The sequence below is a fragment of the Dendropsophus ebraccatus genome, chromosome 2, assembly GCF_027789765.1.
Source record: "Dendropsophus ebraccatus isolate aDenEbr1 chromosome 2, aDenEbr1.pat, whole genome shotgun sequence".
In the NCBI taxonomy this organism is placed as follows: domain Eukaryota; kingdom Metazoa; phylum Chordata; class Amphibia; order Anura; family Hylidae; genus Dendropsophus; species Dendropsophus ebraccatus.
The window spans coordinates 21,446,414-21,669,836 of record NC_091455.1 but is presented as its reverse complement, the minus strand read 5'-3'; the positions used below and the strand labels follow the sequence as shown (position 1 = coordinate 21,669,836).

The 223,423-nt window shown below is 44.3% G+C and overlaps 3 protein-coding genes across 3 annotated transcripts; 1 reads left to right on the top strand and 2 right to left on the bottom strand.

Annotated features, from left to right (window-relative positions):
• Nucleotides 1–3,611: 3,611 nt before the first annotated feature.
• Nucleotides 3,612–43,143, bottom strand: MRPL13 (mitochondrial ribosomal protein L13). The gene is made up of 7 exons (XM_069959836.1): nt 43,028–43,143; nt 40,004–40,127; nt 27,798–27,891; nt 24,680–24,740; nt 20,309–20,395; nt 17,721–17,842; nt 3,612–3,761 (listed from the first exon to the last, which is right to left on the bottom strand). The coding sequence occupies exons 1-7, from the start codon at nt 43,136–43,138 to the stop codon at nt 3,737–3,739; spliced, it is 624 nt and encodes a 207-aa protein (XP_069815937.1). The 5' UTR covers nt 43,139–43,143; the 3' UTR covers nt 3,612–3,736.
• Nucleotides 43,144–43,424: 281 nt separating this feature from the next.
• Nucleotides 43,425–79,546, top strand: MTBP (MDM2 binding protein). The gene is made up of 22 exons (XM_069959835.1): nt 43,425–43,663; nt 44,264–44,335; nt 44,848–44,921; nt 45,202–45,353; nt 47,022–47,080; nt 47,525–47,663; nt 49,823–49,937; nt 50,692–50,826; nt 52,540–52,634; nt 53,148–53,220; nt 53,944–54,061; nt 55,657–55,830; nt 56,708–56,812; nt 58,531–58,695; nt 59,964–60,069; nt 60,744–60,899; nt 67,361–67,456; nt 68,264–68,521; nt 69,047–69,275; nt 74,903–75,016; nt 76,135–76,200; nt 79,419–79,546. The coding sequence occupies exons 1-22, from the start codon at nt 43,579–43,581 to the stop codon at nt 79,455–79,457; spliced, it is 2,625 nt and encodes an 874-aa protein (XP_069815936.1). The 5' UTR covers nt 43,425–43,578; the 3' UTR covers nt 79,458–79,546.
• Nucleotides 79,547–86,091: 6,545 nt separating this feature from the next.
• On the bottom strand, nt 86,092–203,752 carry SNTB1 (syntrophin beta 1). The gene is made up of 7 exons (XM_069957146.1): nt 203,058–203,752; nt 143,574–143,790; nt 122,085–122,292; nt 95,742–95,881; nt 90,712–90,908; nt 89,934–90,124; nt 86,092–87,021 (listed from the first exon to the last, which is right to left on the bottom strand). The coding sequence occupies exons 1-7, from the start codon at nt 203,554–203,556 to the stop codon at nt 86,929–86,931; spliced, it is 1,545 nt and encodes a 514-aa protein (XP_069813247.1). The 5' UTR covers nt 203,557–203,752; the 3' UTR covers nt 86,092–86,928.
• Nucleotides 203,753–223,423: the final 19,671 nt, after the last annotated feature.

Sequence of the window (223,423 nt, the reverse complement as noted above, 5' to 3'; positions counted from 1 at the left end):
TTTATCGTAGTGATGTTACAGATTAGATTAGTTTTACCTGTACAAATACATTTTGTTACTTGTAGTAATTTAAATGACTGGCGCCATCAGTCCACATCTTTACATTGTACATTGTAGCTAGACATTTGGTAGGTTCCAGGTCATTCGTGCAATAACTTTGTATGCCGCCACTTCCTGTTTTCTCTATGCCAGGTGCTAAAGTGACCAGTGGAAATGAAACATGAGGGTAATTTATTGTAAACCAATTTCCACTGTTTTGTAAAGACAAATAAAGATTGTTACAAGTTCCAATGGACCGCACATGTGTCATTGTTTAATAAAGTCATTAACAATTGTGTGCAAGGTCGTAGTTGTACATAGTGGTGCGACTGCCATCCATATATTTCTACATGGTAAACAGGGCTACAATGCAGTATGACGCCACGTTCACACAATGTAAGTTTTGTGTTAATCACGGCAGTTGTTGCCGATGTGCAACAACGGCCGTGATTAATACACAACTTACGTGCACTGCAGTTAGAGGGAATCCTGGTCGGAGTGTATACACATAGGGGGAGATTTATCAAACATGGAGACTCTTTGGAAAATGAAAGGTGGAATCTGATTGGTTGCTAGGGGCAACTGAGCCAGTTTCACTTTACACCATGTTTGATAAATCTCCCCCATAGTATACACTCCGGACGGGATTGCTAGCAGCCTAACAAAAAACTAACATGTCAGTTTTGTGCGGCCACTATTCATTGAATAGCGGCTGCACAAGCCTGACAGGTCACACAATGGAGAGTACGGCTCCGGCCGCACTCTCCATTGTGTTCAATGGTCAATTGGGATGCGGGCACACGCGGATGCACTCACATCCCAATTCAACACAAATGAAGATCATCCGGGCTGGTACTGCAGTACTTCCTCACTAACACCAGCCCGGTCACAGAACGGTTGGTGTTTCACGTTGTGTGAACATGGCCTAAAAGTATAGTGCGGTTTTTGGAAAAAAAAAAAAAAAAGCGGACAGCGACTTTAAAACTAAGATGGAACCCCACACCTTCCTTGGTAATAAGTGACAAAACCTACTATTATAGTTACACTACAAGTCTATGGCTGGGACACCACGATCCACTATGGCAACTGGTGACATCACAACCCACACTAATGCATAGTTTAGTTGGGCTTTATCATGGGAAATATCCTTATAAGCTTGGTAAAAATTACAATACTTGATGTCGTCTTTGGAAGAACCTCTAAACCGGTTCCGCACAACCCTAGTTAGGGAACACCAGCTATAGAGCTTGGTTGCACATGCATACTCTACTTGAGTACCACAACTCGAGATTGGATCCCAGTGAATGGAATTAGACTCTTAAACTATCGCCTGGCATCCAAGAGAATATGAATATAAAATTTGTTCCAGTTATAAGGCCAGAGCTACACTCTTACGGTTATTGGAAGAAGAACTGTACACCCCACATCTAGAATTGGGTTGTTTAGTTGGTGTATATATATATAGTTACTAAGTGTAATCTTTGTTTGCCAGAGGGAATTGTGTGGATTCAAGTCATCATCTACAGCAATGTCCACATATATGTAGTACTATTTAAAGGGGTACTCCAGTGGGGGGGGGGGCACTTTTTTGCTGGGACCGGGGAGGAGGTGGCTGAAGGAAAAGACGTCCACTCACCTCCCCGATTCCAGCGGCGGGTCCCGCATCGCGGCGCTCCGGTGCCCGGCCGCTTCCTGGCGTCTGACGCGGGCCCGAGACGTGACGTCTCAGATCCGCTCAGCCAGTCAGTGAAGCAGGCGGGATCCGTTTCAAGTCCGCTCAGATCCCGCCTCCTTTACTGACTGGCTGAGCGGACCTGAGACGCATCGTCTCGGGCCTGCGTCAGACACCAGGAAGTGGCCGGGAACCAAGCGCAGCGATGCGGGACCCGCTGCTGGAACCGGGGAGGTGAGTGGTCCAAGCAAAAAAGTGCCCCCCCCCGCTGGAGTACCCCTTTAAGGGATGTAGATCTTGATGCGGACAGTAAATGGGATCCATATATATATTCTGGAATGAGCTTTGGGACAGTAATTTCAAATGTTCCCATTTCAGTAAGATATTGAAACATACTTTTCACATTTATAACATACACTATAAAATCCTTGCTTATGGTAGGTCTTCAGCATACCCTTCCATTAAGGACCCTAGCAGGTAAAGTATATTGGACGAAACCACATGATACCACCATGAAACAGCTTCATGTCTATACACTTGAATAACATTGTTCCTTCATTTGACATGATCCAATGAAATCGTAGAGACAGCACTCAGGTGAAAAAATGGGTGGTTTATTCACAATATTCATTTGACATGAGTCCATGCCTCCTCTTCATCTGCGTTATCAATTTTATAGTGTGCCCGAAGCAAAAAAACTATTCTCAGTCCATTTCAAGGAACCAAGCCCATGGTTTTGTCATCACAAATCTGATTCTTTTTTTTACGAAAGCAGAAATTCACAGGACGCAAAAGGGGTAGACAATTGTATGGGAGCCATGGCGGCTGTAAATGTGATTAAAATATTTTGCCTGGAATGTTTTGCCAAGAAAAGTAAGACAACAGATGTCCAAAAAAAAGATCCTACAGCAGAGGTGAGAGCTTATTCCCTATATATAGTATAGGATAGCCAGCTGACATCTGTTACCTTACAATTGACGCCACTCACACCTATTTCAAACAGAAGTTCTTAACCTGGGTTGGTGGATAGAATTCAACTGCTGTGAAAAAAAGTTGAGAATATGTTCATGCTCTTCAAAAGGGCTGCCAAAAAGTCTGTGGTATAACAAAGAATCCCCGATACAATGCAATCCCCGTTCAGTCATCCTCATCTTTCAGTTCTTCTTCGAAGGTTTCCCCATATTTTAGCTCTTCCTCCTTACACATCCTTGAATTAATGACTCTTATCTCCATCTATTCATGATTTCAGTCCTTACCTCTCCTTTCTTCTTGAACACTATGGGCCCTGCTGTTTTCCTACTTTGAGATTTGGACCTGTTTATCGATAATGAGATCTTTCAAGTTTATTCGTAAAAAGTTTAAAGGAAAAAAATTATCCGAAACTTGACTTGTAACATATAAGCCAATAAGATACTCCAATATGTAATATATTTATGACTGTAACTACAATCTCAGTGCCCATATTTATAACTATACTACTTTCAGATCTTTGTGCTAAATGGGTCCAAGGTTCTACCTACAAAATAAGATGTACAGACGAACAGCACCGAAGATTCTGCTGATCTTTTAACATGGACTGGACAGGCAATGCTCCATATGCCACTATAACTAGCATGGCTTACCAAAAAAGATTGCAACAGTTCAGCAATAGGGACAGGTAGTCATGGACCCCTTAAAGCGTGTGATGGTGGTACTGCTTTTATTCACCTATCTGTATGTTTTTGGGTGTGGGAGGAAACCGGAGTACACAGAGGAAACCCACGCAAACACGAAGAGAACATACAAACTCTTTGCATTTGTTGCCCTTGGTGAGATTTGAACCCAGGACCCCAGGGCTGCAAGGCTACAGAACCACTGAGCCAGCGTGCTGCCCTGTAATAAAGCCATCAATACATAAGCCTTGTGTAGTCTGGCAAAAGGATTTATTGTAAAGCAAAATGTAACGTCCATATAAACATACAAGAAAAAATTCCAACATAAATCTTCACGGGTTCAGTGATGATCACCCTGGCATTCTTTCGATAGTTATTTGGGCAGGTAATCCGAGGATCTGCAATATAAAAAGGTATGGAAATGGTAAAACTATTTTATTTATACTTATCTCCTTAATTTTGTCCACTGCATACAAAAGATAGCCAGACATCATGTGTCCCAGGAAAACGGCCATTTCCCCCTCTTTTCATCTCTATCCTGTACCTGCCTATCAGATATCTGGCTGCAGCAAATTTATCATGATATAGGATTTGCACAAGACTATACGTTTCTTGGATTTTCTACATGATGCTGAACATTCCCGTGTTCTTTATCGGAAGGGAAAGCGGCAGCGGCTTATCTCTCAGAGAGAAAAAGGGTTTGGGCAGTGAAATTGCCTGACCCCCTTGAGACGCCTATACCCGAGCAGCATAAGTATAAAGCGTACAGGGACCTTTGTGCTGAATCAATCTGCAAAGAGTCATTCCTGCTCTGGAGGATTCCTTGTCACCATTTACTGTGTGATTATTTATTCATTTGCATACACAAATACTGGTTTAGCACTAACATAGTCAAAATAGTGCGTAGTGCTCCAGGATACTGCCAATATCCACCATTGTTGGCACATAACTCTTATATACAACGTATCCAAGCTCGGATACGTTGTATATAAGTGTTTGTTCATTTACACCTGTGTCGCATAATACCAGATTTTCCCAGCAGCCGGACATACTGTAGGTCCTCACAAAAAATATATAAAATATACACTTATAACCAGCCATCAACTGGTTATATATTATATCACTTCCAGAGCATTTTATGTCAGTGTATTAGACCTACATACATAGTCATTGTCATTAATAACACATGACCCCACATGGCTGCCGGACCCCCCAAGTGTACAAAGTATCTAAAAAAGCAGAAACAACCAACATAATGAGTGGTGATGACAATGTGCTCTACAGTCCTCACCGCTGAATGCAAACAAAGCAGATGAGCAAACAAACATGGAGTCCGGTGAGAAAGTGAGACCTGTCATGTATGTGGTGATCTCCGCACAGCGGGGTCAGACAGGATGATGACAGGCCAGAGGAGCTTACAATGGGCAGCCACAAAGACTACAGCGTGTCTACACAGGGGAGCGCTCCACAAGCTCAGGGTCACTATTGTTTGGAGGCCTTTACTTGTAATATAAGCCTTGCTCCAGGGCAGGAATTAGAGATCTAACAGGAGGAGAAGAAATACAATGTGCTCGGAAGGAATTCAGAGACTTTCACTTTTTGTAATGTTGCAATGTTAAAAAACAAAAAAAATTCCAAATCATTCTGCACTCCATTATAATGGGAATGTGAAAACACAATTTCGGTAGTCAGACCCCATGCATTTACTCAGACCCTATTATGACATCCCGTTTCTCTCGACTATCACGGAGATGTTCCTGCACCTGTCACATGTGGTAAGTTCAGCTGATTGGACGCAATATGGAACGACACGCCCCTGTCTATATAAGGTGTCATAGCCAACAATGTATATTAGGGCAAAAACTAAGCCACGAGGAGGAAAGAGCTGCCTGTAGAGCTCAGAGACAGGATTGTGTGAAGGCACACAAAGTTTTGGAGCACAGCGGCCATAATTCTTACATGGAAGAAGTTTTGAGCAATCTTTCCCTAGAGCTAGCTGCAACACCAAACTAACTAATTGAGCTCCATTTAATTTTCCTCTGTAGTGTTGAGTGGGCCTGTCAAACTGTTGGGGTTTGGTAATGTTATCCAAAGGCGTTTGTTCTCCCGTGGCTGCACCGCCCAACACTATTCCTCTCTTCCTGGAAAGTGGTCAGAACCCCAACCAATCAATCAAGTAGTTATCCTCCATCCCCTGGATGACTAGATGAGAACTTTTGATCGTAGACTTTTTATTTCTACTTTTATTGTAGAGGGGGTGAAACCTGCAGCGAATCCATGCCACAACCTGTATGCAGATACTGCTATGGATTCGAGACTCATGGTGGAAAATATTTGCCTGACTGCTATTCAGAGCTCTCTGCACAGTGACACCATTTCAGTCCGGTTATTGGAGAACTCTGTTGGCAGCTCCCAGATTACTTTTTATTTAGGTTTTACATTCCAGCTGCATGAAGCCTATGAATATTACTTATAATCCTAACCTAATATAAACCACATGCTTATAATACTACTGAAAATACAGGGGACTCTGCTACTGCTATGCTATACCTAATGGGTATTCAGTAATTTACAGCAGTCCCATACACCTTAAAGGGGTTATCCGGAGAGCAGACAAGGTCCTTCCTCTTCTGCTCTCCACTGCCCCCCAACTGCCCGTCTAAGAGTGGGGTGCAATGTCCAACAGCTGCCTGATCTTGCTGGGAATCGGTCAGCTATTGGTAATTGCCCACAACTTTATCCTGCCCCTCCCTCTCTGAAGAAGTTATCAGCACAGACGGGCAGAAGGGGGCGAAGTGGAGCACAGAAGAGTATAATAGGTAGGAACTTTATGGCTCTCCTGATAAGCCCTTTAAACAGAGCAGCAGGGAGCATGCTCGACCACCACTCTGACCTGCTCCTGGTCTGGAAGGTCAAGGTATTCTGACACTCAGGTCTCTACTGATCCTGCATTTATCTCCTATACAGTGGACAGGTGAATGTGCATCTATCTGCAATACCCTAAATCTAACCTGTTGACAGCCCCTTATAGCCCCGGAACACTGAGGAGGTAGGTATGTGTGTTACCTTCCTCCTTGGCGCCGGTCCCACACTGTTAAGGTGCTACTACACAAAGCGATTGTTCAACGATTACCGATCTCAAATGACTGCTATTGCAAACGACCTGAAATCCTTCGCCCAATGACACGGAATGGTGATCTCACTTATGATCGTTCTTGCGGTCGTCTTGTCGTCACTACTGCGAATAACCAAACGTCTTGTTCCATACAAACAATTTGCGAACAATCAACAATAAAAATAGGTCCAAACTCTACCAAACGACTATTGATCTCTCATTGGTCGTTAAATCGTTGTCTGCTATTACACTTAACGATTATCGTTCAAATCCGAACAATTATCGCCCTGTGTAATAAGGCCCTTAGTCGGAGTAATCTTTGCTCCGATGCATTAGGAGCACTGCCCCGTCATCGGCCCACTGCTTCTAATGATAATCAATAGAGGAGGCGGGCTGGATAACGGGGCAGTGCTCCTAGCAGTGCATTGGAGCAAAGATTACTCCGACTAACAGTGTGGGACCGGCGCCGAGGAGGAAGGTAACTCACATACCTTCCTCCTCAGTGTGGTGGGCGCAATAGGGATCTATCAGCAGGTTAGATGGGTCTAACCTGCTGATAGTTCCCCTTTAAACTGTCAGCTGCCATCCTATTAGGTACAGGGCTACAGTACTATATACTGTGTGTCACCTGAATCAATGTAAACTCTGAAGAGGCTGTGGTGCTCACATTAGCGGCGCTCATCCTTCAAAACCGGCGATTAAACCCCTGCAGATGTATTATGGAGGACAGGCAATCAATTTATAAAATCTTAACCATTCATGTCTTGCCGATGAGCACAGGAAAGGCTTAGAGGCGAGCAGGAGCGATGGAGTTTTATATCTACACATGATCATCTGGAGTTTCGCTTTAAGAACTTGATCTTTTTCCAAGTTTACAAGCAGTCTGCACTAATTCCTTTCTTCTCCTCGTGACTCGGGGAACTCCCTACCGGCAGATGTACTTCCCCATAACACTCGGCCTCTCCCCGCAACGCTCCAATGATTATTCACTTTGGAAACGTTCCCGCTCCGTTGGTTTATTTACACTGGAGCACGTGAGCGCTCGGCCGGAGACATCACTCGCTGGTCTGATAAGTCAGAGGACGAGGTCTGTACATGATCCTATCACTATCTAATATACATGAGACCCTCTACATGGCACTGATCCTACAGGGGCGCAATAGTGACTATATTGTACTGGCGGTATATGGAAAGATGCTGCGGGGACTCTCCGTTCCTCAACAATACAGTTCTTGACTATATGGATTGAAGGGATTTTAACTAATGGTTTATCCTTAAAGGCGTACTCCAAAACCATCAAAAACCCATATGTTTTAGGAGTCTTAATTCTGCATTTCCTTGATTAGTACAACACTTCCCAGAATTCATTGCTTTCTCCCTTCAGACTAAGCTAATTATGTATGTATGTATGTATGTATGTATGTATGTATGTATGCACGTATGTATGTATGACAAGTAGAAGGCGCTATAAGGGGCTATCAGCAAGTTAGATTCATATAACCTGCTGATAGTTCCCCTTCAAACTGTCACTGTTTTTTTTTTTTTTTGCAGAAATCAATAGTCCAGGCGATTTCAAGAAACTTTGTAATTGGGTTTATTAGGCAAATCTGCCATTATCTGCATTCAAAAAGACTTTCCCCAGGTCCCCCCCCCCCCTCCTCTCTCTCATCCACTGCTCATTATCAGGAAATCTTAACTGGTTTACATCAGTCGGGCCCTGTCTGTTCTATGGAGAGGGGAGGGGAGGGGGGGGAGGGAGATTAGTCCCAACAGAGAACAAAGGATTACACAGTGGGAGCTGTATGAAAGCCGGTATTCAGAGGTCAGAGAGGTTAGTGCAGACTGTCAGAGGAGATAGCCGGTGATGTAGCTGTAAATTAACTCTTTGTTGTCCTGTTTTGGTGCCTCAATTCCCTCTCTCCATAAGAGAACCATGAAGACAGGGGAGAGCTTCAAAGAGCACTTTCTGATGACAAAAATGCATTTTTCGGCAAATAAATCCAATTACTAAGTTTCTTAAAAATCGCCTGTACTATTGATTTCTGTAAAAAAACAGTGACACTAAGTAAGATCAAGGTGTACTCAGTGGCAGTCCAACCCCCATCAATGCATTATACTGCAGTACGTACACAACGTGTGGTGTCCATGGATAAGTGCCTGTATAAAGCATCATATGGGCATTCAGGTGATAGATAGATGGATGGCTGGAGACCACCACAGTGGCTCACAAGAAGGGAGGACGCCCACCTATACTAGCAGGGGATAAACGATGGCTCCTTTAACTCTACATCCTACTATAGAACGTGGAGGGGATGTTACTGATGCCGAGCACAAGGATATAGTCAAAGAGCCTGGAGTTTTCTTTTTTTTTTTTTTAACTTTAACATTTTTTATTTTTAATCATAAATAAGGTACATAGACAAAAACATTTTACACATTAACAATATATATCTAAGTGTCTGTAATCCTTACTAATATCTCAATAAATTAATTTTGTTACCATCCCCCACCAAACCTTTAAATCACTAATCTTTTTAATAAACCGAACCAATCCCTTGGTGCCCCCCCTCCCTTCCCTTTCCCCCTCCCACCTTCCCCCCCGCCAAAGAGACAAAAAAAAAAAAAAAAAAAAAAATTCATTGGCATCTTTCAAATTTCTCTATACAGTTCTCCCAGTGTTTTATATTAGGGGTTTCCGGTGCCAGCCATTTTCTCACGATCACAAGTCTAGCATAGAACAACATTCTCTGGATCTTACTCCTACTTTTCCTCTTGCATGCTACAGACGAAGAGTCTCCCAAAACGGCCAACACTGGACTTAATTCAAACTTTAACTTTAACATATCCATAATTTTTCTGTGTACCAGTTCCCAAAAGGAGACCAGGGCCCCACACGACCACAACATATGCCCATAGCCGGCCCGGCTTACACCACACCTTGGGCATTTATCCTCATCCCATTTTTTGATTTTACATAGAAAGAGTGGGGTGTAATATAGCTGATGGACAATATTAAATTGAACAACCCTATGGGAGCCTGCCCTGGAAACTTCCTTAATCCCTTTTAGAATCCTTACCCACTGATCGTTACTCAACTCTCCAAACTCCATTCCCCATTTCCTCCTCCCCTTCTCACCTATTTCATAGTCCGACATGAAGTGTAGATATAGGGTTTTAACCTCATTTTTAAATATTGTCCCATTTCTAAGTTTTCCTATTATTGGGCCCGGTTCGCATATATTGCCCTGGGATCTTTTTAGGTTCCCACGAACTATCGCTGTATACCTCGCATAATCGTACCAGTGTTTCTCCTCTAGTTTATATTCCCTTCTAAGAGTGGTCCAATCTTTAATATCATTACCTAACATTACATCTTTCACTGTTCTTATTCCTGCTTCTACAAAGGCCTTCACTGTTCCCATACCACTTCTCCCACCAAACCCCTCGTGCAGCCACAAAGGGGAAAAGTCCAATATTCCATTTCTTTTTTCCTCTATCTTTAGTTTTTTCCAAACCCTAATTAGGGACCTTACCATTACCCATCTACTCCATTCACCCCGCTCCAAGTGGCCGCTTTCTAAAATCTGGAAAACATCCCATACTCCCTCTCCCAATTTTTCACACAGAAATCTACCCAAATTGTCTTGTTTCCATCTAGCCAACCAAAAACATTCCGAAGCTAACAAATATTTATCTACGTTGGGAACCCCCAACCCTCCTCTTGCAACTGGCACACATAAATCTTCTATTTTCATCCGCACCCTTTTTCTTCCCCATATCAGTGCGTTCCATGCCACTTTAATTCTTTTAAGATACTTTTTCCCTACCCCAACTGGTGTGGCACTGAATAGGTAAAGAAGTTTGGGCAGAAGTATTGTTTTTATTAATGTAATTCTGTCTATCCTGGAGACTCTCAGTCTGCACCAAACAGAGACCTTCCTCTCTATATTATTTACCACATCCTTGGTATTCAGGTCATCAAACCCCCGTAAATCCCTGGACACCTGAATGCCCAAATATGTAAAACTTTTCCCTTTTTCTAAATTATACAGTGGAGGAAAGGATAAGTCCAATTCCTGATCAAGAGACATAAGGGTAGATTTTCCCCAATTTATTAGTAGCCCAGAGTAAACCCCCAGTTCTTGAACCAGGGACATAACCCGAGGTACCCCTTTTTAGGGTCCCGCAAGAAAAAAAGGAGGTCATCTGCGTACAGGGATATTCTGTTCCCACCGCCCCCCGCCCCAAAGCCTTCTATCTTATCATCAGTTCTTACCTTAATTGCAAGGGGCTCAATCCCAAGGGCGAAGAGCAGTGGGGAGAGAGGACATCCCTGCCGCGTACCCCTACCCAGCGAAAACAACTCAGAGAGGACATCACCAGTACGTATTGCAGCTCTCGGGTTCTGATATAACAATTGGACCATCCCCAAAAAACCCTCCCCTATCCCAAAGTGCCTCATTACTTCCCATAAATACTCCCACTCCATCCTGTCGAACGCCTTAGTTGCGTCCAACGACAGGATGGAGTGGGAGCCCCCCCCCCCCCCTATCTGCATATTCACAAACAGACGCCTGATGTTGTGTCTGGGCATACGACCAGGTATAAATCCACATTGGTCCCCATGTACTATAGTGCCTATTATTTTACCTAGTCTCCTTGCAAGAACTTTAGCGAAAATCTTGGCATCACTATTAATAAGAGAGATAGGGCGAAAAGATTCTATATTTAGGTGGTCCTTCCCCGGTTTCGGGATCAAAATTATGGAGGCATCCCTCATGGATGCCGGCAGTTCCCCAGCCTCCATCGCCTCTAGAAGAGTTTGGTGAAGGCATGGTAACAAAACCTCTCTATGTCTTCTGTACATCTCATAAGGGATGCCATCTCTACCCGGGGTTGAATTCCCCACTATTGCCTCCAGGGCCTCATTAAGTTCCATTAAGGAGATAGGGGCATCTAGTTCTTCCTTCTCCAGTTGACTTATCTGGGGGAAAACAATTTTCCCCAGGTATTCCTCCATATCTTCCCTTTTATAAATAGCTTCCTGCGCATACAGATTCTCATAGTATGTCCTGAACTCCCTATTTATCTCTTTCGGGTCATTTACTATATCCCCAGAGTTGCTCCTTATTGCCCTTATACTTTTTTTCCCCTCCTGATTTTTCACCAGGGCCATTAGCCCCTTATTTGGTCTACCCGAACCCAAGAAATTCCTCACCCCCCTAAATGCCGCAATATTCCTTGCTTTATCCTCTAAGTACTTATCCAACTCTTCCTGTTTGTTTTTTAATTCACTTTCTAGTGCTAGTGACTGTGCCTTTTTAAATTCCTCTTCTAATTTTTTAACCCCCTTAATTAATCTCTCTTCCTTTTCCCTAAATCCCTTTTTAATTCTACATATCACACCATGATATTTCCCCCTAATTATAGCCTTTAGTGTATCCCATACTATCCCCTTACTAGCAGAGCTACAGTTAATTTCCCACAACTCTTTTAATTCTAAACCAATTTTTACAGTGTCTGTGATAAATTGAAACCAATGTGGATTTATACAAATACTCCTAAACTCCTTTAGTGCGCTACTCTGAATTTCAACAATGAGTGGTGCATGATCAGAAACACAACGGTGTAAATACTCTATTTTAGTAATTTTTTGTGCCATTAACTCATTCCCAAATCCCATATCTATTCTGGACATAGTACGCGAGGTTTTATTCCAACAAGAGAATACCTTGGATTCAGGGTTCCTCTCCCTCCATAGATCCTTTAACCCCATTTCAGCAATAATATCTGGCAGTTGGGAGTTTCTAATCTGTACCTTCGGGTTCAACATCCTTAATCTATCATTCTGTTCATTCATAACAGCATTAAGGTCCCCCAACATAAACGATGGCTCCTTTAACTCTACATCCTACTATAGAACGTGGAGGGGATGTTACTGATGCCGAGCACAAGGATATAGTCAAAGAGCCTGGAGTTTTCTTGGTGGGCTCACCCATACAATAGTAAATAAAGACAAGATCAGACACGTCCACCATCATCCTCATCACCAAAGATGACTTGTTAATCCTGTTACAGTCCAAGGACAAGCTGAGAGACGTCTGTCTGTCCGTCAGGCTGTCACTGTGAGCGGGAAACATGACTGTGTACAAGCGAGGAGAAATTACAGAGCCATGCATGGGATGAAAGGGCCCGATAAAAGGATTTGTCAGGACGCGGGGCCGGGGTGCCAGCAATGGAGAAGAGAAAGAAAACATTTGGCAGAAAGCAAAAAAAGATTTTAAAAAATTCCATCATACTAGAAAAAAAACAGCTACTGGACAAATACTTGGCATTTTTATGTAAAAAAGACCCAAAAATGTCATTGGTAGTGTGAATGAGTGATAAGACCCGGCTTTTTTTTTTTTTTTTAAATCAACTGGTGTCAGAAAGTTATGTAGATTTGTAATTTACTTCTATTTAAAAATCTCAAATCTTCCAGTACTTATCAGCTGCTGTATGTCCTACAGGAAGTGGTGTATTCTCAGTGACTGACAGCCACAGTATCTTTGTATAATAGAAAAAGTGTCACTTATATTATGGAGAGGAGACAATGCATGTGTAATATATCAACAGACTGGGCTGCCATGACTTTACTTTCTGCTGGATTCATACGAAAAACCTCCACAAGAATCTGTAGACTCAGTACGGCAAGTCTAGGGGGGCTCGGAATCTGTAGACTCAGTGCGGCAAGTCTAGGGGGGCTCGGAATCTGTAGACTCAGTACAGCAAGTCTAGGGGGGCTCGGAATCTGTAGACTCAGTACAGCAAGTCTAGGGGGGCTCGGAATCTGTAGACTCAGTACAGCAAGTCTAGGGGGGCTCGGAATCTGTAGACTCAGTACAGCAAGTCTAGGGGGGCTCGGAATCTGGAGACTCAGTGCGGCAAGTCTATGGGGGGCTCTGAATCTGTAGACTCAGTGCGGCAAGTCTATGGGGGCTCGTAATCTGGAGACTCAGTACAGCAAGTCTACGGGGGGCTCAGAATCTGGAGACTCAGTACAGCAAGTCTACGGGGGGCTCAGAATCTGGAGACTCAATACGGCAAGTCTATGGGGGGCTCAGAATCTGGAGACTCAGTACAACAAGTCTACGGTAGGGTCAGAATCTGGAGACTCAGTACGGCAAGTCTATGGGGGGCTCAGAATCTGGAGACTCAGTACGGCAAGTCTATGGGGGGCTCTGAATCTGTAGACTCAGTACTGCAAGTCTATAGGGGCTCAGAATCTGGGGACTCAGTGCGGCAAGTCTAATGGGGGGCTCTGAATCTGGAGACTCAGTACGGCAAGTCTATGGGGGCTCGTAATCTGGAGACTCAGTACAGGAAGCCATGGGGGGCTTGGAATCTGTAGACGCAGTACGGCAAGTCTAGGGGGGCTCAGAGGTCCACAATACAGCCATATGGATGACACCTTGCACGCACTGTTGCCTCTAGAGTAAACTTGTGGCTATACACCACTGCAAATACTATAATAATAATCCCGGCCTCCACATCTGGTTCTGGGCTATTACCTACCAGATGTTCAGGACGGTACGGAGTGGGGAGGAGGAGGGGAGCATCAAAGTATCTGGGCAGCAGACGGCAGACCCAGCCCGCACCTCTCCCCTTCTAATCCAGACACACCGGAGCATTGTCCTCTGTAATTTACGGCTGTAAAATCACTTAGAGGAGGCTCCGAGGATGGAAATGACATAATTCGGGCTCTTCCAGACAAATGACGGCTTATAGCCTCTCTTCTCCTCCGATTTCCCCCTGGCCGGCTCCTTCTCACGTCACGTCTTGATCTCGGTGTTTAGGACTGTCAGCGTCCTGTGATCATCCAGGGTTACTGGCAGGACTCATTCACGGACACATAATGGATTATGCACAGAAGCTGTTCTAAAGAGAAGGTGAAAGCCGCTGCTGCCTGGAACACGATGGAGGTTTCTATGTCTGAGGATTACTAATATGGGGTGACAGCGTCTGGAATGCTGCAAAGTACTGGTCCTGGCAGCTGATCATAGTAGATTCTCTATGTGTACGGGGCAAGTTCATGATGAAGACACTGGCGCTGTCCAATGCATCTCCTGGGGTGCTGTTAGGGGGTATTCACCGCTCCCGTGTACGGTCCATATATAAGGACGATGTGCTATGGAACGGGACTCAGATTTATCGGGATCATGATTGATGATGATGCCGAGAGCTTCTAAACTGTTTAAAGGGGAACTATCAGCAGGTTAGAAAAAGACTGTTCCGCACAAGCTCTTCACAGGGGGAGACAGATACTCCTATTAAAGTTATTGGTGGTGATTATTCAGCTCCGGCCACACAGTTATAATGGATTTGATGACAGTTCAGCCTCCCTAACTGTATACTCATTGACTTTGCTAATTTAGAGAGATATATAGAAATGAGTATTATTACATTTTCCTCCCAGCAGGCAGCAATGGTCCTGGCTCTAGTTGCCCATGTGATGCTGTGCTGATGCATCATGGGATCGATAGCAGATATGAAAGAGAGAGAATGCAGTTTGAAATATGTCAAGTCAAGTCGGCTGATCACAGGTCCCATGACTTAGAGACGGTAATTAAAGGGCTTGGATGCAGCAGAGCTGGGATACAACAGATGACACTGCAGGAATAGTGATGGGGAAAGGGTTTGGTGGGTGTTCTAGTGATGGTGCATGTTTGGGCTTCATGGTTCTTGGAGTGATGGTGAATGCATAGGTTTGGTGGGTGGTGAAGTGAAAAGGCATGCACAGGTTTGGAGAGCATGGTAGAGATGGTGCATGCCCGGATTCATTGGGTGATGGTGCATGCTAGGGGATTGGGGCATTGTTATTGCCTGGGATTAGTAAGTGTTGAACATATGCTGCATGACCAAGGTTGGTGGGTTGTGGATATAGTGCATGCCCAGGGTTGGTTGGTTGTAGATATGGTGCATGCCTGGGTTGGTGGGTTGTACATATAGTGCATGCCTCGGTTGGTGAGCTGGATATATGGTGCATGCTCAGGGTTAGTGGGTTGTAGATATGGTGCATGCCTGGGTTGGTGGGTTGTACATATAGTGCATGCCTGGGTTGGTGAGCTGGAGATATGGTGCATGCTCAGGGTTGGTGGGTTGTAGAGATGGTGCATGCCTGGGTTGGTGGGTTGTAGAGATGGGGCATGCCTGGGTTGGTGAGCTGGATATATGGTGCATACCCTGGGTTGGTGGGTTGTAGATATGGTGCATGCCCAGGTAAGTGTTGTACAGCTGGTGCATGTCCAGATTGGGTGGGTGGCCCAAAGAATATGTAATAAAATCTCATCAGTAAAAACCTTTGTACTACAACTATGCACAGATTTCCCCTCAACAAACTACATGCAAATAGGCATTTTATGTTGAGAAGAGAAATGGTCTCTAACAGATCCGGCTCCAGACCACCCCGCACCTTCCTGTGACATGCTAATGAATGTGCAAGTACGGCCCGAGCTGAAGCCTGACTAATAGTCCATTAATGGGCTGACAATGGTCTCCACTTGACTATAAAGCAACCAGCATTGCCCACAGTTCGGCGAGACACCGGGGGGCACAACCACAGCGTCTGACTAAAGCAAATGAAGCCGCGGTCATTTCCATCTGACTTCAAAGGCTTCATTATTCCATCGCTTAACTATCCGACATTGAATCTCTGGGGTCTGAAATGCATTTCTATAGATGATATTCCGCTCGGCACATTTCTGATTTAACCCCCAGAGCAGGAGAAGAAAAAGAGCGGGATAAATGTGCGACTATAAAGAGATCTTAAGGAGGCGACATCTGGGACCGGAATCCGGCACAATGGAGCTGAGCGGGGAAGAAGCTGCATTTATTACAGTGGATTATCCCTCACAATGTGCTCCCTGAGCTTCACATGGTGGAGACTTCTCATCGGCGGCTTTCAGGAAAGTTAAATACCTCGGAGATCATTTTGCAATGAGGCGGAACAAAAAAAAAAAAAAAAAAAAAAAAAAAACACGTCTCAGAGACATAAAGGGATCGGCTTAGGGCTGCCCGAACCAACACATGGAAATCTAGGCTCACCGGCGGACACCAAGGGCCCTATTACACGGAACGATTATCGTGCCAAAAATCGTTATATTGTTTGAATTTAAACGATAATCGTTCTGTGTAATTGCAGGCAATGATCGAAAAATCGTTCGTATGTCGTTGATCGTTGAATTAGATCCAAACCTATAATTAATGTTAATCGTTCGCTGTAATTCCACATTCATTCACTCAAGTTCCGCATTTGTTCACTAATCGTTTAGTGTAATTGCACATGGTTCAGTGTTTTGCTGGGATCAGATGGAGTAAACGATCATAGTAACTAGAGATGAGCGAACCGGGTTCGAGTCGATCCGAACCCGAACATTCGGTATTTGATTAGCTGGGGCTGCTGAACTTGGATAAAGCTCTAAGGTTGTCTGGAAAACATGGATACAGCCAATGACTATATCCATGATTTCCACATAGCCTTAGGGCTTTATCCAACTTCAGCAGCCACCGCTAATCAAATGCCGAAAGTTCGGGTTCGGATCGACTCGAGCATGCTCCAGGTTCGCTCATCTCTAGTAGTAACGATTGCAATAACGAACCTTGTAACGATAGGAACTAACGACTATCATTCTGTGTAATATAGTGAACGATTTCAGGTTAACGATAAACATTCTCGTTTGCGATCGTTTATCGTTAGTCATTAATAGTTAAAAATCGCTCCTTATAATAGGACCCTAAGCCACATGTGATTTAGTTGTCTTTCACCGATTCCAGTTTTATGCAGACAAGGTTGGATCACTGTTTAATGAAAACTTCTACAAACATTCTAGTATACTGAGCGTTTCAAACCCCTAATGCAGGGTTAGGGAACTACGGCTCTCCAGCTGTTGCAAAACGACAACTCCCATCATGCCTGGGCAGCCAAAGCTTTAGCTTTGTCTGTCCAGGCATGATGAGAGTTGTTGTTTTGCATTAGTTGGAGAGTCAAGGTTCCATACCCCTGCCCTAACATCTTTCAGATCTGTTTGCCGTCAGGGAATAGAACTTGTTCTTCTCACAACTTTATCCAGGACTACCCAAACTACAATTCTCATCATGCTTTGGCCATCCAGGCATGATGGGAATTGTAGTTTTGCAACAGCTAGAGGGCCGAAAGATCATGAGATTATGGCTTGTGTCATAGTGGATACTAAGTGGTACATACGGGATCCAGAGTTTCGGGAAAGTCTCGATCTCCTCCTTGGAGTACTGGTCCAGCCTCCTGGGAACGTTTCTGGGCTGCTTAAGTTCTGTAACGAGATTCTTCAGGATTTCCTCTGGAATATCCTGCAATAGATAATCGGACGTATGTAGCATCGTCACTTTATAGCCGCACACTACAACCCTCACTATGCTCTCTATAACGGCAGTGTATGGAGCTTGTACTACTAGTGCTCCTATAGAGCAGGCTCAGGAGGTGGCAGGTATAATACACAGGTAAAGGTGGTTATATTAAGCTGCTGTTTTGGCTCCTGATCCCTCCTTACACATGGAGAGCTGAGCTGGCAGACATATGTCCTGAAGGGGGAGGGTGTCCCCCAGGAGCACAGGGATCAGGCATGCTGTCCCCCAGCCCTTATAAAGCTCTATCAGTGGAAAACAGTAACAAACACATAGAAAGGGGTCTGCCCTCATAGGTAACTACTGCGGGGGGATGTGAATGAAGCCGGGGTGGGATTAGCCAGGACTAGAGTAAGGTTCACAGCAGAACAAGATGCAGCACATCCCAGGATTTTAGGATTTTCTTTGCTCTCATTCATTGGTTTTTAACTCTCTAGTTAGATAATGAGGGAGCATGGACTACTACTCCCATAAAGCTGTACTACTACTCCCATAATGCAGAGAGAAGAGAAGAGGGAAAGAGGTGGGGGCGCCTCCTGGTGCAATAAAAGATGGTCAGAGTAATAGACACAGAGGAAGCAGTGTTACACTCACCTAGTAGAGTTGTGCTAGGTTATAGGCACAACTCTATATCAGGCTTATAGGGTAGGGACACCGCAGCTCCTGCCGGGGTACGTCCAAGGGAGTCGTACAGTCAGAAGAGATGTATCAGCCGCAACAGGCTTTTTAGGACCATGGGGGGTCCCGGCTTGAGTAGGGCGCAGATGTCCAATAACCACAGATTGAGGCGGTTATATCATGGAAGGGGGTTTATTAAAATCACGACGCGTTTCGGCCGCCAAATATAAGGTGGCCTTTCTCAAGTAGTCACTGCTTGAGAAAGGCCACCTTATATTTGGCGGCCGAAACGCGTCGTGATTTTAATAAACCCCCTTCCATGATATAACCGCCTCAATCTGTGGTTATTGGACATCTGCGCCCTACTCAAGCCGGGACCCCCCATGGTCCTAAAAAGCCTGTTGCGGCTGATACATCACTACTCCCATAAAGCTCTATAAAGCATGTACTACTACTCCCATAAGGCTGGGTTCACACTACGTATATTTCAGTCAGTATTGTGGTCCTCATATTGCAACCAAAACCAGGAGTGGATTAAAAACACAGAAAGGATCTGTACATAAAGCTGTATGAGGATGGACTACTACTACTCCCATAAATCTGTATGGAGGATGGAATACTACTCCCATAAAGCTGTATGGAGCATGTTCTACTACTACTCCCAATAAAGCTGTATGGAGCATGTACTACTACTACTCCCATAAAGCTGTATGGAGCATGTTCTACTACTACTCCCATAAAGCTGTATGGAGCATGTACTACTACTACTCCCATAAAGCTGTATGGAGGATGGACTACTACTCTCATAAAGCTGTATGGAGGATGGACTACTACTCTCCTAAAGCTGTATGGAGGATGGACTACTACTCTCATAAAGCTGTATGGAGCATGTACTAAGACTAGTCCCATAAAGCTGTATGAGGATGGACTACTACTAACATAAAGCTGTATGGAGCATGTACTAAGACTACTCCCATAAAGCTGTATGAGGATGGACTACTACTAACATAAAGCTGTATGAAGCATGTACTAAGACTACTCCCATAAAGCTGTATGGAGGATGGACTACTACTCTCATAAAGCTGTATGGAGCATGTACTAAGACTACTCCCATAAAGCTGTATGGAGCATGTACTAAGACTACTCCCATAAAGCTGTATGGAGCATGTACTAAGGCTTCTCCCATAAAGCTGTATGGAGCATGTACTAAGACTACTCCCATAAAGCTGTATGAGGATGGACTACTACTAACATAAAGCTGTATGGAGCATATACTAAGACTACGCCCAAAAAGCTGTATGGAGCATGTACTAAGACTACTCCCATAAAGCTGTATGAGGATGGACTACTACTCTCATAAAGCTGTATGGAGGATGGACTACTACTCTCATAAAGCTGTATGGAGCATGTACTAAGACTACTCCCATAAAGCTGTATGAGGATGGACTACTACTCCCATAAAGCTGTATGGAGGATGGACTACTACTCCCATAAAGCTGTATGGAGGATGGACTACTACTCCCATAAAGCTGTATGGAGGATGGACTACTACTCTCATAAAGCTGTATGAGGATGGACTACTACTAACATAAAGCTGTATGGAGCATGTACTAAGACTACTCCCATAAAGCTGTATGAGGATGGACTACTACTATTTTTTTTAAATAATCCTGAACTCTTGCAGTTTTCATTCTTACCATTAGGCCTAATACTTCCTGGCCGCCCAATAAAAATGCACCAAAAAATTCAAAACATTACTGTGAGAAAATAGAAACAGATGACAGACTCCCTCACCTCTTCAGCAAATAAATGCAGCCTCTTCATCATGGTTCTCCTGAGAAGGTTTTTCGGCAACATCCCGTACACGGCCAGTCTAACAATCTGAGAGAGAGAAAGACGTGTGGTCAGCAATGCGGCATCTCAGGACACAACCCAACACGGACCCCCTGTAAGGATCCCAGCGCTCCCTACGCCTCTATATAACACATGGACACTGCGCTTTACATTAGTCATCCGATAGACTGGCAGCTACATTATCCCCTATCCACAGGAATAACTTTGTCATATAAGAATACTCCTTTAAGACCTAAAAGCGTGGCTTGTGGCTCTTTAGGGTCCGAGTAAAAACCCTTATATATATTCGGAAAATGACCCAAACTCGGTCACTAGGTGGTCATTAAAGTAAATTGGATCGCTATGTGAGCAGCCCATTTTGAAAGCTCCTACACAAACCTGTGTGTCTCCATGGTAACAGACTACAAACAATCCCTGTCATGTAGTCTGATACTACAGACAATCTCCTCTGTCTGCCCCCAGCTTCTTGCCAACCTACCAAATAAATGTTACCAAGGACTGAGGACGTTTAAAGGATTCAGGATCAGATTACACACAGGTCCGCCTGGTAGCTGTAAACATAAAACGGTAGGTCCAAAGTTTTTTTTTTATTGTAAGTGCACTGGGGCAACAAAAAAAGATGGCAGGGGCGGATACAACCTTTTCTATGTCCTACAAGAGAGGCTATAGGTATATGATAAATCCTATGACCAGTGGTGCCCCAGCCTCACAGAAAGGTTACAGCGCGCCCCGAAGGGAGGAATGTGATCCCGTCCTGACAGATTATACGGCCCGCTCACTGTGTACATGGAGCTCCGGATAACAGTAGTGGAATTTCCCCTTAGGCAGTGGATTGCCTTTCATACCCCGTACAGATAAGCCCCTAAGAAAGAACAACCCTCTCGGCTCTGGGGGTCCCGGTCTGTCCGTACATTACACAGATGACCAGAGCTGCAACCCCCTCACCTCCAGGATGGGTGGGGGTCCTGACCAGTCACAAGGTGGTATATCCTAATAATACACCATCTCATACTCAATCTCCTATCACTTCTCTTTACCATCACCTCATAGTGTTGCTTTACATTTTTTCCATAGCTGCATATACATTTTCCATTATAGCCTGAAATGTGCTCAGCGCCTTCAGACGACTTTATTTTACTAGCTTCTGCAAAATGAAGACTCATTCTCCCTCCGTCTACTCCTGTCTGAGCCAAGGTTACTTAAAGTGTGCTTAAATTGTATGCAATCCTGGATAATATCTATGGCTGCAGTATACAGCTGCGGCTCTAGCCCAATAGCATCTTGGATATTGGCCTAGTCCTAAGACAAGCTCGCCCATGGGCACATCATTCCCATGGCAGACAGAGACAAGCGGACAATGATGATGCTGTAAGAGCTAACACCGGAACGTTAAACCTTACTGCCATCTACTGGTTATAATATATAAGTGCAGGGTGAAGGCAGACGGTATACAAAGGTGGAGGGATGTCAGAATTATTGATATGTTCTGTTTGTGCGATCACATCCAGGCGGAGAGAACATGCAGACACCAGGCAGATGTTGCAGAGGTTGTGAACTGAGGCCTATATGAATCTGGGAGATGCTTACCACCCCTGCTTAAAAAACGGCAACTCCAATCATCCCTGATCTACAATAAGGCAAAATTTAGGAAGAACTGTATGATATCTTGTAGGGGGTGTGCTAGGGACAACCAGGAATAGATGTGGATTCGGGCCGGCGGAATTTCCACCATGTGGATCCATTTTTATTAAACTCATCTTTTAAAGGGGAATTCACCTCAAACATAACATTTAATATGTTGCTGCCCATGGTGAAACTAACAATTCCTTCCATACTAGTTATTATCTATTCAGTCTCCTTCTCCCAGTTCTGAGCTGCAGCTTTCTGCTGAAGACACAAAAATCTGTGTGTGAGTTTTTCTCTCCGTCTCCTCCTCCTCCCCCTCCCAGCTGATGTAAACAAGACCCTGGCAGGCTTTATCTGCAACACTGTAATGCTGGGAGGGTTAAATTGAGGTCAAGTTGTGATTAAGCCTCCCTGCATCACAAAGTTGCTAAAAGGGACTTGTTTACATCAGCTGTGTCAAAAGGGAGGGGGGAAAAGGAGGAGACAAAGAAATGCACACACACTGATATTTGTGTCTTCAGCAGAAAGCAGCAGCTCAGAACTGGGGGAAGGAGACTGAATAGATAATAAGTATGGAAAGAATTGTTAGTCTCACCATGGCCAGCAACATAGTAATATTTGATCGGCATATCCCTTTAAGGGGAAACCCTGAGAATATAGCTCATCACTTTTGCACTGGATAGGTGATAAGTAACTGTTAATGGTCCCAACCCTGGGACCACCACAGATCATGAGACTGGGGGGTGCTTTGCGTCCCCTTGTGAATGCAGCAGTGGTTGAACATGGACTTGCTATGGGCTGAACACTGTACTTTCCATCTTTGACAGTCCCATAGAGTATAATGAGTAAATGGAGGAGCAGTGTTCATGCCTAACCGCAATTCCACCCATGGGGACAAGAGAGCTCTGATCCAATATAAGATCTATGATATAAGATCAGCACAAAGCTGATGAAAAGTACCAGTAAACAGGCCCATGCAGAACTACTACCACCCTCATCCTCCCTACAGGTGGTCCGGGGAGCTCCGGCTCAGGAGGCTGAATAAAGAAGACACATACTCGTGAGTTAATCCCATTAGGAGTCCTAAGCAGCAGGTGAAATCCTAACACTGAAGATCCCCCCTCCCATCTCCTCTCTTTACATTTCTCCCTCTGGCAAAAAAAAAAAAAAAAAAGAAGAAGAAAAATATTACTATCTCTAAATGATTTATGCAGCGAGTGGATGTAACCCGAGGGGAGAAGAGAGAACCGGAGGATTAGGACTGACAGGTCACATCTCTCTTATGATGAGATGGGCACAAGCTGAATATCCACTTGTCCCGTCATGATGGGGAGGTGATGGGGTTAAGAGTGTGGCATGTTGTCAATTTGTAGCCAAGATATTTAAAGGGGAAAAAAAATTCTAAAATGAAGTGGCACCTGTCATGGGATAGAGCCCTTGATATTGCAATATATGTGCAGTGAGTGTGGGGGGACTTTCACTAGTCTGAACGCACCTTTGAAGTGTATCTATCATTTAAACAAACGTCTTGACATATCATAGCGACATGTCAGGATTGTATAGGTGGGGGTCCGGGTGCCGAGACCCCCACAATCACTAGAATGAAGGGGCAGAAGCGCCCAGCAGTATGCACTCTGCTCCTTCATCTCCACTCTCAATGCTTAAGTAGCAGTGAATGGAATTATAATGGAGCCCTATGAAACTTCTAGCAATCGTGTCTACTGGAAGTTCCATTATATTCCAATGGAGGCTCCATTATAATTCTGTCTACTGCTACTTTACAAGTGAGAGCCGAGATGAAGAGGCTGAGCAAACGCAGATAAGTGCGTCTACCCATTTGTTCTAGTGATTGGCGGGGGTTTCGGCACCCAGACCCCCATGGATACAACCCTCTGACACATGGTTATAACACGTCAGAAGGTTGTTTAAAGTGTCACTGTCTTTTAATTTTTATTATTTTTTTTTTTTTTTGCAGAAATCAATAGTACAGGCGATTTTAAGAAACTTTGTAATTGGGTTTATTAGCTGAAAAATGCATTTTTATCATGAAAAAGCAGTTTGAAGCTCTCCGCCCTGTCTTCATTGTTCTCTACGGAGAGGGAAGGAAGATGAGGCACCAAAACAGAACAACAAAGAGTTAACTTACAGCTACATCACCGGGCTATCTCCTCTGAAGTCAGCACTGACCTCTCTGAGCTCTGAATAGCAGCTTTCACACAGGCCCCACTGTGTAATCCTTTCTTCTCTGCTGGTGACTAATCTCCCCCCTCCCCCCTCCATAAGTTACACAGGACCCGACTGATGTAAAAGAGTTTAGATTTCCTGATAATGAGCAGTGAATGAGAGAAAGAGGGGGGGGGGCTGGGGAAAGGCTTTTTGAATGCAGATAATGGAATATTTGCCTAATAAACCAGTTTCTTAAAATCACCTGGACTATTGATTTCTGCAAAAAAAAACCAAAAAACAACAGTGACACTTTAAATAATAAGCACCCTTTAAGGATACAGTACATTGTTAAGCAGAAGCGACCCCCTCACTGTGATGTACTATTACAGCATGATGCAGGAAGGGGTTACTAAGATGACAGCATCACAAACAGCCAAGGCGGAGTATTTTTCTGTAATCTGTGTCCATTGTAACTCGTGCTAAAGCCTGGGGTGTGCGGTGCCTATAGGGAGCACTCACAGCGGTGGGATCCTTCCGGTGCAGAGCAGCTGCTGTGACTTGTCTGAAGCCTCCAGGATACCTGGAAAGAACAAGAGAAAATAATGGTCAGTAATTCCCTCGAAAACTTTGATCAACTCGGGTAACATTCGAGGACTAAAATATCATTATAGAGAAGACGTCTGTACAGGTGTTACTCCACTAGGGAGACACGGCTGACAATCGTGTGATCCTCCAAAGTGATGGTTGTCAGAGGGTGCGGCCCTCCAGGTAAGGACAGGTTACTATATCGGAGGCTGTGTGGAGGCAATGTCTAATAGCTGCCCCAATGCTGCCAATGTTTTTGGGGTCACAACATGCCTCTGCCCCCCCTTGTCTTGTAGGGTATACGCCTGAGATGGACAGACGGAGGAAGTGCTGGGGTCGGTAGAACAGGGGGGCCCTTCTCTGCTCTCCAGGTCACCCCTATAAATTACAGACAGCATGCTGAAAACTAGCCGGCCCCAGTAACGCTGTACAGCGCTGGTCTTCAATGTGCAGCCGCTCCACCAACGGAGGAAAGACAACACAGATGTGACACAGCCTGATCCTCCATTACTGGTAATATGGAGCAGTATGGTAACATACCGGCCATTTCTTCTTATGTTCCTCAAGAGCTCTGTACACTTACAAGGAAGCGATCGTCTGATTCTCACATACAAATCTGCTGTTAGTTTTCCTTTAAAATCATAAGAAATAACAAAATGGCTGCAGGTTGCTAGAAGTACAGTCCAGTACTGAATGCTCCCTATTTTCGACATGACTTCCTGCTCTGTCCATCCTCCTCTCTGACATCTCTTCCTGCTCTGTCCATCCTCCTCTCTGACATTGCTTCCTGCTCTGTCCTTCCTGTGCTCTGACATCTCTTCCTGCTCTGTCCATCCTCCTCTCTGACATCTCTTCCTGCTCTGTCCATCCTCCTCTCCGACATCCCTTCCTGCTCTGTCCATCCTCCTCTCTGACATCCCTTCCTGCTCTGTCCTTCCTCTGCTCTGACATCGCCTTCTGCTCTGTCCTTCCTCCTCTCTGACATCTCTTCCTGCTCTGTACATCCTCCTCTCTGACATAGCCTTCTGCTCTGTCCTTCCTCCTCTCTGACATCTCTTCCTGCTCTGTCCATCCTCCTCTCTGACATCTCTTCCTGCTCTGTCCATTCTCCTCTCTGACATCCCTTCCTGCTCTGTCAATCCTCCTCTCTGACATCCCTTCCTGCTCTGTCCATCCTCCTCTCTGACATCCCTTCCTGCTCTGTCCATCCTCCTCCCTGACATCCCTTCCTGCTCTGTCCATCCTCCTCCCTGACATCCCTTCCTGCTCTGTACATCCTCCTCTCTGACATCGCCTTCTGCTCTGTCCATCCTCCTCCCTGACATCTCTTCCTGCTCTGTCCATCCTCCTCCCTGACATCTCTTCCTGCTCTGTACATCCTCCTCCCTGACATCCGTTCCTGCTCTGTACATCCTCCTCTCTGACATCCCTTCCTGCTTTGGTCATCCTCCTCTCTGACATCTCTTCATGCTTTGGTCATCCTCCTCTCTGACATCCCTTCCTGCTCTGTACATCCTCCTCCATGACATCACGTCCTGCTCTGTCCATCCTCCTCTCTGACATCACTTCCTGCTCTGTACATCCTCCTCTCTGACATCCCTTCCTGCTTTGGTCATCCTCCTCTCTGACATCTCTTCATGCTTTGGTCATCCTCCTCCCTGACATCCCTTCCTGCTCTGTACATCCTCCTCCATGACATCACGTCCTGCTCTGTCCATCCTCCTCTCTGACATCACTTCCTGCTCTGTACATCCTCCTCTCTGACATCCCTTCCTGCTCTGTCCATCCTCCTCTCTGACATCCCTTCCTGCTCTGTACATCCTCCTCTCTGACATCTCTTCCTGCTCTGTCCATCCTTCTCCCTGACATCCCTTCCTGCTCTGTACATCCTCCTCTCTGACATCTCTTCCTGCTCTGTCCATCCTCCTCTCTGACATCCCTTCCTGCTCTGTACATCCTCCTCTCGGACATCCCTTCCTGCTCTGTCCATCCTCCTCCCTGACATCCCTTCCTGCTCTGTCCATCCTCCTCCCTGACATCCCTTCCTGCTCTGTACATCCTCCTCTCTGACATCTCTTCCTGCTCTGTACATCCTCCTCTCTGACATCTCTTCCTGCTCTGTCCATCCTCCTCCCTGACATCCCTTCCTGCTCTGTCCATCCTCCTCTCTGACATCCCTTCCTGCTTTGGTCATCCTCCTCTCTGACATCTCTTCCTGCTCTGTACATCCTCCTCTCTGACATCTCTTCCTGCTCTGTACATCCTTCTCTCTGACATCCCTTCCTGCTCTGTCCATCCTCCTCTCTGACATCGCCTTCTGCTCTGTCCATCCTCCTCCCTGACATCTCTTCCTGCTCTGTACATCCTCCTCCCTGACATCCTTTCCTGCTCTGTACATCCTCCTCTCTGACATCCCTTCCTGCTTTGGTCATCCTCCTCTCTGACATCTCTTCATGCTTTGGTCATCCTCCTCTCTGACATCCCTTCCTGCTCTGTACATCCTCCTCCATGACATCACGTCCTGCTCTGTCCATCCTCCTCTCTGACATCACTTCCTGCTCTGTCCATCCTCCTCTCTGACATCCCTTCCTGCTCTGTCCATCCTCCTCCCTGACATCCCTTCCTGCTCTGTACATCCTCCTCTCTGACATCTCTTCCTGCTCTGTCCATCCTCCTCTCTGACATCCCTTCCTGCTCTGTCCATCCTCCTCTCTGACATCACTTCCTGCTCTTTCCATCCTCCTCTCTGACATCACTTCCTGCTCTGTCCATCCTCCTCTCTGACATCACTTCCTGCTCTGTCCATCCTCCTCTCTGACATCACTTAAGCTCCTTCCTCTCTTCTATTGACCAGAAATAAGAAATATTAACCTGTAATGGAATTGAGGGCTCTTACTGTTACCAGCATTATGTGCAGAGTGCATGGTGGTACCATAGATACAGCAGGTTAAACAAACAGCTGTAGAGGAGGAAGTGATGTCAAAAGTGCAGCCCTGTAACCTGCAAGGGTAGATTTTATGTAATTGTCTATAGACTCTCACCACTCACTTACCCCGTATGTGAAGAATAAACCTTCTGTTCCCATTTATTTCCAGAGAAGGCGATGTGCCGGGTGTTCTTCACCACTATATGGTCTCCGCAGTCACCTACACAGATCAAGAAGATTGATGATATAAGGAGTCCAGCTACTCACACCACTCTAAACATTACATATAAAAATAATATTTAGCTACAAGGTGGTAATTGTGTGAACCGAGCCATGAAAGGGTATAAAACATTCACATCAATTAATGTCAACACTGAGGCATAAGGAACCTAAAGTGTAAGACCTCAATAATGGCAAAAGTCTGTGTGTCTCCATGGTTACAGACTACAAACAATCCCTGTGTAGTCTGATCCTGCAGATTAAACAGATTATCCAAGTAGAAAAGCTTAGCTACTTTCTTCCATTTACAGCGCCACTCTTATCCCCAGTTTGACTGTGGTATTGCAGCTCAGTCTCATTGAAGTAAAGTAAGCTGAGTTGTAGTACCCCAAGTAACCACAGACTCCAGGGAAAAAAGTGCAGGGCATGACATTTACTTACTAGTATAGTGCCATCTGGTCTTTAGAGAGTATAACAATGTCCACCTACTAAGCTTAGTGCTGGAGGACACACATGCTCAGTCACTATCCCTGCCCACCAACTGAGCTGAGAGCTGGAGGACACACATGCTCAGTCACCCTCCCTGTCCACCTGATGAGCTGAGTGCTGGAGGACACACATGCTCAGTCACCCTCCCTGCCCACCTGATGAGCTGAGTGCTGTAGGACACACATGCTCAGTCACCATTCCTGCCCACCAACTGAGCTGGGTGCTGGAGGACACACATGCTCAGTCACCCTCCCTGTCCACCTGATGAGCTGAGTGCTGGAGGACACACATGCTCAGTCACCATTCCTGCCCACCAACTGAGCTGGGTGCTGGAGGACACACATGCTCAGTCACCTTCCCTGTCCGCCTGATGAGCTGAGTGCTGAAGGACACACATGCTCAGTCACCCTTCCTGTCCGCCTGATGAGCTGAGTGCTGGAAGACACACATGCTCAGTCACTCTTTCTGTCCACCAACTGAGCTGAGTGCTGGAGGACACACATGCTCAGTCACCCTCCATGTCCACCTTCTGAGCTTGGTTCTGGAGGACACACATGCTCTGTTCTTTCTCCCAGAAGAGAGACCTGCACCACAGACCACCTTCTATGATGTCCACATGTCCTTGTTGTCCTTTAGGACATGAGTCAGGACTGCTGCCCAGATGGATTGTCCGCTTTGCTGTATACATGGATGCATTGGATAGTAAATCTCTTGCCTCTACATGGGGTTAACATCTCCGCCTGACTCCTGTCCTGTCCCCGGTATGTTAGGAATGGAGATTGTATCATCCAGCTCTGGGTTGTATCTGCACTCTGTGTACTCTGTAAATCTGTCACTCACAGTGTTTTACATAAGACACGATTATGTCTATAGACACGACCGGGCCCCGGGCTCCTAGGACTCTTATCACATTGTTTTGTTGGTGCTGACATGAACTTTCATGGTGTAATTCAATGAATGCGTCTTCAGTTTCGTGACCGCAGTGCAGGTGATCCATCTTATAGCAAGAGACTTGTTAATGGAAGATAGGGACTGGTCGCCGCCATGGTTTCCTCTTAGAGGAATGACACACGACTGACGGATATGAATGGTCTGTACATACCAGGCATTGGTTATTGGAAGCTTCCTTAGTCTAGGTTCACACTGCGTTTTCAGCATCCGTTTAACGCATCCGTTTTTTGCAAAAAACGCATGAAAAACGGATTGCAAAAAACGGATTCATTTGTGTGCATCCGTTTTTCCATTGACTTCCATTATAAAAAAAAACGGATCCGTTTTTTTTGACGGACCAAAAAACGTTGCTGACCCTATTTTTCTGGACGTTAAAAAAAACGGATCCGTTAAACGGATGCTGAAAACGCAGTGTGAACCTAGCCTTACCTTACTCTGACCTCACGGGAGAAATGTCACTGTGGCCTCAGATCTACACACACTTGGCTTATCCTACTAATGCGAGAGAAAATCATCTTCTACATACTCACGTCACATTATATTGGTTACTATCTACTCTCAATGTCAACTTAGATGGAAGTTGGTCAGGAGAGAAACATCAGAGAACAAGCACCCTGCAGCCATTGCTGGAGTAACACAAGCTGGTCTGGGGTATGTTCTCTGGGCCACTCATCCATGTGGGGGAAGGAAGGATCGGGAATGTGAAAATCCACCATGCCTGATCCTTCTCTTCCCATATGCAGTAGATGGTCGGTCCACCATGTCCAATCCTTCTTTCCCCATACACATTAGATGGTCTGTCCACTATGTCCAATCCTTCACTCACCATACCCATTAGAAAGTCGGTCCTTCTCTCCCCATACACATTACATGGTTGGTCCACCATACTTGATCCTTCTCTCCCAATACACATTAGATGGTCTGTCCACCATACTCGATCCTTCTCTCCCCATACACATTAGATGGACAGCCCACCATGCCTGATCCTTCTCTTCCCATACAAATTAGATGGTCTTTCCACCATACTCGATCCTTCTCTCCCCATACACATTAGATGGTCTGTCCACCATGCCTGACACTTCTCTCCCCATACACATTAGATGGTCAGCCCAACATGCCTGATCCTTCTCTCACCATATCCATTAGACAGTCAGCCCTTCTCTCCCCATACACATTAGATGGTCAGTGCAACAAGCCTGATCCTTCTCTCCCTATACACATTACATGGTTGGTCCACCATGTCCAATCCTTCTCTCACAATACCCATTAGACAGTCGGTCCACAATGCTTGATCGTTCTCTCCCATACACATTAGATGGTCAGCCCGCCATGCTCGTTCCTTCTCTCCCCATACACATAAGATGTTCAGCCCGCCATGCACGTTCCTTCTCTCCTCATATGCAGTAGATGGTCAGCCCACCAGGCCTGATACTTCTCTCCCCATACATATTAAATGGTCAGCCCCCCATGCCTGATACTTCTCTCCCCATACACATTAGATGGTCAGGCCCCCATGCCTGATACTTCTCTCCCCATACATATTAAATGGTCAGCCCCCCATGCCTGATACTTCTCTCCCCATACACATTAGATGGTCAGCCCCCCATGCCTGATACTTCTCTCCCATACCCACTAGCTGGTTGGTCCCCCATGCCTGATCCTTCTCTCCCCATACACATTAGATGGGTCAGCCCCCCATGCCTGATACTTCTCTCCCATACCCACTAGCTGGTTGGTCCCCCATGCCTGATCCTTCTCTCCCCATACACATTAGATGGTCTGTCCACCACGCATGTTCGCTCTCTCCCCATACACATTAGATGGTCAGCCCACCATGCCTGATACTTCTCTCTCCATACACATTAGATGGTCTGTTCACCACGCATGTTCGTTCTCTCCCCATACACATTAGATGGTCTGTCCACCATGCATGTTCCTTCTCTCCCCATACACATTAGATGGTCTGTCCACCATGCATGTTCCTTCTCTCCCCATACACATTAGATGGTCTGTCGACCATGCATGTTCCTTCTCTCCCCATACACATTAGATGGTCAGTCCACCATGCCTCATACTTCTCTCCCATTACCCATTAGCTGGTTGGACCCCCATGCCTGATCCTTTTCTCACCATACACATTAGATGGTCATCCCACCATGCCTGATACTTCTCTCCCCATACACATTAGATGGTCATCCCACCATGCCTGATACTTCTCTCCCCATACACATTAGATGGTCTGTCCACCATGCACATTCCTTCTCTTCCCATACACATTAGATGGTCTGTCCACCATGCCTGATCCTTCTCTCACAATACACATTAGATGGTCATCCCACCATGCCTGATCCTTCTCTCACAATACACATTAGATGGTCATCCCACCATGCCTTATCCTTCTCTCACAATACACATTAGATGGTCATCCCACCATGCCTGATACTTCTCTCCCCATACACATTAGATGGTCTGTCCACCATGCCTGATCCTTCTCTCACAATACACATTAGATGGTCATCCCACCATGCCTGATACTTGTGTCCCCATACACATTAGATGGTCTGTCCACCGTGCACGTTCCTTCTCTCCCCATACACATTAGATGGTCTGTCCACCATGCATGTTCCTTCTCTCCCCATACACATTAGATGGTCTGTCCACCGTGCACGTTCCTTCTCTCCCCATACACATTAGATGGTCATCCCACCATGCCTGATACTTGTGTCCCCATACACATTAGATGGTCTTTCCACCATGCATGTTCCTTCTCTCCCCATACACATTAAATGGTCTTTCCACCATACTCGATCTTTCTCTCCCCATACACATTAGATGGTCTGTCCACCATGCACGTTCCTTCTCTCCCCATACACATTAGATGGTCTGTCCACCGTGCACGTTCCTTCTCTCCCCATACACATTAGATGGTCTGTCCACCATGCACGTTCCTTCTCTCCCCATACACATTAGATGGTCTTTCCACCATACTCGATCCTTCTCTCCCCATACACATTAGATGGTCTGTCCACCATGCCTGATACTTCTCTCCCCATACACATTAGATGGTCTGTCCACCATGCTTGATCATTCTCCCACCATTCTCTCACGATACACATGGTCGATCATGGAAATATTGTTCACGCCGAAGGGAGAGCTGGAATCAGATAGGTAGCGATGGGTTCTCCTTTTCTTTCCCAGTGTCCCTCGTATTATATTCTATATAAGCAATATGGCTTCCTAGTAAAATAACCTTCTATACATGTTCCTACTGGTATACAGCCCAGTCTGTACACCGACAGAGGATATAGCACTGTAAATAGATAGTCTTTTTCCCTACACTCCCCAAAAGACTTCATAACTTTTAGCAGCTGTCGCTCAGGTATTCAGATATGACAGGAGGTCATCTGGTGCACAAGTCTGGACACCTTCTATAGACCACGTCAGAGCCGATAGCCAAGAGACACGCATGATGAAATATATTACCACTGTGTTAGGAGGATGATTCACGTCCGCAGTCTTTCATCCTGTGGTTACCCACCCCAATGTATACATGACCACATGGGATGTGAGGGATGAGGAACGATGACATCGGCCCTTTTATCCACCCATCCCCCCTGTCATCGGCTCGGCGTTCCTCTGCACGGGTTACGGATGGTGATTTACGGCCATCTGATTTACACTTGACAGAACTAGAAGGTTTCTTGTAGACAGGAAAGAGACGACTGGTCTCCGGCAGGTATGAGTACACAAGGTTGGACGGAGATCACCACTGGAAGGGTTTTCACGACTTGGTGAAATAGGGATCGAATATCATAATCTATAAGAATGTAATGTATTCACTGTTTACAAGGCTCATCTCAATATGGCAACTGATAATACGTTAAAAGTACTGGCTAGATCGCTAGTGTCAAACTCGTGGCCCTCCATCAGTGGCAAAAGTACGATTCCCATCATGCCTGGACTGCCAAAGAGAAAGCTTTGGCTGTCCATGCATGAGAATTGTATTTTGGGACAGCTAGAGGGCTGAAGGTTTGACCAGAGAGTCCAATGCCCTCCACTGGACTCTACATGAGGCCATACAAACCTAATACATGCATCAATGTGGTGTGAACAGTGCCAGGAGATGGATGTGCATCGTGCACTAGGAATTGATCGCATTTATTGCTGCAAACAGCAACGCCTGCAGCTACTTATGGTCCGTTTACACAAAGCGATAATTCGCTCAATCGTTTAACGATTTTGAAGCAACAATTTGGTTTTTATAATGATCAGCGTTTAGATGAATAAATCGTTAGAAAAATCATTATTGCGATCGTTTTTAAGATCGCTTAAGCCCATCTCACACATAGGGTGAATCTTTGAAAGACTGCTTACACGAAGCGATCTGCAAATTTTTTGCGAACGACCAACGACGATTTGAGAACTTGTTGAAAGATCACGATGAACGATTTCTCGCTCGTCGCTTGATCGTTCGCTGTGTTTACACAAGCTGATTATCGCTCAAATGCCATTGTTATCGATAAAATTCGAACAATAATCGTTCCTTGTAAAAGCACCATTAGGGTCCTGTTACACGGAGCGATTTGTAACAATTAACGATCGCAAACGAGATTGTTTATCGTTAACCTGAAATCGTTCACCATATTACACAGAACGATAATCGTTAGTTACACTTGTTACTATGATCGTTATTGTAATCGTTACTATGATCGTCTATTTCATCTGATCCCAGCAAAACAAAAAACAATGTGCAATTACACTGAACGATTAGTGAAAAAATGTGGAACTTGAGCGAACGACTGTGGAATTATAGCGAACCAGTAATGATAATTTTAGGTTCAGATCTAAATCAACTAACAACGACATACGAACAATTTTTCGATCGTTGCCTGCAATTACACAGAACGATTATAGTTTAAATTCGAACGATATAAGGATTTTTCGCACGATAATCGTCCCGTGTAATATGGCCCTTAGGCTGTGTTCACATCTGCATTGTGGCTTCAGCCATGACCTTTTCCACTCAAGTGGGAGCAAGATGGTTCCCAGTGTCCTAAAATCTATTGACTTCTTTTATAATTCAGAGTGATATATAGATGCCCGCCCATCCAGACGTCCACAAGTGAAAGATAATGTGATCCATAGGCCAGGCCGTCTTCTTCTTAGCTCCAGTTCTGATGCTCACCTGGTGGACATGGGTCGGCACTGGTGCTCTGGATGGTCCTATACACAGCATTTTGGTTGCTCCTAACCATTACACACTGGGAAGACCCCCCCAAGACAAGTTCTGGAGATTATGATCTTTTCCCTCCTCCATCAGTGGTTTTATTGTTATGGCTGTAAGTCCTTACTATCCCTATGGACCCAAGACGTCTTATGAGGATTCCTCAGTATTCACCACGTCTACTGGCTGAGGTGCCCGTTGGCTGGCAGGTGCTTTCTGTCACTCTGAACAATGATTGATGGTAAGTATGTGCCCCCTCCCGTGTTAGGGAGCAGGTATGTAGACTAGATGACTATTGGTGGAGATGAAGAACAGGTGAGCAGGCTATTTAAAAAAAAAAAATGATTTGCATGCAGCTATGTGACTGGGGGGCGAATGGCGTCTGTCCAGAAACGATGAGGAGTCTGTCAGGTAAAAAGGCAGCGGTCCTCCCTATAGAGGCCAGGTGGGAGCGGCGGCAGCTCGAGGAGGCATTGCTAACATCTCCTGTGTGTTCTTACATGTCCCACACCAAGTCCACAGCCTCCTCTCTGCAAAGTATGTGTAGCTCGCTCACATTCCTCAGCGAACCTAAGGCGGCATTGACACTGAGTGCGATGGGGATGACGGCTAACATGGTGTGACCGTCCCGCTAACAGCGAGGCATCGGTGCTTTATACCTCACTGGCAGTGATGAAACCTATACACCAGCTTATGTGGATAGGGACTTCGCTGGCCACTTTATTAGGTACACCTGTCCAACTGCACGTTACCACTTAATTTCTAATCAGCCAATCACATGGCGGCAACTCAGTGAATTTAGGCATGTAGACATGGTCAAGACAATCTCCTGCAGTTCAAACCGAGTAGGAGTATCAGTATGGGGAAGAAAGATGATTTGAGTGCCTTTGAACGTGGCATGGTTGTTGGTGCCAGAAGGGCTGGTCTGAGTATTTCAGAAACTGCTGATCTACTGGGATTTTCACGCACAACCATCTCTAGGGTTTACAGAGAATGGTCCGAAAAAGAAAAAACATCCAGTGAGCGGCAGTTCTGTGGGCGGAAATGCCTTGTTGATGCCAGAGGTCAGAGGAGAATGGGCAGACTGGTTCCAGCTGATAGAAAGGCAACAGTGACTCAAATAGCCAACCGTTACAACCAAGGTAGGCAGAAGAGCATCTCTGAACGCACAGTACGGCCAACTTTGAGGCAGATGGGCTACAGCAGCAGAAGACCACACCGGGTGCCACTCCTTTCAGCTAAGAACAGGAAACTGAGGCTACAATTTGCACAAGCTCATCGAAATTGGACAGTAGAAGATTGGAAAAACGTTGCCTGGTCTGATGAGTCTCGATTTCTGCTGCGACATTCGGATGGTAGGGTCAGAATTTGGCATCAACAACATGAAAGCATGGATCCATCCTGCCTTGTATCAATGGTTCAGGCTGGTGGTGGTGGTGTCATGGTGTGGGGAATATTTTCTTGGCACTCTTTGGGCCCCTTGGTACCAATTGAGCATCGTTGCAACGCCACAGCCTACCTGAGTATTGTTGGTTACCATGTCCATCCCTTTATGACCACAATGTACCCAACATCTGATGGCTACTTTCAGCAGGATAATGTGCCATGTCATAAAGCTAGAATCATCTCAGACTGGTTTCTTGAACATGACAATGAGTTCACTGTACTCCAATGGCCTCCACAGTCACCAGATCTCAATCCAATAGAGCATCTTTGGGATGTGGTGGAACGGGAGATTCGCATCATGGATGTACAGCCGACAAATCTGTGGCAACTGTGTGATGCCATCATGTCAATATGGACCAAAATCTCTGAGGAAGCTTCCAGCACCTTGTTGTATCTATGCCACGAAGAATTGAGGCAGTTCTGAAGGCAAAAGGGGGTCCAACCCGTTACTAGCATGGTGTACCTAATAAAGTGGCCGGTGAATGTGTGTATATGTATATATATATATATATATATATATATATATATATATATATATATATATACACATATATACACACACACATACATATACAGAGAGAGAGAGAGAGAGAAAGAAAGGAGGGTAAAGCATAGGAATGGTCGGACATCGCCGGGGACATATACATAATCATGTTTGATAAATCTCCCCCATGTTCGATAAATCTCCCCCAATATATACATAGTATACATGCCTTGCGGACCCTTAAAAATACTTGTCTGAGGGTCTACTCACCAGTCGTGGTTTTGAGTGCAGCTCTTGCTGCAAATCAATGATGTGTGAACAGACCCTAATACAGCACCACATACAGGTCAAGGGTTTGGTGACTAATGCAAAGAACCTGAAGTCATGATAACGTACAGAGATAATGGCTCTGGTGGAACAATGCCCATCCTGATGCTTTGTCTGGAGAATTTTTCAAGATAAGGTTTCTTCCAAAAATAGCGCCACCCCCGTCCTAAGGTTGTGTGTGTAATTACACCTCTGCTCCATTCTCTTCAGGGGAATTGAGCTGCAATACCACACACAAACTGAGGACAGGAGAGGTGCTGTTTCTGGAACAAAGCAGCTGTGTTTTTCAACTTTGATAAGGTGTCATTCATTTATCTGTAGCAAAACAACAACAACCCCCATCATGCCCTAATAACCAAATCTGAGGATGCATTGGGGTCCACTGATGCAAAGTGTGTTAAGACCTTTGGTTACACATTGAGTTTCGTCCCCATCTATGGAACCGGCTCCGCACTTTATTACAGATGCTGCATTAGTCTACAGTAAGCTACAAGTGGTGTACTGACATATACACAAGTGCTGAATGAAAGCTTTTGTTATCCTATAGCGCCACCTACTGTTAATAACTGGTATTACAAATACAGTGAATTTGTATCACCTGCAAAGGTATTTCTGACTACACAGTGTCCCATAAATGTAGGCATCTGGCTCTTCGCACGTGTACACTTCCTCCGGCCGTTAACTTGCAATTTCTTCTATATACATTGACAACACAATGTTGTTAACCCCTTAAATGCCTAACAATATTAGTTTAGACTCTCCTCACCGCTCGTGTTTCTAGAACGGGTATCAGTAAAAGAAACACCTGACACAGATGTGAACACAGTCTTAGAGGCCTATTAGACCAAGCGATATTTCATCTCACCATAATACATGAATGAAAGTCTTTAGTTACAATAGTAATCTTGATCGTTTATACACTATAGTATACGAATGACCATAATAACAAATGAACGATGTGTACAGTCACCAAATGATTTGGGTAGGATTAACGATGATTTTATGGTCGGCTCAGAAGGTGCTATCAATAACGTACGAACGGATTTTTGTAATCTGATCATTGCCTGAATACACATGGAAAGGTTACAATATATTATTATAAGTTATCATCAATTTTATCATTAAAGGTGGCAGAATATATCAACATGCACCTACCTCCCTGGCTCCAGCACAGGGGTCCACTGTCCTCTGCGACGGTTCCCAGACCCCGGGCGATTTCTGGTCTGAGCGGGGTCCTGGGTCGTGACGTGTCAGGACTCCGCTACAGCTTCTGACTGGCTAAGCAGGCCTGACATGTCACAACCTGGGTGCCCGCTCAGACCAGGAATCGGCCAGGGGACTGGGAACCAGAGCAGAGGACAGCGGACCCCAGTGCTGGAGTTGGGGAGATAGGTGCATGTTGTTATGTTCAGCCACCTTATCCCCAGCTCTTTTGAAAAAGAAAAAAAAAAAAAAGTCAGAGCCCGGACTTCTCCTTTAAATTCCAACGATTTTTTGCACAATAATCTTTCTGTGTAATAGGGCCCTTAGAGGTGTTGAAGTGAAGTGCGTGGATTCACAGAAAGCCCATATAAAGTCTATAAATCTGTATGGTGCTAGCACGGCTCTCCAGGCTGAGAATGTTGCCCGTTTGTTTAAACAATTGTTGGGGGGGGTCAGCACCTGCACCCCACTCCTCATATGTCACTATGACATGTCAGAAGATAGAGGAACCCTTTAAATATCTATCTAAATATATATCTTAACATCTGACAAACTTTCCTTAAATAATATGTGCTCTTTATAAAAAAAAATGAAGATTGAACACAAATTACTGTTATTGGCAAACCTGTCATCACTCTCATGCTGCCTAAACCCCAAGTCATCAGGATGGTCTGTCTGCCCTTTTGGCTTTGACTTTTCTGATACCCAAACAGGGGGGGGGGGATCTAAAGGTCAAGGCTGGTGGGGTAAGTAGAAGCCGCCAGGGACCGCCCTGATGACTTGTGGTGAGTCAAATGTCACTACACTGACAGGGAAGCATGGCGTGTGCAGATAACACTGCAACCACCCTGACATACAACCTGCTGAACTGTGTGCCAGACAGGTCATAACATCAATCCGTCATTATTTGTACCACAGACCGTGCTTCCCCATCCATGTGGTGACCTGTGACCTCTGTACAGCCTGTGCCTGGTCCTCCTCCACCCCCAACCACCACCACGCAGCAACCAGGATCCTCTGCCCCGCCTGTAAGCCTGTTGATTCTTCTCTCTCCTCTGTCTATCTCCTTGATTTATCTATCTCTCGTCCTATCGTCTCTCCTATTTATCATATCTATCTATTATCTATCTCTCGTCCTATCTCCTATCTATCATATCTATCTATCTATCTAATATCTATCTATCAACTATCTATCTGTCTCCTATCTATCTATCTATCTATCTATCTATTATCTATCTCTCGTCCTATCTATCTCCTATCTATCATATCTATCTATCTATCTATCTAATATCTATCTATCAACTATCTATCTGTCTCCTATCTATCTATCTATCTAATCTATCTATCTATCTATCTATCATATCTATCATATCTATCTATCTATCTATCTATCTATCTATCAACTATCTATCTGTCTCCTATCTATCTATCTCCTATCTATCATATCTATCTATCTATTATCTATCTCTCGTCCTATCTCCTATCTATCATCTATCTATCTATCATATATCTATCTATAAAATGTGAATAAAATCTAAAGTCTAAATTGGGAAAAAATTTAGGCCATATCACGCCCAGCCCTAGTTCAGTGTCAAGGTGCAATTATACTGCCTCTCCCCAACATGGAGGATTGTACTAACATTTGGTCAGGCTGAGGACCTATGTCCCCTCATAAGTCGAGCCCCTGTCACATCTACAACGTTTGCTCTTTTTTGAGTCACTGGGAAGCATCCTGCTATAACCTGAGCAGTGATAGACCACCCTGGTATTACCCTATACTCACAACTGAGTGGGCGACGTATCAGGGTGGTTTGGTGATCTCCTCACTAGGAGGCAGCCCTTCATTCCTACGAGGGATATTTGGCTATTCCTGTGTTTTGAGACTTGTGAATCAGGCTCCGCTGACCCCCTTTTTTTGCATATAACCTGAGCAGTAACCCGGCCCTGACCAGGATCTGTCCTTCCATATAATCTTCTCTATATACTCACTCAGTGCATGATACATGGGCTTATGGAGCCCTTGCAGGTGCTGCGCACATATGGCGGCTATCTTCCCCGGCGGCTGCATATTGGCATCAATGATGTACCACATCCTGGAGAATGTCGCCCATTGCTGATCAAGAAAAACAAACAAAAAAATTAGATATATAAAAGACATACACAAGACGACCATTATTAACATGGTGCTGTAATTGCAGATTTTTTTTTTAGTTGTCCATCACTCTCACAGAGGCGGCACTGTCATAGGGAAAAGGGAAACAACGGCCATCACTGATGGTAGTCACTGTCACAGAGGCACTGTCATAGGGAAACCATGGTCATCACTCTCACAGAGGCACTGTCATAGGGAACCATAGTCATCACTCTCATAGAGGCACTGTTATAGGGAAACCATGGCCATCATTCTCACAGAGGCACTGTCATAGGGAAACCATGGCCATCACTCTCACAGAGGCACCGTCATAGGGAAACCATGGTCATCACTCTCACAGAGGCACTGTCATGGTGGAAAGATGGTAGTCACTGTCATAGGGGGAACATGACCATCATTCTCACAGAGGCACTGTCATTGGGAAACCATGGCCATCACTCTCACAGAGGCACCGTCATAGGGAAACCATGGTCATCACTCTCACAGAGGCACTGTCATGGTGGAAAGATGGTAGTCACTGTCATAGGGGGAACATGACCATCATTCTCACAGAGGCACTGTCATTGGGAAACCATGGCCATCACTCTCACAGAGGCACTGTCATAGGGGGACCATGGTCATCAACCTCACAGAGGCAATGTCATAGGGGGACCATGGTCATCACTCTCACAGAGGCACTGTCATAGGGGGACCATGGTCATCACTCTCACAGAGGCAATGTCATAGGGGGACCATGGTCATCACTCTCACAGAGGCACTGTCATAGGGGGACCATGGTCATCACTCTCACAGAGGCAATGTCATAGGGGGACCATGGTCATCACTCTCACAGAGGCACTGTCATTGGGAAACCATGGCCATCACTCTCACAGAGGTACTGTCATTGGGAAACCATGGCCATCACTCTCACAGAGGCACTGTTATAGGGGGACCATGGTCATCACTCTCACAGAGGCACTGTCATTGGGAAACCATGGCCATCACTCTCACAGAGGCACTGTCATTGGGAAACCATGGCCATCACTCTCACAGAGGCACTGTCATAGGGGGACCATGGTCATCACTCTCACAGGGGCACTGTCATGGTGGAAAGATGGTAGTCACTGTCACAGAGGCACTGTCATAGGGGAACCATGGTCATCACTCTCACAGAGGCACTGTCATAGGGAAACCATAGTCATCACTGTCACAGAGGCACTGTCATTGGGAAACCATGGCCATCACTCTCACAGAGGCACTGTCATTGGGAAACCATGGCCATCACTCTCACAGAGGCACTGTCATTGGGAAACCATGGCCATCACTCTCACAGAGGTACTGTCATTGGGAAACCATGGCTATCACTCTCACAGAGGCACTGTCATAGGGGGACCATGGTCATCACTCTCACAGAGGTACTGTCATTGGGAAACCATGGCCATCACTTTCACAGAGGCACTGTCATAGGGGGACCATGGTCATCACTCTCACAGAGGCACTGTCATTGGGAAACCATGGTCATCACTCTCACAGAGGCACTATCATTGGGAAACCATAGCCATCACTCTCACAGAGGCACTGTCATAGGGGGACCATGGTCATCACTTTCACAGGGGCACTGTCATGGTGGAAAGATGGTAGTCACTGTCACAGAGGCACTGTCATTGGGAAACCATGGCCATCACTCTCACAGAGGCACTGTCATAGGGAACCATAGTCATCACTCTCACAGAGGCACTGTCATAGGGAAAACATGGTCATCACTCTCACAGAGGCACTGTCATTGGGAAACCATGGCCATCACTCTCACAGAGGCACTGTCATAGGGGGACCATGGTCATCACTCTCACAGAGGCACTGTCATAGGGAAATGAAGGTAGTCACTGTCACAGAGGTACTGTCATAGGGAACCATGGTCATCACTGTCACAGAGGCACTATCATAGGGAACCATGCTCATCACTGTCACAGAGGCACTGTCATAGGGAAACCATGGGATCACTCTCATAGAGGCACTGTCATACGGAAACCATGACCATCACTCTCACAGAGGCACTGTCATAGGGAAATGAAGGTAGTCACTGTCACAGAGGTACTGTCATAGGGAACCATGGTCATCACTGTCACAGAGGCACTATCATAGGGAACCATGCTCATCACTGTCACAGAGGCACTATCATAGGGAACCATGCTCATCACTGTCACAGAGGCACTATCATAGGGAACCATGCTCATCACTGTCAGAGGAACTGTCATAGGGGAACCATGGTCATCATTGTCACAGAGGCACTGTCATAGCGGACCACAAGTAATCGCTGTCTTGAGGAAGCAATGCTAACCTAGCTGTCAATTTTTATTGGGGGAAGGAGGGGGAGTTGCCACAGTTGTATCAAGGCTGTTGGGGAACCAAGACTGTCACTTTTATGGGGGCACCATAGCCATTAAGGTTATGGGGGCATCACTGTTATGGATACTCAATAACAGTTATTATTATGGGGGCGTCACTGTTATGGAGGCTCAATAACAGTTATTATGGGGGCATCACAGCCAAAAAGTTTAGGGGGCACCGCCATGGAGCTAACAGGGGTGCTACTGTTATGGAGGCTCTGTGGTATTCACCATTATGGGGTAACAAAGGCCGTCACTGTTTTAGTGGCCCAGTCATGGTGTCAGGGGCACCACAGCCATGTATAGGCCCCATAGAAGTCAGTGTGGGCACAGCTGCTGTATGACTGCTGTACACCACACTGTACCGGGAGCTCAGACCTCATGTGCTGGCTACTGTAGTGTAATATCTACACAATGCCCTCTACCACTATCAGGAGACCCCCACCCACCTCATGTGATAACCCTACACACATCCCTCCCATCTATAACCAGTACCTGGGCAGCTCTGCTGTAACTCGCCATCACATGGAGGTCACCATGACACACAGGGCTCACTCTTTCACAGACCACACCTCCATAATCCATAAAACACATATATGTCCTCATGACCCGGAGCCATTTTCCCTGAGACTTTCCCCTTAGACATCCACGCAATATGGTCTGCGATAAAATGGCCGCCGCTGCCCTCGTCAGCTACCTAATTAGGGACACGCGATAATAAGTTATTCTTTCCCCGACACAAAGTTTATTCGCGAATTTCTTCCTCTGGGAAACATTGTACATCCTAACGTGTTTCTGTACAGAGACAAACGCAGCGATAACGCTCCAGTGAATAGCGCTATAGGAACTTAGCGCACCAGGAACCTTACTGACGTGACTCAGTTCCTGGGGGACGGTTCACTGCGCGGTGACAGCTGGCGGAAGTACGTCACTGGCGCGGCGATTTGATTTTCCCGGTCTCTACAGAAGGGTGGGAAGCAGCTCTCCGCCTTTGATGGTTATTAGGCCCGGTATAGTCCCCACTCTCAGGCCGGTGTTCTGGGTTTATGGAGCGGTACATTCTGCTTATTTACTGGCAGAAACAAGCCGAGACTTCCCGGGAGCAGCAGGAGCCGCCGCCGGTGCCTCCAGGTATCAGACACTGTCATTACGGCAGGTAGCCGCTAGAGGGCGCTCACACCTATTATCATACAGCTGCATAAGCCATGTTCTAGGGCTCAAGCTGAACGGTGGAGCAGTCGCCAATAGCAACCAATCAGCTTTCACTTTTCAGCGACCTCTTTTAAAAATGAAAGCTGAAATCTGATTGGTTGCTATGTCAACTGCTCCTCTCCACAAGATTTAAAGGGGTATTCCACCTAAACATAACTTTTGATATGTTGCTGCCCCTGGCAAGACTAACAATTCCTTCCATACTAGTTATTATGTATTCAGTCTCCTTCCCCCAGTTCTCAGCTGCTGCTTTCTGCTGAAGACACAAAAATCTGTGTGTGAGCTTTTCTCTTCCCCCTCCCTTCTGAGGCAGCTGATGTAAACAAGTTGTAAACAACATTGTAGCTTCTTTGTGATACTCAGATGGCTAGGGCCCCTTCACACTACGAAATCAGTGCCGTAAAATTGACGTGTCAAAGGGGTTTTAATTAATTTGGAGCAGGGTATTTTCTGCCGCCTTGCTTTCTCTCACTTCCTCTAGTCTGTGCAGTAAATCTTCCATGTTCTTCTATCCTCCAGGTTTAGCAGACGCCAGGGATTTCTACACCCACCTGAAGGAGCGCTGCACCAAACACACCGACACCCTCCCCGGTAACTATATCTATTCTATACAGAAGATCAATGGTCATTATACATCTCCGGGGTTGTATCTTAAAGGGGTTGTCCAGCAATAATCTTTTTCTTTCAAATCAACTGATGTCAGAAAGTTCTATAGATTTATTTACTTCCATTAAAAAAATCTCAAGTCTTCCTATACTTATCAGCTGCTGTATGTCCTGCAGGAAATGTTGTTTTATTTTCAGTCTGACACAGTGCTCTCTGCTGACATTTCTGGCCGGAACAGGAATTCTGTCTCGGTTTTGTATAAATCCCCATAGAAAACCTCTCCTGCTCTGGACAGTCCCTGACATGGACAGAGGTGGCAGCAGAGAGCACTGTGTCAGACTGGAAAGTAAACAACATTTCCTGCAGGACATACAGCAGGTGATAAGTATGGGAAGACTTGAGATTTTTTAATAGAAGTAAATTACAAATCTATATAACTTTCTGACACCAGTTTCTGGACAACCCCTTTAATATCTCTTAATGTCACTTCTTTTCAGCTTGTTCTCTGGCTGGAGAACCAGGACCAAGAAGATGGTTCTTTGCTATTCAAGCGACATACGGCTTCTCTCAGGTAAGGCGTCTCCTGCCCTTATAGTAGTTCTCTATTTCTTAAAGTGACTGTACCACCAGGCCCAGGCTGAAGCACTGGAGGCGGACCGACCCACCCTTAGTGGGAAGAAACCCCAGCCCCTCCATGACGTGACTCCATCAGAATCAATGGAACCCTATCATAGAGGGGCTGGAGTTTCCTCCCACTAAGAGTGGGTCGGCCGCCTCCAGTGCTTCAGCCTGGGCCTGGTGGTACAGTCACTTTAATGTCTTCTGCTGCTCACTCATCTTCTTCCTTCTAGTATGCCAGTCCGGACTGGGAGGACTTGTGCCCGGTCTGTGTGCCAGATGACAGTGAGGAATCGCCTCAGAGCGCCATAGATGAGTGTATATGTGCACTACAAAGCCCAGAGGATGATGAGGATGATAGCAGGGACTCCGTGTCTCAGACAAGGTAGGATCAGTGATGACCGAGGGACTATAGCCCCTTATTCTTTGGATCAGTTGGGGTCACAGAGATCAGTCACTCACAGATTATAGCGTCATTTCTTATCTCTAGAGCACAGTCTATTAAAGGGGTTGTACAGCATAAAAAAACCATGGCCGCTTTCTTCTAGACATGGTTTTAGCTGGTTTAAAGGGGTTGTCCAGCAAAAAAAAAAATATTTCAAATCAACTGGTGTCAGAAAGTTATATAGATTTGTAACTTCTGTTTAAAAATCTCAAGTCTTCAGTACTAATCAGCTGCTGTATGCCCTGCAGGAAGTGTTGCTTTAGTTACATTCAGACACAGTACTCTCTGCTGACTGAGACAGGAACTGTCCAGAGCAAGAGAGGTTTTCTATGGGGATTTGCTGCTGCTCTGGACAGTTTCTGATATGGACAGAGGTGGCAGCAGAGAGCACTGTAAATTGGGAACACTGAGAATGTAAATAAAACAACACTTCCTGCAGGACATTCAGCAGCTAATAAGTACGGGAAGACTTAAGATTTTTACATAGAAGTAAATTGCAAATCTGTATAGCTTTCTGACACCAGTTGATTTGAAAGAAAAACATTTTCACTGGATAACCCCTTTAACTATTTTAATGTCTGTTAGGATAGGTTCACACTACGTATTTGCGAAAAACTGATGAAAAAAATGATGCAATTGTGTGCATCCGTTTTTCCATTGACTTCTATTATTAAAAAAAGGATCAAAACGGATCCGTTTTTTTAACTGACACAAAAATCAGGTCGACCACGTTTTTGTGTATGCTAAAAAAAATGGATCTGTTTTTAATTTTTTTTTTTTATTATTATTATAATGGTAGAATGGATCAAAACGGATGCACACAGTTGCATCAGTTTTTTTCATCAGTTTTTCATCCGTTTTTTTTCAAAAAACGGATTGCAAAAACGTAGTGTGAACCCAGCCTTACAAGGATGACAGTTGTGTGACCTCCCATCACTTAAACTAGTGTCCTGGACTTTTCAGTTAATAGTTTGGTTAACGCTTGTATCCCTAACGCTCATGTCCCCCCATAAGGATAAGGGCCCTATTCCAAGGAGCGATAACTGGCCGAATCGATTATCGCTCCGTGGAATAGAGACAACGATCAGCCGATGATCGTTGTCATCGGCTGATCATTGTTATAAGTTAGGACCTATATTTGTCAGGCACCAACCGCGCACTGATACGTGTAATAGCGGTGCACGGCTGGCGACTGACAATATACATTAGCTATGCAGAGTCCAGGGCTCCTCCAGCATCAGGGCGGCCTGTCTCAGCTCAGGCCGCTCAGCCAATCTCTGGCCGCGGCGGTCCCGGCCATTGATTGGCTGAGTGGCCTGTCAGCCTAGACAGGCCGTCCTGACGCTGGAGGAGCGCGCGGGACCCGGGAGAAGAGGAGCCCTGCACCATGCATAGGTAATGTATACTAGTTAAGCTAGGGCTGCGAGGACATCGGTAACGATGTCCCTGCAGCCCTTGTTTAACGATAATCGTGCCGTGGAATAGGCCCAGTAAATAGTTTATCGGGCCCCATCGGTCCGTGGAATACCACCCTAAGAAAAACCTTGCTTAAAGATGAACCCAGTGATAGTTGGTTACTGTACAGATCAGTCATCTTTTACTTTGCAGCTTATTTGAAGAGGCGGCAGAATCGCTCCATCAGCTCGCAGACAAGCTCCCAGCACCAGGTAACACACAGGGGGCTTTTTTTTTCTTTTCTTTGAATGGAATGATCATCATGACTACTGACTTTAGTGGAGACGGGGGACACTTCTGTACCTTACACTCTCATAGATACATGTGTGTTCTGTGTGATACGATGTGCTGCAGACTAAAACTCCCCCAGGCAATGATGTCTGATCACTGGGTGACAGTCTATAGCGAATGGATTATCTTCAGAAGTCATCAGATGTCATATAAAAAGTTATGAGAAATGACATAACGCACTGATGTTACAACAAACTCTGCATAGATCAATAGTACAAGCAAATATAACCAACTTTGTATTCTACCTTATCAGAAAAAAACAGAGGCAGAGAAACAGCTAATAGACAGCATATTAAAAGATACCACAACAATTCCCAGGAGAAGTCATGATCACTGTAACCAGTTTTGTCTATCTTCTTCTTTAGGCCGCGTGCTGGTGGACGTCCTGCTGATTTCCCCAGATTTTCCAAAACTAAAAGATTGTGTTCTTGCTGTGGGGGCAATGAAGCACCTGAAAGAGTGGCACTCCGCCAAGATGACCATCGTAACTAAGGAACGCAGAGGGTAATAGGCTCCTCTACCAGTGTGTATCATAATTTGCTGCTCGTCTTGTGCAGAGATTTAATTTAAAGGAGACCTGTCTGTAGTCCTGTCTGTTAGGTTTCTGTCTGTAGTTTATGCCACCCTCATTTAAGGAAGCATAAACCTATTGACAGATTCCCCTTAAACTAAGTATCGGACCTTTATGTTGCTATGGAGTCTGACCACCAGGTGGCAGCATACTATGCAGGTACCTGTCATATTTCATTTAACAGCATCAAAGTGGCAAACATTGCTGAAGTTTTATGATCCATACAACACACAATATTTAATGGTGGGACAATCTCTTTGAATAGGGTATTCTGTTTTCTTAAGAATCACTAGGCAGACTTATCTGTGTTTGTTTTAGCCTGACGGCAGTGGCCACGTTGGAAGTCATTCCTCTGTGGTTTTCAGCATTGTTTGCTTTATCCAATACTCACTTGTTAACTTACAAGTCGTGTTTGACATCGTCCACACAGGCTTTGTGGTTATAATACAATACTGTGTGTACACGGTGACATATTAACATTGGTTTTATGGGTAATATCTAATTCCTACATGCGATGCTAGGTTTCTACTGAACCTGGGGCATCCATAGGAGTCAAAGTATAGGGAAAGACAGCCCCCTGTGATGACACTTGTTACTAAGGGCCCTATTACATGAGACTATTATTGTGTGAAAAATCGCTATATTGTTCGAATTTAAACTATAATCGTTCTGTCTAATTGAAGGCAACGATCGAAAAATCGTTCGTATGTCGTTGATTCAGATCTGAACCTAAAATTATTAATCGTTCGCTGTAATTCCACATTCGTTCCCTTAACTTCCGCCTTTTTACTAATCGTTCAGTGTAATTGCACATTGTTCATTGTTTTTCTGGGATCAGAAGAAATAAACGATCTTAGTAACGATCGCAATAACGATCATAGTAACGATCGTATCTAACAATTATCGTTTTGTGTAATATGGTGAACGATTTCAGGTTAACGATAAACAATCTTGTTTGCAGTCGTTATTCGTTAAAAATTTCACTGTGTAATAGTACCCTAAGGCTGGGTTCACACCACGTTTTTGCAATTCGTTCTTTTTTTTTATCCGTAAAAAAAAAAAAAAACTGATGCAATTGTGTGCATCCGTTTTGATCCTTTTTTCCATTATAAAAAAAATCTGTTTTTTTTAACGTACACAAAAACGTAGTCTACCTAATTTTTGTGTCCGTTAAAGAAACGGATCCATTTTGGTCCGTTTATTTTATTTTTTATAATGGAAGTCAATTTTTTTTTTTTTGCAAAAACGTAGTGACTATTTAATTGCACTTTTGTCAAGCCCAGCGGAGGCATTAATATTACTACTATGTTTCTCTGAAAATAGGACAGGCTCTTATTATTTTTGGGGTATTGCTTAGAATTCAGACCCGTCTGAGACCCGTACCGATCGGGAGAACGAGCGGGGGGAAGATGTGCTGTAGTGCGTCCACAAAAAAGTGTCTGATTTATAATAGAGCTCTGTGGAGCCAGACTTTTTTTTTTTTTTTTTACTAACTCCGCTGCAGCGCGAGTCCTCCCCGCTCGTTCTCAGGATCAGTATGGGTCTACTCAGACCGATCAAAAATTTAAACCTGTCTTTCTGACATGTCAAAAGTTTTTTTGTAACTACAGGTACACTTTAAGGCTGCGTTCACACTACGTATATTTCAGTCAGTATATGTATATTTCAGTCAGTATATTTCAGTCAGTATTGTGGTCCTCATATTGCAACCAAAACCAGGAGTGGATTAAAAACACAGAAAGGATCTGTACACACAATGTTGAAATTGAGTGGATGACCGCGATTTAATGGCAAATATTTGCTTTTATTTTAAAACAACGGCTGTTATATTGAAATAATGGCCGTTATTTACCGTTATATGGCGGCCATCCACTCAATTTCACCATTGTGTAAACAGATCCTTTTTTTTTTAATTCACTCCTGGTTTTGGTTGCAGTACTGATTGAAATATACTGACTGAAATATACGTAGTGTGAATGCAGCCTAAAGCTCTGGGCCATGTGCTGTATGTTGTCACATGATCCCTAACTGGTTATAAGTCTTGGTGATTCTGTACCATTTTATTACTAAAATGTTACAATTGTCATTTCAGGTGGCAAAAAATTTCTAATTATCTTTTGGCAAATGTAATCACTCCAGACGGCCTGAGCAGTGCGCTAGATCCGCAGGAGTTATGGAGGGGCTCGCTGGAGATCAGTGAGCGGAAGGTAGGACGTTGTGTTTTGTACATGTGCGACCTTGTTTCTTTCAAGGCACATAAATGGTGTATATATTATATTATCTGCTTACCTCTTATAGTAAGGGCTCTATTACATGGAATGATTATTCCAATTATGAAAAATTGTTATATTATTCAAATTCAAAGGAGTAGTCCAGTAAGGCTTCACTTCCTGTATAAAATGTTGATGTCACTACCTTACTCCCAGAGGTGTGCGGGCTGTGGCTGCTGGAGAGGATGATGGCAGGGGGACACTTGAGGGACACAGGACACTGGAGGGACACTGAGTATCCCTCTGCCATCATCCTCTCCTGCAGCCACAGCCCGCACAGCTCTGGGAGTCGGGTCGTGACATCACCGTGTTATCCAGGAGGTGACATCACCGTGTTATCCAGGAGGTGACATCACCGTGTTATCCAGGAGGTGACATCACCGTGTTATCCAGGAAGTAAAGAAGTGTATATTGGTGATTTGTATAACATTTGGGGGGCAATACAATACTTTAATAAAAATTTTCTCCAGACTTCTCCTTTAAACGATAATCTTTCCATGTGTATGCAGGCAATAATCGAAAAATCTCTACTAAGTTGTTGTTGAGTCTTGCCAAGGATGTTTTTGTAACCAGCAGTGGACTCATTGTGATGGCTGATTTCTTGCACTGACATTTGTTGTATATTATAGTGTTTGGTTGGGGAATGGTGTTCAGGAACACTGAATGCAGCAAAGTTTTGTTCTTCCCTTAGTTTAGTTCCGAGGTGGAATTCCAGGACTTCTGCATCAGATCTCTCAATGATCATGGTTCTCAATCAGTTTCCCTCCAACTGAGCAATATACTAAAAAAACAGCACTACAAAACCCAGAAGTCCTTACACCCAGAGGTAAGTGCTCTGCAGGGAAATTGTCTTAGTTGGCAATTACATGGTCCCTATTACACCAAATGATTATCGGCCATACTTGGCTGACCGGCCTTTCCACCCCATAATTGTTTGGTGTAATAGGTCATGTTCAAAGGCAACAATCGGCTGACATGCACGACGTCGGCTGATCGTTGTCTTTAAACATGACCTATCAAAATGACAACAATAGCGGTGGTTTGTACTTGCGACTCCCCAGCCCCCTATTTACTAGGAGTGACGGCTGTAGCCCTCTTCTACATAGACAATAGGGGGGAGATTTATCAAACATGGTGTAAAGTGAAACTGGCTCAGTTGCCCCTAGCAACCAATCAGATTCCACCTTTCATTCCTCACAGACTTTGGAATATGAAAGGTGGAATCTGATTGGTTGCTAGGGGCAACTGAGCCAGTTTCACTTTACATCATGTTTGATAATTTTTCCCCCTGGATGTGTCAAGTAAAGACACTGACTTTTCACTATCTACCCTGAAACCAAAAGGATCATGCATTAAAAGTCAACATGCTTAAAGGAAGCCTGTCACCCCAGCTGCCGGGGTGAAGGCCGCTTGACCCCCCCCAGTGGAGCCCCTTATACTTATTATCCCCGGGATGGGCGGGCTTCACCCCAGCAGTCGGGGTGACAGGTTCCCTTTAAAGAGGTATTCCAAGGAAATCAACTTTTCCCCTATCCACAGGATAGATTGTGGGGGGTCTGATCTTTGTATCGGGCCCCGGCTTCTGTGTTGTGAATAGAACCGCGGATACGGCTTATGAACTGCGGCTCTATTCATTCCAGTGGAGCAACGGAAAGAGTAAAATACTCCAGAGCTTGGCTCTTTTTGTCGGCTCCATAGGAAAGAATAGAGCCGCGGGTATGGCACATGACATAATACAGAAGCTGGGGGCCTGGTATGGAGATCAGTAAAGAGTACAGAGGTCAGACCCCCTGCAATCTCATAATTCAAGTTGATTCTCTTGGAATACCTCCTTTAATTATTTCCTCCAGACATAGTCTGCCAGAACTGTGCACACCGATAGACAAAGTAGCATCGCTGAACCCGGCTTTTCTTTTATGAGTATGAGAACCTATTTAATTTTATTTAGCTTTATTAAAAAGCATTGTCCAGAATTAGAAAACAAATAGCTGTTTTCTTCCAAAAACAGCACCAGCCCTGTCCTAAAGTTGTGTGTGGTATAATGCCCCTGCATTACTGTATAGAGTTGTATAAATTTTCTAAACTGCTATAGTATGATCTATGATATGATCCGCTTCATAGCCAGAAAGAACGTCTTCCATTTGTCATGTGGTTTTATTTGGACAATAACATTAGATTGAAGCCAAACAAACATTCTGCTGACATTGATCTACTATATGTGACCAGCTTTTATGTACCCTTATAATCTCCTCTTACCTCCTGGCGCTCATGCGCTTTTACATAGGAGTCAACCCAAACAAATGGACCCGCAGTATAAAGCATGGTGGGAGGACAGGAGATACATTTCACATTACCTCTTGGTCACTGCTGGACAGTCATGGTTCATAACTATAACCTAATAGAACAAAACTATGCCGCAAAACAGCCAACATAGAGGAAAACAACTAGCGGCTATGCCTCACCCTAAGCTAGTAGTGAGATGGATCTCTTCCCACATGGCTGAGCGTTCACGGTAACAATTTGCTTTATGTCTTTGCAGGTTTTTCATTACTACGGATCATCCCTGGATTTCATACAAATGGTGTCCCTGTCAGAGCTTCCTCCATACTTCATATCAGACTGCGCCTTCGAGCTGTATCCTTCTGTCATCTCATTCTTGGATTATAGAAAGTTATGGAAGGTTTCACTTGTGCTTTATAGAAAATGGGGAAAAAAATCAATATACAGCTATCATTTATTTTGCAGCACTGTAATAACACAAAGAGGAGCGTTTAAAACGTATTTATTAGCTGCTGTATGTCCTGCAGGAAGTGGTTTATTCTCGCCAGTCTGACACAGTGCTCTCTGCTGCCACCTCTGTCCATGTCAGGAAACCTCTCCTGCTCTGGACAGTTCCTGACATGGAAAGAGATGGCAGAAGAGACCACTGTGTCAGACTGGAGAGAATACACCACTTCCTGTGGGACATACAGCAGCTGATAAGTACTGGAAAACTATTAAAAAAAACTAAAGTAATATACAAATCAGTATAACTGTCTGACACTGCTTAGTTGATTTTACCTTTCACTACATGCATTTTGGCTTCAGAGAGGCCATCTTTCCTGTACATTTGTCATTTTGGTCTATATATCCTTTAACTGCATTTAGATGTTTAACAAGGAACTCTCTACAGGGAAGATCGAAGCTGATGTTGGGTCAACTCTGCTCCTTAAATGACAAGGTACTGTGCCCGGGGGGGAAGGGGATTTCATATCCACCTATAAAAGTTAGGCTGAGTAGGACTTGGTCTTCCAGAAATAGTGCCACACCTTTCCATAGGTTGTGTGTGGTATTGCAGGAGACTTGGTCATTCAGTCCTTTGATCGCACACAATGTACTTTTTATGTTTTTAAGTTACACAACGGACGTTCTTTTCATGATGCAATGATTTGCGTTGAAGTCAATTCGAACAATGGCCGTTATTTGCTGCGGCCGTCAAAATAATGATCATGTCAATTATTTCCGGCCGTTGTCCATAGACTTCAATGCAATTTTTATTGAAAACAACGTTTTTGGTTTATACGTTGTATGAACTTAGCCATACAGTGAAGAAGCCATCTCAGCCAGCCATGTTCCTCTTCTCTGTCCTGTGTCTGGCTGAAGCAGGATCCTTCCCATGTGGCCTGTTCGCAGTAGGACCTAGTTACGCTCTTGACCCTTGGCAAAGCTCCGAATTGGTTACTTACCAACCATGGAGCAGATCAGCAGGAAATGTATGGTCTTTTCCGCAGGATTTTTGCAAGATGCAAGGTTTCAGGGCAATGCAGAAAATCCTGCAGACCGACACATAGTTTGCATTGGTATCTGTGTTCTGGTATTCTTCACTTGTCCATGGTAGTTTTACTGAGTAAAGATAAATGTGCAGATAAATCAGTTTATTACAGTGTCTTTTTCCCTTGTTTAGGTGGGGGCTATATTCATGCTATCCTGCAATGTCTGCACTCATCCTCTGCCCCCAGCGCTTCAGCGTAGCTCTAAGAAGTGGAGAGATTATATGGCCAGGAAGCCAAAAGAGATCAAAGGTTTGTAACTCCCCTAAAGCTTGCACAGGTCCCACTGACTCTCGATGATCCAAATGTTGTCGGCTAGTAACTACAGGCTTTATTACCAGGAACGATAATCGGCCGAATCATGCTGATTCAACCAATTATCGCTGTGTGTAATAGAATAGAGACGAAGATCAGACAATGACATCTATCATCAGCTGATCCTGTTTTTAGGTCCGGACCTAAAATCATTGGCCGTTGACCGCACATTGCTGGGTGTAATAACGATGTGTGGCCGGTGGCTAATGATTGTATAATGTTATACATTACCTTTACACGCTCCCGGTATTCTCTTGTCCACTTTCACTCCCGGCGCCGCAGCTGCACCTTCAGAACGGTCTGTCTGACCAAAACCCCTCCGATCATCTGACACCTTTCCCAATTGTCTAAACTGCTTCTAGCCCCAGATCCAAACTTTTGCAAATGATCCTAGCTTTCCATCATGGCATCCGATAGGAACTGTCCAGAGCACAGCAAATCCCCATAGAAAATCTCTCCTGCTCTGGACAGTTCCTGACATGGACAGAGGTGGCAGCAGAGAGCACTGTGTCAGGCTGCAAACAATACATTTTCTGCAGGACATACAGCAGCCGATAAGTACTGGAAGACTGGAGATTTTTAATTAGAAGTAATTTACAAATCTACAATATGTTCTAAAATCTGCTGTTTTTTTTTTTTTTTTTTTTTTGTTTTTCCGGGGGGGGGGGGGGGGGGGGGCGGAGTTCCCCTTTTAAACGGTGGTCAGGTAGGGTTCCCATTCCAGGTGGGATGTCTTATAGATTGAGTAGAAGTAGTGCCAGTTCTGGCTTTAGACCCCAGTTCATAGACCCCAACTTAATAATCTTAAATATCTAACTTTTCGACATCGGCTGATTTGAAAACAGTATATTTTTTTTCTCTCTCTCCGGAGCCCCCCTTTTAAAGTTTTAGCAATTCTATCCCATGTGTTTGACGCCATGCACGCACACCTACTCACAATGCTTTTGTTCTACATAATGCGGCTCCAATAGATATATATTATAGCAACATACTAGATCTCTGCATGTGTCTGATTTCATACAGAAGCTTTTCTGTCAGGTTTCATAAGTTCATCAGAAAACACATTGAACACATTTGTTTTTGGGCCGTATCCCTTTAGCTGTTGCATTGTCCCCTTAGAACACAGGGCGCTCCAGCTGTTACAAAACTACAACTCCCATCATGCCTGGACAAGTAAAGCTTTGGCTGTCCAGGCATGATGGGAATTGTTTTGCAGCAGCTGGAGAGCCTGAGTTTGACATCCCGTCTGTAGCTCTGTACAGAGACGCCATATAGCAGCGTGTGGATCTCCTACAGCCATGAGGCCTAATACTATGGAGAGCCATCTTTGCCTGGTTATGGTTGTCTTTTTTTCGTATAGCAATTATCTAATAAATCCACAGCATTAGGATGCAGGGTGGGTAGGTAAGTCCCAGCGACCTCTCAGTCCAGCTCGGTGATGGAGTAAGGCTAGTCTAAGGATGATTTGTCGGTGGCCGCCTGAATGCCGTCTCTGTGCCGTGCTGCTAACTTGCATTATTATTTCTCTTCAGCTCCCGGGATCGAGCTGAAAGGAGAGTACTGCAGTTACTATTTCCTGATTCAGGGGAAGGACAATGGAGTCTGCAGAGCCACAATGCTTCATTCCGCCAGTCAGATTAATGGTGCTGCTTCTCTGGTTTTGTTACATCGACGGCTGCGGGATAAGCCCAGCGCTGATGAATCAAGTAAGAATACATTGTGTTTTCCCTCTTCTTTTTTGGAGTGAACATGTAGGATAATCTTCCATAGGATTTGCACTTGTCTGTAACACTTGGATGCCCTGAATATTGTAGATGCCTTAAAGGGCTATATACCACAAAATAGACCTGAGTTTTCTGTGCAGCTGCATGGAATCCCGGACAGAGTGTATACAGTGTGTATACACTCTGGCCAGGAATCCTTAGGGGTTAATGCAATCGGCTACTGTGATTGAATAACGGCCGTTGTTGCAAATTTGCAACAATGGCTGTTGTATAATCAAAAAATACATTGTGGGAACGTGGCCTGATGCTAGGTCCCCACAGCTTTTTTGCAGTCTGTTTAATGTATCTGTTTTATTGGCAGGGGGGGGAGACTGATGCACTTGTGTGCCTCCGTTTTTCCATTGACTTTTGACTTTTTTTTTTAACGTACACAAAAACGTAATCGACCTCATTTTTGTGTCCATTAAAAAATAATTTCCATCTAGTAGTGCGGGGAACATAATAAATAAGTTTTGATTACTCGTCGGGGTCCTAGACCCAGCTCACAGTCTGTAGATCTCTCCTGCAGCTACATCACGACCCAGCTGACAGATGAGGCGGGATACATCTGCAGTCACTGATTGGCTCAGCAGGCTAAATCCCATTCTTCAGTGACGTGTCAGTTGGGTCGTGACGTCCCCCGAAAGTGACATCTGTCGGAGCTCTGGAGCCCATTGATTTCGGGGTTCCCGTACACAAAATGGGGGGGGGGGGGCCCATTAGTCTCCACAACCGCCCAGCTTGATAAAGGGTTTCAGGATTTAAATTATTTTTTTTTTTTAATTAGCGGAATTAATAGAATCTTCCCTTTATCTCCCAGACTTCAGCGCCCTGATGGAGCTCCCACACTTCCATGGTGATCACCTTATAAAGAGAGAGAAGTGTTTGGCTCAAGCTCAGGCTTTGGTTGTCAATGAATATCTCCGTAAGTAGTGACTGCACACGACTGGTGACCAAAGCAAAATGCACCAAGAATACACCACATGGTGGCCAGTCATTTTATTATTTTAGTTATTATTATTTAAATTTTATAATATTGTAATTTTATTATTTATTTATTTTAATTTAATTTATTTTTTTGGACTGTGCAGCACGGTGCCATAGATAGATACTGGTAGCGCCAGCCTGCAAAATGCATTACATTGCCATGTAACCACTCTGTCTCTGGTTCACATATGTTTCTTATTCTATATTTTTATTGGAGTTTTTATATAACGTGAAGTACAAAAGATATCAAACAACAAGAAATCAGTAACAAACAAGGTTACACAAAATAATAACCATTTCAGGAGAAAGCTGTATTCACACTGCATTTTTGTCATATGCTTTTTTTTCCCCATCCATTTTATGCCAGAAAAAAAAAAACAATTAAAAATGGATGCATTCATGTGCATTGTTTGGGTCTGTTTTTCCATTGATTTCCAGTATAAAAAAAATAAAACAAAAAACAGATAAAAAAAACTGATCAGAAGACATACACAAAAACATGGTAATTTTTTTATTAATTTTATGAAGGGAGTCAATGGAAAAACGGATCCATGCATCCATTTTTTTCATACGTTTAAAAATAAAAAATAAAAAAAATTCTGATTACAAAAACGCATTGTGAACCCAGCCTAACAGTTAACCTTGAATGATATAACCCATGGTATAAGCATCAGAGAAATTTTAGTGCATTGTATTATGAATTCGGTTGTATGGCGGCAACTTTGTATACATAGGGCAAAGTTTTGATAGAGAATGTTCCTGTGTGTGATATATTATAGCTATTGTAGCAGCAGGAGGTGATATTTTCACAGAACGGCGGCTGTAGTAATTGTTGATTTGGTAGCCATTAAAGGGATACTCCAGCAACAAGTTTGTTTTTTCTTTCAGATTAACTGGTAGCAGAAAGTTATACATATCTGTAATTTACTTGTGTTTAAAAATCCAGTACTTATCAGCTGCTGTATGTCCTGTAGGAAGTAGTGTATTCTTTCCAGTCTGACACAGTGCTCTCTGCTGCCACCTCTGTCCATGTCAGGAACTGTCCAGAACAGTAGCAAATCCTTATAAGAAAATCTCTCCTGCTCTGGACAGTTCCTGACATGGACAGAGGTGGCAGCAGAGAGCACTGTGTCAGACTGGAAAGAATACACCACTTCCTGCAGGACATACAGCAGCTGATAAGTACTGGAAGACTGGAGATTTTTAAATAGAAGTAAATTACAAATCTACAGAACGTTCTCAAATCTACTGATTGGGGAGGGAGGGACCCTCGCTGGAGTTCCCCTTTAAACGATGGGCAGGTAGGTTTCCCATTGGAGGTGGGCTGTCTTGTAGATTGAGTAGAAGTATTGCCAATTCTGTCTTTAGAACCCAGTTTATATGGGTTATGGATCTTATAGTATGACTGCAGGCTTTTGCACAGTCCCATAGGATATGAAGGAGTGTCCCCCATTTCCTCCAACATAATTCTGAGGTATTGGGGAACATTAGATGGAGACGTGAAGGAGTATAATACCATCGTAGTATCATTTTAAAATATTGGATGGATCTGAAAGATTTATATACCGAACAAATGTATTGATGATGATGATGATGATTATGTTATTATATGGTTATCGTTTCCATCTGAATAAAGTTTTTGACTTTGCTTTTAAGAGAGACAAGAGGCTGGACAGCAGCCGGCTCCTATGAACGTTACCTCCTTAAAGGCCTTGTTGAAGCTTACTCGGGAAAGTGTGCTGAGGACCTTTGAGAGCAAGTTGAGCACTAGCATCTCTGAGCAGGACTGTGAGCAAGGTCTGCAGAGAGCTCCCCCTACAGGTAAGTGCTGGAAACCAAGATTTGCACTACACTGTAGACTTCATTGGCCAAAAAAAGCAGGATGCCTGGAACTTGGCTCTGTCTTAAAAGAGAAAAGCTTAGAATAAAAAAAAAAAAAAAAATGATAAGAGCCGTATTAAGCTGAAGCCTGGAAACTGAACCCTTCTATTCATGGTATATGGCTCTGCTCCTCTGTGTCACAGAGCATGCCCACAACATCGGTGACCTGTTCTTACATCTACAGTCATCACTCCCAGCAGTGACTCACCAAGTCCATTCAGGTGCTTTTCCCCCGTCAGTGATCGCTAAAAGGAAGGGGCTGAGTTTGAGACTCTCTGTGACCTGTTAGGTCAGCGCTTGCTTGCTTGCTCCTTGTTCCCCGCGTACTTTCGGTGCTATCACAAGCTCTGACGGGGGTGGGGGGGGGGGTCTGTCCGGATGATGATTTAGATCGCCTGGGTGGCCCATAGAAGGTAGCGTCAGTCTGCTGCTGCTGCTCCTGTTGCCTGCAGCTTCGGCTAGCAGGCCGTAGTTATCGGCGGCGTTTTCTTTCAACATGTTGAAAGGCAACGATCAGCAGACATTGTGCGTGTCGGCTGATCATTGCCTTTTAACACTGCCTATTACACCAAGTGATTACTGTCCGTAACAGCCGATAATGGGCCACATACGGTTTATAATTGTTTGGTGTAATAGGACCCTAAAGGGGTTATACAGTGCTATAAAAACCTGGCCACTTTCTATCATTGACGGCACCACTCTTGCCTCCAGTTCAGGTGCGGTTTGCAATTAAGCTGCATTCCCTTCAATGGAACTGAGCAGCAAAACCCTGTCCAAGCTGGAGACAAGAGTGGTGCTGTCTCTGGAAGAAAGTGGCCATGTTTTTGTAGCGCTGGATAACCCCTTTAGCACTAGTGCAATGGATGATCACTAGTGCATTGATCTAAACACGTCTGACTTGCCAGAACAGTATAAAATGATAGTTGTTTTTTAGTATTATAGTCACATGTTATCTCTATAGCAGGCATGTCCAAAGTCCGGCCGGAGGGCCATTTGCGGCCCGCGTTCCGAACTTTTCCGGCCCCCCAGGTATCCAGCTTGCTATTATCTGCCTGTGTTATAAAGCATATAGCATGTAGCATGTAAAATGGTCGGCCCTCGCACATGTTCACTTCATCAAATTTGGCACTCTTCGAAAAAAGTTTGGACATGCCTGCTCTATAGTCTTACTACGTCATCAGTTCTCTTTGTTTCTCTTACTTATTAAGGGTCTACAACCACCGACACATTATTTCACATGAATTCATCTGATTGGCCGGAACGAAATGTTCTGCAGAATCTGGAAAACTTTGAGAAAATAAAGCAGAGAATTAGGTAAGTGTTTCCACCGCTGGCCTTAGTCTTGTGTCCTACTGATAAATCTCACATGTATGGCCAGCGTTAGTCATGTGACTTTCCAGGAAATTATGTTGGCTGAGCCTACCCCTGACTGTCAGCCATCTAATATGTATGAGGAGGGGGAAAAATGAGAACACAGGCATGGTCAGCTGATTGTATGAATATAGAGGAGTTGGATAAAATAGATGGCTGTCAGCTTAGGTTAAAGGGGAGTTCCAGTGAAAAATATTTTTCTTTCAAATGAACTGGTGTCAGAAAGTTGTATAGATTTGTAATTTAATTCTATTTAAGTACTTCCAGTACTTACTCGCTGCTGTATGTCCTGCAGGAAGTGGTGTATTCTTTCCAGTCTGACACAGTGCTCTCGGCTGCTACCTCTGTCCATGTCAGGAACTGTCCAGAGCAGGTGAAAATCCCCATAGAAAACCTCTCCTGCTCTGGGCCATATTTGCAATCCAGGCCTCACATGTAGGAGGCCCACGGGTGACACCCTGAACAAAACAAAAATTACAGATGTGTGCAGGGGGCCTAAGGCTTATGGTCATCTTAAGAGTAGAGAACCTGTATAAGAGGAGGTTTGGCTCCTCCATGCTTAGTATACTGATGTGTCCAATATACTGACAGAGCTGTATCCTTCTGCTTCTCTCCAGGGCTTCTATACTCTCCAGCTCAGCGGAGCAGCTTCTTGGCCGGAAGGACAGTCAGAAGGAAGGGGTCACCCTGCTGGATGCCAAGGAGTTACTGAAGTACTTTACTCCACAAGGGGCAGCAGTCGGGGAGCTCCAGCCATTGCAGGTTCAAAGAGGGTAAAGACCACATTTATTACATACATGTATGTTTGTGTGTATGTGTATATGTATATAATATATATATATATATATGCACACACATATATACACATATATATATACATACATACATACTATATCCAATCACTGCCCTTCATAGCATCTCCTACTGTACATACTTAAATGTAGAACATAACAGAGGTTTACAAAAACCAGTGCAAAGCTGTCAAAGTGTACTGGTATCCCGCACCACGACCATTGGTTATTGGCATTTCTTTCTTTTTACTATGCACTTGAAAAATATAATATTACAAGTTATGGGCATTGGATTTTATGTGATAGGGCGGTGATCCGGGGGTTATTCTAATTGCCATTGGAGTCGGGAAGGAAGCTTTCTCTCTGTAATGGGGCAATTTGCGTCCGCCTCATAAGGGGTTTTGCCACATTTTTGTTTATAGGTGAAAGGATCATGATTCAAGTGTTTTCTACCCTGACCTAGACACACACTTTCCAAACAACAAAGATAGGGTGTAGGATGGACTCTAGCACTTATGACCTTGGTCTTGATGTGTAGCTCCACTTTCATACCTCAGATAATTCACCCTGCATTAGTGACCTGTAAATTATCACACCAGACCGTTTCTCCTTTCCTATAAACCAGGAAGCATTATATTGCTGTACATACGTGTAACTGGCCGGACAGGTTTGTAATTGCTGCAGTGCTTCACTGTGGACACTAGAGGTCGCTGTAGAACCTGTTATTTGCATTAGTTATTACTCCGACAATTAAGTGCCAGAAAGTTTACAATGATTTTGTTAAATTGTTCTCTGTTTCGCTTTCACTTGTGTATGAAAAGAGAGGAACAAACTACAGCCTGGAAATGAGTGGCCCCATGGTTGTATTTCTAGGTGACTAATTTGCCAAAATCTTTCGCTTTCATATCCCATTTCTGTGAATAAGGACTCCTATTTTTAAGGCTCATATGGGGGTCACTAGCCAACCTTGATAGTTGTGAATTCCAATCATGCCTGGACAGCCAAAGCTTTAGCAGTTTTCTTACTGTTGGTGGGCCTGAGTTTGACAACTTTGCCCTAGTTACACCCTGATGACACAATTATTTTCGGGTTTATAATTCCGTAAACACCCCATCCCCCCCCCCCCCAAAAAAAAAAAAAAAAAAAAGGAAAGAAAAATGTGATCTTCAAGATCACAAACACTGGGGCTTATACGTCTCTTCCACGACGACCTCCTGACCTGCCTTACAAAATAACTTTATTATTTTAACTTTATTTTGCACATTATCTCTTTTTTTCCCCCTACTAGACATATATTGCTAAACAAACTTACCACTTTAGGTTGTGTCCCTGCACAGTTTAATCATCGGTGACTAGAACATTTTTAGGAGAAATAACAGAGAAACTGGACACACAAGAATTATAAGTTATTACTACAGAATAAGAAAGACTCTACCTCCAATCCAGACCTAATTCTGCAGCTTATCGCACCCCCTCAGACTGCGGCATCCGCCAGTGTTTGGGTCACATGTCCATGGATTCATTTCCACTCTGCTGAACCTGTTTCTGGTTCACGTGAGAAAGATTGGGAGCTATGTAATGTGTACATAATGGCTGACCTCTGTGTGACCCCCCCCAGGCCTGCGGCGTGTTATATAGGCGTAAGGCGGCCCAGGCCAGAGAAGTGCCCCCTGATCTGCCCCCCACCAAGCTGTGTGTACTGTAAATAAGGGAGGCAATAGAGGGCACCATTGTAAGGAGGGGGATACATTAGTCATGTAACACACAGGCCTGGTGGGCCGCTACCATTGTGCTAGAACCATCTCCACACAACATTTATTTTTTTACTAAGAACTTTATACTAGAGATTGTCCTTTACCATGTTGATCTTTAGGTATTTTGGAGAAGATACCTTTGTGGTAGTCAGTCAGTCTATGACATAAGCATGCATGATAATCGCTTAACCCCTTAACGACATCGGGCGTAAACTTACGCCCTCGCGCCCTGGTACTTGGCGCATCAGGGCGTAAATTTACGCCCGATGTTTCCCCGATCGCTGCGTGTTCACACACAGCGGTCGGGGAAGATGGCCTGCTATAAATCATAGCAGGCCATCATAGCTTCTCGGCACGGGGGGTGGTTAACACCCCCCGTGCTTACGATCGCCGCTATAGGCTGATCAATTCAGATCAGCCAATGGCGGCGATCGGAACCTTTCCGGGTCATCGGCGACCCGATGACCCGGAAAAAAATGGCGGTCGGTGCTGTCCGAGGATGGCACCGACCGCCATTACTGTAAAAAGTAATGGTGATCGCCGTGCCACCGGCCCGATCGCCGTGAACGGCCGGCCGGTAGCGGCCGGCCATTCACGGCGATCTGGCCGGTGGCACGGCGATCAGAGTCCCACAATATAGTAAATACCTGCCCTGGACCCCTCAGCTAGGTAGCCGAGGGGTCCAGAGCAGGTATTTGTACATTACTCACCTGTCCCGGGCTCCTGATCGGCGTCTTCCGGGTTCTCGGCGTCCTCGTCTTCGGCTTCTTCCGTGACGTCACGTTCGGCTTCTCTCGGCTATTTTCGGCTCCAGCGTCGGCTTTTTCCGTATTTTGCGCTCTGCTGCCCTCTAGCGGCTGATATGTGTAATACACTTATCAGCAGCTACAGGGATGTTCAGAATGTAGAAATTTTTTTTTTTTTTTTTTTCTATTTTCCGCACCCTATCGCCGCTGAGTGTTGATCAGCATCGCACGAAAGTGCGCTGCTAATCAGCAACTCCTCCTTTTTGGCGTAGGGTGTTTTTTTTTCTATATTCTACTGCCACAGTCTGCTAATAAGTGTGGCATTTATCAGCAACTCCTTTGTTGGCGTAGGTTTTTTTTTTATACTTACTGTAAAAAAACACGTAAAAAACACTACATTACACCACACTACACCACTACATACCCCATATACTAATCCCCGTATAAAGATGGCCCCCAGGGTGTTTTCGGTATCGGACGCATACGCTATTATTGCCTCCGACACCAAAACAGCCAGTGAGGATGAATGGGGGGATCCTTCTTTCCTCCATTCATCCTCATCATCCTCATCATCCAGTGACGTGTCTGGGGGTAGCGTAGCGTACGCTGCCCCCCAGACACGTCTTTTCCGCCAGTACCGTCCCAATAAGAGATGGCGGTATGGTGTGAAATTCTACAAACTCTGTGAGAGTACCTCAGGGTACACTTACAGATTTAGGGTACGTGCACACTGCGGAATGGCGAAGGATAACCCTTTGTGCATTCCGCAGCTGGCACCCGCCGGCGGACTGATGCGGGCGCATGTCTCTACCCGTGTCATAGACTCCATTATATGCACGGGCGGAATCCGTCGTCCGTCCAAAGAATGAACACGTTGGACGCAGAGCGGAATCCGCCCGTGCATAGAATGGAGTCTATGACACGGATGGAGACGTGCGCCTGCATCACTCCGCCGGTGGGTGCCAGCTGCGGAATGCACGAAGGGTTATCTGTCGCGATTCCGCAGTGTGCATGTACCCTTAGAATGTATGTAGGAAGGGACACCCGAATGCAGCCCCCAGATGCCCCCTCCCCCCCACCCCATCCTCGGAGTTAGTGGGAAGATCGTCCGGGAACTGATCTTCCCACTGCTGGATAAAGGTCACCACCTGTACGGGGATAACTTTTATACCAGCACCCCCTCTTCCGGTCCCTCGCTGCCCGAGCTACTGTAGCTTGCGGCACGATCCGAACATATCAGAAGCCGTAATAGCGCCCTAATATTTAGCAGCCATGGAGCGGACCCAGCGCTTCTGGATATGAAGGACCCCGTATTGCACCAGGACAACGTTTTCCAGGTGACGTCCCCCACACTGGAGAAAGGGAGACCCCAGAAGAAGTGCAGAGTGTGGGGTAACAGGGGGATCAGGAAGGACACCATTTTCCAGTGTGACACCTGTCCTGATCACCCCGGCCTCTGCATACTGGATCGCTCCAAGGCGCACCACACGTCATTGGGGTTCTACATTATCTAAATTCTGTCCCTTATTCCTATTTCAGGGGTCACGTTGATCCAGGGATTATTCTGATCGCCATTATGGAGTCAGGAAGGAATTTTTCCCCTGTGTTGAGGCTACTGTCGTCTGCCTCACGAGGGTTTTTTGCCTTCCTCTGGATCAACACAGGTTGAATTTGATGGACACCTGTCATTTCCAACCTTATAAACTAATAATTGGCCTAATACCCCCAAATAAATTAGAATTGTCCCTTTTCCCCAGCTAAATAGCTATGGCCGCCATTCCCATTAGAGGATGCCATGATGCAATTACAAAGCCTCTGTGCGGCCAGGACAGTAGAAACCCCCGACAAGTGACCCCATTCTGGAAACTACACCCCATAAGGAATCTAACAAGTGGGGCATCGGGGATATGGCCCCCTGGTGACGGCCACATTTGGGACGTGAAAATGAAAAAAATTGTATTTTTTATTTTCTCGGCACATGTTCTATGTAAGTGCCCGTCACCAGTGGGGTCCATATGCTCACTGCACCCCTTGTTAGATTCCTTGAGGGGTGTAGTTTCCAGAATGGGGTCACTTGTGGGGGGTTTCCAGTGTCTTGGCAGCACGAGGGCTCTGTAAATGCGACATGGCCCTTGAAATCCTTTTCAGTGAAATTCAGCTTCCAAACGCCAATTGGCGCTCCTTCCCTTTGGAGGCTCGTCCTGCGCCCCCTTGGCACTCTATCGCCACATGTGGGGTATTTCCGTACTCGGGAGAAACTGCGCTACACATTTTTTGTCTTTGTTTGCCTCTTATCCCTTTAAGAAAATGAAAAATTGAAGGCTAGAACAACGTTTTAGTGTAAAAAATAAATTTCTTTTTTCACGCCATATTGTTCGGAAAATCTGTGAAGCACCTATGGGGTCCAGATGCTCACCGCACCCCTTGTTACATTCCTTGAGGGGTGTAGTTTTCTAAATGGTGTCCCTTTAGGGGTGTTTTTTAGGTTTTGGCACTCCAGAGCCTCTGCCAACCTGAAGTGGTACAGTCAGAAATGACCAAATATAACGGAGGCGTTGAAATTCACTAGGCGCTCCTTTATATCTGAGGCTTGTGGTTGCGTCAAATAGCGCAATAGGGCCACATATGGGGTATTTCTATAAACTGCAGAAACGGGGCAATAATTATTGGGGTGCATTTCTCTGGTAATAGGTTTATAATTATGAAAAATATTGGATTACAATAAAATCTCTGCACAGAAAATTAAAATTTTCAAATTCCTTACACACTTAGCTTTTATTTCTGTGACTCCCCTAAAGGGTTAAAAACTTTCTGGATATGCTTTTGCAGAGTTTGGGGGGTGCAGTTTCTGAAATGGGGTGCTTTGTGGGGCTTTCTAACATACAGGCCCCTCAAATACACTTTAAACCTGAACAGGTCCCTAAAAATATCTGATTTTGAAATTTTACTGGAAATTTGGAAATTTGCTGCTAATGTTTTAAGCTTCCTATTGTCTAAAAAAAAATGAAAGATAGTTTAATAAATGCCGCCAACATAAAGTAGACGTGTTGCTAATGCTATTTAATATATAATTTATGTGGTATAACCACTTTCTGTATACGCAAAAAAGTTTCAAAGTTGGAAAAATGCATTTTTTCACATTATTTGGGTTTTTTTCATAAAGATTTGTTATAAGTATCGACTCCAATTTACCAGAAATGTAAAGTACAATATGTCACGAGAAAACAATCTCAGAATCAGCCGGATAGGTAAAAGCATCCCGAAGTTATTAATGAATAAAGTGACACTGGTCATATTCATAAAATTTGTCTCTGTCATTAAGGCCATTTCAGGCTCTGCCCTTAAGGGGTTAAAGGGGTACTCCGGTGGGGAAAAAAACTGTTAAATCAACTCATCTCAGAGAGTTATATAACTTTGTAATTGACTTCTATTCAAAAATCTTCAGTCTTCCAATACTTATCAGATGCTGCGTGTCCTGCAGGAAGTGGTGTATTATTTCCAGTCTGATACAATACTCTCTGCTGCCACCTCTGTCCATGTCAGGAACTGTCCATAGCAAGAGAGATTTTCTGAGGATTTGGTGCTGCTCTGGACAGTTCCTGACATGGACAGAGGTGGCAGCAGAGAGCACTGTGTCAGACTGGAAAGAATACACCACTTCCTGCAGGAAGTACAGCAGCTAAGTACTGGGAGACTGAAGATTTTTAAATAGAAGTAATTTACAAATCTTTATAACTTTTTGATGCCAGTTGATTTGAATTTTTTTTTTTTTTTAATGGAGTACCCCTTTAATGCTAGCCTAACAAGAAAAAGATTTTTTTAAATGAACAACACTTTTTAAGGGAAAAAAACGCACTGTTATGGAGGCAAGTCCTATCTCCTGTGTACAGGTAGCTGCATCCTGTATTTCTGACCTTTCTTCATCCCCTCTTTTTTCTTTCAGTGATAACGCTTTCCAGTTAACCCCGGAACTGACCCCCCGGAAGCTGAGAGCGCTGCCATTCAGGAAAGCCTCGGAGTGCCACTACCACGGACTGGAGTAAGTTCTCAGCCACCAGTCTAGTGGAAGAAGTCTTATGTAAGGTTCCATTCATATAGAATAGAATATAATATAAATCAGGAAATCATGGCGGCAGAGCTAGACCTGCACTCAGTGGACTCCATTGACTGATCACCTGGTCCATTTGGTCTTTTTGCCAGAAGGAATAGCACGGTCTGCTACTCTTTGCTCCCGTTAAAGGGGTACGTTACTAGTGTCAAAGTGACAGAAATTTGTAATTTGCTTCTATTAAAAATTCTCCTGTCTTTCAGTACTTATCAGCTGCTGTATGTCCTGCAGGAAGTGGTGTATCTGGAGAGCCGGAGAGGTTTTCTCCTGCTCTGGACAGTTCCTGACATGGACAGAGGTGGCAGCAGGACATACAGCAGCTGATAAGTACTGGAAGACTTAAGATTTTTTAATCGAAGTAAATTACAATGCTTTATAGCTCTGACACCAGCTGGTTTGAAAGAAAAGCCTAAGACTTAAAGGGGTTATCCAGGCCTAGAAAAACATGGCCTCTTTCTTCTACTTCTGTTGTCCTCCGTTTGGGTGCGGTATTGCAGCTCAGTTCTATTGAAGTGAATGGAGCTGAATTGTAATACTGCACACAACCTGAGGACAGGGGTGGTGCTGTACTTTTTCCTAACCCCGTATAACCCCTTTAAATTTCACAGTAGGATATCTTATAATTTTCTCCCCCAGTAACCGCTCTGGACACTTGGCCGCCTAATAACACGACACTTGTCCCTATGTAAGAAATACCGGTCTGTTTAGTGTAACTCTGTTTCTTTCTCCCCTGTCCAGATATTGCCTCGATAACCGGAAAGCTCTAGATCGTGATGTAGCATTTTCAGAACTCCAGTCTCGTCTTATCCGCTATGAGACCCAGACGACCTGCACTCGAGAATGTTGTCCTATTCCCTTTGCCCTGAGCCCACTCCCGTCTCCAGCCGTTCTCTCTGAGCCCGGAAGCGTCCCAGATGGAGAATCCTTACAAGGTGGCGACCCGCTTAGGCTGAAACGTCGTTCCAGGGACCTAGATGGATTCATTGCAAGCAAAAGGTACGTTATACTATTCCATACTCGAAGATGTTCTGAGTCAGGACCCCCCCCATTATGACTTCTATTTGCTCTTTTAGGGTAAATGTACAGTGGTTGTGTTAGAGACTCCCCCCTATTAAGATGAACCAGAGAAAATTGCTCTAGGATTCTCATATAGCCAAGCGGATCGGTGGAGGCTTGTCTTTTCAGACCTAATTGAAAGGGTCACAACACAGTCGCTTCATTGTTCACAAGGCACAGCTCCATAGCTTTTATAGTGGCTGTATCTGGTACTGCAGCTCTGTGCTCCTGTAAGGATTGAGTGACGTAACTGCTATTGACAAGGGGATACATCAGTAGTAGAGGAGAGAAATGTTATGGTAACTGGATATTTTTTGTCTTCCATAAATTCTGTATACCAGGGCCCTACTCTTTGCAGACAAGTGGTAGCACGTGCACGGTCGCTAACCATGAAACCAGTTCATTTTACTGTATTGAAGATCCTACTTTGGCATTAAATATACGTCCTGTTTGTCTCGACTCCAGGCTCGCCAAATCTGAAAGCTCGGACTCTTTGCTGTCCCATACAAGTGAAACCAGCGTCCCTAATGCCAGCACTGTGGTAACCAGACCTCGGCCAGAGAGGGTGGCAGCGGTGTCGTCCTCAGTCAGACCAACGTCCAGAGATCGGGGAACATCTTTAAGCAGCAAACTGAGTCAGCCAAAGCCAAGTGTGAATCCCGAGAACGAGACCAGATCTCAGAAACACAATCGGGTATGTGGCCTCATTGTTTCCTATACAAACATTTAAGAGGTGGAGTCAGGCAGCTTTACAGATCCATAAGGTCAAACGTCCACAGAGGAATGTAATATAGCTTTATATCAGTGTATGTGCTCCCCTCTAATATCAATAGGAAAAGATGGAGAATGGTTATCAACGCTACTGGGTGTATATAGCTATAAAATAGTAACATGTAGATATATAGGTATATCAGTGTGGTAAGTATGAGAAAATATTTAATAGATTGCTAAAAATCTCACTGTTAAAAGGATAAGTAAAAGAAGCCGTATCATCCGAAAGACAATAAGCAATAAGCCCCTAACACGTGTAATATACCGTATTTTATGGCGTGTAAGACGACCCCTGACTGTCAAGAAGATTGCCAGGGGTTCGCCTTATACGCCGGAAAATGTTAACCCCACAGCAGGGTTGCGGTCAGGCAAGGGTTAACTGCAGCTAAATTAAAAAAAAAAAAAAAAGTTAACTCGCCTGGGGCCCGTTCCCGGCCTTCACGCGCCTCCTGTCGCTTTCCCGGCGCAGGCAGTGTGACGTACACTGACTGCACCAGGGATCCCCGAAGCTCTCCTGAGCAGCCAAGTGTCTCATCGGAGAAGCTCGGAGACACTCTGCTGCCGGGAGAGCTTCAAAAGAATGACAGAGGCTCCGGAAGTACCCAAAGCCTCTGTCATTCCGAAGCTCTCCCGGCAGCCGAGCGTCTCCGAGCTTCTCCGATGAGACACTTGGCTGCTCAGGAGAGCTTCGGGGATCTCCGGCGCAGGCAAGGAATGGGAGAGGAGGCACGTGGGGTCGGGAATTGGCCCCAGGTGAGTTAACTGATTGTTTGTTTTTGTAGTAGTCGCTCCATATGGTGGGGATGCGGCCATTTTTTAACTCCCCCACCGTATGGGGCGACCATACCTGGCGTATAAGACGACCCCCGACCTCTAAGAAGATTTTTCGGGGTTAAAAAACTTTTTATACGCCGGAAAATATGTTATGTGCAAAAAATAATCCTGTAAGTCCATAGGAGGCTCAATACATCGTATTTACTGCTGCGGCTGAAAAAACAAAGTTTACGTTGTTTAATGAGTCTGCAAATTCCTAAGTATCACATAAAAGTTTCTCAGCGGGCTGATGGCTGAAAGGATCCAGATATGTAGCGTGTATAAAGAAGAGTCTCTGCCTGGCCAAATGGGTTCTAAAGTAGTCTCTCACTGGAGAGAGGAGACCGCCGCTATGGCCTGTGGGCTGCCCAGAAGATCTGACAATCGCCCTGCACTTACAGAAGAGCACAGCGGTCACAGCCAAACGCCTCTGGCTCCCAGTGTGATTTTTTTATTTATTTATTTTATTTTGTAGATACGATCTTTGGAGCAACGGGATTACTTTTTTCACCCATATTATACATGTTTTATGGTCTGTTGCCATGATATGGCTTATTTTAGCAATTTATTATCTATTTTACCTTCTATCTAACTACTGTCACTGATATACCTATATATCTAGATATTACTATTTTATAGCTGTATACACTCAGTAAGTTTGAGCAACATCTTTTACTATTGATTTTTACTTCTGAGGTGTAACGGGTACACACCAGGATGGAATCTCAGTTACTAGGCCTAACACAGGTTGACAATACTTTTATACTTTGATATACTCTACTAATATCAGTATGATCCTTATGTGCACTAAGCATAGACATTAAAGGGAAACTATCAGCAGGTTAGAAGCATCTACCCTGCTGATATGTCCCTATTAGGGATGTCACGATGCCAGAATTTTGAGTTTAATACCGATAACATATGTTTTATTTCAATACTCAATTCCATTTCATCAATACTTAATAAAGTATGAAAAAAGCGCTTAAAGCGACTCTGTACCCACAATCTGACCCCCCCCCCAAACCACTTATACCTTCGGATAACCCCTTTTAATCCAAGATCTGTTCTGGGGTCCGTTTGGCAGGTGATGCAGTTATTGTCCTAAAAAACAACTTTTAAACTTGCAGCCCTGAGCCGAACGGGAGTATCTGTGCCCTAACTTTGCACCACCCCTCCGTCCCTCCTCCCCACCCTCTTCATCATTACGAATGCTACTGAAACACTTTTCACCTAAGGCACAGGTGCCTTAATGATCCAGCCCATGTGCCGTGCTGACACAGGTGAGGAATAGGAGGCAATCTGCCTGGAGCATTCCTAATGATCAGGAGGTTGGGGAGGAAGGACAGAGTGGGTGTGCCAGCCTAATTCATACACAATCCAGGCCACGGACGTTGGGCACGGGGCTGCAAGTTTAAAAGTTGTTTTTTAGGACAATAACTGCATCACCTGCCGAACGGACCCCAGGACAGATCTTGGATTAAAAGCAGCTATCTGACGGTACAAGCGGTTTGGGGGTGGTCAGATTGTGGGTACAGAGTAGCTTTAAAATACAAATATAATAACCCCCCCGGGGCCACAGATATGATGCCCCCATGTACCACATTTTTATTTATGGGACTGTTTGGTCACTTTTTTTGTTACAGTTTAATGTTTGGACAATTACGCATGCAATGATTCCTAATGTTTGTTGTTGTGTTTTGTTTTTCTTTAACTTTTTTGTTTTTTTGAACAAAAGGGAAAAGCGAGATTATTAGAACTTGTATTATGAGTTTTTTACAATTCTTAAACACTTTTTTTTTTTTTTTTTAACAGTTTAATTCCCCTGTAACTCCCAGCATACCTCCTTGTGCATTACATCTCCCAGCATACCTCCTTGTGCATTACATCTCCCAGCATACCTCCTTGTGCATTACATCTCCCAGCATACCTCCTCGTGCATTTCAACAAGTGTACAAGGAGGTATGCTGGGAGGTGCAGGGCACAAGAAGGTAACTGGGAAACCACAGGGTGCAGTGGCGGCTCCTGGGGCAGGTGTGGAGAGGATGGGCGGAAGAAGTAGCGAGGGACCGCTGCCGCTGCACTGGCGGGTCCTGGAGGAAGGGGGGTGGGGGATGGTTAAATGACTGCCGCCTGTAATATCGCGGGCTGCAGTCATTGAGCGGGCTGCTCCATACGCAACAGACTCCTGCTGCATACGGAACGGCTCTGGTGTGACAGATGCATGTACACTGTAAAATAGCCAGCACAGGCGATCGCTATGTGCTGGCTATTTTAATTTGGCGCCGCCAGGAGCAGACAGTGCGCGGGCTAAGGAGGAGACACCACAGGTCTGGGGGCGGCGCAGAGAACGTTGCTGGCGCTCACTATTATGCAGCTTAACATAAAGTATCAAATACCAGGAAATCCTGGTACCGAACTGAAATATCGATAGTAGTATTGATTACTTTGGTGCATCGTGCATCACTAGTCCCTATAGCACTCGTCCTTTCTTACCTTCATCCTCAGTCCCACTTACAGGAACTTTGTAGTTTATTAGACAATTCCCATCATCCCTGGACAGCCATAGGACTGTGTATTGGGAAGAATCTAGATTTTAAAATCTTATTAAGATATAATAAAATAAATCTGTCTGGGATTGAGCGCCTGGATGGGACTGTAAGAAGATGCAGTCAGCACCGGGGACAGGTGAATAGTCACTCAGGAGCCTCAGTCTCTGTATCTGGGGGGGGGGGGGGATAGGAGTTGTCACCTATCCTTAGTGTCCAGACTTATAACCTGTGAATAATTTACAGACTTCCCTGTATTTCCTGCCGACATTCCCCGACCACCTTGCAGGGATCTCTCTGGACGTGAACGCCTCTCATTGGTGACACACACATGGATTATGTGCAATTTTAGGGTTATTGCAATTATCTTCTAGTGATTGTATAATATAGATGGACTGTTCACATGGGGAAGTACCGGGCCTCCATAGAAATCAATAGGTGTCTGTTTTCCCTCAGCCCCTGCGGTCCCTTACTTATATCTGACCCAGTTAGGTTTTTCTCTCCGGGATCAATAGATAACAATGGACTCGGTTATACGTCTCTCTATAGGCAGCTGCAATTATGTGCTTGATGGATGACTCTAAATAGAACTGGTATCAATGCCTTCTGGTTATCCTTGTCTTAAAGGGGCAGCGATCATAGGCCAGCCGATCCTGTTCCCCACTTCAGAATGTGATCTCTTCACCGTTTGTAGTTATTCTGTAGTTATTATTACCTGTGAAAAATCACAGCTTGCTTCCAAAAGCAGCGCCACACTTATTTACTGGTTGTATATGGTATTGCAACGTGGCTCTATTCACTTCAATAGCACTGAGCTGCAATACCACAGACACAAACTGAAGGCAAGAGCGGCGCTGTTTGTAGAGGAATAAAATGTCATCCTGTTCAAACTTTTTTAACATTTTTGCACTTCTTTAAAGCTTTTTAAACTATCCGATATCATTTTCCTATTGAGATGCTGGATGTGCCATCAGTTGTGGTCAGTCCGTCCAGGTTGGGCCCATATTAATTGTAATAATTCTCTTAGTTATATGTAATATTATGGTGGTCAGTCTGCTGTCTTGTGACACAGGGTGCTCAGGGTTCTAACATCTGTATGGAGCTCTAGCGTGTGACAGGAAATATGTTGTTGGCCTGCTTAGTACAGTGCTATGGAATATGATGGCGCTATATAGGGCAATAAATATTATATTTTGCAGTGAAAAATAGAGCAAAACAATGTTGCATGGAAAATTATATATATATTTATATTATAATTTATTATTATTATTATTATTATTATTATTATTATATATTTTAACAGATTTTATAATGAATTTTTAGCTGTTTTATTATACAAGCAATTGTATGCAAAGACTGCAGTGTTTTATCAAGGCAGTCATTTACTTTAAAGGGGCTCCCTGGCAAAATTTAAATCTTCCAGTACTTATCAGCTGCTGTAAGGAAGCGGCATATTCTTTCCAATCTGACACAGTGCTCTCTGCTGCCACCTCTGTCCATGTCAGGAACTGTCCAGGGGATATGCTACTGCTCTGGACAGTTCCTGGCATGGACAGAGGTGGTAGCAGAGAGCACTGTGTCAGACTAGAAAAAAAAAAAAACACACCTTCCTGCAGGACATACAGCGGCTGGTAAGTACTGGAAGATTTTTTAATTGAAGTAAATTACACACCTATATAACTTTCTAACACCAGATGATTTTAAAGAAAATGTTTACCCCTTTAAAGGCTATAGTCACCTTCTTTTTTTTTTTCTTTTTCTTCTTTTTACTTGCCTTGTACTACTTTGCTACTTGTGGTACAAAAAGCGCTTTTTGTTTTTTATTTATTAAAAGATTATGCTTAGTTTCTCCTCTCCAGCCACTCTAACATGCTGTATGAGCTCCTTTTTCTCTGTACACATCCCATCTACAGCCTTTGAAATCTGCCTTGCTTGCATCCATACTTTGTGCTGCTTTGTGTAAACATCCTCCTCTCTCCTGGCTCTAACACTGGGGGAGAGCAGAGAGTCCATCTGATGGACACATCATATTTTCCAGCTAAATGGTAGTAAATGTTTAATAAAAACCAATTAGTTGCTTTATTTTGCATTCAGGAAACAAGAGACCAATAAAAACTTGTGCGGAGATGTCCGTAGCCTGTAGACTGTCTGCTTGCTGTCAGGTGTTCTATAATAATTTTATATTTTGCAGATGCTGAGGGAGGTGGTCTGTAAAACGCTTCTCAAGCATGGCATCCAGGAGGACCACCCATGCTACGCAGCCTGCAACCAGCGACTCTTTGACATCTCTAAGTTCTTCTTGAAGGTACGGGGCTGTTTGGTTGTGTGTGTAGGGGTGTGGGGTTGGTTCAATATTAATTGGTTCTGAGAGGACCATTGTATGTTGAGACCATAAAACTGGTAACTTAAAATGAGATAAAAATAAAGATTAAAAAAAAATAAGCAGATAACTAACATTAATAAAGCAAGTCCTTACATACAACAGTCAGAAAAAGCTACTGGAGATTGCCTATTACTTTCTATGTAGATGACCAGAGCAATTTTAGGGTCCTGTACAGATCCCAGAGGGTCCCAGAAAAATAAAATGAAGCCACCCTCACCTGGTGCCCAAAAGAGCAACTCATCCTGGCGCAGGAACATCCTGGTACAGGACATGTAGTATCACACTATACTGTAGAGGAGAAACTAGGCACACTACAGTACAGTATGATATTACATGACCTGTACTGCTGAGAGGAGAAACTAGACACACACAGCAGTACAGGACATTTAGTATCACACTATACTGTAGAGGAGAAACTAGGCACACAGCAGTACAGGACATCTAGTATCACACTACTGTAGAGGAGATACTAGAGACACACAGCAGTACAGGGCATGTATTAATCACACTATACTGTAGAGGAGATACTAGACACACACAGCAGTACAGGGCATGTAGTATCACACTGTACTGTAGGCAGGAAATACTAGACACACACAGCAGTTCAGGATATTTAGTATCACACTATACTGTAGGGAGGAGATACCAGGCACACAGCAGTACAGGACATGTAGTATCACACTATACTCTAGGGAGGAGATACCAGGCACACAGCAGTACAGGACATGTAGTATCACACTATACTCTAGGGAGGAGATACCAGGCACACAGCAGTACAGGACATGTGGTATCACACTAAAATGTTGGGAGGCACTACTACCCAGCCAATCACTGCACGTACTTCACTAATACTGGGGTTTTACCTGTAAAATTTATGTTTGAGTCTGGTCTCTCGTTATGATGGTGGAGAAAGGAACATTGTATGTTGAAAATGCAGTAACCTGAGGTCATTGTAGGTTGAGGGATCATTATATAATCACACACACAGTTTAAGTATCTCTGATATATTGCATTGATCGCTGCCTCCTTTCTATTCTTAGGATCTGAAGACATCCCGAGGCCTCCATGACGAGATGAAGAAAGCTGCCAGTAACAATGTGAAGCAGGTGAGCCGCAGCGTTTGTTCGATCTCATTGAACCATCAGAGGTCACTGATGTAAATATTTATATTAGAGACGATGGCGGCTCTTTACAGATCACGTTCTTGAGTAACTACTGTAAACTTGTTCACGGTGAGGAATTCCCTCCGCACTGTACTCCGCTATACGAGGGAGTAATGCAGGCGGGATACATCCATGCAGGCAGCACATGTCACAGGAAATATCTAAAATGCCTCTAACCTGTCGTCATCCCTTCAGACGCCTAGTTAGGTTTTACAGCCAAGATCACCTTCATGCAATTTTGCATAAAACCAAAAAATACCGGATGTACCTAGTATTTGTGTTTATTTTTTTTTTTTGTTTTTTTTACTGATTATTGCATATGTACAAATGTAGATAAAATTGCACAAGTACGGACACGTGAATAATACAGGAAAGGAACACTTGTGTATTGGCAACATTTTTGTCATTATGGATCCAAAATATAGAAGTGAGAATGAGCTGTAAGTGGCGTGGTAGCATGAGTAAAAGTCCCTCTACCTCCCCATGGGGGTATCTAAGGCCTTACAAGGGGGAGATGACTGTCACTGATAACAAGGGTAAAGGGGAAAGAATACACCACTTCCTGCAGGACATACAGCAGCTGATAAGTACTGGAAGACTTAGAGAGTAGGCTTATTTAGCCCTGTCTATGGATAGCATAAACTTGTGACAGACGCTGAACAGAATGATGTATCACTTACATTGTTCTGTGCAGCTGATCCAGAGATCTCCTCCTGAAAAACATGGACAATAAGTAGTCCTCCCCATTATGTGCATGAGCTCAGTAGTCCTGAATATTCAAGAGAAGCAGCAAACTCTGCCCACCAGCTGCTGATTGGCAGTTATCAATCCCTGCTGTGTATAGGCAGTCACCTGTCAATCAGCAGGTGTGGCAAGAATTCTATTCTCCTGCATATTAGGAGAACGGCTGAACAGAATGATGTACAGTAAATAATACATCGATCTGTTCAACTTCAGCATTTCTGTCACTAATTTACACTGCCCTCATTTAAGGCGGAATAAACTTGATGACAGATTCCCTCTAAAAAAATTTAAATAGAAGTAAATTACAAATCTATATATAAATTTGACACCAGTTGATTTGAAAAGCAAATTTACATGAGCCAGCCCTGTTCCTTTTTTTCATAGCACAAACTGGTTGTTTATTTTGTTTACCACACTATAAAATTCTGGATTAGGGAATTCAAAGCTAATTGGATGGGATCCTGTATACAGGGAGAGGAGAGCAGCAGGAAAGGAGCACCTTCTGCTCTGGAGGACCCAACATGTCCTTAAAGTATTCTCTACACAAATATAGAGAACTGTGCAATTTCTTAAAGGGGTTATGCAGAGTTTAAAAAACCACTTAAAGTAAAACAGCGCCATCCCAGTCCTCAGGTTGTGTCTGGTATTGCAGTTCACCTCCATTCACTTCAATAAAACTGAGCTGCAATACCACACACAAATTGAGGACAAGGGTGCTGTTTCTGGAAGAAAGAGGCTATATTTTTCTAAGCCTGGATAATCCCTTTAAATCCCCCTGCAGGGGATTCAAACTCCCCCCCCCCCCCCCCCCCCCCCCCCAGATAACAGCTGATTACTGAGGCTCATAGCAGTTCAGGGGGACTCCCCTAACAAACACACTGTCCATCACTGCCGCCCCCTATAGCTTCACCTTAAGAGCTGCGATTAGAATTCTGCTTACTCCTTTATTTAGTTTAACCTTTGCTCTTGACTATACAATAGAAGCAGAGATCACATCGGTGGTGGGAGGGCAGACGGCCGAAGAGACGATTGTCTCCTCCCGTAAATCCTCTGACTACTTGGCATTCGCCTTGAAAACATTGTGAGAGTGATGATGTAATAATTGTCTTACGATGACAGCGTCCCCTATCATTTATTCATGAGGTAATAGTCATTATGTTAGGGATTTATCCCACTATATAGCACACAACGTAAATGTTCAGTCCCCGCCATCATTGTTTCGCTTAGCTCAGTCAGGCAGAGACGCTGTGTAAAGCTGTCAATGATCCATCAGGGATGACCCCGGGGGAAGCGGACCACAACATCCACCTTCCTCTGCATCAACTCATAGATCAGGTTGAAGAGTAAACTGCTTGTAACTTATTTCTTGAGTTTGTTGCGTCTGTGACTTGAAGCTGGATTATAGTGTTACTATTCATGAGTAGGCTGGATGGCTGTAACACTCCTATAGCCATGGTGGGGCTTACTGTCACCTCCCATCTCTTCATATAGGCGATTAAAGGGGTATTCCACTCAAACATAACTATTGATAAGTTGCTGCTAATGTTGAGACTAATAATTCCTTCTATACTTATCTATTCAGTCTCCTTCCCCCAGTTCTGAGATGCTGCTTTTTGCTGAAAACACAAAAATTGGTGTGTGAGCTTTTCTCTGTCTCTGTTCCCCCCCCCCCCCCCCCCCCCCTCAGACAACTGATGTAAACAAGTCCCTGGCAGGCTATCTGAAACATCGTAGCTTCTTTGTAATGCTAAGAAGAAAAATCACAGTAAGTTCATTAGCAACTTGACCTCTATTCAGTCACCTTCTCCCAGTTCTGACCTGCTGCTTTCTGCTGAGGTTACAAAATCTGTGTGAGCCTTTCTCTCTCTCTCTCCCCCTCCTCCCCCCTCCCTTCTCAGACAACTGATGTAAACAAGTCCCTGGCAGGCTTTATCTGTGACCTTGTAGCTTCTTTGTAATGCTGGAAGGGTTATTCTGAGGTCAAGTTGCTTATGAACTTACTATGATTATTCTTCCCAGCATTACAAGGAAGCTACAATGTTGCAGACAGATAAAGCCTGCCAGGGACTTGTTTACATCAGCTGTCTGAGAAGGGAGGGGGAGACAGACATAAAAGCTCACACACTGATTTTTGTGTCTTCAGCAGAAAGCAGCAGCTCAGAACTGGGAGAAGGAGATAATTGTTAGTCTCACCATGGGCAGCAACATATCAAAAGTTATGTTTGTGTGGAAAGCCCCTTAAGTGTTCAATTTTATAAGCCAGAAGGAAGGTTTATTGCAGTCTTTCCCAACCTGTGCCCCGCCAGTTGTTGCAAAACTACAAATCTGTGCATGCTGGGAGTTGTAGTTTTGCAAGTGCTGATGGGATATCTTGGGTACCAAGTTAAATTAACTTTTTTTCCCCCCTCCTCCTCCAGGTTATACAATGGGAATTGGACAAACTGAAGAAAAAGTGAGCGCTCTGTTGCTGTCCTATTTATTTGTGTGAGAGCTGTATAGATTGTACATTATAATTTCTATGTGTAATAATAAACCGTTTACCTTGTGCTTCTCCCTCTTATTCTCGGCTGCAGCATAGCAATACATCATTCTGCACTAACAATCCCCGCATTGTGTGCAGCTACTGAAAAGATTCCTGCTGCTCCCGGGGCCCTGTGTTCCTGTGTTGTGTTAGCCGATATCATCAGTTTACTTTGGAGGGATTGTTGGGCAATCACTTAACCCTTTCTTGCCCTGCACTATAGCTTGAGGATAGTAGTAAAGCAACCCCCTCTTCTCCCTTGTGTCAAATGCAAAACTACACTTCCCATCATGCCTGAACAGCCAAAGCATGTTGGGAATTGCAGTTTTGCAACCGGAGGGCGTTCTGAGTTTGACACCACTGGTTTAAAGGGAACCTTTCTCATTGAACATATGTAGTCTTATTTTCCAGGTCTCTGAGTAACTCCACCCACTGGACTCTTGCAACTAGGATTAGCAGTAATCTAAACAGATCTTTTCCCGTCAAACTATATAAAAATCTGCCCAGCTCCTCTATAAGATGGTACCAAGTGATCTGCTGGTGGTATGAGGACCCTGCCTGACAGAGTATGGAGTAAAGAAGAGAAAACAATTAAAGGGTTCCAGTCATTGTAAGGCAGTATGCCCATTCAAAATCCCAACAAAAGCGAGCAGAGTACTGAACTTCCGGTAGACCCATAGACTACCATGCAAGTTTATGGTAAGGCTGGGTTCACACTACGTTTTTGCAATCCGTTTTTTGCAGAAAAAAAAAAAAAAAAACTGATAAAAAGAGGCTGAAAAAGACGGATGCAATTGTGTGCATCCGTTTTTCCATTGACTTTCATTATAGAAAGAGCGGATCAAAACTGATCCGTTTTTTTTTTAACGTGCACAAAAACGTGGTTGACCTCATTTTTCTGCCCGTTAAAAAAACTTTTTTTTTTTTTTTAAATAGAATTCAATGGAAAAACTGATGGCACACAATTGCATCAGTTTTTTTTCATCAGTTTTTCATCCATTTTTTGTAAAAAAAAAAAAAAAACGGATGGAAAAAAAAAACTGATAAGCAAAATAATTGTGTGACCCTGAGAAGTCTCCTCCATGGTGCACAGCTATTTCTCATTGTTACATGTCAGGGGATGAGACCAGACCTGGGTTGTAGGTAAGTAGACCTCACACCGGGACGTCATGCAGTCACAGGACGACACAGCACCTACTCCTCTCTGCACTGGGGAACAACATCAGAGTTGTATGTTCTCATTGTGTTTCCTCCCCTTTCAGCTGTCTGTCAGATGTTCTAGAATCTGCTTCTCCCGTCTACAATGGTTCCTCCTGCAGTTTTCTTATTTAATAGATCAACAAGAATAAACTTAATTCATATGGAAATAAGGAGCCACAATGGCAACTAAAAATAATCCTCTGCAGCCGCCTCCTTTGTGTCCGTTACTGATCCTACAGAGCCGGGTGTATCATAGTGTCTCCTAAAGGGGGTTCGAGGAGGGTGACATGGGGTAATAGTGTCAGTACGAGAACTCCTTGTGACTGTCACCTGCAACATATTCTGGCGTATGAATCATTCTGAGAACTGTCAGGGAAGCCGTTACTAACCCCCTACTAATAGACCATCAGCGCTGCAAAAACATGGCCACTCTCTACCAGAGACAGAAACACTCTTGTCTCCAGTTTTTGCAACTTAGTTTCAGGGGTTAAAGGGGTTATCCAGCGCTACAAAAACATGGCCACTTTCCCCCTACTGTTGTCTCCAGGTTGGGCGGGGTTTTGAAACTCAGTTCCATTGAAGTAAATGGAGCTTAATTGCAAACTGCACCTGAACTGGAGACAACAGTAGGGGGGGAAAGTGGCCATATTTTGTAGCGCTGCATAACCCCTTTAACTACTTCACTACTAAACAGTAAATAAGGCAACTCAATCTACTATGGTAGACCACCTGGAGTGCAGGCTTTAACCCTTGACCACTCTAGACCATCCGGGAAAGCAGTCATTACCTCCTTTACTAATCTGGACCACAATGGGGTCATGCACTAAATCCACTACTCTAGACCACAAGGGAGTCAGGAATTTCAGGGGTGTGAAACTCCAGACCCTTTAGCTGTTGCAAAACTACACCTCCCATCATCCAGGCATGATGGGAATTGTAGTTTTAAGACAACTGGAGGGCTGTGACTTTGACACCTGTGCATTATGTCCTCCAGGACTATAGATGACAGGTGTCAAACTCCTAGCCGCCTAACTGTTGCAAAACTACAATTCCCATCATCCCTGGACAACTAAAGCTTTAGCTTTGGCTGTTCAGGCATGATGGGAATTGTAGTTTTGCAACAGCTGGACGGCTGCGAGTTTGACACCTGTTCTCTAGAGAAAAGCTGTATCTCCTCCACTATTATAGGCCATCAAGGAAGCCATTTACTCCTATGAACCATCAAGCAAGTCTTAGCTCTGCCAATACACTAGTATACAGGTGTCAAACCTGCGGCCCTACAGCTGTTAAAAAACTAACAAAAAAAAACTACAATTTCCATCTTGTTTTGGCTGCCCAGGCTTAATGGGAATTGAAGCTTTATAGCAGCTGGAGGGCCGCAGGTCTGACACCTGTACCCTAGCCCACCAGGGAAGCTTGTATTCTAGACTATAAAGGAAGCATTAAATCTTTTTTCTGTCTATGCTCTTATACTGCCTGGCTATGGGTTAATTTTCTGTTTCGGAGGACCCCCCCCCGTATGGATGAATACCTGTTTACTATGGTTTCCTAGAAAGAGCAGATGTGAGAGCCCATAAAGACTGTATAATGGTTAAAGCATCTTGTGATTATAGAATCTTCTGTGGACGGCGTTCAGAGCGAGAGAAGGATAAATCGATGCTCCTCTCGGCACTGACTGTAATTACAGTACAGGAAGGTTCCATGTCTAGGAAATCTATGGAGCGGAGGAAACGCCAGGTCACATGGTCACTTTTATAGTTTTTTTTATTTACAATAATTGTCAACAAGGAACAAAAAGAAGTGTTTTATTTGTCAATAAAATTACAACTGAAGAATCGAATAAAAAGCTTTATAGCAATAAAATCTATTCTGATCATTAGCTTCAGGAAGGAAAGTACCGATAGGTTGTACCCTGTCAGTGTGGGGGTTCCGTCAGTGCCCCCCTTGTACAGAAGACAAGGATGCTGTAAGAGAAGGAACTATTTCTTACATGGATGCTGGATGTTATATAATAAGGTCTGGACCACTACACAAGTAAATATGACATTGACTTTTCCATTTTTGAGATAGCTGGGTTACAGCCAGTAGATGGATTTATACCTACTCTCAGACTTCTTAAAGGGGTTGTTCACAAAATAATGATTTCAAATCAGCTGGTGCCAGAGATTTGTAGTTTACTTCTTAAAAAAAAAAATCTCCAGTCTTCCACTACTTATCAGCTGCTGTATGTCCTACAGGAAGCGGTGTATTCTTTCCAGTCTAAGGGCGGGTTCACACTACGGAATTCTCGCGGACAATGTCCGCGGAATTCCGTCAGCTGTCCGCCCGCACATCTGGGCGCCTTTCCGCCGGCCCCATAGACACCATTCTATGGGCCGGCGTATTCCGCTATATGCTGAAAGAAGTGTCATGTCACTTCTTTTAGCGGATCGCGGAATACGCCGGCCCATAGAATGGTGTCTTTGGAGCCGGCGGAAAAGCGCGTGCCCGTGCGGGCGGACAGCTGACGGAATTCCGTAGTGTGAACCCGCCCTTACAAAGTGCTCTCTGCTGCCACCGCTGTCCATGTCAGGAACTACCCAGAGCAGCAGCAAATCCCTATAGAAAACCTCTCCTGCTTTCCAGACTGGAAAGAATACACCACTTCCTGTAGGACATACAGCAGATGATAAGACTGGAGATTTTTTAATAGAAGTAAATTACAAATCTCTGTCACCAGTTGATTTGAAATATTTATTTTTTTTGTAAACTACGCCTTTAATGTCATATCTGATTAATAAACCTGTTTTCCCCTAAAATGTGCATGTTTACTGAATCAGAATAGAGTAAGCAGCTACTCTTCTGGTGGCGGCTTATTTACCTATGAACTAAAGAATCTGGTATGTTCCATTTCAACAAGGGGTTATCCAGCGGTAGAAAAATATGGCCACTTTCTCCCAGAGACAGCACCACTATTGTCTCCTGTTTGGGTGTAGTTTACAATTAAGTTCCAGTCACTTCAATGGAACTCAGTTGCAAAACCAACACCCAAACTAGAGACGAGGGTGGTGTGCGGTCTCTGGAAGAAAGTAGCCATGTTTTTCTGGATCATCTCTTAAAAGAGGACCTGTCCAGTCTAGTAATCCGCATTGTGCCATTCCTCTGTAGCTCTTCCTGGAAACAAAGGCATAGCCTGTCTCCTTGAGGAGAGTGCCATAAAGACATGTTAAGACTTACAGGTCGTTCATGGTCTTGTGGGAAGAATATACAAAGCTGCTCTCAACTGGAAAGTTTGGGAGGTAGCTTTCCTTCAAGTCAGTGTCGGATTTCAATAAGAAGTCTTAGAACATGACTGGGGAGTCTAAGTCAAGCCAGACAACACTTCAGAAGGAGAATAGGTTAACGTTCCTTCTAGAGAGTTATCTGGTGTGACTTAGGATCCTATTACAAAGCGATAATCGACCAAATCTGGCTGATTATCACTCCGTGTCATAGAGACAACAATCAGACGACGATCATCGGCTGTTTGTGTATTTTGATCCTGACCTAAAATCATTGTCCGCCAACTGTGCATCACTACATGTAATAGTGATGCGCGGCTGACGGATGATGATTGTTTAAAAAAATAAATAAAGTATATATTACCTGTCCACAATGCTGATGTCCTTCTGCCCTCTGATAAGAAGTCTTAGAACATGACTGGGAATCTTTGGCCCGATGCCTCCTGTAAGCGTGCACCGTCAGCGCTCACATAAAGAGTCTAGTATATGGCTTGATGATCATTTAGCAAAGGCTGTATGTATATAGTGCAGTCATTGCCCTTAAACTATATATATTACCTAGCCATGGTCTTCTCCTGTCCTTTGCTTCCTACCTGGCACCGCAGCTCTAGCTTCAGAGCAGATCTCTGAACTGACAGGCCGCTCAGCCAATCACTGGTCTAAGGGCCCTATTCCACCGGACGATTATCGTTCAGGTTATCGTTAAATCGTTCGAATCTAAACGATAATCGTTCGGTTAAAATTCAGTTAACGATTAACGACCGAATGAGAGATCGTTGATCGCTTTATAAGACCTGGACCTATTTTTATCGTTGCTCGTTCGCAAAACGTTCACATTGAATAAGACGTCGTTCGCAGTAGATATGAACGCAATAGCCAAGAAAAAAGTAACGATTATCGTTCCATGGAAATGAGTGAATGTTTTCATGTCTTTCGCAATAGCGGTCGTTTGAGATCGTTAATGATTATGCGAACGATAATCGTCCGGTGGAATAGGGCCCTAAGGCTAAGTGGCCTGCTGATCCAGACACCCGCTCTGAAGCTGCAGCCACGGCACCAGGAAGCAAAGGACATGAGAATACTGTGGATAGGTAATATATACAGTTTAAGGGCAAGGCCTGCATGGACACCGCTAACTATATACATACAGTCCTTGCTAAATGATTATCAAGCCATGTAATAGACTCTAAGCGAGTGCCGATCTAACAGATAGGCGCACGCTTACAGGCGGCATCGGGCCTAAGATTCCTAGTCATGTTCTAAGACTTCTTATCAGAATCAAAGACTGAGTTAAAGGGAAAGCTACCTACAACAGTAGTGTCAGAGAGCTGCTTTGTACATTCATTTTCCTCCTATGAAAAAAATTGACAAGTGGGTGTTACCTTTCCTCTTGTACAGACTAGGCAGGGACACACCTCACTGACAAGAAGAATGGGAACACCCAGTTCTATGTATTTCCAGGCATAGTAACAGAGGAACGCCACAATGCAGAGTTATGATGATCCAGAATTGTAATCCCATAATCCCATGTAAACACAATTTATTACTAACTGAGACTGAGAAGTGCGGCTGATACTGCGTAGTTTGAAAGGTAAGCAGATCACTGGGGGGTGTTGCTTCTGCAGCTATATTTTTTTGATTATGTAGTCATATGCAGCACCCATTAACATAAACGGGTGACTGTATAATACATAGTGGTGCCAAGTCATATAAAGCGAATACTTAGTGTTAACATTGTAAACTGCAATGGACTTCTTACTGTGTATCTTCTATCTTCTTCACCTACAGACATCTGCAGTTACCTATGGAGGGCCCGGTGGTTTCATAAGGTGCTATGATCTTGTATGGCACTGTTATGGTGGCACTGGCCTGTGGCTGGCAGTGTAGTAAGATACACCAACTGTGCACAGGGGTAGTGTTGTAGAACATAGCATGGCTTTCTAACCTAGGACTACTCTTTAAAATCAAGTGAGACTGGAATAGTCTATGGGACGGGTCTCCAAACTGCGGCCCTCCAGCTGTTGCGAAACCACAACTCTCATCATGCCTGGACAGCTAAAGCTTTGGATTTGGCTGTCCAGGTATGATGGGAAATGTAGTTTTGCAACAGCTGGAGGGCCGCAGTTTGGAGACCCATATGGGATATAAAAAAAAAAAAAGCAAGCAAGGAGTACAGATAGGCCATAAAAGTACTGTGTTATAAAAAGTACAAGTCTAGAAATAGGTGACGAAACCATCAGTGTCCATCATCTAAATCAGGGGTGGGGAACATTTGGCCTGCCAGCTGTTGCAAAACTACAATTCCCATCATGCCTGGACAGCCAAAGCGAAGCTTTGGCTGTCCAGGCATGGTGGGAATTGTAGTTTTGCAACAGCTGGACGCCCGAAGGTTCCCCATCCCTGATCAAAACTGTGTAGAATATAAGGCTGTGTCTGGTTTTCCAATTAAGCTGAGCTGCAATACCAGACTCGGCCTGTAAAGAAATATGGCGCTGTTAAAGCCGGAGAGCAGACATACTGCTTGTGAGCATGCTCCACCCACCGCACTGGCTCCTGATGATTGGATAGGTTCTTTAGAATAATGGCCCCTCCCCTACAAGGAGCTTCTGGAACCTTCTAGGCATTTATTTTCTGCAGGCAGTATCCTGTCCTCTGACTTAATAATCACAGTATAGTTTCCATATCTAATGATTAGGATTATTACCGAGTGGCGGTGTAATCTACAAACCAAACCTCCGAGAGATTAATAAGAATCTAGATCCCGTCTGTGCTTCCAGCAGATTTACAGTTCGTCCGATCCCTTGTATCCTCCTCAGCTCCAGGGGGGGGGACTCTCTCCAATCAAGTACCATTAAGCGTGAAGACCTGTCCTCAAGTCCCCCATGAAGCTGTGGTACTGCACGGCCACGCTGGTGAACGTCTGGGGACGTCTTCTCAGATTTGTCCTCATGCCACTAATCCTAGTCTGGTAATCTTGGCAGAGAGGAAGGAATGGATGATGAAGACGATGGGCTTTGGACAGCACTGGAGATCCAATTGCTGTGGAGAGAAGGTGGAGACTTGTTATATTCTAGAAGGAGGCACCCAGGGCCACTTAGTAAACAAGCCCCGATCTCATTATATTTCCTGCAGGAAGTGGTGTATTCTCTCCGATCTGACACAGTGCTCTCTGCTGCCACCTCTGTTTGTGTCAGGAACTGTCCAGAGCAGTAGCAAATCCCCAACGAAAATGTCTCCTGCTCTGAACAGTTCCTGACATGGACAGAAGTGGCAGCAGAGAGCACTGTCAGACTGGAAAAAAAAAAATTACCTCTTCCTGCAGGACATACAGCAGCTGATAAGTACTGGAAGACTTGAATATTTGAAGTGTGACTGTCGTTTAACTTTTTTTTTTTTTTTTTTTTTTCAGAAATCAATAGTACAGGTGAATTTTAGAAACTTTGTAATTGGATGTATTAGCCAAAAAATGCATTTTTGTCATGAAAAAGCAGTTTGAAACTCTCCCCCCTGTCTTCATGCTTCTCTTATGGAGAGGGGAGGGGTGAAGGGAGATGAGGCACCAAAACAGGATGACAAAGAGTTAATTTACAGCTACATCACCTGGCTATCTACTCTGAAGTCAGCGCTGACCTCTGAATACCGGCTTTTACACAGCTCCCACTATGTAATCCTTTGTTCTCTGCTCTCTGTTGGCGACTAATCTTCCCCCTCCCCTCTCCATAGGTTACACAGGGCTCAACTGACGTAAAAGAGTGGAGATTTCCTGATAATAAGCAGTGGATGAGAGAGAGGAGGGGGGCTGGGGAAAGTCTTTTTGAATGCAGATAATGGCAGATTTGCCTAATAAACCCAGTTACAAAGTTTCTTAAAATCGCCTGGAATATTGATTTCTGGAACAACAAAAAAAAACGACAGTGACACTTTAAGAAGAAGTCATTTACAAATCTGTATAACTTTCTGACACCAGTTGATTCTTTAATATCTGAAAAGTTACCAACAAACATCCTGTGTATGTACTTTGTACTTTCAAGGACCTCTTAGCTGTCTGTAACTTTGTGGACCTCTAGTTGGGCCGGTCAGTCTGCAAGTGACTGGCATCCAACCTGCAGACTTTCTTCAAGTCCACTCGGGGTACAAAATTTCAGGATATACTCATCCGACCACTCCTTCACCACCTCCTACCATCTGCCATCACAGGGATGCTCTCTAGGGGGCACTGCACTATCCTATATCTACAGGTCAGGTTATAATAAGCTGGTGGATCACAGGGATAGAGACCCCCTTGTCCCCGAGGTGATGGAGTGGCAGAGCCCATGCTTGGCCACCTCTCCATTCAGTAACTCCCCCAAAGATGACTGTCTTAAAGTGTACCTGCCATTATAACTTTCAAAATCTCAACAGTAGATGTGATGTAAAAAAAAAAAAAAAAAAAAAAAAAAAAGTTTGCATTATTTTTTGTAATCATAGAAAACATAGCCCTTCCTGTGTTCTGACTCTAAAAACAGGAAGCCCCATGTTTCCCAGGTCATGTGCACTCACAGAGAAGGCAGTCATATGACTGATGGCCACATTAAGCCTGACTCTCTGTACTGGCTTGGACTTCGTGTGTTTAGTCTCTTTTTTTCAACCAGCACAAGACTAAAAATCTTCGGAAGACGACCTGAGTACAGTAAGTATAGCTGTTATATAGCTGCCTTCAGGAGACTGGACCTGGATACAGTAAGTATAGCTGTTATATAGCTGTCTTCAGAAGACTGGACCTAGAAACAGGTAAGTATAGCTGTTATATAGCTGCCTTTAGGAGACTGCTATATAACAGCTATACTTACTGTATCCAGGTCTAGTCTGCTGAAGGCTGCTATATAACAGCTATACTTACTGTATCCAGGTCCAGCCTTCAGCAGACTAGACCTGGATACAAGTAAGAATAGCTGTTATATAGCTGCCTTCAGGAGACTGGACCTGGATACAAGTAAGAATAGCTGTTATATAGCTGCCTTCAGGAGACTGGACCTGGATAAAAGTAAGTAAAGCTTTTATATAGCAGCCTTCAAGAGACTGGACCTGGATACAGTAAGTATAGCTGTTATATAGCAGCCTTCAGGAGACTGGACCTGGATACAGTAAGTATAGCTGTTTTATCGCTGCCTTCAGGAGACTGGACCTAGAAACAGGTAAGTATACATGTTATATAGCTGCCTACAGGAAACTGGACCTGGATACAGTAAGTGTAGCTGTTATATAGCAGCCTTCAACAGACTGGACCTGGATACAGTAAGTATAGCTGTTATATAGCAGCCTCCAGGAGACTGTACCTGGATACAATAAGTATAGCTGTTATATAGCAGCCTCCAGGAGACTGGACCTGGATACAATAAGTATAGCTGTTATATAGCTGCCTTCAGGAGACTGGACCTGGATACAGTGAGTATAGCTGTTTTATAGCTGCCTTCAGGAGACTGGACCTAGAAACAGGTAAGTATACATGTTATATAGCTGCCTACAGGAAACTGGACCTGGATACAGTAAGTGTAGCTGTTATATAGCAGCCTTCAGCAGACTGGACCTGGATACAGTAAGTATAGCTGTTATATAGCAGCCTCCAGGAGACTGGACCTGGATACAGTAAGTATAGCTGTTATATAGCTGCCTTCAGGAGACTGGACCTGGATACAGTAAGTATAGCTGTTATATAAGGCATGATAACAAACTAAAGAAATATGGGAATGAATTGCAAACTTGCTTTACATCACATTTCCTGCTCATTAAGGTTTTGAAAGTTATAAGGACAGTGACACTTTAAATGGAGGTCCCAGCAGTAGATCCCCACTGATCAGCTACAGTAGTGGATAGGGCATAATTTTTAATCTTGATCATATACTGCATCCCCAAAATACAGAAGTACCTGTAAACAAGTGCACAATCTCTTACAATGGTGATTATCTACTTACTATGTCTCCATCTTTGTCTTCAAATTCTAAGAACAGCATTTTAACCCCGTCATCTGAGGACATTTTTAGTTTATCATAGGGAAACTGTGCTAATAGCTTAGTAAAAGTACCATCCGGCGCCTGAGCGGAAATGGAGAATCCGTGCTCGTAATTTATCACCAGCCGACAGTCTTGGTTCTTGTAAGTACATGCTGAGAGAGAGAGAGAACGCTGTTATTATGTGTAATACTATGTATTCAGTGTAACACGCCGCCGCTTACGGTCACAAGTGATGATTATTGCCGTCAGGAACAATTCCATTCAACATAGATATAGTAAAGGGGTTCTCCGCTTTAGAAAATCTCTATTTGTTACCAAAGCTTCTTGACCATAAAGTGACCACTAAGTGTCCCCCAACCATCAGCTGTTTGGAGGAACCTGACAGTAAGTGTTCAGCTTCCCTGCAGCGCCACCAAAGGAGAAATAAAGCATTACACAGTGTCTATTCATATCAGGTCCCTAGTTTGGGTGCGGGAGCAGCTCAGTTCTATTAAAGTGAATGGAACTGAGTTGTAATACCACACACAGCCTGAGGACATGGGTGGTGCTGTTTATGCAAGAAAGCAGCTGTGTTTGTTTTTTTTGTTGTTGCAAACAGCGCTACCCCTGTTTATGGCCATGTCAGGTATTGCAGCTCCACTAATACTGTTACTGGTAGATATACAGGTTAACCTATACATGTTCAGAACTTCCCTGCCCTCTTTCGCAGGACTCATGGCCACATGAATCTGGTACTCACGGGTGGTGATCTCCTTTATCAGCTCCGCTGCGTTGTGACATCCCTGGACAATCTGCCTTGTCCACAGTGAGAGGTCTCTGCTGGTTTCCACTCTGAACAGATGCGTCTCGATCCCTTGCCGGGAACCGGTTCTTGTGGCAAAGGAAAATTCAGTGCCCAGTAGTGCGGCGCTCTTCCCAGGCCCAGAATGGACTAACCTGTAGAAAACAGAGCAAATCTATTATAGTCTACCATGCGGCTAACATACAAGGGATGACAAAATGAAGCCAGAGTGGTTTATGATAGGTTAAAGGGTTTGTACACTGCAAGAACTTTAAAAATTTGAAAAATTTTCAAAAAAAAATCTACTACTTATATACAGTTATTATATAGACTTATGTGTCTCCATGGTTACAGACTACAAACACACCCTGTGTAGTCTGGTCCTGCACTCAACAGTACATATTTAGGAGTGGATAGTCAGAAGATCCCCTTTCTCTTCCATCATCATCCACATGAGCTAAGGGGGCGGCATGGAGAACAGATATTTAAAGGGGGTGCCTTGTCTTTAAAACTTCTTTTCTATTGGTGCTATGATTGGTTTGGGTCATCCACCACCCAATATACACCCTGGTCACCCCTTCAACTGAAAGGCCATCAGTGTAATACATTGATGGTTTAAATGCAACATCTGCAGTTAGAGTGGATTTTGAGTGAGAGATCCCCTTTAAGAGATTACAAAAAAGGTTGTGATAATACAACCCCTTTAAACCCCTTCATGTCTATGATTGCCAGGGATAGTGATGCAGTGCTGGACATGTATTACTACCACCAACTGCTGGCAATGGTTGGGATCAGAGATGATTCTGATCTTAACCCTTAAAGGGATTATCCAGAATTAGAAGAAAAAAAAACTACTTTTTTTCAAAAACACCACTACCCCTGTCCTCAGGTTGTGTGCTGTATTACGATTCAGCTCCATTCACTTCAACGGAGGTGGTCTGCAATACCACACCAAAACTGAGGATAAGGACAGCGCTGTTTTTGAAAGAAATCGGCCATGTTTTTTTTTTTAAAGTCAGGATAGAAAGGAAAATCGAAAAAACTCTGAATCTCCGAGGGATTAATAATGTATCTCAGATGTTCTTGTCCATAAAGGTGATTGACATCTGGACGTCTCCTAATCCTCTGCGGATTATAATCATTAAGCATCTCACATGTCTTATTGTCTTACACTGTGCGCTATGTGTGACCCCCGCGGCTGTGAACTCCCCCACCCACCAGTGACAAGCGTTTGTTATTCTATATGACATAACCCACGGTGGTGTACGATCTCCACCTGAAGCGTGACACTAAATACACCCCGTACAGACACAACCTGCAATTACTCATTTGCGCCCGTACTGCGGGATGTTCTTGACGGTGATCGGCTCGAGTCGTGACTGTATAAGTACCGTGGAGATGGGGAGAAGAGCCCTCATACGCTATAGGGTTAATCCTAGAGACACCTACTTATAGCCGCTAATTCCCGCTCATTCTGCAGAGACAAGAATAAAGGGCTCTCCAGAGGGGAACCGGGGCAGACACCTAGTGATTTTACATTCTGAAGTGTTTATTTATATTTTTTTATTTATTTCTATTACATCAATTTACGGCCTCAACAACTGGGAAAGATTAACCCATCAACGACTAATTTTTTTATGTGTGGTGGTTTAATGGCCCTACTTTTTATTTATTAATTTTTTTTTTGTTTTGTTTTGTCAATTTATATATTACATTTTTTCCCCTTTTGTTATGAGTAAAGAAAGCATGAAATTGCAACACTAGGATTGAAATTTTTAAAAAAGTAAAAAACAATATTTTTTTATATGTCTATTTAATACGTTACCATTAGAACAGACATTACAGTTTGGGAAGCTGTCTGTGTCAGTAGTGCTGCAACCTCCCCTGATCTCTATATAATACATGTTACCATTAGAACAGACATTACAGTTGGGGAAGCTGTCTGTGCCAGTAGTGCTGCAACCTCCCCTGATGTCTATATAATACATGTTACCATTAGAATAGACATTACACTGGGGAAAGCTGTCTGTCCCATTAGCACTGCAGCCTCCCCTGATGTCCATATAATACATGTTAGTACAGAATAGACATTACACTGGGGAAAGCTGTCTGTACCATAAGTGCTGCAGCCTCCCCTGATGTCCATATAATACATGTTAGTACAAAAAGACATTAGGCTGGGGGTAGCTGTCTGTGTCCCTAGTGCTGCAGCATCCTCTTATGTCTATATAATTCATGTTACCATTAGACTAAACATTACACTAGGGGAAGCTGTCTGTGTCACTATTGCTGCAGCCTCCCCTGATGCCTATATTACACATGTTACCATTAGAATAGACATTACACTGGGGAAAGCTGTCTGTCCCATTAGCATTGCAGCCTCCCCTAATGTCCATATAATACATGTTAGTACAGAAAGACATTAGGCTGGGGGTAGCTGTCTGTGTCCCTAGTGCTGCAGCCCCCCCTGATGTCTATACAATACATGTTACCACTAGACTAGACATTAAACTGGGGGAAGCTGTCCGTGTCTGTAGTGCTGCAGCCGATGCACATTGCAGCTGAGCAAGAAATCATTGACCGTTATTGGTGCTTGCTCTTCTATACTGTGCTGCAGCTGCAACACTACAGACATCGTCAGCTTCCCCATGTGTAATGCCTATTATAATGCTATCACATATTATACAGATATCAGGGAAGGCTGCAGCACTAGTGACACAGACAGCTACCCCCAGTGTAATGTCTATTCTAATGGTAACATGTATTATATAGATATGAGGGGAGGCTCAGTATCTACATGCAGTAGCGCTAGTGATATGTAACCATTCCGGGACCAGGGCTTGTGCAGCCCTGCGGTTATGTCCATAACAATGACCTGTCACCATGGTAGCAGGTCTGCAAAGGTGATGTCAGTGGCAATCTTGGGGTCATGTCTGTCATATGGAGATGAGGTGAGGGATCATTGCTCTAAGACCTGTCTTTATAGCGCTGTCTTATGGTAAGATTCTCTGTGGTGCCCATAACAGCCAATCACAGCCCAGCTTTCATTTTACCAGAGCTACATCAGACATAAAAGCTGCGCTGTGATTGGTTGCTAAGGGCACCACGGAGACAGTACATTCATCCCTCTCACGTCTCCACTTGTAGTTGTAAATTGAACTTGACATTTACAGCTTTGACCACAAATGGAGAAGCAGCGCAGCGGGATATGGGACGTGTAACCGCAGTGCACTCCTTTCATTTCATTACTGAACTTTTCTTATGACCTGTAAAGAAAACTCATCCATATGTATATATATATCTATATCTATATATATATATATATATATATATATATATATATATATATATATACTCTCTATCGCCACCCAGTGGTTAAAATTTAATTTTTTTCTTAGCCCGGAACCACACAGTAAGTGTCCAGGATTAGATAAACATAATTAGTTTCTTCCAGTAACAGCGCCACTCTGCGGACAGGGGTAGTGCTGTTTTTAGAGGATAGCACCTATGGTTTCCTATCCACGTCTGCTGAGCCCAAATGGGGACCATGCATGCACACCGCCACCCCATTCATTCTGTCCATTCATTCTGTGATAACTTTGCCAGATGGGACTTCCCCTTTAAGAAATGTATATATATATATATATATATATATATGTATATATATATGTATATATATATATATATATATATATATATATATATATATATATATATATATATATATAAACACACACACACACATCACCCTCTCCACAACCCTTGCCGTCAACGCTGTGGCGTCAAGAAAACTCCGGCAGGACATATCGGTAATTATTCCCAGATCCTCCATTACGGCGGTGTAGAAAGTAAAATAATATTGTAAATCTATTTCATTTCCATTTCAAATCCAGTTTCTATATTGAACTCCAGAGCTGCAATCATAATTCTGCTGATTGTCAATTAACCGGTACAAGGCCAGATACAACCCTGATAGCCAATCTGGGGAAGTAAACACAGCCATACACCTTATATGAGGGTCTAGATGTCCACCTGTTGTGTATAGGGGTGTCCTGGACCTAACAGCAGATGTTGGAAAAAAAGGAGGTGTGGGCATGATGGATTTCAATATGCCTAAAACAACTGAGCTTAAAAAGAGCTAGTTCTGCAATTTTTGTATTTTAATATTTGCAATTTAATATTTGTAATGTACTTTTATTAAGAAATCTCAAGTCTTCCAGTAATTATCAGCTGCTGTATGTCCTGCAGGAAGTGGTGTATTCTTTCCAGTCTGACACAGTGCTCTCTGCTGCCACCTCTGTCCATGTCAGGAACTGCTCAGAGCAGTAGCAAATCCCCATAGAAAACCTCTCCTGCTCTGGACAGTTCCTGGCATGGACAGAGGGGGCAGCACAGAGCGCTGTGTCAGACTGGAAAGATTTGATTTGAGATTTTTTAATAGGATTAAATTACAAATCTCTGGTACTTTCTGATACCAGTTGATTTGAGATAATTTTTTATTTGTTTGCTGAACTACCCCTTTAAGAGATATTTTGCAGAAAGCAGCAGCTAAGTTGTTTTTTCTATATCAGATTACAGTATATATGGTATCTGGTATAGTCTGTATCTGTATACTCTGGAGGAAAGAAGGGAAAGGGGGGACATGATTGAAACCTTTAAGTATGTTAAAGGACTAAATAAGGTTCAAGAGGGGAGTGTTTTTAGTAAAAAACTGAGCTCAAGAACAAGAGGACACAGTGAGAGGTTAGTTGGGGGAAAGATCAGAAGAAATGTGAGAAAATATTATTTTACTGAAAGAGTAGTAGATACCTGGAACAAACTTCCAGCAGAGGCGGTTGGTAAATCTACAATAACAGAATTTAAACACGCCTGGGATAGACATATATCTATCCTAAGATAATAAGAAGGGAAATACTAAAAGGGCGGACTAGATGGACCCAGTGGTCTTTTTCTGCCGACAATCTTCTATGTTTCTGTGGTATAAATACCTGGTGGCTATGAGGGGGTAGCTGTGCGCGGGGCTGTACCAGGCCTCCTTCATGCGGGGCATGCTGTCGTACATTAGTAGGTCTTTCTCTGTGACAACTATCAGGACCTTCTTCCATTGTTTCTCATTTTCTCCCGGGACCTAAAGAAGACAAATGGTAAGAATGATAAGAGAGTGCAAATAAGTGCAGGTCACTTACATCTCTGACCGGAAAACCAGAGGTTAAACCAGGGGTAACGAACATCGGCTCTCGAGCTAATGCTTTGGCTGTCCAGGCATGATGGGAGAGAGACATAAGACCAGTTTATTTCCTTTCCCAATAATAATAAACATGCGTGATCCACCAAGCTGAGCGTCCATGTTTATGAAGGAGTCCTGTATGTATATGGCGGCTAATCTCCCAGTATACAGGCAGCAGGTCATTACCAGCTTCTCCTTTTCCTCTTATATGTTTTGTCCTGAGGACACAAGGTTTTATGAACACTGAATTCTAAGAACACGAGAACCTCTGTATCTGTAATACACTGCTGTAATACTAACGGCCGGTGGAGCATTGTCTATAGACTTCTATATACTACTAGGGGAGCGCACAGGGGGCTATATACTGCTGGGGGGTGCACAGGAAGTCTATATACTACTGGGGGAGCACACAGGGGGGCTATATACTAGTGGGGGAGCGCACAGGGGGGCTATATACTACTGGGGAGTGCACAGGAGGTCTATATACTACTGGTGGAGCAACAGGGGGGCTATATACTATTGGAGGAACGCACAGGGGGCTTTTATACTATTGGGGGAATGCACAGGGGGCTATATACTATTGGGGGAACGCACAGGGGGATTATATACTACTGGGGGAGTGCACAGGAGGACTATTCACTACTGGGGGAGCGCACAGGGGGGTTATATACTACTGGGGGAGCGCACAGGGGGACTATATACTACTAGGGGAGCACACAGGGGGAGTATATACTACTGGGGGAGCAAACAGGGGGACTATATACTACTGGGGGAGCGCACAGGGGGGCTATATACTACTAGGGGAGCGCACGGGGGGCTATATACTACTGGGGGAGCGCACAGGGGGCTATATACTACTGGGGGAGCGCACAGGGGGACTATATACTACTGGGGGAGTGCACAGGAGGACTATACACTACTGGGGGAGCGCACAGGGGGAGTATATACTACTGGGGGAGCAAACAGGGGGACTATATACTACTGGGGGAGCGCACAGGGGGACTATATACTACTGGGGGAGCTCATAGGAAGACTATATATTACTGGGGGAGTGCACATGGGTCTATATACTACTGGGGGAGTGCAACACGTTTCCTACTGATGTTCAGCTCGGACCCCTGGTCTAGTCTGTATACAGATGTATCTCTTCTCAGCTGAGAGCAGGACTCGCTATGTGTACAGGTGTGCTATATTTGGATATTAATAAAAGTCTTCTCATTCACTGACATAATATGAAGACAATGAGGAATTGAAACACAAAGCATTTGAACATTTTGCAGAACTTGAGTATATCCAGATTTACATAAAAGGCAAAAAAAACCAAAACATAACCAGAAACTTTCCAAGAGATAAGTTATTCTGTGCTGGTGTTAGAGTAACGCCACCATGGTATAAGTCAGTGATCCCTGTGCAGGCGCTGCACTGGCTGTAATGCAGAACAATCAACACACACACTGCACAACACACAGGAGCCCTGTGCAACCACAGTTCCTGACATGGACAGAGGTGGCAGCAGAGAGCACTGTGTCAGTACATTATGGTAAATTTAATTTTCCAGTTGTAGCAATTTCCCTCTTTAACTATTACATATAATTTCGGCATATACAGGGTTGTTTTTTTCTGCCACCTACAGAAAGGTGACTATTATGTGTGTATTGTATGAAAGGTCACCGATCAAAAGCAGCCGGTCTGCGCATTTCAGTCAAAGTCAGAAGCCGAGGTAAGAAAAGCACAGAACACGCGAGGAGCACAAAGGATTGTGGGAAATATAATCAGGAATATTTCTTTGAATAAGGAAACCTCAAATGCTCCCAAAGGTTAAACATTTATAAACTGTTAAAGGGGCTCTCCACTCTGGACAGTCATTACTCGTTAGAACTGCCTTTGGCCAAAAGCTGATTTATTCTAGTGTCCATTCTAGTCTATGGGTTGTCTGTGTAATGCAGGACAGGACAGGTCCTCCAGAGATAGACACATAGGGGGAGATTTATCAAACATGGCGTAAATTGAAACTGGCTCATTTGCCCCTAGCAACCAATCAGATTCCACGATAAATCTCCCCACTCTTTGTAATTGTTCTCCATTCTGGCCGTGTGATAGGAATCCTGAGGAGAGGATGCCCCCCCCCACCCCCCCTCCTATTAACAAGTAGAATGCCAGAAAATGAGTTTTGATTATTAGATTAAAGAATAATTTAAGGGGTACTCCAGGGGGAAAATGTGTTCTCAGATTAGTGCCAGAAAGCTGTGTTTTCAAATTATCTCTATTAAACAAATTCAGGTTCAGTACTTATCAGCTGCAGGAAGTGTTGTATTCTTTCCAGTCTGACACAGTGCTCTCTGCTGCCACCTCTGTCCATGTCAGGGACTGTCCAGAGCCATAGAAAACCTCTCCTGCTCTGGACAGTTCCTATCTTGGACAGAGGTGGCAGCAGAGAGCACTGCGTCAGACTGGAAACAATACATCACTTCCTGCAGGACATACAGCGGCTGAAAGTACTGGAAGACTTGAGATTTTTTAAATAGAAGTAAATAACAAATCTATATAACTTTCTGGCACCAGTTCACCTTAAAGTGTACCTGTCGTGTTTTTTTTTTTTTTTTTTTTGCAGAAATCAATAATACAGTCGATTTTAAGAAACTTTGTAATTGGGTTTATTAGCCGTAAAAAGGATTTTTATCATGAGAAAGCAGTTTGAAGCTCTCCCCCCTGTCTTGATGGTTCTCTATGGAGAGGGGAGGGGTGGAGGGAGGGAAATGAGGCACCAAAACAGGACAACAAAGAGTTAATTTACAGCTACATCACCAGGCTATCTCCTCTTAAGTCAGCAATGACCTCTCTGACCTCTGAATACTGGCTTTTACACAGCTCCCGCTGGGTAATCCTTTGTTCTCTGCTCTCTGCTGCCGACTAATCTCCCCCCTCCCCTCTCCATAGAATAGACAGGGGCACGTCTGATTTCCTGATAATGAGCAGTGGATGAGAGAGAAGGGGGGGAACCTGGGGAAAGTCTTTTTGAAAGCAGATAATGGCATATTTGCCTAATAAACCCGATTACAAAGTTTCTTAAAATCGCCTGGACTATTGATTTCTGCAAAAAAAAAAAAACAACCAAAAAAAAAAAACCACAGTGACACTTAAAAAAAAACAAAAAAAAACGGAGTACCCCTATAAACTACACTTTTCAGGGCAATTGGGGCACATATTTACAAGTCCAAATAAACCCTGATAACCGACTCTATAACTGACCCGAAGTGTTACGCAGTTTTCCCGGTTTTTTCCTCGCTCATTATTTTACCTCAGGAACTGTATTTTTCCCCCCAACAAAGCCTCGATGGCGGCTCGGTGGAGGAGACCCGTGTGGCGGCTATAATCACCGGGCAGGTAATAATTATATTTGTTTTATTACACAAGCCGCTGAGTGTAATTGCACGCTTCAGGATGAAAAGAATCAGGCAGAGAAATCGCATTCACATTAGCAGCACAAAGAGCCTGCGGAATGAAGGGAAGGCAGGCGCCGGCTCCTCCGCTCCTCACACGCCCGCCAATCTTCCGTCTTTTTGTAGTTAACCGAGACATTTTCGTTCTCTTTGATAGAAATTTGTGCGGTGATTACATATTATTCACAGGTTGTGGGGCCGGAGTGGGACCAGCGGCTGTGGGAAGTATATGGCAGGAGGCTCTGTGCTATGCCGCTTCTATTCCACAATGTATACAATGTGGAGGAGGCGACCAGAAACAATGGGCGATAAATACAGCACAGGATTTTATTCATTTTACACAAAAAAAAGTGGAAACGTGACCACACATAAGGGCAGCATAGTATGGGGGTCAGTCTGTTGTACTGTCGGTCCACAACGTACATAAGGTGGTGGTCATCATACTTTCTGCTCTTTGTTTAATGGGGTACTTGGTTGAAAAAACTTTTCCTGTTAAAATGGTTTCAGAAAGTTATATAGACTTGAAATTTACTCTTATTTAAAAATTGTATGTTTTCCTACACTTATCAGCTGCTGTATGTTCTGCAGGAAGTGGTGTATTCTTACTAGTCTGACCCTGTGCTCTCTGCTGCCACCTCTGTCCCTGTCAGGAACTGTCCAGAGCAGGAGCAAATCCCCATAGGAAACCTCTCCTGCTCTGGAAAGTTCCTGACATGGACAGAGGTAGCAGCAGAGAGCACTGTGTCAGACTGGAGAGAATACACCACTTCCTGCAGGACATACAGCAGCTGATAAGTACTGGAGCACTGGAGATTAATAAATAGAAGTAAATTACAAATCTATATAACTTTTTGAAATCCGTTGATTTAAAAGAAAAAGATTTTCACCGGAGTATCCCTTTGAAGGCAGAAGGCTATTTCTATTGCTGCACTGTAGAGAACAGAGGATCCCTATATGGAAACCTGACTGTAAGTAGAGTGACTGAGCATGTGTGTCCTCCAGCACTGAGCTCCACAGGTGGACAGGGACAGTGACTGACTATTTGTGTCCTCCAGCACTGAGCTCAGCAGGTGGACAGGGACAGTCACTGAGCATGTGTGTCCTCCAGCACTGAGCTCAGCAGGTGGACAGGGACAGTCACTGAGCATGTGTGTCCTCCAGCACTGAGCTCAGCAGGTGGACAGGGACAGTCACTGAGCATGTGTGTCCTCCAGCACTGAGCTCAGCAGGTGGACAGGGACAGTGACTGAGCATGTGTGTCCTCCAGCACTGAGCTCAGCAGGTGGACAGGGACAGTGACTGAGCATGTGTGTCCTCCAGCACTGAGCTCAGCAGGTGGACAGGGACAGTGACTGAGCATGTGTGTCCTCCTGCACTGAGCTCAGCAGGTGGACAGGGACAGTGACTGAGCATGTGTGTCCTCCAGTGTCACTGTCATTTAAAAAAAACTTTTGATCGATCCGGGTCTGAGTGTTAAGACCCATATCAATCATGAGAATGAAACAGAAGGAGTCCACGCTGTCACATGTTGAGTTGGGCTCTTAATGTAAGTCTATGAAGCCCGACTCTTTCACTGACAGACAGCGGGTCCTCTCTCCGCCTGTTCTCACAGTCAGTACGAATCTGAACACTTAAATCTCTTGAACATGTCACTCAGATTAGTAGATAGGTGAGGACAGTCCTCTAGCACTTAACTTAGGAGGGGAATGAGAAAGGTGACAGAGCATGTGTGTGCAGTGTCCCAGAACAGGCCCTCTTATCCTCACACTTTTATTATAACTGTTCCTGTTCTGAAAAGCTATGGTCCACTGCAAACTGTGTGTATTGTGTCACCCCCCAGCAGTATTCAGGTCTGCTATTCCATTCATTTCTTGTATGTATATTCAGGTATCAGTGCCTAAAGGTATTATGTTGCCCCCCAGTGTTCAAGTATGGTACTTCTCATGTATATTTCACTGTATATGCCTAATGGTGTGATGATGCAGTGGCTGGATGTCACGTGACTGCCCCTGCTTCCATGGTAACTCCAATGGCCATCAAGCTTTGGCTGGGGAATACCATGAGACTTCCTGTCTGCCAGAGTCTTGTCTTCCACCATCAGGGGACAGGTTCTCAGCCTGGTTCTCAGCTGTGTTGCCCTCGTGCCAAAACCGTGATAATCCTCTGCTCAGCAGCTGCTCCGGCTCCTGCCAGTAACTACACCTATCAGCGGAGAGGCCCCTAGGGGCTTGGGCATCGCATGCGTCCTCCAGAAGTCAGCTCAGTAGGTAGATGGGGATAATGACTGAGCATGTGTGTCCTCCAGCACTGAGCTCACAAGGTGGACATGGAGGGTGACTGAGCATGTGTGTCCTCCAGCACAGAGCTCAGAAGGTGGACATGGAGGGTGACTGAGCATGTGTGTCCTCTAGCACAGAGCTCAGAAGGTGGACATGGAGGGTGACTGAGCATGTGTGCCCTCCAGTACTTAGCTCAGCGGGTGAATAAGGACAATGACTGAGCATGTGTTTCCTCCTGCACTGACCTCAGAATGTGGACATGGAGAGTGTCTGAGCATGTGTGTCCTCCAGCACTGAGCTCACAAGGTGGACATGGAGGGTGACTGAGCATGTGTGTCCTCCAGCACAGAGCTCAGAAGGTGGACATGGAGGGTGACTAAGCATGTGTTTCCTCCAGCACTGAGCTCAGAATGTGGACATGGGGAGGGTGACTGAGCCTGTGTCATCCAGCACAGAGCTCAGAAGGTGGACATAGAGGGTGACTGAGCATGTGTGCCCTCCAGCACAGAGCTCAGAAGGTGGACATAGAGGGTTACTGAGCATGTGTGCCCTCCAGCACAGAGCTCAGAAGGTGGACATAGAGGGTGACTGAGCATGTGTTTCCTCCAGCACAGAGCTCAGAAGGTGGACATGGAGGGTGACTGAGCATGTGTGTCCTCCAGCACAGAGCTCAGAATGTGGACATGGAGGGTGACTGAGCATGTGTGTCCTCCAGCACAGAGCTCAGAAGGTGGACATAGAGGGTGACTGAGCATGTGTGCCCTCCAGTACTTAGCTCAGCGGGTGAATAAGGACAATGACTGAGCATGTGTGTCCTCCAGCACAGAGCTCAGGAGGTGGACATGGAGGGTGACTGAGCATGTGTGCCCTCCAGTACTTAGCTCAGCGGGTGAATAAGGACAATGACTGAGCATGTGTGTCCTCCAGCACAGAGCTCAGAAGGTGGACATGGAGGGTGACTGAGCATGTGTGTCCTCCAGCACAGAGCTCAGAAGGTGGACATGGAGGGTGACTGAGCATGTGTGTCCTCCAGCACTGAGCTCAGAATGTGGACATGGAGGGTGACACTTGGTAAAGATATTTATAAGGCATTACTTTTTTAACTACCATAAGACATCCTCCCTCTTGTGCTTATTCTCACCCCTACAGAGTGATGCACTATGTAGTAACGCAGCATAGGAAGGGAGGGAAGTGACAACTGCTCTGGTTACAAAAATAGTTGTCATGGATAAGGGTTTTTGGTTTGGAGATGCCATGTTCAAATATCTATCTGACATCTACAGAAAGAATTTACAGTTGTGCATTACAGTGACAGCTCATGGATTTCTATTAGGTGTAATGCTTCATTTCACCTGTGGTGGCGCTGCTGGGAAATTGAACACTTGATGGCAAGATGGCAGCAGCAGAGGTCTCTGTGATAGTCATATCATCATCCCCCACCAGTCACAATATAATAAGACTCTACATCCTGTACCCAATGCAAATACCTTGGCACGAGTACCCAAGCATGGCAGGGCGCCCACACACCACACATGTATTCCTCGATGACGTCATCAGCTGCTTTCAGGTTGATCCACCCTAGAGAATGGCTGCCTACTCTATGTCATACAAAGAAGGTTGGACTTCTATGAATTACAGAAGTTCATCCACTCCGCTTTATGAGTCATTTTCCCAAAGCATTTTGGGAAATCCCTGTGACTATCGCCAACACCACGAAAATGGGGGTGACCAAATTTTTCCAAGCAGAAGTGGCAGATGATGTGGAATAAACAGTGAGCTGCGGTTAATGGCCGGGAGTCTGGTCTATTCCCCATTATTTATACCTCCCTTCAATCTGCTTGGCCCTCACCCAAGTCCTCCAAATATTAGAAGTCCCCTAGCAACTAGACCCCCATGATGATCGCAGCTTAATGAACACGTCTTAGTTATCATAACACAACGACTCCCCCGGCCTCCATGTGCTGCGCTGTCCGGAGCGGAGAACAGGTGTTTCCTTCAGTCTGACAAAGCCCGAAGATCGTGGCAACTCTCAGGAAGTAACTACATTCATAGAACAGACTAAAATCAGTTCAACCCATATTGTTTGTATATTTGGAAACTGAAAAAAAAAAAATTTAGTGTTCAAATTTTGAAATTTTCAATAAATAACTGATATAAACAACTGATATAACTGATATAAACAACCGATATAACTGATTTAAACAGCTGATATAACTGATATAAACAACTAATATAACTGATATAAACAATATAAACAGCTGAAATAACTGATAGAAACAACCGGTATAACTGATATAAACAACTGATGTAACTGATATAAACAACCAATATAACTGACATAAACAACTGATATAAGCGATATAAACAAATTATATAACTGATATAAACAACCGATATAATTGATATAAACAACTGATATAACTGATATAAACAACCGATATAACATATAAACAACTGATAGAACTGATATAAACAACCGATATAACTGATTTAAACAACTTATAAAACTGATACAAACAACTAATATAACTGATATAAACAATATAAACAGCTGATATAACTGATATCAACAACCGGTATAACTGATATAAACAACTGATGTAACTGATATCAACAACCGGTATAACTGATATAAACAACTGATGTAACTGATATCAACAACCGGTATAACTGATATAAACAACTGATGTAACTGATATAAACAACCAATATAACTGATATAAACAACCAATATAACTGATATAAACAAACAATATAACTAATATAAACAACCGATATAACTGATATAAACAACTGATAGAACTGATATAAACAACCGATATAGGTGATATAAACAACTGATAGAACTGATAAAAACAACCGATATAACTGATTTAAACAACTGATATAACTGATATAAACAACTGATATAACTGACATAAACAACTGATATAACTGACATAAACAACTGATTTAAACAATAGCCTGATGGTCCTTTTACACAGAGCAATTATCGTTCAAACCTTTGTGATAACAATGGCATTTGAGCAATAATCGGCTCGTGTAAACACAGCTAACGATCAAGTGACAAGCGAGAAATCTTTCATTGTGGTCTTTTAACATACTCTGAAATCATTGCTGGTCATTCGCTGATAATTCGCAGATCGCTTTGTCTAAAAAGTCTTTCACAGATTCACCCTATTGTGTCAGATGGCCTTTTTTCGAATGATTTATCTCTCCGTCTAAACACTGATCGGGAGAAAGAACACATTGTTACTTTAAAAAGCTTAGCTTGACCACGCCCACGAGGAGCATTCTTTTCAAGGAAAGTTAAAAAGGTCACACCACACACTGCCTCTTTGCAACATGTTCATTCTTCAGCGCGTATAGAGCAGGAGCGCGCGCCTCCCATAGACTCCCATTATGAGCGGGAGGCTAACGGCATTCCGCAGCGGACAATTCCGTTGCGAAATTCCGCTACCTTTGCTCAGTGGGAACAGGGCCTAACACAGACTATTTTTACCGTTCTCACATTCAGGAGTATTATCAGGTACCAGGAGATATTTGGAGAACCTCAAAGTGCCGGAACGTGCGCAATTCTCTCACAAATTGAGTCCAAAAGTCAGAATGGGCTGAGGCTACATATCCATGAATGGAGACTGGAATGTTCAGATAAATGCTTTTACTTTTCCAAACCTTTAACAAGAACTATTTTTCCTACATGTCTTTTAATTCTATGATATTTTGTCTACAATTAGGCTATGTTCACACTACGTAAAATAACGTCCATTGTCCGCGCCGCAAAACTCCCTATAATGACTGCAATGCAATGTAACTACGGCCGTTGAATTCACACTACGTATCAGATAACGGCCGCTGTTTATACGGCCCCGTGAAAAATGAACATGTCAATTATTTCCGGCCGGTAATACTGCAACAACGGCCGTGGATTTCAATGCGGCTACGAACGTAAAACTTATATCTGACGAATTAAACTTGATTTTGATGTAAAAAAATTTCTGAGTGGTTTCTCGGGCTGGGCGCAGTATTTAAAGTAAATGACCTGTTACATCCAGTTTATAAACATGCTAGGAATCAAAATTAAACAACGGCCGTAGTTTCACGACTAGCCCGTACGATCGTAATTCTACGGCTGTAGTTTTGGCCGCAAAAGTCCGGCCGGTGAAAACAGCGGCCGTTATTTTACGTAGTGTGAATATGGCCTTATACAGGAGTCACTTTGAAACTTCTTATAGTCTTTCCCCAAGAATAGGGGACATACAGTATCTTCTTTCCACATTTTTGCAAACAAACAAGTTTATTACGACCACAATGTCCAAATATAGAAGAATCCATATGGCCGTCTCTTCTTCTAACCACAGCCCGATCCAAAATAACAAACACTCTCTAGCATCCCACATGAAGAGGGAATTCACGCGCCGCAGTTCTGTGGTCTCTTTGTCTTATTGTAGAAGTATGAGAGCTGTGTTGTTGGCAGACACTTTATATGGTGGGAATGCCGGGTGAAGGCAAAGTCCCATTTGGTTTTAACCCATTAAAATAATTCAGCCATACCAACCAATGTCAGCAGAACCATCAGCGTATCTAATGTGTGCAAGGGCTGACATTATTTGTTGGGGGAAACAGGTTACTAATATACATAGGGGCCTCCCAACTTGAAGGATCAGGCATGTTGTATTTTAACTACCCTTTTGTTTTCTAAAATAAAAACCATTACCAGAGGAGTCTGGCAGCGGCACACCCCTCCTCTCCCCATTCAGAACACATGAACATTCAACTGGGCCAAGTGTTCATTTGTATGGGGAAATCCTGTAAGAATGCATTTGTAAGACCACCCTAAGGTAGTTACTATGCCACAATCTGATACTCTTTTTGATTTTAAAGGGAATGTATCATCAGGCCTGGGCTGAAGCACTGGAGGCGGGCCAACCCACTCCCAGTGGGAGGAACCCCCCGCCCCTCTATGACACAGCTCAATTAGAATCAATGGAGCCGTATCATAGAGGGGCCTCCAGTACTTCAGCCCCAGGCCTGATGGTACATTCCCTTTAAGAGATCCTCATAGGTCCCTGCCGCATTTCTGTGCCCGTTTTTACATTTAGGAAACACGGATTAGGAAGACTTTCAGAAGACCTCAGGAAACATCCATAAAAATGAGGATGAGAAAAAAAAACATACTTACCTGCTGCAGCGGTGTTCCCGGACAGCTTCCTTCTCTGTCTCCCCGCTGTGCGAGCGCATGGGTAACATCAGTGCCCCACAGCTCTTGGGGGAAGAAAGCGGCCTCTTATGGTGGGAGGCATAATACTCCCTTTGGGCAGGAGTAATTGACAGGGCAGAGATACAAAGGCTCCCAGCCCTGTCAAAACCTTTTATGAACAAAAGATTTAGCTTTAAAATGCACCAAATTTACCAATGGCATGGACCACATTTCACAAAGCGCATCTGTACTTCAGCTACAGGATAGAAAAAAGATGGAAAAAAGCCAAACCCAGTAAGTCACATGCACCATTTTGATAAATTTAGTGCACTTTTGACAACACTTAAAGTGATCTTTTTATGATGACTGGTGAAGACTTTCACATCGTTGACCACAGTCTCTTACATGATCCCCGTAGCTTTAGGAACAGACACACGAGAGGCTCGAGGATATAGAATCATCCGTGTCTGCGCTGAGCTGCCCCTTTGTGGTTTATTTGTGGTCTGGAGGGCGAGCGAGGAGACCGGCTCCCTGTAGGTGTCTGGAAATATTCCGAGAGTTGGTGGGAAGAGGTGAAGAGAACAAAAGATTTTCATTTCTCAGTGTCAGCTTTAATTGAAGTCAAGCGGGAACGTATAGATCATCATCTGGAGGAGACGTCTCTCTCACGTCCCTTTCACTTGCACTGAGGAACTCTGGCCTCCTGGTGACGGGAATGCATTTGTGTCGTCATTCTTCTACAGAGAACATTTTTATTTTTAATCTTCAAATGTTCTCTTTTTGATTTATTTTGTTACTATCCACATAAAAGTAAATCCTGAAATATTGCAGTTCTCCTACTGGCCACTAGAACAGATATAGGTGGCTGATGCTTCCTGTTTTCTGTAGTTTGGGGGTCAGCTTTGCTGTATAGATTGGGACAGAATGAGCAGAGTCATTTTTTTATCATCATAATTATTATTATTATTATTGACAGACATAGCACATATTTGCCAACAGTCCAAACTTTGGCAGGACAATCCTACAAACTAAATTGCATACACGGATTGGATTCCGGAGGCTCCAACTAAAAGTGGTAGTTTTTCAATGTCACTTCAGAGAGACATGGGACGGTACACACTATCTGCAAATGGTTTGCTAAGAGTCTCATTATTTTTATGACGATTTTTTTGTACCTTTTTTGTACGATTTTTTTGCTTTTAGTGATTTTCATATCTGTATTGGGTTAATATCATGCCATTGGCAGTATGCTGTAGCATTTTTTTGTATTTTTGTTTATCAGAGAGAACTGTCAAAAAAAGTTATCGGTCCGGGTCTGAGTGTTTAGACCAGGGATGGGGAACCTTCGACCCTCCAGCTGTTGCAAAACTACAACTCCCATCATGCCTGGACAGCCAAAGCTAAAGCTTTGGCTGTCCAGACATGATGGGAATTGTAGTTTTGCAACAGCTGGAGGGCCGAAGGTTCCCATCCCTGGTTTAGAGCCTGACCGATTGTGAGAAGAAGCAGGGAGAGGACCGCGCTACCGCATGGTCCGCTCGGTGTCAGTGGAAACAGTCGGGCTCATAGACTTACATTATGAGTCTGACTGATGACGTGACAGAGCCGGGAGAGGACTGCGCTGCTCACGGATGTTTTTGTTCAGACCCCAAAAATAAGACATCTTCTGAAAGTAAAGCATAGTGGAGGATTTACATGATAGCTTAAAATAAGGCATCCCCCGAAAATAAGGCATCTCTGAACATAAGACCCCCTCTGCCACCAGGGTTATGCTGGTTTGTGATAACAACTACTACTACAGTTTATAATAAATGTTATTTTTTTTGTTCAACAATTAATGTGAATTCTTCATGGAAAAAAAATCTCTGTAAGACATAGCGCATCTTTGGGCGCAAAAATTAATATAAGACACTGTCTTATTTTCGGGGAAACACTGTAATACCAAGGGAACACTTGATAACAGTGCGAAATCAGATTTATTTTTTGACACATAAGAAGAAAATATAAAAAAGATATTCATTTCATGAGACCACTTAAATTTTTTTACTAGTGCATCTTAAGGGTAAATTCCCACGGGTGGATCCACCGGGAGTCTCACGCACGAAATCCGCAGCTAATCCGCAGCTAATCCGCAATACACATATTAATAATAATAAGAATAATACGTGTATTGCGGATTAGCTGCGGATTTCGTGCATGAGACTCCCGGCGGATCCGCCCGTGTGAATATACCCTAAAAAGGGTATGTGGCATTATTGGCAATATAAAGTGGCTGATATGCCTATGAGGGCCTAGACTGTCAACTGAGCCGTCACCAAAAAGAAACCCCTTCAAGTTTAGACCTCATTGACAGCAGGGGGAACAGCCCCCTTGAGCAAGCAGAAACTCCTGTCAAGAAGGCTACGGCCTGAGGATCTACCGATTAAGAAATGAATGTTGATGTCCCAGTTGACAACCTAGGCCACCATTAGCATATCAAGCAACACCACTGGTTGCTAATGAAAAGAAGCTTGGGTGCCCCAAACTACCCACAATCAAAGCCAAGTGATAATGCAGGCTTCGATGTTGAGCCACCATTGGAGGACAATTTTCTTTTTAGACCCCATAAAGCATTAGAGAAGATACAAGGTTTTTGTGGAGTGGATCAGGTATGGATTTTCATCAGGATACTGAGAATACTGTTTAGCTGAGTTGCCAAACTGTTTGGGTTCGGCAAAGTTCTCTGGAACCAAACACTCTGCCTTTAACTTCCGACATCTAAAAAAGTTAGAAGCCGCCCTAGGAAGTCCTGAAAAACATGGATACAGCCATAAGCTTAAGGCTTCTATCCATGTTTTTCAGGACTCCCCACAGCGGCATCAAACTTCTCCAGATGCCAGGAGTCAAATGTTGAGTGTTTGGTTCCGGAGAACTTTGCCGAACCCAAACAGTTCGGCAACTCTTCACTAACTGAGATCTAAATACATGTTCCTTTACATGTAGCAGGATTCCTACAGTATTATAGACAGCTATACTTGTTTTTTTGACTATATGTTCCTCAGACTCAAAGTTATAGTGTTGGAGTGTATCGTAAACCTACAAGGTCATTGGTGGCCTAAAGCAGGAGAAGGCATTGATGGAAGGCCTGGGCCGTTGTTGGGTGGTCACCTACATGGCTGTAGGTTTCTTATCTCACGAATGGATGAGGCTGAAGTATGTGTCCAATCTAAACCAACTTTCCAGCTGGGAGGTGGTTGAGTGTGGGCCTCATAGAGACAATGTGACAAAAATAAGACTGGATACAGTCATTGAGCTTTCCATAAACCACCCCGGCTAATTCTACGACAAAACATTTAGATGACCGCAGTCTATAGAAGAAAGGCGGAATAAGGAATGAACGAAAATAGATTGAGGCCCCATCCCGGGCTTAACTCATTGGGTTCAGAGCTATGTTTTTTATACTTAATTTACGGCCATGCGGTGGATGATGCCTATCGGCAGGCGGGGGGTTAATTCTGTGCGGTAAATGAGGTGTTTTGTAAGCACGGGTCAGCATCTTGGCTGCAGATCTGTCATCCATCAGGGAAATAATAAGGCCAACTAGCGCCGGGCCTCATTAAAAAGCGGAAAAGAGTTAAACCCCTTTGAAAGTATCAACTATCAATTTATTTCCAAGCCTTTATTAAGCTGCAATAATGCTGCTCAGACAATGGGGAGTTACTGCCCAAGTACAATGAGTTATGAGGCCGTAATAACCTTTCCAGGGCCTTTGTTTCACTCATTAACGCTTGATAACAGCGCTAAGACTTCCTGAGCGGAATTAATGCACCGAGGATGGAGGAGAATACTGAAGTGCTCCTACCGACCCGTCAATCTACAGCCAGATCCTCCACCGCCAAATCACCTGCTACTGGTTATACGCTCTCTTAAAGGATTTCTCTAGAATGATACAGCTTAAGATCTTTTAAAGGGGTTCTATAAAACTATAGAGCTGAGCTCATCTGGAATAATAGAGCTAACTTTTTTTAAAGGGTCCTCTAGAATCATAGAGAAAAGATCTCTTAAAGTCCTCTAGAATCATAAAGCTAAGCTCTCTTAAATGGAATCATAGAGTTAAAAAAAAATTTAAGGAGTCCTCTAGAATGATACAGCTTAAGATCTTTTAAAGGGGTTCTATAAAACTATAGAGCTGAGCTCATCTGGAATAATAGAGCTAACTTTTCTTAAAGGGTCCTCTAGAATCATAGAGAAAAGATCTCTTAAAGTCCTCTAGAATCATAAAGCTAACTTTTTTAACAGGGTTCTTTAAAATCATATAGCAAAGATCTCTTAAAGGGGTCACCAGCCAGATCCTCCACAGCCAAATCACCTGCTACTGGTTATACACTCTCTTAAAGGATTCCTCTAGAATAGTTCAGCTTAAGATCTCTTAAAGGGGTTCTCTAAAATCATAGAGCTGAGCTCATCTGGAATAATAGAGCTAACCTTTCTTAAAGGGTCCTCTAGAATCATAGAGAAAAGATCTCTTAAAGTCCTCTAGAATCATAAAGCTAAGCTCTCTTAAATGGAATCATAGAGTTAAAAAAATTTTTAAGGAGTCCTCTAGAATCATAGAGTTAACCTTTCTTAAAGGGTCCTACAGAATCATAGAGAAAAGCTCTCTTAAATAAGTCCTCTAGAATCATAAAGCTAACTTTTTTTCTAACAGGGTTCTTTAAAATCATACAGCAAAGATCTCTTAAAGGGGTCACCTTTAAGCTAAGCTCTCTTAAATGGAATCATAGAGGTAATTTTTTTTTAAAGAAGTCCTCTAGAATCATAGCACTTGCCTTGAAGAGTCTTTTGAAATCACAGAAGCTCTCTTAAAGGGATCTTTGAGAATGATAGAGGTAATCTCTTTTAAAGGAGTCCTCTAGAATCAAAGAGCTAAGTTCTCTTAAAGGGGTAGTCCACCCAAAAATTTTTTCTTTCAAATCAACTGGTGCCATAAAGTGCCAGAGATTTGTAATTCACTTCTATTAAAAAATCTTAAGTCTTCCAGTACTTATCAGCTGCTGTGTGTCCAGCAGGAAGTGGTGTTTTCTTTCCTGTCTGACCCAGTGCTCTCTGTTACCTCCTCTGTCCATGTCAGGAACTGTCCAAAGCAGGAGCAAATCCCCATAGAAAACCTCTCCTGCTCTCCAGACTGGAAATAATACAACTTCCTGTTGGGCATACAGCAGCTGATAAGTACTGGAAGGCTTGAGATTTTTTAATAGAAGTAAATTACAAATCTCTGGCACTTCATGGTAGCAGTTGATTTGAAAGAAAAAATTTTTGGGTGGACTACCCCTTTAAACGGGTCCTCTAGAATCATAGCACCTTGAAGGGTCTTAAAGGGTCCTTTGAAATCACAGAGCTAATCTCTTTTAAATGACTCCTCCAGAAACATGAAGCTAACTTTTTTAACAGGTTCCTTTAAAATCATATAGCAAACTTTTCTTAAAGGGGTCCTCTAAAATCATAGAGCTAAGCTCTTTTAAATGGGTCCTCTAGAATCAGACTTTTTTTTTAGGGAGTCCTTTAGAATCACGGCACTAACCTGTCTTGAAAGGTTCTTTGAAATCACAGAGCTAAGCTCTCTTGGGGGGGGGGGGGGGACCCTGAGAATTATAGAGCTAAACTTGCTTAAAGGGATCCTCTAGAATCACCTCTACTGCTCTCCATACTGAAAAGAATACATCACTTCCTGCGGGACATACAGCAGCCGATAAGTACTGGAAGACTTGAGATTACAAATCTCTGGAACTTTCTGGCAACAGTTGATTTGAAAGATTTTTTTTTTGTGAACTACCCCTTTAAGGGCTGCTCTAGAATTATCTCTTCGGCCCAATTACATGGGAAGGCAGCATTCTAGTGACCAGGAATATTAACTCAATACAGACTAATAATTCCAATAGTATTTAGTATTCAGCTCCTGCCCCCAAGGATCCGACATGGATATGATGTAGTATAGACAATGTATACACAGGGACCACATTGCACAGTTCTTTGGGACACCCCATGTATTTCTCGCTCAACGTTTTCCAGGGAGTGCACTTATACTTCCCGACAAAACGCTGATGCCAGTAACACAATCACATTTCCTAATTGGCGAATTAGGCGAATGCCTGAGGGAGAGAGAGTCATCATCTCAGCAGCGCTCTATGATTATGGGTTATGCCGGAGCTTCACTCCTCCAGATGTGCAGAGGCTCCCGCTGTCCACGGAGAGACGAGGAATAATCAGCACTCCACGATATACCAAGAAGATGGCTACTAAAACACGAGGGTCCCTCTATACACGGATCACTAACCGCAGGCACAGAGACCTGGGTTACTTTACGAAAAATGACTGTGTGACCAGTAGCCGATTATAATAGGTCCGTTTCGGGGCCCTGAGCTCCTGAGGGGCCCTCATGGCCCCCAAACAGTCATGATTTGCATAAAAATCGCTGCTTTTAACCGCAATTCTGCACAAATCAGGGCAAAACTGAAGCCAGGAGACAATGCAGTAACATTAGAGAATATACTGAAGGACCTTATCATGTGACAATGATGTCACCACAGGTCCTTTACAGGCTGCATTATGGAGGAAAAAGACTTAAGTTAGTGCCGCCATAGTTACAGTGGGTTGGGGGGCCCAAGCTTGGTGATCAGCCCAGGGCCCATAGTAAAGTTAATCCGCTCCTGTGTGTGATTATAAAGAAGACAACAGGGGACACTGATAAAACTATGGGAAACGTGAAGGAGGAAGTTACTATGTCTTCTACCAAAACATCCCGCCAAGGTTTATATAAAGCTGGGGGAGCAGGGAAGGAAGGGGTCATTCTTTCTTTAGATCTATATATTGATACAAATGTTTCCCCTATCCCCAGAATCAGGAAAAAGTAAGAGATCGCAGGGGGTCCGACCTCTGTACCCCATCTCCCCCCCACACACCACCCGGCCATCTCCATATCAGCCCTCAGCTGCTTTGTTATGAATGTAGCAAGGGGTACGCACGTGACCTGTGGCTCTATCCATTTTCTATGGAGCCACCAGAAAAGGCTGAGTACAGAACTCAGCTCTTTCTGGCGGCTCCATACAAAATGAATAGAGCCACGGGTCACGTGCCGTACCCGCAACTGCATTTATTACAAAGGAGCTGAGGCCGGACCCCCCTGCGATCTCTTAAGTTAGTTTTAAGTTGAAATATCCCTTTAAGGGGTGTAGTCTGAGTATTTGTGTAGTCAGGGGTGGGATCTGTATTAACTTTAGATAAAATCCGGTGGGTCACATGAGCTACCAGTGTCATAATAACACAAGCAACAAAAAACTAATAGATTCAGACTGCAGCAATATCAAGGATGTGAAATAGAAGTTGCCCTAATATTGCCCTATGTGGGTACAGGGAGAGAGAAGGAGTCCTCAGTATTATCTGGAGTGGAGGCAGAAGAGGAATAAAAGACGGATAACATGGTTCAATAGACATTCTGTATAATGTAGATGCTGATGCACAGGGGATGAATGAAAATTAATACTGCAACCCCACCCCACCCCATAGAAAACAGCTGATCAGACTAGCGGAGGGCACGACAAGGTGACGCCAGCCACCAACTGTGCAGCAATGTGACATCCCATCCAGACGCTTCACACAGCTTTAACATTGTGCTGCCCCATCTGTAGATGAAACAGAGAAAGGAGGAGTGACTGGAGCAGATGCCCAATATCCCAACCAGGCAGTAGTGGAATATATTAGGGGCGTTTCGGGCGGCAGCCCGGGGCCCTGAGCTCCTGGGGGGCCCATGACCACCCCAAAAAACTTATACTTTCAGTGGTGTACTGTCTCCTGGCTACACTTCCGCCATGATTTGCAAAAAATCACAGTTTTTTTTATGGCAATTTTGCACAAATCAGGACATCATGACATTATCTATCCTGTACTATGAACACCACGCTAGTGCTGCCATAGTTACAGTGGGGTGGGGGGGGCCCAGGCTTGGTGAACAGCCCGGGGCCTATGGTAAAGTTAATCCGCCCCTGCAACCAGGAGAGCAAAGATCTAACTAAAAAAAGCATAAAATACACTAAAAAATGTAATGCATTAAAAAAGTATTTAGAGCAGTATTATAGTAGTTATATGCACAAGCCAAAAAGACAGAAATGGCTGCACATCGCACCCATGGCTGACACGAAAGCTTATTCGGCTACATTTAAAACCAACATCAGAAGTTAGTATATAATTTGGCCAAACCATATTGCCTCATGTACCACGTGCAGGTCTTCTGATACACATGAGTCCCTAACCAAAAAACTTTGCTGTGCCGGTCAGCGACCACAATCCCCGCAAAACGTGCGCAAGCAGAGAAGGGGGTCCACGGAATGGCCCTGCAACCCCATTGTCACAGGACCAGACCCTAAAGGGCCCCCCGGACCCCGCAGGCGCCACCGGCGGGAAAAAGTGGACGCCAAGCAACACAAGTGTGAACAAGCTCTCACCTCTCTCTCCATTCCTCTGCAGGTAGAATGGGAGAATACTAGGAGATCCTCCCCTTATGTACACAGGTGCTTCCTGCTAACTTGGATCACATGGGTCTTACAAAGCACGAGTGCTAGCCACAATGAAAAAAGGGACAGAATACATAAAATATGCACAAGCCAAAAAGACAGAAATGGCTGCACATCGCACCCATGGCTGACACAAAAGCTTATTCAGCTACATTTAAAACCAACATCAGAAGTTAGTATATAATTTGGCCAAACCATATTGCCTCATGTACCAGAAGACCTGCACGGGGGGGCCTTTAGGGTCTGGTCCTGTGACAATGGGGTTGCAGGACCATTCCGTGGCCCCCCTTCTCTGCTTGCGCACGTTTTGCGGGGATTGTGGTCGCTGACCGGCACAGTGATGTTTTTTGGTTAGGGACTCATGTGTATCAGAAGACCTGCACGTGGTACATGAGGCAATATGGTTTGGCCAAATTATATACTAACTTCTGATGTTGGTTCTAAATGTAGCTGAATAAGCTTTCGTGTCAGCCATGGGTGCGATGTGCAGCCATTTCTGTCTTTTTGGCTTGTGCATATATTATAGTAGTTATATTCTTGTATAAGGGAAGTATTATAGAAGTTATATTCTTGCATATAGGAGCAGTATTATAGTAGTTATATTCTTGTATATAGGAGCAGTGTTATAGTAGTTATATTCTTGTATATAGGAGCAGTATTACAGTAGTGTTATTCTTGTATATAGGAGCAGTATTATAGTAGTTATATTCTTGTATATAGGAGCAGTATTACAGTAGTGTTATTCTTGTATATAGGAGCAGTATTATAGTAGTTATATTCTTGTATATAGGAGCAGTATAATAGTAGTTATATTCTTTTATATAGGAGCAGTATAATAGTAGTTATATTCTTGTATATAGGAGCAGTATTATAGTAGTTATATTCTTGTATATAGGGGGCAGTATTACAGTAGTTATATTCTTGTATATAGGAGCAGTATTATGTTAGTTAAAAAAAGTTATTATTGCAATGATAAGGTATATGTATCTTGTACCTTTACACTTATATGTGTGTTTTGTGTCCACTGTAACTAGTTCCTGGGTTATCTCCCTGTATACAGATATAGGTCAGCATACTGTACATGTTCTGATTCCGCTACCTGCCAGGCTTATTCATGTCATATATCAAGACAATATTTTCTTATCCGGTAAATCCTTCCTGTTGTTTAGTCTAGAATTTGCAGGAAGTTCAGTGGGGAGTCAGATAATATTTAGCATGATGAGGTAAAGGAGATTGTACTCATCATCCTGTTATTCCAATGATCTCAGGAAAAACACATACAAACTACCAAAAAATGAGGATCAAAGCAGGTATTTGGTTGTCACTCCGCCTTCCTGAGATCCTAAATGTCTATTTTGATACTGCATACCCTCCCTATATACTCACTATTCTGCTGGTGAGGTCCCTGTGTACATTCATTACATTACTGATCCTGTACTGATCCTGAGTTACATCCTGTATTATACTCCAGAGCTTCACTCACTATTCTGCTGGTGGGGTCACTGTGTACATACATTACATTACTGATCCTGAGTTACATCCTATATTATACTCCAGAGCTGCACTCACTATTCTGCTGGTGGGGGTCACTGTGTACATACATTACTTATCCTATATGATCCTGAGTTACATCCTGTATTATACTCCAGAGCTGCACTCACTATTCTGCTGGTGGGGTCACTGTGTACATACATTACATTACTTATCCTGTACTGATCCTGAGTTACATCCTGTATTATACTCCACAGCTGCACTCACTATTCTGCTGGTGGGGTCACTGACTGTGTACATACATTACTGATCCTGAGTTACATCCTATATTATACTCCAGAGCTGCACTCACTATTCTGCTGATGGGGTCACTGTGTACATACATTACTTATCCTGTACTGATCCTGAGTTACATCCTATATCATACTCCAGAGCTGCACTCACTATTCTGCTGGTGGGGTCACTGTGTACATACATTACTTATCCTGTACTGATCCTGAGTTACATCCTGTATTATACTCCAGAGCTGCACTCACTATTCTGCTAGTGAGGTCACTGTGTACATACATTATATTACTTATCCTGTACTGAGACACCTATTGTAGGTAGTAATGGAACCACCATGGGGACCAGTGCAGCACCTTCCTATTCTTATACCTGTAACACCTACAGAGGCACAAATGAGGCGGAACATGTAATTATGGAAACCCCATGGCTTAATCTAAGGAGTGTCCCACTCACACTTTTACAGCTAACATGGATGAAAGTGTGACAGTTGTGTAACCATTGCACGATATGCTGTAATGATGAGATTAAGCAACAAACCTTTAGGGCATTTAATAAAAATGTGCCAAAAAAAAAAGATGCAAAGTCGTCCAAAACTGGGAAACTTTCCATTTTTAATCAGTAATGAACAATACAGACGGCCCAGCTATTCGCTTACACGTCAGAAACATCAAAAATGGAGCATAAGTAATCACTGTACAACCAAAAGGGCTAAGAGTAAATCAGGGAGGGATCTCGTAATAAAGTAAAAACAAACACTATAAATCCTGATGACGTAGTCGTAGTCAGCTCACACCCGACCATATGACCGATACGGATCTCAACTGTAACCAATGTTTCTTTATTGTCCATGAAAACTAATGACGTGTTTGTAAATTGTTTTGACGCACCTGGAAGGGCGTGATGTGATGGGATGTGATGTGACGGTCAATACAACACGCTAAGCTGGGTGCATCAAAAACAAGAAGAGATGCTCTTGTGTTTCACATTGACCTATTATAATTCAAACTAGAGAGATGAAATACGTGGATTCTGATTGGTTCCTGTGTTACGCTGGTTTATTAACCTTTAGAAGACCCAGACAATTTTCATTTTTGCGCTTTCATTTTTTCCTCCTTGTGTATATAAGGCCATAGTACGTGCATTTTTCCACCTAGAGACCCAGATGAGCCCTTATTTTTTGCACCACTAGTTGTACTTTGCAATGGCAGATGTCTTTTTTGCCTAAAATATGCTGTGAAACCAGAAAAAAATTATATGTGTGGTGAAATTGAAAAAAACTGTTTGTTTTTTTTTAAGCTGTTCACACTAGGGTAAAACTGACTTGTGATATATGTTCCTCAAGTCGGTACGATTACGACAGTATGTAACTTGCATAACTTTTATTTTATTTGATGACTTTTAAAAAATAAAAACCGTTTAAAAAAATAAATAAATGTTCCTTAAAATTGCTCTATTCCTATGCTTATAGCGTTTTTATCCTTTGGTCTATAGGGCCATGTGAGATGTCATTTTTTGCGCAATGATCTGTACTTTCTATCGGTACCTTGTTTGCCTATATGCGACTTTTTGATTGCTTTTATCACAATTATTCTGGATTTGATGTGACCAAAAATGCACAATTTTGCACTTTAAAAATGTTTTTGCGCTTACGCTGTTTACCGTGTGAGATCAGAAATGTGATAATTTATTAATTCAGGTGAAAACCCCCCTGGGTTTAGGGTTATTCCCCCTGGGGTTAGGGTTATTCCCCCTGGGGGACTTCTACTACCACTGCACTGATCTCTCATTGAGATCTATGCAGCATAGTTATACTGCATAGATCCATGAGATCTGTGTTCTATTGCTCTCGGCTGCTACAGCCAAGAGCAATAGAATATTGAGCCGGGATCAGCGTCATTACGGAGCAGACCCCGGCCCGGGACAGATGTAGGAATCGCTCCTCCATGATCGGGCGATCCCCATACTAGATCACCAACGATGGGAAACAGCAAGCATTTAGATGGTAATAGCCAGGGTCCCGGGCTGCATATAGCACCTGGGATCGTGGCAGTTCAGAGGGGGGTCGCCGTGCGGCCCCTCTCTGAATTCCCTTAGCGACGCCAGGACTTATAGTAACGTCCTGGTGCGCCTAGGGGTTAAAGGGGTATCCCACAGAAAAATAACATTTTCAAATCAGCGGTTGCCAGAAAGTTATACAGATTTGTAATTTACTTCTATTTAAAAATCTCAAGTGTACCAGTAGTTATCAGCTGCTGTATGTCCTGTAGGAAATGGTGTATTCTTTCCAGTCTGACACATTGCAGCAGAGAGCACTGTGTCAGACTGGAAAGAATCCACCACTTCCTGCAGAATATACAGCAGCTGATAATTACTGGATGGCCTGAACTAATTAAATAGAGATCATTTGAGAATCAGTACAACTCTCTGGCACCCAAATTATTCTTTAATCTAATAATCAAAACTCATTTTCTTCCACTCTACTTTTTAACAGGAGGGGAGGGGGGCATTCTCTCTTCAGGATTCCTATCTCACAGCCAGAGTGGAGAACAAATACAAAAAGTGTCTCTATCTCTGGAGGTCCTGTCCTGCATTACACAGACAACCCATAGACTAGAATGGACACTATGTAATACTTGGTTCCCTTACAAATTACAGCTGATCACTGGGGTAGTAGGAAACTTTTTGCCAAAAAAACAAAAAAAAAACAAACGTAAAACAAAAGAAGTAGGAATCAGCTTTTTCAAACTCATTCTAGCTCATTCTAACAAGTAATGTCTGTCCAAAGTGGAGAGCCCCTTTAAAGGAGAAGTCCGGCGAAAATTTTTATTAAAGTATTGTATTGCCCCTCAAAAGTTATACAAACCCCCAATATACACTTATTATGGAAAATGCACATAAAGTGCTTTTTTTCCCCCTGCACTTAGTACTGCATCAAGGATTCCCTTACTGGGTAACATGGTGATGTCACTTCCTGGATAACATGGTGATGTCACTTCTTGGATGACATGGTGATGTCACTTTCTGGATAACATAGTGATGTCACTTTCTGGATAACATAGTGATGTCACTTCCTGGATAACAGGCTGATGTCACTTCCTGGATAACATGGTGATGTCACTTCCTGGATAACATGGTGTTGTCACTTCCTGGATAACATGGTGTTGTCACTTCCTGGATAACATAGCAATGTCACTTCCTGGATAACAGGGTGATGTCACTTCCTGGATAACATGGTGATGTCACGACCCGACTCCCAGAGCTGTGCGGGCTGTGGCTGCTGGAGAGGATGATGGCAGAGGGATGCTCAGTGTCCCTCCAGTGTCCTGTGTCCCTCAGTGTCCCCCTGCCATCATCCTCTCCAGCAGCCACAGCCCGCACAGCTCTGGGAGTCGGGTCGTGACATCACCATGTTATCCAGAAAGTGACATCCCTATGTTATCCAGGAAGTGACATCCCCATGTTATCCAGGAAGTGACATCCCCATATTATCCAGGAAGTGACATCACCATGTTATCCAGGAAGTGACATCCCCATGTTATCCAGGAAGTGACATCCCCATGTTATCCAGGAAGTGACATCACCATGTTATCCAAGAAGTGACATCACCATGTATTCAGGAAGTGACATCCCCATGTTATCCAGGAAGTGACCACCATGTTATCCAGGAAGTGACATCCCCATGTTATCCAGGAAGTGACATCCCCATGTTATCCAGGAAGTGACATCACCACGTTATCCAGGAAGTGACATTACCATGTTATGCAGGAAGTGAATCCTTGATGCAGTAGTAAGTGCAGGGAAAAAAAGCACTTCATAAGTATTTCCCATAATAAGTGTATATTGGGGATTTGCATAACTTTTGAGGGGCAATACAATGCTTTAATAAAAATTTTCTCCTTTAATGGTTTATCAAATTTAACCTTTGGGAGCATTTGAGGTTTCCGCAATCTTTACTAAATTTCAAAGAAATATTCCTGATTATATTTCTCACAATCCTTTGTGCTCCTCGGGTGTTCTGTGCTTTTCTTACCTCGGCTTCTGACTTTGACTGAAATGCGCAGACCGGCAGCTTTTGATCGGTGACCTTTCATACAATACACACATAATAGTCACCTTTCTGTAGGTGGCAGAAAAAAACAACCCTGTATATGCCGAAATTATATGTAATAGTTAAAGAGGGAAATTGCTACAACTGGAAAATAAAATGTAATGTAATTTGCTCGGGTTGAAAGGTGATTGAAATGTGATTTAAAAAATTTATTTTTAAATATTTTTGGCAGCCAACATCATCAACCTAGAGCCGACTCCTTATCCTTGGATAACACATTGTTTTTCAAATTCTCAATGACAAATTATGCCGCTAGTATTATACCCTACAAACTGGCACTCTTAGATGTTAGCATATATATAGAATATCAGCTGTCAATCCTTATGGTCATCTATGAAATCCTATGGCGAGCCACTTGTTGGGTACCACCAGTCTAAAATTACAACTGTTGGTCACCATGAATCTTAGAGGGGCTATCCCGGATTAGATAAACATGGCTGTCTATGTTCCAAAAATATATAGCCAAACAGGTTAGGTGTCTTATGGCAGATGGTTGCCTTCTTTGGAGATGCAATACCTCCCAAAACCAGCAGACAGGTGGGGCGATGTTGTTGAATGAAATAGACCATGTTTTCCTAATCTTGGCCAGCCCCTTTAACAGGAGGGTTGTTCTTCAGTGGCCTTCAAGGTTCTTTATTTAGCGTTAAAAGTCGAGTATAATTGACCCAATGAGGTCAACGCCCCATGGTGTGAAAAGTGAGTGGCTTTAACCCAATATATGCAAATTCTCAAAACAGCAGATTATATTTTACCTTCTCCGTCAACCAGCCCATATGTCGAATTTCTTGGCTCCCGGAGATCCCGTTTTTGCCTAGTTGATCCTTAATTTCTGTAACGGCCTTGGCAACTAGTTCCATCACTACCCCATGAATGGCGCTGAACCAGGTCTGGGCTGTTGCTGGATCTTTGCTTCTTAACACCACGGTGTGCTTGGCATCAGGTGAATGCAGCTCTAGATGTCTGCAAAACAAAAATCATCACGAGGGTGGTCAAATCTCTATCTGTCTCCGCAGAGTCTGAAGTCGGTCGTGCACATTAGATACATGTTTACCAAATACGCCTGATACTTGGGAAACCAGCTGACCATCTAGTCTAGTGTATAGGGGGGAATCCAGTCTTTTCCTTATTGCCAGAGAAGGATCAGTCATGTTGGATTTCAACTGCTCGATCCCAGGTAAGTCATCCTTGGGGGAGTCTGGGTATTCAGAACACATACATGCTTGAGGGGATTAGGAGGGATAGCTTTCGACAAAACAGGTGCTCGGCTGATAGCTACCCTATGTGTATGAACTCTTTCCTATGCGTCTTCTTAGAGGGTCCTCAGCATAGGGTACCACAGAGAGATAGTATACTTTACAGCAGATAGAGGGCCTATGACCTACCATTCATGTGTCTACCCATACTGTAATGGTGGACACCAATGTGTGAATCCTCATTGCCGTCACCCAGTGCTCCTGCCAATCAGCTATTTGGCAAAGCCATTGTTTCGGAATATACACAGTGAGTGGCTGGAAGCAGTTGATTTCCATGAGCCAAGTGTGCTATTCATTTCTATGGGCTAGGTCTGCTATTCATTTCTTTGGGCCAGGTCTGCTATTCATTTCTATGGGCCAGGTCTGCTATTCATTTCTATGGGCCAGGTCTGCTATTCATTTCTATGGGCCAGGTCTGCTATTCATTTCTTTGGGCCAGGTCTGCTATTCATTTCTATGGGCTAGGTCTGCTATTCATTTCTATGGGCCAGGTCTGCTATTCATTTCTATGGGCCAGGTCTGCTATTCATTTCTATGGGCCAGGTCTGCTATTCATTTCTATGGGCCAGGTCTGCTATTCATTTCTTTGGGCCAGGTCTGCTATTCATTTCTATGGGCTAGGTCTGCTATTCATTTCTATGGGCAAGGTCTGCTATTCATTTCTATGGGCTAGGTCTGCTATACATTTCCATGTACTAGGTGTGCCATTCATTTCTATAAGCTAGGTCTGCTGTTCATGTCTATGGGCTAGGTCTACTATTCATTCCCATGGGCTTGGTCTGCTATTCATTTCCATAGACTATATCTGCTATTCATTTCTATGGGTTAGGCCTGCTATTCATTTCCATGTACTAGGCCTGCTTTTGTAGCTCATCCTCATCCCAGTGAATGAAGCTAAACTGTAATACCAGACTTGATCCATGAACAAGAGAGGCAATGTTTCTATTTAAAAAACAAACAAACAACAACAACCTCTAAGCAGACAATCTGAATAATTATTCAAAGGAAGTTAGAAAGACACAACAAATCCCTGCAGTGTATTAGGATATGTATGTGGTTATTGCAGCTTCAAACCGAGAAGACGTCAACAACACGAATAAAAAAGAAAAAGATGAAAAGAAGATTCCAGCAGTAGTCAGAGTCCTGCCATGTTTCTGCGTCCGTGCCGCGGTCTAACCTCCTGTGCCAACCTCTCTATAAGTCATAGGATTTCCTTTGATTAAAAACATAAGAGATACAAACAATAATTACCAGCCAGACGGCATCAGAGCCGAGCCTATCCGCAGTCGGAGAAAACGTAACTAAAAATTTATATTAAACACGGAAAGTTTATAAAGTTCACCGTTTATTATCCGTATATCACCGCCTCCTGTTGAATAAACGACAGCTTATTAAGTTGTATAACTTTGTGCCAATGCTCTGCACGTGTATAGCCACAGTTGGGAAAATAAGTATTGGATTTGCTGACGATTTTGCAAGTTTTCCCAGTGACAAAGAATGGAGAGGTGGGTAATTTTTATTGTAGGTACACTGCACCTGCGAGAGGCAGAAGCTATAAAAACAAATCCAGAAAACCATTGATTTTGAAATAATTAATTTGCATTGTATTGCATAAAATATATATTTGATCACCCTACCAGTCAGTAAGTTTGTGATATGGTAGCAACTAGACCATGTAGGCCTAACCAGAAGCCTACTGGAGTCCTAGTATTTTTCCATGTAGAATGAATGGCCTTTTATGTGCACTGAGAACTCCTTCCTTATATTTAAAGTGCTAGTGCGGTGTAAAACTTTTTTTCACTAAATAACACACATTACAAAGTTATACAACATTGTCATGTGTGTTATTTAAGTGAATGGCCCCCTTCCCCATGTCTCCCCCCCCCCCACCATGGACGCGGAAGTGTGATACAGTATACTCACGGAACCACTGTCGACCCCGGCCGCCATCTTGGGACGATCACGTCATCTTCAGGAGGCCGGCCTGACTGCTCCAGCCCTCCCTTATGCTGGCCACCCTCCAGCGCGTCATCAGCTGTTCAGCCGCCATTGGCTGTGCATAACAGAGGACGTGAGTATACTGTATCACACTTCCGGATCCACGGTTAGGGGGGGGGGGGGGGACATGGGGAAGGGGCCATTCACTTAAATAACTCACATTACAATGTTGTGTAATTTTGTAATGTGTGTTATTTAGTGAAAAAATGTTTTACACCGCACTACCACTTTAAGATCGGTGTTCTCTCGGGGGTCGGATCCCCAGCTTATTATCACCTATCCTATACCTAGATAAGAATACCCCTTTGCCTGCTCTGACTTCCTCTCTGTAGAGAGACTATGCTGGGTAATGGCTCTTCTCTGTGTCTCTGTCCCTCTCTGACGAGGAGGCCTTAGCAGACAGTTTAGCTAGGGCTCCTTGCTCCTTGCACAAATTTAGGACAGGGCCTGCAAGGTGTCCTTGACTGAATTATTTAGCTGGGACACCTCACTCCATGTTATCCTAACTACTCTGACTTCCTCTCTGTAGAGAGACTATGCTGAGCTCTAAGGAGCTCTGAGGAGAGGTCTGCCAGAGCAGATAGTTCAGTAAGGGCTCCTCGCGCCATGATGTCCTGCTTTGCACTTCTTAATTACCTTTATATGTTTTATTCCAAAGACTATGGGGGAGATTTATCAGACATGGTGTAAAGTAAAACTGGCTCAGTTGCCCCTAGCAACCAGATTCCACTTTCCATTCCTCACAGACTCTTTGGAAAACGAAAGGTGGAATCTGATTGGTTGCTAGGGGCAACTGGGCCAGTTTCACTTTACACCATGTTTGATAACTCTCCCCCTATGTCTATTTAAATATTAAAAAAAAAAACACTCTGAGTATTATAAATCCTTGAATCAGGGGTGTAACTACAAGTGGCTGGGCCCCATAGCGAACGTTTTATTGCCCCCTCCCTCCAACTGATCACAAACCAGTCACCAGGTACAACACTTTGTTTTTTCTATTAACAGACCGGCGCTGGTACGTGGATGTCGGTGACACAGTTTTTTTTTTTTGAACCGTCACCCAGTTCCTGAACACAGGGCTGGTCAATTTCCCTCCCTCCAGTGTGACGATCTCCCTTACCCTCTGTGATGCGGCTCCATTGATTCTAATGGAGCCACACCACAGAAGTGAGTGGGTTTCGTCACACTGGGGGGGCGGCGGGCCTACCTCCAGTGATTTGTGACGGTGCTGGGGAATAGACCAGCCCAATGTGCGGGGACGGGGTGACGGTTCAAAAAAAGGACTGCGTCACCGGCATCCCCACACCAGCGCCGGTCTGTTAAAGGGGTTGTCCACTTCTTATTCATTATTACCTTATTGATTTATTTAGAAAGGGTCAATGCTTAGACCTATAGTGCCCTCAGGGATTTGGCTGTTGTTCCCCTTTAGGCAAGGTCCTCCGGCCACGCGTCTCTGCTCATTGCTCTCTCATCCTGCCTCTCTCCCGCTCTGTTGTGCTCAGTAGTACACATACCAGGATCCTTTGACACAGCAGGACAGGAGAGAACTGCGCAGGCGCCGAATGCTTAGAGCGCAGTGGATGCCGAGAAGCAGTAGATGGGCTGATGATCACATGCCCCTCCTGGGCTGAACTTCTGGAGGACGAAGGAGGAGCACAGCGGGGGCAGGCACTCTGTAATGCATGGCCGGAGGACCTTGCCTAAAGGGGAAGAACGGCCGAATCCCTAAAGGCACCATAGGTCTAAGTATTAACCCTTTCTAAATAAATCAGTAAGGTAATAATGTATAAGAGGTGGCCATTCCCTTTAATGTAAAAAACAAAAACAAAGTGCTGTATCTGGTGGTACATCCGCTTTATTATTTAACTGCAAGAGCACTTGTAGTTAAGGGACATTTGCAGAACCCAGAAGGGCCACTCAGCCACTGGGTGCTATAAATGATGACGGCTTAGAGGGCCCAGTGTATTGCAGGAGTGGGCCACCGGGGCCCCTGATGCGGCGGGCCCTGTAGCAGTCGCTATGGTGGTAGTCTCGCTGATGCCTTGATTGTTCCATGATTGCAGCACACCCAGCTTTCCTAGACTCCTTATACAGCCATTCATCACCTCCTCCCAGGACATCTTTAGCACTTCCCACAGTAAACAGACTTGAAGGACTGATTGATTTCTTCACATATGAAGCTTATGTCACCAGGTCTCTGCAATTATTCTCAATAAGCGGCCTATGCCATTCACTCATCACTGTGCCCGGCTACCAGGCTCCCTCTGAATTCCGCTGATAACATTTTCTCGGGTCACCATAGGATACAGATATGTATTAAGGCAATGAAGCTCGGCTTCTATTCCTGGAGCTCATCAGGAAGACTCGATTCCTCTCTGCAAGTGAATTTTCAATATAAAAGTCTGAGGTCGGGGCGGGCAGCCAGCGGTCAGTCCGGGCCTTTCTGGCTCGGCTTTAGGAAAATATTATAAAATGTTGCCATTGATTTCTATGAAGTTACAATGTATCAGAATTCTGTTCTCCGTCATTGCCTCCAATGAGTCCCTTAGCAACAAGGAAACACAAGCGAATGTCATTATTCACACTTGCTGGGTACGTAGGGCTGACATTTTTTTCTCATGTTTTACAAAGAGGTGAGACCATGTTATATGGCAAACTGCTGTTAAGAAGGTTATTGAGAGGGTCTCTGCTCTGTGGTGCAGAGGAAGGGGTAGGAAGCTGGCGGCATATGAACAACCGGAGGAGGTAGACATGTATAATGGGCTAGAGCAGTGTCCCAGATTTTGCAAAACTCCAAATCCCATCGAGGCCGAAAAACCTTTCGGTCAAAGAAAACATTGTCGGCCATACATATGAGATTTGGGCTCTGTCCACATCTCCAATGTGATTCCCATTTATGACACATGATGGATCCATAGCACAATAAACACCAGTCCATTGGGTTTCTCTAATGGTGCCTTTATACAGAGAGATTTATCTGACAGATTTTTGAAGCCAAAGCCAGGAATGGATTTGAAAAGAGGAGAAATCTCAGTCTTTTCATTATGACCTGTTCTCTGTTTATAGTCTGTTCATGGCTTTGGCTTTAAAAATCTGTCAGATAAATCTCTCTGTGTAAACACATACTAATGCTAAGTTTACACGAGGCGATTATTGGCCCGATCGTACGATTAACGATTTCGAAGTAACAATTTTTTTTTATAACGATCAGCGTTTAGATGGAACGATATATCGTACAGAAAATTCGTTTTGCGATCGGTTAAACCTATCTCACACATAGGTAAAATTAGTGAACGACTGTTTACACGAAACGATCGGCGAATTTTTTGCAAACGATGAACGACGATTTATGAACATGTTAAAAGATCAAAATGAATGATTTTTCGATCGTTCGCCGCGTTTACACGTACGATTATCGTTCGAATTCGATCGTTATCGCGAAAATTCGCCCGATAATCGTTTCGTGTAAACGTAGCATAAGACAGGGACGGGGAACCTGCTGCCCTCCAAAGGTTCCTCGTCCCTTCTCTAAGGGCCCTATTACACGGAATGATAATCGTCCGAATCGGCCCTATCCAGCTGATTGTCACTCCATGTGATATAGGTTTGGACCTATAATTCTCGGGCGCTGACAGCGCATTGCTACATGTAATATACATGCATACATTACCTATCCATGCTGCAGGGCTCCTATTGCGCACTGCTTCTCCCTGGGTCCCGCGCACTGCAGCTTCAGGGCGGCCTGTCTGAGCTGACAGGCCGCTCAACCAGTGATTGGCTTAGCGGCCTGTCAGCTGACACAGGCCACTCTGAAGCTGGAGCGCGCGGGACCCAGGGAGAAGCAGAGCGCAAGAGGAGCCCTGCAGCATGGATAGGTAATGTATAGAGTTTAAGGAAGGGCTGTAAGGACATGTTAAACGATTGTTAAACGATTATCGAGCCGCGTAATAGGCCTAGTAAACGATCAGTAGCAGATCAGCCCCTTGTCATACTACGCTAAGCTGTCTATGGTTTTGGAGACCAATGCTGCATGGATTCTTTGACACAGATGTCAACCAATTGCCAAACCCAACAATTTTGTCAATATCCCCCATCTAGAGCTGCCCAATCACAATAAATAACAATTCTGACACAGTTTTTCCTCCATGTACATAAACTAGTATCTGCCATGGAAACAAAGGATCAGGCACAATGAAATCCAACATGCCCAATCCTTCTGTCTTCGAATGTCTGCCACTGGCAGGGAGTCACAAGGCCCACTCAAATATAGGATTGTTTGCTGACACCAGTGGCAGAACTACCGCCATAGCGGCTGCTATGGGGCCTGCTGCATCAAGGGGCCCGATGCTGGATCCTGTAATGGACCAGGCCCCCCGAGCAGACCTGGCTCCCGCGCCCCCCCCTTTATGTTTTTTCTAGATCCGGTTTCTCCAATCCTCCATAATCTCCTACAACACCTCTTAAATGTAATGCTTGTCCCTTTCGGGGAAGATTATAATAACATTTCTCAGCGATATTTGGAGCCACAATGAATTCCCATTAGCCTTTCACAGTTCATACATCACTTAGACTCAGGACTAAACATTACTAAAGATGGAAACCTGCCGGAGCCCCAGGACTCCTGGACATTCCCGTTGTTGTACGGCTTTATAAACAGACTTTAAAGCTCATATGAGAGAGCCCTTAAGAAAATATTCACTTGATATCAGCCATTAAGATTTCACGAGATGAATGTACTTAGAGCAGAGTAAGCATTGTGGGTAAATAGTAGCGGGGTGGGGGAGGCTTTAGATTTATCAGAAACAATTCATTATGAGATTAGATTAATAACTTTTTATTATCCATGAAACTTTTTCTATGTCCAAAGTAGAGCAGCCATATACGCTATCTGGCCATCAAGGAAGTGGTGTATTCTTTCCAGTCTGACACAATGCTCTCTGCTGCCACCTCTGTCCATGTCAGGAACTGTCCAAAGCAGCAGCAAATCCTCATAGAAAACCTCTCCTGCTCTGGACAGTTCCTGACATGGACAGAGGTGGCAGCAGAGAGCACTGTGTCAGGCTGGAAAGAATACACCACTTCCTGTAGGACATACAGCAGCTGATAAGTACTGGAAGACAGGATAGTTTTAATTATGAGTAAATTACAAATCTGTATAATTTTCTGACACCAGATATATAATGCAAAAAAAGATATTGATGTATAAAACATACTGCGTATACCAAAACAGTAGAATGAGCTATATTGTATCATCATGACTGTACAGGAACATGCTTTTATTCTCTACTATAGTACAAAATGGAAAATGTGAAATTCATTTTTCCTCTAAATGGAAAAAAAAAAGAAAAAGAAAGATAAAAAAAATTTTGGAGTGGCAATTTTGTGCAGATGTTTTCCACTCTCACTAGGAAAATGTTCCCGAGGCGTACGTATAAACAATGCGGAGCATGGCTTTAGGGAAATCACAGCCACTAGAAGGAATTCTCTGACTATCATCTTCCAAAAACATCTCCAAAAATTACAACTTTAATTATGATCTATGACCTGATCTACATATTCATCCTGATCCTTAAACGGGTACTCCGGCCCAGGGGGTATTTTTGAGCTATGGCCCGGGGAGGGGGTGGTTATAGATGGCGGCGGCACTTACCTCCCCGGTTCCAGCGCCGGGTCCCGGATCGCACCGCCCCGTACACCCGTCCCGCGGCCGCTTCCTGGTGTGAGCTGCGGCATGAGACGTGATGTCTCAAGGCAGCTCAGCCATTCAGCGGCCGTAGCAGAGTCCCGCCTTGGCCGCTAAATGGCTGAGCTGCCTTCAGACGTCACGTCTCATGCCGCAGCTCACACCAAGAAGCGGCTGCAGGACGGGTGTATGGGGCGGCGCGATTCGGGACCCAGCGCTGGAATCGTGGAGGTATGTGACCGCCGCCATCTATAACCACCCCCTCCCTGGCCATAGCTCAAAAATACCCCCGGGCCAGAGTACCCCTTTAAGAAGAGTACAGAAAAACACTGCATGTCATTCACTCTATACTGTACTGTATCACTGTAATCAATCTTAAAGGGGTACTCCGGTGAAAAAGTTATCCTTTCAAATTAACTGGTGTCAGAAAGTTATACAGGTGTACAGTATTCAGCAGTCTGACACAGTGCTTTCTGCTGCCATCTCTGTCCCTGTCAGGAACTGGCCAGAGCGGGAGAGGTTTTCTATGGGAATTTGCTACTGCCGTGGACAGTTCCTATCACAGAAAGAGGTGGCAGCAGAGAACACTGTACAAATAGTCAACCAAATAGTAAAATCCATAGATCCTGGCTGTGTCAGGAACTGCAGGGGAGCTCAATCCCTGATTCTAGTGCGATGCCCTGGCCCCTGGGGGCCACTTCCGCAGTGCTGGTGTTATGAGCGGGCAATAACCGGGGCAGCTGCAGGGGTTATACTTGTCACGGTATAGGCCTGAGGGCGGCACAGCTGTAGGGCCGGTCTGTGAAATCGGCCGGTCTGCGGGTGATGATGGGCATGCGATTCTTCGCTGCACCTAGTCAGGGCACCAGTTAGTGGACACCAATGCCAGGGTTCAGTAACAGCGGTTTTATTATAGATGAGGTAACTAGTAGCAACAGTTCTGTCCGGATGCAACCGGGTATATAGCAGGCTTTGACAAATAAAGCAGGAGTGGTGCTGCATAGGCTGTGAGAATACGTGCCGGATGATGGGAGTAGGAGTATGAGAGAAATAGCGTTGCTGGGTGGATTAGCTTGAGAATAATACTTGCTGTGAATCTTTGCAGCGATGAGGAGAGATAACGGAATGACACCCAGATGAGAGAAGACTCCGGACACTTGAGCAGGCAGATACAGCCGAAGACTTGAATACAGCAGAGCACCTGATCCACACTTCTAGTGGTGAAGTGGGAGCTGCAGAGAAGAAGCCCAACTCCTCTGAGGCAGGAGAGGGACGACACACATCCTCCTTGCTTGGAAGCAGGGGGAAGACTCACTTGTTAGGAGGAAGTGGGAGGTCACATGGTTGCTCCTGGCCAGAGCTAGTCGGCCATTGGAGGAACCATGGTTACAGGGCACTGGCACGGTCACGTGATCAACAGCCTTGCATACCACTGTACACTGTAATAATACACAGGAATACATGAGAATACACATGAGAATGCACATTACCAGAGAATACTAGGGGAAAACCAGCAGCAGTTGCAGTGCAAACCCTTACCAGAACAGGCATTGACACAGCAAGAGAAATGGCCATAATAGGAGTAGTAGTCTGCATGTTCTGGGACACTGCATACCTCCCTAGCAAATTTGAGCCGACCTCTGCGAATCTAGAAGGCAGCAAACATGAATAGACTGGACAATCAAACAACAGGAATGAATGATGAGATTGAGTGTGATGAGGTGTGTGTTTCCCACGCCCAAGGCACAGGTGTGAAGAGAGAGAGAATGAGAAACCCTAGTGGCAGGACTTCACCTAGGGGTGCCTAACGTACTCTGGCGACCAGGTAGCTAGTGCGTGAACCATCTGACGTGTAAGCCAGGACAACTTAACTGCTGGCGGGTGACCCTCAATATTCCAGCCAGTTAGACAGTAGGTTTTCTGTTAAATGTGTTACCCTACTGGAGGAGAACATGAAGACCTGTGTACTACCTTGGCGTGTCTGAATAGTGTCTTGGATACCTGGAAGAGAAAAGAACAAAATAATAAAAGCAAACATACATGGGGAGCTCCCTTTCATACCACTCAATCACACACACAAGCACTCTACAGGCCAAACACACGAAAAGGTATCCAAGGTGCAATATGTATGGACAAGTGTGAAGGTTAGGTATGACTATGTGTGATAACTACTGTGTTGGGACAAGACAGAGGCGAACAAATACTGGAAACAACAAGGAAGGGAAACACAAAAGACAACAAATACTGCGAGGTCTTGAGGAGAACTGGCTCATATGAATCTGAATGAAATTCTGAGAAAAATCTGAATGAAAATCTGAGGAAAATCTGCATACGAACTGGCTCAACTAAATCTTTCCAGCTATAGATATGATAATAATACACAATACTGAGACTGGATGAGAAAATACACTCCTACATAAACTGGACTTTCTCTGAGGTATATGTAAACTGACTTCTCTTACTCAGAGGAGGAGCTATCTGACTTAGACACTGGAAAATATACTGTTTTACAAAAGAGGCGCTCTACTCTGAGGCAATCTATGTAACCTTTTGCTTACTCAGAGGAGAAAATACAAAGACTTCGATAACACTGGAATGCAATAGTAGAAAAAGTACAATAATGAAATAAGTGCAATAATACCCTGTGTGGAACACACAATCACAGGAAAGTGCATTAGGAAGGAATGGGTTAAGTGTCTCTGTTAGGTAGAGTCTCTTTTAGGCAATTAGAACATCGTCCATGTAAAAGGCTCTGGGACAGGCACTAGAGAACCTTTTGTTATGGTAAGTGTCCATCAGCTCATGGCTGGTTAGTACAGGGAACTTGGTCAGGAGGACCAGGCACGAACCTTGAACGTTGCAGGAACTGGAACAAAACAGTTAGACAACAAAACAGTTTAAGGGCTCTGGTCTCTGTAAGGATACTTAGCAGAAATGTTCTGGAGGACCCTGAGGCTTCTTCTTTTTCTTCTTCCACGGATAGCGATAGCGTGAAGGGCCTGGAGCAGAAGCATCACTGGATGCCGTAGTGACTACAATGCTGGGCGTCACCATGGTGATAGGAGAGATGATGGGGGCCACATGATAGGTGACGGTCGTGGTAGAAGAGGCAGCCTTAGCCACAGCAGTGGGGGCAGTAGAGGGGACTGCGGTAGTAGACGGGCCCGCTGTAGTGGAAGCTGCAGGAGTAGCGCTAGGTATAGCAGTGGCAGCTGTAGTGGCAGGCGACAGGGCAGCGAGGGCCTGCTGAATGTCCTCGATCAGCTGCATAATCTTAGGCCCCGGCCCGAGCATCCATTGCGGCAGGGGCGGCGAATCACGCCCTGGAGGTTGCCACAGACCCGGGAATATGAAGGCCTTAGCAGAGTTCTCCCCTTCAGGGCCAGAGACTGAGGACAATAGAGTCGGTCCACTTACAATCTGTTCGCTGTCCAGTGATGAGGACCCTCCGGTACAAGAAGCGAGGTCAGCGGTGCTGGAGTGACCGGGTCCCGGAGAAATGCTGGTCTCAGGTATGGGCCCCTCATTCTGATCAGCAGAGGCCGGGATGAAGGCCCGGCGAAGACTTCCGTCGTCCGACGGGGCAGCGTCCCAGCTGGTGTCGCTGTAGGATGGGAGCGATGCTAGCAGGCAGGCAGGATTGCTCTCCGGCAGCTCCGGCATCACTGGTGCTGCTGCTGCAGGCAAACGTTTCTCGGGGGCCGCCATCTTGTCACGCTCTGGCCGGAACTTGTAGCAGGAAGGGGAGAAGCGCCAGGCTGGACGATCAGGTTCCAGAATCTGCCCAGCAACAGTGACGTCATCCTGCCCAGGCAGCCAATCAGGAGCAGCCAATGTAAAGTCTATGGTGCCGGACGAATCCCGCACTTTGGCAGCATGGCTGTTAACCCCCTCCTCTCCGGGGTATGGCGCAGCCAGAAATTGAAGAAGACGGCGGCCATCTTGCGTACTGTTTAGGGCCCGAAATACTTCAATCAACCCCATAGCAATCAGCAAAGTCTCTAGGGGGTTTCAGTACAGTTCTGGGGGCACTGACAGTTGGCACAACACAGTCTGTATCCTGTTCGTGACGCCAAAAATGCGATGCCCTGGCCCCTGGGGGCCACTTCCGCAGTGCTGGTGTTATGAGCAGGCAATAACCGGGGCAGCTCCAGGGGTTATACTTGTCACGGTATAGGCCTAAGGGCGGCACAGCTGTAGGGCCAGTCTGTGGAATCTGCGGGTGATGATGGGCATGCGATTCTTCGCTGCACTTAGTCAGGGCACCAGTTAGTGGACACCAATGCCAGGGTTCAGTAACAGCGGTTTTATTATAGATGAGGTAACTAGTATCAACAGTTCTGTCCGGATGCAACCAGGTATATAGCAGGCTTTGACAAATAAAGCAGGAGTGGTGCTGCATAGGCTGGGAGAACACGTGCCGGATGATGGGAGTAGGAGTATGAGAGAAATAGCGTTGCTGGGTGGATTAGCTTGAGAATAATACTTGCTGTGAATCCTTGCAGCGATGAGGAGAGATAACGGAATGACACCCAGATGAGAGAGAAGAATCCGGACACTTGAGCAGGCAGATACAGCCGAAGACTTGAATATAGCAGAGCACCTGATCCACACTTCTAGTGGTGAAGTGGGAGCTGCAGAGAAGAAGCCCAACTCCTCTGAGGCAGAAGAGGGACGACACACATCCTCCTTGCTTGGAAGCAGGGGGAAGACTCACTTGTTAGGAGGAAGTGGGAGGTCACATGGTTGCCCCTGGCCAGAGCTAGTCGGCCATTGGAGGAACCATGGTTACAGGGCACTGGCACGGTCACGTGATCAACAGCCTTGCATACCACTGTACACTGTAATAATACACAGGAATACATGAGAATACACATGAGAATGCACATTACCAGAGAATACTAGGGGAAAACCAGCAGCAGTTGCAGTGCAAACACTTACCAGAACAGGCATTGACACAGCAAGAGAAATGGCCATAATAGGAGTAGTAGTCTGCATGTTCTGGGACACTGCACTAGCTTGAGCAGCCCTGCAGTTCCCAACACAACCACTAGTGACAGCAGAGAGGCGTCATCACCGCATAGGCCCCGCCCCCTCAGCAGCCATTGGAAGGGCCAGCCTAAAGCTCTACGCCCCACCCCCCTAGATTGTCCCACACCAATGGCCACTGAGGGGGCGGAGCCTATGCGGTGATGACGTCACGGATGGGGCGGGGCAAAGTGGCACTAGGGATGAAGCGATGTGACACAAAGGCTGCGAGGCCCCGCCCACATATACCAATCCACAGGTGCTAAAAAGAACTTTTTACCAGAACAAACACCATGAGGTGTGATATAAAATTAGTAATGAAAGCTGTAACATTTACCCTTTACACCTGTGGAGAGCAGTCAAAATGCAAATAGGGGGTGACAGTGTCACTTTAAGACTTTTCCAGCTCACAATTTTGTGCCCCTAGTGGACAAACAGAAAGGATGTCATCTCCAGCCATTTGATACTTCATTAGCTTGTGTATACACAATACCCCATTGTTGATAGGTGACACCAGTAAAGAGCAGTGTGAGGTCACCGGTGGTGGGACGCCCTCTATGTAGGACACAGATTTATTGTAAACAGGTGGTGGACACGTGACCCTATCTAATGTACCGACACATAGGGACAGCGCGTGACACTGACCCCTATTGATCAGATACTCAACTATTTTGTGGAACGGACAAAATCAAAATTTTTTCTTGTTTTGGTTTATTTGTTTTTGCTTCTTTTTATTCTTCCTTGTTGTTCTTGCACAGTTCCCCCCAGCGGCCCCATCACACTTCATAGCGGCACCATATCATTACCTCTTGTCTATAGAGAGAGGTCTCACACCTTTCCCTAGGAAGCCAATATATCGCGTCTTATCGCTGACGGTGGGGGGGCACTCGCAGCTCGCTCTCCTTAGGTGTCTGAAGCGTGAACACGGACACATCAGGTCGTCTCCGCATCAGTAGTGATTATTTTGTTTTTCTCAAACCTTCTTAGCAAAAATATATGGAATGACTCCTACCAAATGCATCTTCCTGTCTACAGGGGGGGAGCACCACAGGTCCAGCAAGGGTTAATGACCTTAAAGTGTTAGCGTCAAATAAATTAAGTCTGTTAATCTGGTCTCACTCCTGAGACCCATCGTGATCCCAAGATAACTGGGGGAAGTGCGCTGTCAATCAAACACAACTTATTGGCTCCATTATCATAGTTGGCGACATTTGAAAAATCTTTCGGGGGACACCTTGGTTTGGACAACTAGGGGTGTGGCTTATTGTGGGTGTGGTTTGTTGGGTGTGTGGCCTATTGTGAGTTTTGTTTGTGGGGGTGTGGCTTGTCACCAGTGTTTTTTTTTCCAGAAATTTCCCTATATTATTCTCATTGTATGGAACTTAGTTAGGACAATGCAGAGCGAGCATGTTACACACTCCAGTATCAGGCCTCCAGCATATTACACACCCCCAGTATCAGGCCTCCAGCATATTACACACCCCCAGTATCAGGCCTCCAGCATATTACACCCCCCCAGTATCAGGCCTCCAGCATATTACAGACCCCAGTATCAGGCCTCCAGCATATTACAGACCCCAGTATCAGGCCTCCAGTATATCACAGACCCCAGTATCAGGCCTCCAGCATAATACAGACCATAGTATTAGACGCCCAGTATCAGGCCTCCAGCATATTATAGACCCCAGTATAAGATCCCCAGTATATTACAGACTCCAGTATCATGCCTCCAGCATATTACACACCCCTGTATCAGACCTCCAGCATATTACACATCCCTGTATCAGACCCCCATCATATTACACACCGCTGTATCAGGCCTCCAGCATATTAGAAACCTCTGTATCAGGCCTCCAGCATATTATACACCCCAGTATCAGGCCTCCAGCATATTACAGACTCCAGTATCAGGCCTCTTACATATTACAGACCCCAGTATCGGACCTCCAGTATATTACACACCCCAATATCAGATCCCCAGTATATTACAGATCCCAGTATCAGGCCTCCAGCATATTACAGACCCCAGTATCAGGCCCCCAGCATATTACACACCCTAGTGCCAGACCCCCTGTATATTACATACCCAGTATCAGGTCCCGAACATATTACAGAACCCAGTATTAGACCCCCAGGATATCACAGAGGCCCCATTATTTGGCCCCCAGCATATTGCAGACCCAAGTATTATACCACCAGGATATTACAGACCCGATTTTCAGGCCCCCATCCTGTCGGTCTCAATGTGATCTATAACTTTTGACACGTCTGACAACATATGAAAAGTCAATTTATGTGACAATTACTCGTCAACCCGTCTTCCTAGATTTTTTTTATATTGTCACATTCCTTCACATTTTTATTTTCTTCTTGACGTAGATGAACAAGGTTTTTTTTGTATGATTTTGAGATTTTTTTTTTGGAGGTGGAATAATAATAATAAAAAAATAGATTTGTACGGTAAAAATAATATCATATTATTTTAGTCAGTACGGTTACTCCAAACCAAGTTTATATAACTTTTTTAAGTGTCATTATCATTTCAAAATACTTTTGACATGGCACAGAGACATAAAAAAACAAACAAAAAAAACCCAGAAAGTGCAACAGCAACCTACAGGTGCAAGTGCTTACCATATATATTCCCCCCTCTGGTGGGAATATATACGGTAGTCACTTGCACCTGTATGTTGCTGTTGTACTTTCAGTTTTGTTTTTTTTTGTCTGTACTTAAGCCACATGTAGCATGCAACCTGCAGTGTAAGGCTATGTGCACACTGAGGAAAAGGCGAGGAATTCAGCTTGAAATTCAGCTTCAAATTCAGCTTCAAATTCCTCCTGTAAAATATGTACAGAGCAAAGTCCCATCGTGTTCAATGGGTTTTCTGCTCTGTTGTTCACACTGCAGAATTTTCGAGCAGAATTTTCTGCTGTAGATCTGCTAGAGGAATCCTATAGAAGTCAATGGGGAGCTTAAATTCTGCTTGAATTCTGCCTGAAAACTTTCTGCTTCAATTCCTCGAGAATTGCTCAGTGTGCACATAGCCTAAAGAGAGGCATAGAGGTGTGGCCAATTTTTTTTTTTTTCCTAGCATAGAGACATGTCAAAAGTTTTGAGAAAGTTTTGAAAGTTTTGAGTTCTGAGAGCAGCACAGTCCTCTCCCCGCTTTTTTGTCAGTGAAAGAGTTGGGCTTCACAGACGTGACAAAGAGCCAGGAGAGGAACATTCTGAACGCAGTTTTCTCCCGGTTCGTTCTCATAATCGGAACAGGTCTGAACACTTATAAAACATCAAAAGTTTTTTTAAACAGGTACACAAGTTTTAATAGTTTGGCGCGATACAAAAAAATTCTAAAAAAAAATAAACTTTTCCCCACAGGTCAGACTCCCACTCACCTCTAGTATAAAAATGTGGAAGCAAAGTTGTTATGAACCTGTCAGCGCTAAAGGATAACTTCCCTAATTTCCCTTTGGCACCGGTGGGGTTAAACAGATTGAAGTCTACCCCCCCCCCCCCCCCTTAGTCACCGGGGCTATTTATGGCAACCTGGATTTCCTTAAATGATCTGCAAATACACAATGGCTGTTCTGTTGACTGACAGAAAGGTCAGCGCTCCTCCTCATGTGTAACATCTGGGCTGCAGCTGCATCTCAGGGGACGTTGGATGATCATGGATTTCACAGCTGTTTCTACCCGGACTCCCTAGTGCTGAAAATAGGAAGACGTCTATGTACAAAGCGGCTGCTGTTTCCTGTTCTGACTTCTCTGAAGTTTCATAGAGAAGACACAGTCTGGGTCCGGCTTCACATGCTTTTCTATGTATATGCTGGGTCACTGCTGTGCAGAAGGGATCTGCCGCAGATTTAAAAGGCACCTGTCAGTAGACAACTTGTTATATATCATCTGCTTTATATAAAGAGTGTTATATCCTACAGAAAAATAGAGATTCTAGGAGAGTCCCTACTAGATAACCTTTAGGCTATGTTCACAAAATGTGTTGAAGCCAATGCAAACAACGAGCGTTGTTTGCTACGTCCGTCGAAATAATGATCAATTATTTCCAGGCGTTGCCCATAGACTTCCATGCAAGTTTCACTTAAAACAATGGCCGTTGGTTTGAGTGCCAAATAACGGACGTTGTTTATACATTGTGTGAACATAGCCTAAGAGCGATTTGCAATGTACAGAAGTGTAGGGGTCCGTGCACACAGCAAACCACATACGTTGGCCCTGTTAATAGCCAAATTTGTCCATGTTTTGCATATGACTAGAGAGGAGCGCGACTGGAGCATGCTGGAGTCTGATGGTTCGGCATTTGATTACTGGTGGCTGAAGAAGTTGGATGCAGCCCTAGGGAGACCAAGAAAACATGGACAAAGCCATAGGCCATAGGCTGTATCCAACTTCTATAGCCATCAGTATTAAATTGTCATGCCGAACCATCAAACTCGAGCATGCTCCAGTCGAGCTCATCTCTACATATGAAGTTTCCATGAGACACTAAATTCTCTTTCTATAAATTCTCCCTCTATAAGCGCTGTCCCCAGTGGAGAGTGTCCATATACTATTGCATGTGATGGAACATGCAGCAGCTGGAGGTACAGCATGGGAGCATTCAACCTGGATCCAAGATACAATGTTGAGCGGAGAAGACAAACTGTTTGGGTTCAGCAACATTTTCCGTTCGGTATTTGACTCCTGGAGTCTGGAGAAGTTGGATGCCAGGAAAACATAGATACAGCCTTTGGTCTATGACCGTATCCATGTTTTCCAGGACTCCCTAGGGCTGCATCCAACTTGTCCAGACTCCGGGAGACAAATGCGACCGTTCGGGTTTGGAGAATGTTCGGCTCTCCGCTCAACACTACTGAGGAGCAATAAGCCGTAAACAACTCTTTCATTGTCCACGTTGACCACACTATGGCGGCATGTTCTGTAATATAAGAGGATGCATTGTAATCGTACACATAGAAGTAAGGAACGTTGGGTCAACACACTAAGAGAACAATGGTATCAATAGAAGACGGCCATGCTTTTGGTTCCTGCAAACTAACAGTACAAGCTTGGGACTGAATGTAGTCGCTATAAGACAGGGATGGGCAACCTGCGGCCCCCAACCCCTTGCCAAACTACACTTTGTATCGTGCCTTTGTATCGTCCCATCATGCTTGGACATCCAAAACCAAATCATTGGGAGAGATTTATCAAACTGGTGTAAAGTAGAATTGTCTTAGTTGCCCCTAGCAACCAATCAGATTCCTCTTTTCTTTCCTCACAGATTCTTTTAAAAAAAATTAAAAGTGAAATCTGATTGGTTGCTAGGGGCAACTAAGACAATTCTACTTTACACCAGTTTGATAAATCTCCCCCAATGATTTGGTTTTGGATGTCCAAGCATGATGGGAATTGTAGATTTGCAACAGCTGGTGGGCCGCATATTACCCACCTCTGCTATAAGACCGTGTTTGGTCCATTGAACTCAATTGGGAACATTTATCAATGTTGCGCCTCCAGCGTACACCAGAAATTGCACAGATTCCCCCCTTTTCCCTAGCGTATGCCAGCTGTAACCCCCGCTCACCTGATGGGCGGTCTGATTTACTATGATTTACACCAGTTTAGGGGCAGGTGTAGATCCCTGTGCCCGCCATGAGGCATGTGCAGGTCAGGCCGGATTCACTAAGGGCCCTATTACACGGGACAATTATCGTACAAAAAATCTATCGTTCGAATTTGAACGATAATCGTTTGGTGTAATTGCAGGCAACGATCGAAAAATCGTTCGTAGGTCGTTGATCGTTGATTTAGAGCTGAACCTAAAATTATCGTTAATTGTTCGATAATCGTTCGCTGTAATTCCACATTCGTTCGCTGTAGTTCCGCATTTGTTCACTAATTGTTCAGTGTAATTGCGCATTGTTCATTGTTTTGCTGGGATCAGAAGTAGTAAACGATCACAGAAACGATCGCAATAACGATCATAGTAACGATCGTATCTAATGACCATCGTTCTGTGTAATATGGTGAACGATTTCAGGTTAACGATAAACAATCTCGTTTGCGGTCGTTAATCATTAAAATCGCTCAGTGTAATAGGACCCTAAGAGTCATGCGCCTTTTAGTGAATCCTGTGGGGAAATTGCGGGCAGGAACTAATTTAAAGGGAACCTGTCACCTGAGAACAGAGGGAAGAGCCCGCCCGACCCCCGGTGGAGCCCCGGATACTTACCTCATCCTGCAAGTCCTGCTCCAAAAGCCGACCCCTCCGCAAAGAAAACGCTGCCCGACAGTCTGCGCACGCAATATGTAAATGAGAAGATGAGTCCAACGTTCACAGGAAATCACTGGAGCAGTGATTTCCTATGGAAGTCGGTGATCTGCAATTTCTACAAAGGAGCCCAGACCCGACTTATTTCACGTCTTCACCTCACTTCTTAAAACGTTAACTAGTTACATAAAAAGATCTTTATTAAATCCAAGAGAAACAATTACTTCTTAATGACTAAAAAAAAAAATGAAAAACTGACAATTATGGGATGTAAAACTGAGATAAAAAAAAGATCAAAAATGTAATTTTCCTTGAGCTTCTGGGCCCAGTAACAATTTTCCTGAAGTGATTTATGTTCCTTCTCAATACTCGGATTAAAATTAAACCTGAGAAAGAATGCTCAGTGTATGTGAATGGCGGCGGACGGCCTAGGCGGGACAGGGGACTCTTTTATTAAAAAACAGTATTGGCGACATAGAGGGAAGAGAACATTTGAGCGATGTTAATCTAACTCCCGCTGCTTCCTCTCCGGAGCCGCTGCGAGTATGAAGTAGGTCAAGGTAATTACTAATGCAGCAATGTTTACCTCTGCTTTATAATAAAAGTGTCATATGCCAAGGACTGGAGGCCAGAACAGTCCCTGAAAGGTAAGGTAATGGGTACTGTGGCACCCGAGCCGCTCCTGCCTGCCAGGATGGATTCTAAGGACTTTGCCCTGCAAAGGAATTTTTTAAATCTTGTATATTACGGGAATGGGAGGGCTGGATATCTACATGGTGAACCCCATACAGAACTAGTATTGAGGTGTAGGAGATCTTGATGCCCCATGATTATTCTTAGGATAGTTGGGATTATATATATGTGTGACCATGAATTAGAGGTACTGATCATACTAGCCTTAAAGGAGCACTCCAGTTTTTGTTTTTGTTTTTAAATCAACTGGTGTCAGAAAATGATCTACATTGGTAACTTCTATATAAAAATCTCAAGTCATCCAGTACTTATCAGCTGCTGTATATTCTGCTGGAAGTGGTGTATTCTTCCCAGTCTGACACAGTGCTCTCTGCTGCCACCTCTGTCCATGTCAGGAACTGTCCAGAGTAGTAGCAAATCCCCATAGAAAACCTCTCCTGCTCTGGACAGTTCCTGACATGGACAGAGGTGGCAGCAGAGAGCACTGTGTCAGACTGGAAAGAATACACCACTTCCTGCAGGACATACAGCAGCTGATAAATACTGGAAGACTTTAGATTTCTAAATAGAAGTAAATTATAAATCTGTATAACTTTCTAGTACCAGTTGATTAAAAAAAATATATATATACATATATATATATATATTATGTTTTGACGGAGTACCCCTTTAAATCAGAGAACAGTATAAGTTAAGCTGACTGGAAAAAGAGTATGTGAGGAGCTACACCACTGCTATTGCTTGTTTGATGGAGATATTTCGCTGAATTTGCCAGGACAGTGGCCAAATGGAATTAAAGGGGTTATCCAGGCTTAGAAAAACATAGCCGCTTTCTTCATCTCTCCTGTGTTCAGTTTGGGTGTGGGGTTTTGCAGCTTCGTTCCATTGAAGTGAATGGAGCAGAATTGTAGTACCACACACAACCTGAGGACAGGGGTGGTGCTCTTTTTTCTTAGTTTTTTTGCAAATCTGGATAAACCCTTTAAAGAGGTTCTCCTATCCGGTCAAGTATCCACGGGACAGGGAATAACTAACAAATTGTGGAGGGAAAGAATGGGGACCCCAAAAGAGTTTATACATCTCTCATGGTATGACCTGCACCTATCAGACATACACGGCTTATGCTGTGGATTTACAATCTGTGGTGGGAAAGTCCTGTTATAGGGTGACAACCTGCTGTCTAAACCAGATCTAGGCCATGGCAGTTGTCACTTCCCTTCCTTCACCTCCACTGTAGTTCATACATAGTCAGCAGGGGGCGACACTGAGCACCTTTTCCTCCACGTGGGACTGATCAGCCGCTTACAATAGACTTACCTGTTCTCTGGATCAGGAACGGTCATGCTCCTTGTCACAAAGCACATCTTGAGAGGAATGGTTTTCCTGTCCCCGTAACTGGGCAGAGAAATCGGTGATGGCGGACATGCTGATGAGATCCCCAGCCGGGGGGATTCAGGAGGAGGGGTCTCCCAGCCGATCTCAGATACTGGTGATCCTTTCTTCACGTAAGGGGTGGCTTCTCGCATGTACTTCACTGTAAGACACATAAAAGACCACAATAACTATACAGTATATCCCGACTAGTACTGTGTATACAGGCAGCGGGCGGCCATATTGACTACTAGGCCTGGATTACCAGGAGACGAGCGGTGACCGACATCAAAGCAGTCTTTTCATCTCCTGTATATTATATATTCCTCATTTATTAAGTGAGAGGTCTGGTAATATGATCAAAAGGAGCAAAGAATTAGTGACTGAGGGCGAGAGGCAGAAATGAGTCACATGAAGCTGAGAGAGGCCTGTAATATCTACAGAATCTATCTATATTCTATTATCTATCTATCTCCTATCTATATTCTATTATCTATCTATCTATCTATCTATCTATTATCTATCTATCTATCTATCTATTATCTTTTATCTATCTATCTATCTATCTATCTCCTATCTATCTATTATCTTTTATCTATCTCCTATCCATCTCCTATCTATCTATCTATCTATCTATCTATCTATCTATCTATCTATCTATCTATCTATCTATCTATTATCTTTTATCTATCTATCTATCTATCTATCTATCTATCTATCTATCTCCTATCTATCTCCTATCTATCTATCTATCTCCTATCTATCTATCTATCTATCTATTATCTTTTATCTATCTATCTATCTATCTATCTCCTATCTATCTCCTATCTATCTATCTATCTATCTATCTATCTATCTATCTATCTATCTATCTCCTATCTCTCTATCTCCTATCTATCTATTATCTTTTATCTATCTATTTATCTATCTATCTATCTATCTATCTATCTATCTATCTATCTATCTCCTATCTATCTATCTATCTATCTATCTATCTATCTCCTATCTATCTATTATCTTTTATCTATCTATCTATCTATCTATCTATCTCCTATCTATCTCCTATCTCCTATCTATCTATCTCCTATCTCTCTATCTCCTATCTATCTATCTCCTATCTATCTATCTATCTATCTATCTATCTATCTATCTATCTATCTCCTATCTATCTATCTTCTAATCTATCTATCTATCTATCTATCTATCTATCTATCATTATTATTATTATTTATTTATAAAGCGCACTTAATTCCAGAGCGCTATACAATAGACAGGGGTAACAAACAAGAACATTACAAGATCAAAACACATACCATGAAGACAAATGGCAGACTGATACATGGGGAAGAGGACCCTGCTCGTGAGGGCTCACAATCTATAATGTAATGGTAGACAGACAGGAGGTAAAGTGCAGCCAGTCACAGTGTGATGCAGAGTTATTGTAGGTTGTAGCCTTGTTTGAAGAGATGGGTTTTCAGGTTACTTTTGAAGGACTTGATGGTGGATGAGAGACGGATGTGTCGGGGTAGCAAGTTCCAGAGTATGGGGGAGGCTTGGGCAAAGTCTTGGAGGCGGTTGTGCGAGGTACGAACAAGGGGGGAGCGGAGACGGAGGTCACTGGAGGATTGAAGTTTGCGTGAGGGACGGTAGCGGGATATCAGGTTAGTACGTCATGGTCAATAATTGAAAGTCAATATGTTGGGCAATGGGGAGCCAGTGAAGGGATTGGCAGAGGGGAGAGGCAGAGGCAAAGCTAGAGGAAAAGTGGATTAGTCGGGCAGCAGAGTTAAGGATAGACTGGAGGGGAGCAAGGGAGTTAGATGGAGGCCAGAGAGGAGGATGTTACAGTAGTCCAAGCGGGATATAATGAGAGCATGTATCAGCAGTTTGGTGGAGTCAGGGGTGAGAAAAGAGCGGATTCTGGAAATGTTTGTGAGGTGAAAGTGGCAGGAGGTGGTCAGGGCCTGAATATGTGGTTTAAAGGACAGGGCAGAATCAAAGGTTAGCCCGAGGCAACAGACTTGGGAGACAGGGGACAGAGTGCAGCCATTCATAGTGATTGACAAATTAGACGGCGGGGTGGAGCAAGATGGGGGGAAATTGATAAGTTCTGTTTTGTCCATGTTGAGTGGGAAGAGAAGGAAGATATGGCCGACAGACACTCTGGAATCCTGGATAGCAAAGAGGTGACATCCGGACCAGAGAGGTAGATCTGAGTGTCATCAGCCTAGAGGTGGTACCTGAAGCCATGGGATTCTATGATATGTCCCAGGCCAGAAGTATAGATGGAGAAGAGAAGCCCAAGTATAGAGCCTTGGGGAACACCAACTGTGAGGGGACGAGGAGAGGACAGAGCCTTGGGGAACACCAACAGTGAGGGCACGAGGAGAAGAGGTGGTGTGGGAGTGGGAGACACTAAAAGTCTGGTTGGAGAGGTAAGAGGAGATCCAGGAGAGGGCTAAGCAAGTGACGACAAGGGATGAGAGGATTTGTAAGAGGAGATTGGTCAACTGTGTCGAAGGCAGAAGATAGGTCAAGGAGAAGGAGCACAGAATATCTATCTATCTATCTATCTATCTATCTATCTATCTCCTATCTATCTATCTATCTATCTATCTAACTCCTATATATCTATCCATTATCTATCTATCTATCTATCTATCTATCTATCTATCTATCTATCTAACTCCTATATATCTATCCATTATCTATCTATCTATCTATCTATCTATCTATCTATCTATCTATCTATCCATTATCTATTATTATCTTCTATTATCTATCTATTAGCTATGAAGCTGAATACATTTTATTGTTCCCTGTTATCAGCCACTTCGGGCACATCGACTATAGTGTTCTTTTATGGAATAATGGACAACGTACTATCTATTTTTACACTACATCTTACAGTATCTTCCAGAGCTATAGAGTGGTGGATTTCTTGATGTGTACATCTAAGATATACCTTTGACTCTCAGTGAATAGCACTCAGTGGCCTTCATCATACATAAGCGCCCATTTACTTTTTATTGTATGCGGCTGTATGGAACAGCACAGCTCTCTGCACTATTGAATAAGGGCAAACCTGGTGTATACCACCTGAGAGAGGACCAAAAAAGATAGATAAATAGATAGATAGATAGATAGATAGATAGGAGATAGATAGATAGATAATAGATAGATAGGAGATAGATATATAGGAGATAGATAGATAGATAATAGATAGATAGATAGATAGATAGATAGATAGATAGATAGGAGATAGATAGATAGATAGGAGATAGATAGATAGATAGATAGATAGATAGATAGATAGATAGATAATCCACGGCACTCACGGGGTTAAACGGTGAAAAAAGTAAGTGATTTATTGCAGCATTCCAAAACAAGACGCAACGTTTCGGTAACCTCACGTTACCATCCTCACCGTTTAACCCCGTGAGTGCCGTGGATTATCTATTTGCTATTTGGGAACGATCTGTGGTCAGGATCCAGGACCGCTGGCACCCGAATATTTTTGAGCAGTGCTGCTTAGATTTTCTGTTACATAGATAGATAGATAGATAGATAGATAGATAGATAGATAATAGATAGATAGATAATAGATAGATAGATGATAGATAAGATAGATAGATAATAGATAGATAGGAGATAGATAGATAGATAGATAGATAGATAGATAGATAGATAGATAGATAGATAGGAGATAGATAGATAGATGATAGATAGATAGATAGGAGATAGATAGATAATAGATAGATAGATAGGAGATAGATAGATAGATAGATGATAGATAAGATAGATAGATAGATAGATAGATAGATAGATGATAGATAGATTGATAGATAGATAGATAGATAGATAGATAGATAGGAGATAGATAGATAGATAGATAGATAGATAGATAGGAGAGAGATAAATAGATAGATAGATAGATAGATAGATAGATAGATAGATAGATAGATAGACAGGAGATAGATAGATAGAGAGATAGATAGATAGATAGATAGATGATAGATAAGATAGATAGATAGATAGATAGATGATAGATAGATTGATAGATAAGATAGATAAATAGATAGATAGATAGATAGATAGGAGATAGAGAGATAGATAGGAGATAAATGATGAATAGATAGTAGATAGATAGATAGATAGATAGATAGATAGATAGATAGATAGATACATAGATAGATAGATAGATAGATAGACAGGAGATAGAGAGATAGATAGGAGATAAATGATGAATAGACAGATAGTGTACAGTATGTGCTGGATGTACAGTCCCCCGGTTGTACTATCCTCGCTGTCTCGGCGTGTTAGTCTGCCGGTGTAGCCAGCCGTGCACTTTCTGCAATTATCAAATTTGTTCTTTGCACAAGATTCATTTCTGACCATGTAAAATCCTTATTTACTGCTGACATCTCTGAAGCGACACAAAAGGAGCCATTTTTATCGTTTACTGTACACAAGAAGAGGAACTCGCCAAAAAAGCTGAGTGCAGAATTATCTGGCGTTCCACAGAGCGGCCATTGTCTGATGTCTGGATGACACTTACAAGACCTCATTGCACTCATGAGAGACGACGCATCACATCACTGGAAAACAAATAGGCCTATAGGTGGCAGCAATGAGTTTTCTATCAACGTATCGCAAAAATAAGTATAAGATAATTAAAGGGGCCCTCCAGGATGACCAATCCTAATGACGACTGTAGCTGGCAGTGTATTGTGGGGGCTTCAGTGTGGCTTTTAGATTTACACCCAAATATGAAATGCATCTTTGTGCAGGACACACAGGAGCCTTCAGCAGACCCTGCAGATCTCAGCACCATCAGCAGCTCTCAAAACCTTTCAGCAGACCTCAACAGACCCAGTAGATCACAGCACCTTCTGCAGATCTCAGCACCCTTCAGCAGACCTCAGAAGACCTCAGCATCCTTCAACAGACCTCCACAGATCTAGCAGATCACAGCGCCTTCTGCAGATCTCAAAACCTTTCAGCAAACCTCAACAGACCCAACAGATCGCAGCACCATCAGCAGATCTCAGCACACTTCAGAAGACCTCAGCATCCTTCAGCAGACCTCCACAGGTCTAGCAGATCCCAGCATCCTTCAGCAGATCCCAGCACCTTCAGCATCTCTCATCAGACCTCAACAGATTACATCACTTTCAACACATCTCAACACCCTTCAGCAGACCTCAGCATCCTTCATTAGATCTTAACAGGCCCAGCAGATCACAGTACCTTCAATAGATCCCCACACCTTCAGCAGATCTCAGTATCCTTCAGCAGCCTTTAACAGACCCAGCAGCTCACAGTATCCTTCAGCAGACCTCAGAATCCTTTAAATAGATCAAAGGACACTATAACATACCCCAACACCTTTCGGTAGACTCTACCAGACATATTCACCTTTCAATAGGTCTTTTTACTTACTCAAGTCTCCTTTAGCCAACCTCAGCACCCTTTCAACACAATCAAGAACCTTCAGCAGACTCCAACATATCCAAACACTACTCAGTAGACCCCATCAGCATTCAATATCCTCAAAATCCCTCAGCAGACCCCTTTAGTAGCCTTCTGCAAATCCCAACACACTTCAAACACTCCAACAACCCTTCCAGCAACCGTGAAATGACCCCTGAACCTTTCATACAAAGCTGGTAATACGCCTGCCAGCCAACAGTTATCTTTCCGGTTCTCACCGTATACATGATAGTTTGGCATGGCTGAATGTTCTTGTGTTCTCTACGGGAAAGGGTAAGCCACAGCCAGAGAGCTCTAGTGGAGGCTTATTTCTCCAAGAGCAAAGTCAGGAGGTTAGATTCCATCACATCCAGTCCCTCGGTGGAGTCTCGGGAGTCCTGTGGGTGGGTACCTTTACTCCTGTCCCCTTTAACGGACCTCATTACCGTACAGCAGACCCCAGCACATTTTAACAAAGCATGACCTTTAAATAGACCGAAGCAACCTTCAGCAGGCTCCAACAGACCCCAGCACTTTGTAACACCTGTTCTTTAAAGGGGCCCTCCAGAGGGAAAAAATAGTTTTTAAATCAACTGGTGTCAGAAAGTTATACAGATTAGTATTTTTAATTTACTTCTATTATTTCAATCGCCAGCTTTCCAGTACTTATCAGCTGCTGTATGTCCTACAGGAAGTGGTGTATTCTTTCCAGTCTGACAAAGCGCTCTCTGCTGCCACCTCTGTCCATGTCAGGAACTGTCCAGAGCAGGAGAGGTTTTCTATGGGGATTTGCTTCTGCTCTGGACAGTTCCTGACATGGACAAAGGTGGCAGCAGAGAGCACTGTGTCAGACTGGAGAGAATACCCCACTTCCTGCAGGACATACATCAGCTCATAAGTCCTGGAAGGCTGCAAGTACTTGATCCTGCAAGGAAAACATGATGGAAAGACAGAGATGCCAACCTCAAGAACAAATCTATACATCAAGGAGGTGACGCAGAAAGTACCCTCAGCTCTATATTCACATGGTCTTAAAGTGTCCCCTTTAAATGTATATACACTAATAGAGCCTAGGAACATGTAGAGTGAATAGTCAGGATATTACTGGTAAGCAGAGAATACAGCTTTCACCATCGCCCTCTTCCACCGCCCACACGGCACATTTCTCAGCGCTGGTTACACCCTGTTTTTTAGATGCACACCACTTTTGATGTTTTCTCTGGGTGTCTGTGTGTCTCTATGTGTCCGAAGCCCAATACACATTGCCTTGTACAATGTGAAGAGAGTACACCCTCCTCCATGAGAGGTAATGGCCCGTCTTCCCTCCATAGGGGGCGCCATGTATGGCCCAGCACCTGAGGCTTCAAACAACCATACATAATAATATAAATATGTGCAATGCTGCTTAAAGGGATTATCCAGGGCTGAAAAATCATAGCTGCTTTCTTCCAAAAACAGCACCACACTTGTCATCAGGTTGTATGTGGTATTACAACTCGGCTCCATTCACTTCAAAAGAACACAAACAGGTGTAGCTCTGTTTCTAGAAGAAAGCAGATATTTTTTTTGGTCTAATTCTGGATAACCCCTTTAAGCTAGCTGTACACTTTAGGTAAACAATTATCTCTTTTCCCCATACACATGCATTCTCGGCTTGGATGAGCATATATGTGTTCTGTATAGGGAGAAGGGGGCAACCTCAGTATGACTATCTTAAAGTGGTTGTCTGGGGATAAAAATGATATGTATATATGTATGTGTATATATATATATATATATATATATATATATATATATATATATATATAGATATCTAGGGGTGATGTAACAATAAAAAAAAGAAGTGATACTCACCTCTAACCAGTTCCCATTCCAATGAAACGGCACCTTCTTCCTGCGTTCAGTGATGCCCTGTCCCCACAAAAACTGCTTGTTCTGTGCAGTTCCATGCATTACAGGAACCAGAAAGAAGTGATGATGAACAGGAACCGGGAAATGCAGGGGATCATTGGAGGTGAGTATAATTTTATTTTTACACCAACCCCGGCCATAAATTAAAGGTTGTTTGTTTTTTTCATCCCCAGACATCCACTTTAAGACCCTATATAATATATTGTTTTTGTAGTGTTTGCATTATTTATTCAGGGGGTTTAATACTTTTGCAATGCCTTAAATGTATCTGATAAAAAAAAAAAATACAATAGTTCTAAAGCGATTCTCCAAGTATCACATCTCACGTTGAATTTTTCATTGTATTTTTCGTTCTTTGTAAATTTAGTCCGATCCTCGGCTTTGGCACTATTCCTCGTAGACTATTTTTATATACTCACTGTCAAAAGAAATAAGAAAAGGAGCCATTGGCCTTCTTGTACATTAGGGCAAGCTGTGATGATTTAAGCCGCACTATATCACATGAACCGTATCAGAGGAGCAGCAAAACGCAGCACTCACCACAAAAAGTCACCGTTCCAGGTAGTTAGAATAGTCATAGGGAATTGTGTGCATTACAGAGAGGGGGATCTCTGACCCCGCCAAAGAGGGAGATCTCTGACCCCCTCAAACCGCTTGTACCTTCAGATAGCTGCTTTTAATCCAAGATCTGTCCTGGGGTCCGTTCAGCAGATGATGCAGTGATTGTCCTAAAAAACAACTTTTGAACTGGCAGCTGCGTGCCCTTTGACCGTGGCTTACATAGTGTAAGCATTAGGCTGGCACAACCTCTCTGTCCCTCCTCCCCACCCTCCTCATCATTAGGAATGCTCCAGGCAGATTGCCTCCTATTCCACACCTGTGGCAGCACAGAACATGAGCTGGATCGTTAAGACACCTGTGCAAATGTTCAGCATGAAGAAAATGTTCCAGTGGCATTCCTAATGATGAAGAGGGTGGGGGGGAGGGACGGAGGGGTGGTGCAAAGTTAGGGCACAGATACTCTAAGCCCTGGCCGTTTGGCACAGGGCTGCAAGTTTAAAAGTTGTTTTTAGGACAATAACTGCATCACCTGCCGAACAGACCCCAGGACAGATCTTGGATTAAAAGCAGCTATCTGACGGTACAAGCGGTTTGGGGGGGGGGGTCAGATTGTGGGTACAGAGTCGCTTTAAAAGGGTTTCTTGTCCATTTGGCCCTTTCTTTGCACATAGCTTTTATTCTTTTCCTTTTTTTTTTTTACTTCAAGCAAATTTGGAACTTTTAAGTTTTGGGGGATTTTTTAGATTTATTTTTTATGTCCTATAGAAAAGACTATGGAAAACACTTAAAAAAAAAAAAAAAAAAAGCTTAGAGCATGCTGCATTAAATAATAATAATAACGCAAACTATAGAAATTGAAAAATGAGCATGTTGGGGTTTTTTTGTTGCAAGAAGGGCAGGGCAAGACCCCCTTTGGTTTAACAGATTTACTATAAATTCATAAGGAAGCATCTGATTGTATATCGATACCAGAGGTATATACACTCTTGAGTTCTAGCATTCACATTCATAGTTCTTGCGTCCCCTGATGATTCTACAGTTGCGGTAAAACATATAGAGAGGATAATGGTGATTTTTCCATATTACACAGATCTGTGCTACCTGTCTCCCAGATACAAATCACAAGAGCGCTGATTGCATACATATACAATGAAACCTTGGATTAAGAGCATAATTCGTTCCGGATATTTTCCCATAAGAAATATTTGAAATGCAGACGATTTGTTCCGCAACCAAAAAATAAGGTAGGTAAGGTGTTCTGTGTCAATAAAGTAAACTGTATCAGTAAAGAAGGGGTTAATCAGTTAACTCTCCCTCCACACACAAGTCCTCAGGTGGCTGCAAAAACTGCTGGTGCTGGTACAAGTGCTGTCTGCCTGAAGCAGCTATGGGTGAAGGGGTTAATTCAGGGGTCAATGGGAAGCAGCAGCCATACACCATCCAGTGCCATGTGTAGGCAAGATGGCGGCGACATGTGCGCTGCAGGGGCAGGAGATGTCCGGAAGAGGCGCTGGGGAGTGGAAGGGCTCATCGCTTGGGTTACATCTGTGCAAGCAGGATCTAGGCTGCCTGAAAACCAGAGTAGGAGGCGCCGCAGCCTCACCAACCCTCAGTCCTCCGGCAGCAAAGAGAGGAGATAAGGCTGAGCTGCTCGCCTCCACAGGAGGATCTTCATAGTTCTATAGGTTTCCTCATGCGGATGGGAGCCGGAAGGCAGTGGTAGAGTTGATCAGGTACAGTACAGTATCAGGCTATGTTCACACTACGTAAAACTACGGCCGTAGTTCTTGCCGCAGAACTACGGCCGTAGTTTTACGGGGTGGAACATAACCTTACTTTCAACGGGATCCCGGCCGGAGCGTACATTCATCGTATACGCTCCGGCCGGTTCCCATTCGGCGCCGCAAACAACTGACAGGTCCATTTTTTGCGGACGGAATTCAATGAATTCCGTCTGCAGAAGGACCTGGCAGTTCACACAGTGAAGCGAGCGGCTCCGGCCGCTTGCTTCACTGTGGGCTATGGGAAGCTCTGATGCAGGCGCGCGCTGATGCGCCCGCATCAGAGCTCTGCGGCCGAAAGATCATCCGAGATGATCCGGCCAGAGACGGTCACGGAACGGCCGGTCTCTTACGTAGTGTGAACATAGCCTCAGAATGGGAAAACAGGGGCCTTGTATTACCAAATCTTGTTTGTTTACCGGCATGCGAGGTGACCTTTTCGTCCAGGTGCCATCCGAGATGTCATGCAAGGTCCTCCTTTTGCAGAGATATGTTTAGTTAAATAAATACAACTGTGGCTTACCCCCATGCCTTAAAAGTTATTGTTGTCCAGTCTTTTATTTAATGTGGGTGGTGGTAGTTGGAGTGTAATGTTTTTCAGCCCCCTGATTTGAGTATGGTACCAGCAGTTGCACTTGCATACACAGTAAATAGAAGCAGATGCACACAGTGCCATACATTGTGTAGTGGCCATGTTGGGTTACTGCAGCTCATCTCTAAAGCTTTCCTAATTACTCATCAATGTATTGCTAGAAAATAGGCAGATGCCTTGGAGAGCTGTCTTACCCCTGAGGCAGCTGTAAAAGCATTTATGTCACCTAGCTATCATATAAACCTGCCAAATTATACATATGTAGAGAGGATATAAGACATTATACAGGCAACGTGTCACTGTATAACTATCTGTTTTGCCATCCTAGGAACACTAAGAGATGTTTTGCCGAGGGGCCAAAAAATATCAGGTTACTCCAGATGATACCTCTGTGTAGACATAGGCATACAGGGAAATGTATCATGGTATAACTATATGCACTCAGTGACAATATCATGTGCATATCTCTCTCTCTCGATATATATATATATATATATATATATATATATAACCCAGGTTACCTAGGTACCTGCACAACAATCTTTCATATGGGCAGACAATATACAGCTGTATAACTATGCGATTGTGCCAATCCAGTGTGTAGGGAACATGGGTGACCGCCCCTGAGGAAGCTGTAAAAGAAGGCATATGGATTGTCACCCAGATTCCCAAGTACCTGCCTAATTATAAGCTGCTATAAGCAGACATTGTACACCTGTGCCATTCAGGTGTATAGGAAAGCTGTACCCAGTCAAGTGTCCAGATTGCATCTCTGTATGTTTTGGCAGAAGTGGCACTCTAGCCATATTGTTTGTTATCCAGTTTTTCTACATCATGCTGTGTATACAGGCAGATATTATACTGCTATATGCCCAGGTATATGGGCCAGTCACATGTCTAGAAAAGCTAGACCACCCCCGAGGAAGTTGTATTAGTGACCATATGACTAACTATGCCTGAAAATATGAACAGACAAAATAACTAGGAAGATGTGCTGTTCTGATGTCTAGGAAAGATGGGTGACCACCACCGAGGAATCTGCAATCATGGCCACATTTTCTACAAACCTGCCTAACTTTTCTTCCCCAACATAAGGAAAACAATATACTCTTATACAACCTATCAGGGAGCTCGGTCATCACCCCTGAAGATTGCTTAGATATTGGTCATATTGTTTGTCACACGGCTTTACCCATATACCCGACTAACTTATATACCCTAACATAAGTAAAACAATATGCTCTCACACAACAAGGCAGACACGCCATTCATCTACTGAGGAGCTGGGTCACCACCCCTGAGGAAGCTGTAATACTGGTCATATTGTTTTTCACCCAGCTTTCCCTATATACCTGCCTAACCAAACCTTAATATAATACTGCATATCTAGAAAGATCTGCCATTCATTTGTCTAGGGAAACTGAGCGACCACCCCTGAGGAAGCTGTAATAGCATCCAAATTGTTGGTCACTCAGATTTCCTAGATACCTGCCCAGTTATACTTTAATACATGGGCAGACAATATATTGCTGAATGACAAGGTAGGTGACCCAGTCACATGTCTAGGGAAACTAGGAGACCGCCCCTGAGGAAGCTGTATTAGTGACCATATTGCTGGACACCCATCTATCCTAGATATCCGCCAAAGATGCTACAATATACAGCATGGACAGACAATATGTTGCTGTGTGAGTAGGTAGGTGACCCAGTCACATGTCTAGGGAAGCTAGGAGACCGCCCCTGAGGAAGCTGTTTTAGTGACCATACTGTTTGTCATCCATCTTTTCTAGATATCTGCCAATTACGTTACAATATGCAGTATGGACAGACAATATATTGTTGAATGACAAGGTAGGGGACCCAGTCACATGTCTAGGGAAGCTAGGAGACCGCCCCTGAGGAAGCTGTATTAGTGACCATATTGCTTGACGACACCCATCTATCCTAGATATCCGCCAATGATGCTACAATATAAAGCATTGACAGACAATATGTTGCTGTGTGAGTAAGTAGGTGATCCAGTCACATGTCTAGGAAAGCTAGGAGACCGCCCCTGAGGAAGCTGTATTACTGACCATACTGTTTGTCATCCATCTTTCCTAGATATCTGCCCATGATGCTACAATATACAGTATGGACAGACAATATGTTGCTTTATGAGTAGGTAGGTGACCCAGTCACAAGTCTAGGAAAATTAGGGGACCACCCCTGAGGAAGCTATAATAGTGACCATACTGTTTTCCCCCATCATTTGTAGAATAGTGTACAATAGCCTTGCTTTTCAGCTTATTGCAGCACTTTGCTTTTCCTTGCTGCTGCAAACTACAGTCACCTTTTTCTATCATGGAGGTGGTGATAAAAGTGAGACGATGGGATCCCTCCGGCCTCATCAGTACATTCCGTGTGATTATGCCAGCTTCAATAGTGGGTCACAGAGACACAGACCATGGCACCATTTGGCTGGCACAGAACATATCTCAGCACAATAAGCTTATTCTTCTAGCACTCAGCCAGATATAAATGGAAGAGAGTTGGCACGACATTACAAGGCTCCTGAAGAATAAACAAAGCACAATTACCAGGAGGATATACATTACCCGCGGCCTCTCATTGTGTTACCAGAGGGCACCATGATAACGCTGCAAACGAGTGACAGGTTACCCTGTGAGCCTCCCGTACCTGCCGCAGTCCTGTCAGGGTTACTGTACACCTGTGTATGATGCAATCTACATCCCCAATCCGATCTACAGCTACCTATGTAGTCTGCCAGCTGTTGTGGGACTACAAATCCCAGCATATCATGCCAGCCAAGTCCTAATAGCATCATACAGGTCTGCATCACCTGAGGGCATGGTCTCCAGCTGGTGAGGAACACAGTGGAGAAGGGACGAGGGAAGGAGTCACTCAACAATATGTAATACAGGATTTGTAGTTTTATAATCATGGGTTAATGAGAGGGAGCAGTATTATTGTAGTTATATTCTTGTATATAGGGAGCAGTATAATTGTAGTTATATTCTTGTATATAGGGGCAGTATTATAGTAGTTATATTCCTGTATATAGGGAGCAGTATTATAGTAGTTATATTCTTGTATATAGGGAGCAGTATAATTGTAGTTATATTCTTGTATATAGGGGCAGTATTATAGTAGTTATATTCTTGTATATAGGGGCAGTATTATAGTAGTTATATTCCTGTATATAGGGAGCAGTATTATAGTAGTTATATTCCTGTATATAGGGAGCAGTATTATAGTAGTTATATTCCTGTATATAGGAGGCAGTATTATAGTAGTTATATTCTTGTATATAGGGGGCAGTATTATAGTAGTTATATTCTTGTATATAGGAGCAGTATTATAGTAGTTATATTCCTGTATATAGGGAGCAGTATTATAGTAGTTATATTCCTGTATATAGGAGGCAGTATTATAGTAGTTATGGTTCAGGGAAGAAACAGAGTGCTGCACCTCACACCTATGGCTGATACTAGTGCCGCTTGGCTAAATAAAAAACACATCAGAATTTTGTGTATGAATTGATCAAGCCATACTGCCCCATGTACCTCGTGCCGGTATCTGATACACATGGGTCCCTACACTAAGTCCACACCGTGCCAGTCAGCGGCCACCAACCCCGCAGGCGTGCACAGCCAGGGAACGGGGGCCATGGGACGGCCCTGCGACCCCCATGCCACAGGACCAGACCCAAAAACACCACACCAGAACCCGGCCAGCACCGCTGGCGGAGAAGGTCGCCCCCAAGCAGCACAAGTCTGGATAAGGTATTGCGCTCACCATAGCTGCAGCAAACAGAATGGGAAAAAAAACAGGAGGGATTAAAACCATGTGCACTCAGGTGTCTCCTGCTAATTGCGGTCATGTGGGTCTCACCAGGAGGAGTGCAAAACACGGAGAAAAGAGAGAAACAAAATGCGGTTCAGGGAAGAAACAGAGTGCTGCACCTCACACCTATGGCTGATACTAGTGCCGCTTGGCTAAATAAAAAACACATCAGAATTTTGTGTATGAATTGATCAAGCCATACTGCCCCATGTACCTCGTGCCGGTATCTGATACACATGGGTCCCTACACTAAGTCCACACCGTGCCAGTCAGCGGCCACCAACCCCGCAGGCGTGCACAGCCAGGGAACGGGGGCCATGGGACGGCCCTGCGACCCCCATGCCACAGGACCAGACCCAAAAACTCCACACCAGAACCCGGCCAGCACCGCCGGCGGAGAAGGTCGCCCCCAAGCAGCACAAGTCTGGATAAGGTATTGCGCTCACCATAGCTGCAGCAAACAGAATGGGAAAAAAAACAGGAGGGATTAAAACCATGTGCACTCAGGTGTCTCCTGCTAATTGCGGTCATGTGGGTCTCACCAGGAGGAGTGCAAAACACGGAGAAAAGAGAGAAACAAAATGCGGTATCAGCCATAGGTGTGAGGTGCAGCACTCTTTTTCTTCCCTGAACCGTATTTTGTTTCTCTCTTTTCTCCGTGTTTTGCACTCCTCCTGGTGAGACCCACATGACCGCAATTAGCAGGAGACACCTGAGTGCTCATGGTTTTAATCCCTCCTGTCTGTCCCATTCTATCTTTGATAGCTATGGTGAGTGCAATACCTTATCCAGACTTGTGCTGTTTGGGGGCAGCTTCCTCCGCCGGTGGTGCTGGCTGGGTTTTGGTGTGGCATTTTTGGGTCTGGTCCTGTGGCATGGGGGTTGCAGGGCCGTTCCATGGCCTCCCTTCCCTGACTGTGCACGCCTGCGGGGGTGGTGGTCGCTGACCGGCACAGTGTGGACTTAGTGTAGGGACCCATGTGTATCAGATACCTGCACGCGGTACATGGGGCAGTGTGGCTTGATCAATTCACATACAGAATTCTGATGTTGTTAATGCAGCCGAGAGGTACAAGTATCAGCCATAGGTGTGAGGTGCAGCACTCTTTTTCTTCCCTGAACCGTATTTTGTTTCTCTCTTTTCTCCGTGTTTTGCACTCCTCCTGGTGAGACCCACATGACCGCAATTAGCAGGAGACACCTGAGTGCTCATGGTTTTAATCCCTCCTGTCTGTCCCATTCTATCTTTGATAGCTATGGTGAGTGCAATACCTTATCCAGACTTGTGCTGTTTGGGGGCAGCTTCCTCCGCCGGTGGTGCTGGCTGGGTTTTGGTGTGGCATTTTTGGGTCTGGTCCTGTGGCATGGGGGTTGCAGGGCCGTTCCATGGCCTCCCTTCCCTGACTGTGCACGCCTGCGAGGGTGGTGGTCGCTGACCGGCACAGTGTGGACTTAGTGTAGGGACCCATGTGTATCAGATACCTGCACGCGGTACATGGGGCAGTGTGGCTTGATCAATTCACATACAGAATTCTGATGTTGTTAATGCAGCCGAGAGGTACAAGTATCAGCCATAGGTGTGAGGTGCAGCACTCTTTTTCTTCCCTGAACCTTATTTTGTTTCTCTCTTTTCTCCGTGTTTTGCACTCCTCCTGGTGAGACCCACATGACCGCAATTAGCAGGAGACACCTGAGTGCTCATGGTTTTAATCCCTCCTGTCTGTCCCATTCTATCTTTGATAGCTATGGTGAGTGCAATACCTTATCCAGACTTGTGCTGTTTGGGGGCAGCTTCCTCCGCCGGTGGTGCTGGCTGGGTTTTGGTGTGGCATTTTTGGGTCTGGTCCTGTGGCATGGGGGTTGCAGGGCCGTTCCATGGCCTCCCTTCCCTGACTGTGCACGCCTGCGAGGGTGGTGGTCGCTGACCGGCACAGTGTGGACTTAGTGTAGGGACCCATGTGTATCAGATACCTGCACGCGGTACATGGGGCAGTGTGGCTTGATCAATTCACATACAGAATTCTGATGTTGTTAATGCAGCCGAGAGGTACAAGTATCAGCCATAGGTGTGAGGTGCAGCACTCTTTTTCTTCCCTGAACCGTATTTTGTTTCTCTCTTTTCTCCGTGTTTTGCACTCCTCCTGGTGAGACCCACATGACCGCAATTAGCAGGAGACACCTGAGTGCTCATGGTTTTAATCCCTCCTGTCTGTCCCATTCTATCTTTGATAGCTATGGTGAGTGCAATACCTTATCCAGACTTGTGCTGTATGGGGGCAGCTTCCTCCGCCGGTGGTGCTGGCTGGGTTTTGGTGTGGCATTTTTGGGTCTGGTCCTGTGGCATGGGGGTTGCAGGGCCGTTCCATGGCCTCCCTTCCCTGACTGTGCACGCCTGCGGGGGTGGTGGTCGCTGACCGGCACAGTGTGGACTTAGTGTAGGGACCCATGTGTATCAGATACCTGCACGCGGTACATGGGGCAGTGTGGCTTGATCAATTCACATACAGAATTCTGATGTTGTTAATGCAGCCGAGAGGTACAAGTATCAGCCATAGGTGTGAGGTGCAGCACTCTTTTTCTTCCCTGAACCGTATTATAGTAGTTATATTCTTCTATATAGGAGGCAGTATTATAGTAGTTATATTCCTGTATATAGGAGCAGTATTATAGTAGTTATATTCTTGTATATAGGAGCAGTATTATAGTAGTTATATTCTTGTATATAGGAGCAGTATTATAGTAGTTATATTCTTGTATACAGGGGGCAGTATTATAGTAGTTATATTCCTGTATATAGGAGCAGTATTATAGTAGTTATATTCCTGTATATAGGAGCAGTATTATAGTAGTTACATTCTTGTATATAGGAGCAGTATTATAGTAGTTATATTCTTGTATATAGGAGCAGTATTATAGTAGTTATACACGAACTGGAGAGAGTGGAACGGCTGCACATCCCATCTATGGCTGATACTAATGCCGCTAGGCCTATATTAAAAATCAACACCAGAGTGTCTGTATATGAATTGATCAAGCCATGTTGCCCCGTGTACCACCGCGCAGGTCCTCTGGTCCACACGGGTCCCTACGCTAACTCCACGAGGTACATGGCACGAGGTACATGGGGCAGTATGGCTTGATCAATTCATACACAAAATTCTGATGTGTTTTTTATTTAGCCTAGCGGCACTAGTATTAGCCATAGGTGTGAGGTGCAGCACTCTGTTTCTTCCCTGAACCGCATTATAGTAGTTATATTCTTGTATATAGGAGCAGTATTATAGTAGTTATATTCTTGTATATAGGAGCAGTGTTATAGTAGTTATATTCTTGTATATAGGAGCAGTGTTATAGTAGTTATATTCTTGTATATAGGAGCAGTATTATAGTAGTTATATTCTTGTATATAGGAGCAGTATTATAGTAGTTATATTCTTGTATATAGGAGCAGTATTATAGTAGTTATATTCTTGTATATAGGAGCAGCATTATAGTAGTTATAGTCTTGTATATAGGGGGCAGTATTATAGTAGTTATATTCTTGTATATAGGAGCAGTATTATGGTAGTTATATTCTTGTACATAGGGGGCAGAATTATAGCAGTTATATTCTTGTACAAAGGGGGAAGTTTTTATAGTATGTAGTATAGTATAGGATGTAGTATAGATGTAGAAATATCTTTGCTAAGGGTCTCCCGCAGGCAATTTAATTTTCCAACTCCTACTCTGCTATATTATAAATTTGCATAAACATGATTGGCGGTAAGTTCATTAGTCATTCTAAACTTCCCAAATCAAGAATATAATTCTAGAATAATAAAGACTGACAGAGCGGAAAGTATGAACAACGCATAATTTCACTCTGTACTTACAGAAAGCTAGCTAGCAGCCTCTAGGTGCACTGTAAAGACTGTAGTTGGTAATTTTAGATATTCAGTATCTCTTACACCACAATGAAGTATTATAAGACCTCACACCAGGGGGCGCCTCTAGGTATTTTTTGGACCTTAGGAGGGCATCTTCCCCTATCTAATCTCCTATATATGTCAGTGTGTGTCCAGTCATTATCAGTAATTTTGTCCAGTCATCCCGCACTTGCCGTCTTGTGTTTCTGTGATATTAGTTAAACACCTTAGCGTTCTCTAGTGTAAATCGCAGACGCGGCGCTGGTTTATGGAGCATTTTTATAAAATCTTTATTGCAATAAAAAGAAAAGAAAAGTCCTCCAAGGAGCTTTTAAGGGATAAATTTAATTAAAATCATCAGCGGGACAAGAGCAGGAGGAAACAGTCTGCGTCGCTGAATCTGGACAGTGCTCATAGAGTCACTTACTTAAAGGGGCACTCCAGTGGAAAAAAAATTTTTTTAATCAACTGGTGTCAGAAAGGTATATTGATTTGTTAATTGTTTCTATTTAAAAATCAAAGATATTCCAGTACTTATCAGATGCTGTATGTCCTGCAGAAAGTGGTGTATTTTTTATAATCTGACACAGTGCTCTCTGCTGCCACCTCTGTCCATGTCAGGAACTGTCCAGAGCAGGAAAGGTTTTCGATGGGGATTTGCTACTGCTCTGGACAGTTCCTGACATGGAAAGAGGTTTTCATACTGGACAGAATACACTACTTCATACAGGACATACAGCAGCTCATAAGTACTCTAATGCAGTGATTTTCAACCTTTTTTGAGCCGTGGCACACTTTTTATACTTAAAAAATCCCGGGGCACACCACCAACCAAAATGGCACAAAATGACACTAAAACAGTACATATTATACATATAGTTAATAATATAGATTCTAAATGTATTTATACCTGGGCCTGTTTTCTTCTCCCCCCTGTGCTTCTCTCCACCATACTTCTCCCCCCTACTTCTCTCCTGTGCTTCTCTCCACCATACTTCTCCCCCCTACTTCTCTCCTGTGCTTCTCTCCACCATACTTCTCCCCCCTGCTTCTCTCCTGCGCTTCTCTCCCCCATGCTTCTCTCCTGTGCTTCTCTCCCCCATGCTTCTCTCCTGTGCTTCTCTCCACCATACTTCTCCCCCCTGCTTCTCTCCTGTGCTTCTCTCCCCCATGCTTCTCTCCTGTGCTTCTCTCCACCATACTTCTCCCCCCTGCTTCTCTCCTGTGCTTCTCTCCCCCATGCTTATCTCCTGTGCTTCTCTCCACCATACTTCTCCCCCATGCTTCTCTCCCCCATACTTCTCCCCCATGCTTCTCTCCCCCATGCTTCTCCTCCATGCTTCTCTCCACCATACTTCTCCCCCCTGCTTCTCTCCTGTGCTTCTCTCCCCCATGCTTCTCTCCACCATACTTCTCCCCCCCCTGCTTCTCTCCTGTGCTTCTCTCCCCCATGCTTATCTCCTGTGCTTCTCTCCACCATACTTCTCTACCCCCTGCTTCTCTCCACCAAACTTCTCTCCCCCCTGCTTCTCTCCACTGTTTCTCTCCCCCATACCCAGGTTTCTCTCCCCGCCTTCCTCCTCCGAGATGGTCGCCGCTGCTGTCCGCCTCACCTACTGGCCACCCGTAGGGCCCGGACGTGCTCCTCCAATCAGCGGAGCTCTGCGGCGGGCCGTAGAGCAAACATTGATTGGATGCGTGCATTACGGCCTGCCTCAGCGCACCACGCAACAACCCACATTATAATCCGCCACTGATCGCTGCGCATTGCCGGGGAACAAAACACAGGGGCAACATAGTTTGGGGAACCTTCCCCGTGGCACACCCGACCACACTGGTTGAAAATCACTGCTCTAATGCTAGAGATTTTTAAATTTTTAAATAGAAGTAATTTCTGACACCAGCTAATTCGAAAACTATTTTTTCCAGAGTGCTCCTTTAACTTTGCCTATCAGTTAAAGGGGAAGCGTCGATCACTGTGAAAATTGAAGGCAATCTGACAGCCACATGACAGCCCACAGTACCTTGGAAGTTATTAACGTCATTCATTCATTCAAGTCACGTACCCCAAAGCACAAATACCTGAAAACTTGCTAAAAAGTTCTTATAAAGTTCTTGCGCATGTCGGATTATCATGACTCCGCCGTACGCAGAGACGCCTCGGATTGTTCTATGACTTTTAGAAGTTGCACTCGCTAATGGAACGTTGCTAGAACAATTTAGCAAATCCTTGACGTCAACAGACGGCTTTTCATTCGTGACTGTATCACGGAGACAGACGCAACAAGATCATCTGTAATCTCCAGCAGGGAAGCTCCAGGACTCGGCTTAAACATGGAGATTCGTCATCACTAGAGATGAGCGAACGTCGAGCATGCTGGAGTCCATCCGAACCCGAACTTTTGGCATTTGATTAGCGGTGGCTGCTGAACTTGGATAAAGCCCTAAGGCTATGTGGAAATCATGGATATAGTCATTGGCTGTATCCATGTTTTCCAGACAACCTTAGAGCTTTATCAACTTCAGCAGCCCCTGCTAATCAAATGCCGAACGTTCAGGTTCGGATCGACTCGAACCCGAACCCGGTTCGCTCATCTTTATGCAGCAAAACCCTGCTGACAAATGCAAAACGGCAATGGTGCGCTCAGTGCTGACTGCTGAGGACGAGCTCAATCCACTACACTGTACTAACAGGAAGGCAAGCCCCCCCACTATTGTATAACCAAATACTTAAAAAGTCACTGTCGGGTTTTTTTTGTTGCAGAAATCAATATTCCAGGCGATTTTAAGAAACTTTGTAATTGGGTTTATTAGGCAAATATGCCATTATCTCCATTAAAAAAGACTTTCCCCAGGCCTCCCCTCCTCTCTCTCATGCACTGCTCATTATCAGGAAATCTCGACTCTTTTACATCAGTCGGGCCCTGTGTGACCTATGGAGAGCGGAGGGGGAGGAGGGAGATTAGTCGCCAGCAGAGAACAAAGGATTACAGAGTGGGAGCTGTGTGAAAGCCGGTATTCAGAGGTCATTGCTGACTTTAGAAGAGATAGCCCGGTGATAGCTGTAAAGTAACTCTTTGTTGACCTGTTTTGGTGCCTCATCTCCCTCAACCCCTCCCCTCTCCATAAGAGAACGATGAAGACAGGAGGGAGAGCTTCAAACTGCTTTTTCATAATAAAAATGCATTTTTCGGCTTATAAACCCAGTTACAAAGTTTCTTAAAATCGCCTGATTTCAGGAAAAAAATGTAAACGACAGTGACACTTTAATAGTGACACTTGTGTGAATTTTAAATAATATCTATTTGCTTTGTCCTGCGGTGCTGCCACCTTGTGCTAATATTCAACTATAGGATGTATGGCAGAAAAGGAACAAAAGGGATACAAAGCAGGGTAGACCTTAGTGTGCACTGTACTGTGAAGGCTAAATACATATTAGGGTTAGGAAGGTTAACAAAAATAAAACTTTGATGCAAAAAATTACTCTTTAGTCCTTACCAGAGTAAAAAAAAAAAATGTCTATAAGTCTTGGCCACTAGGTGTCACTCTACCCTGACAACTGCTGTCCATTGCCTGTTGTTAAGGGAATTCTGTCTGTAGCAGCAGAGAGATCAGGAGGGGAGACAAAAAGTGGGGGTGGGAGGAGAAAGGTAGTGTTATGTGCAGGAGAAAGGGAGAGGGCCTGTGCTGTCTACCTGTAATCTGTTAGGCTGTCTGCCTCTTGCTACCACATAAGCAGCAAGTGTGTCATTTCCCTGCAGTGCCACCACAGGTGAGATGAGGTATTACATGGTATAATTGAAATCATTCAGCCACAGACATTTATCACCTGCGGTTCTGAGAGGTGGTGGTGGTGGTGGTGGTGGGGGGGGGGTTCTATCTCATAGGAGAATGGGGGAGCTTGTTCCAGCACACAACTTTTTGTAAAACTTTTCCATGATATTTTAACTTTTTACGTCTGATCACCTGACATGGTTTACAACTTGTCTCTTTCTTTTTGCAGAGTAGAATTTGTTATTAGTCAGTCCCCAACCCACAGGATACAAAGCCACTTGTCTGAGTGGGAGTCAGTTCCGCTCCTCTGAATGGTACAGTGTGAGAATCGTTGCAGTTATCTGCTCTATGATCTGTGTGTGTGAACCCAGGAAAGACAGCGACGTGTATACACGGGCGGCCGACGAATACAACCACAGCAGAAACCTAATATGCAACCAATATATATAACTATTATACTATTATAATATATAATATTGTAATATTTTTGGGGGAAAACCGATTTAAAAGAACTGTCTGTCATCACATTCTATAATAGAGAGTATAATGGCTTATAACAGCCAGAATTCCTATAACTCAGCATGAGTTACTTAAAGGGGTTACCCAGGCTTAGAAAAATTCTAATCCTAAATAACCCCTTTAAAGGGGTACTCCACTCAAACATAACTTTTTATATGTTGTTGCCCATGGTGAGACTAACAATTCCTTCCATACTTGTTATTATCTATTCCATGGGTCTCCAAACTGCGGCCCTCCAGCTGTTGCAAAACTACATTTCCCATCATGCCTGGACAGCCAAATCCAAAGCTTTAGCTGTCCAGGTATGATGGGAGTTGTGGTTTTACAACAGCTGCAGGGCCGCAGTTTGGAGACCCATGATCTATTCAGTCTCCTTCCCCCAGTTCTTAGCTTCTGCTTTCTGCTGAAGACACAAATCTGTTTGTGAGCGCTTCTCTCTGTCTCCCCCTACTCTGGCGTCTTTCCAAGACAGCTGATGTAAACAAGTCACTGGCAGGCTTTATCTGTAACTTTGTAGCTTCTTTGTAATGCTGGGAAAGTTATTCTGAGGTCAAGTTGCTGATGATCTCACTATGATTAATCCGCTCAGCATTACAAAGAAGATACAATGTTGCAGATAAAGCCAGTCAGGGACTTGTTTACATCAGCTGTCTCAGAAGGGAGAGGGAAGGAGGGGGAGACAGAGAGAAAAGCTCACACACAGATTTCTGTGTCTTCGTCAGAAAGCAGCAGCTCAGCACTAGGGGAAGGAAACTGAATAGATAATAACAAGTATGGAAGGAATTGTTAGTCTTACTATGGGCAGCAACATATCAATTATGTTTGAGTGGAATACCCCTTTAAGAATCCCAATAACTTTCTACAAATCTATAATATAATCTGGAATCTCATAAATTCGAACACTTAAGTCTGAGCAGAAAATCAGTATGTACAGGATAAGATATGTAGGGTTACTATCTACCAAAACTAGTGCCACACCTGACTACAAGTGGTATATGGTATTGCACCTGAGTCTCATTCATTAAAATAGACCTAAGCTGCAGTACCAGACATGGCCTATAGACAGGAATGGCGCTGTGTAGCCCTGTTTAGTAAACCTGTACAATGATTTACTTTCAGTACTTCAGAGATGCAACATATTCTGAATAATTTTCTACTCCATCCCTATTCTTAACACAGAGATTCCTATGTTTTATGCTGTTCGATAATCATTGTCTGCAAATAACTAAACTTATGAATTATTCATGTCTTTCCTTTTTATTTTAGGCCTGCACTGACATATCTATCCCTCTCCTGGATGACCTATAACCTGGAAGTATATTCTGACAGGAGGCAGTGATCAATGCTATCAGCCAGAGGAATGTGTGTCATGCTGACCTTTGGCCTCCAGTCACATGGTCTCCTGGGTGGAATAGGGGTTATAATAATTCCTCTCTGAACCTGTTCAGTCACAACTAGGTCAAGGGCTTCGCGGGATATTAGTCTTTGTATGAAACAAGTTCGGCCACAAAGTAGGCTGGATTCTGTAAGTTGTGTATTATTGGCATATTATGTGGGGTATTACATCTCACCAATGCTAAGCTTCATTCTGTTATATACTCCAGAGCTGCAGACTGCACTCACTATTCTGCTGGTGGGGTCACTGTGTACATACATTAAATTACTTATTCTATATGATCCTGAGTTACATCCTGTATTTCTTTTATTAAAATTTTAAACATAACAATAAATAAATACAGAAATAACACACCATATCTGACCAGAACAAAACAATAGAAAATGAAACCATAACATAAAGCACCGGTCCATCCCCACACTCATTCTTCCACACATACAACCTATATACCTATATACAATATATACACAATATAAACTATTTAGCTAAACATATTAATAAACTATATACACTACAAACCTATATATACTACTATATACAATACACTTATAAACACATCTATATACAATACACCACTATATACTATACCTATAAACACACCTATATACACTACTATATACAATACACCTATATAAATAACTAAATGTGAACCCCCTGGCCCAGTTGCATTGTGCACAACCTAATACCACAGACACAATTCTACTCAACCCAACACCAACTAAACAAGACATCATTACACAAATAAACTAAAACTAAACAAGACACGATACAAAATAATAACCTACAACTAAACAATACATATAATTTTTTTTTTTTTTTTTTGGCCCTGAGCTGGTCCCGCATCCCATGCCCCCAGTACATGATCACGGACGTCCATGAACCAGCCCAGGATTTTTTATATATATAAAAGTCCCCACAAAGTCCCACAGAAGCCCCCTCCCCCCTTTTACCCACCACCCAACCTATCACTAAACCCGAACCCCAGGTGCAAACAAAACATATATAATATACAGTATATACAATTTATACAAACATATAATAGACACAAATACGCAAACTTTTGAAAAAATATATATAACTTACTAAACCCAACAATAATGAGACTTCTCAGCCCCACACACAGCCCGAAAACCCAAGTTCAGCGCCTGCAAGCCCTATACTCCAGTATCTCTACAGCACAAAACAAAAGACTACGGTGCCAGCATCAGCCCACCACCAGGAGAGGAGACGCAGGCTAAGGAACCTTATAGGCAAAGCCCCTCCAAAGACAAGAGGCCCTACCAGCCCCCAGCCTCTCGTACTCCAGAGAGCGCACCTTCACCAGGTCACCGAGTGTGCCCCTAACCACCTCATCCACAGGGAGGATTTTACGCTGCGTCGACACTAAACACCGTGCACTCCACGTGTGGTACCTGACCACTATGCTGACTAGGAATAAAGTGCTCCGGTCCCAGCCACCAAGGTTTCTGAATGCTCCATAGGCCCATTCCGCATAGGAGAGGCGGGCCAACCTGGGCCACCCGATGGAAGCGCCCACCCTGTTGTAAACCTCTGTATTAAAGGGACAATGAAGCAGAAAATGCTCCATGCTTTCCAGCATGCCTCCACACTCCTCCCGGGGACATCCCCGATCCTCAGAGCTCCTGCACTTCAGATTGTCCCTCACATACAGTTTCCCATGGAAGCAGCGCCAAGCCAAGTCCCAAAACTTCAAGGGGATCCTGATGGAATTCAATAGGCCCAAACCAACCTCCAGATCCCGGCTTGGGCAATCCTTGAGCGCCAGCGGTTTTCGGAAATGGGACGACAGGACCCTATTGTCAAGGAATTTCCTCGACAGAGTCCTAATCTCCCACATCCCCAAACCCCACCGACGAATGACCTTCAGAACCAGGGTAGCATAAGCCGGAAGATGCCCGTGTGGTGTGCGGAGATCCTTCACTTGCCCTCCTGTCTCCCATTCCTGGAAGAAAGGCCGAAACCATCCCCTACAGGAGAATACCCACGGAGGAGCCCTCTCTTTCCAGAGGTTTGCAATGTTGGTCTTAAGAAAGGTATTCACCAGGAACACCACGGGGTTGACCATACACAACCCCCCTTGTCTCCTCGTACGGTAAGTAACCTCCCTCTTGACTAGGTTCAGTCTATTCCCCCATAACAGCTGGAAGAACACACTGTAGACCCGAGTCCAGAGAGGCTCTGGCAAAATACAAACACTGCCCAGATATATCAGCAAAGGGAGCAGGAATGTTTTGATCAGGTTAACCCTTTCCCTGAGGGTCAAAGACCAACCCTTCCACTGATCCACCTTCTGAGCGGCGATCTTAAGCCTGCTGTCCCAGTTTTGTTTGGGGTAATCCCCTTGGCCAAATTCAATGCCGAGAACTTTTGCAAACTCCTGGGGCTCTGGAAGGGTGTCCGGGAGATCAAATCCAGGATCTCCACCTCCCAGCCAGAGACTCTCACACTTTCCCTGGTTGATCTTGGACCCAGATGCCTCTGAGTAGCGCTCCACCTCTGACATCACACACTGCACCTCCTCTTGCGAGGAGACGAATATGGTGACATCATCGGCGTACGCTACCACCCTCAGAGTGGAATCCGGCACCGCAGGGTCCATTCTCACCCCTGCCAACGGTCCACAATCAATCCTCCTAAGGAAAGGATCAATTGCAAACACATACAACAGTGGGCTCAAAGGGCAACCCTGACGGACACCAGACCCAACCTCAAAGAGCGGCCAATCCAACCATTCACAAGCGGGAAACTCTCTGCCCCTGCATACAAGGTCTTAAGCCAATCAACAAACCCCCCCGGCAGGCCATATCTCAGAAGAACAGACCAGAGGTACTCGTGGTTAACCCGATCAAACGCTTTTGCCTGATCCAAGGACAGCAAGTACCCCTTCCAGTGACCTGCCCTACCCTGCTCCACAGCCTCCCGGACACCGAGCACAGCACTAAAGGTACTGCGGCCTGGAACAGAGCAATGCTGGGCCCCCGAAAGGAGCTGGGGCGCAAACTTCACCAGCCGATTAAACAGCACTTTTGCCAGAATCTTTCTGTCCACACTGAGAAGCGCTATGGGACGCCAATTCTCAATGCGGGTCGGGTCTTTACCCTTTGACAAGATGATCAAGGCTGACCTCCTCATTGACCTCGGCAGAGTGCCCGAGGAGAGACACTCATTAAATACCTCAGTCAAGAGGGGTACCAAAGTGTCCTTAAAGGTCTTATAGAACTCAGATGTTAAGCCATCTGGACCGGGTGACTTCTTGAGGGCAAGACCATCAATAGCCACCCTGACTTCCTCTTCTTGGATCATCTCTGTCAAAACGTCAAGAGAGGGGTCTACCCCTGGTTCAGGGACGGTTTCAGTCAAGAAAGCTGAGGCCTTATCCCGATCTAGATCCTTCCTCCCCAAGAGGTGCGAGTAAAAGGATCTGACGACCTCCAGGATCCCTGATCTGGACCTTTTCAGGGATCCTGTACTATCAATCAGTCCTGAGACGATTTTACTATTCACTGACATCTTGCAGTTTCTGTAAGGGTCGGGCGAGCGGTACTTCCCGTAGTCCCTCTCAAAAACCAAAGATGCGTGTCTATCGTACTGGCACCTCAGTAGCAAGGCTTTCACTCTGGAGATATCATCACGACTACCTCCAGTCGAGACAAGACGTTCAAGTTTCTTCCTCAGGCCCTGGTACAGGCGATACCTGTCCAGACTCCTGAGGCTCGAGAGCTGGCGAAAGAATCTCGCAACCCTTTTTTTGAACATCTCCCACCACTCTGACTTACTGCTACAAAGGCCCAGCAATGGTACCTGGCTCTGAAGAAAATCCTCAAAGGACTGTCTTATTTCCGCTTCTTCCAAGAGAGACGAATTGAGCTTCCAGTAGCCTCTACCCATCCGGGGGGTCTCTGTAACATTCAGAGAAAACAAAATTAAACAGTGGTCGGAGAACTCCACCTCAACAACGGACACCGCTGAAGAGACGGCTTCCTCCTTTAAATAAAACCTGTCTATCCTGGACCTACAACTACCCCTATGATAGGTGAATCCCGCGTGGCCTGGTGTATGCCGGATGTGAACATCCACCAGGCGAGCCTCACTAGCTATACTATTCAGGGCGACGCTATCATAAGTCAGCTTGTCTCTGGAACCTCCCCTATCCTGGGGCCTCGTGACAGCATTGAAGTCCCCTCCAAAGACCACCTGCCGACTTGTAAAAAGATAGGGCTTGATCCTCATAAAGAGACACTTCCGATCCCACTTGGACTGTGGACCATAGATGTTAATAAGGCGAAGTTCTTGTCCCTTCATGAGGACATCTAGAATCAGGCACCTCCCCATTTCTAACTCAATAACCCGTCGGCATTCTACCGGTGCGGCAAAAAGTACCGCCACCCCGCTATACGGCTCGGCCGCAAGAGACCAGTAGGAGGGCCCATTCCTCCATTCCCTTCTGGCTTTAAATATAGATGACAGGTCTGTTAGCCTGGTCTCCTGCAAAAAGAAAATATCAGCATTAATGTGGGCAAAATAATCATAGGCCGCAAATCTAGCCGTATCTGACTTAATGCTGGCTACATTAATGGAAGCCAGCGTCAACGGAGAGGGTGCCGCCATCATGGGTGATTGAGTTAGACGGCTTTCTTTTTCCCACTATCCTTTCCATCCTGCCCGCCACCTTCCTCATCTGATGATGGTTTACCTCTCTTTAGTGAAATGGATGTATCCATGTCCCCTTTATTTACATTTTCCTCGTCCCCCGACTCTGGGCAGATCCTCCCCCCAAAGGAAATACGTTCCCCAGGGAGAGAGGATTCGACGTCCCCTGCAGGCCCCTCCGTCACTGCAACAACCAGAACCTCACCCTGTGCCTCCTGCACCTCTGAGGAGGAAACATCTTGGAGGGTTTGGAACCGGTTTGAGAGACCAATCAGAGGGAGGATGGTTGTACCTTCCTTTGGCATCTGGGGGGTGGGAGAAGATCTTACATCCCCCCTTTTCTTATTCTTTTTAGTACCCCGCTTGTGCTCCACCCATCTCCCACTATCCTCATCCGCGCTCTCACCATGGGAGGACAGTGAAGAGATGGCACCTTCTTCTTTCCGAATCCTCCAAATCTCCTCATCCAGATCACTGTCCCTCAGAGCCTCAGCAGTAAGATTGGCCTCAGGGATGAGATCAGAGGTCACCACAGTTGCGCAAGGCTCCTGAGACTCCCCCATCTCCCTCTCCCTTTGGCGCTTATCCCGACGCCTCAGTTGGGCTGGCGTCTTTTGCTTACTTTTCCTCCCTGGCTCTTTTACTCCTTCACCCCCGCCAGCTGCCCCCCCAGTAGATTCCTCCTCACGACCTTTCTCCACCGGGGTAACAACTGCGTTGGCAAAGGAACGAGGGCAGCGACTGAATGGGTGACCTAAGTCACCACACAGGTGACACCTAATCTCCACACAGGATGCAGCGAGATGGCCTATTTCCCCACACAATGAGCACTTCATCACTGTACACCTAGCACTGAAATGTGTGGGGTCACCGCACCTGTGACAGAGCTTAGGCTGACCCTGGTAGAAGACCTGGATTCGATCCCTTCCTAGGAAGGTGGCAGATGGTATATGGGTAACGGTGTTTCCTGAATACCTAAGTTTGACCATAAAGGTCCAAGCCCCTGACCAGATGCCATATTCGTCCCTGTTCTTTTTTGGGACTTCCACCACCTCTCCATACCGGCCAAGCCACGTCATGATGTCAATACAAGAGAGTGATTCGTTACGGGTTAAAACGGTCACTCTCTTGACGTTATTTTGGCGAGACACCACCTGAATGGCAAAGTCTCGCCAGCCGGGCTCATCCTTTACCAGCTCATAGTTCGACCAAAAAAGCTCAAGCCCCTCCGGCCGAACAAAGCTGATATCGAATTCAGGGGTACCAAAGGGATGTATCAAGGCAAAGATGTCGGCTGCCTTGAAGCTCATCCTCAGCAGGAGCTCAACAACTTTAGATCTTGGGGGACATGTATCACTGCCTCTCCACCTCAGACGGACCACATTCCTTCGGACACCACCCGGCCCGGCTGTTGGGAGAGACCACACAGTTTCCCTACCCCTTTCCTCTCGGAAGGCTGCAAGGCCATGCCTTTCTATCAAGAAAGACAGATCAACCTCCCTACCCTCTACATTGATTGTTCTCTCCCCTCTCTTTAAGGCCTGCAGGACACGTCGATGCAAGTCACCATCCCCAGGGCCCGAGGACGAGGAAAGCACCCCACTTCCCCCAGCGGCAACATTTGCATAGCTGCGTACAGGTGCTGCAGCCGCTGGGGGTGCAACTGGACCAGGCCCTATGCTCCCACCACTAGTCTGTGCCCCTTCACCACCCTCCTCCACATAATCCATACCTACACCAATACCACATGTCACACTGCCCCGACCACCCTCCAAAGCCCCAGACAGATTCCTCCCCACATTCACTCCTGCCTTCCCCCCAACATTAATTCCCCCATTCACACTGGGTGGACCGGTGTGTTCTGGGACAGAAAGAGATTTTGTACCATCAGCGTCATTGGGTACCAGGACCGGAGCCACCTCCACAGGACAGGCCACTGGTCCCTTTAGAAAGGACCGAACAGCCTGCCTGGACTGTTTAGAGGCAGCCCCTGCCCTATTTCTGCTGGTACCCTCTGCCTCATCAGTACTAGACTCCTCCGCACGATCTGGTCCAGCAACACCAATACAAAATAAAGGTTTAAGTCCAGTCTTTCTCTTGGGAGGCGAAGGCATCTTAGCCCCGGCAGCATCCCGACGATGACACCGCTGCCCCAAAGGAACAGCAGCGCCAGCGCCAAGCGCCACCGGAGCTCCCGCAGCTGACACCGGCACACACCCGCTCCCCCCTCCCGTCAGGGAGCGAGCTGATGTACCAGTGCCTTTAACGTCACTGCCCACCGCTGGGCCACCTCTCCTGCCACTGCCCGCCACTGGGCCAATATCACTGTCCGACCTTACGGCCGGTTCCTCACCTGCTCCACCTCTGCTACTGCAAACAGAGATGGAGCTTACCGCCATACTAGACTCCATACTCTCCCCATTCTCCTGCACTGAGTCCACAACAGAACTCAGGCTGGGCTGAGATATGGGGTTCACACAGTGAGCTGACCCTGAGGCCAGTTCGGGGGGCACAGGGAGGGGGGAATATACAAATGTTACCTGCTCCTGAAGCTTGGTGGTCTTTACCTTGGTCTTTCTCCCAGGCGCCTCCTCTGGTAACTCATCTCCGAATACGAAGTCCTGGAGGCGCCCTGGTGACTCCAGGAGCTGGATCTGGGCCATCAGCGCCCCTCCCTGGTAACTGGTGTTGCTTTCATCCCCCGAACCGCGGCTAGATGACAATGCTGCTTGCCCTGCAGGGAGCCCACTGTATGGGGTCTGTTGTTGGGGACCCCCGGGTGGATTCGGCTCAACATCACGTACCTCCGCAGCGTCTCCTTCCTCCTCCACCCGGCTCTCTGGCTGGAGCCCTCTCAGCCTTCTCTGCCTTTCTCTCTCTGTTTGAGCAAAACGATCATCATTCTGAAGTTTCTCTTTAAACGGCCCACTGTTCTCCAAAATAAAAGTTCTCTTTTTCACAATCTTTTTGATGTCAACTTTCAGACATTTCATTTTCGCTGTTAGCTCAGCCTTTTGCTGCTTAGCAGCAGTGTCCATCAATGCTTTTACAGCACATACCTCCTCCTGGAGCTTGTACAGCTGGTTTCTGGCTTCCTCATACCCACAGAGGCTTGCAGCAATCCGTAGGCCATAGGTCTGCCCCGTCTCTTGGGACCGCTGCACCCCCCAATCTTCCTCCACACCTTCATGGGCAGACAGCCTTGCTCCAGGAGGAGTGTCACTGCACAGATTTTCCTGGCTGGTTTCCACAGTTATTCCAGAACTTCTGGCACTTGTAGTTCCACAACTTGCTGTAGCCTTGCGGCTACCCTTTGTTACCTCAGGTTCAGGGGCGGCTGGAGAAGCATCGCTGCACCTCCTAGTAGAACGCCTCAGCCCTGGGACCTCTGATGGTATTCCCTCTGTTGGTCGCTGGATTCCTCTGCCCCCCACGGACCTGGTTCGGGGGGCAGGAGTTGGGACTCTCCTTGGCTCGCTCATGCCTGAAAACCTGCTCCCTCCCTGGGGAGGAGAGAGCAGGCCCAGGGGCAGATCTTCCTTGCCTGGAGCTCAGGAGCAGCAGCCTCGCACAGCCTCACACAGCAGGACCACACCCAAAACTAATTGGATCACCACTCCAGAGCTGCACTCAGTATTCTGCTGGTGGGGTCACTGTGTACATACATTAAATTACTTATTCTATATGATCCTGAGTTACATCCTGTATTATACTCCAGAGCTGCACTCACTATTCTGCTGGTGGGGTTCCTGTGTACATACATTACTTATCCTTTACTGGTCCTGAATTACACCCTGTAGATCTTTTATTTAAAAATATAAAACATAACAACAAACCAACAAAATAAAATAACTGTACAATATGTACAAGTGCATAAAAGTCCATTGGCTGGTCCAGCCTCACACTCACCAAACGCACCGCTGTATTATCCCCCACACGTGCAAACTAGATTTTCCCAAAAACACCACAATAACAACACTACAATAACAACACTCAAATTCAAAACTCATAATTTAACTAACCATAGCTAACATAACTATAACTATACTCTATATTACATTAACCCCCTGGTCCGGTTGCGTTCCCCAAAAATAAATGCACAAATAAATAAATACATAAATTAATACATACATAGATACCTACACCAAACACCAAAACATTTTTATATATATATATATATTTTTTTTTTTTTGGGGGGGCCCTGAGCTGGTCCCGCATCCCATGCCCCCAGTACATGATAACAGACGTCCATGAACCAGCCCAGGATTCATCCTGTATTATACTCCAGAGCTGCACTCACTATTCTGCTGGTGGGGTCACTGTGTCCATACATTACATTACTTATCCTGTACTGATCCTGAGTTACATCCTGTATTATACTCCAGAGCTGCACTCACTATTCTGCTGGTGGGGTCACTGTGTACATACATTACATTACTGATCCTGTACTGATCCTGAGTTACATCCTGTATTATACTCCAGAGCTGCACTCTACTCTGCTGGCCATCAGTGGTATCAGGAAACAAGTTTGGTCTCAAACACCTCTATGACTGCATCCAATTCCAATTACTTGGTGTAAAAAAAAAACACAACATAAGACAGCCAGAAATTTTTGAGGAAAATTTAGCTTTCAATCCTGCAAAATTATAAGTTCAGCTCTGGACTTTATTACAACATTTGTCATTAGAATTTAGGATTTAAAGGGGTTGTTTAACAAAACCATTTTTCTTTTAAATAAAATGATGCTAGAAAGTTATATAGATGCATAATTTACTTCTATTGAAAAATCTCAAGTCTTCCACTACTTTTCAGCTGCTGTATGTCCTGCAGGAAGTGTTATATTTTTTCCAGTCAGGGGTGCAGCTCTGGGGATTTGCTGTAGCTCTGGACAGTTCCTGACACGGACAGAGGTGGCAGCAGAGATCACTGTGTCAGACTGGAGAGAATGCACCACTTCCTGCAGGACATACATCAGCTGATAAGTACTGGAAGACTCAAAATTACAAATCTCTGGCACTTTCTGGCACCAGCTGATTTGAAAGAAAAAAAAATTGGTGAACAACCCCTTTAAATATTCAATTGTACAGTATTTTTTAATAGCTTTCAACTTTCTACTCCCAGCTTTATTTGTGCTCAGGAGCAGCGCTCTCCCCGCAGTCAGGTCCCACACAACAAAGCCAAGGTCACACTATCAGATACCGGTTCATGGAAGGCAGCACTAGATATAGTAATACATGATGCAACAGGGAACACGTTAGGTCAAGGAGATCACATGACCAGGACAATTATGAAATGATTTCCTAAATATTCAATAAGGACTATTACAGTTACTGTCCTTGCTTTCTGTCTTGCTGCAAAACTATTTGCCATTTAGGGTTCCAGAGATTGTTCATAAGTTATGCCGTGTCTGTAATATTTTTTGCAGTGGCGACATTAAAGGGGTTATCCAGCGCTACAAAAACATGACTACTTTTCCCCCTCTCTTGTCTCCAGGTCAGGTGTGGTTTGCAATTAAGCTCCATTTACTTCAATGGAACTGAGTTCCAAACCCCACCCAATCTGGAGACAAGAGAGGGGGAAAGTGGCCATGTATTTGTAGCGCTGGATAACTCCTTTAAGGCGTAACATGGTCTCTCTGGTGCCGCCAGTGGCTGTGTCGGGAACTGCAGGGCTGCTCAAACCCGCTGATGTTACTGCCAGACTTGTAGGAAGCCACACTGCAGCTTTGTGAGGTGGACAAATACTTTCTGCTCTCCATTAGTAAGAACAATGTAAAAATTTTATTTTAGGCAGGAGGACCCCTTTAAGATCCTTTTGCCCAGTCAGGACATTTCTGCAGCTCAGCATGGTCCATTAAGTCATTTACTGGGGCGACTAAAACAAATGTACACATCCCAGAAACCCGAATACTCCGGGATAACAATGATTCAATGTGTAATTATGGAGCAGATTAAAACAAAGTGCCGGAGTATTCCCCATTAATATTCGTGTTCTACAGCGACAGCAGCGGCAGCAGTGACAGCAGCAGCGTGTGCAGAAACCCAGATTCATCATGTAATCTATGAAGAGAGAGAAAATCACTTCTATATAGGAGAGATAAGGGAAGATTTATCAAGTGAAACTGGCTCAGTTGCCCCTAGCAACCAATCAGATTCCACCTTTCATTCCTCACAGACTATTGGGAAAATGAAAGGTGGAATCTGATTGGTTGCCGGGGGTGACTGAGCCAGTTTCACTTTACACCATGGGGGAGATTTATCAAACAAGCTGTAAAGTGAAATTCGCTCAGTTGCCCCTAGCAACCAATCAGATTCCACCTTTTATTTTGCAAAGAGTCTGTAAGGAATGAAAAGTGGAATCTGATTGGTTGCCGGGGGCGACTGAGCCAGTTTCACTTTACACCATGTTTGATAAATCTCCCCTTTAGTCTCCATGTAAGACCATACTGATCCTAAAGACTATTGCATAGTGGTCATGGCACATTTGTCTAGTCCAGGGATAGGGAACCTTGGCTCGCCAGCTGTTGCAAAACTACAACTCCCATCATGCCTGGACAGCCAAAGCTTTCAAAAGTATTCTCTCTACTCTCAAGTACTTTACTTATTCTTCTTCTAAAGTTCCGGCAGAGCACATTTCTACCCTGGGTTGGGACTCTCTCGACATCCTCCTCTCTACTTCTCTGAACCTCTTCTACCTCTCAGCACACAACTCAGTTAATCTCTCTCTAAACTCCCAGCACAGATCAGGTCGCTAAAGATTCAAGGATATAATCAATTCCTACTGTATATCACTGTACTAAGCCTTCCTGCAGTAAAGAAGAAGTTTAGTTATTCTAATTGGACTCAGTGGTTATTCACTAAGCACCTACACAGCCATTGCATCTTCCTTGGGTCATGTCCCCTTTCTGTGGGTGGCCGTACCAATAGTCTGGGTGGGTCACAACTCTACTCCGGACCACCAGGATAAGTACCCAAACAGCCCAGCAGGTTACTGACCACAGGAGAAAGGGTATAGCCAGCCTATCTAAAATAAAAGCAGGAGTGCCACCATACATGTGTGCCCAACCGGCACTGGCATCACCACAACCGAACATCTGGCTGAGCTATAATCCGACCAACCACCACAGTAGTGGCGTCACACGTTACCAGCTAGCAAGTAACCGGTCGAGTGTACACCACACTTAGATTTTTTTTTTCTAATCCTGAATAACCCTTTTAAGTAGATTTGTTCAATATGTAAACTGGTTCTTAAAGGTGACAAAATATTATTCTCTGAAAAAGCACACAGGCAATACAATAAGATAATTTGCACTTTAGAAGAGGATATAAAACATGAAACTATTTGCACTGAAGAATGAGGGGATAAAAGAGAGAGAATCCACCTAGATAAACACTGAGTGGAGTTGAATGCACTGGTGGTTACAGGGAGGTCAGGAGGATCTGACACATACACTCAGTAATCCGATCTTGTAATCACATCTTGCAATCAAGAATTCCATCATCACAAGTACAATAAAGTACAATAAAGTGTAACTCCGCCAAATTAATAAAATAAAAAAAAATCTATTCTAACTTATTGAAAGGTTATACCAGGGCGATTCTTCATTTTAGGTTAAACTGTCATTGATCACGGCTAGAGATGAGCGAACTTTCAGTGCATTCGAGTTCATCTGAACCCGATTCTCGACATTTGATTACCGGTGGCTGAAGAAGTTGGATACAGCCCTAGGGAGTCTGGGAAAACATGGATACAGTTTATGACCATGTTCACATGGTATAAGAGACCAGCCAGGTCATGGAGCGGCCGGTCTCTGAATAGATCAGTACCGTCCGGATGATCTTTATGGCCGTAGAGTTCTGATGCAGGCGCATCAGCGCCCGCATCAGAACTTCCAACTGCACGCTATGAAGCTTGCGGCCGCAGCCGCTCGCTCCATAGTGTGCACTGGCATGGATTTCTGCGGCCGCTATTCACTGAATAGTGGCCGCAGAAAACTGACATGTCAGTTGGTTGCGGCGCTGCAAGAGATCCCGGCCGGAGTGTATACTATGTGTATATGCTCCGGCCGGGATCCCATAGAAAAATAGACAAGGCCATTGTTGCAATCGGCAACAATGGCCGTAGAAATAGGAAAAAATACGTTGTATGAACATAGCCTATAGATGTATCAATAGTTCTCTGCTGCCCCCTCTGTCCATGTCAGGAACTGTCCAGAGCAAGAGACGATTTCTATGTGGATTTGCTGCTGCTCTGGACAGTTCCTGACATGGACAGAGGTGGCAGCAGAGAGCACTGTGTCAGACTGGAAAGAATACACCACTTCCTGCAGGATATACAGCAGCTGATAAGTACTGGAAGACTGGAAATTTTTTTTAATAGAAGTCATAAAAAAATCCGTATAACTTTCTAACACCAATTCTGAGAACTTGGAGAAAAAAATTCTCTCCGAATCCCCCTTTTTTTTTTTTTATAACAGCTTATTTTATATAAAGAATACAGCAGTCCTTTATATTCTCCACTTGCCATCTGATATATTTTTTTAAAATTAAATAGAACTTTTATTTCATGTATTCATAAGAATTCTATAGTGCATCCCGGACGAGCCCCCAAAATGTATCTCCACTTAGTTGTCACGCTTCCAAACCGTTACGGCCCTTCAGTTCACGTCGACATTTTAAAAATCATGCCGAGACCAAATGAGTAATCTATAGATAAAGGGGGAGATTTATCCAACATGGTGTAAAGTGAAACTAACCCAGTTGCCCCTAGCAACCAATCAGATTCCACCTCTCATTCCTCACAGACTCTTTGGAAAATGAAAGGTGGAATCTGGAGCCAGTTTCACTTTACACCATGTTTGATAAATCTCCCCCAAAATCCATATATTTTTTCTTTATTCCTTTGCAACAAAGCAGGATCAGTCCGGTTTTATACCATTCCAGATGAATCCACATCTCTCTAACAAGCACTCCCACACTGTGGCCGAGCAGGTTTGCAGAGGTGAAATGTTCTGCTGCGACAGGATTCTAAAAGGAACAGGAAAATACACCAGTCACCAGATCTCTGTTTCAATATTTGTTTTTCCTTCTTGACTTTTGCTTCATTGTGATCACAGGTTAATGTCGAGCACTTCTTAGAAGTCTCCTGCCCCTTCACTTTGGGCATGTAGTTCCGCAAGGCCGCACATCAATGTAAAAGAAGACGTCAATCAGAATCCTTAGAGAATTAACTCCTGAATATAATGCCTGTCCGCCGGCTTGTTCCCACCTGCATTTCTAAGAAAAAATTTGCAGGATTTTCACATAGTGGATTGCAGACAATGAATATTTCGGGTACGTCCTGTCATTAAAGGGGTTGGCCACTTTATAGTAAAATAGTTTAGTGTACAGTATTAGTAACTGTACTCACTGTATATACTGACAGCAGCTCCCTGTGTACTCACTGTATATACTGACAACAGCTCCCTGTATATACTGACAGCAGCTCCCTGTGTACTCACTGTATATACTGACAGCAGCTCCCTGTGTACTCACTGTATATACTGACAGCAGCTCCCTGTGTACTCACTGTATATACTGACAGCAGCTCCCTGTGTACTCACTGTATATACTGACAGCAGCTCCCTGTGTACTCACTGTATATACTGACAGCAGCTCCCTGTGTACTCACTGTATATATTGACAGCAGCTCCCTCAGCAGTGGCTGAGCTCAGCAGTGGCTGAGCCTGTATCCACTTTCTATAATCTGTCTTGGTGTCTCTGTTACTAGAGACAGATTTCCCCTACCAACAAACAGTGCACAGCAGATTGCAGGGAAGGGAGACACCTAGTGGCCAAGATTTAGAGCAGAAATCTGTTACTGGAGAACTTAGGGTGGCGCACCTTCGGCAAGAGGATGTGCCAGGCATTATTGGGGCATCTGTTGTCACATGACATGCTCTGTCGTAATTTACTCCAATGATGAAATGTTTGTGAATGGTGTCTGGTGAATGGTGGATCTATTGTTACTGAAGTGGGGAGAATCCATAGACCTAAACTATGTGACAGAATAAAGTTGTGGAAAACCCCTGACAGTCCTAGTACCCTTATTGACGTCTGGAAGAGGAACCGGAGGAGCGGTCTACATAGCTGGGTACATTCTTGTAAGAGCAGACAGACCCGTATTTACTTATCATGGAGCATATAACAGCATCCTCTATGAGTCTATCTCCTTCACTATCTAGGCACCCAAAGTATGTGATCAGTCAGCTACCGGCATTACTACGGCAGATACAGCACGGGATAGAAAATAGATGGTGACGCGTAGAATCCCGTACTCTCTGCACTATGGTCTAGACCAAGGGTAGGGAACCTTGGCTCTCCAGCTGTTGCAAAACTACAACTCCCATCATGCCTGGACAGCCAAAGCGTTAGCCCCGGGTCTAGGGCTTTCCAGCTGTTCCAAAACTATGGCTCTCCGCATGTCATACCTTGTTGGGATTTTTAGTTGTTGAAAAGCCCCAGGTTATTCCCCACTGCCATAAATCTGTCGCTTTCCAACAGATGCAACACTACAACTCCCATCATGCCCTGACATATGACAGATCCCCAAACATCACAGGTCATGTAACGGTCTGTTCATTGCACATAGGGCAGATTCTGTCTTGCCTGCCTGTGAGTGACTCCACTTCTACATTCTTCTCATACCTGTCCGCCAACACGTGCGGAAACGGCCAGGATGGAAAGTCTTCCGTGATCTTCTGACTCCGACAAGACGGAACATTAAGGCGTTCTTGTCATTCTGTGTGATAGTGTATGTCTGCCCAAACTGACCAGATGTGGGCAGCCCCGTGGTCGCTATACTGTATGGCCGGCGGATGGACAAACATGACGACCGCAAGGAGAACGTGCAAGAGAAATGCCCGTTTTATACATATGTCCGATATTGCAGATTCTTCACGTTCTTATCTAATACATAAGGAATAACAAAAAAAAAAAGGTTTTTCTCGGACTTTAATCTGCCTTTGATGGCAGTGTGTGAACATAGCCTAAGGCTGCGTTTTTAGCAATCCGTCATGCATTCATGTGCATCCATTTTGGTCCGTTTTTCCATTGACTAACATTATAAAAAAACAAGGGATCAAAACGGATGTTTGTTTGTTTTTTAACAGACACAAAAATGAGGTTGACTGCAATTTTGTGTATGTAAAAAAAAAAAAGAATCCTTTTTTTAAAAAAATGGAAGTCAATGGAAAAAAAACAGATCAAAACGGATGCACACAAATGCAGTTTTTTTTTCATCTTTTTTTCCCAAAAAACTGATGAAAAAAAAGCAGTGCGAACCTAGTCTAATATATTGGTGTTTTTTTTTGTTTTTTTTTTGCAAAATAAATGTCGCTGCATCTGGAATTACCTTTGTTCTGTTGAATTCTTTTTAAATCAGCTGGTGTCAGAAAGTTATATAGATTTGTAAATTACTTCTATAAAAAGAAATCTCCAGTCTTCCAGTACTCATGAGCCGCTGTATGTCCTGCAGGAAGTGGTGTAATCTTTCCAGTCTGACGCATTTCTCTCTGCTGCCACCTCCATGCCAGGAACTGTCCAGAGCAGTAGCAAAATCTTATAAAAAAAAAAAAAAAAAACTCTAAAAGATACAATCACCCAACAAACACAGGCTGGTTATTGCCAGTGATCGCTTCTGCGGCCCATAATTTTGATGTTGGAGTTAAAGGGGTATTTCCTTCAAAGAACTTTATGGAACATAAATAGGATGTGTCATTGGAAGCCACCTCTAGGACCCCTAACTATCTAGAGAGCAAAGCGACCAAGGTCACGTCAGCATCTGTGTTCCCCTACTGAGCAAAAAAATTGCTGAAGGTAACTAGATCTTTATAATGTAGATCAATGGGGGACGCGGCAATCAGTAAGTGATGGGGTATCCTAGAAGAATGCCACCACTTATTATAGCGGGAAACCCCTTTAATAAGTACCTGCCGCTGGTTGCGAGACTGTAGGGGTTAATGCTGTAGAGGGGCACGCTGGGGGTAGTAGTTTCACAATGCTGGCAGAATTACAGGTCTGGTACCATAGTGGTATACAATAGTCTCCTGCAGTGCGGAATGATCGGTATGTGTCCTAGAACTGATCTCACAGAACAATAGCCCACTTGTTCCCCGCCTCAGCCCCGGGAGGGAGCACACCTGATGTACAACTTCTCCTAGATATCATCTGTGATTCTCAAACCATTACCAGCCAGCCCCAAACCAGCCGGGACGTCTCATCATTCCGGGTCATTGAGGCCGAGAGATACAAGATGAGCCCCCGCCAAATCAAACTGGGAATCAAAGTCCCCGTTAATGGTTTACCATCAGACACGGATCTACAGGGAGATGGTCTGAGCCGTATCGGTTACGGGTAATACGAGACACAATTTATCCTCAGAAAAATTGTTTTTTTTTTCTTTCACATGAACAGTCTTTTAAATTGATATTTTTGTATTTCAAATTTTTATGAAGATCTTTTTTTTTACTGCACACACACTAAGTGGGGTCACAGTGCGCGTACAGTCAAAAAAAAAATCTTTATAAAATTTTGGAATACAAAAATATCAATGTGAAAGAAAAAAAAAACTGTACTCGGAACGGAGATAAGTGGTGTGCATTTGAATTTTTTTTCAAATCAACTCGTTTCAGAAAGTTATATAAATTTGTATTTTACTTCTATTTAAAAATCTCCAGTCTTCCAGTATTTATCAGCTGCTGTATGTCCTGCAGGAAGTGGTGTATTCTTTCCAGTCTGACACAGCGCTCTCTGCTGCCACCTCTGGGGCGAGCTGCAGTCAGACAGCTCTGGCTTATCCTTCCAAATGGTATAGTAGCAAACTTTCCCCTCGCCCGAACCCTATCCCTATTAACAGTCACCCTACTCTGTAGAGGGTTGGCTGAATCCACTCGCAGTGATGGGTAAGTATAAGATGTATAGGCACACCAAGCAGAATATTTTCTGATGGATTCAATGCTACCACCTATTACATGGTCACTAGAGATGAGCAAACTTACCGAGTTTTGGTTCGCATGAACCTTAACAAAGAGGCTTTGAATCCCGCTGCCTTGAGAAGGTGGATATAGCCCGAGGACTGCCTGGAAAACATGGATGGAGTGGCTGTATCCATGTTTTCTAGACAGTCCTTAGGCTACATTCACTTTCTTCAGGCAGCGGGATTCAAATGCCAATAGTAGCCCATTCATTGGAATAGGCACCCTCCACACAAATCACATTTCAGGTGCAGATTGGCCATTGTAGAAAAAATGGCCAAGGGCTGTAGAAGCATCGCTACAGAGGGTCCTAGCTAGAAGTTGCACCTGGATCCTTTTGCTTAAAGGGGTATTCCAGCTAAAAACTAACTTGTCTCTTATGCCCAGGATAGGGGGCAAATAAAATATTATGAGAGGGGGGGGGTCTCATGCTCCTACCCTCGGAGATCTCCATATGGGCCCCCTGCTACTTTCTTTTGAATAGAGCTGGATAGGAGTCAAGTTAGTCTTAAAGGGGTTATCCAGTGCTACAAAAACATGGCCACTTTTCCCCCTACTGTTGTCTCCCCTGGCACGGGGGGTGACAGGTTCCCTTTAAGCTCCATTTACTTCAATGGAACTGAGTTTCAAAACCCCACCCAAACTGGAGACAACAGTAGGGGGAAAGTGGCCATGTTTTGGAGCTCTGGATAACCCCTTTAAGTTGGAATACCCCTTTAAGAGAGCTTAAAGACCCCCCATCATGTAAGGATATATCAGTTTTATAAGAGTTAACATACATCTTGCAAATTTTACATTAATGCCCAAAATCTTCAATCTTCAAGGGTGATGTACGTTTTTCATATCTTCTACACCCTGGCCGAAGCTTTCTCCCAACCTCTCAGTGACGCCCCCTACTGCTTTTTTATATCCTCCATAGAAGTGGGGGGGGGGAAAGGAGTGCATATTTCTGGCTCCTAGAAATGGTTGTCACCTTTCAGCCAGTGGCCTAACTATGTCTGGTAGCAATAAGTGGCAGAAGATTGTGGGAAAGTATCGGAAGGAAACTAACATTTAACATGAGGCCTATACGCTGATCCAAGTCTTTAACTGAGCTCAGTCATCCGCAAGACTCCTTCACTATCCGGGCCCTGGAAGAGCAATTTCACAGCTCCGCGTACAATGGAAATCCCTGACTAAGCAATCCTGATAATTATGAGATGTTGGAGGAGCAATAATTACATATGGAGCCTCATATCCGCGTATACGTCAGTCCGACAGTCGTGCTTTGGGCAGGTTGGATAAGCTGGAGAGATTAAGGTTTAATGGATCCTCCTCCACCCACCACCAAATAGATAGATGTTAAAAGTCTGATGGCTCCTTAAAGGGGATATCCAGCGATACAAAAAAATGGCCACTTTTCCCCCTACTGTTGTCTCCAGTTCAGGTGCAGTTTGCAATTAAGCTCCATTTACTTCAATGGAACTGAGTTTCAAAACCCTGCCCAAACTGGAGACAACAGTAGGGGGAAAGTGGCCATGTTTTTGTAGCGCTGGATAACCTCTTTAATACGGAAAATGTGCTAGGGGAGTCAATAGGGGATATGGGGGGCTCCTAGGCCATGGACCCTGAGGGGGCCCAGCAGGCCACTGGTACTATTAAAGATGTGTAGAGCCTAGGTTTTGCATTAGGGCCTAGTTGTATTGACATCATGCTGCCACCATCCATATTACATTGTGTACACTGCTTGTATGGTCCAGTTGCCTAGCAACCATTTGACTTCCTGTCTAAGTCATACCTCCCAACCGTCCCGGATTTCGCGGGACAGTCCCGTTTTCGGGGTGCTGTCCCGGAACGGCCCCCCGTGTCCCGCAATATATGGCCCCAGCGAAAAAAACAATAAACCAGTAACTCACCTGTCCTCCGGTCCCAGCAGCTCCTCTCCCGGCAGAGCGTGCACTCCCGTCATCCTCCGGGGCGGGCAGCGGAGTACAAAGTCACTGACTGTACCGGAAGTAATTCATATAGAGGCTGCAGGTGACTTCCAGCACAGTCAGTGTCTGTATACCCCGCTGCCCGCCCCGGAGGATGACGGGAGTGCGCGCTATGCCGGGAGAGGAGCTGCTGGGACCGGAGGACAGGTGAGTTACTGTTTTTTTGTTTTTTCCGCTGGGGCCACACTAATGGGGGGTATTGGCTACTCTGTGGGGCGCTATATGGGGGCATTGGATACTATGTGGGGCACTATATGGGTTATTGGCTACTATGTGGGGCATATATGGGGGCATTGGCTACTATGTGGGGCACTATATGGGGGATTGGCTACTATGTGGGGCTCTATATGGGGGATTGGCTACTATGTGGGGCACTATATGGGGATTGGCTACTATGTGGGGCACTATATGGGGGATTGGCTACTATGTGGGGCACTATATGGGGGATTGGCTACTATGTGGGGCATATATGGGGGATTGGCTACTATGTGGGGCATATATGGGGGCATAGGCTACTATGTGGGGCTCTATATGGGGGCATTGGCTACTATGTGGGGCACTATATGGGGGCATTGGATACTATGTGGGGCACTATGTGGGGGATTGGATTCTATGTGGGGCACTATGTGGGGGATTGGACACTATGTGGGGGATTGGACACTATGTGGGGCTTTATGTGGGGGATTGGACACTATGTGGGGCATATATGGGGGCATTGGATACTATGTGGGGCATATATGGGGGCATTGGATACTATGTGGGGCATATATGGGGGCATTGGATACTATGTGGGGCACTATAATGGGGGATTGGATACTATATAGGGCATTTTTGGGGGGATTGGATACTATATAGGGCACTATTCAGTCAGCAGCATGTGGTGACTGTAGGGGAGTGGCTATGGAGGGTTGCTATGGGGGCGTGGCTATGGAGGGGTGCTATGGGGGCGTGGCTATGGAGGGTCGCTATGGGGGCGTGGCTATGGAGGGTCACTATGGGGACCGCGGCGCACATGTCCCTCTTTGCTCTTTGCAAAAGTCGGGAGGTATGGTCTAAGTGACCACTATTTCATGCACATATCAGCCTGGTCACAGGAAGCTCTATCTACTATACAGTACACCGCTTTCCCATACAACACAGTCTTGTTTTAGGACCCTCCTCCTGCAGAGAATACTTAAAGGGGTTATCCAGGATTAGAAAAAGCAGTTACTTTTGTGCAAAAAGCACCACCCCCCTCAGGTTGTGTGTGGCATTACAACTTACTCTTTAATGGAACTGAGCTGCAAACGCACACCCAACCTGAGGACAAACCCTTTAAGCTGCACCACTTTGTACAGTAATATGCCAAACCCAATGAGAGTCAGTGAGGTCTCTGGGCGCCATTGGTGTCTGAGGTGCAATGGATCTGCTGGACAGAGCAGAACAATAGAACAAACAAAGTTGGTATGAACCCATTCTTAAAGGGGTTATCCAGGATTAGAAAAAGAATTTCTACTTTCTTGCAAAAACAGCACCACCACTGTCCTCAGGTTGTGTGTGGTATTACAACTCAGCTCCATTCACTTCAGTTAAACTGAGCTGCAAAATCCCAGCACCCTAACAAGAGTAGCACTGTTTCTGGAATAAATACGCCATGTTTTTCTAAGCCTAGATAACCCTTTAAAATATAAAAATATTTCCATGGAATACCCCTTTAAAGAGAAACTTCTAGCCTGATGGAAAACTCCCTTTTGCCCGCAGTAGGGCCACTCTTCTTTCATCCCATGAGTTTTACATTAGTGAAGTGTATGGGGGATTAGGAGAAATCATGATTGCAGGATAATTTATGCATGCTGGTAATCATTTTGAATGTGCAAATTGTAAAACAAATTAATTTAAAGGGGTACTCCAGCTAAACAACATTTCTTTCAAATCAAATGTTGCTAGAAAGTGCCAGAGATTTTTTTAATTTACTTTTATTTAAAAATATTCAGTCTTCTAGTACTTATCAGCTGCTGTATGTCCTGCAGGAAGTGGTGTATTCTTTCCAGTCTCACACAGTGTCTCTGCTGCCACCTCTGTCCATGTCAGGAACTGTCCAGAGCAGGGGAGGGTTTTCTATGGGGATTTGCTACTGCTCCGGACACTTCCTGACATGGACAGAGGTGGCAGCAGAGAGCACTGTGTCAGACTGGAAAGAATACATCACTTCATGCAGGACATACAGCAGCTGATAAGTACTGGAAGACTGGAGCTTTTTAAATAGAAATTAATTACAAATCTGTATAACTGTCTCACACCAGGTGATTTGAAAGATTTTTTTTCCACTGGAGTACCCCTTTTAAGGGGTATTCTTGGTCTATCCATGAAATGACTAGCAATGTAAGACGTACAAATACAATAAATACACAGATGACATGAACAGGACGGAAAGAGTACGGTAAGATGTCCAGTTCTTATTTCAGCTCCAAATCTGCTAATGCTGGATTCACACTGCGTTTTTGGCATCCGTTTTTTCATATCTTTTCTTTTTTTGCGTAAAACAGATGAAAAAAAACCCGGATGCATTTGTGTTTTTCCATTCTTCCATTGACTTTCATTATATAAAAAAAAAAGATCAAAAAGGGGAACAAAACGCATCAGTTTTTTTGGCGTACACAAAAACACGGTCATCACGTAAGTAAAAAAAACAAACAAACAAACAAACAAAAAAAACGGTTGTGTCTGAAACCGGTTTTTTTTATATACTCGAAGTCAATGGAAAAACAGATCCAAACATGCAGACAAATGCATCTGTTTTTTCATCCGTTTTTCAAGCGTTTTTTTTTTTTTTTGCATACAATGGATAAAAAATATAAAAAGGATTGCAAAAAAAAGTGTGAAACCCGCCCTAACGCATTTCAGTCTGATGTGGGCCTAAAACGCGTCAGCAGTTTGAACAGTTCTATATCTTAAACTTTTTTGCCTCTGGCCCTTCTGTGTTGTCCTTACCCATAATATAATCCATCGAGAATTTATTACAACCTCCAATAATCGCCACAAATCACTGAATGCAAACAAACACCAAGCACGCGCGTGCCGCAGATTTGTCTGCTCGCTGATATATTGATATATATGTCAGATATATGGCAGAAGTGTGAAGCAGATCATTCAGTTATGTAAGAAGAATGCTGAGACCCCCCCCGGGGAGGAATATGTACTCAGTACCAGGAATCCCAGCACTGAACTTGCCCCGGGCGATGGGGTGTAGAGTGACTGAACGTTATCGGCAGGTGCACCTGAACTTACGTTAAACCCTGCAGCAGGTCAATGACAGCCGCTCACATACTGTATGGGCGATAGCGACGTTCATTCACCCATAATAGCCCTTCATTGTCAGTACAGTTATCTTTATTGGGTGCACAGATCAACGGCACTCCTCCCGGATCCAGGAGAAATTAGATGGCTCCACCTTATATTATGAAATAGTAAGAAATAAGTACATAGAAAACTATTGATTTAGTCATCGACTGTTGCAAAACTACAATTCCCATCATGCCTGGACAGCCAAAGCTTTAGCTTTGGCTGTCCAGACATGATGGGAATTGTAGCTTTGGGCCGCGAGTTTGACCCTTGTGGTCTAACGCATTAAGTATACGTTAACCCTTACAAAAAATCTGGATTGCACATCTACCGTTTTATGTATGCAGCTCCCATGCAGCTTTATGATTACAGACCACACACCCATGTACACAGAGCCAGATTACAGGTACAGTATTGCGTGTTACAGTAAAAGAGGATATCACACCCTAAGCACTAATAGTCGTGTATTATCTACGCCACAAAGATATGCGGCTAATATACTGGTTATACTGCATGGGGAAAAAAAGCCATGGGGTATTGTCGAGAAAATCTGCAGAGAAAAGGTTTCTGTAATCTGAGTAATGGTAGTTATGTATTTCAGGTCTACTCAGCAACAACAATTAGAGAAAAAATAAATAAATAAATAAAATTCTTGATATATAAAGTACACAATGCAGGGAGCTGGTGCAAGAGACAAAACAAGTACTAGTGGTTAGAACACAATACAATACAAAGGACATAAAACATGCAATGCAGAACAAGTACTAGTGGCTATAACACAATACAATACAAAGGGAATATAACATACAACGCAGAACAAGTACTAGTGGCTAGAACACAATACAATACAATACAAAGGACATAAAACATACAATGCAGAACAAGTACTAGTGGCTAGAACACAATACAATACAATACAAAGGACATAAAACATACAATGCAGAACAAGTAGTAGTGGTCAGAACACAATACAGAAAGCATATAACATACCATAAAGAGAACATATAACAAGAAAGCATGCTGGGGACAAACTACCTACTGGGGGCACCTATATACTGGGGAAAACTACTTACTGGGGGGTAGCTATATACTGAAGAAAACTACTGGGGCACCTACATGCTGGGGAAAACTACCTACTTGGGGCACCTATATACTGGGGCAAACTACTTACTGGGGGAACCCATATACTGGGGAAAACTACCTACTGGGGGTACCTACTTACTGGGGGTAGCTATATATATTGAAAAAAGCTACTTACTGGGGGAACCTATACACTGGGAAAAACTATGTACCGTACATGGGGCACCTACTTACTGGGGGTAGCTATATACTAGGGCAAACTACTTACTGGAGGAATCTATACACTACTTACATGGGGCACCTACTTACTGGGGGTAGCTATATAGTGAAGAAAACTACTTACTGGGGACATCTATGTACTGGGAAAACTACTTGGGGGAAACTAAATACTAGGGGCACCAAATTACTTGTGGTAGCTATATACTGAAGAAAACTACTTACTGGGGATAGCTAAATACTGAGGAAAATACTCCCTGGGGGCACCTATATGCTGGATAAACTACTCACTGGGGGCACCTATGTACTGTATAAACTACTCATTTGGAGCACCTATGTACTGGGTCTAGATCTAGAGCACACATACAGAGTCTAGATGTTTGTTAGGCAGATTGTACGTGAGACGTGCCTAGATGAACAAATTATGACAGTCTTAGCCTGGATGAAGAAGGAAAAGAAAGAGGATGACTTGAATTGGAGATGTCCTCTGTGAGTCACTGGATATAACTGCACTGTAGTTACCCCCATACTGTGATAACTGTGTGGTGGTAATGTTGATCTGTGTACAGAGGTTCCTATTTAATAGTATGGAGATATACAGAGTAGGGGCACCTATATACTGGGGAAACTAAAGAGTGGGGACACCTATATACTGGGGAAATTACAGAGTGGGGGAACCTATACACTGGGGAAACTATAGAGTGGGGGAACCTATATACTGAGGAAACTACAGGATGGTGGCACCTATATACTGGGAAAACTACAGATAAGGGGCACCTATATACTGCGGAAGCTCCAGAGTGGGGGCACCTATATACTGGGGAAGCTACAGAATGGGGGAACCTATACAGAGGGTAACTACACAGTGGGGGCACCTTTATACTGGGGAAATTACAGAAAGGGGGAACCTATATACTGGGCAAACTACAGAGTAGAGGTACCTATATACTGGGGAAATTACAGAGTGGGGGAACCTATATACTGGGAAAGCTACAGAGTGGGGGCACCTATACAGAGGGTAACTACACATTGGGGCACCTATATACTAGGAAAGCTTAAGATTGGGGGAACCTATATACTGGGGAAACTACAGGATGGTGGCACCTATATACTGGGAAAACTACAGATAAGGGGCACCTATATACAGGGGAAGCTCCACAGTGGGGGCACCTATATACTGGGGAAATTACAGATCGGGGGCACCTATATACTGGGGAAGCTACAGTGTGGGGGCAACTATACAGAGGGTAACTACAGATTGGGGGCACCTATACAGAGGGTAACTACAGATTGGGGGGGTACCTATAGTAATAAATTATAATAGGCCCTTTTGGGGCCCTGAACTCCTGAGGGGCCCAATCGCCCCCCAAACAGACTTATGTTCAGTCATGAAAATTGCATAAAAATTGCTGCTTTTTACCACAATTTTGCACAAATCAGGGCAAAACTTCAGCCAGGAGACCATGCAGTAACATTAGAGAATATATTGAAGGACCTTATCATGTGACAATGATGTCACCACAGGTCCTTTACAAGCTGCATTATGGAGGAAAAAGACTTAAGTTAGTGCTGCCATAGTTACAGTGGGTTGGGGAGGCCCAAGCTTGGTGATCAGCCCGGGGGCCATAGTAAAGTTAATCTGCCCCTGAGCACCTATATATTGGGGAAGCTACAGAGTGGGTGCATCTATATACTGGAGAGGCTAAAGAGTAGGGGCACCTATATATTGAGGAAACTACAGATTGTGGGCAACTATACAGAGGGTAACTACAGATTGGGGGCACCTATACAGAGGGTAACTACAGATTGGGGGCACCTATACATAATAATAATAATTGGGGGCACCTATACAGAGGGTAACTACAGATTGGGGGCACCTATACAGAGGGTAACTACAGATTGGGGGCACCTATACAGAGGGTAACTACAGATTGGGGGCACCTATACAGAGGGTAACTACAGATTGGGGGCACCTATACAGAGGGTAACTACAGATTGGGGGCACCTATATACTGAAGTAAGCTGCCTACTAGTTTTTTAAATCTAATATTGATGGCCTCTCCTAAGGAACATCTCTGTCTATTCTATATCCCCCAGCACTTCCAATGTCAGGTTCTCTTCTCGATGGTGTAATTGATCAGTGCAAATTCCTGATGCGCAGCAGCAGTGTCATCCTTCTGGAGAGCTGTGTAGTGCCGCCATGCTCTGCTAAGCCCCCTCATTGGCAGCACAATGCAGAATACATGAGATACAGAGCGTGCACTGACTGGCAGGCTGTGACATGATATAAAAAGACAGTGTGACTGCATACAATGTGCCATTTCACAATGTGGAGGGAAGCAGATGCTCAGCATACCATTCCTTTCATTATCAACCAGCACCACAGATTAGACTGCATTGTGCAAGCACAGACACGCCAGCGGCCTCCCGCCATACACTGTACAGCATGCACGGAGGACGCCATCGCGTAGGAAACTATGACACACCGTGTCCTGGGGAATGCACCTGATAGAATGAATAAACGATGGAATAATAGAGAAAGAATAAAAAGTTTACCGATACCTGTATATAACAAAGTACCAAATCCGACATCACTACACCTGGCAATCTCAGCTCTGCTACACCTGGCAATCTCAGCTCTGCTACCCCTGGCAATCTCAGCTCTGCTACCCCTGGCAATCTCAGCTCTGCTACACCTGGCAATGTCAGCTCTGCTACACCTGGCAATCTCAGCTCTGCTACACCTGGAAATGTCAGCTCTGCTACACCTGGCAATGTCAGCTCTGCTACACCTGGCAATGTCAGCTCTGCTACACCTGGCAATGTCAGCTCTGCTACACCTGGCAATGTCAGCTCTGCTACACCTGGCAATCTCAGCTCTGCTACACCTGGCAATCTCAGCTCTGCTACACCTGGCAATCTCAGCTTTGCTACACCTGGAATAAGTGGAATAAAGTTGTTTTCATGCAGTGTTTACCGATATATACTGCAGTATATTAAGCCTATGGACAAAAACATTATGTTTTCTACAACTAGTGAACATACTCTAGTGAAACTATACTTAAAGGGGTTCTCCATGGACACTGGTCTCTTTTTTAGGTATAACACCCTGACCAATCTGATGACTGAATACAATGTGCACTGAATTATATCACATCTCTTAAATTGATTACCAGACACAGCGCCATACCTTTAGTAGTGGCTGTACTTGGTATTACAGCTTAGTCCCATTCACTTGAATTGCACTTGGTATAACCACTACAAAAAGAGGGAGCTGCAACCTCTGTTTTTCAACTGGGAAGGAGGGATTTGGACCCTCACCAGTCAAATATGGATAGGCAAACAATTGTTTAGTTCTGGAGAACCCCTTTAACTAAAAGGAGAACTAAAGGTTGCTCGAGTTCTTTTGATAACAAGGCAAGGGTTTCAAAATCTCACCCTTTGTCGTCAGTACAAGGCCAGTCTGACCAGATTAATTTCTTTTCTGGCTCCATCTCTTACCTTTAATTGTATACACTTCTCAATTGGTTGGACTTCCCAAAGGCTTCTTTAAGGTCCGTTTTAAAGTAAAGATTTTTCGTCCACAGGACCCGCAAACGAGCCCTGAGTGAGATCGGCATTCATTCAATCAGTGAGATCGGCATTCATTTGCATTGCCTATATATGGCACAACAAATCGAGAAGCCGGACTGCACGAACGATCCTTGTATCATTTGTGCAGCCATGGAAACTGACTGCACGGATATACATATATCTGTGCTGTAAGTTTTCAGATCACACAGTAGTGTATACTTACCATTACTTCTGTGATCTGGCATCCAGTTCTCTGGCTCCTCTGTCCAGATGCTGTATTTTTAGGCCCCGCCTCCACCGGCTGTTAATCATTCTGGGGTCCCCTTGTCCAATTAGATTTATCAGAAAAAATATCTATATAGTGAATTGGGGCTAGAGTGTATGCTGAGAAATTCTTCTAGGCCCTGGCCTGAGGCCAGGACCTTGTCAAGGGACTGTTCCTGATTTTTTTTATGTCTGCTTATACTCACAGCAGCACAGGTGGTAAGTATATACTGCTATGTGATCTGGAAACTGACAGCACAGATATATACAAATCCATGCAGTCAGTTTGCCTTCATCCTTATTGGCCAGACACAACCCTGCATACAGAGGAAGATGCGTGACCAATGGCAATACATTTTATAGCCTGCTCTAGCAGATTTGAAAGGAACAGATGCCGTTTGAAATATGAAAGTCAAGGTCACATGACTTAGATACAGCAATAAAATGTGTGGATGCAGCAGAGCCGGGATGAAACAGATGACACTGCAGTGATAGTGATGGTCAATGTGCTTTTTATGGGGAAAAATATTCATCAAGAATGAACACGTTTTCCAAGTCAACATGCTGGACCCTGATAAAGCATTTATAGCCTCTCGATCTTATATAGTGCTCTAATATACAGAGATCTACCCTGGTAATAGCTTCCCTATAAGCACCCTATGCAGCCATGACATCATATCCCAGAGAGACCAAAATAACAAAGTTTTCCTAAAAATGTATGTGCGGTGAAAGAAAAATAAAAAAAGCGCAGAAATCAGCAAGAATCACAGCAATGTTTTTGGCAAACTTTTTATGAGTTTAATGCAAAAGCAGAAAAGCCATTAAAGTTCTTAAATAATTGAGCATAAAATCATAAAGTTCTATTAAAGGGAAATCCCCCCCCCCTCCCCCGCCTAGGTGATAATTGTCCTAGTATTCACCTAAGAATCCCGAGCTCGGCAGAAAAGGAAATTGTTTGGGAATTGATGAAATTCCTCGGTGGCTCTCGGGCAGAGTAAAATGTCTTCATACTATATTGAATATAAAACCCTGCGGTATTTCTGCAAAGCAGCCAAAATGATTACAAGAGGGACAAGAACAGGTTCAGGAGAAGGACAAAAAGTTTTGCTCACTCACAACCACAACTCATTAGGAATGGACATAGTGGGGTTGCATAGGATGAGAAAAACATGGCTTTTTTTTTTTTTTACTGAAAACAGCACCACCTCAGTCCACAGGTGGAGTGTGGTATTGCAGCTCAGCCCAGTTCTACAAATGATCTAGTCGTCATGATCCTATAAAATATTTAATTTAATCCATGCATCCACCCACTCCTAAATTCATGTTCTCATATACTATAGAGCAGGGGTACTCAACAACTTTTAGTGAAGGTCCACTTACCGGGGTCTATTGTCAGGTTAAGGTCTGAGCTAAACATCATTAGTAAACGTCTTGCGCTCGCCCAGTAGTATATAGCCCCCCTTGCTCCCACAATAGTATATAGACCCTTGTGCGCTCCCCTAGTTGTATATATACCCCTGTGCGCTCCCCTAGTAGTATATAGTCCGTCCCCCTGTGCGCTCTCCCAGTAATATATAGCCCCCCTGTGCGCTCCCCCAGTAGTATATAGCTCCCTGTGCTCCCCTAGTAGTATGTAGTCCCCCTCTGCACTCCCCCAGTAGTATATAGTCCCCCCCGTGCGCTCCCCAGTAGTAAATAGTCCCCCTGTGCACTCCCCCAGTAGTATATAGTCCCTCTTTGCGCTCCCCCAGTAGTATATAGCCCCCCTGTGCACTCCCCCAGTAGAATATACCCCCCCTGTGCGCTCCCACAGTAGTATATAGCCCCCCTGTGCTTTCTCCCAGTAGTATATAGACCCCTGTGTGCTCCCCCAGTAGTATATAGACCCCTGTGCACTCCCTCAGTAGTATATAGCCACCCTGTGCACTCCCCAGTAGTATATAGCCCCCTGTGCACTCCCCCAGTAGTATATAGACCCTCGCTTTGTGCTCCCCAGTAGTATATAGCCCCCTCTGTGTGCTCCCCCAGTAGTATATAAACCCCCGTTATGTGCTCCCCAGTAGTATATAGCCCCCATGTGTGCTCCCTCAGTAGTATATAACCCCCCTGTGCTCCCCCAGTAGTATATAGCACTCCTGCTGTGTGCTCCCCCAGTTATTTAGTCCCCTGTGCTTCCCCTCTGACAGAAAGAGACCTATCAGCTGTACTGACAGTGTTGCTCCTGCACGGTAACTATGAGCGTTCGTTACGAGTGCTCATAGATACTTTGGAGAGGGGAGCAGCGCTGCTCAGTATACAGGTATACTGAGCTGCAGCAGGGCTCTAAACAGCTGGCCCCCGCAGTCCGCGTTTGGACCGCGGTCCGCCAGTTGCTATAGAGCATGGAGTAGGAAACCTTTGATCTCCAGCTGTTGCAAAACTACAATTCCCATCATGCCCGAATAGGTAAAGCTTTAGCTTTGTCTGTCCAGGCATGATGGGAAATGTAGTTTTGCAACAGCTGGAGAGCCAAGGTTCCCTACCCCTGTTATAGATGCTGGGACATCAAGGTCAATTGGAAAAACACAATTTTACTAACAAAGGTGGTGCTGTTCTCTTAGGGGAACACCCAATCTCCTTTGGTTTTGCTCTGGAAGACCATTGGCAATCTCTCAGGAAAGTGAAACTGAGAACATCAAGCAAAAAGTTTGAAAACAGCAGCCACATCATTCCAGAAGTTGCAAATAGATGTGGTTCCCCTTTAAATTTAAGGGTGGTTCCCCTCTCAGTAATAGCTAGTCATAGGTTAACTATAAGATTGTAGAACAAAAAAATGGGTTGCTTCTTTATTTTAATGTTGTACCTATTAAAGGGGTTCTCCAACGGAAAAGAAAATTTCAATCAACTGGTATCAGAAAGTTATACAGATTAGTAATTCACTTCTATTTAAAAATCTCAAGTCTTGACGGAAGTTGTATATTCTTTCCAGTCTGACACAGTGCTCTCTGCTGCCACCTCTGTCCATGTCAGGAAATGTCTAGAGCAGGAGAGGTTTTCTATGGGGATTTGCTGCTGCTCTGGACAGTTCCTGACATGGACAGAGGTGGCAGTAGAGAGCACTGTGTCAGACTTGGAAAAAGACACCACTTATTGCAGGGCATACAACAGCTGATAAGTACTGGAAGACTTGACATTTTTAAATAGAAGTCGTTTACTAATGTATATAACTTTCTTGCAACAGTTGATTTGAAAAATAAATAACTAAATAAAAAAAATACTTAAAAAGAGAGCACAGAGGATGAAGGTAACAGACATCCCTTCATCCTCAGCCCCCCGTGCCCACTAGGGAGCTATCAGCAGGTTAGATTCATCTACCATTTAAAAGGATTGTCCAAAATTTCAAAAACACGGCTACCTTCTTCTAGAAGCAGCATCACCCTTGTCCGAAGTTGTGTGCAGTACTATAACTAAGCTGCAATACCAGATACAACCAGCGGACAGGTGCGGCACTGTTTGTGGAAGAAAGCAGCCACGTTTCTCCAGTCAAAAAAAAAAACTCCTATAAACCTTCCTATGCAGACTCTGTCCCAGTCTACACGGCAAAGCTGACAAGTGATCTGGAAAAAAAAAGAAACAAAATTGGCTTGTTTTATATAGAAAGTCACCCAATTTTTTTTTTTTTTTCATAAAAACCTTAAAAGTTCCTATTGTTTTCTGAGAACACGTTCCCCTTTAAAACTGTTCTATAATAAGAAATAGAGGGATCAGGAATGGATTACAATCTGGAGGCAAGAAACATCCATAACCACCATAAACAGAGTTTAATATCGCCCCCCACCCCCCCGGAGCGGCATTGTCGCCCTCCAAAAGTTTAATGTGTCAGCGGGAGTAAGCTGGGAGATTGGCAGGAAGCGCTGAGCTCCATAAAAGCTGAAAATCCGCAGGCTTCCTACTACATGGGAGTAAGCTGGCTGCAGAGCACGCTACAAGTCTACTACAATGGCTGGGGATCAGCAAGCTGCGGCCTGCCCCGCCGCACCGCATCAGCTCCCATCAATCCATGGAAAACATTCAGCCCAAATGCCAAGTCCCAAAATAAGAACGGCCAAAAAATGACAATTCACAAAAGGTCACGGTTATATCCTGTACACAGTATACGGCCCTGATCCTATTCTATATACATACATATACATAAATATATACCTAAATATTATAACTTTTTGTTTGTTTGTTTTTTTATATAGTTACATTTGTAACAAATGTTCAGTTTTTTATTGAAAAGGTTCCGGAATTCGGGAACAAGAGTCATGGTTAACGGGACGAGGGGGCGTGGCTTATGTGCGGCAGCGCTGGTCCCGTCCAGAACTTAAAAACAGAGCTGGATTGAAATTAGCACTGACCCCGTCTAGTTTCCCGCTGGTGTCCGTCATAACCGGACAAGAAAATATTTCACATTATGTTTTTTATCTGTTTATCTGTGGGAGAATCCAACACAGATGTAAATGAAGCCTAATACCGCCATATAGAGCTTACATAATACCAACATATAAAGCTCACATAATACCGCCATATAGAGCCAACATAATACCACCATATAAAGCTCACATAATACCGCCGTATAGAGCTTACATAATACCGCCATATAGTGCTCACATAATACCGCCATATAGTTCTCACATAATACCACCATATAGAGCTCAGAAAATACTGCCATATAGAGCTCACACAATACAACCCTATGTCGACCAAATAATAGGCACTGTTAAAAAAAATATATCTTAAAAGTTCTCCTGATACCCGCATATAATCCCAACATACTGCTTTTATTCAGTTCCCACATAATATCCTACATCCTCGTTCCTGAGATTCTCACCCTAAGCAGTCGCCCAGGTTGTGACCCCTTTAAGATCATCCCTTAGCCTGGGCATGTGCCAAATTCAAATGCCCTTCTAAAGCCTCTAAATATTTAAATCTCAAATCCATAAGCTCCACCCCTGCTTAGCTTGGACACACCCCCAGGGATCCATTACATGGCTACATGCACTATATATATAGCTCCTCAGACCGCCTGTATAACAGATTGTACTAGAGAAGGCCAGAATGATTCTTGGCTTCCTGGCAGTTACTATTTTGGGGGGTCCTGGCCTGACATGATATATAGCATGGGGGGGGGGGGGGGGGGACACTTCAGTCACTGGTCATAACTTTGCTAAGGAATCTCAATTTAGGACACTGTCCCTTTAAATACAGGCAAAGTGTAGGATGTTTGTAATGTGTGAACTGGGGTGGATAACAATACCCCTACAGCGGGTTTCTGTCCGGCCCATCCCCTATAGTACTGTCATGTGCAGCATAGGGACACACAGCTCTGCTCTACCTCCATACAGCACCTCATAGCTCAGCTTCCTGCTCTGTGTGACAGGGGGGGGAGGAGCTTGGCCTTAACCAAAGTGACAGCTGAAAGTTTTACGTTCTGATCTGACAGCAGTATGACTGCCGGTAATGACATACAATCCGCACACACAAAGAAGCAGCTGCTGCAGAACATCTCTATATTAATGTATATATACGCATCATAGAGTTATATACTGTAAGATCTATAGACACCTGATACAGCTGCTGCAGAACATCTTTACAGTTATATATATACGCATCATAGAGTTATATACTGTAAGATCTATAGACACCTGATACAGCTGCTGCAGAACATCTCTATATTAATGTATATATACGCAACATAGTTATATACTGTAAGAGCCACAAACACCTGATACAGCTGCTGCAGAACATCTTTACATTTATGTATATATACGCATCGTAGAGTTATATACTGTAAGATCTATAGACACCTGATACAGCTGCTGCAGAACATCTCTATATTAATGTATATATACGCATCGTAGAGTTATATACTGTAAGATCTATAGACACCTGATACAGCTGCTGCAGAACATCTTTACAGTTATATATATACGCATCATAGAGTTATATACTGTAAGATCTATAGACACCTGATACAGCTGCTGCAGAACATCTTTACATTTATGTATATATTACACTTGTATGTAACATGTGGTAATGGACAGTTTTGGTTACTATGAAGTATAGTGCTGGTACATGTAGTGCTCCAATACCCACACAGCAGCAGCAGCTGCTGCAGAACATCTTTAAATGGAACAGCAAACTGTCAGTTATCATCCAGCATGGTTACAGCAGTCGGTGTGTACAGCCCGAACTCAACATATACAGATTGCAGTCACTTATTTAGTAACGTCTACCGTATCTGAGAGGCAGCTGCTGCAGAACATCTTTAAATACAGGACTGGCGACTATAACTTAGTATGGATATAACCTGTTCTGCCTGTGATCTATATATCTATATATACATGATCTAGTCCCATGTAAACTAGTATAAGGATCAGTGCTCTGGAGCAGCTGCTGCAGAACATCTTTGAATTCCAGACTGACAGTCACAGTTCAGCTTGGTTACTGCCTATGCAGCCTGTAAGGGTAGAAATATACTTGTAAAAGGATCACTGCTCTGAGGCAGCTGCTGCAGAACATCTTTAAATGCTTAACTTGACAGCTATGGTTCAGAATGCTTACAACCTATGCAGCCAGTCATGGTGACATATCTATATCTATGCATATATACCATCAGAAAGACCAATGCTCTGAGGCAGCTGCTGCAGAACATCTTTAAATGCCCAACTAACAGCTACAGTACAGCATGGTTACTAACTATGCAGCCAGTCATGGTGACATATGTATATAAGCATAACTTAGTCACATAGATACTAGTAGAAGGATAAGTTCTGAAGCAGCTGCTGCAGAACATCTTTAGATGCCCAACTGACAGCTATATAGCCTATATCTATGCACAACATATATACCATTAGAAAGACCACTGCTCTGAAGCAGCTGCTGCAGAACATCTTTGAGTGGTGACTTTCTGCAGCTGTCTACCCTCCTGGCTAAGCTGTCCACCTGTCATTGCCCCCCTGCCCATCAGCCAGCACTCACCCTCCAGGCTAAGCTGCCCACCTGTCATTGTCCCCCTGCCCATCAGCCAGCAGCCCTCACCCTCCAGACTAACCACCTGTCATTGCCCCCCTGCCCATCAGCCATCAGCCCTCACCCTCCAGACTAACCACCTGCCATTGCCCCCCTGCCCATCAGCCAGCACTCACCCTCCAGGCTAAGCTGCCCACCTGTCATTGCCCCCCTGCCCATCAGCCAGCACTCACCCTCCAGGCTGCCCACCTGTCATTGCCCCCCTGCCCACCAGCCAGCACTCACCTCCATGCTTGGCTGCCCACCTGTCTTTGCCCCCCTGCCCACCAGCCAGCACTCACCCTCCAGGCTAAGCTGCCCACCTGTCTTTGCCCCCCTGCCCACTAGCCAGCACTCACTCTCCAGGCTGCCCACCTGTCTTTGCCCCCCTGCCCACCAGCCAGCACTCACCTCCATGCTTGGCTGCCCACCTGTCATTGCCCCCCTGCCCATCAGCCAGCATTCACCCTCCAGGCTAAGCTGCCCACCTGTCTTTGCCCCCCTGCCCACCAGCCAGCCAGCAGTACTCACCCTCCAGGATCACCTCCCTGCCAGCCTTTTTCAGTGCCTGCACAGCCTCATCGTGAGTGGCATCCCTCAGGTCCACCCCATTGACAGACAGGATGGCATCTCCCACGTACAGGGACTGGGTCTGATCCGCTGCCAGCCCCTTGAAGATCTTGCTGATAAGGATGGGCATCTTGTTCTCCTTGCCCCCCTTGATGCTGATGCCCAGCCCCCCCAGCTCCTGCTTCACCACCTTGACTGCCCTCTTCTTGTTGGCGATGGCCTCGGGCACCTGCTCGGGCAGCTCGGTGAGGGCAGTGCGGACCCCCTTGGGGCTGCCAGGCTCCTGACCACTCCTGTACGAGCCATTGCTGATGCCATTGGAGTTGATATCCTCGCTGCTCAGCACCAGGGACTCGTCGTATAAGTTCACCCCAACTTTGTGCCATCTCTCCCGCACCAGCACCTCCAGCCCTCCGCTCCTGTGCCCGCGGGCGCCCCCGGCAGCTGCCGCTACAGCCATCCCGGCCGCATCGTCCTCCTCCAGGACTTTACTCCGACTTCTCACACTGGGAAATAGTTTTAGTGCCAACTAATGGCTTCTGCCTCCTGATCCCCAGCGGGGTGGAGCAAGAGAGCCGGGAAACCCGAGAAGAGCTGAGCAAACAAAGCAGAACAAATAATGCACAGAATCATCTGCTGGGTGCAGTGGGCAGGGGAGGTGGGAGGCAGGCATTGCACAAGGTGGCCAGCCCGGGCAGCACGGGGTTAACGGGGGACGCGTCCTGATGCAACACTCTATCCATTGAAAAAAAACACACACACCGTGCGGCCGGGGACTGGGAGACGGCGACATCTAGTGGACGTTCTGGTTATTACAGCTCGTGCAACTTGGGGAAAACTTTTTTTTTTTTAATTTGTAAATATTGTTCTCTGATACTTTATACAGCGTATCCAGTGACGTCATACATGGTTATATATAAGCAATACATTGGGTGAGAATAGTAGATTATATTGTGTATCAACAGTGCTATAAAATACCGTAAATTGACGGCATGCTGGGAGATGTAGTTCTGCAGCAGGTGGAGTGCCTTATGTTGAAACAATAATCATAAAAATAATAATATATTTATTTGTATAGCGCCAACAGATTCCGCAGCGCTTTTTTTTTATGCATACAGTACAGAGGTACATGAAACACAGTTAAATAATTAGAATAAATAAAAAATAAAATAAAAAGCACTGCTTTAGAGGATGATACAGGGATGATACAGGCCTATCATACAGCATATAAATGCCCCTCTATGTCTGTAAAGTATACAATACTGACCAGGTACTGTTATAGAATTATAAAAAGTTCTGTTGTAGTACAGTAATTAGTTGCACTTCTCATGGACTATGCCTTGGGCAGTTCCTCTGTTAGGGTGCGTGCACACTACGGAATTGCTGCGTATAACCTGCGGCGTATTCCATCGCTCGTCCCCGCACGTGGCGGCGCGCATTTCCACCTGTGCCATAGACACTATTCTATGCACAGTCAGATTACGCCTTCCACCAAAAGAATTGACATGTCACGTAATCCGCCCATGCATAGAATGCATGGGTGCGGCTACGAGCGCCGGAATACGCCGCGGGTTATATGCTGCAATTCCGTAGTGTGCACGGACCCTTATTCCCACTGAATTATTCTTCTAGTGCGAGGGGCATGTTCCTCCACACTGAGGAATCTGCGCGGAGAATATCCAGCGGGTTCCACCACTCACCCCCAGGGGCTCCCGCTCGCATGTCCGTCCGTCCCATAGACTCCATTCTATGGTCAGGCTGATTTTGCCTGATTGACATGTCAGTTTTTTGGACCGACAGCGAAATCAGCCCGAGCATAGAATGGAGTCTATGTGCCGGGCGGATATTGCGAGCAGGAGCGAAGCCCACAGGAACTTCTCAGCGCGGATTCCTCAGTGTGAACGCACCCTTAGGCTATGTGCAGACATCACAAGAGACCGGCCGCTCCGTGACCCGATTGCAAGAACGGCCGTACGTTTACGAAAGGATACGCTGTGGGAACATAGCCTTACAGTGTCTAGTCATTGCAGACAGTATCAGTCTGTGTGTGGCTACATCTTACCGACAAGGAGCATGGCGGCAGCGCCCATCTGTCAGTCAGGATTGGGTTACATTATGGCACTACCACAGTCCACTCCATTGCAACTCTTCATCACAAACTAGAGAAAAAGAATATAAAGGGGGCGTGGCTTGAATGTGGCAACATTATGCAGACTAATGTATGAAAAATGCACCAAGATGTAACCAAGATAAGTCCAGTGCACTTTCTCATTATTCCTCTATGGGGAATATAGGGAGCGGAACTGACATTGGCAAAGCCCCCCATAGCCGGACCCTTATACTTGAAGGAGTGTCTCTATCTATCTACATTTTGAGCATTTATGTTTAAAATCTATTAAATCCGAGATAGGGAACCTTGGCCCTCCAGCTGTGGCAAAACTACAACTCCCATCATGCCTGGACAGCCAAAGCTTTAGCTTTGGCTGTCCAGGCATGATGGGAGTTGTAGTTTTGCAGCAGCTGGAGAGCCAAAGTTCCTACCCCTGCATATAAATAAATCTCTGCCTCTGCCCCCGGTCACTTGTTCGGCCTCCGGCCATATTAGACTATAATTAAGCGTCCTGTGAAGTTTCGCATTCACATTGAAGGAAACATTTACAGCCGGTAATGAATAGCTCGAAGCCTCTTCATGTCCGTGAGCCGCCAGTAATAACGGCCAATCCCCAAACTTTGATTTCTGACACTTGACCAGATGTTTGTTAAAGACGTTGTTAATAAAGGTGGTTTAATTGAAGTCTTTTTATTGTTTCATTTAACTTTTGTGCAGGTTACTTATATCATTAGGCCAATGGCCTCCTGTGAGGTTATAGGGGCACCGAGTGTACGAACGTTATATATATATAGACAGGTATGTAGATGGAGCAGAGCTGAGTGGGTCATGTGTCTCTTTGAAACCACTAAGAGGAGAAGGTTGCAGTGCTAGTTCCGAGGCCATTTTCCCACTGTAAATTTCTTTTTTTTTTACGTTATATATTATACGGTTTCTTTGGAAATTATATGTATATATTTCAAGGGGTACTCCAGCCCAAAAAAAAAATATGTAGATTTGTAATTCAAAAACCTTAAGTCTTCCAGTACTTATCAGCTGCTGTATGTCCTGCAGGGAGTGGTGTATTCTTTCCAGTCTGACACAGTGCTCTCTGCTGCCACCTCTGTCCATGTCCTAACCGTACAGAGCAGTAACAAATCCCCATAGAAAACCTCTCCTGCTCTGGACAGTTCCTGACATGGACAGAGGTGGCAGCAGAGAGCACTGTGTCAGACTGGAAAGAATACTCCACTTCCTGCAGGACATACAGCAGCTGATGAGTATTGGAAGACTGGGGATTTTTAAATAGAAGTATATTACAAATCTATATAACTTTTTGATGCTAGTGGATTCTTTTCCACCGGAGTACCCCTTTATTCCTTGTAGAGAAGAACCATCACTTCTCGCCAGACATATAATTGGAAGATACTTTGACCCCAATGCAAAATCTGAACAGGGCCCTCACTTACCATGGCACCCAGTCAGGCAGCAGGATAGTGACCTCTACACTTCTCCTTCCAGCTCTTCCTCCATCATTGGACTAAAGTTTCCATAAACGGAAGAATCCATTTAAAGGGGTTATCCAGCGCTCTAAAAACATGGCCACTTTTCCCCCTCTCTTGTCTCCAGGTCAGGTGTAGTTTGCAATTAAGCTCCATTTACAATGGAACTGAGTTTGAAACCCCTCCCAATCAGGAGACAAGAGAGGGGGAAAAGTGGCCATGTTTTTGCAGCTCTGGATAACCCCTTTAAGACGGATAACCAGTTTCTTCTGAGAACCCTTTCTTTGCTATGTGAGTGGAGCGCAGTGACTGCACCTGAGGCATTGTTCTCCATAGCTGGAATGTAGATGACTGTAACCCCTGATATCCTAGTGCCCGCTGTTATTACATTCCCTACATACCTCTCTATCATAGCCGTATCTGTTATTATCCGCAGGAAGTGACATCAAACGTCCGGACCGCAGACCGCCGCCATCTGCATAACATTCTCTACATATCAGTCCTGACGGCGGCCGCCTCATATAGAAGGAGGAGGAATAAATCCATGAAAAAACTAATTTATGGGACACAAATTGTCAGTCAGGGAACGGGGGCCATGGGACGGCCCTGCGACCCCCATGCCACAGGACCAGACCCAGAAACACCAGAACCCGGCCAGCACCGCCGGCGGAGAAGGTCGCCCCCAAACAGCACAAGTCTGGATGAGGTATTTTCTCCGTGTATTGCACTCCTCCTGGTGAGACCCACATGACCGCAATTAGCAGGAGACACCTGAGTGCACATGCTTTTAATCCCTCCTGTCTTTTCCCATTCTGTTTGCAGCAGCTATGGTGAGCGCAATACCTCATCCAGACTTGTGCTGTTTGGGGGCGACCTTCTCCGCCGACGGTGCTGGCCGGGTTCTGGTGTGGTGTTTTTGGGTCTGGTCCTGTGGCATGGGGGTCGCAGGGCCGTCCCATGGCCCCCGTTCTCTGGCTGTGCATGCCTGCGGGGTTGGTGGCCACTGACCAGCACAGTGTGGACTTAGTGTCGGGACCCATGTGTATCAGATACCGGCACGAGGTACATGGGGCAGTATGGCTTGATCAATTCATACACAAAATTCTGATGTGTTTTTTATTTAGCCTAGCGGCACTAGTATCAGCCATAGGTGTGAGGTGCAGCACTCTGTTTCTTCCCTGAACAGCATTATAGTAGTTATATTCTTGTATATAGGAGGCAGTATTATAGTAGTTATATTCCTGTATATAGGGGGCAGTATTATAGTAGTTATATTCTTGTATATAGGGGGCAGTATTATAGTAGTTATATTCTTGTATATAGGAGCAGTATTATAGTAGTTATATTCTTGTATATAGGGGGCAGTATTATAGTAGTTATATTCTTGTATATAGGAGCAGTATTATAGTAGTTATATCCCTGTATATAGGAGCAGTATTATAGTAGTTATATTCTTGTATATAAGAGCAGTATTATAGTAGTTATATTCCTGTATATAGGAGCAGTATTATAGTAGTTATATTCTTGTATATAGGAGCAGTATTATAGTAGTTATATTCTTGTATATAGGGGCAGTATTATAGTAGTTATATTCTTGTATATAGGGGGCAGTATATTATAGTAGTTATATTATTGTATATAGAAGCAGTATTATAGTAGTTATATTCTTGTATACAGAGGGCAGTATTATAGTAGTTATATTCTTGTATATAGGAGCAGTATTATAGTAGTTATATTCTTGTATATAGGAGCAGTATTATAGTAGTTATGCGGTTCAGGGAAGAAACAGAGTGCTGCACCTCACACCTATGGCTGATACTAGTGCCCCTAGGCTAAATAAAAAACACATCAGAATTTTGTGTATGAATTGATCAAGCCATACTGCCCCATGTACCTCGTGCCGGTATCTGATACACATGGGTCCCTACACTAAGTCCACACCGTGCCAGTCAGTGGCCACCAACCCCGCAGGCACGCACAGCCAGGGAACGGGGGCCATGGGACGGCCCTGCGACCCCCATGCCACAGAACCAGACCCAAAATCCAACACCAGAACCCGGCCAGCACCGCCGGCGGAGAAGGTCGCCCCCAAACAGCACAAGTCTGGATAAGGTATTGCGCTCACCATAGCTGCTGCAAACAGAATGAGAAAAAACAGGAGGGATTAAAACCATGAGCACTCAGGTGTCTCCTGCTAATTGCGGTCATGTGGGTCTCACCAGGAGGAGTGCAAAACACGGAGAAAACAGAGAAACAAAATGCGGTTCAGGGAAGAAAAAGAGCGCTGCACCTCACACCTATGGCTGATACTAGTGTTTTATTTAGCCTTGGGGCACTGGTATCAGCCATAGGTGTGAGGTGCAGCACTCTTTTTCTTCCCTGAACCGCATTTTGTTTCTCTGTTTTCTCCGTGTTTTGCACTCCTCCTGGTGAGACCCACATGACCGCAATTAGCAGGAGACACCTGAGTGCTCATGGTTTTAATCCCTCCTGTTTTTTCTCATTCTGTTTGCAGCAGCTATGGTGAGTGCAATACCTTATCCAGACTCGTGCTGTTTGGGGGCGACCTTCTCCGCCGGTGGTGCTGGCCGGGTTCTAGTGTGGTGTTTTTGGGTCTGGTCCTGTGGCATGGGGGTTGCAGGGCCGTCCCATGGCCCCCGTTCCCTGGCTATGCACGCCTGCGGGGTTGGTGGCCACTGACCGGCATAGTGTGGACTTAGTGTAGGGACCCATGTGTATCAGATACCGGCACGAGGTACATGGGGCAGTATGGCTTGATCAATTCATACACAAAATTCTGATGTGTTTTTTATTTAGCCTAGCGGCACTAGTATCAGCCATAGGTGTGAGGTGCAGCGCTCTTTTTCTTCCCTGAACCGCATTATTAGTTATATTCTTGTATATAGGAGCAGTATTATAGTAGTTATATTCCTGTATATATAGGAGGCAGTATTATAGTAGTTATATTCTTGTATATAGGAGCAGTATTATAGTAGTTATATTCTTGTATATAGGAGCAGTATTATAGTAGTTATATTCTTGTATATAGGAGCAGTATTATAGTAGTTATATTCTTGTATATAGGAGCAGTATTATAGTAGTTATATTCTTGTATATAGGGGCAGTATTATAGTAGTTATATTCTTGTATATAGGGGGCAGTATATTATAGTAGTTATATTATTGTATATAGGAGCAGTATTATAGTAGTCATATTCCTGTATATAGGAGGTAGTATTATAGTAGTTATATTCCTGTATATAGGAGCAGTATTATAGTAGTTATGAACACGAACTGGAGAGAATGGAACCGCTGCACATCCCATCTATGGCTGACACTAATGCCGCTAGGCCTATATTAAAAATCAACACCAGAGTGTCTGTATATGAATTGATCAAGCCATATTGCCCCGTGTACCACCGCGCAGGTCCTCTGGTCCACACGGGTCCCTACGCTAACTCCACACCGTGTCGGTCAGCGACCGCCAACCCCGCAAAGCGTTATAGTAGTTATATTCTTGTATATAGGGGCAGTATTATAGTAGTTATATCCCTGTATATAGGACCAGTATTATAGTAGTTATATTCTTGTATATAGGTGCAGTATTATAGTAGTTATATTCCTGTATATAGGAGCAGTATTATAGTAGTTATATCCCTGTATATAGGAGCAGTATTATAGTAGTTATATTCTTGTATATAGTAGTATTATAGTAGTTATATTCCTGTATATAGGGGCAGTATTATAGTAGTTTTATCCCTGTATATAGGAGCAGTATTATAGTAGTTATATTCTTGTATGTAGGAGCAGTATTATAGCAGTTATATTCTTGTATATAGGAGCAGTATTATAGCAGTTATATTCTTGTATATAGGAGCAGTATTATAGTAGTTATATTCTTGTATATAGGAGCAGTATTATAGCAGTTATATTCTTGTATATAGGAGCAGTATTATAGTAGTTATATTTTTGTATATAGGAGCAGTATTATAGTAGTTATATTCTTGTATATAGGAGCAGTATTATAGTAGTTATATTCTTGTATATAGGAGCAGTATTATAGTAGTTATATTCTTGTATATAGGAGCAGTATTATAGTAGATATATTCTTGTACAGAGAAGCAGTATTATAGCAGGTATATTCTTATACATAAGGGCCATCTTATATTTATACATACTAATTTCTGTCCCTTTCCTGTTTTCCTGTAGAACAGAATAAGCAGTATATACGATATAATTTACAGTAAGTGTCTGGAGAACATTAATCTTAATGCTGGTGTAATGCACAATGCTCCTGTTCTCTCTTCTCCATTTCCAATTATTACATTTTCTAGTTATTCTGTAAGACAAGAACCTGCAAATAAATATAAAACTGGTGATGAAGTTCCAAGACAACATTATAATAAGGAAGAGTAAATGGAAATGAATCTCCATTACTGTCCATACTATTGGCTTAGGAACCGTTTTTTTTTCTTTCAAGTTGATAAAAAGAATGATCTAAAACAACTCTGGTTATAATGGACAACTGAGAAGATGTGTTCACGACACTGCACAAAATGTTGCCCCCTCCCCCCCCCCTCGATGGGCCCTCCACATCTGACCCCCTCTATGATGATGTGTGCTGGTGGTGGTCTGGCACTATAGGAAATAAAGTATGAGAACTTTTCCCCTGTAATCCCTGCCCTCAATTATTTGCAGTGGATATTGTTTAGGTTTTAGAGATGATCCAGACACCGGTCTTTACCCTAAGCAATAACCATGGTAGAAGCCATTTCACATTGGTCATTATTATCTGAATGAGTGTCCCTTGGCATGCCTGTTCCCATATAGCATTGCTTACCTGTCTGCCCCAATACTTGAGCCACCAAAGATCTATTTTTTTGAGGTCTTAGTTCTGTACTTCCTGGATGGACAATTGCTCAATACTACAATTTCCAGAATGCATTGTTTTCCCTCAGCTCTCCATAACAGTCCTCCCACCCTGCCTAGTCCCCTCCCACAGCACTCCTGCCAAATCCCGACCCAAAGCTGTTGTAAAACATCTCATTTCACTGCAGATCAGTGAGGTTGCAGCACCTGCTGCATCATTCAGCACAAAGCAGCATGGTGATGTAGGCGGCTGAAGGGGCTGGTCAGACATCATGCATGGGGGTGGGGCTATAACTTAGCGACAAGATCCAGCCAAGCCTCCTGTGGCATCAGCAGGTGATGTGTTGTAGCTGGAGACAATACATATTTTGTAGTTCTTCTATTTCCAACTTCCTGTCAAGGCTGAATTATGCAATAACTGAAGCCAGTGTTATCAGTGATTACACTATATTAGGGAGTTATATGTCTTGGGGTGATAGTTTTATTTTAAGGGGGTACTCTGGCAAAAAAAATCTTTAAAATCAACTGGTGTCAGAAAGTTATACAGATTTGTAATTTCCTCTACTTAAAAATCTCCAGTCTTTCAGTACTTATCCGCTGCTGTATGTCCTGCAGGAAGTGGTGTATTCTTTCCAGTCTGACACAGTGCTCTCTGCTGCCACCTCTGTCCATGTCAGGAACTGTCCAGAGCAGGAGAGGTTTCCTATGGCGATTTGCTACTGCTGTGGACAGTTCCTGACACGGACAGAGGTGGTAGCAGAGAGCACTGTGTCAGACTGGAAAGACTTAGAGATTTTTTTTTTATAGAAATAAATTACAAATCTATATAACTTTCTGACACCAGAAAACATTTTTTGCCGGAGTTCCCCTTTAAATACAAATTTTTTTTGCTACCAGAATATCTCTTTAAGAATATTCTACCCATATCTTACATGTACTATAATCCCTTTAAGAATGACTCTCCCACAGCAGTGATCTTTGCTTCTTAATAGATAAGCAGTGGGAAAACCAAATATTTCCTGGGAAACTGGGCCACATGGGATATATATAGAAAAGTCTAGAAAGCGTCAGCTATGAATAACAACATATACTAAAGACAAACATGACAGCATTATCACCCTCAGCGGCCATGTGTGAACAAGTCATAGGGCCTGGGAAGATGGGGAGAAGATGTAAATTGACTGACTTGTACTATTGCATTATAGATGCTTCAGGTGTGTGGAGACTGAATAGAAGGAATTATTAATACTTTAAGATCTGAGATATGAGCAGAAGGAGAAATAATAAGGGGAACATGGGGGGGGGGGACAAAAGTCAGGACCCTCTCAGATGGCTGGAATATGATTAAAGGGACAGTACACTGCGAAATACAAATGATATTTTTTTTTTTAATACCCATTACTATCTTGGTAATTTTTAATTAAAGGGTTAATTAAAGGTTGTTTCACCCTAACCCTAAGTGTCTGTCGCAGAGGGTCTAACTGCTGGGACCCCCCCCAACTCAATTATGGACCTCCCCAATCCTTAAGACTGCCGTGGATCCCAGTAGTAACCCCCCCCCCCCCCCCCACACACACACACAAACAATCGCACACTAATAGTAGATAAGCTGTTTCCCCTAATGTCTATATAATACATTATACCGTTAGAATAGACATTACACTGGGGGAAGCTGCCTGTGTCACTAGTGCTGCAGCCTCCCCTGATATCTGTATAATACATGTTATCATTAGAATAGACATTATACTGGGGGAAGCTGTCCGTGTCAGTGTAGATGAATGAATAGAGATTGACAGTTATCCCCGCTCACTATGCTACCCTGTGGTGTACTGCAGCGCCAGTAACACAGGCTTCCCCAAGTATAATGCCTATTCTAATCCTAACATGTATTATATAGACATCAGAGAAGGCTGCAGCACTAGTGACACAGACAGCTTCTCCCAGGGTAATGTCTATTCTAATGGTAACATGTATTATATAGACATTAGGGGAAACAGCTTATCTATTCTTATCTAGTCTTAAGGATTGGGGAGGTCCATAATTGAGTTGGGGGGGTCCCAGCAGTTAGACCCTCTGGGGACATCTGGGGAGGTTGCAGCACTAGTGATACAGACAGCTTCCCCCAGTGTAATGTCTATTCTAATGGTAACATGTTTTATACAGACATCAGAGGAGGCTGCAGCACTACTGGCACACACAGCTTCCCCCAGTGTAATGTCTATTCTAATGGTAACATGTATTATATAGATATCAGGGGAGGCTGCAGCACTAGTGACGCAGACAGTTCCCCCAGTGTAATGTATATTCTAATGGTAACATGTATTGTATAAACATCCGGGGAGGCTACAGCACAAGTGACACAGACAGCTTCCCCCAGTATAATGTTTATTCTTATGGTAACATGTATTGTATAGATATCTGGGAAACTCAGTATCACTAGCAATTTATAACTATGCCAGGAACAGGACTCGTGCAACCTTGCAGTTCTCAACACAGCCATTGGTGTCAGCGTAGAAGATGTGTCCACCCCTTACTGCTTCTACACAAATTATAATTTTTTTTTTACATTTTCTTTAATGAAATATTTGCAAGAAAATAGTTGTGTCTTTTTTTAACCATAACCAGATCACTCTGTAAATCTTTGCTCCTTAGATCGCGCCCTGACAGGCGCCGCTATACCATAATCACTTTTAGAGGCCGATAGTGATTTCTCATGAATACGATGAACGCAAAAATGTTTTCTTGTTTTCGTTCTATTTCTAGTGATGCAAATACCACAAAAATCCCCACAAACGCCTCATATGACACATCCATGCCAGTATTAATACCAGATGCCTGACGGTTCTGTATTTAGGGACTGTGGTGAGTGAAACCATGGCGGCTATTTATACTGCAGCCAAGTGCGGAGACTTCTCTGTGTTACTCACCCAGCGTTACTAAAAGTGGAAACACAATTATGTTGTGGAACCAGATTACAAGTCACAATTTACATTTCTCGGGGACTGGAGAGAAATCAAGAGCTGCCATCCATGGGTACTGTCATGGATATATAGGTATAGACGAGTTGTTTAGACATAAGATTGCAGGCCAGATTATCCCTGTCCCAGATTATAGGGAACGTGTCATCAGAAAATGACTTGTATAAATAATGGGGGAGATTTATCAAACATGGTGTAAAGCAGGGGTACTCAACAACTTTTAGTGAAGGTCCACTTATCGCGGTCTATTGTCAGGCGAAGGTCCGAGCTGAACATTAGTAGTAAACGTGTTGTTTTGTTAACGTTTCACAAACGTCGTTGAACTATTTACATGCAGAATTGATGGTTATTAGTTGGAAAACTGGCATTTTTTTCTCTATCACCAGCCCTTATATAGTCACCCTGTGCGCTCCCCCAGTAGTATATAGCCCCTCTGTGCGCTCCCCTATTAGTATATAGCCCCCCTGTGCGCTTCCTCAGTAGTATATCCCCCTGTGCGCTCCCCCAGTAGTATATAGCCCCTAGCAGCCAATCAGATTCCACTTTTTATTCCTCACAGACTCCTTGGAAAATGAAAGGTGGAATCTGATTGGTTGCTAGGGGCAACTGAGCCAGTTTCACTTTACACCATGTTTGATAAATCTCCCCAATGTTTTTATGTTTTTAAAGAATTTTTGGTGAAATTTTTTCCTAATTTTCCATTTTTCTATCTATATTATAAAATAATCCTGAGATCTTGCAGTTCTCATTCTCACCACTGGGGCTAAAATTAAGCTGAGACTTCCTGCTCTATCTGTGATGATAAGAGGAGGCTGCTGTAAAGTGATCTGTACAGCATTGCAGCATCATGTGACACCAGTAGATAGAGGAGATAATAGCAGCTCTCTGTGGAATGACCTCTTCACAGGTCATAGTGCGCTCAGTAATGTTTCACGTTCATCTCATCTGTCTATTGTCGTCTATTTCCATGAGTCTTAAAAATGTCAATAAAAACAGCCCAGGCAATATGGCAGCCCACATAACAATGAACAAAAAGTGAACAGCCCGCACACTTCTGGGAGTCAGGTCGTGACATCACCATGTTATCCAGGAAGTGACATCACCATGTTATCCAGGAAGTGAAGACTTGATGCAGGCTTTATGGGTGCATTCACACATACAGGATCCGCAGCAGATCTGCATCAGATTTGATGGCCCAGATTAGATTCAAAGAATATCTGCAACTTCAAATCTGCTGCAGATCTGCTGCGGATCCTGTATGTGTGAACGCACCCATAAAGTACTTTTTTCCCGTAATAAGTGTATATTGGGGATTTGTATAACTTTTGGGGGGCAATACAATACTTTAATAAAAATTTTCACCGAACTTCTCTGTACCCACAATCTGACCTCTCTCCCCCCCAAACCACTTGTACCTTCGGATAGCTGCTTTTAATCCAAGATCTGTCCTGGGGTCCGTTCGGCAGGTGATGCAGTTATTGTCCTACAAAACAACTTTTAAACTTGCAGCCCTGCGCCAAACTGCCGTGGCCTAAAGTATCTGTGCCCTAACCTTGCACCACCTCTTTGTCCCTCCTTCCCACCCTCCTCATCATTAGGAATGCCACTGGCAGGATTTTTTCTATTGCTCTGCAGTGAACTTTGCACAGGTGCCTTAACGATCCAGCCCATGTGCAGTGTTCACACAGCTGATGAATAGGAGAAAATGTTCCAGTGGCATTCCTAATGATAAAGAGGGCGGGGAGGAGGGACAGAGAGGGTGTGCCAGCCTAATGCACACACACTCTAGGCCACGCCAGTTTGGCATGGGCTGCAAGTTTAAAAGTTTTTTTTTAGGACAATAACTGCATCACCTGCCAAACGGACCCCAGGACAGATCTTGGATTAAAAGCAGCTATCCGAAGGTACAAGTGGTTTGGGGTGGGCAGATTGTGGGTACAGAGTCACTTTAAGCACTGTATAGCTATGTTCACACAACATTTTTTCAGCTCCGTTTAAAATGACGTCCGTCATTTTGATTTTAAAATAACGGACGTCATTAAGCTGTCTGGCCTCCCCTAGTGCAATGACGGCTGTTGGCACATTATTTTGGTTTGGGGTTACTAATCGCCCTTTGCGTGTGTCTTAATTGATAAGTCCATTGAATTTAATAGTAAAATAGGAGAAAGAACGATGACAAAAGAAAAACATTGTGTGTGTGTGAACAACTAATAAAAAACGTCCACTGTTTGCAAGGGACGAACAAAAATAATTGTCATGATCATTATTTTGACGTCCGCAGCGGTAACGTCCGTTATTCAATACATTGGGTGCATTGGACTTCCTTCCCATTGACTGCAATGCATTGCATTGCAGTCAGTTAAATTGCGGCAATAGCGGACTTTTTTAAAATTGCAAAAGCAGCCAACTTTTCTCTATTTTTGACGTTGTGTGAATATAGCCTATAGCGGTATTTGCGTTGGCATTGTGTTGTATGGTAGAGTAAATAATTCTTACAGCATATGGTGGTAATAGCACTGCATCGTTTTATAGGGCAACATGCTATATGGCGGTGATAGCTATGCACTGTAGGATTATTTGTATACTGTATGACTGGAGGGTTTTTACATAGGAAACCAAGGCTGAGTGAATCTGCTCAGGTCTTTAGAACCATAGCAATATTACCACATCGGGGAAAGCAGCAGAGGGGTCATGTCACCAGTATATATTACAGGGCAATTAAAGGGCAACAAGCAGTGGCCCTCTAGTGGTGACATATAGCGGCCCTAGCAGTGGTGGACATTAGTTTTGTGTGTATGGGGCCCTTGCTGTATACAGGCCAGTTGTACACTGGTGGCGGCCATTAGCTTTGTGTGTATGGGGCCTCTGCTGTATACAGGCCAGTTGTACAGTGGGGGCCATTAGCTTTGTGTATGGGGACCCTGCTCTATATCGGCCAGTTGTACAGTGGTGGCCATTAGCTTTGTGTATGGGGACCCTGCTATATATAGGCCAGTTGTACAGTGGTGGCGGCCATTAGTTTTGTGTGTATGAGGCCCCTGCTGTATATAGGCCAGTTGTACAGTGGTGGTGGCCATTAGCTTTGTGTATGGGGACCCTGCTATATATAGGCCAGTTGTACAGTGGTGGCGGCCATTAGTTTTGTGTGTATGGGGCCCCTGCTGTATATAGGCCAGTTGTACAGTGGTGGTGGCCATTAGCTTTGTGTATGGGGTCTCTGCTGTATATAGGCTGGTTGTACAGTGGTATATCTCTGTATAGCTCTGTTATTCAGTGGGCTGCCCCTGTGTTTGTGCAGCCTGTCATTACGCTGCCGTTCTGTCATTGAGGGATTAGGTGACTGCGATGGTAAATGTACAACATCTGCTGGTTTGGCAGCGGAGACCTGGACGCTGGGACGACTATTGTCTCAGGTTCATTTACGCAGCACAGAGCCGAGCAGAATTGTTCTTATTTGGTAGATTCTGAGCAGAGGATCAGTAACGCCTATATACAGAGGAAATCATCTCTATACTGTCCAAGTATGTGCAGCTCAGACCCAGCTGTGGCACAACTCCCAGCATGCCCTGACAGCTACTATGTTGCATCTATATCCCCATCTATTCTTCTATATAGCAGTATGTTGCACCTACCGTATACACCAAATATGGCTGCATGTTGCATCTATTTTTCCCTATACAACAGCATGTTGCACCTACATGACTTATATTGCACTAAGCTGCATTTATATCACCCTGTATGGCAGTAGATTGCGCCTATACCACCCTATATGGCAGCAAGTTGCAATTATTTTACCATACATGTTGCACCTACATTACTCATATGGCATTTATTGCTCATATATTCCCCTAGAAGTATATTGGACCTCTATTTCCCCTCTATGGCATTATTTATTTGCCTGTATTGTCCTGTACGGCAGCTTCTGTTTGTTGCACCTATATTCCCCTCAATGACAGTATTTTGAACCTATATTACCTTATATGGCAGTATGTTGCACCTATATCCCCATATATGGCAGTATGCTGCACTTATATATTTATATATATATATCTGATATGACAGTATCCTGTATGTATATGACAGTATTTTGCACCTATATAACCCTATACAGCAGTAGGTTGGTATTATGTATATGGCAGTATTCTGCGCCTTTATCTCCCTATATGGCAGCATGTTGCACCTATATTTCCCATATGGCATTTGTTGTGCCTACTGCGGTGCTTCAGCAGCGTTGGGTGCCTGTTGCCTAGAGTAGCTATTAGTGGTATTGTGGCTACTAGGTGGGCGTGGGTCACTTGTTATGGTAGCCTGGAGTGGCATTGGTTCCCAACCCAATCAGACAGGCACTGCTTCCGCAGGTTTGAATAACCCAAGTGTAACCTGGTGTGTAGGTGCAAAAATAGATAAAAACCAAAATAGATACTTTTCCAGTGGAAATACAGAATAAGGCTTTCGTAACTGCAGATGCAGGTGAGAGGTAGAAGTAGTTGTAGCAAAAGAGGTAAGAGTAGAGGAGGTCCTGTCCAATGTAGAGAAGAAAGAAGAAAACTTGCACTTACGTTTCTGACCGCATAATGCCCTATAGTCTCAGGTTACCTGTCCTATAAGGGTAGTACCTGCGCTGGGTGAAGCAGGATTCCTGAATCCTTTCAGGAGAGCCGTGCGTTACGCAGTAGATTACGTAGGCTAGTTGCAGCTTTGTTCTACTGGGATAATGGATACAGGTCACTGCCCTGTACTGTATTTAGAGTATTCCTGGCATGGACAAGGTGATCCTCAGAGGACGTCCTTTCCTCCTGAAGGATCTAGAACTGCAAACTGCATGCTAATAGTGACTGCTTGCTGACTTGGAACACACTCTCTTTGTGAACTGACTAGAAAGAGCTCCCCCCACCAGGAACTAACCTCCTTTTACAGGGGCAAACTAAACCTCCTAGGGATTACTGGGGCTGTGTGTAGGAGAAAGGAAAGTGGTAATAGGAAAGAGAAAGGAGGGAAAATACCTGCACCTGGGATAGGAGAAAAGAATGACATGTGACATACAACAGTTTAACCCAGTGTTTTCCTACATACAAAAACACAGTAGCGCCACCTAGTGGGAAAAATGCAGAACACCTCACACCATATCCCAATGTAAGAACTAGAGATGAGCGAACCTGGAGCATGCTCGAGTCGATCCGAACCTGAACTTTCGGCATTTGATTAGCGGTGGCTGCTGAAGTTGGATAAAGCCCTAAGGCTATGTGGAAAACATGGATATAGTCATTGGCTGTATCCACGTTTTCCAGACAACCTTAGAGCTTTATCCAAGTTCTGCAGCCCCAGTTAATCAAATACCGAACGTTCGGATCGACTCGAAACCCGGTTCGCTCATCTCTAGTAAGAACCTGAACTGAGTTACTTTACCCAGGTGCAATAACAAGTTAGTGGCACACCTGTGCTGGGACACTACACAAACATAGCAGTATGTTGCACCTACAGTATTCATATGGCATTTATTGCACCCATATTCCCCTGGAAGTATGATGCACCTTTATTTACCCTATATAGCACTGTTTTTGCCTATATTGTCCTGCACATCAGTTTGTATTTTTTATGCCTATATTCCTCACAATGGCAGTAAACTTCACTTATATGGCAGCATTTTGAACCTATGTTACACTATACGGCAGTATGTTGCACCTAAGGTACATTACCCTATATCACATGTTGCACCTATATCCCCATATATGGCAGTATACTGCACCTATATGGCAGTATCCTGTATCTGCATGGCAGTATTTTGCACCTATATCCCCCTGGTAGTATGTTGCACCTATATTTCCCATATGGCATTTATTGCACTTACAGCATAACCCCCTACATGGCATTATGTTTCTATATGGCAGTATGGTGAGCCCATATCCCCCTATATGGCAATATATTACCTCTATATCCCCTTATATAATAGTATGTTCCTATATATAGAGCAGTATGACCAGGGCAGCATCCACATGACGTTAGTATGTTCTCCCCATGTTTGGTGGGTTTTCTCTGGGTTCTCCAGTTTCCTCCCAAACACTGATAATTTCCGAATACCCCGGCCCCTAGGTGTATGTGAGATAGAGGATTCAGGCTGTGATCTCCTTTGGGACCAGGACTGATGTGAGTGATGACAATCTCTGTACAGCGCTGCAGAATAAGTTGGTGCTATTTAATTAAAGGTGAATTGCTTTACTTTTTGATTTCGGCAGAAACCTTTCAGCCTCTGCATCTGCTCAGGTGACTGTCCATGTCTGTGATCCTCACCTTCCTCCAGCTCCATGACGTCCTCCACCTATTGCTATAGACATACATTACAGCCTATAGATAGATGACAGGGAGATGATCCTCTGCAGGGTCGTCTATCTCCTCAGCAGGAGCCTCTATGTCTGTCCTGTATGACACCGCACCGTACAGATATATAGCGCTGCATCCTTATAGTGATATATGTAACAACATGGAGACACTCAGGTAGTCACATAATATACATGGTAACCCCTTAAGGACTGAGGATCAGACACTTACATTTGTTTTCTTGCTGTAACTTTTTGTTTTAATTTGAGATGCTTTCCAGATAGAAGTTCTACAGCAGCTGAGGTGTATTATGAGGCTCTGCAGCAGCTGAGGTGTAGTATGAGGTTCTGCAGCAGCTGAGGTGTATTATGAGGTCCTGCAGCAGCTGAGGTGTAGTATGAGGTTCTGCAGCAGCTGAGGTGTATTATGAGGTTCTGCAGCAGCTGAGGTGTATTATGAGGTTCTGCAGCAGCTGAGGTGTAGTATGAGTTTCTGCAGCAGCTGAGGTGTATTATGAGGTTCTACAGCAGCTGAGGTGTATTATGAGGTTCTGCAGCAGCTGAGGTGTAGTATGAGGTTCTGCAGCAGCTAAGGTGTAGTATGAGGTTCTGCAGCAGCTGAGGTGTGTTATGAGGTTCTGCAGCAGCTGAGGTGTATTATGAGGTTCTGCAACAGCTGAGGTATATTATGATGTTCTGCAGCAGCTGAGGTATATTATGATGTTCTGCAGCAGCTGAGGTGTAGTATGAGGTTCTGCAGCAGCTGAGGTGTAGTATGATGTTCTGCAGCAGCTGAAGTGTATTATGAGGTTCTGCAGCAGCTGAGGTGTAGTATGATGTTCTGCAGTAGCTGAAGTGTATTATGAGGTTCTGCAACAGCTAAGGTGTATTATGAGGTTCTGCAGCAGCTGAGGTGTATTATGAGGTTCTGCAGCAGCTGAGGTGTAGTATGATGTTCTGCAGCAGCTGAGGTGTATTATGAGGTTCTGCAGCAGCTGAGGTGTAGTATGATGTTCTGCAGCAGCTGAAGTGTATTATGAGGTTCTGCAGCAGCTGAGGTGTATTATGAGGTTCTGCAGCAGCTGAGGTGTAGTATGATGTTCTGCAGCAGCTGAAGTGTATTATGAGGTTCTGCAGCAGCTGAGGTGTATTATTTTAAATAAGAAAATGAGTACAGTACTATAAATTGTTTGTGATACATTTTTATAAGACAGGTTACATTACTTATACAGGAATTAGAGCATTTTAGTGCAGTCACTTGAATCATTGTGTAACTCTGCCCTCTAGTGACCACAGCAGGAACTGCATGCGGAAAACTGCTGAATAAAATTGATGAAATCTTGAATGATTTATTTAAGGAATTTCTTTTAGAAAAAAAAAAAGTTTCAAGAATGAAGATTTCTGATTTCGAAGCTCTTGAAATAAATGCTGGTGTTTATAGATAAATAATGATAAACATAAATAAACATTTTTAAAACATAAACAAAAGCATTTTATTTTTATCATTTTTATTTTATTATTATTTTTATTATAGTTAGTATTTAGTATCAGATGTCACCCCAGGGCGTTATTAGCCAGGCAGATGACATGTTGGTAGGTGGCCATTACTACATGTAGTGTGCAGGTCTAGCCATTAGGACCCAGTGTGGTCTGGGATGCCACTCTTTAGGAACCTTAACCTCTTCCTGTAAAATTATGTAATTGCTTGTCAAATTTTTTAAACTTTACTGAACTTAACAGGCTGACATTGTGCAGGGGAATGCTGTACACAGTAAACTACTATAGATGGTATGAGGAGTGAGAAGGAGTTACTGATGCACTGGCTTTGAAAGGTGCCATGTCAGCAAAAATGAAAGAAACCGTAGCAGCGTGGCATGGAAAGGGTTAATTGCTGTGAACTGCAGCTCCTGCTGAGAAGGGGAGAATACACTGCAGAAGTAGGGACATAATGTACAGCTGCCCTCAGCTGAGCTTTATGGGTAATGAGAGATGAGCGGAAAGGCTTGACTTACATTTAAGGCACAGTGTGGATCATCCTGAGGTGTATTATGATGTTCTGCAGCAGCTGATATGTAGTATGAGTGTCTGCAGCAGCTGAGGTGTAGTAAGATGTTCTGGAGCAGCTTAAGTGTATTAAAAGGATGACTGGCTCAGTTTGCAAGTACACAGCCCAAGTTTTTTCACATTGCATATGGTAAGCCCACTTCTATTGTCTTGACCTAGTTTTTACTATAGACATATTTCCCCTAACAACAGGCAGTGAACAGCAAACTGCAGGTAAGAGAGACACCAAGTGGCCAAAAATTAGATGATTTCTGGGGTAAGGAGTCATTTTTGGTTAAAGGGGTACTCTGGGCAGAGACCTTTTTTAAACTCAGAGCTGTCTTTCCCATTGGGCAGAGTGGGTGGCTGCTCGGGAGCCCATGACTCTGTCTTGTATGTTGTTATGTTGTTGTGAGCATTCGGCGACATGTGAGGCGGCAGTTCACAGCTCTGCTCAGGGGCCCATAATGCTGTTAAAACAGCCCTATTTTATTATATGCCTGGGGATAGGTTGTTTGAAAATAATTAAGTGC

Coding starts and splice junctions, on each gene's coding strand:
- SNTB1 (XM_069957146.1), bottom strand. CDS start 203,556: ATGGCTGTAGCGGCAGCTGCCGGGGGCGCCCGCGGGCACAGGAGCGGA. Junction 90,909..95,741: donor TACCCCCTCATAGCCACCAG/GTATTTATACCA, acceptor TGTTTTCTACAG/GTTAGTCCATTCTGGGCCTG. Junction 87,022..89,933: donor AAGACAAAGATGGAGACATA/GTAAGTAGATAA, acceptor TTCTCTCCACAG/CAATTGGATCTCCAGTGCTG.
- MTBP (XM_069959835.1), top strand. CDS start 43,579: ATGGAGCGGTACATTCTGCTTATTTACTGGCAGAAACAAGCCGAGACT. Junction 53,221..53,943: donor TCTGCTCCTTAAATGACAAG/GTACTGTGCCCG, acceptor TCCCTTGTTTAG/GTGGGGGCTATATTCATGCT. Junction 75,017..76,134: donor TCTCTAAGTTCTTCTTGAAG/GTACGGGGCTGT, acceptor TTCTATTCTTAG/GATCTGAAGACATCCCGAGG.
- MRPL13 (XM_069959836.1), bottom strand. CDS start 43,138: ATGAGGACATATATGTGTTTTATGGATTATGGAGGTGTGGTCTGTGAA. Junction 27,892..40,003: donor GCCCATGTATCATGCACTGA/GTGAGTATATAG, acceptor TGATCTGTGTAG/GTGACTGCGGAGACCATATA. Junction 17,843..20,308: donor TGCATTTATTTGCTGAAGAG/GTGAGGGAGTCT, acceptor TATCTATTGCAG/GATATTCCAGAGGAAATCCT.